At 38.2% G+C, this 288,358-nt stretch overlaps 8 protein-coding genes across 8 annotated transcripts; 5 read left to right on the top strand and 3 right to left on the bottom strand.

Moving 5' to 3' along the window:
* Positions 1-1,914: 1,914 nt before the first annotated feature.
* On the top strand, positions 1,915-11,978 carry LOC139743761 (mannose-1-phosphate guanylyltransferase catalytic subunit beta-like). Its single transcript, XM_071654213.1, has 10 exons — positions 1,915-2,003; positions 4,033-4,183; positions 4,901-4,981; positions 5,383-5,431; positions 6,243-6,385; positions 7,144-7,299; positions 7,736-7,814; positions 8,409-8,536; positions 9,223-9,405; positions 11,121-11,978. Exons 2-10 carry the CDS (start codon positions 4,055-4,057, stop codon positions 11,250-11,252), a joined length of 1,080 nt encoding a protein of 359 aa, XP_071510314.1. The 5' UTR covers positions 1,915-2,003; positions 4,033-4,054; the 3' UTR covers positions 11,253-11,978.
* Positions 11,979-22,266: 10,288 nt separating this feature from the next.
* LOC139743762 (protein FAM50A-like) lies at positions 22,267-34,595 on the bottom strand. The gene is made up of 13 exons (XM_071654214.1): positions 34,485-34,595; positions 32,636-32,723; positions 32,049-32,136; positions 30,768-30,898; positions 29,840-29,916; positions 29,022-29,088; positions 28,225-28,286; positions 27,885-27,961; positions 26,856-26,910; positions 25,949-25,997; positions 25,645-25,715; positions 24,085-24,195; positions 22,267-22,739 (listed from the first exon to the last, which is right to left on the bottom strand). Exons 1-13 carry the CDS (start codon positions 34,593-34,595, stop codon positions 22,731-22,733), a joined length of 996 nt encoding a protein of 331 aa, XP_071510315.1. The 3' UTR covers positions 22,267-22,730.
* A 380-nt stretch (positions 34,596-34,975) lies between these two features.
* Positions 34,976-51,141, top strand: LOC139743763 (complex I assembly factor ACAD9, mitochondrial-like). Its single transcript, XM_071654215.1, has 15 exons — positions 34,976-35,320; positions 38,162-38,255; positions 38,743-38,844; positions 39,560-39,666; positions 40,163-40,263; positions 41,215-41,293; positions 42,040-42,111; positions 43,167-43,269; positions 43,879-44,028; positions 44,780-44,970; positions 45,833-46,041; positions 46,904-47,039; positions 47,853-47,930; positions 49,056-49,257; positions 49,709-51,141. The coding sequence occupies exons 1-15, from the start codon at positions 35,027-35,029 to the stop codon at positions 49,807-49,809; spliced, it is 2,019 nt and encodes a 672-aa protein (XP_071510316.1). The 5' UTR covers positions 34,976-35,026; the 3' UTR covers positions 49,810-51,141.
* Positions 51,142-55,036: 3,895 nt separating this feature from the next.
* LOC139743764 (large ribosomal subunit protein eL20-like) lies at positions 55,037-68,936 on the bottom strand. The gene is made up of 5 exons (XM_071654217.1): positions 68,891-68,936; positions 59,467-59,646; positions 58,417-58,546; positions 57,518-57,627; positions 55,037-55,310 (listed from the first exon to the last, which is right to left on the bottom strand). Exons 1-5 carry the CDS (start codon positions 68,906-68,908, stop codon positions 55,218-55,220), a joined length of 531 nt encoding a protein of 176 aa, XP_071510318.1. The 5' UTR covers positions 68,909-68,936; the 3' UTR covers positions 55,037-55,217.
* A 7,954-nt stretch (positions 68,937-76,890) lies between these two features.
* LOC139743774 (exportin-T-like) lies at positions 76,891-178,823 on the top strand. Its single transcript, XM_071654227.1, has 22 exons — positions 76,891-77,024; positions 91,337-91,441; positions 92,988-93,127; positions 94,489-94,558; positions 96,195-96,413; positions 97,750-97,833; positions 107,154-107,423; positions 109,008-109,087; positions 109,699-109,855; positions 111,207-111,433; positions 112,278-112,422; positions 114,038-114,088; positions 120,149-120,382; positions 123,205-123,300; positions 127,473-127,615; positions 133,234-133,519; positions 139,211-139,400; positions 147,655-147,722; positions 148,296-148,460; positions 149,465-149,590; positions 168,518-168,574; positions 174,996-178,823. The coding sequence occupies exons 2-22, from the start codon at positions 91,382-91,384 to the stop codon at positions 175,035-175,037; spliced, it is 2,910 nt and encodes a 969-aa protein (XP_071510328.1). The 5' UTR covers positions 76,891-77,024; positions 91,337-91,381; the 3' UTR covers positions 175,038-178,823.
* Positions 178,824-191,807: 12,984 nt separating this feature from the next.
* LOC139743775 (inhibitor of nuclear factor kappa-B kinase subunit epsilon-like) lies at positions 191,808-231,506 on the top strand. The gene is made up of 16 exons (XM_071654229.1): positions 191,808-192,219; positions 223,003-223,131; positions 223,584-223,724; positions 224,148-224,277; positions 224,781-224,962; positions 225,340-225,497; positions 225,859-225,972; positions 226,466-226,645; positions 227,210-227,409; positions 227,883-227,941; positions 228,134-228,225; positions 228,546-228,744; positions 229,131-229,255; positions 229,921-230,037; positions 230,630-230,728; positions 231,331-231,506. Exons 1-16 carry the CDS (start codon positions 192,202-192,204, stop codon positions 231,488-231,490), a joined length of 2,103 nt encoding a protein of 700 aa, XP_071510330.1. The 5' UTR covers positions 191,808-192,201; the 3' UTR covers positions 231,491-231,506.
* Positions 231,507-231,808: 302 nt separating this feature from the next.
* Positions 231,809-233,744, top strand: LOC139743776 (uncharacterized). Its single transcript, XM_071654230.1, has 3 exons — positions 231,809-232,204; positions 232,741-232,890; positions 233,415-233,744. Exons 1-3 carry the CDS (start codon positions 231,819-231,821, stop codon positions 233,647-233,649), a joined length of 771 nt encoding a protein of 256 aa, XP_071510331.1. The 5' UTR covers positions 231,809-231,818; the 3' UTR covers positions 233,650-233,744.
* Positions 233,745-273,303: 39,559 nt separating this feature from the next.
* LOC139743748 (galanin receptor 2a-like) lies at positions 273,304-274,449 on the bottom strand. Its single transcript, XM_071654203.1, has one exon. It carries the CDS (start codon positions 274,447-274,449, stop codon positions 273,304-273,306), a length of 1,146 nt encoding a protein of 381 aa, XP_071510304.1.
* Between the last annotated feature and the right edge of the window lie 13,909 nt (positions 274,450-288,358).

The following is a 288,358-nucleotide window of genomic DNA, read 5'->3' on the forward strand; positions in this document are numbered from 1 at the left end:
ATACTCTTCTTTTTCATGTAATGGCTATAGATCAGAACATATCAGTTGTTGATTTTTTTTCTTCGATATTCATCTTTAGAAGAGATTATTGTACATAAAATAATACATGTGACTTAAAATGGAGTGAAAGGATTATACTATACGCGTAACTATCCATTTTGCTTTCCTTCAGGATCGGGGGGGGGGGGACTGGGCTTTGGGATGGTGCAAGGGGGCTACTTGAAATATTTATGTGACAGGTACACTTATAGGCCTTTAGTGTATAATCAGGGCTTAACATAAGCGGTGGTGTGGCCAGGGGGCACCAGTGTTCCACGTTTTACAAGCGTGGCTTTTTTAGTGGAACACTGTTTTCCATCATTGTGATTATTTACTATTTTTGTTGCCATGACAAAGTGCATTGTTTCTTTTTTACGACATCATTCGTGTATAATTTATATTGTATTGAAAAAAAAACTCCTTTATCGGACGAGTGTAAGAGAAATGAAAAAAAAATTGTATCACTTTGGATTATGTCAACTTTTTCTTTTCTTTTCTTTGTGATGATGGAAATAAATAAACTATTGAACTATTGAAATAGCTGTCGGGCCACTACAGTTTTGTTTTTTATACAAATCTTGTGAGCGTGTAAGCTTACATTGTTTTTACGTGCCTTTATCATCCAGAAAAGGGGAGAATAACTTGTGGGCCACCGTAATTTTGTATGTGTGTGTATAATTGGTATTGTACGTGTTTTTCTCATCTGTGAAAGGGGAGAATGCCAACTGGCAGCTTAGCGCTTTATAACTGCATGGGCGTACATTCCAGCAAGCTGCCACGAACAGTGTTGCAAAAAACAAACAAACAAACAAACAAACAAACAAACAAATAAATAGTCTTGACGGTCAAACTACGTTTAATTCAAAAACTTTTTTTTTCTATCTTACCTCTGAAACTTACTATTAGTATCTAGGCCCTATTCAACAATAGAAGTTGGTATATACGCCGGGGTGGTCCACAAGCCAGTCTTCGAGCACGTTAAAGGGATGATATAGCATTGGTTGAGGTGAGGAGTCAGCTTTTAACTTTTTGCGAGATTGTTGAAATTTTAAACTTTTTGAAATGTTCTAGAGCATACAATTCTAAGAGGAATTCAAACTTTATTTGATGAAAATCAGTTTTTAAATAGCTGAGATATCCAAAAACAAAGTACATGTAATCATTCGAAAGCAAAGCGATCGTAATAAAAGATAAGAAAAGATGGGTCCCGCCTTTTACTGTGAGTATTACGATCATTCTGTTTGGGATATCTCCGTCAGCCATTTCAAAACCAATTTTCATCAATTAAACTTTGAATTCACTTTAGAATTATGTTTTTTTCATACTATTTTCATATGAGGATTCTTATCATCACAAAAAAAAAAAAAAAATTATCATCAAAAATGTTGGAAACCTGAAGCCCACATCTCAACCAAAACTCTAGTATCCCTTTAAAGGTGGGAGGGGCATCATACTGAGTGTTTTGCATACAAAACGATTAATACTACGTACACGTACAGTACATTGTCCTATTATTTTGAGAAGCGGCTGCCTTGAAAAAAGGACAAACACTTGGATGGTTTCCCCCACACTGAAGTCACATGTTTATCGATACGTATCTTCCATTCTAAATAGATAGGGAGACAAATACGGATATCATGAAATGACAGCTATACGCTTAGAATAAATAAGATATAACTAAAATGAATATGAGAGCTTCTGTTAACATTATGATTAAGTAGATATGTTCTCTTCATTTTCATGTTGAAACAAAATAATTGGCTTAGTTTTTTTGGCTGTTTTTGACAAACACAGAAATGTGGAATACCTTTATTTCATAATGGACTCATCCGATAGGAGCAGTAGCAGCGTGCAAAGTTTTGAAGCTGGTGGAAGAATCTGAGAAGAAGAAGCGGCGCCACGTCGTCAAGTCTCGGGAAAGCTTGCGTCACCTTGTCCTTGGCCGCTGGTCTTGCTCAGCTGAGGTGAGCGAATTTCATACTAGTAGACCTATTATATTGCTAGATATTAGCTCTTTTTACATACATAGGATCACTGAATGAACGAATGCCAGTTATTTCTGCGCGTCAGAAATCGTGCCTTGGGTAGCGTTGGAAAGGTGAATATTTTTCATCGTCGATCAATGTGTGGATAAGCTCAGTCCCACGTATTATTAATTGAGTTTGTGTAATGAAGATGCCGCGGAAGTTGCGGGTCTGTCATGTTTATAACGATAAATGCTGCTCTAAGTTTATATATGCTGACGCACTGTGCCTAGCATTAACAGAGCTACCAAGTCTCACTCATTCTGCGTGAGACTCAAGCATTTAGGGGCCATCTCACGATCTCACGCATGACACCCATTTTTCTCACGCATCGGGCGAAGTCTGCAACTTACTTACTTAGCGTGGGCCTATAATAATGAGCATAGCTGAAAAGATTAAAGTGATAGTTGCAATTGAAGGTATATTTCCCTTTTGTCTGTCAAAATAAGTAAAAAATAGTCGCTTATAAATGCACCTGATCGCACCATCAAGAGCTAATAATTTAAAAAGCTCCCTGTGACCGTGGGAGGCCACAAGCACAGGGGGGCAAACCCCTCCCACACCCTCGCTCGCGTGCACATTCGCATGCCGAGATGCCGAGTCATGAAAATCTCACTCATAATTTTTTTTTTTTTTGAACTTGGCATCCCTGCATTAACATTAAGGCAGAATCGTGAAACAGTGCGCGTGCACCCGTGCATTAGGGTTACTTAGGGTTTAGGGTTAGGTAGGGTCGTATTTATGGTTAAATTGGCCGTTAAATTAGTCGAGGGACATTAGGGAGTCCTTCCGAGAAGAAAGGGAGGACGAAAGATGCTATGCTGTGGAAATCGGCCCCACCGCTGTATCAATTTCGCGTAAACGCCGTTTGGTGGGGCCGCATTCACGAGTATACTGTGGAAGGAAGCCCCACCGCCGTGCTTACCTACCGATGAACGCCATACGGTGGGGCTGAATTCATGAGTATAAATAGGCGAGCCGCCGTAGTATTAGTACGGACACGCAGTTGTGGGGCCTATTTCATGAGTATGCCAACATTAACAACTAAATGAGTTGTTCTTATGACGCCTCATGATGACAATCACAGTCACCACTCCAACTCGCACTCGCATGCTCTAACCGGTAAATTTTAGTCACGACTGAGTCGATCAAGACAAGCTAGGTCGTGACTCGTGTATGTCGCCGCCGTGACACTAGAATTGAAGCATGTGAAGTAGAAATCTCGTGACAGTGTGGTTAGTGACAGCTAGCTGCAGGCAGAAGTGATCAAAGAACAATACAAAATCAGTTCTGCCATCATGATCTATAGGATATTCATAGATCATAATTCAGGTTATTAAGCCAATTACAGGTAGGCCCTACGGCTACATGGTCACAAGTTCCACATCCGATCTGGATCCTATTTGCATGACATGGACAAGAACTTGACTGTTCCCTCTGCTCTTCAATTTGACCTGACTTGATATATTTAACAAAACTTCATCCGTTGGATTATTACTGTTACTTCTCACATTACTTTTTGGGCATCATTGAAGAAGATAAATGGGCTTATTTCATACATCTCCTTCAATCTATCCCTCTCTTCAAAATTACTCTGTCATTTACAGCATTAGTAGTGAGCAAGGTACAATTCAAATGCTAGTGTTTACAGTCTGAGCTGAGTGCACTATGCTTGTGTGTGTGATTGTGGGAATGCCATAAAGACTCATTCATATTCAGTGATACAGTTAGATTTATAAGCATCATCAAAGGCATTTGGCTTTAAACCCGACTTTTCATGGTCATACTGCTAGACTCATTTCACTTGAACATTTTGGAGTGACTTAGCCAATGCAGTGAACTTCAACTACTACTATTAGGACTTGTAAATCAGCTCATGATTGCTAATGACACATACTTGGAGTAAACTTTTTTTACGCACTTGCTCAGTTTGAATAACTCTGTTTCCTATACTTTGCTTGCATTGCAGTCGTAATTGAAAATCTGTCATCATGAAGGCTCTCATCCTAGTAGGTGGATATGGAACACGGTTGCGACCTCTGACCTTGAGTAGACCCAAGCCACTTGTTGAATTTTGCAACAAACCCATGTTGTTGCATCAAGTAGAGGCATTGGCTGAGGTAAGTTATGCAAATTAGTAGTTAAAAGGGGAATGAATTTGAATGCAGTCACTAGTCTGGACTTCACAAATTTCCTTGAAAATTCAAATAGAATATTGGCTGGCCTGCTTTGGAGTCACTCGCTCTGTCTGGTTTCACTCAACAGTAAGCAAATATGCCAGTCAGATACACCTGAATACAGGCAGCAATCTTACATTACCACTCTTCCATGGGGCATTGGAAAGAATTGACCCCAAATCATCAACTTTTTAAAAAAATGTTTTTCATTTTTTTTTTTTTGCCTATGACATAGACATGTTGGGGTACATTGCAGTTTGAAGTAATTACAGTTCCCATAACACAAATGGAATATGTAAAAAGAAATTACAGTACTTGCTTCCCAAATGCTACCTTGGAAACATGTATTTGACTGCTTCCAAAGTCCGTGGTGAAAAGATATCCAGTTATGATAAAGTTATAAAAACTGGGCAAGATTTTCCTTCTTATTTGTAAGGCACATTCTATTTCCTAATTATAAGCAATTATTAGCAATGCATTTACCATTATGTAATCTTATCTAGATAATATGTGTTTGGATGAAAATGCCTATCAAAAGCACCCATAATCCTTAGATTGAAATTGTATTAGACAGTATTGTGATTTTCAGAATAGATTCATATAATACTTTGTGGTTTGTCATCTACTGTAGCACCTAATGTAAAATGTTACAATTTGCAGGTTGGTGTGAAGGAAGTGGTACTTGCAGTCAGTTACAGGGCGGAGATGCTGGAAAATGAACTCAAAGCACAAGAGCAAAGGGTGAGATTTGCTTTAAAGTGTTCATAGTGTTGATGTGCATGCATATTTGTTGTTGCGTGGGGTGCAATATACATGTACCTGCCTTCCTATCACATGGATCTACTTCACTTTTTGAGAGTTTCAGCTCTCCGATAAAGAATATATCCTCATTGTACTTATAGTGTCACATTACAATGCAATACATGAGATATGAGTATGTCTGCAAGCAGGAAAGCAATTTCAGGTGAAAGTTTTCAATCATTTTTAATTTTAAACATGTTGTTTTCAAAATTGGCAGAATGATGTTTAGCCTCTATGTATCATATTGCTTTGCCATTTGTACATGCAATGTTATCATTTTCTGACACCCAATCAGTGAAGACAATTGAAGTCCATTTGATCTCTTGTGTTTTGATTTGCAGCTTGGAATCAAAATCACAATGTCACATGAGAAGGAGCCACTGGGGACAGGTAAGATTGCTTGTGATTGTCATCTCTCTCCAGCAGTTTACTTACTGATGAATGCATTGACTAGAATTATACATTGCTTCATTTATTAAACACTTTTCTGTCCATTTTGACTGCTCTTTTTATCTAGTTGCCTAAAGTGATGCTCAGATAAGCATGAAGATTAGCTGTTCACATAAGACCTGGTGTGCACTAATAATTTTTGTATTTATTTATTTTTTAATTTTTTTTTTAATTTTTTTTTTCTTGCTAGAGAGTAGTGATGTGGTTGATTTTTTTCTTCTTGGAGAACAAAAGGAATGAGCGTATGTTGGAATCTAGTCAACAGCACATGAGAATGCTGTGGTGTAGTGGATAAGGCTCACGACCCTTACAAAGTGGTCATCTGTGGTTTCAATTCTGCGTATTGTGTACATCTTTGGACCGGGTGTTTGACCCCAGATGTCCCTCATGACTCAGGTGTAGAATTATGGTTATGTGGCTATGCAAAGATAAAAGAAGAACAACAAAATGAATGGCAGGGCTCAGACATAGTGGATAATTTAAATAGCATATATCACAGTGACTGTGACACAAGCATTTAGATTTTATTCTCATCTTTTTGTTTACTAATCTATTTATGTCCTTTATAAAAAAAAAGAAAACAGCAACACAAAAAAACACAATGTACAATAGTTAGGCTGTGTGGGTAGTACAGTGATTAGTAATCCCTACAACATGAGCTCTGTGGTGAGCACTGTGATGTGTCAAATTCGTGTCAGTGCTTGTATGCTCAATAGGTGTATTGGTGTAACTGCTATTGTTTTCCTCACAGCTGGACCCCTTGCTCTGGCGCGTGACATCCTACGAGAGGACAATGAACCATTCTTTGTTCTAAACAGCGACATTAGTTGTGAGTTTCCCTTCTCTCAGATGCTGGCTTACCATAGAGCACATGGCAAAGAGGGGACCATAGTGGTGAGTGTTTGCTAAGTAGGATATTTGTTGTATTATTAAAACTTCTCTTGCTTGTTTTACTGTCTACATGAATACAGGTGATAAACTTGTTGCTAAAATGTTAATATCCAAGGATATGTGCTATATTCTAATATGCATATACAGTCAACTCAATGTTAGTCAATGGCACATAGCTAGGCTGATAAAAATAAAAAGTCCTGATCTACATTCAAAGCCTTGCGTATTATTCTGTACACGCAGAAGTTGGACATCACCTAAGACAATACGTTTCCCTCAGTCCCATTAAGGTTGACTTCCGCAGAGTTAACTTTAACTGCTGGGGAAATGAACTTACTAAAAATTATTCCAGATACCCATAACTATGATTACACAGAAACCAGTGAAGGAATAAAAGAAGATAAAAGGAGCTCGGTGAGATGACAGCATTATTTCCAACAAATCAATGGTGAGATTTTAATTCAAAGTCTGACTTTTTCTCTGTAAAAGTGCATTTTCACTGTAAAGGTGCATACAGCTGAACAAAATGTCACTTTGGTAGCAATTTTGATAGATTTGTGGCATCAGTTTCAAGTAGAGAGCAAAGTCCTGCTTTAAACTTCTTTCTCCCACAAGCCTATTTGTCAATGTCATTCATCTTGGTCTACATGTGATGCATACAAGAGTTAATTATTTCAATCTTCTGACTCCTTTTGATATTACATGTTTCTGGAGTGGCAGCTTCTTAACTTGTCCTTTGCATTCTGCATTGTTTGCTGCAGGTCACGAAAGTCGAAGAACCGTCCAAGTATGGTGTTGTTGTGTACAACTCAACGGGGCAGATTGAGCGTTTTGTGGAGAAACCACCTGTCTTTGTGTCAAACAAAATCAATGCAGGCCTCTATATTTTCAATGCTGGTGTGTTGGATAGAATACAGGTAAGACAGGGTAACTTTCATACCAGGCAAGACTTATTTCCATTCATAGTATTTGCAAACCGTGTAAATGAAAGCACTATAACGTAACATATGCGCAGATTCAATAGTATTGATATTACCTATTAGTTTGCTATGTACATGTAATGGCAAAAGTATCATTAAAAAAAAATCGATATTTGTGAAAATCATTTGTATTTAGGATATTACTCCCTCATTTAAGTAGTATTTTTTAGTAGAAGTAGTGTTAGTATGAAGGGAGTATTAGCAGACTAGCATCAGTTACAGGCCAATGTTTTGATGTAAGAATGTAATGCAACAAGACAACCTTACTGACACAGGTCCACATAGAATTGAATATCTTAGTAAACCAGGTCATTTGATAGACCTACAAGAAAAAGTGAAATATTGCTTGTACTATATTTTTTCTATCTAATAGTTAAAACCAACCTCCATTGAGAAAGAAGTCTTCCCTCACATGGCAGAAGATGGGCAGTTGTATGCAATGGAACTACAAGGTGAGAAATACATGAAAAAAAAACACTTTGGTTGCAAAAATGTGGGGTGTTTTTTGTTTGTTTGGTTGGGTTTTTTTTTTTGGGGGGGGGGGTGGGGAGTTAAAGCACTTGTCAGTATTGCATTTATATTGATAAAAAGAAAGGGTGAATTTGAGATATTTCAAGGTCAACTGTCAAAGACTGCTTTTGTTCAGTTAATCACTTGAACTAGCTTTTAAAGACAACAGAAATAGATTATACTTACATTCTAATTACACAATAAATGTGATAGTTAATGTGTAGTACTAGTATTGCACATTGTTGCCTACACATAGATGACAATGATTTCTTTACATGATTTTAGCTTCATTTTTCTGGACATTACAATGCACACTTTTTTTTAAATTTATTATAATGCATGTAATGGGCACTTTTTTTTGTAGTTTAATGTGACCACCACAAGAATCTTTCATATGATTCTACTTGTTCTATGTAATTTCAAATATCTGCATATTTAATTTTATTTATTGTTCATGATTGCTCAAAATTGCAAACATTTCGCCATTTGCATTTCTTGTGGGTCTAATAAATCAGAATTATTTGTTTGATATCAAGGATTTTGGATGGACGTTGGTCAGCCTAAGGACTTCCTGATTGGCATGTGCCTCTACCTTACGTCCATCAAACAGAAACACCCAGAGAGGTTGTACACAGGACCAGGTGTTGTTGGAAATGTGCTTGTGGTGAGTTATGTGACAGTGCTTCCTGCCTCCATGAAATGTATTTATTTTGTTGCGGTAGCATGAACGTGTAATGCTTGATTTTTTTTTTAATGTCATGAAATAGTAGGTAATTTCTATCGGTCTTTAAAACACTTTAGAATGGATAAGTAAATTGTTTTTATTGTATGAAAAGATTTTTAAAAAATTATGCATTCTTTTGCAATTTTTACAAAAATAAAGTGATGGAATCCAGTTGGAAATCAGGTAATTCAAGTACCAGGTATAAAAATTCTAATCAGATGTTGATTGTACTTTATAGTGTCCCACATTCATGTAGAATGTGTGTTGATAGTGTCCATGACTCGTGTCTTAGTTGTCTCACTTTTTTTTTCGTATCTTTGGTTTCATTCCATCATTGTTATTTCAGGGTTTCTTTATGTTTCCTTGAAAAAAAAAAATTCTTTACATGCTGCCATACTTTTCTTTTGTTTTTCCCTCCTCTTGTCTCTGTTCCTGTATCTAGATCAGCCCTGTAACATTCCCTCATTTTCTATTCTCTGATATTTTTTTTTTCTAGGTCTCATATTTCCTGTATTTCTATGTCAATCTTCTTAGGCTCTCATCACGTTAAGGGATGGCATAAATGTCTTGATAACTCTGTATAACTCCACTGAGATTCGCTTCTCTCCTATTCTCTCTCTGTACAGGACCCCAGCGCTAAAATTGGTGCCAACTGCAGGATAGGTCCCAACGTTGTGGTTGGGCCAGGTGTGACGATTCAGGATGGGGTGTGCATCAAGCGGAGCACCGTCCTGAGGGACACCGTCATCAAGTCACATGCTTGGATCCAGTCCTCCATCCTGGGATGGAAGTGCTGTATAGGACAGTGGGTGAGTCATGGAACACTTTTTGCCGAGACACCAGCATGAGAATAGCGAGTTTCAGGCTTTCCTGGACTGGAAAAGATTCAGGAACCAACAGCAGTTAGTTGGGGTCATTTATATTTGGTGAAAAGCATTGGGCTGTTTTTATTGCCATTCACTTTCATTTCAGTTTATTTGTGGTATATGAAGAGCAGTCTTCTTTAGTCCCATGCACCTGTATTCATAGTAATAATTTTAGATGTACAGTGTACATAGTCTTCATTTTTTTTTAGTTATGTTTCATTTCAATTGTATGTCCACATGATTTCACCATAGAGAGCAATGAGCAGAGAGCAAAGTTGTGTGTAGAAGTTAATTTTCATTCTAAAACTACGCCTGTGTTGTCATAAACCAGCATTTCAGAGAAGACTCACTGAATGACGGATATGAAGGGGGGTGTCCGTCATTAGTAACACTTGCAAGAAAGGCAGGTTGTCTCATGTTTGATTTTGTAATTATGTAAATATGCAAGATGAAACAGTATGCCTGTCATTCAGCAGCTGTGCCTGATCAAGGTGTGTTCACTGTGCACCTGTTGTAATATACACCATGAAGCATTGCAAGTGGTCACCTCCTTAACTGATCTATTCGTGGTTCCCTCTGCTTTATTGCAAATAATCTGGAGCTATGATTACACTACCCACACCTTTTTTCACCATAACACTAATTATGTTGTATTTACATGGTGGTGTAAAGTGAACAAAATATGCCGTGTGTATGGGTATGTCTGTCTGTCTGGGGCCGTGCTAGTAGCATGACAAAACCTCCTACACTGTATAATGAACCTGCCAAAAGGTGCTTTTTTATACTGCAGTCACTTTGTGTGTGGAACTATTTGAGGAATGCTAGAGCTCCAGTTATTTTGGTCTTGTAATAACTTAGCAAAGATGAATTTTATGAGGAAAGAGGTTACAGTTGCCAATCCAGATACATGGTCTTCAATTATTCTTTTGTCTCCAAAATAATGGAAGAGTTGTGTGGTGATTACTGTATACGCTATATATTTTTAGCGAGTGTAATTTTTCGCGAATTAGGACTTCCCGACAATTTCGCAAGTGGTTAAATTTGCAATTGATGGGCGCAGTACTGAATGGAGAATTGTATGTGTGCACATTAATGAATGACGGGATCGCAGTCAATATTTTCTCGTCTCTAATTTCGTGAATAGCACCCAACTCGCAAAATTCACGAAAAATAAAAACTTTGCAAAATATTCGGTGTATACAGTATATTATTCCCTTTTTTGCATCTTTTTGGGGAAAAAAAGTAAAATTTTAACGTTCCGTGACTGTCATGATTTTTTTTTAACCAGTTTTGATAACACGTTAATCATTCTGTTCATCGTACTCTACTCGTTTCATTTAAGTCCATTTTAACATGACCTGAAATGGCACTCTAGTTGACTCAGAGAAGTGTGGAGAAGAATGTGTTTTAAATGGGGTGATGTCATTGTGTCAAAATCTGTCTGAGATACAACATGTATTTGACACTCTTTACACTCTCTCTCCCCTTTCTCTCTCTTTTCTGAACCCCTGTCTCCCTTTCCCCCTTCCCACCCTTTTCAAACTTGTGTTTGTTTCTTTTTCTTTCTTTTTCATCTCTTCCATCTGTCTATCTTCTCTTTCTGTTCTTCCACATCTCTTCCTGTCACTGTTCTCTCACATTCTTTGCTTTCTGCGTAGGTGCGTATGGAAAACGTGTCCGTGCTTGGAGAGGATGTGACAGTAAAGGACGAACTGTACATCAACGGAGGCCGCATTCTACCGCACAAGTCCATTAGCCAGTCGGTGTCCGATCCTCAGATCATCATGTGATGCGACATCTTCAAGCCCCGCCCTCCTTCCAGTATTCTCATATTAATCGTGCAAAAATATTCAGCGGTATCAAACATTACATCTATGAAACAAAAAACAACATTCTCACTGAAAATTTATACATGGCATGTCACCATCAATTTTGTACGTTCATTTCGTAGCATCATTTATATGTGATGTAATTAGCATCTATCAATCTTTTTCCATATTTCTTTTTTATAATGTGTGTAGTGCCTAAAGCATATTCTCTGGAGCAAAACATTGAATTGGCATTACAGTCGGATCGTGGTTATCCAGCCATCTCTTATCCGGATGTGTTCATGCAGTGAAGACGAAAGAAAGAAAGAAAGTGATTTAATAAAACTCAATTAAAACTCATACAAAACTCATACAATTTACCTCCTGGCAGAAACATATTCCAAATTTTACATTAATTGTTTCAATTTCCATTAAAAAAAAATGAATGTAATTTTAAGTAGGCTAGCAAAGATTACACCTTTGTTGCAGTGTATGCTACCTACCTTGCTACCACTGGGTTAGCAGCTACATGTAAACGTACATAATCATTGTTAATCTCATATCCGGCCGATTCGCGTTATCTGTATGGACGCTGGTCCTGATATGGCCGGATAACAGAGGGCAGACTGTACTTATATGAATGGAAGAGATGCATTTCATGTCAGTCGTTAGTGGTTGCCTTGATAACCAAAAACACAAAAACAAAAACAAAACAGATAGTTTAAAAAAAAGAATTACAAAGGGCCAATGCCCCAACTTGTTGTTAAAGTTACCACATGCAGCATTCCACAAAATCCAAGGCAACAGTCGAAATTACCAAAAATCTATGCATCTCATTTGATGAGTTGTGCCAGAATGGAATTATTTGGAATGCAAGGTTGACAACCTCCAGACCAGTGCCTTACAATGCATCAAAGAATAGTCTTCATGACTCCCTTGGTCTTGTGGGACCTGTTTATGCAGTCATTTTTACTGCCAAGAAAAAAAAAGCTTGAAACCTAGAGAGAAGACCAGATTGAAGCCAGATCAGTGCGAGGCATTTTATAAATGTCAATGTGCAACACATTCAAGCAACAAGAGTTATTTCCAAAGACTTGTCTCTACTGTGAGATAACCTCAGATCGATATTTTAAAAGTATCATTTTTAATTTTGTGCTACACCCACTGGGAATGATATGTAAAGTGTATGTGACAAGTATGCTGTCCTGACTCAATATATATGATGTCATTTACATATTTGTATATGTTTGTAGGTAATGAGTTGAATTCCATGTGAAAAACATGTGTGCCTGTACTATTATGCTGCCCTCACATGTCTGTGTATATGTTGAGAAAGAATCGGAAGAATTAAGAAAAGTTTGCACCGTAGCCAGTAGAGTCACAAGTCAATGTGAGCATATGCAGGAAGTTAGGAAGAGCAGAGTGGGCACAGGTCCTCAGTCATATGATTATCGAGCGTTAATTAGATCTGCAACTTTAACGCTAAGACGACGCTAATTAGGCAAAAAAAAAGTTTTCTGCACATGCGAAAGACAGTTGTTACTGTCTTACCAACCTCGGACACTGTGTCATCTTAGCATTCGCATTGCAGGTCTAAATCTCACTATTGATGGCTCAACGAAGAAGTTTGACTGGTTTTTATATAGAATTTACATCATCATTCTTAACTGTGTGACTTGCAGTAATGTTCACTTTTAAATATACACGTAGTTACTTTCAGACTCGCTGAAGGAAGGCTAAGCATGCAGTTACTTGATCATCAGAATGGGAAGACCAGGAGAAAAACAGAAAGATATCTTGTAATGATCTTTGAGCTTAGCTCCATTTTGTGAATGCTTGTTACCATAATTCACAAGGCCTGACGCATACACGTGTACGTGCAAAAGATGGTGAGGCCAGTGAATCAGAATCATGGTCTTCCAATAGAATCTCATGGTACAGTCATAATGCAATGTTCTTTGTGACCAAAACATGTGGGAAACATGCTACTGATCAAAGTGTTGGCCATTTGATTGGATATGTGGTCGACAGTTATTGTATACAACAGTGCACTGCATCATTCAGCTAGTTGCTGATTCATGCCAACATGGTAGTGAGTTGAGACTCCGCTGATCAACAAACCATCAACTCTGAAGCAACACAAAGACTTTATATTGAGGTGTTCTTGTTAGTGGATATTTAGTGTGTGTGAAGGCGAGAACAATAGAGGTACAGGAGTTGTGATTGTTTGAAAACATTTAGACTCCAGATAATGATACATTTAGACTTCAGATGATGATCCATTAGGTTAACATGTTTCAACATTCCATTAACAGTCAGAGCTGCATTGGAATATGAAAGGTATTGGTTGTATCATGAGGTCACTAAGAGATACCCTAACCTTACTATAGTGTAAGCTAAAAGAAATTGATTCAGTTTTGACCACTGAACCAAACCCAGCTGGAAGTTAAAGCTAAATTTGACATGTCTTTCTCTTTTGATTATCTGAAAATAGCAAACTTGACTTAGTCGTTGTTATTTTGTTTGTAAACACATCCATCCTACAAGTTATGCAACATGGACAAATGTTGGTCATGAGAGCATAGTCATAACAGAAATTCACTCTTCAATCAGTGCCTAATTCTGTCTTCTTCTTTTTTTGTGTGATTCTCTGGTAAGCACCTTCCATTGTCCTTAGTGTCATGTGACAGATAATGGCCAATCAGGAAGGAAGAGGCCATATGACACATGTTTGCATGTATCAGAAACAGGGTAGTTTGTCATCCTTGATCAGATGCTGTTCACATCCATACTGCTTGTCTTGGATTTAACATTTCACATCGTTTTGGTATGCACAGTTTACCATCATTGTTTGTTCAGGAAATTGATTATGGCAATGTTATTTCATTTCTTGGCAAGAAACAGACAAGAAAGCAACCACCACCCACCCCCCCCCCCCCCCAAAAAAAAAAAAAGTGTACTGTAATTGGTAAAGCTTAATTTACAATGATTAAAGCTTGGAGAAAATATCTATTTAAAAAAGACAAAAAGAAGCAAAACTGATCGAGTGGAAAAGGGACATTTACCTGTTCCATACCGATCTTTGTTAAAATGAAGTGTTCTTGTGTGTTATCTGAAGTATGTATTGTAGACAACAGTGATGATTGTATATTTCCAGTTGATATAATATGATTAAAGAGATTAAAATAATTGTGATGAATGTGTACATAGAAATATGCTTTACAAATTATGAAAACACTGTGAGAGTAATTCTTCATAATTGAAAATTTGGTGTCTTTCATTGCTGTGACTATGTAATGAAATAAGCACAATTGCTTTATTCTTACAGAAAAAAATAACAAATTTCTGCTTGACCAAAAGTTACAAATTGTCTCTCATTGATGCAATATGACAATGATGTCATTTTATGTCTGATAAATTATGTGGGGAAAAAAGATAACATCATTCCAACATCTGATAATGTGCAGTTTCTGATATGTTGGGCTCATCAAAGATTTTTCATTTTGATAAATTAGTTCTTTTATTCAGAAGCTTCTGGTCAGTCCCGATTGTCCAATTGTTTTTGGCACAAGTTTTGGTCAAAGAAAAAAAAAAATGTTTCACTGAAATAAACCCAAGCATTAACTAAAATGTAAAATCTGTTGAATAGAACAGCTTTCATATTGTCGAGTCATGTAAACTTCTTATAGTGAAATTATCCTTGAATTGCAGGCTGAATATTACTAATGCTATCTGAATTTGCTCAGCTTTATTACCATCAATATTGTTTCCATCTACCGAAATCAAGTCCTGTGAATTTGAATTTTGGCTTTTGCATACTATTCAGTGTTTGGTTCATATGGAAACGGCAAATTTTTGGGGGGGAGTATAAAACAGCGTGTGTTAAATGGGAATTGACAATGATGCGCCATATTTTTTTCCTCAGAATTGGATATTCAACATGACAATTTATGTGTCTTTGTTGATAATGGTAGCTTATATTTATGATAAAGACTTCTATATAATTTGATATTTATGAGAGTTGCATACAGTTTTTACCGATATGGAGAGAATTTAATCTAAATTAAATATTTCTTTGTAGCTATGCCTATCTTCTACATGTAGTAACATATTGTAGTAGAGTTATTACTGCAGAGTAAATGAAAATCTCAGCAAAATTCTTCCTTCTTGACCGATTCTCTTCCTTTTACGAGTCCAGACGTGTGGAACAAATGCCAAAAGTGCATTTATTTAACAATTGTAAATGTCATGTGTGTGCTTCAAATGTAGAATCTCGGCTTAATCAGACAAGAACTACATCATTTTCTATACATTGCAGAAGACTGTTAGTTTCAGTTTGAAAGTTAAGCGATGATTCATCCTAGACTGTGCACTATACATGCTTGATGTAATTAAATGACATGACAGATTTAGTTCATATCAAGAAATATTACACTATTTTTTCTTTTTACTTTTCATACATTAGTTTCTTTTGAAGAAATTTGTCAGCTATTGTAACAATAAAACAAGTGTCAGTGACTAATCAATGACAGATAAGAAATAGGTGTGTGTGTCTGTGTAGTTATTTCATCACATTGGTTATGAATAAGCCAGTTTGAGTTAGCTCATGTGTACAAATGACCTTTCTCTTTTCTCATTTGGTTAGGCACGTCACTCGTTTACAAAGCGACATCACGCATAGGCTTGCCCACTGAAACATATAATGGAATTCATCAATCAAGCTCAAACAAAGGATATACTTGCATAGACCAGGTGACCAGAATGGATAATGCTGGGGAAAGCATCCATTTCATTATTTTGCAGTGAATGTACATTGTATTAACAATCTTCTTTTTTTTATTATTATTGATATGGTTGAATACCACATATGCTGTCAGGTGGATGTGCTGGCAAGCATCATTCATAAGGATTATTTATTTGAATAATCAGTACATCACAGATGCTTATCTAAGTAAATTCAAAAACCAACATGCCCTGTTGGTACAAATGACCTCTTCTGTTCATGCACAAACTGGAACCCCTAACTGGCTTATTGTAAAATAACATCATAAAATATGTAACATTTATTTTAACAAGCTTCCCAACATGAGGGTACACTTATGTTCCCCTGGTTGTGGCATGTACATGTACATGTATATGTACTCCACTCATGCAGACTTGCACCTTTTTCTATCTTCGTTCTTTTATGATGAAAAGTACTTTTACAATAAATTCCCTTGAAATGTTGTTGACATATACAGTGTATTACGGTAAGAGGCAAGTCAAGTGCAAGTAAACTTTAAAAATGTTAAATTCTCTTTACATTTTCATATATTGCAGCACTGAAACTTCAAATTTAGAAGAAATATTGTTTTGTCAGATATTTCTTCCAACAAACTGTTATAACCTACTGAAATCCTAATATCTGATTGGCTGAAAGCAAATTTGTGCAACAAATTTGTCGGACAAAACGCTTCATGAAATACCCTGCCCCCCTCCAGAATGGCACTACATGTATTTTCCTCAAACTTTGCATGTGTTCTACTAATATTGCTGAATTTACTCAATCCACGAGCATTTGGGTATCATTCCCCTGTTCCGTTGCAAAACGAAATTTCAGCCCAGGTGAAGTAATTTTGAAACATGGTGTACGTCATCAGCATTCCTAGCCAACCGTGTATTCTCAATTCAGTGTGCACTAATGATATCAAATTTATTTGGGAAGGCCATATTTGGAAGAATCTTGTCTTGCTTGTAGAGACTAAATAGACAACTTTCGCATAGGAGGAAGAGTAACTTGGTGATGATACACAGTGCATTAATTATACATGTAGATCGACTTCTGGCTACGACAGATTTCTTTTCTGAGGCATTCAATATGAAATCTCTGTGGCAATACATGTACATGTTATGTGAAGCAATCTTCACACAGCATGTATTGCCACATGCGTTTGAGATATGAGATATTCCACTGTATCATTATCAAGTAACACTGACAATAAACCATATCCCATACAAGACCCCTACAGTATGAAAAGGATGCCCACTGCAAAATCAACTTTGAAGCCATTTTAATACATCCAACAAACACCCTGTACTATATTCATTGACAGAAAAATAGGAAAACATGACTTAGCATCACATCTTTCTGAAAAGTCATTTATTTATTATGTATGCGCAAACATATTTGGAAATGTCTACTGACAGATTTATACATTTGTACATGTGTATTTACATAGATTTGATACAATGTCACAGACAAAAAGAACAACACCATTCATACAATGCATTCATTTTGCATTATCATGAATGAGTGAAATCTCATGCTGATCAAATTATTAATCTTACTTGGAATTCCAAAAATGTCCCACCTGTGGATGGAATCCATTATTCAACTTCCATGACAGTTGTATATAGGCCTACTGCACATCTAGAACCTCAAGAAATTGGTTTTGATTTTGTTTTCCTTTTATGTGATGTGATCCAAATGTATGGGACAATGTTACGATGTCAGGTCAATTATGGTAGAGTACAAAGAACAAATTTGGAAATTGCCAACATAAAGTAAATGTACATCTACACATATGTGCATGTTATCTTTCCGACATAACATAGCTCCAGATTAGTGCAGTACATGACGTACTCCTCCAAGCGATGTAAGCTTATTGCCATATGTCACATTATATCACAGTAAATCTTACTCTTTGTGAGCTTTTAAACTCACTTTCAAACTGAATCAACAGTTGTGTACTACATGTATATTGCAATGATGGCAAAACCCAATTACTGGCATCCTTGCTAACAATCAGTAGCAGGAAAGGAAAACATGTTCCACAACAGCATTTTACACAATTAAACTGGCGACTGGTATGCCTCCGCCATGATGCATGATTCTCCTAATAGGTCTAAATAAGGAGTGGACAATGTGTGATTACATTTTCACAAAATTGGCAAAATGTTAAAATGACAAGTTTGTCACAAATGTGTTGAATGTTGACCTTCCTTGACCTAGGTTTAATTGGATGAATAGGAGAGCATGTATTTGGGATTTACGGACTTTCACTTGACTTTCACCCATTCATACGTTTATGCATTGAGTAATTTTCAAGGTATGGAGAAAAAGTGCAATTTCTGTATTGAATAGTAAATTGTTACCATTTTCATCTGGCCCTTGACCCTAAAATCAATAAGATAATCACTGTCAGGCAGAACATGCATAAATATGTAGTACATTTCAAGATAACTTGAGCCACTTCCAAGATATGGAGGAAAAACTTAGTTCAGCACTTTCACTTGATCTTTGACCTTTTGACCTTTGGGGCAAAAACAAAAGAAAAAAAAACTTTCCAGAGAATCTCTATTAGGTTATACATGCATACACCTAGTGTAAAAAAAAAATAATCCTACTGGCATTGCATAAACATGAGGGAAATAGTAAAATTTTGAAGTGTTGCCCTTGACCTTTGACCCCTGACCTTTGACCCCATGAACCCTAAATTCTCTAGATAATCACTGCCAGTCAGTATATGTATATATACTATGTTCCATGAAGATACAGTACCTTGAACAATTTCCAAGGTACAGGTGCTGTCCAAAGAAAAAAGGTGAAGTTTTAATATTTTTACTTGACCTTTTGACCTTTGACCTCATGACCCAAAATTTCACCAGAGAATCTTAATTGGGTAATTTATGTATACACTAAGTTTCAAGAAAATATCTTCAGGCATTGCATAGATATGATGGAAATAGTGAAATTTTATGTATTTGACCTTGACCTTTTGACCTTAGACCTTGAACATGTGCACCCCAAAGTTGATAGGCACAACTTCACCCCCTAATACACATACATGCCAAGTTTAATTAGGATACCTCAGAAGGTTTTGATAGTTACCCTGTCCACAAAATTCATTACGGACGGACGGACGGACAACCCGAAAACATCATGCCTCCGGCACCACTTCGTGGCGGAGGCATAAAAACTGAAGTCATGCACATATACACAACCACGTACATGTAGTTATCTACTTCTTGCTGCAACAGGTTTGGCATGAAACAGTCTAGACATTACACAACAACTGGTAAGCATATTCCATGGCACTGTATTGGAATGGGGGAGAAAAAAAAAGAGAAACTAGAGAAGCACTCTGAGAGCGCAGACCTCCGCCAAGCATGCAGCTCATTTTCACCACTGATCTTGTTCTTCCATAGAGATATCAGTGATTTCCACCCATACGTATAGCATTGTGTGCTGAAAGTCGCCCGATTTTCCAATATAGAATCCTTTGTTACGTCACAAACCCTCAGCTGCACGGCGCGCCTCGCCCTAGCAGAAACTAGAGCACGCACTTTAGTGCGCGCATGCAAACCTCAAATACGCGCTGCCTGAACTCCCAAGTTCATTGACCCTACCTGCCAAAATATCAAAAATCTTTCATAAATTCCTACAAACTTCTCGGATCACTACCAAAAGTTAATAGTTTTTTTACTTGTGCCATTCTCAACCATTCCTGCAAGTTTCATCCCAATCCGTTAACTACTTTTTGAGTTATTTTGCACAGGGACAAAGAAACAAAGAAACAAACAAATGAACAAACAAACAAACCAACGGTAACAAAAACATAACCTCCTCCCTTGGTAGAGGTAATGATAGATATGTACAGTGTACTATCCTATGTAATCTACAGATAGCAACAGAAATACTGTGAGCATCACAACGGTTCATCTTCCAGCAATGACCAATACAATGCAATCGTTCGACACAATACATGTAACTGTTTTCTAAATCACTTTGTAGCTTCTTGATGATTCCTCCTTAAATGAAACATAGCTACCCCTTAACTGCATGCAGAAGTACATTATGTATTACTTGAATGTCATATTTCCGACAGGAAAATCAATACACCATGCATCCTGTGTGAGTATAACTTCTGTGATCACCTGCAATTTCAGTTTCCCCACCCAATACACCAGACTCATGTTAAAACAACTCTTTGTGACGAGGATATGTGTTTCTTATATTGACATTTGTTATACCACAGGAGCAAAAGCAATGAAATACAAAGACATAGCACTATTCAGGACACATTGGACACTTCATATATCAATATCTGCGGGATGAAGAAATGCGTTTGTTGAACTGAAATTTGTTTATACAGTGAAACCCCGTTATAACGAGTTCGGTTATGACGAGGAACCGCTCATAACGAGGTGATCGCGTCAGTCCCGTTTTCCTTTGCATGTAAACCTATGGCAGAACGAATCGGTTATAACGAGTTCGGTTATAATGAGATTCCGGTTATAACGAGGACATTTTCGGTGCATCATGATAAAGAAAAACATAAGCAATTTGATCGGATACAACGAGGTTCCATTTCTTGACCTGCCGCTTTCAAACACGCCATGAACGAAAAATTGAAAAGCAAATTGACGTTATCCTCGTTTTACAGAGTCTGTGCTGAACGCAGAAACACACTGCACAAGTGCCCGTCCCGTCTCAATCTCTACATGTACATGTACTATCTGAAGCGGGAAGACTCGGAAACAAACATGTTTCAGTTCCGCCTTTATCCTTCTTTACCACCCATTATCAGTGACGAATAACCGAGTACCATTCCTTCCATGTTTCTTCTAGACCACATAACATAATCATAATCATTCCATTTTCTTTTTCGTAAGGTTCCATTTCTTGACTTGCCGCTTTCAAACAGGCGACAAACGAAACATTGAAAACCGAATTCACGCTATCCATGTCTCTTTCCCAGCCGTTTTGCAGAGTAGTTCATGTTTTCTTCTAAACCACGCGATAAGACACAGAAATACCTTCCGATGTTCCGAAGTTATTGAATAAAATCATTCGATTTTCTTTTTCGCGAGATACGCGCACGTGACATTAGGTCAGACCACACCACAATAAGAGAAAAAAAACATAACGCATTAAAAAACTTTTCATGTAGCGACAATCGTGGCCAAAATGGACAATAATATTGGAATGCGAGTGCAACTCATCTATATCCTTTCCATTTTTTGTTCCGACTTCCAGTTGTTTTGCTGGCTAGTAAATATGAGTGTATATATGATTAAAGCCGAAATAATTAATGAAATCATAGCGATCCCACCGGGTGACAGTAGCGTAAAAATAGTTGAATAACGCATGTTAACCTACTTAATTGAGCCAGTGTTTAGAAAAAGAAACAAACGCATTTCGAACAGTTTGAATAGAGCTGGGACTGTTCATTATCGTGTAACAAATGATGATATAAATTTATGAGTGTGTATGATTAAAGCCGAAAATGATTACTGAAATCATCGCGATCCCGCCGGGTGACAGTAGCGTAAAAATAGTTGAATAGCGCATGTTAATCTACTTAATTGAGTTGGTGTTCAGAAAAAGAAACAAACGCGATTTTAAGATTTTTCTTTCTTTCAGAATGGTCTATGAGGCACAGATCTGCGTAAATAGCATCACAACCGTCCAAATTCAACCCTGTCGCATATTTTTCAAGAATAGGTGTACAAAACGCGATGGGATTTTGGGAAGAAAATAAAGAATGCATTTTTTAATCCCTTCGGGCGCAACAATCATACATTGTATAGGATTACAGCTGAAATGATTCATGAAATCATCGCATTCCCGCTGGGCACCAACAGCGTAACACACCTCGCAAGTTACGATAAACAACGCATGTATGTTACTCTATTTGCGCTGATGTTTAGAAAAAAAACTTAACAAATGCATTTTATACAATCTGATTTCATTCATTGTCATTTTACACTGTACACTTCATTTCACAAATGAAAAAGACATTCTTTCAGAATGGTTCAATACAAGAGGAAGAGATAGGTGTAGAAAGAATCATGAATATGATCCTGCCGAGTAGGCCTAATTCTCAAGAACATAATGTGCAACTATTATGCGGAGAGATTTTTGGAAGGAAAATAAAGAATTAAATGTATTTAAACCCCTACTTCTTTTCCTTTTTTTAAAAATGTATCAATTCAGAAATAAATTTCCCTTTATTGTCTCAATAATAACGATCCATAATTGTGTAACAACAATGCAAAGGATGTTCTTAAGTTTGATTGACGGGTATATGACGTCGTGCTTATGTTTTTCTTTGTTTTTTACGCGTACGGTTATAACGAGGTACCGGTTATAACGAGGTAATATCGCTGGTTCTGGTCCCACAGACCTCGTTATAATGGGTTTCACTGTATCAGGGCGACTGGAACAATGACAATATAGAGAAAGAGTGACCACTGGGACCAACAACCTACAATGTACAAATTTGTTATTGCAATATTTTGTCGTATCAGAGTTCTGTCCCATGAAACTCAACTGAAGTATCAAATGTGAAACAAGAATTGTCTGATGTGTCTCCTCCCATCCACACTTGAGGTTTAAAAAGTGATGCTGACCGAAGGGATGCAATATGGAGAATTGAGTGCACGCTGGATTCGTCAAGTTTCTTCTTCTCAGGCACATTATTTGATCTGCAATAAAAAGTATAAAAAACAAAAAAATATAAAAGAAATGTGACAACAAAAAACATTCAAGTTCTGCACTTTTGGCTGCTTTTGCTTCTGGTTTGTGCAATGAAAATTTTAATAGATCTCTTGTAAGTCGCTACATTGCTATTAACGCCACTACACAATGCGAGCATTTACAGTCACATTGCAATAACATATCATGGGATATAGTGCGTTCCTGTTATAACAAACATGTTTATGATGAAATTCTTGTTACAACAAAGTAAGAATTCAAGTCCCATATTACCATCTGTATATCTTTATGTATTTTGCTGTCCGGCTATAATGAAATTTGAAAGAGGAAAAGAAAACTGCTGGTCCTGAGGACTTCGTTACAACAGTTCTGCACTTTTATCATGGGATATAGTGCGTTCCTGTTATAACAAACATGTTTATGATGAAATTCTTGTTACAACAAAGTAAGAATTCAAGTCCCATATTACCATCTGTATATCTTTATGTATTTTGCTGTCCGGCTATAATGAAATTTGAAAGAGGAAAAGAAAACTGCTGGTCCTGAGGACTTCGTTACAACAGTTCTGCACTTTAATTATGGGATATAGTGCGTTCCTGTTATAACAACCATGTTTATGATGAAATTCTTGTTACAACAAAGTAAGAATTCAAGTCCCATATTACCATCTGTATATCTTTATGTATTTTGCTGTCCGGCTATAATGAAATTTGAAAGAGGAAAAGAAAACTGCTGGTCCTGAGGACTTCGTTACAACAGGAGTCGCCTGTACCATGACATGAAGGAAATGGATTATATGCAAGGCACTGATTTTTTTTGATCAATTTCTAATCCCATCATTTCAACATCTCTGTTCACATCTCTCACTTTTATCACCAAATACACTAAACTACACATTACATAAGTACAGTCCAATTTCCTGAAATTGGCCTCATCTACACCGTGTATGGACATACCATGTACACATGGAACCCCAATATAACAACATCACCCTGACTATTGATTTTACAGTGTAAACGTGCTCCAGCTAAATAAAGTAATGGAGGATCAAGACCACCGAAAGGATCAAGACCGCCGAATTCAATTTGTTAAAAGTGGTACCTCATTGTAATAGGGTTTCCTCTTATCACTTAAATGCAGTGACGCTGCTGTCAAGAAAGTCTACATGAATACCTGTGATGTCACAGCTTTCTGTAAATAATATCTAAAAGTGATTTTTTTAAAAAAGACCTGCACAGAACTGGTCAATCATTTTTCATAAAAATTTACCGTACAGCTACATAAAAACAGCTACATCAAAAAAAAAAAACATAACCGTAAAAAATAAAAACTTACCGTATACTTGTCCCACTTCTTCTCTGGATCATAAGGCTCCCATCTACTAGCAGGAAAGATGTGCTTGTTGCGCTCGTACCAGCTCCGCAACACAACTTTACCTGCATGGGACTGAAATAGAAAGCAGATTATGAACACACTGTATACAGTATTCCATAAGATCAAATGCCTGTGGGTACTTCCCTATTGTAGATAGTTACATTTCATAAATTTGTAAGGATCCATATAGGATTATGTTGTTTAAAATGAGAGGTAACTAGATATATCGCTACGGCGACTGATATGCCTCCGCTATAATGCATGGTTCTCCTAATAGGTCTATAGTACAATGTCTTGACAATGTGTGATGACAGTTTCACACAATTGGCAAAATATGGAAATGACAGGTTTGCCACAAATGTGCTGAATGTTCACCTTCCTAGAACTAGGTTCAATTGGATGAATGATTAAAATGTCAGAGTGTATGTATTTGGGGAACTGATGATTTTTACTTGACTTTTGACCCTTTTATAAGTTTATGCATTGAGTAATTTTCAAGGTATTGAGAAAAAGTATAATTTCAGTATCAAATGGGAAAATAGCATTATCTAAACCTGGCCTTTGACCTTTGACCTCACAGTTCCAAAGAGAATCACTGTTAGGTTGAACATGCATAAATATGTAAGTTTCATGATGTTACCTTGAGTTACTTTTGAGATATGGAGGAAAAAGTGCAATTCAGCACTTTCACTTGACCTTTGACCTTTTGGCAAGAAACTTCCCACAGAATATATATTGGGTAATACATGTATACATCAAGTAAAAAAAAAAAAAAAAACCCTTCAGGCATTGCATAAATGTAAGGAAAGTAGTGATATTTTGAGGAGTTGACTTTGACCTTTGACCCCCTGACCTTTGAACCATGACCCCCAACTTCCCTAGATAATCACTGCCCATTGGAACAAGCATATATACTAAGTTCCATGAAGATACCTTGAACCATTTGCGAGATATGAAGAAAAACATGAATTTTCAACCTTTTTTTTCATAAAATAACCTGTGACCTTTGACCTTTGACCCCGTGACCCTAAAATCCAAACAAAGTATTATCCCCCTAGGATATACCCTCATACCCAGTTTGATGTAAAACCACCACACGGTTCTTGAGATATCGACAAAAACAAAACGGGACGGACGGACGGACGACCCGAAAACATAATGCCTCCAGCCACTTCGTTGGCGGAGGCATGAAAAGCCTTCTCAGACCAATATTCTTGTTCACAGTAATTTACTAGGGATCTCAAACAGTTAAATTTGTAAAATATATTCTGATATCTGTGACTGACTATAGAGAATACAGGAAGTGGTATTTATCATCAATATTTATTTAAGAATTTGGTAAGGTTCATGAATGCATGAAATATCCTCAATCATACATGTTAAATTTCAAGATGGACTCATAATTATTTCACTCAACATCAACCTTTACATCTCTCCCTTTATTTCTCTCTCTCAACCTCTGCTAATAACGTAACATTCAGACTATATGTAACCTAATCTCATCACATGGGTTTAGATTACCTCATCTTTCTCCACAGTAGCATCATTGATCATCCGAATGTCGTCATGCACATCAAAGCTGAATAATGGACCTGAATTAAAGAAAGAGGAAGAAAAAAAAAAGACACAGTAGAGTCGACTCATCCATCTTTCCTATCAACACCAAAATAAAAGATCAGACAAAGCCACCAGAACTAAGTGAATGTTCTGTAAACTAGATCTATCAAAAAAAAAAAGTTTTGTAAACTCATATCAATCATCTTGAACTACTGTATGATACAGCCAAAATTCTTTAATTGGTGTATATTACACATTTTTTACTTACCACTTTTTCCTCTTGCCTTTGTGACAATGAAGTCATAGAAACTATAGTGCTGCATCAAAAGATACAAAAGATAAAATGAAATTGGCATGCATATGAAAAATGTTAACCAGATGTAGTAGAATCATTACAGCATCACATCATCATCATTTGAAAGATGATTGGTGCACATTCAAAGAAATTACAACCACAGTTATTGTCACACTTCATGTTTACTTAGTATTTACTCACACATTTTTCAATCTGCAGCCCATACTCATGCATACTGAACTACAAAAACTTGTACCCAACACCAACATAACTTCTGTCTTGCTTGATATTTAGATGACACAGGCAGTGCCACACCATCTGAATATCTTGTCGGTATCACTGGCATGTTTAATGCAGAGTAATCTTTGACTGGCATTTTGCACAAATCTGAAACACTAACATGAAATCGATGACACAGTTATCTACTGTAAAAGTGGAAATGTTTGCGGTGTTGAAATTTTTGCGCATTTTGCGCAACTAGACACTAGCGCCAAATTAAAAGCATGCAAATATTTTTGCTTGCCACATGTTCCAGCAGTTGTCATCTTGAATTCACGGAATTATGAACATCCGAAACTCTTCTTACTGGGCATACATTGTAGCTTGAAAAATATCCACTTTTACAGTAAGCAAAATTGATTGTTACATGTCAAAACCCAGCTTAAATCAATCCTCCAGAAAAGTCAACAGCTTCCTTTACCAAGGAATGCAAAGAAAAATAAAGAATATGCATATCTTCAACAGAAGTCTCTCCAAAGTGCTCTCCATTCATCTCTCCCTGAGTGTTTTCCAAGGTTATAGATTTGATCAGAGATGACTAATTATTTATAAAATTGACCGACCAATTATGTGAAATTGTTGTTTATAATCAGTCTCTTACATGAGGTATGATGAGATCTTCTTTGATGTACATCATCTGTTCAACACTCACAGCTCTGCATACAAGACATTGACATGGATGAATAATCAGAACGAAAAAAATGTATAGAGTAATAGAGGGACATCTGCATAGTGTAAAAATATGCCATTTCAAAGTAGTAAGCAATTAGTTTAATATCTGCTTTGATTTAAAATGATATTATATCATCCACAGAATGGGGGAATACTAAATTCACAACAATGGTAGTACTTTATGAGTCATTGTTTCTCTCTGGTGCACAAAGACAAGAGTTCTAATAAGAACATTCTGAATGGGAAGTACACCAATGGTGACCATGATCATGATGGCTTTAATTATTCATCGCTTTCTTCTTTCCTGCAATCACACGATGAACACAATGAATTATCAGCAATCGTTGGAGTCTCTCACCCGACATAAAAACACCTTTTCATGTCATCTAAGAGCAAAATTACTCAGTTTAATAATACAAAGTATAACCAGGGCTAGAAATTGGTGGTAGCCGGAGACCCAGGGCCACTAAAAATTGATGTCTGGCCACCAAATTTCCAATAAGCTTATCTTTTGGTGGCCTGATCTGGCAACTAACTTTCATAATGGATTCTTTTGTTCCTTTTTATTTCAGGCCACCAGAATTTCAGATTTACAGATTTTAATAGTACAAATGGGCCACCAGGGAAAAGAGTTAGTGTCAAGCCCTGGTAAAGCTGACCCAGAACAAGCAGACAGCTTTACAGTGCATAAAAGACTCAGATGGAACATGCATTGAATAACACATATGGTACCCTGTACATCATCTGAAGTATTTTGAGCGTAAAATGGGGTGACTTTTAGCCAACTTCTTCAAAAATAACGGTTAAAGGACATACAAAAGTGATTCGCTTTAAAGAAACAAATTGAATGTTTGTTCTCTGTGAGGCACTAAGCTCCATCATACAAATCCCTACTTTACATTTATGAAAAAAGAAATCGGTGGTATTAAAGACGAAGTAGAACCCTATGTTGACTCACTTGAGTTCATGAAAATCTTTCTTGAGACCCTCAAGGCACCTTTGAAGGAAGCGCTGGATTGTATCGCCCTTCTTCATCTACAACAACAAACAAAAAAAAAACAAAAAAATATATATATATAAAATCACATCATTCTCATCTGATTCTCCTTACAAATGTGGTACATGGGAGGCTGGCAATTCACACATCATGAATACTTTGTTGTTAATTTGTAGGTTCTAACCACTGAAAGTGTTTCCAGCTGATATGTCCTACAATAAACTTCTTTGAAGAAATGTGTACTGCACTTATTCTGTTTTGAAGGGTAGGAGATGCCTTTGTTGTTGTTTTTTAAACTCACCTTCACATTTTTCCTGTGCCCAGATCCATCCCAGTAGCTGTATGTGATGTCGATCTCTTCGTCTATGGAAGGGAAAACAGCAGTTTAGACTCGGTGCAAATGACACTAGGTCACTATGATACAGTTGATCATCTGTCACATCTACCTTCAAAAAGCTTGATGTCTTCAAGCTTTTAAGATGCCATTTTAAAATTCATAAGTTACAGAACCTCGAACTGCACCAACAATGGAACAAACTGCAAAACTTCAACTGAATTTTATGCAAGGTTATAGATGATTGCATCTAAGAATGGTCAAATAAAACACACACACACTGATTATTAGAATAGAAAAGCACTTTGAGAGTGCAAACCTCTGACAAGCATACAAATATATTATATACTGAAAATAGCTCCACACGTATTTCCCAATGATATAGAATCCTTAGAAAAAAAAAAATTCCTGAATCCAGACGGTGATCTGGCTCACTATCAAAATTCAATCGTCTGTTCCTTGTGCCATATCAACTTTTCCTGTAAATTTCATCCAATCCTGTTTGCAATTTGTCGAGTTATTTTGCAAACAGAAAAACAAGCCAAAGCCAGGAAAGATATAACCTCCTCGATGAAGGTGACAAAACTCCTGGTTCTACACTACTTTTATCATGCAGTAGGTTTATTCAGCTAAAGTAAGCAGCCTAGAATAGAAAATGCTCCTGTGTGAAGATGCCTTACAATTATCACAAAATTGTAATCATCATTAATATCATCAACTTACAATTTTCAAAAACAATTAATAAACTTGAAGAATGGGCTTACTCTTGATTTTCTCTTGCTTTTCTCTCCATTCTTGCCTCAGAGCTTCTCTCATCTTACTCTCTTCTTCCTGTGAAGAACAGAGCTAGAGTGATCAAAATCTTGTAGAAGCTTGAATGTAATCTGAATATCAACCAGTCAATCATTCATTATTGACCAGTCCAAAAGGACAAAATACAAAACTGCACACCATGAGATTACAACACAAATCAATTCTCGCACTCATTCTGAAAACAGTAAGATTCAAGTAGACAATGTATTTTAATAGACAATCAGCATTTATCTGTTCCCACTCTTCACTGGTCTTGAAGAAAGACGGCTTGTCAACATGAAACTGAAAAGTCATGTAAAAACTAAGACTATTTTGTAACATGTCTTTGGGAAAATTAGATCATGCAAAGATAAGTGTGCGTGCCAATACATCTGGTTCATATTCATGTTCTTTTGAGTTTTACAGAGAGTAGTTCTCATTGCAAAACATCATGATCCCTGTCACACACAAACAGACCTTTGTCACTTTGAGTAACTTGTGCATTTAGCACAAATGATTCTCAGTAATATAGTACATGGTTACATTTGTATAAATTACCACTTTTTCCATTTGAAAAAAAAAAAAATATCTGAAGATTTAAAGTGGATATCATACTAAAATTCTCATTACAATGAAGTAATAATTCAGGTCCCAATATGATCATCCATATATTGTGTTATATTTTACTGTTTGGGTTATAACATATTTTCGATACAACAAAAACTGCCAGTTCCACGGAGTTCGTTATAATTGGAATGCAATGCATGTGAAAAAAAAAATCTTTTTTTACCTCTCTATCTCTGTCAGGCAGGAAACTTGTGTCTACATCTGGATTCTTGCCGATCCTCTTCTTCTTCTTTGGCACATCTGAAAAAAAAAAAAAAAATGAAAGAACAATAGTGTGGTTTATCATTGGCAGCTTGTTTTAAGGAAGAGGGATAAGAGCTATGGCATCTACATCTTTTACAGTTAAGTTTTTACTTAGAATATGGGCATGAATCTCAGAAGGTCATGTAATCTATTAATCGACAGGGGGAGACTCACAAAAATGAGCTGCACTGTGTTAAAATAAACAAGGAACATAGAAGAGTGGAAATACATTTAGCAAATGTATTTAACGACCAAAGAACAACTTTGACAAAGACATGAAGTCAGTTCTGCATTCTCTTGTCTACTCACATACACTGTAGCTCAAACCTGAGTAGATCTTTGCCAAGTGACCAGAGCACATGATTTAGAGGTGAACACTTCTCTTTCATATACAGGGATTTGTTTTTCTTTTCTTTCAGATCCTTCCAAGGAAACAGGAGTACCTGATTATAAACTCCTACTCCATTGTAAAATGCAAAGATTGTTATACCACAAAGTGAAGACAACACATGGCATTGTCTGCTATTACTCATGCTTTAGTCTTGGAATATGACGGGCTCATTAAGAATAAAATAAAGCCATAGTGAAGTATGATTAGGTGGCAATTCATCAGTTCAACAGGTGGTATTTTGTAAGACAATTTGAATCAAAATGTCTTATATCACAATACATTTTTGTCAAGGATTCCTACCTGCAAAAATAAGACTTGTTGTTTTATATTTGTATAAAGAAAACAATAACCAGCTGTGGTAGGGATGAATCAACAACTTTCAATCTGTGTCTTGATCAGTGATCATTGACAGACCTGGAGAAGGAACAACATAAAATCTAATACTTCAACTGCTAACCTTCATCATCATCAAGTCCATTCTCCTCCTTCTCTTCATTTTCGTCTTCCTCCTCCTCATCTTCGTCCATATTGAATGACAGCGTGCCAGCATGCTTGTGCTTCTTCCTTCTCTTACCAGACTTGTCTGACCTATAAAGAACATAGACCAGGGGCCCATTTCATAAAACTTGTCATCAGTGACAAGTTGTCATAGATGTGACAAGCTACTGAAATCCTTGCATCTGATTGGCTGAGAGCAAATTTGTCATAGAAATGTGGCAGTTGCCACTTATGACAAGTTTTATGAAATGGGCCCCTGGAAGTGGTGAATCTGGCTGGCATTCTTCTACACAGTTAATAACAGCGAGCTTTAAATCTGCAACACATATGACAAGACAATGCAGCCTTCCGGGTTGGACAATGGGAACACCTGTCTCCACATTTGCAGAACACCATTTCTTGCCTACTTAGCATCATCTTAGTGTTTGCATCGCTATCTTAAGCTCGCTACTATTACAAGGAAGAGGCACAGGTGGAATGGTGTGTAGAACCAAGTCTTTCATAGCTAAAACAAACAACAAACAAACAAACTACAGCAACTATCTTAGTTGTTTACCTGTCAACAACTAATGACAAAAATTTAGTAATTAAGTTGTATCACAACTCACTTGCTGTACATACATGCATATAAATTACTTCTAAATGTAATTTATTCTCTTTATGTACATTAAAACACATTAGTGTCTCTAGGATCAATATATACATAATGTACATATATATCCACAAAATAATGAAGAACTTTTGGATTGGCAAAATGAATAGGCAAGTAGAATACCCAGGTAATAGGAAAGGGAAATTAAAGAAAGCAAAGTGAGAGACAAATAAGCATCATTTCAAAGACGAAAATCAACCATCACTGGGATGCAATATAATTTTTTATTTCATCAGAACTAAACTTTGTTTGTTCCATTCTCATTAAGAGGTTCTACATTGGTCAAGAGTTTTTCAACAAAAACTTGTAGTCACTTTAGCCACAGACTATGTTGATTCAACTTAAGATTTTGTTTTAAGTGGAAGGCTGTTTGCATTAAAATGTGAGAAATATATACATTGTATGTAACATAAAGTTATTTTACTTTATCAGTAAGCATATACAGAATACGCATACATTTAAACATAACCATAAATCTGGTGATTATCTGTTTCATTTGAATACCCTTCAGAGTTACAGTCATTATTAGCAGTACGACAATGAGAATTATGGATATACAGTTCTGCCCTAGTGCAGCGCATGACTTACGATGACTTGATCGACTGGGCAAGCTCTTTCTCACGCTCTTTCAGCAAGTTATCTCGCTTTGACCTCATCTGGTCAAGGGTAACAAGACCTAGTGAAGCACAAAACAAATGTAATGTATAAAACATATAACCCCTAATTTCTATGGAGACTATAGGACACAGATTACACTGTATGCATCGGTCTTGCTAAAACAGGCAGCTCTACCTCTAATATAGCGGTATGTAAACCTGTGTCCACTTACTGCATGTCATTATACATAATGATACTGGTACTTTTAATATGACTATTTTTTTTTAATGAATTTCAATGCATGAATTAGGATGAATAATTACCTTCCTTTTATGAAGAGCAGGATGGTCAGGTGATATCCTAATTGAATAATAGAATCTTCATGTACCAGGTACCAGGATTTGTACTGTTCCATTATGTCTTTGACATCATTTTTCTCAGTAGCTACTGCCTACTGGGCACTGGGTCTTGAGTCTATTCAGATCCTGGAAGGATTTACAGTCAACAGGTTCATATCTACTTTCAACTTTGCTACAACACAAGATAGTTTCTTAGCATTTCTAAGATGAGCTCTTTACCAATGGTGCTGCTCTTGAGTTGCTGCTCCACTGCATCATAATGAGCTGAAAATTTCGCACTGATTGTAGCGACCCTGCTGACATTGTCCTGTGTGAGAAGAGAAAGGGACAAGAAACCAAATGCTTCTTTACTCTATTGGAATAACAGATGTACCGGGTGTGAGCATTGCCAGATTGCATACGGTAACACTAACAGTGAAATTAGTTTTTCAAACAGGCAAAAAACAACAAAACTTTTGTGAGAAAACCGGCGATTTGGTAAAGTATGTACCCAGTAGCTTTATAAAAGGAGGAAAAAAAGAAAAGTTATTTGAGTTTGTTTACAATGTTTCAAGACACCATATGTCATGCAAAAAATGTGCGCAATAGAGCAGATTTTACACTTACTTGCAAGATTCGATATCTGTCTCAGATATTAACTTTGTCAGTCATACAAGAGTTTCACTGTCGATTGACTCGATAGTCTAGTCTTACTCTCTAATGAATATCAATTATCGTATAGTCGCCACTTGCGTGTATTTCTTATGCACTCCCGGGTTGGCAAATTAACGCTAGACACAGAATTAGTTCGCCGCCCATAGTGTGCCACGTATTGATATCAGCGCGTGTTATACACACACTTCAATGTAGGACTAAGATTTACTGCGACCAGCCCCATACGCATAGCGTTATGGGGCTGCGGACTGTAGCATTCAGGATCGTGACTAGGTAGTATCGCGCCCAAATATCAACTTTAAATCAAAAAATTTATTCAATTTGAAGACTTACCAGTGAAGCTGAAGTATTGACAACAGGGTTCGTGCAACGATTGGTTCTGTCAATAGTCCCTTTCTGTTCGAATTGATGACTTAATGTGACTCGGTCGAGAGAAACCTGGGAAAGCTACACTGAATTGACGGCCAGCGCATGCGCATACAGACATCTTATCCAGTCAATGGATTAGAAATTTGTGCGCATGCGCTGGCCGTCAATTCAGTGTGGCTCTCCCAGGTTTCTCTCGACTGAGTCACATTAAGTCATCAATTCGAACAGAAAGGGACTATTGACAGAACCAAACGTTGCACGAAGCCTATTGTCAATACTTCAACTTTACTGGTAAGTCTTCAAATTGAATAAATTTTTCGATTTAAAGTTGATATTTGGGCGCGATACTACGTAGTCACGATCCTGAATGCTACAGTCCGTAGCCCAATTACGCTATGCGTATGGGGCTGCTGGTCGCAGTTAGACTAAGATGTATTGTATGGTACACATCATCGCGTTTGAAAAACTTTCATGTTAATCTGCCACCTGAAATCCATTCGAAATCAAAATCATTCTCGCATTGAAAATGGTTTTATGACCTGTTACACAAGGTAAAATACATTTGGATTAGAAGTCTACAATTATTTGTGTTTTTATGGAGGAAAAAGGTGAAACGTCATATCAAATTTACCACATCATGGCGACATTTTTTGGGGTCCTGCAATCACACTGTCACAGAAATCGAATAAGATTAAAAACTTGCTAACCAGCAAATTATCTCCATTTAGATACTCTACTTGGGACTCGAATGGCGCCCCTTATTTGTCAGCTATTCAAAACACAAAACATTAGCAACACACAACACGCAACACTCAGCATGAAAACTGTGTCTGTGTAAAACATAAACACTGTCTGAATTATACTCTGATGTCACCGAACAAAAACAGTTCAGACACATGCACAGCTCACAGCATCACAGCTTACACAGTCAGTTGTATGTAAATGCAATGGCCATGATGGCCATCCATCGAGCCTCTTTTATTATTGGCTGCAACTGAATGAACAATAAAACTTTACATTTGATATTCTAGATTTCCGTTCGTACCTGTTCAATCTTCTGCTTCAGCCGTTCTAATTCCTCTCTCTGTTTTTCTCGTTTCATCAAAAGCTGGCGAACTCTGCCAGCTTCGCTTGCAGCTCCCTTGTATTCAGCCATCTTGCAAGTGTGTACGGTAAGCAAAAGACGTCCTTTACGTCAGTAGAGGTCCCAATGATTGCGTTGTTTTGTGTTTTATCACTCTGTCAAATGTAACACGAAAAGTTCCTTTACGTCTTTTTGTACCGAATTACATAGAAATTATATGTTTAATACAAACACAGGAGTGAGAAAAATCTTCATAACTATCGATTTACGCTCCATACTCCAGACTCTAACTTTATAAAAACATACTGGTACTGCCTAGATATTAAAGCATTCCATACATATTACGTATGTTGGCTACAGTTATTACGTACCGCGTACCGCACTCGTACATGTATACTGCGCGTGTACGTACGTGCATGTTGGAGCTACACTGTAGGATTACGGAGCGGAGAAGGAACCAAGCCCAACATTCGACATAGGAATTAAATCATCCGGTTTCCACCATGTTTAGTCCCAGCATTCGAAATATTCAAAACATTCGTGCATTAATTCGAGTAAGAACAGTTTCTGGACTGCAAACTGATGTTGTCAGGTCTGTTGGTTGCTGGCAAAATGGCAAAAAGGGCAAAGACATCGGCTCACAGACCTGGTCATCGAGACCTCTCCGTGGTCGGGAAACTTCCCCGGCGGGAGCTGGAGTGCGATGGCTAACTACTACCGCAGCTTCTGCGCAGCAGGAACAAGCGGCACCGTCAGTTGGTTTCGCGAAGAACTTGTGCCTTGGGAAGTTCAACAAGGTTAATATTAATGGAGATTGTTTTTCTTTTGTTGTCATTTGTTTATACAGCAGCAATCCCACAACTCAGCTACGCGCTACCAACATGCAACAAACTTGATAATGATGTTGCAGTGCGGTATCGTTGGCATTGCATAATGTGGGGGTCTTGTGAAGGTCATCTTGAGGTACGGGATATCTTGTCATCAAACTTAATATTTACAACGTTGTTTTCCTTTGTAGGTCCTACATTGTACAAGCATTTGTAATTTCTTGCTTTAGGCCTACTATTACTTTCTTGGCGTGTAGCAATTGCTTCGTTTTGTAGGGTTTTTTTTTCTTGTAGTACGAGTTTAGCACCATTTTTGTCAGAATTGATAATATTGATGATTGTCATTGATAATAAGAATTTGCAATTGTTTTTCTTTTTTTTTGGGGGGGGGTGTTTGTTTGATTGTTGTTGTTTTTTTGAGGTTTTTTTTTTTTTGCTTTTGCTTTTATTTTGTTTTGTTTATTTGTTTGTTTGTTTGTCCCTTTTTTTTTTGCCAGTGGTGGATGCTATTATTGGTATTAATGTTTCCCCAGATCCCTTTTTGTGTCAGGAAAGTTATAGGGAAGCCTGGCAAGCTGCAATAAACTTCATTTTACCGTTTCATGTGAATTAATTCAGGAAAAAATAGGTGATCAAAGTACGTAGCGTACATTGCTTTTTAACTATTCACAGCCTTCTTGTTGTACAGACTCCTTGTTGCGCACGGTGCCTGGTCCAGGGGCTAATTGCTTTTGTACAGTAGTTTGTCAAAATGAAAAGAAAATTTATGCTGGTATAAGTAAACTGTGCACTGAAAATTTTTTACACAGTACAAATTAGACACTTGCATGAGAATTCAAGTTTCAACTTGAAAAAAGCAACCTGTTGATTATGATTGATGTGCTGTGATACCCCATATTTTGTCAAAGAGATACGAGGGAAAAATAAATGTGTATTTTAATCATATTATTTTCTGTTAGGCTTCACAATGAAATTGATATGTTGGCAATCAACCAAGTTTGTATCTTTCCAGAGTACAATTATGACTGTAGCGATTCTGTCACTTGGCATTTGTGGTAACATGTAATTACATTATATGAATATGAATTGCCATACATGTATTGACCATTCAGCTCAAAACTCACAAAAAGTTTTTAAGGATTCTGTAATGGGCCGAAATATGTTATTTGGCTGTTATTATGTTATTGTGTGTCTTAAATCCAAAATTTGGTGGCTTACAACAAAACCTAAGTTGAGCTATTGGCAGTTTTGTTTTTGACAGGTGCTGCTTTCACTGAGTGTGAAATAGAACACATTTTCATTGATACTTCTGCACAGATTGCCCGAGTGACCCAAAACCTATGAATCCTCTCTTCTCCCTTCTCTACGAAACTACAACCCTAGCTCTCTCTTATTTCAATTCTTTTTTGAATGGGTGAGGATGGTCCAATTTTTACAAGTCACACACTGTATCATAGCACAACTCTGTAAAACTCTTTTTAACTGAACTCCCCTAAACTACAGACAACAGTATATGTACAAAAGTGTAAATAAATTTTGGCCTGCTTTTTTGTTGGTTTTGAGTTGATCAGTCACCTTCATGTATATCATGCAATGAACACTTCTGAGAAGTATTTTGAAGTTTGAAGTATTTTATTAACAAACAACAGTTCAGAATAGATGAATGATGTCTTGAACTGGTCTTCCTTTTTCACTCATAATGCAGGGAGGGAATATACAATTGTACTCTGTATATTACTTTGTTGAAAACACTTATGAATGATATTTAGAAATTCCTAATATGCCTCTTCAGTACATCTCAATTCCATCACCAGCCACATACACACCTACTCATTGGAGTCTGTAGAACATATTTGTAAGTTCGTGATAATCAGCTTGAACTATATTGCCAGATTTGGATATCATCAAAAAGGCAGATGATATTTATCAATACACTTTGCCCTCTCTAATTAGATATCAGATAAAGTCCAACCGATTTGTTTTTCTAAGAGATTACTATCATGTATTTCTAGGTTGTTAATTTTATTAAGTGACTATGTTTATTAAAGTTTATAACTATACAACATGTCCAATGTTGTGTAGAAAACTAAATTTCTTATCTGCTTTACATTTGTAATTTTATTTGGGTTTGACAGGATGTCTTTGTAGTCTTAATTTTGAATCATCTGATTTAATGTCCCATGGTGATTAATTTCAGATCCAGTAGTATGAGAAAACATGGCTGGTCAGATTTAATCAATCTTCATTAGCTGCACAACAGGGTACATTACAAATTAGAAAACCATGTGTGAATAGCACCCGTCAGTATGAATAATGTGCAAATATTCATTAAAGCATAATATGCTCATAACAGTACAGTCGACTCCAATTGAGGTTTTTGGGCTGTGTATCTGTATGCGTAGAGATCAGTGGCAAAGCTGTACACAATTTGTTCAGGGGATTATTGCAATAAAAAGAAATCCAAGCCAGGCCAGCCTTCCAACTTCATGCATGTAACATCTCCGTGCTACAGGGTCTTTAAAGCAGTTGATTCTGTATTGTTCATAATGAACAGTATGTTCAGAGAAAAATCAATGTATCCTTGATTTTTAGTGAAGAACAGATCTTTGTCAACATGTTCAATTGACCTTAAACTCATGATTGTCAAATATGTTGCACAATCATGTCTTCTTGATATTCTTAAATTCTGTAATAACTAGGGGGATAAAAAACATTACAATCATACCACTTTCATCTAGTGTACCTGGAAATGTCTTCATCATCATTACTATTATACATTGCAATTTATTCATTTTTCTTCTTATATCAAAGGATGATGCCTTCCCTTTCCCAGAAATTTCAGTGGAGCAGTTTGAGAATCTCAACCAAATGTGTGATCCCATTGAAAAGTTCTTCACAGAAGAAGGTTTGTTTCACTCTTTTATCCTGTCAGTATATTTGTTTTATGACAGTGAAAAATATTTATATATGCATGGTTGCAATGAAGTTAAGACGGTTTTACTTCAAGCCCGATTCCCTACTTCTGAAAATTATTATCTGGCAGGATATCTAGTTTCCATGCAATTTTTGTGTAGTTTGTTTGATGTGAGACAGTCATTATAGCTTTATTGTTAAGATCCTCCTATTAAAAGTAAATAAATCAAAAGCATATTTTTGCCTAACAAGGGAAGGTACCGGGTAGTTTTGTTGTTGTTTTTAGCGGAAAATGAGCATTTTTATATGATCATTGAAATATGATTGTACTTGAATTATTGTCTTTGATAAAGCTAATCTAGAGGAAATGATTTATTAAATCCCAGATGCAATTTAACCTATGAGAAGTTGTGAATATAATAATGATGACTGGATCATTTTTGCTGAATTTCCTGAAACTTTGTATAATTGTCTTCCAGTGGATTCCAAGACTATTGACGTCAATGCCAAGATTGATGAGAAGACTTTGCAGGGACTGAAAGAGTTGGGTCTCTTTGGCCAGCAGGTGCCGGAACAGTATGGTAAGAAGTTAATTGTTCTGTCTCACTTTTTGTGTCTCTTTTCCCAAAGTACACTGGAAGCAATTATATTATGTGTGAGTGTTTTAGCGTCTTTCAGTCTTACTTGCCTTTGATAACTTGTGTCCTTCGTTAACCTTATATGTGCTAGGGGCTTTGGACAGGGTGTACAGTACTGTGGGGTTTTGTGTGCCAATTGGCACTCAAAGCACACAAAAGGTTAACAACAACAAAAAAAACCAGAAATCCCTTGGATGACTTTATCATAAATTGCAACATTTTGGATGACTGTACGTATGTGAGTGGATGTTCTTGACAAATTTGCACATGGTCAAAAGTTGAAGATCTTGCACTGAGTCTGTCACAATCTGTAACTGCAGCTAATAACTAGTAGGACTTGTAATGCTCATTTCAGTTGGTAGGAAATTAGTATATAATGCTAATTTCAATTCAGTTGGTAGGGAATTTAACAGGCAATGAATAATGGGAGGGGAAAAAAAATCACTGAGCAACAAAAGGTGAAACTTCAGGATCAGTCACGCATGAACTCTGAGCACAATTTGAGCTTCTATCTTTGAATTAAAGCATAAATTATATGATTTATTAGATTTTTTTCTTCTTAAGAGCTCTTCCTCTGTGTGTGTGTTTTCTTTTGAATGTGAAATATAATTTGGTAATTTTGCTTTCTATTTTTTATCTTCATTTCCTAATCTTGTAGGTGGCTTGGGCTTGTCCAACACTGAGTTTGCTAGATTAGCAGAAATAACGGCTCTTGATGGTGCAGTAGCCGTGACACTAGCTGCTCATCAATCTATTGGATTTAAGGTAAATTTATTCTGATGCTATATGATCAAGTCTGCATGCACCTGTAAAAAGGACTAGGATCCTGAATGGAAATTAATTAAAAGAACTGAACTTGAACTGTGATTTCAAAAGAAAAGTAACAGAGAGGAGTTCCGTGTTTGTATGTCATCTCTCTGACACACTTGATTTGAGAATTAAATGCACTTTTTAGAAGAGAGATATAGGGTTATGTACCCAAAGAAATAATGTGCATATGGTTAATAAACAGTGGGTGGTATAGGATCTGTCATACCAGAATACAATGTATAATAATGTGATTGTGATATCATATTTATGTCAGATGTTGGATAGCAAGAAGAACATTCCTGTTGTGGGTGGAAAGCTTATGAAACTGACACTGCACACAGCTGTAAAAATGGTGCCTGGAAAATGGTATGATTATCATAAGGTGTCATTGAAGTATGGAGTATTGCATACTTGGGTTGACACTTAATGAAATTATTGTGTTTTTTATTAGGGCCTTCTGATTGCTGGCACTGAAGAGCAGAAAGCAAAGTATTTGCCAAGGCTGGCTACAGGGGAGCTGGTAGCAGCATTCTGCCTCACAGAGCCTTCCAGGTAAGAGTTTGCGTGTCTGTATGTCTGCCTGTCTGTATATCTCTGTTTCCGTGTGTGTGAGTGTTGGGTGTGTGTGTGTGTGTGTGTGTGTGCGTGTATATGTGTATGTGTTTGTGTTTGCTTGTGTGTACATGGTAACTGTTCCTCTTGTCCCTATTCTACCTATTTTACCAAAGGAAAAAAAAATGCCATCAATTGAAAACTTATAGTAAACCAACCTCTTTTGTCAAGATGGTTTTGAAGTGGGGATTTGCCTTACTGCTCTCTTTGTCAGTCATTGCTTTTGTGTGAGAATGTGGGAAGTTTTTACAGGTGGCTTAAGGGAACCATGCCTTTCAAATCAGACTCGGTGGTTTCGTTCCAATTGATGATTAATACCGTCGTTCCTTATAAGTCTAAACCCACAAAAACTTGCAGATTACATTGTAGGATTCTCTGTAATAGACCAAAATATGTTATTTGGGTTGACGAACTCTTAATTTTCTCTGTTTGTCTTACCTGGGACTGGGAGAGTAATCTTTTCTCTACCTGGTGTCAATATTTTAGTGGTTCAAAATAAAATTGAAATCGAGATATTTTCAGTTATTATTAGTTTCTAGGACAGGTGCTGCTTTCACTGAGAAGTAAAACATGTTTTGTTGGTACTTCTGCACTGCATGCTTGGGTGACCCTTAATCCTGAAATCCTCTTTTCTCCCTTTCTATGAAGCTGCACTTCTTAACTCTGTGTTATTTCAATCACTTGTTGAATGGGTTAGGATGGTCCAATTTTAACAAGTTATAAAGCATTTTAAATCTTATAGCTTATTCTTTCAAACTATGTATAAACTTAAGGTCGAAATCTATATTTTGCCTACTTTTTTTTTTTTGGGGGGGGGGGGTTTGAGCTGGGCGGTAAATGTCATTTGTCAAACAAGTTGATGAAGATTTTTCAATAATTTCTCTATGACAGTGGAAGTGATGCTGCATCGATTCGCACCAAGGCGACGCTCAGCCCTGATGGAAAGCATTACCTCCTCAATGGCAGCAAGGTGATATTCTTCACTCCTTTTTCCTGTTTGTGATGTATTAGCTATCTATATTGTACACAGTTAATTTTCACCATGGTTCTTCCAATACAGGGAGACCAGCAAGTGTCATCCTGGTTACCCGTTTCAGTGACCTTACAGCATTTGGTTGATATACAGTATATCTTTTGAGTGTAAAGCTTTTTAGACCATTAAATTGAATTTGCATTTTCCTGTCTGTAAGTGATTATTTGTGTGTCTTTGAAATGAGAAGTTTCATATTCGTGAAATGGGTTTGAGCAAAACAGGCAATTGATGAAATGTCAAGCAATGCAATATCTTGGTCGCTTTGTTATTTTTGTGTACATAATGTGTTGATAGCAAACAAACCATCAGTTCATATCAAGTGCATCATGGGGAATCAGAAATTAACTTGTTACTGCCATGTGATTTACTGTCATAACTGAATTGATTACTTGGGGATACCAACATCACCCAAAAGGAAAACACTTCTTAATATGAAATTGTGAGTAACAGTACATTTAAGGTATAATGATTCAGAGTTGTGAATGCATAAATGTACATCATACCATGCAGTAATATCTGACATTAACAACATTGTCGACACTTAATTTTTGTACTTGGACATTGATTCAGCAGTGATGAAATCTCAGGGTAGAGTTTTGGACTAATTCTTGTCTCAGCTTCCTTCAGAGAAATGTTCATTTATTCACATTTCTTCTATATTATGTTTGTTTGAATGATTCTAGATCTGGATATCTAATGGTGGTATTGCGGATGTCTTCACTGTCTTTGCCAGAACAGATGTGGTTGATGAACAGGTATAAAGCAACCCTTTGCCTGATTAAATCATTCATGTATAATTTCTATGTATATGGTGTGTACAAAGTGTAGTAAAACCTTTGCATGAATAGACCATACAAATTATAGCTAGGCAACGCTTTACAACAATAAAGTATACATTTTCAGCTTTCATGTATTTCTAACTTAATGTGTTGGTATTACACATCTTTTCACCCATCCAGCCTGCAAACTGCATTTCCATTGTTTGCGCTTTCTTTGTTCTGTGCTTTCATTATAACATGTAAGTATTTTTGTTACTATTTCATGAAGTAAAGTAGAAAATTATCTCTCATTTGAGCTCTATGTTGTTCACATACAATTGTTTTTTGCAGTTACACAAATTTCAAACATTTAATTGCAGAATTTATAACTGATTTTTAGATTGGTAATACATTTTAGAATGGAAAAGTGTGTGAGTAAATTACTAATTTTGTGCAGAGTCAATGAATTTGACCAGTTCTATCCAATCTTTATCCAGTGTGGGACATGCAGTGAATTTCAGCAGTGCAAATGTAATGACCATAATTTATGATAACATCTACAGCAATATTTCCCAGGACTAGATTGGTTAATATCTGCTACATCAAGTTTAAAATATGATGTAATTTGAGATGAAATGCATAGCTCACACTTTGAATACATTTGTAGAGACTGTTACAGTTGATGTGAAAATTGATATTGACCAAAAGTAAAATTACTTGACTGATACTGAATAGACTTGTGACATATTGCAAATTTTCAGTGTGACAGAGCCCAAGGGTATTGTTGTCTCAAACTGTATCCCTTATCTGTAAGAAGTTATTTGTCATCCCCAAAATGATGATTTTTAACTGTGACAGATGGACAAAGCATCTAGATTTTTTTACCCTTTGTCTCCTGGAGTATTGGCATCATCTTGACTTTAGCATTGGAATGTTGCATTGACATGTTAGTTTGAATATGTGTATCAAAATTTGCCATGTTAGCTTGAAGTCTGAATTCATCTTCTGCCAAATTGAGAAAGGATCCCCAATGTTCCCGTCTTTTGCTATAGGGTAACGTGCAAGATAAGATCACAGCATTTTTCGTTGAGAGGAACTACGGAGGAGTCAGCAGCGGCAAACCCGAAGACAAACTTGGAATCAGGGGGTCCAACAGTGAGTACTGCTTGGTGGTGGTCTAAGTGGTGGTTTCTGTAGTTTTAGCAGTTGTCATTGCAGTAATAGACTAGTAATACAGCTATGTGTAGTAGTAGTAGTTTTAATTGTGAAAAGCTGGGGCAGCAGTGTTAGTAGTCTTTAATAGGTACAAGTAGTGGTAGAAGTTGTAGTAGTAGTAGTAGTGGTAACTGTAGTGGTCAACAATTGTAGTAGTAGCAGCAGTAGTAGTTGAAGTAATAGTAGTGGTATTAATAAGTATTGATAGTGGTAACAGTAATGGTAATCGTAGAGGTATCATTATCAGTAGTAGAAGATGTAATAGTAGTAGTTGTTGTAGGAGTAGGATAAGTATTTGTCGAAGTAGTAACGTTTGGTATAGTGATAATAGTGCAACGGTGGAAGTAAATAGAAGTTATAATTTTTAACAGCATTAGCAGTGAGTTGTAACTGGGGAGGTAACAGTAACTTTGCTGTATGATTTCAGCAAATGACATTATTAGCATATTGACACAGCAGTCCGTTGGCAAAATCTCGACCAGCATGATTTGTATTTTAGATTCATGCTCTTCCTGCTCTGATAATTTACTTTCCTGGTTGTGTTTTCAGCATGTGAGGTGCACTTTGAGGACACCCCAGTCCCTGTTGAAAACATCATCGGTGAGGTGGGCGGTGGCTTCAAGGTAGCCATGAACATTCTCAACAGTGGACGATTCAGCATGGGCAGCTCTGGGGCAGGCATGCTGAAGAAACTGATAGGTAAAAATGAATAATCAAACCAACAAATCCAATGTTCTTAATTCTGACCATTCCTCCTTTTGTTGCTGTTGTTGCTGTTGTTGCTGTTGTTGTTGTTGTTAACATTGTCGTTGTCGTCGTCGTCGTCGTCGTCATTGTGATAGGTAAGAATGAATAATCAGACCAACAAATCCCGAGTTCCTAATTCTGACCATTCCTTTTGTTGTTGTTGTCATTGTCATCGTCGTGGTAATAACTGCTGTTGTTGTTGTTAGCAAGACTGCCATGACTGTTGATAAACTTTTTGCATACAATGTTGAATGCCTTTTGCTATGGTTGTGCTGAGAGTGGTACAAATTGTAAGTTACATATTTACACATGCAACCTGCAACTTTTCATCGTATCGAATTTACTACCTCTGATTTCCAAATGCATAGGATTATCAGAAATAAGTGTGATATAGTGGAAACATTTCCCAGCTAGAGAAAATACAGTTTAGGAATTGTTGAAGAGTCATAGTGCAATCAGTGTAAAGTTTTGAACAGAAATTACTTCAGAGCAAAGATATGTGTGACATTTGCCCAAGACAGGGTTGTCTGTAATACCTCACAGTTATTGCTAGATTGAAAAATGTATGAACTGTTCTACTAATTTTACAGACATTTGTCATTTGTTGAAATACAAATGGATTGTGAGCAATAAGACCCAGCCATTTCTGCACCTTACTTTCTGGGAAAATCACACAAAGAGGAAAATGTTATTTTTCTACTAGGCATGGCGGCAGACCACGCCGGCCAACGCAAGCAGTTTGAGACAAAGCTGAAGGACTTTGGCATGGTGCAGGAAAAGATTGGTCGCATGACGATGACGGCCTACGCCATGGAAAGCATGGCTTACCTCACAGCGGGCATCCTCGACAAACCTGGCGTGCCGGACTGCTCGGTGGAGGCAGCCATGGTCAAGGTATGCCAGAAGCTCAATTTAAATATGCACAAATATATTGCTACGTCACTGCGCCAAATTTCCCAAAGATTATACATCTTAAGGTATACATCATTGGTCAATTGCAAACTTCTATCAAAAGCGAAGAGCAACCAGTCGTTTTTTTTTTGTCGGACATTTACATCTTGGTTTTACTAAATACTCTGTCAAAAATTTGTCATGTTAAGTATTTACAACAAAATTTTTTCCATGCATGAAAATAGCATAATTACGAAGGCATTACCATGGGTCTTTGGGAAGGGAAGTTTCATCTTCGCATATTGTGGAAACTCATTTAAGAGTGCTCAAAAGAGCCACAATCTAGAGAACCTTTGATATGCTGGTACTTGCCAAGGAAATGTATATGGAGGTTATATGAGTTTTTTTATTTTCTCCTTTCATTTCTTGGCCACAAAACTTCTTTTTTTTTGCCAAGGATATTGTGATTCTAAACAGGATACAAAGGACATGAAGTTTGTACAATGACTTCTCCTTTGTTTGATCTTATTCTTGTTTGTTTGTTTTTTCACAAGAACCACACCTGTAGCAGCTAGTTCCATATGCATGCTTACTTCTCTTGATTGACTATCTACGTTGATTTACAAATGTTACACTCTCCCCACTGTTTAACTTATAAATTGTGCACTGCCATGGATACTGCAGTTCTCCAGATGCGATGTGTTGAGCTAAGGAATTTTAAAAAAAGAATTTTTTTTTTTGTGAGTGCATCATTGAGACAATTTTACTGTGTAAAGTGCATTGATGAGTATTACATTGGATATGTGGTATTTAAAATGCTGTTTGTCATTATTCTAATATGATTTCATTGAATGATGTGTTATAGATCTTCAGCTCAGAAGGAGGATGGGTGTGTGTGAGTGAAGCGCTCCAAATCCTGGGCGGTCTGGGCTACATGAAGGACTACCCCTACGAGCGATACCTGCGGGACTGCCGCATCCTCCTCATCTTCGAGGGAACCAATGAAATCCTGCGGCTCTATGTGGCTCTGACGTGTCTCCAGCATGCAGGCAAAGAACTGGGTGCCATGGTGAAGTGAGTTCCTCTCAGAGATTACATCATATGTCCGTACTGATGAAATACACTTGTAATGCATGTCATCAATACACCTTTATGTACAAGTGTATATTGACGGTAAACATATTCTGTTCTCTGTGTTTTTACATTTTCTTAAAAATAGAAATTCTCCCTATCACATAACTGTAAAAACTCATAAACAATGGTGGCACTATGTAATTTCCGCAACGATGTGTTGATAACGCATTGCAAGCTCTATTTGATGGTACACAAAGATAAGGGAGAGCATGGAGCACAATCTCTATCTCCAAAGTTTTATACATGGTGGAATTTATGTTGATTTTCTCAGTGATTATTACATGTTTGGAAAAGAAATATCAACTTAAGAGTTCTATGCTTTAGTCATGATAAAAAGGGAAAAATTAGATGCTGCACAGTTTACTCTATATTACCAGAAGTGCGCAGATGAACGCTGAAAGTGCAACCCTGCTTGACCTCTGTGTGTTGCGCATGGGTGCATATGATCACCTCATTCATTTGCACATAGTGTATGGCCAGCATAGAGACCCGACCACTTGCAACAAAACGTCTACATTTGTATGCGATAGGCAGAATTGCATCATGCTCATCAAACTGCATCTGAACTGCCATGCAAAATGAGAATAAAAAATGGTATCAACTCCACATGTTGTCTGTAAAAACTAAACGCTTTTCTTCGCAGTTAGTATTCTACAACTGTCACATACATTCAGAAAGGAAATGAGTTAGAATGACGAGATTGGCAAACCCTCAAGTTGCCAATATTGCATATATCACCATTATATTTCAAAAATTTTGAGGGCAACTGCCATACTTTCCGCTTACTTCCAATGTCATGCAGGAAACTGCAGAACCCAGTGTCCAACCCAGGGTTCGCCATGAAGACCCTGACGGGTAGGATGCTGTCTAGGATTGGGCTGAAGGGGAGTTCAGTGAAGCTCCAGCACGAGGATGGAGGGGTGCATCCATCCATGCAGGTTAGTCAAAGGGAATAAATGATTGTAGAACATGGATTAAGTTTGCTTTCAAGTTGTGGACAGGAGAGATGAATGTAATCAAAGCTGATATCCGCAGGCTAACAGACCTGTGGTAAGCAATGTATATAATTTGTATACAAAGTTTGTATTTATACAAATTGTATATTCTTCATTGTGTGTGCTCCTTTCCTTCTTAGCCAGCATTGAGGCCCCATTTCATAAAAAGTTGATTTGATTGCAACTCTTGTTGGAATGGCAATTGTCAGGGTAATGACAAGAATCCAGCTTCCTGATTGGCTGTTGCTATGGGAAATTGTCATTCCAGCAAGAGTTGCTATCCTAATGTTTTTTTATGAAATGGGGCCCAGATTTCATTCTTGCCATTGAAAGTACTAATTATGTTCATCTCGATGTACCATGGGTTTAACAAATTGAATATCCCTTTTCTTCAATTCTTGTAATATCATCCCCCATGTGTGAAGAATTCAGTAGTGATAGAACTATACCAATAACAATCATGATACATTTATATATATTAGACATTATTCACCTGGTCATGTTGCTAGACTTTGTGTTTGTGCTCTGGTTCATTTATAAGTACCTGTACATCTTCATATAGCAGTGTGCTGCTTGTCACTCATCAGTAGGAAAGTTTCGTTGCCTGTTGCAAATCTCTGTATATAGTTCGAAGTCGGCACATTCACTGAGCAAATCCGTGTCTGAGACTCGTGAAAAGCCTGAAGGGATGTATGAATGGTTTTAATCTCTAATACCAAAAAGCTTGTATTACCCATTCACTTATCTCTCCTGCAGGCCAGTGGCAAGAAGCTTGCCGAGTGCATCTCAGCATTCCAGACTGTCATTGAGGGTATCCTCAGCAAGTATAAGAAGGTCAGTCAAGGGTGTGGTGTTAGTTGTAATAGACCAATTCGTCCTTTAACACTGCGGTATTCCATGCGCATACGCCTGTGAGAAAATGTATCATACATATCGCGACAGGCTCGCACCTGCCACGATATACATCATGCATTCAGGGCACGTGCACACTAATGGGACTCCGCTGTAATGGCAGAGTTTTTGCCTGGTTGGATTGGTCTTTACATGTATATCCCAAGCATTGTGTGTGTGTGGTTTGTGTTTGTGTAGTGTGTGAATACATGTATATCTGTGTGTGTGTGTTGTGTGTTGCGAGTGGTGTGTTTGTGTAGTGTTAATGTGTTTGTCTCACATACATTTGTGTGTCATATACATGTATGTCTGTTGTGTCTGTTGCTACAGAGTGTTTACACTCAGGTATTTATTGCCACAAATACACAGACCATTCTAAGAATAGACACAAACAAGATACAACCATACTCTGGTCCTGATTGTCCTTGGTTGCACAGTAATTGTTACAGACCATCAAAACACACTTCAAGTGGCATTTAAACTGGGATCCACATATTAGAGGATTGGAGTGGCCTTTGGTGTGAGCATATAACCTGTCTTCAAATACAGTACATGAGGTCCACATTTAGTTGAGAGTCTTCCGTTTCCACAAGTAGCTCTTTGTTTGAAAAATTCTGTAAATATTAAGTGAAGGTGGCATGTGGTGTCAAAATAGTGTGAAAAAAAAAATCGGACTGTCTAGATGCTTCTAGCAATAATGAGTACAAAAATATTCTATTGGTGTAATTTCATTTCATATCACTTTTATCAATAATATGCAGCAAGACAATGTATCAGATATATCAGTACATTTCCACAGTGGCATCAAGGCCTCTGTACATGCTTGCCAAATGACCTGTCATTCTAGCTTACTATGAAAGTACAAATGGCACCACCTGCAAACATTTACAAAGAGGACCACTGCTGTTGGTATCAAACATGTATATATTCCCGTGGCTCTTCAGATGTAAAATCATTTGTTTTTTCTGCCGTTTAACATTCACCAAATATGACTAGCAAAGGGAACTGTTCCATGCTTTTCTCACCATTTCAAATCTGGTCATTTCTTTCCGTTTCCCTGACAACCAGGACGTCATCAAGGAACAGCTGGTCCTGAAGCGAGTGGCCAACATCCTGATTGACATCTATGCCATGACCGCTGTCCTCTCACGGGCGTCTCGCTCCAAGGCCATCGGACTCCGGAACTGTGACCACGAAGTCCTCATTGCGACCACTTTCGTCAATGAGGCCAACGATCGAGTCAGGCAGGCCATGACTGAGATCCGACTCGGTAGGTATCCATGTTTTGGACAAGTAGGGCCATCTGTCACTAGCCAGCCAAATGATCATTCTCTGCATTTTTGCTGTGTTTGTATGTATGCCTTATTGAGAGCAGTGCAGTTGCATTTGCATACTTGCAACAGGTTAACAAAATGCAGTGTTAGAGTCCTGTAATTTGATTCAAACAATTTTGGGGTTGTTCATATGCTAATGGCAGTCCGTGGAATTCTTTTTTTCTGTCCTGTCAACCTCATTACAGGATGTTCGTGCATGTTGCGTTTTGTTCTAAATTTGTATTTTCAAATGATGTACCTACCTTTTCTTTTCCATTGCCGACATCGCATAAACATGAGCAAATTGTCAGTCTGAAAAGTGCAAAGGTCAACAAAAAAGTCTGTCATTAAAGCCGTAAAGTGGACATATGATCAGATCTTTTTGCTTTCTTCTTTCTTTTTCAACAGCACCAGACTACAACAACGACGCATCGGTGTTGAGGATTGCCGATGAGGTCTTTGAGAATCATGGCTACAAAGCAGTACATCCGCTTACCAGGGAATTCTGAGCTTGAGTCAACAATGGGAGACGTGACACATGAACATGTAAAGAAAAAAATGCCACCAGACTGAATCCTTAACCTGTTCGACTTGTCTCCGAATCTCTAGCTGTATCCTCTATGGAAACAAGCGTGAACTTTCTTCACACAGTCTGATCTAAAGATCCACGCAACACGGGCCATTATTTGGGCAAGAGAGTAGATGAGTTCCTTGTTGCCTCTGTTTATGGCAAATCTGTCAACATTGGTCGTGCTTATTTTGATGAACATTATCATCTCCGAAAGGAACGCGAATATCTGTTGTTACGGACAAGGTAGGCCTATAGAAATTTGACACACAAAGTGGGCTGTGTCATCTTCCTTTCATTTCGTTTTTCCACATGAGCTACCACTTTCAAGATTGCATATAAAAGAATTAATTTGCTCGTCTGGGTTAGTTTGTCTCAAAATCCCGGGCTTGGACACTATTCAATGCAATCTTCAGCAGGGTCACATGTTTTACTTCAGGTTTTTACAAACAAAACCATGGTGGGCCATTTGTTATTTATGAAGTCATTTATTATTTATAAAACAATGAACCTATGAAAGAGGACCTTGTTTGAAGTACAGAAACTAAATCTTTTTCACAAGAGAAACTGTTTTATTGTCTCGTGTGTTCATCTGTAAGGAGTTCTTCTGACCAGAATTGTAACACGATATGAATGTCCATTGTATTCTTTAATGTGCAATTCTACTCCATGTTCTACTTTACTTTGATGAATGAAGTAAAATAATACAAAATAACAAGACACATGAAAGTTTCATCTAATTTGACACAAAATAAGAAAATTTGGTTGTTGTCTTCCCCACTGATGGCAGACAGATCGTTTACATTGACGCAATATGTTCTTATGTGTTTGTCATGTTGTAATGTACAATACATGTTTGACAAACCCACTTATTGTTGTTATTGATGGAGAAGTATTTATAGTGGCATATCGGTATTTGAGCAGAAATGATGTATCAATGTTTTCTTTACAAATCTTGGCACGACTATTGGTTCATCGTGAACAGTGTACATACAAAATACGCCATATACAATTTGTTATTTTCATGAATTTTGCAAGTCCCCTGATATTTGTGAAACTAGCAACTTCTGAAAATATTGCCGTGCATGACAGAAATGCATTATATATGGGATATCCCAATTTTTTTTTCATAGAAAGCCATAATGCATCTTTCTATTCCCTCTGTGTGGTTTTCGATCATGAAATTGTCCCTCAAGTCCCAATTTGCAAAATTTACAGCGTATTCAGTATAAATCAGTTAACCTGTTCATGGAAGATGATCCATAAAGGTGTGTACGTGTACTTATTAGTTATTCAAGAAAGCATCAATCCTGTGTTCACCAACACGGAAATTAGATTTAGTCATTATACAATTGTACTTCCAGTGTGCATGGTTGATTCAGACATCTGCCTGGGAATTGTAATTCCCCATGAGTAATGACAGACTTGTTTCTATTTGTCCGTTTGAGTTCTGGTTCACTATTTGTGCACAAGGCTGCTTCATTTCTTACTCCTTTTTTTAAATTTTTTTAATGCCTTCGCCACCAAGTGGAACCGGAAGTGTTATGTTCTTGGGTTGCCCGTCCATCCCTCCGTTCATCCGGAATTAATTTTGTTGACAGTGTAACTTAAGAACCATTTCAGTAATCCAAGTAAAACTTGGTCATAAGGTCAAAGGCCAAAGGTCAAATGAAAATGCTAAAATGTAACTTTTTCCCTTCTTATCTTGGAAATGACTCCACCTGGTATCTTCATGAAACTTGGTGCATATACATGTATTGCCTGACATTGATCTCTTTGTAGTTAAAGGTCATGAGGTGAGAGGTCAAGGGTCAGAGGTCAGGTTAAAATGATACTTCTGTTACGCTATTCTATGCTGAAATTACACTTTCTCCATACCCTGGAAATGCTTTGGCAAGATGAACTGCAGATAATTAACGAAAATAATGCAATATGGCGGAGGCATACCAGTCGCCACAGCAACATTTCTAGGTTTTTTTTTTAGTTATAAAATATGTTTACATATATATATATATATATATTTGCTTTTTTGTTTTCCATTAATCAATTCAGTGTGCATGTGTTTTCTTCGGCAGATCAGCTGTGTTGCTATGACCACATCTATTTGCATCTTGTAAAGAATATTATGTCACATATCAATTATATGGTGTAATGCTACACGAGGACATGAAATGAATAAAACATGAAATGCAAGGTAAATTTGTTTTTGTCAATTTTGCTTAACATGTGTATGAGCTGATTTAGATATGCTGTTTAAAACAGAAAAGCCAAAGCCTTTTAAGACTTCATTTGATATTGTGTGGAGTTGTCCCACATATCTGTACCTTTACAAGTATTAGCTAGCTGCATATTTTGATTCCATACCTCTTTATCAGACATAGATTTTTTAAAGGGATGGTAAGCCTACAGTTTTGGAATTCAAAGTTTTATTTGATGAAAATTGGTTTTGAAATGGCCGAGATATCCAAAACAAAGGGATCTTAATAAAAGGTGAGACCCATCTTTTATTAGGATCGCTTTGTTTCCCTTTTTTCATTTCGGCAATTTCAAAACGGATTTTCATCAAGTAAACTTTGAATCCAGATTAGAATTGTACGCTTTTTAACATTTCATAAAGTGGTTTCCAAGTATCTTGCAAAAAGTTTAAAGCTGAATCCTCACCTCATCCAATACTATACCATCCCTTGGAGGAATTGGAATTAGAGTGATATTAAACAAAAGCAAGTGATCTGTGAAGAGTGATTGATATCAAACAAGAATAAGATCAGATTTGCCATCATTGTCATTGTGAACAAGTCATGGAATTTGGCTACCCTTCCACATTACACAATACCCTTGAGGAAATGGGTTTTCATGACTGTACGGGGGGAAACTCCACATAACGAGATATCGGTCATTACGAGTAAACTTTCCCAGTCCTGAATCTCCTACACAATTCTATGTGAAACGCCACTCTTATAGCGAGATCGGCTAGAAATAACTGCCATAACGAGATAAATTTTGCGCATTTCCAAACAAAGAAAAACACAGTTATTCAAACCTGTTATAGCGAGGTATTGCGAAATCTCTTTGGGGTAAAGCTTTACTTCGCCTGTGTGATCATGTTTGAAGATTGTAAAGCTCGACGCGACAAAAACCATGTCTTGTACAAATGTATTTTCTCCAGTGAACTCCACTTGCACCGCATGTTGTTTGTGTGTGTGTGTGCACACAATTATTGTATGTACATGTATACATGCAGAAAATGTGCTAGGAGTATTGTAAGGCCCTATGCATACATGACATCATGACGTATAGCAAGTGTGAGGCAATCTGATGCTGTGATTGGCTTCCTACTGGGGAATCTCTCATCTTCACACACGCAGGCATAATGTACATACAGCACATTTTATTCAAAATACAAAATGTGTCACATACACACACACCATTATGCAGAACATGTTTAAGCTTTTCACACACAACACCCTTGCCATAACCAGTGCCATAACCACATACCAATGCACAGACGATCGTGACACGACTGCAAGCTATACATTTACAAATTCAAACAGCCCCTAAGAAACACAGTCTTGATATTGGATTTCATTGGCGAAAAAAACATCTTTTTACCCATAAAGGCGAGTATTTTCCTCATAAACATTACCAGGATATCAGTATTGATTGAAACGTGATATGTAGTCCCACATGTGCAAATTGATGTCTTAATGTTATGTTGTTGTTGTTTTTTCATACCTGTTGATATAACAAGATATCTTCTATAACGAGGAAAACGACTCGGTCCCAGCCTTCTCATTGTACAGTGGAAACTCGATATAACGAGATGGTCGGGACCGAGTCGTTTTCCTCGTTATAGCCGATATCTCGTTATATCAGTAGGCATAAAAGAAAGCATAACATAAAGACATTAATTTGCACATGTGGGACTGCCCATCATATTTCAATCAATACTGATAATTTGATATTGTGTGTGAGGGAATTACTCACCTTTATGGGTAAGAAGATGTTTTTCGCCAATGAAATCCAATATCAAGAATGTGTTTCTTATTAATTGTAGATGTTTGAATTTGTAAATTTATATAGCTTGCGATTGTGTCAAGATCGTCTGTGGATTGGTATGTGGTTATGGTATGGGTGTGTGTTGTATGGAAAGCTTGAATATGGTCTGCACAATGCTGTGTGCGTATGCGACACATTCTGTACACATGTACATTTATGACTGCGTGTGTGTGAAGATGGGGAATTCCCTCCGTAGAAAGCCAATCACAGCATCAGATTGCCTCACACCTGCTAAACGTCATGATGATGTCATGTATACATATGGCCGTCCCACCACATTGTCTGCATGTATCAGTGTGCGCGCACACACACACTTACACGTACAACATGCAGTGCTAGCTGGAGTGCACTGAAGAAAATAATTATGTGTGTACAAGACAGTTTTTGGCGCATCAAGCTTTACAATCTCGAAAGATTATAGCACAGGCGAAGTAAAGCTTTATCGAAGACATTTTGCTTTACCTCGCTATAACAGGTTTGATTGGCTATGTTTTTCTTTGTTTGGAAGTCACAAAATTTATCTCGTTATAGCAGTTATTTCGTTATAGCCGATCTCGCTATAAGAGTTGCATTTTACATAGACTTGTGTGGAAGGAAATTTAGGACCGGGAAAATTTCCTCGTAATAATCGATATCTTGTTATAGCAGTGTTCGTTATACCGAGTTTTCCCTGTATCGAGTTTCCCCTGTACTTGAAAACTATTTTCCTGAATACAGTATTCACCAGTATGTCATTTCATGTTAGGTCTTCATATGGGGAATAAGAATTATGTAAGACATGCCATAACCAAAGCCTAAAGTGTATAGGCAGTTAGCAGCCACATTCACACAAACAGAATATGTAGCGGGTTAGCGAGCACGCTCAAAATCAACAAAATCTGTGCAGGGAAAATCTTCTTTCAAATATGGATGATGATCCAAGGTTACCAGCATCATTTATGTGTCATGTAAGATAGATACACCATTTGTCTTGTGAGTGCTAATATGACAGTGCTCACAGTCTTTTTCAATTGGCATGTCTTACTTAGAACAAGAAAAACTTGTAAATTCTTCTTCTTCACAAACTAACACACTTCTCTCTGACACAACAAAAGACATATAACACACAACACTTTGGTTTCACCCTGATTTTATTTGGGTGTCTAATTCATACACCAGCAAATTAGTGAAGACGAAATGTCTCTGAAATACATGGGCAGGTTGTTTCCCCCACGCTGGGAGCGACTGTTATGATGCTGTAACAGAGTGTAGTGTGGAATGAGGTGAGCCAATGAAGATCAGCCTGAGTCCAGTTTATTTGAAGCATGTGCTTGGTCTGCGGGTGGTGAACATGGGGCGGGCTGGCCTCTGGGTGCGATGGGGAAGCGGGAACTTGATCTTGGAGTTCTGGATAAAAAAAAAAAAACAAGCAAGGATTTGAGACAAATATGACTAACTTCACATTTAAGACCATAAGCACAAGACTACATAGTACTATAGGAGTTCAGAGTCTCTGCAGTTGTCACAAGAATGTCAAAATACTGTAATTTGACACTCATTTCTGAGAAATATGCTGGACTGTATTATTGAGAGAAAAGAGTTCAGCAATTTATACTGAGCTTTTATCATAAAATAATGATGCAAACACTGGGCAAATGCCTGAACAGTGACAAGGTTGTCCATGCAATTTTAGAGAAGATCCCAAATGATGTTGGACAATTCCAGTCACACGTGCACATGCTATTATGAAATAAATACAGTGGAAACTCGATATAACGAGATGGTCGGGACCGAGTCATTTTCCTCGCTATAGCCGATATCTCGTTATATCAGTAGGCATAAAAGAAGGCATAAAATAAAGACATTAATTTGCACATGTGGGACTACCCATCATATTTCAATCAATACTGATAACTTGCCGATATTGTGTGAGGGAATTACTCACCTTTATGGATAAGAAGATGTTTTTCGCCAAGGATATCCAATATCAAGAATGTGTTTCTTATTAATTGTAGATGTTTGAATTTGTAAATTTATATAGCTTGCGATTGTATCAAGATCGTCTGTGGATTGGTATGTGGTTATCGTATGAGTGTGTGTAGTGTGGAAAGCTTGAATATGGTCTGCACAATGCTGTGTGTGTATGTGACACATTCTGTATGTACATTATGACTGCGTGTGTGTGAAGATGGGGAATTCCCTAAGTAGAAGGCCAATCACAGCATCAGATTGCCTCACACCTGCTAAACGTCATGATGATGTCATGTATACATATGGCCGTCCCACCACATTCTCTGCATGTATCAGTGTGCGTGCCGACGCACACACTTCACACGTACAACATGCAGTGCTAGCTGGAGTGCACTGAAGAAAATGATTATGTGTATACAATCTCGGAAGATGATCGCACAGGCGAAGTAAAGCTTTACCGAAGGCATTTTGCTTTACCTCGCTATAGCAGGTTTGATTTACTATGTTTTTCTTTGTTTGGAAGTCACAAAATTTATCTCGTTATAGCAGTTATTTCGTTATAGCCGATCTCGCTATAAGAGTAGCATTTTACATAGACTTGTGTGGAAGGAAATTTGGGACCGAGAACATTTCCTCGTTATAACCGATATCTCGTTATAGCAGTGTTCATTATACCGAGTTTCCCCTGTAATTTTAAAAATGTACTGCAGTCTTTCAATTGTCTGGATTTTGTTTTTTTTTTGTTTTTTGTTTTTTTGTTTTTTTCAGAAATCTGTAGTCATCATCAAGAATGATGGCTGGCTCAAGATGAAGGAAATGTGTGCAACAAACAGGGTTTACTTATGCATGACAACTTAGGATCTTATGATGCTGGCAGGCAAGCACTTATGTTAGACTGTGAGTTGGATTTCTTTATGACGATAAAACACTGGTGGCACAATCTGGTCTCTGGTAGTCTTCAGGTGCACCCTGATTACCAGCACAGTATCCACGGCAATAATTGTGGATTGCTCACAGCCTGTTAAATTCACCGGCTTTTCATCCCTCAAATAACCCCTCTGACTGCTGAATTGTTTTGGCATGAGATATTTTAGACACCTACATGTTTGAATGAGAGATATACATATACAGGAAACCAGACTTGGGTGCTGTAGCCTCGTGCCTTGCACCAAAATTTTGTGAGCATAATTTTGTCTACAATGGTGCAATAATTGTGGTGTCTGCTCATGGACAATGGGAACACTAAAGTATCTTTGGTTAACAAGAAACAGTATGGATATTAGAGGCAGAAGAAAGAACGCAAGGTTTTTGCATTTTCACGTTCTGATGAAACTGCGATAGAACGAAATAAAACCGCTTAGTCCTAACAGGAGTCACTTGAACATGCAATGGCGACTGTTTCAATATCATCAGGTGAGAATGATAAGGGCGTTACGTTGCCACTAAAGCCATACTATCCGAGGCACCATAATGCCCTTCTCATTCTCACTCAACAATATGCACATGAACTAGACTGCAATAGCTCTCTTCAGTTAGTTGTGAGATTTCAAAGAGTCATTCCCTGCTCCGTTTGATTTTCCTGTACTCGGTGACGTTAGCTTGCACATGAAACGAAGTTTGCGGTTCAGCGACCAGCAACTCACCAAGAACTGCTTGATGTGGGGCCTCCTGCACTTGGATGGAGCGATCTCTTCCACTCGGATGATCTGAATGGAGTGGGCCCTGGCTCGATGCCTCGCTCCCATGTCACGATCTGTTCACAAGAACATTTTGTAAGCCAAAACTTAGTATTGAAATCTACTCAGAGTAGCTACCACTACTGAATTACAAACATGTCTCTTCACTTTTTTCCTTTTTCTTTACACACGCTTTTGTTTGAAGCAACCTCATGATTTCTGTTGAATCATTTTCCCCAAAGGTCAAAGGTCCCCCCCCCCCCCCAATATTCCTGTATCAATGTTTGGGGGGGGGGGTGAAGATAAACTGCTACCAGTATCAACTGATGCCATACAAATTGTTTAACATGAAATATTTCAGTGTGGAAATTTTAACAAATTTTCTATTCTAATCAACTGAAAATGTGGGTAAATAACATGCAAACTTTTTATATATATATATATCAAATAGATATTCTAATACATGAATATATAAATACATGACATGTTTCGAAATTGCAGGAAAATAACTTGCACTTAACTTCCCCCTTTTTCAGTAACTTTTGTCAACATTTTTTTTTCTTTGCCTTCAATGTGCATGCTGCAGAGTGGAAATTATTTTTTTTTTCGTCCAGTCTGCAAACAAAACTCAAATGCAAGATATTGAACAGGAGAATACATAGAGAAAATTGACAACTTTCCTCCACAAAGATTGACATCACAGAAAGAATCCTTATAAAAGCACAACATTTCTGCATACATAATACTCACATACTTCACTCTTCAAAACCAGTTTACACAAAACTTGCACAAGACAATCTTTTCTGAGAGAATATCTTGAGAATGAACCGAGAGCTAATTTCAGCTTTCAAAAGTTTTCAACTCACAACACTGTGTGACTGCTGCAGCAGTGGTGAGGTCACGGTACTCCCTGTACATGTTGTGGGTGCCACTCCTGGAGTCGTAGCGCAGCCAGATGCCAAAGTTCTTGATCCTCAGGGGCTTCTTGTCGTAGATCTGAAAGGACGGATCACATTCAAGTGTGAACACACAGGTCTGTTCAAATGGCAGCTTTACTGAAAATTGTTGTTTTGTAATATTTCCTGATACAAAATCCCCAAGATCATTCGCATAATGACTTATCTAGGTTTTAGGCGGGTGTTTGTTGAAATACGTAAAAGGCTTATGAATTACACAATCATACTCATATCTTTTCTTGCATCAAATTATTGCTTCCTCAAAATGTGTATGTGTAAATACAAGACTATTCATGAAATAACTTTTCCCACATTTTAGGTGGTGTTTATAAAGACAGAGAAAAAGCTTGAAAACAACACTAGCATACTCGGTACCCCTTCTGGCATTGTAATACACTGTATTTGTTTCTTCAAAACGTGTGTGTGTGTGTGTGTGTGTGTGTGTGTGTGTGTGTGTGTGTGTGTGTAAATAATGCACTAAATAAATTTTTGAGAATATGATACACAGCACAGAAAAAAAAGCCAACCTGGACCACTTTCTTTTACTCTGCCACATACAAGCTTCCTTGCTAACTTATTCATTTTCATTTATTTATTCATATATTTATTTATTCCATTCTATTTTCACAGGGTAGCCTTTTCAGTGAAAAAAAAAGGTGATTTACAAAGGGGTCCAGCATTAGATCAACACAAAATGCATACAAAGTTATATACAAAAGTACAGTATAATAAAAAGACATAATTACAAAATTAATACAAAATCCAGATAACAATACAAAGGGAATTTATTCTTGATGGCAAGAAGAAAATAACTTATTGTCAGCCAACGAATGGGCACTTACCTGATATCAGTATGACAACCTTATCTAAATAAATTCACATTTCGACTTATGGGTAAAATACACAAAAATATAATGTATATTTGTTTGTTTGTAATGCTCTACTAATCCGTAAGCATACCTTCTGGCAGCCAACGATCTCTCCGCGAGACTTCTTCATCTTCCGCAGGCGGTTGCCAAAGTACCAGAAGCGGGACTTTGCGGTGACCTCGTCTGGCGCAAAGATCCTCATCTTGAAGAGAGGTGGAAGCGGCTGCTTCTCAGTGGGCATCTCCCGCCCCACCACCAAGAACTCTGTCAGCTGTGGACGTAAAAGTAGAAATATGGGATCATAAACCACAATAAGCCTTTTACTTTGTTATTTGCTACTTGAAATATGTTACAGATATTTCATACTTTTCCTGTAAAAAGAAATTTGCTCAAAATAATTTTAAATAAAAAAAAAAAAATTATGACAAATTCCCTTTCATACAACACCCAAATCACTGCATCAAATCATTAATTAATTGTAATTTGGTCCCACCACACTTGCAGTGGTTTGTCCGCAAGAGATATATGTGCTTGAACTTACCATAGCTGGCAGTAGATTCATTAGCAGAGGAACAGAAAGTGGTAAAATTTGGTCAGTTTTCATTTTTCCAAAGTTGACTTAGGCCAAGTAAAAAAAGAAAGCAGTTTCTCGTCCGGGTTTTTTGAGCAAGGCGATGAGGGAGGTCCTTACTATTTGATATCTTACTATTTTTCGAGGATTGTCAAAATGAAAGTAATATGTGTTTCTCGTCCGGTAATTCTGAGAAAGGTAACGAGAGAGGGGTTTACTATTTTCTATATCCAATTTATGAAATGAAATATCACTCTGGTAGCTGTGTTATGAGAGACCAGGTCCCAAGTGTATGTCTTGCCTGCACTCTGTGCATTTTCAAACAAATAGATATATTATGTACCATACTTGAAACGAAACTTCATGCATGCAGAAATTGCTTTTTCTTTCCACTACAGATGTCAAGGGAAAATGACCATCTTAATACTGGTATTTCTGATACCAGTGTACTTGCAATTCTGATGTATTGTGCTGTTAATTGAAACAGGTATAAAACATGTCTTTCAACAAATGTACGACTGAAATTAATTCCATGATATTCAAAACACTGCTTTATTTATCATTTGTGTTTATGACTTTTTGAGTCCACACAGCTGGTATGTATAGTTCTTCACAGTACAATTGTAGCACATTCAACTGGAAACTAGCTTGTACAATTGCAGATGGATGTCAAAATGATACTGATGTGGCATTATAGCATTTAACATTTAAAGATGTTTCTTCATGTTCTAAAAAGACATTTGATAATCACTCATCATTTGGATGATGAATTATTGTATAGGGCAAGTCCAAGATATCGCGCACCTTACGTATGGGACATTCAGAGATTTCAAACCTCTGAAAAGTAATGAAGGAGCACTTGGATTTTACTGTTAATCATCAGGAGGACTGGTAGCCCTGAGAAGAATATTGTGTTGAACTTTGATGTCATTCGACCTTGGGTTAATTATTTCATTAAGAAAAACATGCCAACTTACGTATGGGACCAGAGAAAAACTGGATTTTTCAAAATAAAGTTTGAATTGAAAATTCTCTGAAAGTACCTTACTGATCAAGTTCTATTTAGAAGTGAAGAAAGGTACAATACTGAAGTGTCTTTCAGCAAAGTTTCACTGCAAAAGAATAGCGCATATTTTCATGAAGTTTGTTTAATTAACGAAAGTACACCTTACGTATGGGACATGGCTCAACTTACGTATGGGACATTTGTCTTTAGTGCACAAGTGTATTCATGGGAATGACTTTAAATTTTCCCATAGTGTCATATTCTGTTCCACAAATCATACTACAACATGTAACAAATGAAATAGACTTCTAAGTGGGTACTTTCCCGGTTCAGATACCTAACAAAAGCTAAAATAAGACAAATAAAAGTAATTACCAATTTACAATTAAATGTCTTAGTTTGGAATCCGTCATGCTTTAACACTGTCCTCATGATGTCTACACATACAGATACAGTATACTGACACTCTATTTCTAGCCCATTTGTAATACTCTGGTCAATATTTTTTATCAAATGAAAAAAAAAATGTGCGAATTCTAGCTTGCGACCTTGATGTAGCATACATGCACATGTACCATGACTAATTTGTAGTCTTGATAATTTCAACTGTAAAATCAAATGTCATGTACAGTGTAATTTGCAAATACAGTTTGAAGTGGGTACTTTTAGTAGTTCTAGGCTTACCTTGCAAGTTGTCTAAGTTTTTATAGAGCTTTGTAATTGTTTGAGATGCAGCACAAAAAAAACAACAACAAGAAGAGTGATTAATTTTGCTCTGTAATCATCATGTTTTGCCATGTGAATTTTAGCTTCTGCAAAATCAATCAAATTTTAATGAAACTTTTAGATTTTAAAAGCCTTGGTAGAACAAAGAGATAGAAGAATGTATGTGCCAATGCTGGCTTTTTTTTTTTCAAATTGCTTGGCTTCAGGTCTATGAAACCAAAGACGACAAAATTTGTGTTTATACTTTGTACATACATACTGTATGCTTGTGTAGTGATACAGGAAAGATTATCATTTGTACATAATCTTAAGAGAAAATGTAATTCTAGATTTGAAACACTTAAGTAACTCACTGATCTGAAACTTACAATTTTGATAAATTCTAATAACCTAATTTGATCATACACTACAAGATTGCAATGCTTGTTGATAATTGTGTAGATGTGGGGTACAAAGTACAATGTAAGTATGAGTTGATGAAGGTGTCTCAGAGCACATCTGTCTCTTCAAACACAATATAGAAAAGAAAATTGAATTCCCTATTTGTTTGTGTAATTTGTGATATTAGCACTCCAACCACAGAACCAGTATTGATATTGTGGTTCATGGCAAATGTAAACTATAGTCTTCATTTTACAGGATTTTCAGAAATCATGTTCATGACCTTGATAAGTCATGACATATTCTGAGGGTGTGCAGTTGAAATATTAAACATCATATCAAAGTAAAAAGTATTCTCGTAGGGTTTTTCCTTTGCTATCAACTCAAGTAATGACAAAGTTACCTGCTGTCACCTCAAGTGATTTTTCTTTTCAGTAAGACCTGTAATGTTGTCATTGATGAGCGCCACAAGCACAATTGTTTTGATTTCCCTTTTTAGGCTGTACAGCCTGTAGTACATGCTGAACAGTGTACTGCACCTAAAATGACACTCAGAGAATCCCATTCTCTAGGACAAAGTCATTTTGTAGAGAGGTAAAGTTGAAAATGATAACTGAATTAAGAAAATGTCCAATATCAAAATGTTAAAAGGAGGAATGTTAATTGATGACCAGCTGCACAGCCTGTAATGAAAATAAGAAAATACAGGTATAAATGAATATTCTTTATTTTCCTTTCTTAATCATAGAATGACTCAATAATGCTGTTCTTACACTCTCCCTGAGGTCAACTATAAGTAGGAGAGGTAGATATACAGACATATCCTTCAGAGTAGGTGCAAAGATAACCATTAACCAAACAAATGTAAGGACATATAGCATCCATGTCAAAAGGCGGTTTTCCCATTTACTTTGCATGTAATGTCCCATACGTAAGGCATTTGTCCCATACGTAAGCAAACTTTAATTAGTTATAAGATGAAGGACTAATTAAATTTCCACATTTAGTTTTGCTAATCTGGAGTTAAACTGAATAAATTAGAACTTCCTAAAGTATGATTGGTCAATGTTACAAATCTTCAGAAAAAAATTAAAAAAACATACTCAAATCCTTACGTATGGGACACTTCGTTCTGGGAAAGAGCATAATTTGCATAATTAATGTGCTGACCTTGTCTTACCTATTGGAAATCATACTAGCTCATACAAGGGTCATGTCCATAAAGGAACTAGGTCAAGGACAAATTCAACTGATTTTAGATGAATATTTTTAATTTGTCCCATACGTAAGGTTTGTTTTTGATTTATGCAAATTAAGGCCATATTTCTTGCATAAATTTGCATAATTAAATATTTTCTTTGCTGGAAATATGTAATTTAACTCTTTGGCTACAACATGATATCAATAACTTTTTGATTAAATCAAGATGAATTTTGAGCATCTGAGGGGACATTATCTTGGACTTGCCCTATACCAAAACTACATAAATGTAGTAAAACATGTACCTGTGCAGGTAAGTCACATTCTCCCTTCATTTCTTCCATGGCCATCATTACAGTGATACCAAGAAGCAGCAGTGATATAAACAGCAAAATACAACGTGTAATGACAATTTCAGTTCACGCTCATCAAAACTGCTTATTACTTTTCAAAGTTTTGGCTATTAACATTCATTTGTGGGTGTATTTTATTTGTTTGTTTTGTGTGTTTTTCCCTCATGAAAGACGTAATGATTTCTTCGTATCGAACGTAAACTGCATGTTTACCGTAAATAAGCCATTCAGCTCAGCTCAGCTACGGCGCATTCGATTCATCGAACTTGCAGTAACCTCTTATAGGCAGGAGCACATGGCGCATTCCTTTAAACTTGAAAGTGAAGCCACGTGTTTGTACATCGGCGCTTCCACACACAGCGCGGCATTTTGCGATCATCGTTATAGCAGACTTTCCGATTCCAGTCAGGGGAAAAGGAATTGGAATACTTCGGAAAAGACTGATGTTTAAAATTTAATGAAATGAAAAAAGCCTGAAAACAACGCGTGATTATGTTTTCATAGTAAACGATAATTGGAAACACGGAACAGAGTACCGGTATCGCATCCGCTCACAAAGAAGCTCTCTTGAGAAGATGAAAGCATTCCATGTCCCCTGCTAGATAGTGGAAGCTTCCATAATCATCCCAGCAAGTTTTTGGAGGTACATACTTGCACTTGTACACATTCACTGCGAGAAAGCAATCAATCAACGCTGAACATTGCATAGTTTGGCATCTTTATCGTGCTGGTGACCAGCTCGATGCTTCGGCATGTGTCATAACGTTATGTTTAGAGCCTGTAGGCCTCATAAGTCGACGAGTTTAATTCAAAATAGCAAAAAGAGGGAGATTGAAAAAATACGAATTCTGGTGGAAAAATATGAATTTTGGAGCTGCTGAGTACTAATTTGTGCTTCCAAAGGTTGGCAGCTCTGGGCCCCGTTTTATGAAGAGTTAGAATTGATTATGAAGTCGATTTCAACTGTAAGTCTATGGCAGACTGTGTAGTAAGGAAAATTAAAATTGATTTATATCTTTTGATAAAACGGGGCCCTGGTATTAAAGCCGTTCGCTGTGCACACGTGCGCTTGAGATCGGTTCTCTCCATCACTGCACTCCACGATTTTTTTTCCAGCTCCAGAACGCGCGCATGCTATGCTGGCTGGCTGGTCTCCTCTATGACTAGTGTGTGGTTACATCGCGCAATCAATCTAGCAGCACATGAAGCGGGCAACAGCACGAGAAAAATGTACAGAAGGTGCTCAACGTCCTGTCTACACCAGGACGTACCGAGTGCGCTGTACATCACAGCCCAGGCCGCGCCCGCCCGCGCCCATCCAATTACAGTTCAACTGCTTTGTGGGTCATTCCTTCTTGCCGAGCTCGCAGTGTGAAATGCATGCGTTATTACATACGCACTACAGAAGCTACAGCTGTACTACAGCTATAAAGTAGAGGAAGCAAGGCGTAATTAGAAATGAGACATCACGATTGGTAGGTGAATTGTCGATTTTTTTTTCGGCGGCCGAAAAAATAGTAAAATATCAAAAAAGTCGATGCGGCAACTGAAAATCGATGCGAGCGGGGAGCGGGCTGGGACGAGAATTATGAATTTCTTGGTATTTTCAGCGCCATTTTGAAAATAGTAAATAGTAAAAAAATCGACGCGGCGGCCAAAATCGATGCGCGCGAGGACGAGAAACTGGTTTCTTTTTTTACTTGGCCTTACAAATTTGTATGCCACTTTTTTTCCACATCAATTTGGTGAAATTACATTTACCTTATAATCGGCAGCAGAGAGCAGTCTGGAAATCTGAATTTTATGAAATTTGAATTCTTTTCCAAGCATTTCAAACCAACAGGTTTTATTTTATTATTATTATTCTTTTTTAAACCACAGTCATACTAACAGTCAGGCACAAAATTCAAAATCTAACTTATATTCACTTGTATTCAGATTAGCAGGTAGGGCCAGGGTGCATTGACATTTTGGCATTGGCCATTGCCATGACACTGCCATTATTGGTGACAACATTCATTTGATATTGAGCTTGTGTCAGCACAGCACCCCACATGCATCGTGTGCATCCGATCATGCATTTTTCACGTCATGATAATCATGTGCAAAGTGGAGATGTGTTGGTTTTTATGCATCATGCTTCATAACAAAGTGAACAAGTGTTACTGTTGTGGATCTCGGTCATATTAATATTATGCTAGCCTAAACCATAAGAAAATCAGATGTACACCAAGCCATGAAATGACATCAATTATCCGTAGATTGATGTGATAAAGACATGAACAGTGTTTAAATCAGTCAAATTTTTCGTTTTCTTGAAAAATCTCGCATTTTAGTAACTTTTTGTGTACCCGATTTTCCCATTGTAGTGGTGGCTTTCATTCGCCCATCATCATAAGTAGAGAGCTCGCTAGCACTGAGCCAGCACGCGGCCTGCGCGGCGTCCGCGGGCAGTCGTAATGCACTTGTCAATGTAATGACTCACCCCACTACCCCCGGACATGGGTGCGTCATTTCCTCGTTTGGTCCGTCAAATTTGTGACCCAGGTGTGCGTCATTTTACCAGCTATGTCCGTCAAATTTTTGACCGAGAGGTGCGTCAAAATCCCATCATTGTCGTCAAATTTTTGACCGAGGGGTGCGTCATGGTACGTCACTTGGCTATGGAAAATAACACGCATTATTCTGAACCAAGGGGTGCGTCATGGTATGCACTTGGCTATGGAAAACTGCACGCATTTTTGCACGCTACCAGTACCGGATACACGTACGTACCGCGAGTGAATTTACAGTGAGCGCTTTCCCGCGGCGGCAAGTGAAAATCAAAGTCGGGAAGCGTTTTGGAGTAGGCCTAACGCTAAGAGGGAAAAATGCTTGCCCGAATCTGGCAAGCAAAATGATTTAAAAGCCACCCTTTCTCCTCACATTTTCTTTCCAACAAACTCATGAAATCACGCATACCATACTCAATCTCAAGCCAGACGGACTGTTTAGCGATATAACGATTTCAACCTCACAGTACTAGATAGTAAAATCAAAGATCGTATACGGAATTCCGTATACGATCTTTGGTATACCATTGCGTGGTGCGCACGTACTGCGCGTACCTAGTACCTGCAGTAGCAGGCAAGTCGAGTGTTAGTGGTGCGCGACTCGCTCGCTAACGCAAGTGAGCAGCGTGCTCGTTATTCCTCATCGAACGTACATCGTCCATGTGTTGCATTCAACCGGACTAGAAATGGCCGCGCACATACAGCGCATCTGCAGACAAGTCATGGCCAGGTACTAGGTGACTATGGATTGCATGCACACATACATTCGGAATATCGTAGCAGCAGAGTGATGTACAATTGTACGGTGAATGACGGTACGGTGCTTACAGGGCCAGGGTAAGGGAAACTTGCCGAAACTTTGACAAATTGTGTATACGAACCGAAAGAAAATTAAATTGCGTGAATAAAGCGTATGCAAAAATCCTTTCAGTATTTACGGGGTGCGTCAAATGTACCGAGTATGTCCGTCAAGAAAGTGACCTAGGTGTTCGTCAAAAACCCCGTGTTGTCCGTCAAAAAAGTGACTGTGGTGTTCGTCAAAAACCCCGTGTGGTCCGTCAAATAGTGACTGTGGGGGTGCGTCAAAAACCCCGTGTGGTCAGTCAAAAAATGACCATGACGCACCCATGTCCGGGGGTAGTGGGGTACGTCATTACATTGACAAGTGCATAAATCACACAACACCCATAGCAACTCCCGCGTCAGCAACTGCGAGGATCTTCACGGGCTCCGATCGGGCAGCCAATTTCACAGAAATAGGCATTACAAGGTCCATTTCGTGTACTGTTCTTACCACGTGCGTTAACATGAGGGCGATAAATTTTCCTTTCAAAAAATCAGAAAACATTTCAATTTTGAAAAAAAAGTGAAGTTTCGATACTGCCATATTTTGCCCAATGTGGATTAAGTACACAATACACCAAAGGTCACGACAAATAAGTGCGAAATTTCGACTTAGCGTGCTGAACAGAGATCATCCTCCTCGGGCTACTAGCGGTAGGTACCACGGTAGCACACGCAGACCCACGTACAGGAAGGCAAAAGTAGTTCAGGTTTGTGATTCGAGCATGTTGTTTGACATACGGCCGTATTACTTTTGAAAAGAATGATATCAATGCACCCCTGTCATACCTGCTACAGCTAGCGATCGTCATGAATGGGCTCAGACTATTTAGAGTCAGAAGTTGAGAACTGCGTGTGTAGAAAACGATGTATGATTGAGGGTACCACCTATCGTCACCCTAAGGACCTGCAGCTTGTTTATTCCAAAAGTATAAAACAAAGTCGCCAAATTTTTACCTCAAATACGCCATAAATACTGCAGTTTTGAATATCGTGACCGTTCTGTTGATTCTGAATCTCCGTTGGAAAATAACGCAATTTTAGTGCATGCTATCCATTTTCTTCGCGCGGCTGAAAAGGGTACCTTACGATCGGCACCCCCTCCCTCCATACGTAATACACGTGAATTTCACAATCATGCATTGTTACTGAGCGGATGTGTAATTGAGACTGTTTAAGTTAGTTTGGTTTGTTAGTTTCTTAATGGGTTTGATTTCCATTTGTTCGCTTTTATTGTTTTCATAGCCAATGGCACTTAATCCCGCGCGTACCTTTTCGTTCTATGAGCAAACAGCCATGATACACAGCCTCACAGGGTGCAGATGTTGAGGTACCCTGCCGATAGGTGGTACCCTTACCGTACATGCGCGACAGCGCCATCTAACGTTACTGCTGAATGACGAATGCTAATTATGCGTATAGATCCCCAACATGACATATGCTGTGGCGTGATGATAGTGAAAGGTGGGTGGGTGATACGTGGGTACTCAATATTCCATTGCCTTACTTCATATTGAATCTCCACAGCATCATGCATGCTGTAAAGTTTACACTCAACGGTTGCAACACAGCATGCAGCAACCGCTGCATGCTGTAACCGGCTACCGGCTGCGGACTTCAGTGTGTGTGTACAGCTACGGCCCTACGTGTACGTCTGTGCTGTTACATAGATTCTACGTGCAATGTACGAACTACAGTAAGTTTAATCGACTTGCGACTCGATAGTCGGACATGGCACACCACAAATTATGTTGTTTAACATACATCGGAGAATGTGACTTCACTTATAAGCTTCCTAATTAATTCTTAATATATTTAGCCATTCATTATAAAAACGATGGTCTACATTTCAAGGGGGAAAGGTGGAAATGGCGGTTTCTAACCTGTCCTCTGAACTTCATTTCGTATACAGCCCACGAGGAAAAGGACGAAAAGGACCGTACAGTGGGTGAATTGTACAAATGTAAGTTAAAGCAATATGTACAAATTTTACACAAATCAATAATTAAGACACATGTTTAGCCATTATCAAAACAGTTATGATATATTTTATTTACTTATTGAATTTTGAAATATTAAAGAGGGGAATAAAAAATAAAGATTTTGTATAACAAAGACTTCTTTTGAACATCACCAAATTGACAATAATGATTGTATTAAGCTGAAGCTATCGTGTCGAGGGTATGTCGCTTTTGCGTTGCCAATTTCAAGATTGTTTGAGATAGCTAGCTCGCTGACAGAGTGAGACATGTACGTGCTGGTGGATGATAAATCGTGTGAAGTAAATCATCTAAAATACACACAAAGATACATCTTTGCGGATACCTTCAGTTACTGCAGGCCGGGGGGGGGGGGGGGGGCATAAAGGTGTTCAAACGAAAATCCCCTGTTGACAAGATGCAGACACTAAAGCATTTTCACTGTTTTTGAGCGAAGACCCCTGTTTGTGGTGTAAAAAAGTTCTTCGGGGTAAGAGCCAAGTAAATAAAAATAGAGACAGAAAAGATTGGAGTGAATTTTCAATGACTTTCTATGAGTGATACAGGGGAGCTTTTGAATTTTAGAATTGTAATTCAACAATTTATTTAAGGTGCACACTTTGGATGAGTATTTGGAAAACTTTCAATTAAAAAAACAAGTTCGACAATACGTAATTGGTTATTTCTTTAAATTAGAAAAGAACAGAAAAAAAATAGAGACAGATTTAGGTCTTATGTAGAGCTGAATATGCCTACTGTATGTTACAACTTATGTCGGCGCGGCGCCACGTTTTAAATGTGGCAGCAGTCTGATTCTGGTGCCATTTCCGGGTTTCTTCAGCTAACAAACATAACAAACAAACAAACAATATTATAAACAAACAAATAAGCCAACAAAAACAAAACAAAAAGCAAACAAATATAATTTTCCGGGGGTAATCGAATGACAAGCAAACAAACAAATAAACACACACACACACACACAAAGAAGAAGAAGTTTAACCACAAGTGGTTAGACCATGCGAGTAACACGTTTGTATTATGCAAAAAAGGTGTGGACCGAGACCCCCCCGTTGCCCCGCCCTGGTATTGTACTCGGCTGCAAGAACGCCGTCTTGTGATTTCTACTTCAATCGCTCATATCACATAAGCAATCACAAACTTTCAAAATTCATGAAATTCTTCCGTCGTACGTCGATGTAGGGCAACACTTTGTCAATCAGTTGCAAATCACAAACTTGTATAGCGAATCACAATTTCAAGTTGTTTATTTCATCTCCAACATAATGTGTTTGTTTGTTTGTTTGTTTGTTTGTTTATTTATTTATTCACCGTAAAATCACAAAAATAACAATGATACAATACAACTGGAATATATAACTGAAGAAAAACGGATGGATTGCCCTGCTCAGCTCGACCTTCATGGCCGTGCTGGTCTTCCGAGGGGTCCAACTTCACATGAAAAATTACAACAGTCGAAACTCCATACAATAAAACTAATTATACACACACTGTCTTATATACGAACAACAAATTGATACATCAGTACAAAATCAACTAAAACAACAGTAAAAAAAAAAAAGCTTGTGAAAATGATACCCCCCCCCCCATACCGGCTACCAATATACAATGTACCCTCCCCCACCCACAGCCCTCCCCATATAATAACATGATCATTAACATAATACAAAGATACGTGAACATTATCATAACATCCAGTGTAAAACATAATTATTTATTGCTTTCTTAAAGGAATTACATGATGATGAATATATCATATCCAAGGGAACAGTATTGTACATTGATGCCCCACGGTACGCGAACATGCGTCTACAATATTCTGTTTTAGGCTTTGACAGCGTTAATCTTCCATACGATGGTAAAGAATATTGATAAGATACAAAATTAAACCGGTCCAACAAATAAGGAGCCCTGAAATTATTAAGGGTTTTGAATACCTTTAACAAAATATGCTTTAAACGGCGTGTTTTTAAAGATTCCCAATTTAGTGTCTGATGAATAACGTGATTCGAAATATGCATATACGGACTGACTCTCAGGATCATTCTCCGCGCTCTGTTCTGTAATTTCTGTAATCGATTAGTATACTTCCTATTGGCAGAATCATAAAGTATGCATCTGCATAATCAAACAAAGGTTTATAGAGTTGTAAATTATCCTCATAATTTGTTCATTTAAATTGAAACGAAGACGACCCAAAAACCTTTTCAAATTATTTATCTTCAAACACAACGTTTCTTTAATATATGAATATTCCATTTTAATTCTTGATCAATAATAATCAGAATAATATTTCACTATTTGTTTGGACTGAATACGCTTACCATTTACCTGTACATTAAATATTGCATCTTTTTAACATTGCGGGTGATCATATCAACAAACATTCAGTTTTATATCAACATTCAAACTCAACTTATTTAAACACATCCATCTATACCATTCAAATCAATGTTGATAGCCTGTTTAATTTGATTAACATCAGAATGAGAAAAGTATAAAATAGTGTCATCTGCATAAAGATGAATACTGCACACTTCAATCTGTTTGACAATGTCATCGATATAGATTGTAAAGAGGAGAGGCCCCAAAATGGAACTTTGTGGTACTCCGTAACACACTTCCAGGGGATCTGACATTGCATTACAAAAGTATGTACGTATTTGTTGACCAGACAAGTAATTCTCAAACCAGCGAAGGCCTTCATTGGAAACTCCAATGAGTGCAGCTTCTTTATCATTGTGCAATGCTCCATGGTGTTAAACGCCTTTTTCATGTCAATGAAGTGAAGGGAGATACTATATGAAACAAAGTTTGAAATGGATGAAAATGAAGGGGGCTGATTAAAATCAGATTTGTAGTATAGTGCAGTCCCCTCAAACTAATTGCAAAACCAACAAAACTGGCCACATTGCCTGAGAAAAAGAGAGAGAGAGAGAGAGAGACGTAACACTCACTCACACACACACACACACACACACACACATACGCACGCACAAACACTGCAGACAATTAACTCTTTTGTAAAGAACAAGAAAAAATAGATAGATAGATAGATAGATAGATAGATACGATTGGAAGGAATGACAGGAAGAGACTAAAGTGGACAGGAAAAGGAAGATGGAAGAGAAGGTGGTGGGTCAAACCAGGCCACGTCAGGTAAGAGAAGCATTGCCTCGCCAAGGTACAGGGGGAGTTGTAGGGATGAGATTGTATGAAAAGACGAACAATGTTGATTTTAAAAGAACAACTTGAAAATCACAGCTTTCAAAAAATAACTTCTTGTGGTGAATTAGAATTTCGTAAGAAATTCTTTAGTTTCAAATTAAAAGTGATAAAACTTATAAAACTTAATCAATACCTGGTACTACTCTCAAAAGAATTCCAAAATTTAGATCCAGAAAAAAGAGTTATGAAAGAACAATGATTGTCTCACTGAATGGATGAGATCTGTCAATGAATGTGGCCAAATAAATAGGTCAGCCTGTACGAATGCACGTTAGCTGGGTTTATGTTTTGGATTTCTTCAAACATTAATTTTCATGGTCCATAGCCTTTATCATGGTCACCTGCTCGATAACTTTCTCACTCTCACAACGACCAAACCCATACAATCTATTTTCTCTTTTTATATTCAACACATAGCTTGCAGCGACAAACCATGAATATGAAGAGAGAGAGAGCGAGAGAGAGAGAAATGGATAGTGGGTTTCTAAGAATTTGTTTAAGCGGAGTGACCAAGTTATCGATAACGTAGCCATGTTGATGGTTATGGACCATTAAAAAACAAGGCAAGTGCCATAATGTGTCTCGCCCATTCACGTACAAGAAATTGTACGCGAATGGGATATAACAGATAAAAAAAGAGATAACAGATAAAAAGAGATATGAAAGGGTAAAATTTATGGCAAAAAAAGAAACGTGCCATAAAGACTTAACATTGGGCCCTTAAAGTTCGTTGACCCCTGCCTGTGACCTTTGACCTTGTGGTGACCATCCGCTCCCCAAGGGACATCTATCATGCAAGTTTGGTCACAAACGGACCTATGGATCAAAAGTTATGACCCATAATAGAAATGCGCCATAAAAACTTAACATTGGGCTCTAAAAGTTCGTTGGCCCATGCTTGTGACCTTTGACCTCGTGGTGATCATCCACTCCCCAAGGGACATCTACCATCCAAGTTTAGTCACAAATGGAGTTATGGATCAAAAGTTATGACCCATAATAGAAACGCGCCATAAAAACTTAACATTGGGCTTTAAAAGTTTGTTGACCTATATTATGCTTGTGACCATCACAAAAAACTAATGGAGTTATGGATCACAAGTTATGACCCATAATAGAAACGTGCCATAAAAACTCAACATTGGGCTCTAAAAAGTTCGTTGACTCCTGCTTGTGACCTTTGACCTTGTGGTGATCATCCACTCCCCAACCGGGGACATCTACCATCCAAGTTTGGTCACAAATGGAGTTATGGATCAAAAGTTATGACTCATAATAGAAACGCGCTATAAAAACTTTACATTGGGCTCTAATTTAATGTTCATTGACCCCTGCATGTGAGCCTTGACCTTGAGGTGACCTTCATATATGGTAAAATGTGAAACTTTGTATGACCCCTCTTCCCTCGAAGTTTGATTGCAATTGAATCCCAGAGTAAAGAGTTATTGAAGTTTTTGTAGCGTTACGGACAGACGACAGACGGACGGACGGACGGCGCAGGCGATCCCTTAGTCTCCCCTCTCCTCCGGTGGGCTAGACAAAAATAAAGGAAACCCTAAACACAGATCTGCAGTCATGCATGTAGGCTGACCTGTTAATTTGACCACTTTCATTGACAGATTTCATCCATTCAGTGAAACATTCATTGTTCCTTCACGATAACACTCAAACTTGGAAAAAAGTGCAATTTGTCATTGTTGTCTTTAAAATTCCTGTGCTCATTCATTCGTGACATTTATCAACATAATTAAGTATCAATGGAAGGATGAAGAGTTCCCCTTAACTCACAACCAACATAGCACTCTCCATAGCTGACAATTATGAAAAATTAGCCTTCCGAAGTTGGATTACCTTTTTTTTTGTGTGTGTGTGTGTGTGTGTGTGAAAAGCACTGTAGTAATATGTTTCTCAATCAGGAACAAGAGGTAGCGCTATTCATTATATCCAGAGAATAGAAGGCTGTGTTATAATCTGCACATTTTTATTTTGGGGTGATTTTTCTCGGCGACACATTGTTCCTTTATATGCGACAATTGCTCCGGTATTATTTTCTCCGAAGACTAAGGGCTAAGCTAGATTAGGATTGTGATTGGGTTTTAGGTTTAGTCTGATGTGAGGATTAAGGATAGGGTTATGTTTGTGGGTATAATTTATGTTTGACTGAGCGTGCAGATATTTCATGCGGGGAGCAAACGCATTGTTGCAGGAGCAAAATATAATGTCATGGAACAGATTTTGACCGTGGAGGAGGAGGCGGAGGAGCCACCAAGGTGGGATGGGACGGGGGATACCACCCCTCCCCCCTCCCCCTCCCCCAACTCCCCTAGAAGGGAGATTTTTTAAAATACATTTTATTCAACAGTATAATATATGGGTATATATATATATACATATATATATATATATATATATATATATATATATATATATATGGGTATAATATATGGGTATATGGGTATGATATTTGGAAAACTTCCAACAACAACAACAACAACAACAAAATGTGACAATGCTTTGGTTTTAGAATGATTTTTTTTTCTGAAGTTTGTCTACCGCTGTACAAACGAAATTTGTAAAATCGCAACTGCCGATCTACAATTTTAACAAACATGTCAGAAAAAAAGGAACTAGTGGGATTCGAACCTGTCATGCAATATTATTCCACCAGGCTATCCCTGCTGGTTGCCGGCAATAACGGGACGATCTTCGAACTTATACCCAGGCTTTGAGATTCATACATTCAGTCGGAAGGCATATTAGGCATATTAGGCATATTAACAAGAGACTATACAGTACTGGTTGAGGTGAGGATTCAGGTTTACATATATATATATATATAATATATATATATATATATATATATATATATATATATATATATATATATATATATTATATATGTGAGATAATGAGAAACATCTTATGAAATATGAAAGAGCATGTAATTTCAAGAAGGATTCAACGTTGTAATTATGAAAATTGGCCTTGAAATAGCTGAGATATCCAAAAAAAGCGATCGTAATAAAATTGACAGGCCACGACTTTTATAAGGATCTCTTTGTTTTTCCTTGTTTTTAGGTATCTCAGTCATTTCAAAACCGATTTTCATCATGTAAGCTTTTGATTCCCCTTAGAATTGTATACTATGCTCTTTAACATTTTCATAGTTTCTAAATATCTCGCAAAACGTTACAAGCTGAATCCTCACCTCAACCAGTACTGTACAATCCCTTTAAATGAACGAAAGAGAGGAGTGAAGATGTGGTATGATTCTTCTTTCACTGGTCCCTTAAAAATTGAGCAAGGGGAGCCATGTGGGAGGTGGATTATACCCGCTAGCTCTCACAATAGTAGCTTTTACATTTTTAGAATAACACTTCAAACTGAGACGGTAATCTGACGCACACTTTGGGTGGAATATTATAATCTTCAATAAAAAGTAAGAGAATGCATTCATTATTTGTCAATGCACACTTTGGACGGAATAAAATTTTCAATTAAAAAAGAGTCAAAATTTCAAAAAGAAAAAAAAAAGATGCCAACGAAAAACTAAATTCTTTAATCATTGTATGACTTTCTTATTAGCTTTTCAAACTATTGTAGTATCTAATATTTAAACTGGGGGCGGTGGCAGGAGGGTATCCCCCTCCCACAAGAGGATAAAAAAACCCTGAAATTCATATAATGATCTCGTAAGTGTACACTTTCAGTGGAATATTTGAAAAAAATGTTCAATTGAAAAAAAAAAAAGTCGGTTACGGCGGATCTAGCTTTTGATAAGAGGGGGTTGACCCAGTGACGATGGGTAATGACAAGCAAAAAAGAAAACAAAACAAAAAAGCAAAAGATCTTCACAATTTTTGCAGCCACTTCCTCGTCCAAATCGGCTGACAAGCAGAAGAAGAAGAAGAAGAAGAAGAAGAAGAAGCAGAAAGATCTTATGATTTTTTTTTTCGTTGTACTGAGCCTGAGTGCTACGAACATACTGTGTGAGTCTGCACACAATAGTGATATCGTTTTTCTATGTACATCACATTTTCACTTGGCATCCCAAGGGGGACTCGGAAGAAACCTCTTTCACCCCCGGCCGCCCCGCCCCCCCCCCCCCCCTCCCATCTGCCACTGTCAGTAATTTGATTGCTTATTAAGATTGCAAAAAGAAACCAAAAGCAATCTACAACTTTAATTGTACCGTGACTGGAAAAAGAAAATCTATTTAGTACAAGCAGAACCTGCTCGTCAGACCCTGCGGGGGACCACTATGGACAGGTTTATCAGCAGTAATGTTCATGGCCCGCATTTGACCGACCAGTATGTCTAATTCCTCGAAAAACTTCTCATTTATAATAATGGCATTTGCTGGGTCAGAAAAATTGACCCAGCAAATATCATTATTATAAATGAGAAGTTTTTCGCGGAATTAGACATACTTGTCGGTCAAGGCCCGCCGATGTCGTTGTGATCATTAACATTCTATCACATGTGTTTAAATTGGCAATGCTGTATTTGTCCCTGTTCCGATGCTAGTTTGCGTTTACGATCGGCACGTTCTTTTCAACACACACCTGCCTGACATACACACACGCATCGCACATGTGTACTCGAGACTCTGACATATGCGGCGGAGACGATAGCGGATTGAGTACACGTTGCATCAGACCAGAAAACTACCGAGAACATCACTTGTTCAGGCTTAGATCTAACTGTATTCATTACCAATATTTGGAGCGACTAGAGACAGACGAAGTAGTGATCTCAGAAAAGCTGATCATAAAGCCTCTTAGTATTTGTAAGTACAATAAATCCGATTTTTAAGCTTTATTTGATGGTAATGTCTAGTAACTGGCATTAGCATCATACATGCCCTTTGGCCTTGATTGCAGTGCACTGGCCACTGCAATGTCAATGAATGCGCTGCTAGCTAGTTGAGAATCTAGACTATGCTCTAACGTTAGAGAGGTCATGTTGCTGATGATGTATGATCTTGATAGTGACGTTGTTTTGTAGCCGGGTCAAGTCCAAGTTGAAGTTGAGTCTGGAATCTAGTTTCTTATTATATTTCTTGTGGTAAGCAGTAAGTTTTAACTATGTTTTGTTGATAAGAAGTGGAAGCGACATCATGCGTCATCATCACTCAGCTCAGTAGGCTACAGTAGTGGCAATGTGTGGGCAGGATCCAACATGAAATGTCCAACTCTCCCACTTTTGCCATCGCATTATTGGGGGATCTCCCACCGAAAGGGGATCTACAAAAGTCTCCCGTTGTCCCGCTTGAGTTTAAATTTCTCCTGTATTTATGCTTTGAATAGAACGAAACAAAGAAATTAAAAAATGAATAGCTCTTTAGCAGGCATTACTATAGTAATACTGATAGTGATGGGATGGAACATTTGCATGCATCCCATTGACCACTGATGGTGACCGTACACTACACAGTGTGTTACTGCATCATATTTGATACTTTTTACAGTACAGACCACAGTTGCATTCACTGCACACGCATAAATATTGACACAAGATTTTACCAGAGATGCCAAAATCAGATAGCAGCTCAAAAGCTCAGCGTGAGATTTTGCATGTGATCCATGACATTGAAGGCTTGAGTAAAAGCTTGTAAGGCATGTGAACGCGAGAAATCCCCAGTGGTGCGAGTTTCACACTAGATGGCATGAGACTTGGTACAGTGTACATGTAGGTCAGCATTACTGCAGCAGCAAATGCAGATACTTGTTGAACCATCAGTCACATGTGAACAGATCTACTATGCATGCATACATTTTCAATTGAATTGTATTTAACAACCCCATATCTATAAAAATGTAACACATGGCCGGCGCCCCCCCCCCCCCCACTTTTTTTGCACCATACAAATTGTACAAAGAAATACATAAGGTGTTAGCACTTTGCCCCCCCCCCCCACTTTTTTAAACCCAGAAGTGGGTAAGTGGTACTAGAAAGAGATAGAGATCTTGAAGTGTGAGGGCAATAAGGCTATGTTTTTGCGCTGAAGACCTTTTTTTTTTTTTTTTTTTTTTTTCTTGTCAGCTAAAGAAACCCGAAAGTGGAAGATGAAGATGAGCTGAGGACCTTTTTTTTTTTTTTTTTGGGGGGGGGGGATTGTTAGCTGAAGAAACCCAGAAGTGGAATTTTTTTTTTTTTGGCTTGTTAGCTCATGAAACCTGGAAGTGTGCCCCCCCCCCCACCCCACTTTTGAAAATGCTCCGCTGGCCCTGTAAATTTATTTGATGACTAAAGCATGCATAAACAATATTCCATATCAGACCAAATCGTACTGTCATAATCTTCATCCAGTTTATCAGTTTTTCATTGAATGCATGTTGAGCAAGTTGTTCACTTTTATTTGAGACTCATCTTTTGGTATCCAATGCACTGTGAGAATTATTTGTAATTATGCCTGAATATCCTTCACTTCCTAGACATAGGTAATCGTAATATTACTAAAGGGCATGCCTACCCGTTGGAAAATTATTTCTGCCCCTACTCTTTTTTCCCCTTCTCCATGCATTATGATAGCAGTGAAACAAAAGAACATATCGTCGCTGGCGTGACAAGACCTCGTATCTACAAAATGTCGAATGTTCAGGAGAGCCAAAAAATATCGGCCAAAGCACTACAGCAAATGGGATAGCCTTTCCTTTGACATGCCGTAGTAGCGTCATTTTTGGAGTAAGACAGTTCGGATTTGGACAGGACATCACTTTGACCATTAATCCAAAAAAGTCATTTTCACCAAAATTTCAGATAAAGGTCTTGTCACCCCAGCGATGATATGATACTAAATTGAATGAAAAGTAGTATTATTATGCTTAATAAATGTACACACAGTTAGTAAAAATGAAGTCCTCCCAGATGCAGCACCTACTTTGAATTTTGGGATTTGGGCAGAGGTTTTCATCTCTCAGCAAATCAAGCATGTGAACAAATCTGCACACAGGCACTACACACCAGTGACCAGGGTCTTTGCACTTTGTTCCTCTTCTTCTCTGTGGGCAATGTAAAAGTGTAGACTGTGCAAGTGTATTCATGTCTCACTATAACTGGATTTAAAGTTTATGAAGGTCACTTGTACAGTAAGCATTGTGGGATAAATATGTAAACTAGTAATTTTGATAAGCCACATAAAATTTACCTACTGTGACTTTTGTTCAGAGAGTTATTTCTTTGCAAGAGAGAAAAAAAAGTTTTAATGGCTGAAAAGATTAAATTGGCCAGGGGAATGGAACCACCCATGCAGGGGATCCAGCAAGAAGTAGAATACACTGTATGCTTAAAAACAAGCAAACAAACACCTGGCTGCCACAGGCTGTGTATGATTCAGACCTCTGATGTAAATACACCTCTGCTCAAACACAGGGCCCAAGTGTCATTGAGCTATCAGTGATTATAGCCTTTTGAAGTACTACTGTCAGTATTCAGTTGTACTCCATTTAATAGTCTTTTTCAAAAAAGTCCACTTAATTTGGGAAGTATCATTTCTTCTTTGATTACACTCGTTGAATACATTTCATTGATGGCAGCCAGCTACACACGTACATTGTTAGTAATAACTTCAGTATCACTTCTTGGACTTGATAGTTGCGCATCATTGATTGTGCTGTGGTACATCGATATGTACACTAGGCACACTTAGCTTTGAAGAGACTAACAAACAACTTAAAAAAAGTAGTCCAAAGATTTATTTGTTCTCCATTTCTAAATATATAGGTGATGAAAGCTGCGATTGGTGCATCACCAGAGTGATGCGTATCCCATAAAAATCATTCATCCTTTGACCTGATTGTCATTGAACTCACAGCCATGCTATGACTTGAATTTTCCTTCATTATCCCATTGAATTCTTTTAGTGAAAGTATGTTAAACTCTTTATGTAACAACGTTTCTACGAGAACAGCTCAACTTTCCAGATGTAAACGAGATGGACTGAACTGCACTGGAGTTCTTCTATGCTCTGTGAAAATTAAGAGTGTTGTTTTTCCCCTTGTCAAAGCTGCTGTGAAAGTTGAGATGGCAAGGTTTATTTAGTGGTTGTTGCTAAGGGTATGCTGCCCTCTCAGTTGTAGGAGCATCCATGTCTCTCAGTGATGCCACCACTGGAAAACGTCATGTTAGACCTGCCCTGGCTAAGAGCGCTTGTCGATGAGAGGAATATTACTGAAGTAGCAGCTCGGCATTAGTCATCCATATGTAATCTGAGCACACTTTTATCACTTTATTTCCCGCTCAAGCAGCTGTTTTTCTGTTAACCTGCGATACTTATTAGTAACGATTATGTGTCAGCTAGCCTAATTAAAATCATCCTCTTTTGCCACTGGGTTTTTTTTTTCCTTCATATTCTGTCCACCCTCTCTCCCACCCTTCCAGTGCTTAAAAATATAAATGTGGATTGAGTGATGCAACAAATTAGTGGAACACATCCGTGAAAGTTTGAGGAAAATTGGACAATTAATACAAAAGTTATGAATTTGTAGAGTTTTGATGCCGTCATCGCTGGATATACATGACATCATTCTGGACAATGTGATAAAAGAAAATATAACAAGAATTCCACAGAATTTTAATTTTTCATGAAATGTACAAATACCAACATCTTGTTGCAGACACATTGTAGTGTGCTACAGGTGTATGTACAATGTATGTCCCTCTTCTTTCTGAAAGAGGTAATTCAAGTGCTCTTTCATTATGAAAATATGTTGAATCTTCTTTATATTGTAGTCCACAATGACATCATGAACCTTAGTAGTCTCCCTAACCAGTGATGACAGCACCGGAATTAAAAAACTTTATGACTTTTGAATCGCTTGTGTGATTTTCCTCAAACTTTCACCGATGTGTTCTGCTAATATTGCAACTTTCCCTCAATCACCAGTTTCTGCCACACCGAATGATGCAGTTCTAATTATCAAGTAGAGATTTCAAGTCTGATCTTCTCCTTCAAAAAGCTTATCATTCTGTGCATTGTGGACTAAGTGACATTATCACTTGTGTTTGAATTGCTTTTCATAGAAACGTCAATTTTTTGTGGACATGATATTCAAATATGGAAGTATATTCCAGATATGGAGCATTGGATATTCAAGATGGAACAATGTGCAAACTGTAAAATAGGTATGAAATTGTAAAGTACTTTAAATGTACTAATGGATCGGAGTGATGATTTAAATGATCATGCTTAATTGACCAATTGCAATTTGAGTGTCATCATAAACACAGACAGACAGACAGACACAAACACTAACAAAAAATCTTTGGCACAGCCAGAGTGAGACCAGCTAGACCAGCTGGACACACAGTCAGAAAGCCCTAACTCAGCTGCAGGTACAGCATCATATACTTATCTCTGAATGGCATTTTACTAAACAATGACCACAGCATCACCATGGGGTTTGTGCACTGAGTCGGTCCGTGGGATTTCAAAAAAAAAAAGTGATTATGATAATGTGCCATTCACACACTCTGCTTAACTAAGGGTGCGTTTATCAACTCTTTTTCTCGGCAGAAACAGGTTTTCCAAACGCCTTTCTGACAATTTTTACGAGATGATAAATGCAAAGCTGTTTTGAAAGCCCTTTTGGAAAGCCTTTTCGAAAGTCGCAAATTTGTGCTTTCCGAAACAGGTTTCCTCAAAAGGTTTCCAAAAACCTGTTTCTAGAAGCCTTTTGAAGCGAGATAAACGCAAAGCTGTTTTGAAACAGCTTTGTACTGCAGTTACAAACCATGCACGCCTTATATGACCTCTTCTCCTCGGGTCGAATTGCGCAATGCAGTTGTGCAGTGACAGGCCAGTTATCGTGTTTGCGAAGAGTTGATAAACGCAACTATTTTGGAAGCCGTTTCTAAAGGGCTTTGGAAATGGCTTTGGAAACGGCTTTTGAAAGCCGTTTGAACGGGGGAAAGATGATAAATGCAGCCCAAGAGAGTGTCCAAAATGATAAAGATGGATTGATATTTGCATTTCATTGGTTGGTTGGTGATTCTTTTTTGTGTGTCCACACATACAACAATAGTAAGAATTATTTGTTTTCGCATCACATTACCAGTTGATTTTTGAAACAGTCAATTTGGGATGTGTGTGTTTGAGTGGGCCTTTTGATGGTCACATGATGGGCAAATTTTTGGATTATTGACCACTTGAAGCTACACAATACAGCTTGGGTTAGGTATACATAAACTTTGTATCATCAACAAGGAAGTGGTATACGTATGTACGTGTATTTCTCATTTGTGCTAACTTCAAAGCTAACAAAAACATTGGGGAAGCTACAAAGTACAAAATGATAAGTGATTTTGTGTGTGGTGTACTGTTCACAGGCACTGTGTGAGGCTAATTATCGCAAGGTTTGCCGAAAATAGATCTCAATAAATTTTTTTCCATACTTAACATTTTTGCATTGCATTGCAAAAATTTGTTTTGGATTTACGCATTTTTTGGGGGTCCACATGTATGAAAGGGCCTGATGTATCAGTATTTGCTAAGATATACACTGTAGAAGCAGTATCGGTATGAGATGTGAATCATTTTGTTCAAGATTTGGTCTTTTGAATATAATTCTGTGTCAGATCAATTCTAAGTTCATCAAAATTTTTATTGACATATTTGTACAATATGTATGCAAAGCACTCCTACAGCTGTAAATGGATTACTGTAAAGTCAGAAATGTTCACGGCATTAGACTTGAAATGCAAATTGTTACTGGCATTCAATGCATTGTGTAGAAAAAAAAAAATCACCTGCACTCTACTGTCACAATGCTATGCTCGCAAAAGGTTTGTGCATGCAAGAATTTCTTGGTTTATGGCTTCAAATAGGAAACTTTAAATAACGGTGATACTACAGGATAATTTCAAGATACCAACCACATGCCATTTGTTTGACTCATGATTGACAAGTTGTTAGGTGAATTCTTTAGCTGTGTATGAATGCAGTCATTTCAAAGTGACCAGCAACTATCCGCGGTGAGGAGAACGAAGGGATGCTTGCCAAAGCTCGCTCCGTCACCTGTTGCTGGACATTCCTGCTGCTGGACATTCCTGCGGACACCCAGGAATCCAATCTGGGATCATGAGCCCTCCGAAATCCCAGCAGCAGCAGCAGCTCATCTGCTGCAGTGACCGCCTGGCCTGGTCGTTGACCAGGGTTCAGCTGACCATTACCCAACTGACCATGTACTGTCAGGGAGTCAATTATCGTGTTATTATGTTCTTCATGGCTCATTACTTCATCAAGTCAAGAAGGTCATTGAAAGTGACATGGAATAATTGAACATGTGTGTTGGATCTTGTTTTTTTTTCCCCTCACTTTGCAGTTTTGTTTTGTTTCTAACAAAAACCATGCTACAAAATGTTTTAGAAAGAATATGCATAGTGTATTTGACACTGGAAGCATTATAGGGAGAGGATGTTAAAAAAAGAGAGGAAAAAAGGAAATTCTTCTTTCCCCGAATGCCCATAATGTGGGTATAAAGTGTCATACACATTCATCAGGCAAAAATTATCTATGCACTCATTGTTCATGCTCATTGATGAGTTGTAGTAGTGCCAGGCAAGTGGGCAGGTGGACAAGCAAGTGTACAAGTTTTGTAGCACCCTGACAGTAGTTCAGGTGCTCTACTTCGAGTCAAGAGTAAAGATCCAGAGGGCACATGCAGCTCTGACAGTGTGTTTCTAATGATAGTTGACCCTTGCTTGAATTCGCACGAAAATTTGTGACCAAGAACATATAATACATACATACATGTAGTAGGTCATTTGCATATAGGCCTTTACAATATGAAAGTGCTACCTTTAAGATTTTTGAGCTGTAAGTTATCCCTATTTATTTCAAGGAAAATATGCATTATGTATTTAATAAGGCATTTAATCTGTTTTTGAGGCAGAAATTATTTTAACCCTTATTCTATCAATGGATGATGTTCAGGTTTTTAGGAAGAGACTGGTGAGCCAAGTCCAAAGTTATTGCTCTGCCCCACTCCTAATCCCACCCTACCACCCTTCTTAACAACTGTAGACAACTGCCTGTCACTAGCTTTGCCCCACCATACCATGCCGTCTTTAAATAAACAGCCAGCTCGCAATGTAAAGCCTGGAATTTTGTGCTCATCTGCTGCGATACCCAGCACAAGGTAGGCTGATGTCACGCATTGTCTGAAACCGAACGTTAATCACGAATTTCCTGTGTCCTCCGCGAGTCCGCCGTCGTAGGCCTCCCATATGCGGCTTGTCACCCCGCCACCAGGGCCGGTGAGTTTTTTTGGCTCACTTCAACAAGTCGTGATGGGAAAGTTACAGTTTTGAACATTCACCCCACAATGTGTGTTCACCACAGGAGGTGGGGAGTGGGTTGTGTGCACCTAGCCTTCCCTCAAGACCTCTGTGCATTAGCAAAATACTCACACACACTCTCACCCGGATGCCTGTAGGCCAAAATGCTACTGTAATGAAAATCACAAGGCTAATTGCATTAATTTCTTTGAGAAAGATAGATGCAAATGCCTGTGTCTGCTATGCCTATAAACTGATATGGAAAAATCAGTATTTTCTCTGGTGAAATGCTTCTGTAGCTGAGGAGAATTGTGGCAAATGGTTTGACGGGAAGATAGTTTCGTAATATATTACATGACATGAATTTTCATCATTCATCAAATCCCTAATCAGAATATAATGTATAAAATACATGACCTGAATTTTTACCAGTCATGGAATCCCTAGTCAGAACATACATTTAAGTTTTTGAAAATGATGTTTCCTGTGTTTCTTTGTTTTTGTTTCAATGCTGTTGAGCTCAGCCATTGTAGTTACATGTACAATTCCATCAGGGGAGGGAGGCAGGCTTTTTTTTAATACATTTGTGGCTAGAAATGAATTTTGATGGTTGTTTTTCATCTTAATGGAAGTATGTTTATCAAAGTTTCCCATTTGAAGCTGCGAGAGCCAAATTTGTTAGTATTTTAGCGGCAGGGTGCAAAGCCATGTAAGGTCAATATATAATGAGAATTTTTTTTTCACAAATCTAAGCTGTGTTTGCTTCTGCCAAGAGGGCAAAAGCAGTCTCGGAAAGGCTGCTGTGGAACTAGAAAACAAACTTTATAACCCGACAGTTTGTAGGTGTGGGCATATAGCCAAATATTCACAGAGTGCATCAGTAAGAGATTAAATGCAGAGACTTGAGTCATCAAAATGGCATGAGAGAAAAAGGAATATTTGGCATTTTATTTTCCTCCTTGACCTTCAACTAGCTAGTTACAACTACATGTATTACTTACACTCTTTTTTTTCCTCCTTTGCAAGAATATATCAGTATTTATTTAAGGAATTTCAAGTAAAGATACAGCCTGGCCTTTTTACAGAGGTCTGTGTAAAGCCAGACCACCTGACCAGTTAAAAGGTGCAAAAAAGGGTGATTACACAATATTTGTAAGTAGGTGGGGTCACTGCCACTGAGTAGATATACAATGTATCCTCCCTTCAATATTCTCTTGATGACAGTATTCTTTTCCCCCCAAAGCCTTATACTGTACTTCTTGCAAGTTCATGGCTGGTCTGATATACAATACATTGTATTTCCATCAATTAATTGCAATTTGTTTGAATCTTTGTGAGCAGTATTAGAGTGTTGTATGTGATGAGGATAGATGAGCACTCCTATCTGTCAGAGTATCTTGGCCACATCATTATGAGTGCATGCACCCCATAGAGCAACAGATAACTTCTTTTGCAGTAAAAACATTCAGTTTTGTGTGCCATTCCCAGCCCTTGCAAACAGGTTCCCACGGCAATGCCTGGAGGAAACGTCCATTACCGCGATAGATTTTGTTACAACATTCCGACTCTTAGAATCCAAATCTGGATCTGGCTCGGCAGCGATCGGGTTTGACGCAAGCTCCCCACTCGCGAGCTGCTGAGAAATCCCTGCTGCCTCGAACGGAGCACCGTGGTGGTCTGATGCTAGACCTGGATGTCAGATCAGTAACAGTGGGGATGGGAGAGGAATAGAGGAAAGAAAGGGCTCATGTGGCACAGAATGACACATATCTTCATGCAAATGCAGCCTTAATAGTCGGCCACCCTCAAGCTCTGTAATACATGTACTCCAATGAGAAGCAGATGGCTGAATGTTTCATTGAAATAACATTTTGATTGAGAGAGGGATAGTGAAGAGAGAATGAAAGTCCATGGTGAGTGATTTCTATGGTGTGTCAGGGTTTGGTCACACCGATGCACTTTCAAGGTCGGCACTTGACAATTTGCAGCCTGTCGTCATCGAACATTATGAAGAATTCAGCCAGAGATGTCCATGTGCGATTGCATTACATTTACAAAAAGTTAAGAGTCTGAGTTGATGGCGTTCTGTATGCACCATATATTTCGCGAGGCTTATATTTTCATGAATTTAGCGAGTCACATGCTATTTGCGAATTTAACAGCACCAAATTACATGCACAAGTTCTGTATCCACTGACTTGGTGACAAGAATGTGACATGCATGAGTACATGTCTCCATTGCTGTACTCTATGATTACAAATTTACGCAGTCACGAAAATTAACGGTAAGCCGTAATTTGTGAAAAAATTAGACTTGATGTATGGCTTATAGTGCAATATTTGATAGTGTTTGCTGCAGACCACTGTGGGGCACTTCGGGAATTGGGACTGAATACACCCTCTGATACCTGTTTAATGTTAAAACTTCTCCCATTAGTTTCCTTGTACCATACTCTTTGATATAACTCATTACAATCACTTTTGATGTCCCACTCTTACGATGTCTGCCCTTGTGTCTTGCCTGTTTTTATTGTTTTCAAACAGTTTCATTTTCTGATGATGTGCACTGTCCTTGCCCGACCCCAATTGTTGTTGCATATTCATTCATACATGTAGCAATCCAACTTGGTGTAATAGCAAGATGTTCTTGAGGATGTCATCATGTTTGATGTCCTTGTAATTAGTCAGTGTTTTGTGTTGCCAGTTGATTTTCCTGCGTACTCTCCTTTGGTTCTACAAGCGTACTTGTATACTAGTAGTGTTTGTATTAATACTGGCAGCATGAGATGTCTTCACTAAGGTTTTTCCCATTTGGTGATAGTGTACACATCGCTGAGTGATACAGAACTTTTTGTTCTTGAAAAACATTCAACATGCCAAAACCTTGCGATCAGGTCGTGCGACATTGTCCTACAACCTGACACTTTGATGTGTTTGGTCATGTCAAACTGACAGTCGTAAGGTCGTAGAACCTCGGGTCATGTAGCATGTGGCAGGCTTTAGATGTAACTGTGTGCTATATCAGGGCTCCACACTAACAGTGGCCCAGTGGCCCGGGGCCACCAAAAATGAAAGTCGGGCCACCAAATTTCAAAAAAGTTCAAATTTGGTGGCCCGCCTCGGGCCCTCAAAATTTTTTGAAAAGTAGGGGCCTATGTCAATAAATTCGTAACTTTTTGTGCCGGAAATGCATAAATGCATGCAGTGAGTGTGTGACTCATTTTAAAAAAAAAAAGGACTTTTAATTTTTTTTATTGTTTTTTTCGGGCCACCAAATTTTTCTCTCTGGACACCAAAAATTTGAAATTGATGATTTTGGTGGCCCCATCGGGCCACCAAAAAAAAAAAGTTAGTGTGGAGCCCTGGCTATATGATGTCTTTCGATTGATGCTGACTTTGGATGCGTCAATGCATGATGTCATTTGGTGGTTTCCTTTTTGATATTGAGTGATGCATGATACCCAGTCTTCTGTCCTCGTTTGTTGACCTTGTTTCACAGCTCATTTAGTGCATCCCCATTTTGATGTCTTTTCTAAATACTGTAAAAGTGGATATTTTCGCGCGAGTAATTTTTCGTGCTTGGCCGGGTAAGAAGAGTTTCGCGTGTTTTTAATTCCGCGGAATCCAGACGTCACGCACAGGAACATATGGCAAGCAAAAATATTCGCGTGCAGTAATTTTCGCGCTGGTTTCTGGTTGCGCGAAATGCGCGAAAATTTCAACACCGCGAAAATTTCCACTTTTACAGTATATCCTTGTTTCACACTTCTTGTTTGTTTTCAGTTGATGTCTATACTGTACATTGTATGTGACCGCCCAGCTCAAAACCCTGAAAACAGTAGGCTGAAATGAATTTCCACTTTCCTACTGTATAGTTTAAAGGGGTAGTATAGTTTTGGTTGAGATGAGGGTTTCAGATTTTAACTTTTTGGGAGATGATTAGAAACCACTTTATTATGAAATATTAGAGAGCATACAATTCTGTAAAGAAGAAATCAAAGTTTTTTTGATGATATTCAGTTTTGAAATCGCTGAGATTTCAAAAAAGTAAAACAAAGACAGCCTTGGCGGATCCAGGGGGAGCGCACCAGGTGCCCCCTCTTTATCTTTTGCCAAAACAAAAGAAATAAAAAGAAAAATGGGGGGGGGGGCGTGCGCGCCCCTTTAATTTTGTAAAGGTGCCCCCTCTTTACGGAATTCCTGGATCCGCCTGTGAAAGAGGTCCTAATATTAACCAATTTTCATCAAATAAACTTTGAATTTATCTGAGAATTGTATGCTCTTTCATATTTCCTATATTCAAGAGGTTTCTCCTCATCTCACAAAAAAAAGTTGGAAACTTGAAGACCCATCTCAACCGAAACTATACCCTCACTTTAAAAGAGTATAGTCTAAACTTGAAAATGATACACCAAGAAAAAAAGCATCTTCATATACACAATCTCCTATATGTGTCTTTTTATGGCTCACAGAAAAACAAAAGATTACTGTATAATATCCATCAGAGGTTACAATGAGGCTGTTAAGTAGCGAGGGAATGTGTGGAAAGTGCATGATCAAGACGAGACAGGTGATGGGTAGAGTCAACTTGCGGGCAACTTGTCACTTGTTGTGCGTCAATTTTGTGAGTCTTGTTTGCGCCTGACTGTAGTCATCGTTCTTCGTGTTCATCACCAGTGAAATTCACAGCGCAAGTCAGGATCCCATATGTTTACCCATATCTATTATGTGCTGAAGTGCACCATATACAAGCGCGCCATATGAACATTGTACGAGGATCAAGAGCGGAGGGCCCCCACCCCGGTGGGGTGAGACGCGTCCCCGCCCTCAGACAACAGTCCTTCCCACAGACAGCCAAGAGCACAACTGTCCAGGCAACCCTTGCAACATTCTTGGAACTCATGGCTGGAAAGTCGTGAAAGAATGTGCAGAATGAGGCGACTGCGTGGCACCAGCCGCACCAGCAAGCATGCCGGCTAATCTGTCATCGCGACATGTAACAGTTGTGTAATGACAGATTTTTCAGTTGTAAATTAACCAGTAGCCATCCCGTACTGATCATGTCTTGCGCTTCCTTATCCCACACTCAAGTGCCAGAAGCAGTGACGAATAATAGTGTCTGTTGTCCTTACAAAGTTACATCAACCTTGCAATAGAGAGAGAGAAAAGAAAAAGATATGGCAGTGAGTAGAGAATAAAATGATAATTTAGTGTCATGGCCGGTTACTTCCAGAATTCTATGTAGACAAAGTGTCCTGGGGCTCCTCTGGAAAGAGACTAAAGCCAAAAGAACGGGGGTAGAGATATTGGCACTTGTTTCTCTTCCACTGACTACAGTTCGGTGCTCGTCACCAGTAAAGCATTTTAGAGGAATTTTATGAATCACTGAAGAAGATACCATTCCGTAAAAGTTGCTCATCCTCCAAAATGTATGACCCTTTGGGAAAAAGCCAACATGGATTATGCCGGATATGGAGGGCCCCCTTTTTAGGCATTCATATTATCTTCTTTGATATTAACTTGAGTTGGATACAATACTGGAAAATAATGGAAGATTTCAAAAGTTTTAGGTTTTTGTTTTGAATTGTTTTATGGTGGAGGGGATTCAATGTCTCTATTTTGTTTTGTTTGATGGATGTGTTGATTAAGTCAGATAATGGGCAGTCCTAGAGTACTCAGTTTGTGAACATAATATCTAGGTACCACACAACGAAATTTGCCATGGTATAATGTGGCTGATCACTTCCAGTGATTTCCTGGAGTCAACGGGGTTGAACGGACTTCCGTTGGTTAGGAAGATGTGCATCACCATGGAAGATTGGTTCTCACAGTCGTTAAACTTGTAGCTGAGTTTCCTGGCATTGGAGAGAATGGAGAGAGAGGGGGGGGGGGGGAGGATCTTGGCTCTTGTCCTACATACTGTATGGTGTGGAAAAGAAGTGGTCAGCTCTGACAGGTAAACAGTGTCCATACAGTGTGTTCTCCAAAATGTGTCAGTTCATACAGGAGAAAGAGGGTGCCAGTATACCAAGGATCCATCCCATGTGTGGTACAGTGTATACTATGTCTGCTTTGTAGGTTGTTGCTGCTGGGGTCTTGTGTGGTGTGAATGTGGCCTCTGCGGTTGTGAGTTTGGTGTGTGTACATGACAATCATATTCTGTATGCATTCTCCCCTAGTTGAAATGCAAGCATCTGTGAATTTTGCTGTGTCTGCCATTGCAGGTTGACGGGCAGATTCTTTTTTTCTCTACATCAGCATATGAGATGTTAAAGGAAATCACTTCTGTCCTTTCCTTTCTGTATTTAAAATACCAGTGTACAAGTTTGTTCGGAGCATAAAGCGTGCTGATTGGAAAACACTGGTACGTGAAGATGAAATCACTCTGCGAGTTAGGTGTCAGTAATCAGTGAGTAGTGCCTGGTACAGGAACCCATGAATGTTTATTACTTATTCCCCAAAGAAGAAAAGCTGACACTGAATTCTTCAAGCATCATGATTTTGCTGGAATCTTAATTGAAATGTACTAAACATTTCTAAAGAAGCACAGTTATCTTAAAAAAGAGTACCCACTGTAAAACATGTCTGATTAGAAGAGTAAACTGCCTTTAAAGGGTACATAAAAAATCTCACAGAACAGCAGAAGGTCGGTAATGTAGTATGACTGTTTTGTTGTTGTTTTTTGAGCACAAATACAAAACTGTGTATATCTTTGCCTGTATGGTCTTTTCAATCTATGGGTAGGAACCATTGTCTCTTTATACGACACAGTTTCTCTCTCATCTCTCTATTTTTCTCCCATATTCTCCCCACCACCTGCAGCTGGTTTTGAGATGAGCTGACCTACAGGGACCCAGTGCAGGCGAGATGGACCAGCAAGCACTAGAAGGACTGGGATCCTTCGCGAGTGCAGCAGACAGGGACCGGGTAAGGAGATGATGTGATCTGGACGGGACTGGGGCGGCCTTTGGCCCCTTTAAAGCCTTACAAACCAATTCATCTACAGACCTGGAGGAAGTGAAAATGAGGACCGAGCAAGAAATTGTCCTTTCCATATTCCTTGTGGACAAGAGCAATGTTGTATTTTATTGACTGTTGATGTTAGGGAAGTTCAAGTAAATGTCAAACAAGCTAACAAAATGACAAAGTGGGTGGGAGATGTCTGAAGGAATTGCCAGTATCAAAAGTGAGTGGAAGGAAATTTGAAATGGGAAAAAGGTGAAACCGGGATTATCTTTTCTTGACGTTGTTGAACGAGGGAAGTGATGGTTGTGATCGTAGGCTGTGATGTGGAGGGTGGATGGCAGTAACTCGACATTGCCTGGCCAAAACACAATTGTTGGCATAGAGAGTAATCCTAGAGGTTGGCTGTGCAGGCAGGACTGACTCACAGCTTGGGCAGACAACACCAGGGGAAAGGGGTGGTGATGAGGAGGGGGGAGGGGGTAAGGAAAGTGGCACTGGAACGCTGTTAGATGAACTCATCAAGCAAAGATGTTTAGTCAGGGGCCCCCTCTCTCTTCCTCGCTCTCTCCCTTCCTTCTTTTTCTATCTCTATCTCTTTTGCTCACTCATTCTTATGGTCTCTCACTCACTCGCTCTGTTTTGCCAAGTCACACTGTTGCAGTCACTGGTAGTACAACATGACACCTGTCCCTTCATTGACAAGACCCCTTCCCCCCACCCCCTTCCCCCTTCTCCCAACATCCAAACCTTGCAACTAGTCTCAACAAAAATGGCACAAGCTTTCCCCCCTCCCCGTCCTCACATTTATTTGTTGGGCCCTGTCAGTATCAACTATTATGATGTAATGCTTCGTAGTACCAGAACACGTTCATGTTGCTGCTCAGCGTGGTAGTGTCCTAACAGATGGTGATTTCTTTTCCATTTCTCAAGCACCATGCTTTCAGAGGATCCCTCTTATGATATCTTTCAGAACTATAAACCTCAGATGCTTCTGAATAAAATGAAAGCAAGGTCTGTTGCAGGGAGACTAATGCTAGATCGTGCACTCTCTCAGTGTCTTTCTGTTACTCATGAAACAGTGGTTGGTTGGACAGTGGCTACGTTGAGTCATCTTTTTCATTCACTACCTTTTTCATGCTCAGCCGCCGCTATCCCAACACATCTCCGAGAGAGATAGTGAGACTGAGAGGCAGGGGGGAGAGTTCCCAGATCTAATTTTTCCTGAGCAGCGAGAGGAAGAGTTCAGTTTTCGGGGTGGAGCAGATTTTGTCGGGCCAATTCCAAGGAAACTAAACTGATCCAGGTGACTCCAAAGTGGAGTCAATGAGAGAGAGAGAGAGAGAGAGAGAGTCACACTCTGGACTGTAATTAACGCTGGATCCATTTTCTGCAGTCGGCTCCGATGGTGGAGCGCTACTGCTGCCGCTACTCTGTCACGCATCGCCGATTATCAAGTTCGTAGTTTGGAGAGGGCCGATACTCACTCTCACTCATGTTTCCCCACCAGGCGCTAGCCTACTTTGAGCAGCTGAAGCAGTCGGACAATGGCTGGAAGCTCTGCGCCGAGGCCATCACACAAGGCGTCTACGAGAATGACCACATCAAATTCTTCTGCTTCCAAGTCCTGGAACATTTCATCAATGAAAGGTCAGTGTTTTTTTTGTGTGTGTGTTTGGGGTGTTTTTTTTTTTCATTCTGTCCGCATACTTTGTAGCTCACTTCACACTCAGTTTGGAAATCCCCCAGAATTTCCTGCAAGTGGTTATGTGGTGTTCACTATAATAGCAGATACAGGTTTGTGATAGACAGAGAGATTAAAGTGTTAGTAGGCATTTACGGAGAAGGGAGGTGGGAGGGGAACGCTTCTGTGTTGCCACGCTGACGTGTTCTACAAATACCTTTCATTGGCAACAGATGAAATCACGTATCTTCCTTTATGGCAGATTTGATACATTTCACATTGACAAGCCTTTCTTGATTTAATGATACCGTGTGAGCTTCAGAATAATGATAGTCAAAAGCTGCTAATGAAACTTCCCTTCCATTGGTACAACTGTACGATTAAGTATGAAATATGACAATTTTCCCTCTTTTTCATCTGACTGAATTGACATGAATGGAGTCTATTCACTCTTTATTCCCTCTTCTCCTACCCTCCCCCAAGAAATGGTACAAAAACATGAACTACTGTCTATAGAATGGACATTGTAAATAGTAAAGGCCTAGTTTGCCCTTTTGCTGACTTTGCATTGCTACTTGTCTACAAGTCTGTGCACATTGTTCAGACATCCAGGGTCAAAGGGCATTATCCATTTGAGTAAATTTAGGGACTGGAAAGCAAGTTCCTTGTATGTATGTAAGCGGAGTACTTATTGTGTAAAACAGTAGTAATTACAGTATTGTACAGGTTTTACGGCTTAATGGTGTCAAAACAGATCTGGTTGTTCTGATTGATTTATATTGTGTGTTTATGAGAATAGTAGTCATAGTTTTCTTGTTTTTTAAGAAATTCAGCACTGGCCTCTCTATCACAGGAAATGCATTGTATTTGATATAATGTAACTACATTGTATGTGTATATGAATTTAATCTATACTGTTTTAAAAGGAATTTTGGCCATGATGAATTAAAAACTAAGAGTGCCAGATTACTGTGCTACATTTATTTTTTCCCCATAGTAGTGTTTGAATAAAGATGCACTTGTATTTTAGACATGGTATACCAGCATTGTGCTATGTGTTCATAACTCTCTTGATAGGGATGACATAATTGCTAAAAATTTGTATACCTACAAATGTATGTACAACATATTTCTTCATTCATTTGAACATCATTGAACAGCTCAGTGACTAAAGTTCAACAATATTTACAATCGGGCCACCACAGTGCATTATTAAAGTGTATTAAAACGGAAAATAAAGATTGCTCATTACGTCCAAGCCCCGACTGTTAGATATTTTCTGTCATTATTATTAAAATTTCTTTTTAAATGTGTTGTTCCTCTCTAGGTATGCAACAGCTGACCCATCTGACCAACAACTCTTGAAGCAAACGTTGATGACATGGCTGCATGTACAGGTAAGATATATGATCCAGGTGTACATGTACTTTGGTTAATTGGCTCCGTGGGCAACTTGTCCACTTCAGAATAAAGGGGCTGAAGTACAATGCCCAGTGAGATCAGTTCTGAACAGTATAGTGTGTTGTCATGCCACCCCCTCTGTTTAGATTTAGAACACCCTGTCCTTTGGACAGGGCATGACTTTGGGGTTCTAGCTGTTGACAGAGTCACAACTCACACACATGGAAAGCTCCCACCTCACTCTCCCTTACAAAAGATAGAGTACAAACCTCCATGAAGTGGTCTGTCGCTCATACACAGAAATACAGGTGAATGATACTGACTACTTGAGGTTTTCAGTGGGGAGCTGCAATAGTCAGCAAACAGCAGCAGCCTGACACATTATGCTATACAAGTAGGTATGAATGAAGGTGAAGGTGACCCAAGATTTTCCTGAACAGAGAAACTATTAGTATGCAGTGAAGATGGAAGTCTTATATGAATGAACCACTTTCAATCTTTTTGACTAGTGCAATTATCTGGGATACCATACTCGAGTTTAGCTAACAAGAAATAAGTAAACTCCTGGCCATAGATGAGATGGGTTTGTTCAGGAACTCTCAACACATTGTCATGGATACTGTATCACTCTAGCTAGCGAAATGGATAAGCTCATTGTAGGAGGTTTGTTCAAGAGCTCTCCTAACATGGTATCAGCAACCTGTTATTGCCTGTTATGAACTACGCAGATTTCCAAACTTCCCCAGCTTATTTGGGCATTGTAGCTTTCACCATGATTCATCTGGAGTGAGCACATTACACAGGAAACTTTAAATTTCAATCAATTTGGATTTTGAGGGCTGATATCTTCATCATTTGCTCCAGTTACGCTATATGTGTAAAGTGTATGCGAAGTTGAAGGTATAGTCAAGGCTTAATTATATTCTGGAGGTCATCTTTGTGGCATGTGTAATGATTTTACTGTCTTGGAATGTGTTATTTCTCGATTGTACTGTGTTGGAGTAAGGTAGATCCAAATTTTGCATCAAAAAGGAGTGCAAACTTAGGAAATCTTACATTACAGGAAACATTTTATGGAGTCATCCACTTACTCCTACAATTAATTGTCATAGTGCTAATTCTGAAATTGACTTCTTCATTAAATGAACCCATGGCACCAAATAATATGGCATCTCAATCTTCCCGCACATGTAGGTTAAATTGCAGGTACCTGGTACTGTAAAAGTGGAAATTTTCACGGTGTTGAAATTCGTGCGCATTTCGCACAATTAGAAACTAACACAAAAATAAAAGCACACAAATATTTTTGCTTGCAATATGTTCCAGTAGTTGATATCTTGATTCCAGGGAATTAAAAACATGCAGAACTTTTCTTACCCAGCTGAGCGCGAAAAATTAGTCCTGAGAAAGTATCCACTTTTACAGTAGCTTGTTACTACGCTATACAAGTAGCTTATATCACGCTGCATTGTACAATATTACTACATGCACTACAAACCATATGTGACATTACCAGAGGGCTGTAAAAACAGAAATATGTGTGTTTATGAAAGACTGGTTGTGAATTTTTTTGAACAACATTTGATTTCTGAGTTCAACAATAAGAGGATCCTGTATGATTGTTTTCTGCAGACTGTTTCCTCTCAGGAGGAGAAGAGCTTTGTAAGAAACAAGGCTGCCCAGCTCTTCTCTCTCATGTTCATCCACGACTTCCCCCACAAGTGGCCGACATTCTTCTCCGACCTCCTCCAGATGCTCCAGGTCGGCCAGGCGGCCGTCGACATGTACCTCCGCGTCCTCCTCGCCATCGACTCGGAAGTCGTCGACCGTGAGATCATTCACACGGCAGAGGTATTTTCTCCCCGCACTCTCTCCTTCACACTTGTGTAAAGGTTTGGGCAGTTTGCAAGGTGTTTTGGAATACATTTGATCTACGCCACGTGTATATTTGAATTCAAAGTAGTATGGTGCCCTTTTGAATCAAGAATAAGAGTGAAATTGTATGTACTTGCAAAATGGTAGGAATCAGTTTGAATACACAGGCATTTAAGACCCAGTAGTGTGGGCAGTCATGAGTGGCCCGATTCATTCACAGTCCATCAAGGTACATTAAAAAACCACAGATAGCACTGGTCAGCGAATATGTGCATCAAAGTGTACACTCATTTCTAACGATCTAGTCCAGTTGAGATTCTTCGGCTGTGTGCATACTTACATAGAGATCACTAATAAAGCTGTGCGGAATTAGTTACGAGGGTTCTCAAATATTTCTGAGTCAGGTCAGCCTTCACACTCAATGGTAGCCCTCACGCCACTGAGTCTTTAAAAAGCTTTAATACCTGAAGAACAGGGAGCTGTAAAGAAGGATAGGGTTTTTGGAGAAGTTGAAAATAACTAACATCAAACTTTCTCTCTGAATGATTGCACATTTTCTTCTCTTACACTTCGTACTGTGGTTGATGGTGCAAAAATCAAGTTAAGGCGGGGGGGGGGGGGGGAGCTCACAGACCATTTTCAAGGATTTCTGTATGAGAGACCTGACAGTTTTGTTATGTTGCAATTATGAGAAATATTTTGATGGAGGACCATTGAACTACAATTTTCCCCGTCCAGATATTTTCTCCTCTGTCTTCTGAAGCTATTGTTGACAAGGCGTTTTCTTTAATGCTCAAGTTGTTTCATGGTATTTATCCTAAATTTCTTCTGCTTAAAGATTGTGTTTACCTGTATTTATTTATATTGAAATCACATTGCAATGTACAGTATATCAAAGGCATACATTGTATACTCGCTCACCCTGAACAATGTTTTTGGCCTGTGCAAATACACCCATATATTTATTTTGTACACAGATATTTGTATGTGGCCACAAATCTGGGCCTCATTTCATAAAAAGGTGTTAACAACTCTTACTGGAATGGCAATTGTCATGGTAATGACAAGAATGCAGCTTCCTGATTGGCTGTTGCTATGGGAAGTTGTCATTCCAGCAAGAGTTGACATCCTAACATCTTTCATGAAATGGGGCCCTGAAGAAAAGAAATTACCTCCTTTGACCCAAGAAACTACACAAATATATGTTTGAAAATATATATTATTGTAAAACTCTAAATCAGCAATGTGAGCTCCATCTGATTAGACAGTTTTTGATGAAGTCATCCTTTTGACTCGTAAACCTCCCCTCCAGGAAACGATGCGGAATAGCCTCCTGAAGGATGAGATGCGGGAGAGATGCATCAAGGAGCTGGTGGATTCCTGGTTTCATATACTTGTAAGTCATCCAAACGCTATTGTGGCTCACATTCAAAAATAAGAAAGGAAGATGGCACATGAAGGGTCATTTACCTCGTCACTGCATTGGTTGTAAAGTTATACAGCATAATCCATTTCCATCTCCTGGGGTCCATTTCATGAAAGTCTCATGAAAGATTTTTTGCTTATGAGACACATTTATGAGAGACCTCATGAAATGGATTTTACTTTTCTACATAGCGACATATGAGCGACTTTGTCTATTCCAAGATTTATGTATTGACTAAAGACTCGCATGTAATGACTTCATGAAATGGACCTGCGTTCATACTTGTGCTGAATGTTCTTAACCCTAACTAGGCCGGGCTATTTAGGTAGTTGATAGAGCCGGGGGGCCTCCCAGGCCCCCCCTCCAGATCTCGGCCGTCGACCGCGCGATCGCGACAAAAATTGGCACACACATTGCCTATGATGTAATCTAATATACCATGAAGTTAATTTTTCAAAAAAAATCATCATTTATGCTAAATTATGCTAATTTATGCATGATAATGCATAAAATCAGACTATTTGGTATAAATCACAAAATAAAGCTCAAAACAGGCACATTTTTTGTGTAAATATTCTTTCTAGTGTCCTTAGCAAATGTAATAAAAAAAATTGTGATATCAGAAAAAATTCTTAAGTATTTTATTGTTTTTTTGAATTTCTTATGTATTTCTTGTTTTTTTGACTTTATGTTTTTCATTGTTTTTCCGATGAAATTTGTCCGTGATATCGCTCCGAACAAGAAAATATGTTATTCATTGATTTTAATCAATAAAACACCAAAATAATCATGCTTTTATGAAATTTGCCAGTAAGCACAGTTTGCATTGAAATTGTACACGAATTAACGTTTTTGAGCAATTTTTGGTCTGACATGCATGTACATATTTATGCGTAACTTCGGAACCGCGCACCCGGGCGTCGCAAATTTGGTGTCAAAAGATGCGGGAGACTCGAAAGAAAAAAGTCATGAAACGTCGCGGCGATAGCTTTTTGCGATTGCGATACATCGCGCGGAACGTCGAGTTAGGGTTAAAGGACAAGTTCACCTTCTTGATTAAGAGAATGCATCAATATTAGTAGAACACATCAGTGAAAGTTTGAGGAAAATCGGTCAATCCCTTCAAAAGTTATGAATATTTTAAGTATCTGCGCAGTCACTGCTGGAAGAGAAGACTACTACAGTGTATTATGTCACATGCGTACAACTATATAAGGAAAATAAAAAGAGAATTTCACAAAACTTTACTTTTTGAATAAAGTGCACATTTCTTCGACTTGCTACTGACGTATGTCAAGGGTAATATTATTCCCCCTTGCCTTCTGAAAGAGAGAAGTCGAGTGTTCTTTTGTTATGCGAGAAAAATTGAAATATCTTGAATTTTCTTTATTCTTTATATCGTTGTACTCATGTGACATCACAAGCTATAGTACTCCAGCCGTGTGAGCAGAAACTTCAAAAACATAACACGGATTGTCCGATTTGCTCAAACTCTCACTGATGTGTTCTAGTAGCATTCACTCAACCCACATGTCTATGAAGGTGAAGTTGTCCTTTAAAGGACAAGTTCACCTTCATAAACATAAGGATTGAGAAAATGCAACAATATTAGTAGAACACATCAGTGAAAGTTTGAGGAAAATTGGACAATCGATGCAAAAGTTATGAATTTTTTAAATTTTTGTGTTGGAACCGCTGGATGAGGAGACTACTACAGCTTGTGAGTTATATGCGTACAACAGCATAAAGAAAATGTAAAAGAAAATTCAACATATTTTCACTTTTTTCGCATAATAAAAGAGCACTTGACTTGCCTCTTTCTAAAGGCAGGGGGAATAATATTACCCATAGCATTTGTCGGTAACGAGTCAGGGGAATGTGTACTTTCTTCAAAAGATGGAATTTTGTGAAATTCTCTTTATATTTTCCTTATATTGTTATACGCATGTGACATCTAAGTTATTCATACACTGCAGTAGTCTTCTCATCCAGCGGGTACTGCACAAAAACTTCAAAAATTCATAACTTTTGAATGGATTGTCTGATTTTCCTCAAACTTTCAATGATGTGTTCTACTAATATTGCTACATTCTCTCAATCCTTATGTTTATGAAGGTGAACTTGTCCTTTAACCATTCAGGGTTTGTTCTTAACTTGATGTGCAATGCGATGCAATGCTCAATGCTATGTAAGGTTGAACCTGATTTCTTCTGCTGAAAAATTATGGTGACAGAATTGGGTTAACTAAGAGTGACTGTTTTATGTAGATGAAATTTTCTCATGACACAGACACTCTGACACATCCAGTTCCTCTCTTTTTGTTTGTTTTTATTTCTATAGAGCCTCGCTAGCCCCCTCCCCTCCCCCCCCCCCCCCCCCCCGTACTAGGGGGGATACTTGTCGAGTCCATGTTACATCACATGTGCAAAGAAGGACAGATGTCTGTGATAAATGAAATGGAAAGTTGCCAAGTCAGAAGTAACGCCAGTCTAATGAAACCTATTTATTTTTGTGTTCTGGAAGTGCTGTATTAATTCTAAAGCCTTCACTTCCTCCAGCAAATAAAGATGGGTGTCTTCTTTTTCCAATATGCAGTCAGCCTGAAATTCATATTTATTCTTTAAATTCTTAACATGTTCTTAAAGTGTACTTAATTTATGAAAATGTATCAGAAATATCTTTTTAGTATCATGGTTTGGTGTCATGTTTTATTTCCAGTAGTGACTTGCAGCCAAAGGCTGAATTGCTCACAGTCTTACAATAGAATGAGTTTACAGGCATTTATGTGTGTATGAAAATATCTTTGCTCAACAAAATGTGAAATTATATCAAATGTGAACGTTGGCCCTATCATATGAATTCAGCAAAAAATAAATAAATAAATAAAAAATAACAGTAATAATAATAAATAATAATGACTAAATAGATAAACAAAAGCCCCCACCCCAAAAAAAATCCAACCCCAGATATTCCATGTTCCATGAGCATCTTGCAAGGTATAGTTGGTGCATTATAATTCTTAATGTAGGTATCATTTTTGTTATCACTAGAATAATCTTTGTTGTGTTATGATTGTGGTCATAATGATGATGATGATGGTGATTAGTAGTAGTATTAGTTGTAGCATCATCATCATCATTATCATTATGATAACCAACCTGATGAAAAGATGCATTAGTCAATTGAGATGATACTACAGAGGACTTTTCATAGCAATCACAAGTAAACATGTATGATTTCCATATTGCATCTTGAAGAAGCTAATAATAGAGATAATGGAAGCAGTAGAGTCAAGCTAACCCTGTCATACCAAATGTATTTTCAGTTTCCAAGCTTATTTCAGTTACATTGTACGTACCGGCACTTATGGTTATTGTGAATATTTTACACAATTATGCCTGATTTATTATCAATAGTCAGCGTTGCTGTGCAGTAAGTCAAGGTACATCTGTCAATCTGCATTAGATCTGACCATTGTTCTCTCAGCTTAGTTGTCAGTACTGCCTTTGTGTACTCATATATTCTTGTGAGCATATTTTACAATTGCTGCCATCTTCCTTTTTTTTTCCCCTCTACGCTCGCAGAATCCTTTCTCCCCTCTTATACGCCCCAGCCTGTCAGTTATCCGCCTCGGCTTGGCCCATTTGTTTCCCCCAGACGTTTCTTGACTTCTCCAGAAAACATTTGATCAGTGATTTAGCAGTCTCCCAGCTAGCCTGTTGTCAGTTGAGAGGATTGATAGTAAGACATGTGGTATGAGGAGTGGTTGGGGTGGGGTGGGGTGGGAAGGGGTAGGGAGAGGTATGAGGGCCAAGCGGGTTGTGACTGCCAGATTGTGACTAATTCTGGGCAAAGCATCTCCAGAATTTTTATGAGAAATCCTCTGTCTTCTAATCACCCTGTGTCTGCACCTGTTGCTGTTTATTTCTTCAGCTCTATCTCTCTCGCTCCCTTTATCTTTCTCTGTCTCTGTTTCTATCCTTCTTTCTCTTACATCCAAGATCCATCCATGTGTATATGTCTATCTATTCACTTGTCTTTCCATCTACCTTTCTTTCTCTCAATATCTCTTTGAGTGATCCTATTTGTCATTCAATCCTCTTTCTTTTTTCTTTGTCTACTGTCTGTTTATATGTGAATTTACCTGTGTATGTTTACCCTCTCTTATATACCCCCATCAATCTATTCTTCTCTTTCTCTCTTTCTGTCCATTTATGTTGGACTGTTTTCCTTCTCTCTTTCTTTGTTTTTACCTATCAGTATACCTGTCTATCTATTTCCTCTCTCTCATCGTCTATGTGTGTTGGACTATGTTCCTTCTCTCTCTCAATCTCTCCATCTCTCTCTCTCTCTCTCTCTCTCTGTTGCTCTATCCATCTACCTGTCTATCTATTTACCTCCTCTCTCTCACCAAACATTGTGTCTTTAGCCAAGAGTGGAAGCTCCCTAGAGTTGGAGATCCCAAAGCATCTTTGGGGAACATGCTGCTGTTGTAGTTTGGTCTGTTGTAGAGTTTGCTGTCACAAGTTTTGGGTGTTGATTGATAAGTGGGATAGTTAAGCTTGGAACAAAACAAGTGTGGGCAAGATTGGAGGAGGGGAAAAGGATTGTTTTTCCTTTCCCAATCTTTCGTACTCTTTGCAGGTCAATTCATCAAATATTGCAGGTGATGCACATTGATGTAACAGAGCAGAAAACTGTGTTATTATTATTATACCCCCGCCAAACGAAGTTTGAAGGGGGTATATAGGAATCAGCGGACGGTCGGTCGGGCGGTCGGTCGGGCGGTCGGTCGGGCGGTCGGGCGGTCGGGCGGTCGGTCGGGCGGTCGGTCCGTTGCAAATCTTGCGTCGCGAACTACTTCCTCAGTTTTCAACCGATTCCCATAAAACTTGGCACAGATGTGTGCCTTGGGTTGTAGATGTGCAAGACGTATTTTTTGACAGTACCCAAAAGTACGTTGCCATGGTAACGGCATATTATGGGCAAAAATGGGTACAAATCTTGCGTCGCGAACTCCTCCCACAGTTTTTGATCAATTTTTATGAAATTAGGTACAGATGTTCATCTGAATATGTTAATGTGCAAGACACATATTTCCGCAGTGGCAAAAATTGCGTTGCCATGGTAACGGCATGTTATTGGTAAAATATAGGGCAAAATGCTTCATGGCAAAACTGCTTCATCAGTGTTCTTCCAATTCTCATGGAATTCATATTGAATGTTTGTCTTAGGATATAGGTCAGCATGACACATTTCTTGACAGTGACAAAAAGTATGTTGCCATGGTAACAGCTCACATATTATGAGCCAAAATGATGGAAAAATTTGTGTTGCAAACTACTTCCTCAGTTTTTGCCCAATTTCCATGAAACTTGGTACAGATGTGTGCCTTTGGTTGTAGATGTGCAAGACGTATTTTTCGACAGTACCCGAAAGTACGTTGCCATGGTAACGGCATATTAATGGCAGAAGATCAAGGAAAGATCTTGCGGATTTAACTACTTCCTCAGTTTTTTGACCAAAGCTTATGAAATGTTGTTTTGACCAAAGCTTATGAAACGTTGTTTGGTGGGGGTATAACCAGGCGCTGTAGCGACATTTCTAGTTCTTACCTTTGTAAGTTCAAGGAGTTTGCAGTTATTCCTATGAACTGTCTTAAACGTTTTTGATAAAAGAATTTACAACTGCAAGAAGAAAGGAATCAGCACAAATATCCATGTGAGCAATTCTGTCTTTTTATTGCAAATTTTAAATTTGAGAAATCATGGCAAATGCGGAATGGGGGTGGGGGGAATCTACTGAGTACCAAAAAATTTAAATATTTTTATGTCCATACATGTATCGATGTGTCAATTAAATTAAATAGGAAATCTTTTATCAATATTCCTGTCAACAAATTTTCATGTTCATTTCACAGTCTTACTGAACCAGATACATATACAGGAAGGTGCATGGAGTTCAGCATGTTGCACACAATTCATGACTTGATGAGCTGTTACGGTTCCTAATACTCTAGCTATGTGGATCAGCGGAAGTTGCACTTTCTACTTTGTGTCGTCAGCATTTTAATTTTCCATCCTTTCTTGTACTTATTCTATGTGTGGGAGAGTCATTGCACTGAGTTTTAAAAATTGTTTGTTTGCTGAAATTTTCATGCATTCTTTGTGGTTCTTTCTGGTCTTACACATGTTGGAGGTAGAATTACAGAGTAGTTATTCAGTCGTAAGAGTTCGTTTTGGAGATCTGGAGAACTTGAAATTTTCCTAAAGGTAATGTTTGAACACTGTAAACATGGTACCGAGTCTAATAAACCTAGATTTGTCAGAGGGAATATCACAGGTTCTGACATGGGCAAGGTTACCCGGTCCTGTAAAACTCTGGCCTGCAGAAGGTGGGCCATCTTTCACCTACCTTTTCAGGTTCAGGAAACTAAATTAGGAAACTATTCATTAGATGTAATCTGTAATTTGTTCCCGAGTTCTCTCTCGCTTCATCCCTCCCTCCTTTCTCTTCCCCTCTCTCTGTCTCCTCGTTCTCTCGCTCTCCAACTCTCTGAAGAAGGGAAGGACTGAAGTAGTCACGGGTGACAATTGTCAACAGAGATTCCCCAGAAATGCTGGCCGATTAGTCGCCGTACCCTGTGGTCACCGTACCCCTGCCAAGTCCAATTGGGGGTAACAGCACTTTTATTCAAAGATTCACAGGATTTTTTTTTTTTCGGGGGGGGGGGGGCATAATTAAATTTCCTTCCATTCTCAACAACTTCCTTTCAACCAGTGAGGTGTTCTCTTCCTCAAGTTGCTGTAGGGAGAATCAGGAGAAGAAAATCTAAAATTCCCCCCCCCAAAAAAAAAAAAAAAAAAAAAAGAGAGGGAAATACGAAGGAAACATCGTGTAGTTGTGTTCAAGACACAGTAATTGCTTCAAGAGAGAAATTGATAGGCTTGTATTCTGCTGACAATATGTAAACATGTAATTTTACACCACCTCTTGTTACTGTTCATTATGGAAATAAGAATTATGTGATACATATGGCTTATGTGTGCACAATACAGTGTATATCTCTCTGATGTGAATTTAGTATCGCTACACTGTATTCATAGGTTTCCATATGACTTGAAAAAGCAATAGAAAGGGAGGCATGGTTTTAATTCGAATCTACATTGTATGCCACTTTTACCAAACATCTCCAGTCATTGAGCCAATTCTGAGATGTCTGTCATGACTGAGACAGGAAATCATACGGAAATGCGTGATTTGCCTGGCGTAGCGCCTCGCAACAAAATGACATTAGCAGGAGGCCTCCTTCGGAAGATTAATAGTGAGCCGTGCGCTCTAACAGAAATTCCTCTCCGATCAAATTTGTCTCTCGTAGGACTTCATAAATAGTCATTTAGCGCAGACATCTCGGGTATTTCGATTCTGAGGAATTACTGAAGTGTCTATCGATCATCTAGTATTTCCTGTTACTGGACTTCACTTCAAGGTTTTCCCTGTTCTCCGGAAGTTGGGACGTATGTCCAATGTCAAGAGATTGTGTGGGAATGCACATCATTGCAGTGTGCACAATTTTCTCCCTTTGTAGATGCTGTGGAGTTGTTTGGCTTTCATTGTTGATTGTCCAAAACTGCTGTAAGTTGTCAGTGAATGTCTTGCTTAATTCACAACTGTTACCTACCTTGATAATGGGCAAAGAACATTCATCTGCAAGATTATTGCTGACTTGGGACTTGGTTTATCTTTGGTGCAGCAGTTGTAATGTAAATACAGAATGCCTTTAACACCTCAAGACAAGGAATATATTCTGCGAGAAGAATCAACATGTTTATATGCTTTGTTCATTTAGATATATGGGGAGGAACATATTATGAGTCATTTTGTGCTTAATGCATGCTTGCATTATAGAACTGTGACCCTAGGTCTCTGTGCTGGTATAACCGGTAGGTAGCTTTCTACGCCTATCTATTCCAGGAGCTTTGGACAGTGTGTACAATGCTGTCAGTTTTTTTTGTGTGTGTATGCCAATAAGGCACTCTAACCACACAAAGGGACAATGTCCTTTAATATCCAACAAATGTGAAAACATATGACACTCTGTGTATACTCAGCCAGGGAGAGGGGGGAAAAATCCCAAAGATTGTTCTAGCATTGCCACTTCACAGTACCTTGCAAATCTGGACTCCCAGAAGAAGTGCCAACATGTGTGACAAAGTTTCTGTTGTTCTGCATGTTCACCCAACCGTGAAATTAGCATCACAAATGCAAAGGTGGCAGCTGGAATGGAGATGGGTCTTCATCTCTTGTGGAAGGGATTATAGATTCTTAGTGCCATCCATCCATACAACCCACATTAAACATTCAGTGTTTCATTTACTCTCCCATGTCTTCTACTTTGACACATTGTCCTGTGACTTCCTGTCCACTGGTTTCATATTTAAGTTGTGTTTTGTTTTGGGTTATTATTTTTTTTTTTTGGTGGAGTTCTACTTTTTAATTGACCAGTTTTACTGTTTCAAAGCATCATCTAATAGTGTTCCTCATTCAACTTGAGTCAATGCATTGTTGTTGTTTTTTTGGGGGGTTTGGGTTGGTTTTTTTTTTGGGGGGGGGAGGGGAGGAATATTGTTCACAGTGTCATATAAAATATAATTCTGGAAAGAACAGGCAAAAATAACTTTTGTGTGCCTCATTATCCTGCATAAGTAAGTTGATCAGTGTTGTAGACATTTTGTTTGATTTGCCTACGTTTTCTAATTATGACATTATCGTAACAGGAGAAGAGACAATGAAAAAAGGGTTGCAGAGTTTTTCTTTGATGTACACTGTATAAATCAACAAAGCCTTACACATTGGATAGAGCTATTCATTTATCATAATGATGTTTGAAATGATATAGATTCAGAAGCAGTGCGATTCACTCATATTTGATAAATTTATGAATGCAATTTCCGCAACCATCAAACTCCATAATTTGTAAATATTTGACATGTATGGTATATGAGCAATCTGTAATGTTCTGGGTTTTGTGTAAATTTTTATGTATTCATATATTCATACATATTTCATTGGTGATTTTTATTATCATTTGTGTGTGTATGTGTGTAGTGTCCAGTGAGGCCTGAGGACAATTCTTCTTCATTTGTACAGTTTTTTGATGGGCTGGGGGATTGATACTCTACTGCAAATTATCAGTATTAGAACACTGGGGATTCTATTCTAAGTCTATGGCAGTGCTCACCAAATGCAGGTAGTTTTGATGAAAGTTATTCTTTAATCTCAATATGCAGAAGAACTACGAGTCGTCCAACCCTGAACTCGCCTGCCTCTGCCTGGAGGTCGTCGGTGTCTACGTCTCCTGGGTCGACATCAACCTCATCGCCAACGAGCGCTTTGTGGGCCTCCTCCTCCACCACCTGTCCATCGATGTGCTGAGGGAGAGCGCCTGCGACTGCTTCCACGAGATCATTGAGAAGGGCATGGATCCTGTGGCCAAGACGGAGCTGGTGGAGTCTGTCACCAAGGTCCTGCAGGACTCTGGGGTCATCCCGCCAACTGGGGTAGGTCACTTCTGTCATCCCCCCCCCTCCCAACTTTCACTGCCTACAGAGGGCAAACTGTATAATGATATCTACAGGTTATCACACAGAGCCTTATATGTGCCATAATTAGTGATGGCTGACTTTACTCCATGTGGCATGTGCCCTGCGTGCTCAAGTAACATTTTTTGCAGGGTGTACTTGAACTCTTTAACTTTAAGCAAGTCCGCATCCCTTGATTTGGCTGCTCCTTGGCTGCTCATATGCTAGCACGATAGCCACGAGGGGTAAGCCTAGGACCTCGCATCTCACCAAGCAATTATAGTGCAGTTATACAGGGCATATGGCAAGTAAGCACTCTTAGCTAGTACCTATTCTTATAAAAGCTCTTTGGACATGGCACGCCTGGTTGACATTGTTCCCGTAATCATTATTAGTCATTTGCAATGAACCAAAGGGGTCACTTTGATCATCCACTCTCTAGTGTGTTTAAATAGGATCAGCCACTTCACCTGTATTACACCCTGCCTGTCTTGTAAAATCAAATGCATGTTTTACATATATCTGACTTTTTATCCACTCTCATGTAGCAAACCCTATATTGTGTTATTTGTATCTTTTTTGTGTGTGTTTCCTTTAAAGAGGAGGATAGCAGGGGTTTCCACATCAGACATCTAGCTTTTATCACTTCTTACATAACTCCAACCTTCTGTGTGTTAGTCGAAATGTGCCTAAAAATATGTCTTGTTTTAAACTTGCGTAGGTACCTTGTTTAGGACGACATGGAAAAGAAACTCCTAAAAGCTCACCCGGTTGCTCTGCTCAGCACTCGGCATGAAACTCACTTGAACACCTTATTCATCACAAAAAGAGAGCAAGGATTGCAACTGATTGACAAATTGCCCTACTTCGACATAAAAGTGCAATTTGTCAGTCAGTTGCAATGAAAACATCTTGATGGAAAAATTTCGTGAAATTAAAAAAGCAAGGAGTTGACTTGTTCAAACTGGCTGAGGCACTTTTCTTATGTCCTTACAGCAGGCAAGAAGATGATTTGGTAAAAGTACATTTTTACCTTCTACAGAGTGCTGTAAAAGTGTATATTTGCGCGCGACTAATTTTTCGCGCTAGGCTGAGTAAGAAGAGTTTTGCAATGTTTTTAATTCTGCGGAATCAAGACATCAACTACTGGAACATACAGGAAACAAAAATATTTGCATGCTTTTATTTTTGCGCTATTTTTTGGTTGCACGAAAATTTCAACCCCTCCAAAATTTCTACCTTTACAGTAGAAAGAAGGTAAAAAGTCGGCTCATTGTTATCACCTAGGTACCTTCTTTAGGGAAGAAGGGCAACCTGTTTTTACAAACAAAGTTACATATGTACATTCCTTGGCAAATTTCAACAAGTTGTATTCTTGAATAAATTTTCTCCCCTCACAGAAGACACACAAAGTCAAAGCTATAGAAAAAAGACCTTGTGAAGAGAGCACTGGTGACCAGAAAGTTTCTCTTGCTTTCCAATTCCTGCACCAGTTTAATCTTGTACTCATTTTTCCAGAATATTATTCCCTTCCATTGCATTGTATTGTCTTGTGTTAATCAGGAAGAGGACATTGACTTTGTCGCTAAGCTTTCCAAACTCACAAATGGCATTGGATGCAACCTCATAGCTGCCTGGCAAAAGTGAGTACAAGTTTTGAGACTGCTTTTTGTTTTGTTTTGTTTTGTTGTTGTTGTTGTTGTTTTGGGTCAGGTTTTTTTTTGTTGGGGGGGGGGGGTTGATGTGCAGTCATGTCATAAATATGAATCTGCTAATTGATCATCATCTTCTGCATAAGATTTTACATTGTGGCCAGCATGAAGGGTTTGGCATGTTCCAAGTGAACTGAAAGCAATATTGCCTTATAGATACCTGGAAGTTTGTGATTCATAGATGAATGTCACTTGGGTCTCTGTAACTTGGGAAACCAGCTTTCAAATGCACAAGTGTAATAGATTTTGTGGGTTATTATCTGATGAAGCTATGGGGAGGGACATTCAGGAAATGGTGTTGTGTTTGTGAGAATTGCCTTGCAGTTGATGTAACTCATTTCTTCCCTGTGGAAGGTTATTTGGAAGCCACATATTGTTACATTTGTGTCAGAACTTTGCTTTTGGTGGAAAAATACATAGCAAAGCAGCATTACTTGCTGGAAAGGATCCAGTAGCATTTCTTTTGTTTTAACCTACATAGCTCTTAAGGGTAAATGGATTATAATATCTTAGTATGACTCGTCCCTCATTCTTTGTCCAAGGTTGGTCAAGAGCAAGAACACCGTTGGCGCTGTCAACACCCTCCAAGCTGTCGAGAGCAAGCTGCCACTCATGTTCATGTTCCTCGGCCACGAGGACGACGACATCTCGCTCGCCGTCTGCGAGTTTGCCAAGGACTACGTGGGCATCCTGAAACAGGTGAGGATGAGAGCGGGTCTGGTCCAGAGTCATGGTCCAGGTCTTGGACCTGCATATTATGTAATATTGATTGGGTTATATGCAAGGTCCTAAGAACAATAAAAGGCCAGAATTGATGAGAAAAGAATAATTATGGAAGAAATGGTGCATTTATGATATCCATTCGGTGGAGATATGTTCAAGGACATGCAATGTAATGGGAAACAAATGAATGAAAAGATATCATGAACCTCTCAGAGTTTCACTCGTATTGATTTTTTTTTTTTTTTTTTTTAAAGGAGGGGGAGGGGAGGAGTAGAAAGAGGTTTCAATTTGGGATATTGTAGTGTTTCATTCCAGGGATACATTTCACGCCGGGCATATGTCCGTTTGTTCAGAGTATTTAAAACTAAACGGGAAAAAAAAGTTCCCTGTTAAGGCCCTCGTGTATCATAGTGATATATAATGCACCTGCCCATTCTGCATATTTAGTGCCTGCATATAGGCAAGAAGTACTTCACACTTTCCACGTTCTAAAATTTTTAAACATATCCGTGATTGTTGTGTATGCACCTATATACTTCATGAAGCTTAATTTGTTTTATTATAGTTGCTAAACCAAATTCAGATATTGTATTTTATGGCTTTCAAATCTAAGTAGTCATCTTATCCAATTAAAGAAAAAAAAAATCAGAAACAAATAATGGAATATACCTGGCTACCTTGAGCAAACTAGCATTTCCCCTGTTGAAGCCGCTTACGAGAATGTGTGTGTGTTTGTGTCATCTGTCCTTGAATTTTGTTAGTGAGTGATGCTGATACTATTGTCTTGCCACCTGACTCTAATGATGAACTGACGCCACAAGATTGCAGGACTGATGACAGTCTTTGCATCGGAAGTAAAAGTGGTGACCTTACGGGGACATTACTGGAGAATTTTGAAAAGAAGTGCAGCTGTCCCTTAGACTTGTATGGGAACTCCCGAGTGTCAGGCAACTTGCAGTACATACAGCCTTTGCAGTCACCTAAACAGCAGCTTGTCAAAAATAAAATCATGTGTGAGATTTGAATGTGTTGCCGTTGTAACTATTGATATTGTAACTGTAAAGCTATATAAAACAGGTCCTGGGTGTCTGGTGAAACCATGGAGTGGGGCCTCACTGCGTGTGAATGATTACCAGCCAGTTTTGACTGATAAGTGAACAAACTGTTTAAAGGGCTCCCTCTGTAGTTTCACCACATGCCCATTATTTTATACCCAGATTGAGTGTACATTGATGAGTATTTGATTACTAGTATTTAATGTCAGTGAAAATTGCACCCTGTCTGTAGAGCACCCATCAAGCTCATCTTATATTTGTGTCCGACTCAGATTGGAACTCTCAATGAAGGCCAGATGGCGTACTTCCAACGCCTCCTCCTCATCCTCCTCGACAAGTTCCGTTACGACGAGACGTACAACTTTGACTCGCAGGGCGAGGACGAGATCATGTTCCTCGACTACCGTCGTCAGCTGAAGGTCCTCTTCGACAACCTCGCACAACTCAACCAGAGCCTCGTGCTCTCCAGTGTACACTCTATCGTCATGGAAACATTAGGGTAAACGTCATTCTTGGTCATTTATGCATATCCTTCTCATGGAAGACTGTTCTGGGGATGTCAGAGAACATTTTTCTCATTTTTTTTTCTTTGTCACAGAAGATCTGATTTTGCAGGGTATGTTTGTAATAAGATTCACAAAATTGAAAGTTTTATTTAATACTGGAAGTTACCAAATGACAACAACATTTGTAAATGTTCAAATTTCCCCCAAAGCCTTTTAACTTCAAAGATCAAAAGTTTGGAATTAGAATCTCATAAAAACTCATACAGTCTCACACACACTCACAAACACATACATAGACATACACACACACACACACACACACACACACACACACACAGACACTCGTTCTCAAAGACACAAGGCGAAATTAGGGGACATCTTACTATGTGGATTGTTGATATACTGAAAATTGTCTTTTTCAGCTCATATGAATGGCTAAATTACATTAGATATTTTTGTATAGTCTCCTCATGTACAGCCATGCAAATGTTGAAATGCAGAGTCATCACAACACAAATTTCTCATGAGGTACACTCTGTAGAAGTAAATAATACCAATACCCTACAAAAGAGCAGAAGCAGGAGTATGTTTATACAGCATCCCAAATTAATATCTCTGGCAATTTATAGAATGCATTTGGTGGCATGATACATTCTGGTCTTTTTCTCTGAATATGGAGTGTGTAGTACAACAATATATGCAAAGATCATTGATATGAGAAAATCAAGGAAGTCTGAATCACTAATGTTATTTGAGTCTGATATTGATTACTTCTTAAAAAGAAAAGAAAAAAAAAAACAATTCCCAAGTTTCCTTTTGTGTGCTTTTCGCTTCTAGGCAGTGGAGAAATAAGAAGTTCATTGATGCGGAGCTAGCAGTCAGGTTGCTCTACATGCTGGGAGAAGCGATACCTGCCAAAGAAGGCAACCACTTTGAAGGAGAATCATCAAAGACAGAGCTCCTCAAGGACATGATGAGAACTGTAAGTTTGAGAGAAGATACGCATTAACTCATTCCTTACTGGAACCTGTATACCAGGATACCGTTTCATGGAAGTTGCCAAGTCTTTCAGTAAAATCCTTGGTTTTTGATTAGCTGAGAAGCTCTAGTCACTGACTGTGACTGTGGCAATCGTCAGAAACTGACAACTTGTCAGGGCTGACAAGTTTCATGTTATGGTGCCCTGGTTCCCACAATGTAGACAAGAGTGTCTGCATTCATGGCCTAAATTCATGTTTGTTTGTGTTATGCTGACCAGAAAATGAGTTTGCTCAGAAAATGAGTTTGCTTGAAAAATTAGGTTTCTTCTATCAATATGTTGTTGACCATGGAAAGCAGGATATGTATAGTGTTTGACTGCTCTAATAACCTGAATAACCTGTCTGTTCTTCATCGATGGGCAAAAAGAATGTCGTTTTGGGGTATTGGAGTTTCTTTGGTAATTACGGGAGGAAGCGGTTGATTTATGGAATCTTTTGATTTCATTAATCAGAAGCAGAATTCTGCACATGTACATTATCAATACAGTGCTAGTCAACACCAATACTTACATTAAACTTTAGGGAGTAATTATATCCTTATGATGCCCTAGAGTTGGGTCAGTGTTCTCTCACTGGCTTGCTATGCATTTCTGTCTACTTTCACTCGGCTGTATCTTTTGCGTGTGAATTGGAGTACCATGCTGGACTAGCAAAGCATGTAGATAGGACATGAATTGTCAATATATACATATAAAAGTTCTGTGGAGGGATTGTTCACATCAGACAGAAGCAATGATAATCAAGTTTCACGTCTTGCAAGGAATATGATTTCATCTCTTGCATGTTAGGTATAGCAAAGAGAGTTGTAGAAAAAAAGAAATATATGATGTCAGGCAACCAAGAGAGGGCGCTATAAATATTAAGAGTCTGCTTTGATGTGCAAAAAGCAAGTGCCGTCATAACCATGGGTATAACAGATAGAAAATGTGCAGTCTTTTTGTCGAAAAACTGCAATTTATGATGCTTAATTTGAGGAGTCACTGTACTATATTCTACATCATTTTTCAATTAAACAGCTATGATTGTAACAAAAGAATGAAAAAATGAAAACTATGGCAATTTGTAGGAATATAGTTTCAGAGTCGTTGCTGTTCCTTGTCATAGTCATAGTTTGTTGATACAAGTGTGGATTTAAGATTCCTTTGTATTTCTCCCTACCATACCAGCTGAGATACCTCAGCTGACATTCAGACATTCAGACTAGATATTGTTGTGTTAAGTTTGTCATGGATGACATTGCCTCTCCTGCTTTTTTTTTTTTTAATGGCTGTTCGCTTCTGTTTAGCCATGTACACCTCTTTTTTGATGCCCAGGCTGAAGTGTTTATCACAGTAGCCCTGTGCATGTACAAAAAGGGGGGGGGGGGGGGGGAGGGGTAAGAAAAAGAAAAGCTCATGTGTAAGCCTTCCACAGCGAGAAGTATGACTAGCACATTATAATACCAATGGAATCTGAGGAAGGTAAAACACCAATGAGAGGGATAGTACCACACTGTGCCCTCTACATACATTGTAATTTATTCACTTTCTGAACAATCATTTTATCTTTTCTCACCAGCTGGTGTCATCCGGTGTCGTTGGCCACTCTCACTGGGCCGTCACATTACAGGTGGGTTCCTCCCTCTTCACTCTCAACCTTTTGACCATCAAATCCAAGGAAAATTTTGCTCTGCAATATGATGAAACTCATGATATTGGCACCTCTGAATCTCACTCCCACATCATATGTTAGAGAAGTATTTGATAGACCTGTTTTGAATTTATTACATCTGCCCAAACACAGGTAGAAATATGCTCAAAATTGTCAATTCATGAGAGAAACAGGAACTTTTTTTTATAATAAATGTGTTGCCAATTTCAGAATCAGCTCTAGATTTAGCAGATAAGAGGCTTTTGAAAATTTTGCAACCAAAATAAACAATTATGTGTGAGTAACAGAGGACTGGTATGCATGATAATTTTTACTCTATCTTGTGCAAAAATCAACAATGAATACTGTACTGTCTCATATCTGTATTTTGTGTTTAAATGGCTGCACGTAAAAGTCTCCAAAATTAGGAATTAGAATACTATTGAAGACTTGCACAGCATTCAATGACTTTGTAGGGATGGTATAGTTTTGGTTGAGATGGGGATTCAGATTTTAACTTTTTGTGAAGTAAGTAGAAACTTCTTACTGTAGAAGTGGAAATTTTTGCGCATTTCGCGCAACCAGAAACTCCCGTGAAAATAAAAGCGTGCAAATATTTTCGCTTCCCATATGTTCCTGTAGTTGATGTCTTGATTCTGCGTAATTATAATACAGTCAACCTCGGGTACCTCGAATTCGTCGGGACTGAAGAAAATGGTTCGAGGTACGCGTACGTCGAATTTTCTTCGACTTATACGAAGTTTATCGTTGTTCAACATGGTATCTGTTGTAGTGCCTACTGATTGTTTGCATGCTTGTCAATTGGAACTGAATCGACTTTTATATGAATTAATTGAATGAAAATCGGAATTGAAATTAGAATTTCAGAAATAAAGATTTTGGTGGCCCGATCGCGCCACCAAAAAAAAATCGGATGTTTGTCTTTACTTTTGAAAATGAATAGTGGTAACAATCGGCTACGTAAGATGCTGAAATAAATGTCATAAGTTTGCTTTTAATTTTGGAAATGAATAACGGTAATATTCGACTCAGTATGACACAAAAATAAATGTCGGATGTTTGCTAATACTTTTGGAAATGAAAAATGATAAGACTCAGCTCCGTATGGTGCTAAAACTAATATCAGATATTTTATTTTGCAATGAATGAACAAGGATAGCATTCGGCTCCGGAAGACGCTGGAATAAATGTCGAATATTTGCTTTGACGTGTGGAAATGAAAAACTAATATTCAACTCCGTACGATGGTTTGATAAATGTCGGGTGTTTCCTCATACTTTCGAAAGGAAATAGCAGTAACATTCGGCTCCGGAAGATGCTAAAATAGATGTCAGATGATCGCTTTTATGTTCGGAAGTGAATAGCAGTAATATTCTGCTCCATACGATGCTGAAATAACTTTCTGATGTTTGCTTTTAAATTTCGAAATGAATAACAGTAACATTCAACTGCGTTCAATGGTAAAATTAATGTTTGATGTTTGCTTTGACGTTTGGAAATGAGTAACAATAATCAACTCCTAACGATGATGAAATAAATGCTGGATGTTTGTTTTTACATTTGAAAGTAAATTGCAATAACATTTAGCTCCGGAAGATGCTAAAATAAATGTCGAATGTTTGCTTTGATGTTCTGAAATGAATAACAATAATATCAAGCTCCGTACCATGATAAAATAAATGCCGTATGTTTGCTTTTACGTTAGAAAGTAAATGACAATAACATTCAGCTCCGGAAGTTAATATTAAAATACATGTCAAATGATTGCTTTTACGTTTGGCATGTTTGGAAGTGAATGGTGGTAACATTCTGCCCCATACGATGTAAAAAAAAATATTTGAAATTTGCTATTACATTTCAAAACGAATAACAGTAATTCAGCTACGTTTGATGGTAAAATAAATGTCTGATGTCTGCCTTGACGTTCAAAAATGAAAACCAGTAACAGTCGGCTCCGTACAATGGTAAAATAATTGTCAGATGATTCATTTCACTTTCGGAAGTGGACAGCAGTACCTTTCGGCTCCGGATACGATAATACAATAAATGTCGGATGTTTGAAATGAATAACCATAATATTCTGCTCCGTACGATGCAAAAATAAATAACAGATTTTTGCTTTTACATTTGGAAATGATTAACAGTATTAATCCACTCAGATGCTAAAACAAATAGCGGATGTTTGCTTTCACGTTTGGAAATGGATAAGGATAGCATTCAGCTCCGCCAAGATGCTAAAATGAATGTCGGCTGTTTGCTCTTACATTTAGAAATAATTAACGGTTATATTCGGCTCCGTAAGGTGCTAACATACTAATATATGTTGGATGATTGCTTCTACAATAAGAAATGAATAACGGTAACTTTCAGATGCTAACAAATGTCAGCAAATGCTCCCTCTTTCTCATTTCAAACGTAAGTTTTAACCTCCTAGTATAAGCATCAACTTTTATAATAATCTCTACGCCTAATTGATAAATCTTAAAACACAGAATAAGATGATTGAATTTTCTATTCATTTATTCAAGACATGGGCACCTGTATCACTTCAATAATGCTTAATATTATTTTTTTTATGTTTAGTAGAACCGATTTAGTTTTTCTAATGTTTTTCCCGTTTTTGGGGTTTTTTTTTTTTGCGTCAGCAGATTTTACTTTCAACCACCAAAAAATAAAAATCAATGACATTGGTGACCCGATAAAGTCAGTGTGGAGCCCTGTCTATTCCATTCTTTATTATGCTCGGCCTATACTTCCAGATCATATACCACACTATTTTCATAATCGCATTGCTGAAAAAAAAAATCCAGTGCTTGCATTCTCGGGGAAGAATAAATGAAACAAACTTCTTGAAAGGCCAAAAAAAAGTTAAAATATAGGCACTACGCATGAGATTGATGTTAGAACAGTGGACCGTGATTAATGCCAAAGATATAACTGTCAACACCTATTAAAGCAGGTGCGCCACGACGGTTAAGAAATCTACGCGCACGGTATGACTACTCGGTATTACGATCAAAAATCAGAACACAGTGGTTAAAGAAAAGAGCGTAGTGTTAACGTAAGCACTCCATTGGCACGGGTGCTATGTGCATATCGTGTACGTGGTAGTAGGTGGGTGTTGGGGGTTTTTCTTGTCAGCTATGTAGGCCTACTGGGTATTTCTTTGGGAGCGCGATTGTTAAGAATATTTACAGTTGAATGTGAAAAGATTTGTGACATGTCTCCGCTGTCCACGCGCGCTTAATCAGAGATGCTGAGTGATGTTGCAATTTCGATTTGAGCAACACGCTGGGAAAAACAATAAGTTAATTAAGATTGGGACATTAGATTTCACTTCGAGGTAACCGAACTTCGACTTATTTTCTTCGAGCTACGCGAATTTTAATACACGGAAACTTCATAGGAACAATCGGGACTTTCATTTTGCACCCGAGGTAAGTGATATTCGGCTTATCCGACGTCGTGGTATCCGAGGTTGACTGTAGGTGCAAAACTCTTCTTACCCGGCTGAGCGCGACTAATTAGTTGCAGGAAAATATTAACTTTTACAGTATGAAATACCAAAGAGTATACAGTCCTAAGAGGAATTGAAATTTTATTTGATGAAAATCGGTTTAGAAATGGCTGAGATCTCCAAAAACGAAGTAAAACAAAGTGGTCCTAATAAAGGTGGGACCCACAATCAATATTTAGCATATACCATCCCTTTAAGTAGATCTTGAATTGTTTGTGAAACATCCCTTGGAACAACAAAGCTCTTATGCCCCGTAGTGTTTGCATTTATTCTCTGTGTACTTCCTCTTCCTGTGAAAAAGCAGTTTATGGGCTGCAAATGACGTAAACACAAAGTGTAATGGTGTGTGGAAAAACAAACTCTTCCCAGAGAAAAAAAAACCAACCAACCAACCAACCAATCAACCAACCAACCAAAAACGACAGCAATGGTATTTACACAGACACTTGTTTTCCTGTGCTACTGTCTATTGGCACTATTCCAATACTTACCCAGGAAGTAATCAAAACTTACAACTTGGTGAGGCATTGTTTACCTTTTGTAACAGAAGTGTATTGCGCTGCATGCAAGTATTTCAGAGGGGACAAGTTAAAAGAACAAAACAGAACATTTCAGGGTCAGTTTTGTAGGTGCAAGTGTAAGGCAGAAAGAAAAAAAGAGCAAAAACTTGCCACTGTGTCGTGTGAAATGATTGATTGTTGTGATGTTTTTCCCCCTTTAGGAATTGAGTGGGCGAGATTCACCATTGTGAAGAGTGCTTGCACAGAGAGTGTGAATGGAGAATACCACAGGCGTCAATCATGTGTGACATTCACATAGAGAGAAATCACTTTTTATGCCTCCGCCACGAAGTGGTGCCGGAGGCATTATGTTTTCGGGTTGTCCGTCCGTCCGTCCTTCCGTCCGTCCGTAATGAATTTTGTGGACAAGGTAACTATCAAAACCTGTTGAGGTATCCTAATGAAACTTGGCATGTATGTGTATTAGGGGGTGAAGTTGTGCCTATCAACTTTTGGGTGCACATGCTCAAGGTCAAAGGTCAAAAGGTCAAGGTCAAATACATAAAATTTCACTATTTCCACCATATCTATTGAATGCCTGAAGATATTTTCTTGAAACTTAGTGTATACATGTATTACCCAATTAAGATTCTCTGGTGAAAGTTTGGGTCATGAGGTCAAAGGTCAAAAGGTCAGGGTCAAATACATAAAATTTCACTATTTCTACCATATCTATTGAATGCCTGAAGATATTTTCTTGAAACTTAGTGTATACATGTATTACCCAATTAAGATTCTCTGGTGAAAGTTTGGGTCATGAGGTCAAAGGTCAAAGGTCAAAAGGTCAAGTAAAAATATTAAAACTTCTTTTTTTCCTCCGTACCTTGGAAAATTGTTCAAGGTATCTTCATGGAACATAGTATATACGTACTGACTGGAAGTGATTATCTAGAGAATGTAAGGTTCATGGGGTCAAAAGTCAGGGGTCAAAGGTCAAGTGCAACACTTCAAAATTTTACTATTTCCCTCATATTTATGCAATGCCAGCAGGGTTATTTTTTTTTTACACTTAGTGTATGCATGTGTAACCTAATAGAAATTCTCTTGAAAGTTTTTTTTTTCTTCTTTTTTTGCCTCAAAGGTCAAAAGGTCAAAGATCGAGTGAAAGTGCTGAACTAACTTTTTCCTCCATATCTCGGAAGTGGCTCAAGTTATCTTGAAACTTAGTACATATTATGCATGTTCTACCTGAAAGTGATTATCTTATGAATTTTAGGGTCAAGGGCCAGATGAAAATGGTAACAATTTACTATTCAATTCAGAAATTGCACTTTTTCTCCACACCTGTACCTTGAAAATTACTCAATGCCTAAATGTATGAATGGGTCAAAGTCAAGTTAAAGTCCTTAAATCCCTAGATACATGCTCTCCTATTCATCCAATTAAACCTAGGTCAAGGAAGGTGAACATTCAACACATTTGTGACAAACTTGTCATTTCAATATTTTGCCAATTTTGTGAAAATGTAATCACACATTGTCCACATGTACTACAATTTGTATCTAGACCTATTGGGAAAATCATGCATTATGGCGGAGGCATACCAGTCGCCAAAGCGACATTTCTAGTTTTGTGTATGCATGAATTAAAGAAAGGCAAACAAATGAAAGCACAAAAGAACTAATTTTGACACAAATTGTTGGCATCGGGCACAAAAGATGAGCCCTATATCCGCTTTCAGTTTCACACCTCTGTCATCTTCCCAGCTGATCCAACTCAGTGTGCTCCGAAACATCTACCTCATGAGCAGCTACTCAGGTGCTGGTATTTTGGTCAAGCTTGCTCAGTTCTTGTTACAGCTACGTAGAGTTAAGTCAAACAGTACATATCAGGACTCACACATGTTGACACTGAAAATTTTTTCCACACACACACGCCTCGCCATGCAAACCCACGCATTCAACCAGCACACAATCCAACTTCCCCCCCTTCCCTGCTCAGGTGTACGAGACGGTGGTGCGCTACGAGCGGTTCTTCAACCAGGAACCCCAGCACATCCCGGGCATCCTGGTGGCCTTCCTGGACAACCGGGGTCTGAGGCACCCCCACCCGACGGTGCGCAGCCGCTCAGCGTACCTCTTCACCCGCTTCATCAAATCCCTGAAGCATCACATGCGCCCCTTCACTGAGGAGATTCTCACCAGGATTCAGGATCTTCTGATCATCGTCATGCCGGTAAGCATTCCTTTCAGGCCTTTCGTAAGTCGTCATGGAAACAGAACATGTGAAACCTATTTTAAACAGGAAATACTGAAATGAAGTCGAAAGAGCAAAGGAATCCCAGTATATTTGAAAGATGTCTAATAGGTCATATTCAAATGCAAGTCATCTTCACTTGCCTTTTTACACGGATTATTATGAGGTCCTCATGGTAATTTACTGCTACGTTGTTTGCAGAAGACTCTTTGTATGTAAGTTGTGCTCACAGAATGACACTGATTTCACTTTAATCCAAAATAAAAACAGATATTTTCTTTATAATTCAGCTCAAAACATTGTAAGAACAGTTTTCAGGGTATTGCGTTTTTTTTTTTTCACATCCACTTTACGAATACAGTAAGATTTTATTAGTGAGTTTCCAAATCAGTTTAGATTATGTTCGTACTGTTCTCTGAGAATGATGTGGGAATAATGTCTCATCAAGTGGGTTCATACCATCTAAAAGATATGGTAGTCTTGAATCTTCTTGCTTCCTGGTGAGACACCTGTAGTCTGCTACATGTTTGTGAGATGACTGACCAATGTTTGATTGGTTGCGGCTCTCTTATCGTTTTCACGTGAGGTTTACTTGATCAATTCTTCTGTGGATTGAATTTTGCAAAAGAGTGTTCTGGCCCCCTATCCAAACTTCCACACAAAGATGATAATTTATGTCGTATGGCAGGTTCTGTTTCTCTTGCAAAATCAGAAACACATTGTTTGCAGGTGATATTGTTTGAAAGAAAATTTCTCATTGTCTCCTTCAAATGATGTTTGTTCTTGTGACTGCATCAGTATGAGTTTGATGATGTGATATATTTCCCATCATTTATAGCTTCAGTTTATTTCTCTTTACTTGAGATTCCCTAACACTGTCCTGCATGCACACATATTTCACAAATAAGAGGTACTCTTCCTTGAATTATAACTCTTAAAAAGAGAAACAAAAAAATGCATATTTATGTGTTTATTCTTAATCTTATCATTAGCCATGAGGTTCAGTGTGGATACTGTTTACAGGCTTTTGTACTTGGCATGTGAAAAAATCTCAGACTTCTTTGCAAACATGAAATTGACTGTCGCAATGAATTGTGTGTACCGCCCTCTAGTGAGGCTTATGATAACAAGTTTTCTGCAGTCAAATTGATAAGAGCTAAATGGACTGGTGGCGTACAGTGCCCCGAGGGTTCACTTTGTATGTTACCCACGGACATGTCGAGAGGTGTCTTCAAAGTTTTCAGAAATTGAATCATACATGTAAGAGCTTCTCTTGTCATGCTTCAAATTCTTTTGATTGTCATGGAAATTGTCAGCGGATCTTGGTAGGGGATTTAGATTATGCTCGGGTTACATCGTATAGAATTTGATGGATTTGATTGCAATAAGTCAGCTAGGTTAGTTCTCTATTATTGCTGCCTTGCCCACTGGCAGCTCTTTGTAGTGTGCTATTGGTATTTTAAAGAAATGGTCCTGAGTGAGTTAATATAGATGAGGCTTCTAATTTGCTGCTAGTTATTGATGGGCTAGCAATAGAAGGATAGGTACTTTTAGACAAAAAAAAAAAGAAGAAAAAAAGTATGCCATATCTGACTCATCTGAGGCTAATTTTATTTTAGACCAGCTGGCATTTCTGTAACTTATAGTCTCATTTAAACTGTAAGATGAGACAACCATTGTTTTTTTCAAACATTGTGTGTGTTCCTGCACTATACATGTATGTATGAGTATCCCTGTATTAATCCATAAATTAATCCATAATTCCCCTACGAATATCACCTTTGATGAGAATAAATTGGTGGTATCTCAGATAAACATTGCAGCATCAGCATACTAGAATGCATTGGTCTAATTTCAACTGAAAAATTAAAATTAAAGAGATGTACCCTTTTCACCATGTAAGCATCCTCCTCCCAGGTTGTTGAATTGAGTTTGGATTCATTTTATGGCAACAGCCATGTTGTTAATTTAAAGAAAGAAAGAAGAACAGCCATGGGACCCATTGCTTTAGATCTCCATAAGACAAGGCACTAAGGACAAAGTGCGTTGCCAAAGGGCATTTACCCTCTTTCCAGTGGACTTAAACTCAGGATATCTGTAATGGAAGTCCTTGTTCATAACCACTGACCCCTCACCATGTCAAACTGGATTGTCCTGGAATGATTACTGGTTGCACTGTGTAGTTCAGACTTTGTGAAAGTTCGGAGGATGTGTGCAACAGCATTTCACCTTTGCGCAACCAGCTCCACGTACTGCTTCTGACTGAAAACTATTTTGTAAGAGCATCCAATTGTGCAATTTCCTGGGTTTAGGGTAGTGAATATTCACTTCCATGGACCGCTGTACTCTAGAATGATACGATCTCTCACTGATTGTGAACTTACTTCTGGAGTATTGAATTGAGCGTTTAATAAACCAATGTTTAAAATGCAGGTGTAATGATATGATACTGTAAAAGTGGAAATTTTCACTCTGTTGAAATTTTTGCGTATTTTGCGCAATCAGAAACTAGCACAAAAATAGAAGCATGCGAATATTTTTGCTTGACACATGTTCCAGTAGTTGATGTCTCGATTCTGTGGCATTAAAAGCACACGAATGTCATCTTACACGGCCGAGTGCAAAAAAGTAGTCACACGAAAATATCCACTTTTACAGTAACTATTTAGTGCTTCATTTCAGAAAAAAAAATTGTAGTTTTCTGAAAAGATGCTTTATAGAAATTCAAATTGGTGACTTCATTCCATGTTTCGAATACAGACGTAATGATTGTCACTTTCATTTCACTTATCATTGATCAGGAAAATGGTCACCCGCCCTCACTGACGACAGACGACCAGCTTTTCTTGTATGAAGTTGCCGGTGTCATCATCACATCCAGTGCCTTTGATTCGGACGTAAGTTACTTTTACCCCCTCCTCCTCTATGAGAAGCCCCTCACTCTTGCCCTCACTGCAAACAGTTTTCATACAGTAATGTTTTGCTCAGCACTCACAAGGGTGGAGTAAAAGGTGCCACAACTTCTTTGCAAAAGTGACAAAAGTGTATAGTGCTTAAAGTTTCCTTTTAATAAATATGAGCTATACAGATATGAAAGTCAAGTGAAAGACAGACCATTCATAGGATCATCACATGACAACTAAAGTGACATCAAGTAATACAAATTTTACGTGGACAGCCCTATTTCACTATTTTTTTTGTTGTCATTTTGTAGTAAAGAAAACAGAAAAGGGCAAAAAGAAAGAAAAAAGTGGCAGCAATTATTTTCAGGGTGTTCTTTGATAATATCATCTTATGTACAGACTACTTTTTATGGCCTAAGGACATCATTGCAACACGTACCATCTGTTTCCAAAGAAAGCATAGTTTGTAAAAGCATGGTTTTTACAGGAAAAAAAAGAGAGAATAGAGCTCATATCAAATTTCAACTGTCTGTAGTTACTTGAACTTTTGACAAGATCAGTGTGTTTAGAGGACATGATAGAACTGCTCTAATGGAATGTAGATTGTCAGGGTAATAACTTTTTTTTTCCCCCTCACAGAAGTAGTTAGTTGTGGAATAGAAAAAATGACAAAAAGCACCGGGGCATTACATTCTTTGGGATATCTTTTCAGTCAGGCTTTTGTGATGTCAATGGAACACCGGAATTGAAGTTAAACATTCAGAGTTCATGCTGGCTACTCGGCTCAGATTTGGCTCCTTTGCATGCAAGCAAAAAGGTCCTCAAAGGAGCATACATGAATTCGATTCTGTGACTATTCAAAAGAAGATTCTAGCATTTTCTTTTTATGCCTCCGCCAACGAAGTGGCCGGAGGCATTATTATTTTTTTTTCTAACGACAAAAGATAAGCTTTTGAAATTTGATTGAAATGCTCACACACCCTCTCGTTTCTCATTAGATATTTAGCATCTTTCTGCCAGAATTGAATCCTTGACTCTTTCAGCAGCTTGCCAAATCATTTTTCCATGCTTGTTTTTTTTTTTTCTTCTTCTTCTTCATCTTCTTCTTCTTCCTTTGGTACCATTCTTTTTCGTGAATTGAAATGCACCGTGAACACAGCAAAGTTTGACAGTTTCTAAAATTAAGCCATCGATCATGGCAAATCCCCTCAGCCTTGATAGTCTTGGCAAGTTTGTCTTGGCAGTTTTCCTTCTTATACTTCACACAACGATATTAGTTTATATTACAATAAGGATATTGCCATAGGGTACGGCTCTGTATTCCTTCCTGACACTTTTTATTGAATAGCAGTTCTTAAAAACAGGTTTGGGGTTACCCAAGCATCGAGGGATTATCGTATCAAACACCCTTGTCGGGAGATATCCGCTAAATTGCACAATTCTTTCTGCAGCTGGGTTAATCTTGCATTAGATTGGTTTCTGAGTCACAACAGGGCCAAGAGGAACATATTGCAGGATGTACTATTTGTAACAAAGTACTTCCACAGGCAATTGCTCAATAAAACCAGTGTGAAAGTTCAGTGGTAAAATATTCCCCGCAATGATCTGGAAGAATCTGAAGCATATTGTGCCATAGGCAAATTTCAATGTTCGTTTTTACTGTGGTGTTAGTGGTTTGTTCTTGATTTTTATGCCTCCGCCACGAAGTGGTGCCGGAGGCATTATGTTTTCGGGTTGTCCGTCCGTCCGTCCGTCCGTCCGTCCGTCCGTCCGTCCTTCCGTCCGTCCGTAATAAATTTTGTGGACAGGGTAACTATCAAAACCTTTTGAGGTATCCTAATGAAACTTGGCATGTATGTGTATTAGGGGGTGAAGTTGTGCCTATCAACTTTTGGGTGCACATGGTCAAGGTCAAAGGTCAAAAGGTCAAGGTCAAATACGTAAAATTTCACTATTTCCTCCATATCTATGCAATGCCTGAAGATATTTTCTTGAAACTTAGTGTATACATGTATTACCCAATTAAGATTCTCTGGTGAAAGTTTTGGGTCATGAAGTCAAAGGTCAAAGGTCAAAAGGTCAAGTTAAACTATTAAAACTTCGCTTTTTTCTCCGTACCTTGGAAATAGTTCAAGGTATCTTCATGGAACATAGATATATACATGTACTGACTGGCAGTTATTATCTAGAGAATCTAGGGTTCATAGGGTCAAAGGTCAGGGGTCAAAGGTCAAGTGCAACACTTCAAATTTTTACTAATCCCTCGTACATGTATTTATGTAATGCCAGCAATTTTTTTTTTACACTTGGTGTATGCATGTATAACCTAGATTATCTGGAAATTTTCATTTTCTCTTTTTTTTTTTTTTGGGGGGGGGGGGGTTGCCTCAAAGGTCAAAAGGTCAAAGATCAAGGGAAAGTGCTGAACTAACTTTTTCCTCCATATCTCAGAAGTGGCTCAAGTTATCTTGAAACTTACTACATATTTATGCATGTTCTGCCTGATAGTGATTATCCTATGAATTTTAGGGTCAAAGGCCAAAAGAAAATGGTAACAGTGTACTTTTCAATACAGAAATTACACTTTTTCTCCATACCTTGAAAATTACAGTATTCATACACTTATGAATGGGTCAAAGTCAAGTTAAAGTCCTTGAATCCCCAAATACATGCTCTCCTATTCATCTAATTTAACCTAGGTAAAGGAAGGTGAACACATTCAACACATTTGTGACAAACATGTAATTTCAATATTTTGCCAATATTGTGAAAATGTAATTATACATTGTCCACATGTACTATAGACCTATTAGGAGAATTATGCATTATGGCGGAGGCATAGCAGTCGCCTTAGCGACATTTCTAGTGTTTTTTTGTTTTATGATTTTTTTATTTTTTTTTTTTTGGGGGGGGACATTTTTTAACTCTCTTAAAGGCATTGTTTAACAGTGTTGCCAGTTTGAAATCTGTGCTTGACTTGGTTCTACATGCTGCCAGAGTCGTTGGTATGGTGTTAATCTGAAGTGATGGCAAAAAATGTTGTTTGAAATAAGACACAAACACCATACTAGGGTAGTTTTGTATGGGGTGCCAAGTGTCGCATGGCCCATTTTGTAACGAAATCAGTTATTTCGTTGATGAAATGATCATTATGTTAACATTTCGTTAACGAAATGGTCATTTTGTCAATGAAGTGACTGATTTCATAACGAAATAGGCCATGCAACACTTGGCGCCACGTACAAAACTTTGTCCATGTCTTTGTCCATGGTTTAAACCATGGTTTCAAATTGTACCACCTTCGTGAATTCGGGCCTAAATGCTTACAAAAAGAATATCAAACAAAATATTTATATATTTGAGTGATCAGGTCAATAATACCTGTAGATGGTGTTCAAAAAACTTTCAGGAAACAGTTTGAGCATGGTGATACTTATTCATAGATCTCTCGACAGTGACAGCATTTTTTTTCTTTAAAGGGATCATACAGTTTTGGTTGAGACCTAATTTCAGGTTTGAAATGGCTGATATATCAAAAAACAAGCGATTTTAAAAAGTGTGGGACCCACACTTTATTACGATCACTTTGTTTTACTTTGTTTTTGGATGTTTCAGTCATTCCAAACCCGATTTTCATCAAATAAACTTTGAATTCCTCTTAAAATGGTATGTTCTGTACTATCTCATAAGTGTTTTCTTGGTATCTCGCGAAAAGTTAAAAGCCCAATTCTCATCTCCACCAATACTGTACTATCCCTTTAAACAAAACAAAAAAAATGTACATATATTGAAGTGGGTTTTTTTTTTAATACTTGAACCTCATTATACTGTGCAGTCAGCAAAGTTTGACAGTTGTCAAGCGCTCTTTTCATTATGCGAGAAAAGTGAAATATGTTGATTTTCCTCTATATTTTCTTTATATTGTTTTACACTTGTGACATTATAAGCTGTAGTAGTCTTCTCATCCAGCGATGGTAGCACAGAAACTTTAAAAAATTGTGACTTTTGAATGGATTGTCTAATTTTCCTCAGACTTTCAGTGATGTGTTCAATGAATATTGCTGCATGCTCTCGATTCACATGTATGTGAAGGTGGACTTATCCCTTAATATCTCTAGTTTGCCTGACCAGTGAAAGATGTAGTATGTGTGACATTTCATTCACAGAAGAAGCAGCTGCTGATGAGAAACGTATTGGCGCCAATCATCGACAAGTTCAACACACTCTACCCGAAGCTGTGCACAGAGACGGACGAGCAGCGACAGGTCGTATTGAGTGAGATCATTGCACACGCCATCGCGTGCACAAGGTAACCCTCATATGGCATGTTGCGGGGTGATTGGAATTTTTATGGGGTCATGTCATCTCGTGTAAAATGTAATGGAACTGATATACAACGATAGATGTCAATACCCACAAGTACCAGTAACCTTCTATTTGAGTATCACATTCCATCTCACAGGAACCATGACATCTTGTATATATACTACTACTTGACATGCGTAGTTCGCCCTTGACATATATCAGATAGCCAATATCACATTTTATGAATGAGTGTTTATTGTGCATTGTATATCTATTTGCATTTCTGTACTCCCTCTATAACTTCCAGCGTTATTTTTTTTCTTTTTCAATGACCAAGTCACGTAGTGATCAATAAATTCTATGAATTTCTTGAGGAGCAGTACATACAGTGTAGCCCCACACAGTCTTGAAGATTGATAACTTAAAGTAATTGCCTTCAAACATTCATCTGTAGTTATCATTCTGCAAACAGAAAGAAGATAACAGAGAATTTGTGCAAGAATTTGTGGTGTGATTCTAAGAATGAGGGTCTAAGCTCCTTGAAGCAGGCAAAGTTCCAGTGGGGTTAATTGGACATCGTATATAATTGTCATTAAACCTCAACTGGATAAACATTTCGTAGTTATATGGAGCACATCTCAAGAAGCTGGGGAATTCTGCATAGACTTTAATAAGTTGACAAAGAAACTGTAGTGTCTGTAGTTTCAGTTCCTGGAATCACAAGCACTTGGACATTGACAGGTGAGAAGTGATATTTAAAATTTGCATGAGGGTCATGCATAACTCAGAGACTATCTGGAATCCCAAATTGTAGGCTGTGCTATTTGTATGCCTCCACTCTTAAAGACACTAGTGGTATTACGTTTCAAGTTGTCCGTCTGTCAGTCTGTCAGTCCAATATCCCGTCGGGTTCACAAACTTTAGCTAAAATGTACACGATGTAATGTTTCTGGCCATGAATTTCACAAGAAACATCTGTCCCGTCATATGGTCATTTGGTGTGATGGATAGATATGGAATGGACAATACAGCCATCAACTTTTGGGGGTTTCTTGGTTATCAGGACATGGGCTGGCACATGATTTAATCGTCTTTTCATTCTCATGAGTTTTCCGTGCTAAACTTTACGAAAAGCTATTAGAAATTGGCAATTCTCAGACAAATTCTTTGCAATAAGAAATTCAAAATAGGAATGTCAGTCATTTTGATAGGATGTGTTGTATGTAAAGACCCAAATGCTGGTGCAAGAAAGAAAAGTGTGTAGTTGAGCTGATGATGTGATGAAGGAGAGAGATAAGGGAGATGAGAGAGCAGGAATACCTCCAAGGCTTGATTATCCTTGCTTGTCAGCAAACTCAAAAGAAAAAGGAGAGAAACATGAGAAGGATATTCCCACTTACATTCAATTTTATTTCCACATCATTAATTTTGTATTACGAAGTGTGCAAATATCATTTTCATCATGGCAGTTGCAGTAAATTCACAATGCCTTCTGTACAGTTTGTCCCCCCCCCCCCCCCAAAAAAAAAAAAAGTCGATCAAATTCCGCACTGATAACTTTAGAAATGATTGAACAATCGTAATGCTATTTCAGGGTATGAAACTGTAACTTCTTTCCTACATTTTGCAGAAAACCCCATTCAATTTGAGTAAGTGGTCACAGAGAAATGTGGATCATTGTAAAGCATGTCATGGGTCCGTTTTTTCCAAGTTTAGCATTTGGATGCTCTTGGCATCCATAACAGAATGAACTAAACTTGGAGGGAAGGGATTCTTGACATGCTAAACAAGGATCTCCATTTCTGTGTAACCACTATAACAAATTGGATGGGTTTTTCCTGTAAGATGTGCTTTAAGTTATAGTTTCATACTTTGAAATTTCATTTTGATTGATTCACTGTTCTTAAAGTTATCGTTGCAGATAGTCTCATTGTATTTTTTCTTTTTTTGGTGGGGGTGGGGGGGACATGTGGTATACCCCACCACTACTTGGTAGAAAGTGACATACTTGAGCATATCTCACTGTCAATACTATAGTATGTATCCAGCCATACCACTTACATGTATTTTGATGGCCATTGGCCTTGACATGTCTTGATGGCTAAGGTTGGACTGTTTCTTTGTGTGAAGAGGGTTAAATTTCAACCCTCAATCAGCGGCCAAAATTTATGAACTTTATCAAAATGTAGATGAAGGCCTTGAGCAGTTATGCAGATATAGTGAAAAGCTGGTTACCCCACTCAACTGTGCACAGCAGGCAAATTGCTTTTTTTTTGTCTTTGTTTTGTATTGAGAAGCTGATTTATCAGATATTACTTCACTTGATTCATTGAAGATGATTTGTCCTTGAAGTTGTGTGGCACTGTTAATTCGTAGCCAGCATAAAAGTCTATCTTGCGGTGCTAGACACAATCATGCCTTTACAATGTATGGACATTGTCTGGATCATGTGAAGGTAACAGTAGCCTCTAAAACAGCACATGGTCAAATGTGGGTCATACCAGGGAGGTGGGAGACCCCTCGCGCGTATCTTCATGACCAGCTACAGTATGTGAGGTATGGCAAGCACTCTTGTCAGGACCTTTAAAGTTAATTGCCTCGTAGGCGGTGCCTGCATATGGCATCATGATCATGACCAGTTTAGTAGACACACCAAGTACTCAACTGCATCAGCGCATTCCATCATGTGATACTTCGTCAGTGCCTAGTTTCTGGCTTTTGATGCTGTAGGTGTCGTGATTGAGAGCCCTACTCTGTGGGGGAAAAAAAAAAAACCTGAAACAAAACACAAACCTGAAGCACACAAAATCATGCACACATTTCTGAAGTCTTGCAATACACTTGCAACCTCATATAGAAGTTGTGTACCTATTTCAGGCACAGTGAAATAATACACCACCCAGGGACCACAGTGAAAGTGTGTCTTTAATGACATGTTCGAAGTGTTATCGTGTCATTTTGAAATGTATTATTTCACTCTTGCAATGTGCCAAATAAAGTAACATAACTTATTGAGCTAGAATATTCTTTCTATGAATGGTGGATACTATTTCTTATGACTGTAAGGTACTTTTATTCACTTGTGGCTTGAACATCGTGTATATGAAAATCATTATAATAATATTGGTAAATATGATTTCCTTCCTCCCACAGATATGACATTGATGATTTACTGCATGAATGTAACACATTGAATTTAAGTCAGCTGATCGATCTTTCCTATTGGCGTATTGTTCATTTCATTTGATGATATCACAATGCAAAAAATAAAGGGGTTGGGGTAGGCTGTCTCTAGGGTTTGCACAACACTCTTGCCAGTTACATCAACGGTTATTGCAACAGGACCCTGTATTTATTGATGTATGTATTCTAAGTGAACGATATACAATATCATATGGTTATAAATAGACATGACAGAGAGCCAAAGAAATATACCTCTGTATATATTTCAAGGCTGTAGTATCATAAACCAGCTATTGACCTTCAGCATGTGATATGGGGCACACTTGGATTCTGTACAAAAAGAAAAATGAAAATAAAAGTGTTGGTATAGTCAGGTGAGACTGTTATGTATCCACTGCTGATAATGGTCGATTGTTTCACATCTGGTCTCTGAACTTTGAATGGGCGTGAGAACTTTGCCTGTTGGGAATTTGTAGGTGTTGGGTAATTACGCAACAGACACAGTTGTTTCACTTGGACCCATTATGATATCTATGGTTTTGTAACTCTAGGTCTGCCTTGTGTGTGCCCTTGTGGTATTGTTTTGTTGTTGTTGTTGTTGTTGTTGTTGTTACTGGACTTTTGTTTTCCTCGGGGTCACCATTGTTCATTGTTCAATGCCACAATATCATACCTGGCGTACATCGTGCATTGTTTGATAAATTTGTGGCCAGTCACAACGGTCAATTGTTAGCAACGAACAAAGAGCATTTATTGTAAATTCTTGTGGGTGTGTGTGTGTGTTAGTGAAATGCTATCTATTAAATTTTGAAAGAAATATACTTTTATAATTTCTTTTCCCAATACTGAAGTACATGTACACATATGTGCAGCATTCATTTTTCTTGACCTTCTGTACTCTTATTAAGCGCTATATAAATGTTATTCATTATCATTATCATTATCATTATATGCAGGAAAGCAGTTAAAAAACAAAACAAAACGAAAAAAAATGTCACCTCAGTATACCAGAATGAAGTGACAGAGCAGGAAAAAAAAAATTGCTTATCATACAAAATGCAGTATCTCATGATCCAGGAGTGCACTTTTGGAAGATACCCCTGTAAAACAGGTCTAGGGCAATTACCCCGACCCGTCCCCTGGCCCTTAATCCTAAAATCCTAATCCTGAACCTAATCCTAACCCTAACCCAAACACTCAACCCAAACACTCAACCCTAAACCTATACCTAACCCTAATCTTTGCTCTAATCTTACCACTAACCATATTTAGCTGGGGGGGGGGGGGGGGGATCGCCCGGATACGCTGTAAAACCACCGTGCGCCCTCTGTGGTGCTGATTGCTCAAAACAGAAACCAAACTCCCCTGAGGCAGAAATCCAAATCAGGTATGACATTCCAATGTCGTCTGATATAAACACACTCGTGCACGTTACAACATGTGAGAGTTACAATGGGGTGCCCATGGCTGCATTAATTTCACCATGAGTGAATCCATCACTTGCCTTGCGCAATCGTGTATGCTTGTGTACCATATGGTTTGACACTCATCATCCATTTCACTGAGAAGTGTTTGGGAAACTTTTGCCATGTAAGAGGCTTGCGAAGACTTAAGTTTGAAATAGCGTTGTCATGCTTGATGAATGAATAGGCACAGGAAGTGACAGAGAAAAATGAATTACATCTCACACGCCATATGTTTTATCACTTGATGGAGTGAGCGTCACTTTGCGATGCCATCCTACCACATGATGCATCATTTTCGTGTAACACTAGTGTATGTCACTAATATTCAGAAAAAGTAAGGTCTATTCAGTGAATAAGGTTTACTGGCTGTTGGGTGCTTCTTGTGCCAGTGTTTGCATGACTCTCAAGTTATGTTGTAGAATGTTCTTTACATCATATACACTCGATGCAACCATGTCAATCAGCGTCATCCACAGTTTGGATTTTTTTTTCAGTCCCGATTTATAGGCAGTGTAATATCCCACACACTGATCTTCTATGTTGTGTGTACAGATTTGTGACAATTGCTTGAGAACTTTGCTACAAGGTGTATTGATCTTTGCACCCAGTTTAAAAAGAAAAAAAAAAGGAGAAAAAGAAAATTGCTTGAATATAATGCAGGCAACTCCTGTTGTGACTAAGTCCATGGCACTGGCAGTTTTCTTTCATTATATTAAACTCTCAAAGCTGAACATATAAAGTATAACATGTAAAGATATAGAGATAGTAAAATGCAGCCTGAATTTTGATTTGTTGAAAAAAAAGAAGAGATATATTGTAACTATGTTAATGGGAGTGCACTGTAGAACACTTTGTAGAAAAGAAATGACAGAATAGAATATGTTTCCTCAGAATCTGCACGTAATGCATTTGAGATGTACTAATTTATATGCCAGCTTTCTCTCTCTCTGTCTTCTTCTTTTATCTCATCTAGTCGTACAAGCAAGGCCTTCCACTCACAGCTGACGATCAAGCAATGCGGCTGCGAAAGTTGCTACACCGAGGCCCTGGATGTATTCCTGCGGGCGCTCGACGTTCCCCACCAACATGGCACGGTTCACGCCGCCGTGCGGCAGTACCTGCACCGCATGGTCGTCTGCCTGGAGGAGGCTGTTCTCCCCTACGTGCCGGTTGCCGTGGAGCACCTGCTCAAGAAGTCGGAGGCGCGTGATCTTCACAAGTTCATGCCGCTCATCAACCAAATCATCTCAAAGTTTAAGGTGAGGGAAATACCCGCATGCCTTGATGTGATGAAATTAGTTTTATTTTTTACTTCCGCTTGGGGTTATATATGTTTCATATTCTGGCTAAAGCGGGGTTCCCACTATCGTGCGATCCATTGCGAACGCCACGATTGGACATTCGTAACTGATCGTGGAAAATTTGTTGAACTCGTCTGAAATTTCACGTTTGGATACGAGGTTATGCGAGTCAATAAGTGTTGGTACGCTTGGATGCGATATGGTCACGATTGGTCTATTTCAAGCGATACGATCTGTCACGATCTGGTCTGCCGTTCAAATACGATCCGACAGGATTGTCCTGATTGAGTTCACGATTGGTACCGATCTAACATGACCATTACGATCAGGATCCCCGATCTGGTACGTGCAGCAACGTACTGATACGTTCCAATACGAATACCGAGAACCAATACGGGCTGCTGAGATAAGATACGATATCCTTTACGATCGGGATCAGAAGCGACCCCCATTTAAGGCGCGATTGGACCCGAATGGGAATATTATAGTCCGGCTGACGATGGATTTCATTGTTTCCGTTAAATTATGCAGAGTGATTAGGCCTATTAATTTTATCCACAACCATTGATGATGGCAAGGCTTGACAGGTTGACGATGATGACACCGTAACCTTTGCAGTATTGCTACACTGTAAAAACATCGGTGTTAGATTTAACACCATGGGTGTTAAATCTAACACCGATCAAACTTCAATAGAGGACCACACCCACAGGTGTAGAAAATGCACTGTGATGGTGTTGAAAAGTGTTCACCTGACACTTCGTAGTGTTAATTTGACACTGTACCTGGTGTTATTTTGACACTGTACTGGTGTTAATTCAAAAATGACACCACATGGTGTTGATTTGATATTTGTTGGTGTTAATATCAATGGTTTAACACCCGTCCAGCTTCAATAAGAGACCACACCAGCTGGTGTTACTGTGGTGTAAATTTATTTTCACATTTTTTCAAAATCTATTATTTTAATGTAAAATTCTTGATCGTCTTGTTTAAATTAAAAATCAACAAGAAGTGCAGTTACTGAGAAACTCTTCAAAAAACAGTTTTATATTTGGAAATGACACCCGGAGGTGTTAATTTAACACCATAAATGAGCACCGAAAATTTAACACCAGCTCGGTGTTCACTATTTAACACCGGACTTTTTGCAGTGTAAGGACGATTATGTTATCAGAGAGAAAGTAGCACCCAGGCCAGCCATAACCTCAGATATTCCCTCGTCTAATATCAAACGTAAAGAAATTAATAGATTATTAAATCGACATGCTCACCCTCCCCCTCACAAAAAAAAAAAAATGAAATAACGAACCCAAATACATAAGATCAGATGATTGCCCCTCTTCCCCAGAAAAAAAAAAAACCCAGCAAGACAAAAATGACCTTTCTCTCCAATACATGAAGAAAATAACTATATGATGAAATGGAAGCTAAGAGAGAGGATGGGATCATTTTGAATGTTATGTTATTGTTATTGGGTTATTTGGATATAAGAAAGTTGGCCGAATGGATAGTATTGCTTATGTGTTCAATTTGATGTTCGCAAAGTGTATGTATCATATGCCTTTTTATTTCAAAATGTCGATATCTCATGGGTTATTGAAAGTTTGCTTTATTCGGCTTGATTCAATGTTTTACTTAACAATGTTTAACATAACTGATACACACACATAACAGAAAAGTGACTCCCTAATCAGAATGATGTCACTAACTTTTTAACAAAAAAGGAGGTTTTACGCAAAATTATTTCGCAGGGGTATTATATTGCTACACTTATTGAATAACTAACTGAAAAATAATAAGAGTGATCTTCATTGTCATAATCATACGAGTGATCTCACATCCACGACAATGGTCACTTTTACATTTGCAGTAATAATGAGAGTTGAAAATAACAATTTTCCTCTAAAATTATACTCTACCAAACATACAAAAAAAGACATTGAAAAGTGTCAAAATAGATGTAAAGGGATCAAACGATGGCTGATGAAACAATAACTCTTAATTACTATGTGCAATACACAAACAGCAGGATACTGCACCCCCCCAAAAAAAATACTTTGTAATATACTTTTAGAAATTAACCATTTGCCTTTTGATATGTACCCATTCAAGCACGATTCATTAAATCATTCTCATCTTGGTACTGACGTTAGTCAATACGTGCAGACATACAATTGCCATTTTATTTTTGCTCATTTTTTTTGTTTTCGTTACAAAAGTTATCCCATATCCTGTTTTGTGTGTCTGTATAATGTTAATAGCAACTCATTAATGAAAACATCATTAACATAATGTATGAAAACATCTAAAAATCTGTCATACAACTTTCATTTTATAAAATCATAAAAAATGATTTTGATAATGTACCTTACAAGTTACGACAATTAAACCCCACACCGTCATACAATTTACCGTTTGGAAATAATAATCTAAAGATGCAGGCTACCACCTATCAGAATACAAAATAAATCAATTTATGAGTAAAATAAGGGCAAATGGGCAAAAAATAATAATAATAAGCGGAAGTGAGGTGAAAAAAGTCGATCCCGATCAACACGATCAAGAAGCACGATTAGAAGAGATTTGCTGCGTTTGGATATGATCCTAGACGATCTGATGCGATGATCACGATCAAAAACTAATCGTGTTAATCGTAGAAAATTTTTGAACCGTCCAAAATTTTCCCACGATTAACGCGATTGCCACGATTGACCTTAAGATCTGATACAATCTGATAAGACCATCACGCTTGCTGCACGATTAAGACCACGATTTTAATCGTGGCGCCAATCGTGATAGTGGGAACCCCGCTTTATACAGATTAGCCATTGAAACTCATAATGACATATGAAAGAATGTCATGAAGGAAAGTGAAAGAGGAAGCCTAAAATCCATACATCAGTTTGATACAAGAACTAAACTTCCCATAGTTTTATTATCGCTCTCTGCAGTTTCCGTCCTGTCATTCCTTTCTTTTTCTTCTTTTTAAATTGAAGGGGGCTTCGTATAGGTTAAATAATTGCTTTGTAAATGTGCAATGAATACTGAAAATTAGTACTCAGTGCCTATTCCCGACGCATTTTCACATTACCCAAAAAAAGGGTATTCAACATATTATCACCATTTTATCCCTTTTTTAATATGTTATCAGGCAGATTAAATCCTTCCTCTTTTTGTTTTATATTTTCTCGTTTCGTACAAGGATTTGCTAGTATCGCTCATAGTTTCAGTTTCTGATTTCCATAAAAGGGATTTATTCTTTCCCTAACTTGATAAATAGAACCATGCAAAACAAGATCAAAATAGATATCTGCAACTGTATGAAAGACTGGACTGTAGCGAAGTGGAAGAGATATTGTCAAACACGCAGAACAGTGAATGAATAAAACATGAACAATTGATTAAATTTTTCAAAAAGTTGTGGAATTCCACAATTTCATATCACATGAATTTTCTCTCACAAGCATGAGTCATGGTTGCAGGAAAGTCATAGTCACATTTATGAAAATTTGATGGGATGATATCATATTCTCACACATCTCCCATTCACAATAATCTGTATGTACAAAGTCAGTGGAAAAATTGTGAGGTGATGATGTCATCGTCTTGTTAAATTTTTTTATATGACTAAAACTGATATCACTGTTTTTATCAAATATATACTTTTGTCAAAATGTTGAAGTTTTCCCCTTTTTTCTGTCCAAGTTGGATGATACTCTGATTGTTTGATGTATTTTGTCTTTACTCCAATTATTTGAGTCAAAGTATTGAACACATTGGAGTTTTCCTTTAATGGTTGGCATGCAGTGCTACAGCTGTTTGTCTGTCAAGGAAATTCAGAAAATGAATTGCAGCGTCTTTTGTTGCGTTTTCTCATGAGAAGTGTCATATTGTATGTTCTCTTGAGGAAACAGGTTTTTTATGTGATTGTGCTGTTTTTATGATAGCATTGTTTATTTGAAAGCAGGAAGCAAAGAATGAAAGATAGGTCAAATGTGCCGTGAAAACAGCAGATGTCCTGCTCCCTTTGCTCTTTGTCTGATTTTTATGATTTTTGTTCTGTGGTGGATGTTGCAGTATAGGCTGGGGAATTAGCCATGATTTCATTGCATTTTTCTTTTTAAGATGTCTGATCATATTGAGCAGAGCTGAAATGATTTTATTGCTGCATTTTACAACTTATTGTCTGGCTCCACTGAAGCTATCAACTGAAACTAATTGGATTGAAAAAAGAAATTGAATTCATTGTCAGAAAATTGCAGCTGCATCGGTGGTTTTTTGTTTGTTTCTATTTCCTCTTCATTTTGGCAAATTTGTGTAGATTTCTAGTTGATTGTAATAGGGTTTGGATGCATTGAAGCGGTTTCAGCTAATTGTTCTTCACTTTGGGGGATACAGTGAAATTTTGAGGTGCAGACTTCATGATTACAACACAATCATTTCTGCCACAAAATTCCCTAGGGCTTTATATTGATGGGTTATTAACATCAAGATATTATCAAACTTAAGTGGGGAAATATGCATTTATGCTCTGGTTATTGGAGATTATATCTAGAATTTGGTGCAAGTTTCAGTCGATGCAAGTTCCCATGTCTCCTGCTTTGGGGGGGGGGGGGGGGGGGGGGGGAGAAGGTGGTGATCAATTTATACGTTATTTGCAGACAAGTAGTCTAATGGGTGGACAATTAAGTTTTGGGCAGTACACTGTATACATCAAAGAGATAGGACAAAAATTATGTCGTAAGTATCTGTCAGGATGGGTGGAGAGAGGCACTGGTGCCAAATAAATAAATAGTGCTGACATGATCATATTCCTGTTACCACTCCCAGTATTTGTTTCTATGTGATCTCATACATGTAGATATGAACAAAACAATACAAGATAAATAAGATAACCACCTAACAGTGTATTGATACAAGTGAGTGGAATGGCCCCTCAGTGTTATGACCTGTGTAAGCACCAAGTGTTTCATTATTGTAAAGTTCAAAACCTTTGTTTATTGATACTAAAGTTCGGAGAACTTTGATGAGTGCATATATTTAGTATATAATGAAACGAGCAAGAAAAAGGTCACTGGGGAGCAAAATTACAGTGAAAGTGATGGAAAGCTAGCCACTGTTTTACATGTATCTGAAGATATCAGTTGAGGGCATTGATTATAGATGTGCAACACAAAACAACATATTTTGCATTTAAAGGACATATCAGAAAGGTTTTTTTTTGTGTGTGTGTTTTGTATTCAAAAACTGTTGGCCTCTCTGAGCATAGTGTAAATATTGTTTGATGGAGGCCAAAATTGGGAAGATACTTTAATTTCCATGTACATTGTACACGTATGTACAGTATGTTTAAATTCAGTCATCATGACCCACCAAATTCATTGCCGAACAGCACAATCGTTATCTGCAACAAGTTTGTGATATGTTGTCTGTACTTTGTAAATCAGAGATGCTGTCATCATCACATAGTATCACTCACATGAATGAAAGTGATGATAATGATGAGTATGGTTCATGGTACATTTAATCATAATGGGAAATATGAGTGCACCTTACAGAGAGAATAAACCAGTCGACAGAGTGACCACTCATCTGTAATAGTAGCCAACTTTTAACGTCGTCTCAAACTCCGCCACTTTTGCGCAGAAAACGATCATCCGGTTCCTGCAAGCGGTCTTCATGCCCATCGTCAGGACGATAGACAGCGTCCTCAAGCAGCCGACGGAAGAGACGGACACCCAGGCGGCCATCGACAAGCAGACGCTGCGACGATGCTACTTCCAATTCTTGCAGTGCATCGCCATGAATGACTGCCTGGAGGTCATCAGCCACCAAGGTAAGGCCAATAACCACTTCCACCCCCTCCCCCGACCACACCCCATCGCATGTGCCAACCATTTCCTACACATATTAGAGAGCAAAACTGACTCACTTGGTGGTCATGCATACCTTCCTCTTCTGATATACCAAACTCATGACATTGGCCACATTTTAGCTAGGGTCAAAAGACCTTTAAAAAAGATATTACTTCATAAATATTTTTGTATTGATGGGTTTGTCTATTTGTCCTTTAGTGTGTGTGGGTTGTTGTTTTTTTGTGTGTGTGCATTTTGAAAGTTGTGTGAATCTGAGTTGCCATAATGTTAAATAGAACTTGTAGGTGTGATGGTACAGTTTTTGATACTTCTTCCTTAACGAAAAATTTTTGACATCAGACGTTCCTCATCCAAGTTAAGTACTGTTTAAGTCCAACTCCTCTGAAACCATGTAAGTGGAAACTCCACAGTCGGTCGCAGTAAGGACTTAATATGGCTTCATGCCCAATTTTAGACATTTACACAAACTGATACAGTTGTTTTTGTGTATTTTGGAATGAGGAACAAGGAAATTAGTTTGTTTCCTTCTTCCTTCTTTTTTCATGGAGGGAAAATAGTGATTGGACTTAAATTGGGCAGGAGTATGTGGAATTGGAGTCATCAACTCAAACATTTAGTCACTCATTGACATGATTTGACAATATTTGCATGAAAATGATAATGGTGGTAGATCTACTTGGTAAGTAGGTGGTAACTTAAGTTTAAATGTAATTCTCCAATTGTAGTATTACTGTGAAAGAATGAAAGAAATGAATCAAGCATTTATTTCCAGAAATGACAGATGAGAAAGGGTAAATTTTATTGATAATAGTCAATTTTAGCTGGAAACTGTGTTCCTATGCCAGGTTTATTTCATATACCCACAGTCTGAGCATGTTCATTACGTGTGTCTATTGATTGTGTTGATTGTTTGTCAGGGTTTTTGTTGTTTTGTGACCCATGCTTGATTGATCATCAGCCAGATGGTTTTCTTTGTCTTACATTTTATATTTTATAATGCATATTTTTAGTCTCTTGGTAAAGTCAACTACTGTTAAAGCTGTCATCTTTGCGTACAGATGTTGTGGCGCATGAGGAGGTCAAAGACATTTTCGCTAGATGCTGTTTTCAAGATCTGACATTGAAGATATCATGAGCACACGAATTCCTGCCCTATCGCATTTTTTTCGCATGTTGTTAAATTTGCAGCCCAACATTGATTTGCAAAATTCAAAAAAAAAAAAAAAAAACCTGCAGAAATTACAGTTTTTGTGCTAGTCTTATTTATATTGTACCATTTCTATGTCTGCAAACAATCCTGGTGCCAGGGAACAAAGCAATTACAGCAGGCATACAATTCTGTATGATAGATTTAAAGGGGTTAGTGTATGAAGTCATAATGCAAGACCTATCACAACCATATGTTGGTAGACTTTATGTGATTTTTCATGGGAGTCGAGATATTAGATATTGTGTTTTTTGCATTTATAAAGCTGGTTAATGCTGATATTCCTGCTACAGACAGAGGAAATATGAATTACTGTATGCATGGAAATGACACTTGTTTTTTTCTATGCGTAACTGTACAATCACCAATGCTGTATACATATTAATATTGCAGAATCAGCAGCGGCTGTTTTCAAATACGTAGTAGTTTGATATTTTATATTGACTAAATGTTAATATTTGAAGAGCGATATGTATCTTGAAGCCTATAGTGGATTTTATTGTTTAATGTCTCTTTGTCAAATGGGTAAAGATCAATGAGATTTACAGTCTTATTTGCATGCCATGTGTGTAGGTTTTTTTTAACCAAAGTTATGGAGATGATATATCTATATAATGAATGATGTCGTTCATGTTGACGCCTACATTTGTGGGTGTGTGCCTGTGTGTGTGTGTGTGTGTGTGTGTGTGTTATATGTGTGTGCTGGTGGAGCTGACTGTCTTATACTTTGTCTACTCCAAATATTATTTAAATAACTTGCGGGGTCTCATTTCCTGTTGTGTATGTACATTTGTGTATAATAAGAGAGCAGTCAAGTGTGCACGTCATGAACATGACTCCATATTAGGAAATATCAACATGAAACGCATTAATTCCCACGTGATGACGCAGCTGCATCTCAGTTTACTTCACAACCAATCAAAAAAGAGTAGGTTGAAGAATCGAAACGTGCTGACAGAATCATAAATAGCTTCTAGCAATACACAAAAAAGGACAGTTTCAGAGTGTTTACAGTGATGATGATCTGGGGCAGTCTGAAAAATATCTGAAAAATCTTCAGAAAAAAAAAGAATACCGGTACTTGAAAATGCCAAGAACGGAAGACTGAAAATAAACACTTTCATCTGGGATTGATGAAAGGAAAAGTGACAGAGTGAGTTTTGATGTAAATATAGATTTGTGACAAACCATCTTTCCTTTTGAAATGAAATCTTTCTGAAAGCAGCTATTTATGTTTGTGTGGACCATGTCTTCATATCATAAAGGAGAACAAAACTAAACAATGAAATTATCATAACAGAAACTACTGCTTTCAGAATAGTTGCTTACTTGTGGTTACAAGAGCTTTTGCTGTTAATTATGGTGGGTTTTTTATGCCTCCGCCACGAAGTGGTGCCGGAGGCATTATGTTTTCGGGTTGTCCGTCCGTCCGTACGTACGTCCGTCCGCTTTCGTTTACGCGATAACTTGAGTAATATTTACTGGAATTTTACCAAACTTGGTCCAAGTATGAAGTATGATGGGGCAATGATTTGATTAGATTTTGGGTGAATCGGCTAAAGGTCAAAGGTCAAGGTCAAATCGTGAAATTGTATCCGTTTACGCGATAACTCAAGACTGGATGGAGCAAATTTCACCAAACTTTCTTTGAGGATGATGTATGATGGGATAATTACTTGATTAGTTTTTCAGTGAAATCGGACAGAGGTCAAAGGTCAAAGATCAAGGTCAAATCCTAAAATTTATCTGTTTACGTGATAACTCAAAACTGGATGAAGCAGCTTTCACCAAACTTGGTCCAAGGATGATGTATGATGGGACAATTAGTTGAGTAGATTTTAGTGACATTGGCAAGAGGTCAAAGGTCAAAAGGTCAAGGTCAAATGCTAAGAATGTTGCATTTCCCCCATATCTATGCAATGCCCACAGTTATTTTCTTGAAACTTAGTGTAGACATGTACTACTGCATAAAGATTATTCAGAGAGAGTTTCATGTCATAAGGTCAAAGGTCAAAAGGTCAAAGGTTAGGTGAAAATGTTGCAATATCACTTTTCTCGCAAATAGTTCGATGTATTTTCATGGAACTTGGTACATATGCATGTACTGACTGGCAGGGATTATCTAGGGAATTTAGGGGTCATGGGTCAATAGTCAGGGGTCAAAGGTCAAGGTCAACTCCTCAAAATGTTACTGTTTCCCTCATATACTAGTATATGCAATGATTGCATTATTAGTTTTAAAATTTAATATGTATTACTTAATGGAGATTCTCTTGGTAATTTTCAGCCAGAAGGTCAAAGGTCAAAGGTTAAGGGTCAAAGGTAAGGTCTAAATGAAAAAAAAAAAAGATATATTTTGTACTGTAATTACACTCTTTCTTCATACCTTGAAAATTATACTCAATGCATAAACTTATAATAAGGTCGGTCAGAAGTCAAGTAAAAATTTTCAATTCCAAAATATGTGTACCTGCACTCTTTAATAGACAATTGTAGCAAACCCAGTTCGTGGAGAGTGAACATTCAAGATATTTCTGACAAACCTGTTATTTCGATATTTTGCCAGTTATGTGAAACTGTCATCACACATTGTGAAGACATGGTACAATACACCTATTGGTAGAATCATGCATTATGGCGGAGGCATCAGTCGCCATAGCGACATTTCTAGTTTCTCATTTGTTTGGGTTAATACAAGTCTGTTATTAGTCTACATGTGGTAGTCATTTAGATCAGTCCAACATGCTCCTTGATTGGCATGAAAACTTGAAATATTGAACATTGTTTTGGGTATTTGCCCAGTTCTGGTCTTGGTTTTGATCAAGTGAGAAACTGACTGACTTCATAAAGGTCTCAGGAAATTACATGAAGTTTAGTCCTGTTTACAGGAAGATAGAAATTCAATTCCTAGCCCAGAAATTATACTTTCAAGATACTTTCAACCACTGTCAGGGATTTGCAAATTGTGTTACTTTACTTTAGAGGTAATATCATAATTGTTTGGAAAGAAAAACCCACTGTCAGGCCAAATTAAATAATGTAATTACTATTTTTGTCATTGAGATGTGTTTGTCCTTCATTTCATATTTACCTCAAACCTTGAATATCATTAAATTTGTTGAAAAGATGTGGAGAAACGTGGTGGGTGTACAAATATTGCCAATAATATCTTTACCATATATTACAAAGTTTGTGGTCACCGACAATAACTTCCATTTTGAACCAGTAGGAATGTAGAAAATAACCCTTCGAGTTCCTGCATTGAGTAATGCCACACAAGGTTCATTGGGCCTCTATTTTCCTCTTGGCACATATGGCACGTCTGGCATGTACGATGTATTAAATTTTCGCATCTGTGCCCAAAATAAAGGCAGACACAGCCTTCAAAAAAGAAAAGAAGAAAAAAGATTGATTGGCACTGCAGATTTTGATTACAATGTAATTTGTATGATGGCACATTGCGCAATATCTGTTGGTGGGATTTCCCTTCCTGTGAGTGTCACATAAAAAGTCTTTACGTTCAGCAGGCCAGACTAGCTCATGCATGCTATGCAGAGTAACCCTTTCTGTGCCAGGGACTTTGGATGTCATCATGATGTGTGCCAGTCGGCACTCAATGCACACAGAAGAGTTAAGCCTCTTTTAAAGGGCTTCAAGCTGTTGTTTGCATTGAAAACTATGCAAACTAGTCAAAGTTCAGGACTTCATGTTAGTGCAAGGGGCCCTTTTTTGAGATCTGTAAAGTGATAATTTGTGCTTATTATTCATGAGCCAGGAGGAAAGGTTAACCCCTGCACCACTCATGGTAAATAAATCAGTCTGTAATTTTGACAAATATCAAATTGCTCAGCCACCAGCATCAGATAATCAATGTACATTGTATAATGGATTTTCACTGCATATCCTGTCCAGAGCTCTGCTGATTGTTTTGTCAATTTTTGTGATCAAACATTCAAAGTACTTCATGATACCACAAGGCATGAAATATTTGCTGGATTTCCAAAGGCTCCTTCATTGATTCTTGTCTCGTGCTGGTGATTTGACTCTTTAGGCCATCCCTCTGTTGCCTTCTCTTGCAATAGACTACGAGGGCCTTGGACAAAGGCTAGCCAAGATCTCTGTCTCCTGCACTGCAGGCACTATAGTCCATGGGCCAAGACCCGAAAAATGGGTTGTTGGTACCATTTGAGGTGGCACAACCTTTTTGGTGTCATTTTGTTTGTCGGGCATAGATATACTTATCAAGCTATGATAGCATTTCCAAATGAGTAGCTTAGTCATAATAAATGAATTTTTAACCAATTTGGTCTCGTATTTATATCCCTATACTTCTGAATCGAAACTAAACCGCTATACAAAGAAGAGCACTGCCTTCTGTATGTCCACAGGTGTTCTGTTGTAAACGCGGTGCGCTTAGTCTTTATTCAAGGCAGCGAAGGGAATATCCAAAGGGTTATGATGTCCACAGCTGTCACGCGGTGCGCTTGGTTCTTTATCTAGACCAATGTACCGTTATCATATCTAAAGTTCCTCATAAAAGGGATTATCTATACTGTTTTTATACCACCCTATCAACAAATACATCAGTTTTAAACAAAAATCACTCTGTTCATTTACAATGTTATTTATTATAATGTATTGTAGTGTACCGGTACATTGTTTTTGCATTATCTTTCATTGTTGGAGGGAAATAAAGCGACATTGGCGTGGTATCAGCGTTTTCACCGTAGCGTTTTCACCGAAAAATGATAAATAATTGAAAGATACGGTAAAAATCACGAGGAATCGCTTTTGTTGTTGTTGTTGTTCTTAGATAAAAGCATATACACTGTATCATACGCTTTGGACATTCCCTTCGCCGTCTAGAATAAAGACTAAGCGCTGTGGACATCATAACCTTTGGATATTCCCTTCGCTGCCTTGTATAAAGACTAAGCGCACCGCGTTTACAACAGAACACCTGTGAACATACCACAGAGCTGCATTTTACAGCTCTATGGAACATACAGAAGACAGTGCTCTTCTTTGTATGGCGGTTAGTTTCGATTCAGAAGTATAGGGATATAACAACGAGACCAAATTGGTTAAAAATTAATTTACTATGACTAAGCTACTCATTTGGAAATGCTATCATAGCTTGATAAGCATATCTATGCCCGACAAACAAAATGACACCAAAAAGGTTTTGCCACCTCAGATGGTACCAATATCTGGCCTGGCCCATGGACTACTATCCTTCACACAGCATGTAAACAAAAAATTGACAGGTGCCTGGGGTTTTGAGTGTTGATTGTGCTTCTGGTTGTTGGTGTGTCTTTTTTTAAGAAGGCTGCACTGGCTAGCATGATAATGAGGAAAGAGAGGTACTGCCTGGTATAACGAGACTGTAAAAATGAAAGTACAGGTAACTTTTTTTGAGGGGGATTTTGAAATAAAAGCTGCATGGTGTACTCTTAGCAGAAATTGCAATAAATCTTCTCCAGTTCAGACATTAAGGCAAGAGAATTTGCAATCTGTGTTGGTGTAAATATTATGCAACCTGATCATGTTACAGTGTAAAGTTTCTCACGGCTGCCATAAAGAGAAAGTTTTTAGTCTGCTTGCCTTCCTGCATTCTGCGGGGGAAGTTTTGCACAACAGAGGAAGAAGAAGAAGAATTTAGTTGGAATGAGCAGCCAATGTTGTCATAGTAGCGAACGTAATGAAAGGGGATGACATCTGTTATGTCAGTCTGTCAGCTGCATATGGTGTCTTCAAGTCCTACTTTTTACAGGAATAATGTTGACTTTGACACCAGTCTGCTTTAACTGAAAGTAACAATCTAACTGTGTAGCTCACTAACATTTAAGAATTTATGAATGTATGGTTGTTGAAGATGTATTGTCAGTGAGTTGTCATGATAGGTTGTGGATGAGAATTTTAATTTTGATGATAAGTATTTATGATAATTGTAACAATAATACTGTAGACATTCATATTTTTGCTAATTTTTTTGCACTGATTGATTCAAAAATGTATCATTCTGCATAATTGTCAGCCCATTTTAAATGTGCAGAAAATAGTGAAGATATTTTCAAAGGTTTTAAAATTCATGCTAACCAGTAGTATCGTGAAATGCGTGAAAATTGATGCAACATGAAAATTGTGAGTTTACAGTAGTCATCATCATCACAATCACTAATACTTGGAACCACACATTATAGTCACCCTAATGAAATATGGTACACTGTATGATGTGCACCAAAAAAAAAAGTAAAAAAAAAAGAAGTTTCACATGAATGAATGAATGACCGCTCTTGATGTAGGCCTATGTTGTTTTTTTGTTGGTGAAATGATGGGAGTAGTTTGTAAAAGTTCTCTGTGACGGTAAACTAATGCACAAATTACTGAGTGAGCATCAACTTGATTCCATGGACTATTATACATCATACAAAATGTCTTGCCTACACAGTGCAGGTGTGTGTTACAGACCGCAGCAGGTTGTTTCTATGTTTACAATGGATTACTTGTAGACAAGTATACTGTTATTAAATGGGGTAGTCAAGTTGTGTGAGCAGCAGCCTGCCAATTTACTGAAGTAGACTTGATATTTGTACAGTGTATGTAGGTTCAATGCAACTCCATTAGATTGTAACTTTATTTTCTGAATTTTATTTTTTGATATCCCTACACTTAAAAATAGCATGAAAAGCCTTTGTCATGACAAATTATCAGACTCTTCCTATGTAGATATCCTTTTCAGGAGCATTGTAATGACTCTTACCTCAACATGTGAACATTTCTAAAGATTTTTTTTTTTTTTTATATCAGCATTGTACAAGTTGGCAGAAGTATCCCAACTGTTTAGAGGCGGAATCTGCAATGCCAATCAGTAAACCTTGTGATTTGAAGCCAGTCAATTTCTCTAGCCTTCTTGGCAAATGCGAGCAAAATTCAATACAATTTTCCATGCAATAAACCCAACTTATTCATTGTTTTCATCTATTGATTTTCATCTATCTCCTCAGAGCAACCTAGCTTCGAGGAGGTTCTGCTTAGCGTTGTCAGGGCAACCATTGAGGAGCCTGATCCAGTGGTAAGCACCCATTGTAAAGTTGCCCGCCCACAAGGCTTTAACATGTTTCCATCCACCTTTGTCGCATTTGATATTAACCCATTCCATACAAGAACATGGTGGCCTGTGTATTAAGTCTATGGGGAATCCGGAATTCAGTATGGAAAAGGTTAAAGTGATGCCTAAGCAGACGATCAGTGCTGTGATTTTTCTAACAATGATAAACTATGATAATGATGCTCACATCAATGATAATGTTCTTGATGACAATAATGATGGTGATTATGATAATAATAGTGATGACAGCCTAAGATATTGACTGTAGCGATTCTACATTAAGTGATGATGAGTCGTGAGACTGGAGAGGAAGGAAAGGTCAAAGGTCATAATTAGGTTTGCTGGAGATAAGATACAAAGAACTTAGGAAGATATCCGTTGGAAAGTACAACATTGTTAGATTTTTTTCATTGCAACTTCAGAGACATTTTTCTCAGCCTGATATATCTTAGTTTATAACAAACTAACTAAACAGCCATGGAGCTAACATGGAATTTGCTTTCTTTCTTGATTTCTCTCCAATTCTCTGACCCCCAGATGATCAAGACTTGCTTCAACATCCTGAAAAGGTTGATTGAGTCGTGGGGAGGCAATGGCGGGATGCCTCTCTTTCGGGAATTTATCTACAAGTACGTCATACCGGCGTGCTTTCTCGCTCCCCTCCAGAAGTCGTTTGACCTCACCGACGCACAAACTGTCATGGTAACCATTCCGTCTCATTATTTGGGCAGCTCTATGTGTTTCTTTCTGCTGTTTCTGAACTTGTACCCTGAAGAATTTAGAGGGACAGATTTTGTATATGTGTGTTTGTATGTGTGTGTGTGTGTGTGTGTGTGTGTGTGTGTGTGAGTGTCAGAGATAGAGAGATTACCAGTGAAATTTCAGTGCTAAAAAGACTCACTCTGAATGGGGAGAGAAGAAAAAAAGAGAACTATGAGTACTATTTATTTCCTAAAATATTTCCACTTACATATTTTTGAATTAATAATTTTTTGGACAACATGCATTGGACATTGAATTATATTCATGATGTACAGGTATATGGCAAGGAAAAGTTGTCTGTAGAAATAATCATTGATCTCTTTTATTGTGCTAAGTTTGAATCTGTAATGGTTCTATTACCAGTCTCATGTCTTACAACCAGTTGTGAAATCACTATTTGTCACTGGTTGTAAATCAAAAGTTAGCTAAATTTCTATAATGTGAAATGATAAATGAAAAGTTGAATAGGATTTTTATGCACCCCACCCCATGATGTAACCTTGCAGCAGTCTGGAATCAGTTAAAAACCTGCGAGGGATTTTCATTGATTGTGTTTTTTTAAAAAAAGGACCATCAGTATTAAAATTACCTTGAATGTCTGTCGATTGCCACCATATTCTGATTGCGTGATGTTTTACTTGTGGATGAGACAGTATGTTCTAAACCACACTATACTATTTTTGATCGAATTAAATCAATGATATTATAAAACCTGTGAAGGAGGGGAAACTACCATACATGCTTGCCCAGGTATCTAAGTATATTTAATTCTCACTACCATAGGTAATTTTTTGTTGTGCAAGTGAAATGGGAACTTTTGAAAATCTAGTATTATGGCTATCAGTGAATAAACTCTTCCATGATATCTGTACCTGATTGCTGTCAAACCTATCCTATGGGTTTTACGTTGTTTGTTTTGTTTTTGTCTTTATCTTCTTCCGCAGGCCCTGGCAGAAGCATCAACAGTACTTAAAAGTATTTACACAAAGGATGGGCTGAATCTGGTCCAGTTTCTGCAGACGGAGTGTTTCATGTCCCTCCCAGTTCGTGTGGACACCGACTCTGCCCAGGTAAGGGTGATGCAGTAACCATGACAACAGTGATGATGTTGATGATGGTGATGATGATGATGATGACGATTATAACGATGATTAAGATGACGATTATGATGATGAGGAAGAGGAGGAAGAGGAGGGGGAGTAGAAGGAGGAGGAAGAGGAGGAGGAGAATGCTTATTATACTGTTAATGGTGGTCACTGTGGTGGCATCGAAATGATTCCTGCATTAATGTATAATTTGTAAGTACTCATGATTAGGCCAAAAAAAAAAAATGGTTTGATTGCCCTTCGTGACCGACCGAAAATCACGGAAATTTCGGTTCGGTTTTTTTTTTTTTTTTTTTTTTTTTTTTCTCTTTCAAGTTTATTTTTTCCACAAATTTCATCTTCTGCAAATTTGTGAACGGTTTTAAACCCAAGATTATCCATTTTAACCTAAAGAAAGAATGAAAAAAAAAGTCTAAAAATATTTTTTCATCTCATCGACCTGTTGTAATCGTGTTCGGGCCGCGCGGGGCCGCAGGCTACGTCTTATAGCATGCATTGCATGCTAGCTACCTTTTTGGCTCACGTGCATAGGTAGTGCGCTAGCTAGCTAGCTACCCTACCGGCCGCGGCGCAGCGCAGCGTGACTGCATGCCAAGATGGCTACTTTTGCAGCATCCATTACCAGCTGTCATGGCACCAAAACTGTTTGGAGTTCAGTTGCCAGCATCTCACTGGAAGGTACCAGTTTGGAGCTGTTTGCAAAATTTAACAAAAAAGATGAACGTTATAAGTGTTTGTCAGTGAGTGTTTCTGCCTTGCCTACCGGGTCCTGGCAAGATCTACATTTGAATGAATCCCTTGGAGTTTTGAGTGCATTAAACTTGCGCCACATCCTGTACAAAGTTGAACTAGAACTCGAAGTATTGCCAGAAGGATGAGTGTACGAGATGCCCTGCTAAAGTTACAAAATTACATGGGTAAAAAGGGTATTGGAAAAAAAAAACAAAACAAAAAACGACCTACCGACCCTCTTGGGTTTTGACAATTAAGGCCAAACAAAAAAATTTTTTTTTTTTTTTGGCCTTTATTGCGCTATAGTTTGGGCATGACGATGATAATGGTTTCAGATTTTAAATCATTATAATGGCAGCGATAAAAGTAAATAGCAATGATTGTGAGTAGTGCAGTGACACTGAAACAGTTCAGTGGTAGTCATAATAACAATGAATAATGATTGCTACACTGTTTGTGATGCTAATTTTGGTATGTCAATGGTGATTTTGATGACAATGATGATGCTAATAATATGATTGTGGTGTCAGTATGAGACTATGACTGTAGTAGTTCTTGCTTAAATGCTGATGACGTTGAATGGAAATGAAGAAGAGCAAAAAAATGAAAGCTCTGACGACGCTTTCAGGATAAAGACACCAAAAAATTTGGATATATTTTGTTAAAAAGTACAGCATTTTGTGTTTTTCTTTCTATGCAACTTCAGAAACATTCTGCTGAACTTGCTATGTTACTAAAGTAGTTGAGAACAAACCAGCTCTATATCTGTACATATATTCAGGCTGTGGAATCTGCAGTTACTCTATAAACTGAACATTAGTACTCTCACATGATCACATATTAATAGAGCTATTCATGATTTGCAATAACATTGTTGCATTTTCTGACATATTGCTCAAGGAGCTTATATAGATATTGATCCAGGCATTCACCTTGCTGTGGAGTTAAAGTTGAGAATGATGTTGACTATTTGATGTGAATGTTGACCAAGTCAGGACCAAGTGTTTCATGGCTTGGTCGTTATGCCAAAAGTGAAAAATAAAATTGCCCTTTCCCAAAAGGTTAAGATGGCATTGCGCAAGATTCTGAGAGAGCATCCATTTGTTTATCAGGAATGTACTTTTTATCTCTTGCCAGGAAGTGAACAGCATTGTACCTCAATCAATCATTGTGTGTGTGGTTGCACGCAGTACATTCCAAAAATTCATATGATTACACGTGACTGGTCTTATGATTCCAAACAATCCTATGGAATCTGAGATAAACAAAATTTTAATTCAATTATGTGATGGTATGTTGCAAATTCCCCGAGATAAGCAGAGCATTGGATTACAAACATTCCGAACTCTTTTTAATACCCTGCATTGGCTAATCTACCATATCAGTTGATTCATTACCCAGCAAACACTGCCATGCTTGAGTTTATTGAAGTGGAATGTCAGTCTGCATGCTTGTACTTGAGATTTATTTTTGATAGATATTACAATAGAGTACAGTTGTATATGCCAAATATATTGCAATAAGGTTTGTATTTCCACGAATTTCACGAGTCGAGTGCTGCTTCTTCGTGAATTCAAAAATCACGCAAAAATATCAACTCTCATACTGACATGAATGTAACGTTCACACAAGTTTCTCCGTTCATTACTGTACTCTACAATTGCAAATTTAACCACTCGAAAATTGTTGGGTAGTCCCGGTTCGCAAAAAAATTAGACTTGCTAATTATATTGTGTATAATACAGTAGTTCATATCCTTTCAGATATTCCAGGGCATTTCTTCCATTTTAGTATGAGGGAAACAGCATGTTTATATTCTAATATCCAAATGAAACAGGCAAAATTGGTGTGGATGTGGTTCTTGTTTTTTTTCATGAATTTTCTGGCCATTTTGAAAATAGTTGCCATTTTAAGGTAGATTTCTGCCAGTGGTATTGTGAAATAAACTGGGTTAATTGTCAAAATTTTTCTCCCCCTAGGTAAATGAACTTCCAGGCATATAAACATAAGCTCTGTGTTACAGGTACTGGTATTAATATTATCGTAATATCATAATTATGATCATTATCATGAGTTTCATTATTGTTATTATAATTATGATTACTGTCATTGTACAATACAAGTTGTCAAAACTGCTATCTTAGATTTCACATTTGAAATTGAAACTGTTTCATAAATATCCACCAGCTTCAAGGACTGTAACACTAGATGGATCTCTTGATTTTTCAACTGCAAGTCTGCATGTTTCTTTATGTTTTGGCAAACACACTGGGGGAAAATGACATTCCATTACACTCCAATACCCGTGGCTTAGAGGACTAGGTATTCTGCATGGTATCCTAAGCCCTCTTGGTTGGAAGGTTATTGAAAGTTCATAGGCTTTTTAGGAATTTTGTATTTCATGGCATGAAAATCCATTAATCTTCCTTAAATCCACTGTTCCTGTTGTGCAAGCTGAACAATTGCAGTGACAAAAAAAGTCTGCAATTCGAAATAGAGGTTGTTTTCAAGATTACGAAAAAGGAAAAGGCTGTTCCTTTTTCTGGCTGGTGCCCATTCCTCAGAAAGCAAAATGTACATATGTAGCAAATTTTAGAAGTCCATAGTCTGCATTCTGAGCTGTACAGGATTGAGATGGTCACGAAAAGTTGTGCTGAGTTTCCCATTTGGTGATGTTAGCAGTCTCTTAGTCTTTATTACATTTATAGCAAAATTATTGGTAGTTGGTATCATTGATTGGTATAAGAGCCTTCTAAAACATTAGCAAAAAAATAAAAAAATAAAAAAATGAATAAAACAAAAACAGTGAGTGCAGGTCTGTTTGTTGGAAACATAAAACATGCATATTTATGATTTGCCATCCAGGCCAATATTTTTGATGTGTAAGCCGGCTTTGATCTCTGAAGACTCAATGTTCAACAGAACTGAATTTAGTGAAAAGGAAACAATCCTAGTTTCAAAAGAATTGGGCACACAAAGAAAAGGAAAAAGTGGTTAAGTTTCAAATTCCACATATATTCAGAAAAATAATGTTGGTTACAGTCACATGCTAGTCATAAGACAAAGTCATCCTGTGACTAGTTTCCCATTAGCTTGCATATAAATCTTGGCTAAATTTCCCATTTTTTTTTTTGATGCATTAAAAAGAAAGAAATTGTATCTTTCAAATCATATTTTATTGTTCAAATGATTAAGCAGTTCTCACTTTATAAAGCTGCGATTATTACACTTGCATTAATATTTACCAAATAACAGGAAATGACTTTGATATTGATCATGTACAAACAAGTCAAAAAAAAATTGGGGGCAAGTACATTGATCTCTTTATGTGATGAGCACATATGTTTGAGATTGTAGCACAGCTTTCATGAAAACACTAGAAACTTTGAAATTCCATGTTAGCCCCTTTTTTATTCTGACGGTGATTTCACTATTCTGTTTGCTTATGACCAACTTGAACATAAAGTGGAGTCTAACGTGCTATCCCAGCCAACCTGAAGATTAATAGGAATCTCACTTTAAAGAGTGACTGTTTGTTTGTTTGTTGTTGTTGGGTTTTTTTTTGGCCCTATTTTCACCCCCACAGTAGACCACCACACCCCTTATGCAGACATAATAGACAGTTTAGGGATTTGTGGGAGTGACTCCTGTTTGTCACGTCCTATAGGTGTACAAACTAGCATAATGTCTACAGAAGTGTAAACATATTACTGAAACTGTAAGTCTTGAGATGACAGAGTCAGAGACGTCACATGCTAGAGTTAATGCTCCTGGCAAAGATACTTAAGGACATGATCTTCATGCCAATGCACACATCAGAATCTGACTCCTAAGGAAAACAAGGGAGTGGTCTTACTTCCCTTGCTGTTATAGTTGTCATATTGTCTGACGGATTACATTTATTCCCCTTGAAACCCTTCCCACGCAAGGATGCTTTAAGAAATGATGACATGTCTGCATCTTGATGGTTTTTTTTTGGTACACTCCCTGTTTTGTCTAGCCATGGTCATTTGGTTGTTCAGCATATATGCACCAGACTTCCGTTTTGTTTTGTTTTTTTCTTGCAGTTTCTGCACCCATTCTCTGTCCTTACGCCCATTGTCTGCAGTGTGCAAGGAAGGCCTCAAATGCCCACAATTTTATTTGAGGTTTGTGCAGAAAGTTCAGACCATGGACCTACTTTAATATGGACTATGAACGGAGGTCTTTCTGTGATTCCGTGATCACTGCCCCCACCTGATTATGTGTATTTTAATGAGTACATTCAGATGTTTGAACAATGATGATTGTGTAATCGTGCGTCATCACTGACAAAAGACATGTTCCCTATATTTGGTGTAATGTGGCTGAGGTGCCTTTCCAGACCAACTGCCTTTGAATAAACACCAATAGGCGTTTTCACATCAGCCCGATAAAAATACAAGCTCGAGATATTTTCCTATTTCCCAAGTCAGAAAATAACGCGCTATTTCGAAACATCGGGCTGACGTGAAAACGCCTATTGACTCATAGGGGGGGTTGCATTTGGCCAAATATGAATAGTATCAAGAGAATGTGGACTCTAGATATTCTGAGGAGGAGGAGGAGGGGGGGGGGGGGGAGACATGCCCTGGAATACGAATATGAATATCGATGACTTCATTTTATATGTACGTCTGTCTCTACAGTTGGGAGAGTCACTGCTTAAAATGAAATAAAGTGTTTGGAGTTTGAAGTTTTTAGACTGAAGACACAGGTTCTGTGCAGCTGTGTGTCAGCGAATAAAAATCTGATTGGCAAATATTGTGTTCAGTTTTGTTTGTGAGAACCCAAGCTAATGATAGAGCACCTTAAGATGGAATTCACTTTGCGGTGTGACTTTACATTATCTGCTAGGATGTTTTGACAGACACCCTAAGATACACGTACACGTACGTGCAGTACATCTCATACAGATGTATAACGGACATCCTGAAGGAGCTATTGGTAACATTAATCACACTTTAGACATCCTGTCCTGGTAGACATTGCAAACCAACAAACAAAAAATCAAACCAAATGCACCACTATCTCTGTATGACTCTTAGGAATGTTACAGCAATCAGCAAATTTTGCCTGCAGTGTGGGGACTGGGATCGTTTAGTGGTAACCCAGGAAATGAGACCGTGTGTGTTATTGTCACATTTCTATTCCTGCATTCATTTTAAGGGAATATCCAGATTTTCATACAGAGGAAATGAACAATCCTGCCAGATTAGTCTTGTAAATCTGGTAAATCCATATGCTCAAAATTTTGTAGCTTGTTGATGTACCTACTTTATCCAAATTGTTATGATTCTAACATTGCATATATTGCCATGTTTTTGCATATCATCCACGTGTACAGCTCATGTTGTTATTGCTGTTGTTTCTTTGATTTTTTTTTTGTGGTAACATTGTGCCTTTTATGTCTTTCATACTTTGCTGTAAGAGCAAAGAAAATATCTCCATGAGAACAGATGGATGAACCTGATAAAATTTTAAAGTTAGTGCATATCAGAAAGCAGATATTTCTTCTAGGTATAGATGGAGTAATGAGATTATTCACAGACAAGGAAGATTTATTGACTATACATGTATCTCTGTGACCGCAGAACAATCTTATACAGCTCCAGGTAACCAGTGCAGACTTATATCACTCTGCAAAATGCACAACCAAAATGCCATAACTTTTTATTTTATGTTTAATTCTAATAAAAATTCAACTACACTATCATTTTTTTCCTTTTATCTAATCCAATATGAACTTTGTATGGAATTGTTATTAATTCTGTAATTCTGTAATTTGTAGGGGGGGGGGGGGAAGCTATTAAAAAAAGAAAGATACTTTTGCAAATAGTAAAAATGTTTATCAATATTTCAGCTGTTTACAGCAATTACCATTCTTCCTTGTGTGTGTGTGTGTGTGTGTGTGTGTGTGTGTGTGTGTGTGTGTGTGTAACTACCAAGATGTGTATGTTCAAAGTAATGGGAGCTAATTCAACAGTTCCATGACATTTGCTCCTGCAACAACTGCTCCTATGAAATATCTACACACTAAACCAGACATAGATTCTACCCACAAAAACTACCCTAACCCTAATCCTGAGTCCTTGGAGAAAATAAGACTGGAGCAAATTGTCCCAAGAGCAAATGTCATGTCACCAATTCAGCAGTAGGGAGGTTTTTCTGCGGCTGTTTCGATAGTTTCAGGGCATTCCTCAAACAAACAGAAACCTTTTCATGGGAAAGTGGTGAGTCATGGGAAATCCAGGAGCATGAGTTCATGTTGTGTTAAGAAAGAAAGAAAAAACACACATAAGAACAAGACTGGCAGTATGAATCAGCGGAAGCGAGATGTTCAGAGAATGAAAGAAATGATGCGGCAAGGTGGAAAGTGGGGGGTGCCTGGCATCACTCATCTAATGTTGGTTCGTATGAATCATGGGTAATTCTTGTTTGGTCAAATCAGAATGGTCCAAGTCACCGCGATGTGCTCAAATGGACACGTATGTCAAGTGCAATTCATCTCCATATCCATTGTTCAAGCTGGCTGAACGGATTATATATATGAGATGAGTAGAGCGATAGGAATTTCATCGGAGATGTGAAAAGGAGAAAGTGCCGAAATGTTGAAATGTTGGCTGACTTCACCAGATACAGACAAATTGGAAGATGTGATGTCATCGCCTCACAATTCTCACATTGGTTTGTGTACACACTTTTTTTTTAATGATTTTTTTTTTTGAATTTCATTATAAATCTCAATTGTTTTGACAATGACATGGAGAGTGATTTTGAGGAGATCCATACAAACAGACAAGAGACTATACTGACTTAGCACTACAAATTTCTATCAAACAGTGTTATATATATATATAAATTTTACAGTACAAAATTCATCTTGATCAACTTTGATAGAGCTCAAAAGCTTCTGCATAACTGATCAAAATAGATAAGAAAGCCTGCAGAAAACTATATATCTTCTGAATTATATACTTCATTTGATGGAACAAAATCTGCATTTTTAACATAAAAAATCATAATGCTTCACCCTTCATATCTTTTTTATTATGTATGCAAACACACGGACAGAAGGCTTTATATTCAAGATTTTGGTCGAGGATATCCAACTGCAATGCCCTTTCCCCCACATTTGTCAGATTACTGTTTGATTATTCAATGACTAAGTGCACAGTGATTGTATGCAAAGGATAGACAATTTGTATTCTTTTTCCTCGTTTTATGCCCTAAAAGCAAATTTACCAAGGATTTGTGTAGAGTTAAATGAGAGATGTGGTTATGACATCACTTCTACCAATTTTGGTACTGGTTTTAGTGGTTTTGGTTGATCAGTGATTTCAGCATCCCAAATCTTTGGGGCTTTTTTATGCCTCCGCCACGAAGTGCTGCTGGAGGCATTATGTTTTCGGGATGTCCGTCCGTCCGTCCTTCCATCCATCCATCCGTCCGTAATCAATTTTGTGGACAGCATAACTAAAAAACCGTGTGAGGTATCCTAATTAAACTTGGCAGGTATATGTATGAGGGAGTGAAGTTGTGCCTCTTAACTTTTAGGTTCACACACTCAAGGTCAAATGCTCAAAATTTCACTATTTCCCCCATATCCATGCAATGCCTGAAGGTATTTTCTTGAAACATAGGCTGCGTTTATCATCTTTCCCCTGTTTAAACGGCATTCAAAAGCCGTTTCCAGAGCCGTTTCCAAAGCCCTTTAGAAACACCTTCCAAAATGGTTGCGTTTATCAACTCTTCGTGAACATGATAAGTGGCCTGTCACTGCACAACTCATTGCAAAATTCGACCCGTGGAGAAGAGGTCGTATAAGGCGTGCATGGTTCGTAACTGCAGTACAAAACCGTTTCAAAACAGCTTTGTGTTTATCATTTCGTAAAAATTCCCTGAAAGCCGTTTAGAAAACCTGTTTTTGCCGAGAAAAAGAGTTGATAAACGCACCTGTAGTGTATATATGTACTACCAGATTCCTCAGAGAGAGTTTTGGGTCATGAGATTAAAGGTCAAGGGTCAAACTTTACGTCAAAAAGTTGAAATTGTTTGCTCTTCTCCATATCTCTCAAATGGTTCAAGGTATTTCGTGAAACTTTAGAGTATATGTGCATGTACTGACTGGCAGTGATTATCTAGAGAATTGGGGGTCGTAGGTCAAAGGTCAAGGGGTCAAAGGTCAAGGTCAACTCCTCAAAATATCACTACTTCATATTTATGCAATGCCTGCAGAATTTTTTCTTGAAACTTGATATATACATGCATGTATTACCCAATAGATATTCTGTGGACAGTTTCTTGCCAAAAGGTCAAGGGTCAAAAGGTCAAAGGTCAAGGAAAAGTGCTAAATTTCCTTTCTTCCTCCATATCTGCAAAATAACTCAATATATCATCTTGAAACTTATGACATATTTATGCATGTTCTGCCCAACAGTATTCTCTTTGGAACTTTAAGGTCAGAGGTCGAAAGTCAAAGGCCGGTTTGAGTACAAATATATTACCATACTGAAATTACACTTTTTCTCCATACCTTGTAAATTACTTGGTGCATAAACTTTATATAAAAGGGTCAGAAGTCAAGTAAAAATCCTCAAATCCCCAAATACCAGCACTCTGACAATTTAGTCATTCATCTAATTAAACCTAGTTCAATGAAAGTGAACTTTCAACACATTTGTGTATAACTTGTCATTTTGATATTTTGCCAATTATGTGAAACTGTCATCACATATTGTCAAGACATTGTACTATAGACCTATTAGGAGAACCATGCATTATGGCAGAGGCATACCAGTCGCCATAGTGACATTTCTATTTTTTTCCCTCTAAATGTTGATGATACATCTATCATCCTGTTTATCTGTGTTAATTGTATTCAAGAAAGCCAACCTGGAAATTAGATATAATTGCTCTTTAAAGGTACTGAAAGAGCAAGTCATATTCATTGGTCATGGATAGTCAAATTGTAATTCAGATTAAATACACCAACACTCTTATTTCAAAAGTAAATTATATGTAGAAAAACTTATGTGACCATGCATCGTAAAACCAACTAGAGGGGCAAACTCTGATTTTGCATGAATTCTGGAAGTAGGTGAAATGGATTGAGTTAGTCAATATTCAGTTTTTTAATATTCTCTGAAAGAGCAATTTTTCTACATAACCATGAAGTTTGGGATAAAAAACAACAACTCATGGGAACTTCAGATTTTTGCAGTTTTGTGAAGCTTTTTGTTCATAAAAATAGTGTGATTACAGTGTAGGTGTGTCTCAGATCTCTTCATTTTTTGAAAAACCCTGTACACACTCCTCACTTTCAAGGCTGATGACTTTTGAAAAGATTGTGCTGCTGTATTTAAAGATGTTAGCAGTAGTGAAGGTACACACAATTTCAGCCTAATTTGATAATCTCTTGGTTGTTGTTACAGAGATTTACATCCTTTTGTTTGTCCCATCCCATGCACAGAGCGCAGCCTGGTGAGATTAAGTATTTTTATAATTACTAAACTTCAAAGCCTCTTTTCTCAGTTAATACTTTTCCAGAATGTGTACTTTATTTTTGCATTCTTAAGATACATAGCTCAGGAAAGTTTGTTTGTATGGGCTTATGCATCATTTTACTCTGTTGAATCTCCCCTTAAAGGACAAGTTCACCTTCATTAACATAAGGATCGAGAGAATGTAGCAATATTAGTAGAACACATCATTGAAAGTTTGAGGAAAATAGGACAATCCGTTCAAAAGTTATGAATTTTTGAAGTTTTTGTGCAGTCACTGCTGGATGAGAAGACTACTGCAGTGTATGATGTCACATGCGTACAACAATATAAGGAAAATATAAAGAGAATTTCACAAAATTTCATCTTTTGAAAAAAGTACACGTTCCCTTGACTCGTTACGGACATGTGTTATGGGTAATATTATTCCCATTGCCTTTAGAAAGAGGCAAGTCAAGTGCTCTTTTATTATGCGAAACAAGTGAAAATATGTTGAATTTTCTTTACATTTTCTTTATACTGTTGTACTCATATGACATCACGAGCCTTAGTAGTCTCCTATTCCAGCGGTTCCAACACAAAAATTTGAAAAATTCATAACTTTTGCATCGATTGCCCAATTTTCCTCAAACTTTCACTGATGTGTTCTACTACTATTGCTGCATTCTCTCAATCCATATGTTTATGAAGGTGAACTTGTCCTTTAACCTAAAATCCATGTCTGGCAATTTTGTGTTGGTTTTGAGATGTAGGATCACATATTTATTGTAAAGAAAAGAAAGATGAAGAAGAAGAAGAAGAAGAAGAAGAAGAAGAAGAAGAAAAGAAGAAGTAAAAGAAGAAGAAAAAAAGAAGAAGAGAGAGAATCTAGAGATTATGAGAGATCTCCCCCCCCCCCCCCTGTTGATCTGCGGTCTACTATTTGAGCAGTCAAACAAGCATACAATAATGGATATTGTTTGGTGTCATTAATCTTTGTTATGACTTCTTTTTTTTTTCAAATGATTGCCTACTACAACAAAATTCTGCTCCTAATGAGGGATTTTGTTTGTTTTTGTTTCTTGCTCAAATACTGGCGGGTTCAAGCAAATTCCAATGAAGAATGTAATGTATGAAAAAAAAATCTTAAATTTGTTTATGCCAATGTGAATGCACTATTTGTGTTCATTTGGGGGGGGGGGGGGAGGTCTCTTTCATCAGGATTTGTTTGCAATGAAGGCAACCTCAGAAACAAGCTACAGTTACAGAAGACGTGATATTGGAGGAGGAGGAGCAAGGACTTCCTCCTCACTTGATGGATAGTTCTGAGAAGAATTTGCGTAATCCTGCTGGTATTTCATTTACAAATAAGAAAGAAAGAAGGGGGAGGGGAATTTCTGTGGCCTGAGGCACTATGCCATGTTCAGTGGCCTCAATCTCCTATAGTGACCTGATATCTCATGGTGTGACATCCGCAATCAATGACCTGACCTGGGAGTCATTGACCTGACCATAGATAGGTATTTATAACGGATGTGAAAATACAATTTGATTTCAGGTGATCCTGACACTACTTTTTCTCAGTACAAACAAACAGTCTAAAGTATCAAGTAATACATTTTTTATTGATAAAAAAAATTAGTCTAAGGAAAATGGTTTCCTTCCTCCATTGTTGGAGTTGTGCATTCAATACATGTATGGAAACTAGGGAGGGGTTAGGATTATTTTGTTCTCTTTTAGAACCCCCCCCCCAAAAAAAATAATAATAATAATGAAAATGAGTACTGTAAAACATGATATATTCACGGCATGAAATTTTCGCGAATTGGAGCCGACAGCCTTTTTCGCGGCATGAAATTTTCGCGAATTGCCACTGGCGTTCAATGCATGTAGTGAAGACAAAAACTTTCGCGTGCATTTTAATTTCGCGAATGTCGGCGCTCGCGAAATTCGCGAAATTAAAATGCACACGAAAATTCCTCGTTTTACAGTAATTCGTTAGGCTTTTTTTTGGGGGGGGGGGGCAAGGTCACATTTGTGACATATTTCTTGGATATCTGTGTTCATACAATCATGTTGATTTTATTTTCTTTTTTTAGTTTGTACTAAACAGTAACATGTCAATATAATTCATAGCCTAAAGTGCCTCTCTGATGTGTCGTGGGAGTTATGCCCAATACCTTGTCCTTTCGTGTAGAGAAATTAAGAAGACAGACTTTTTCTCGTGCCAGAAATGGAGCGGTTTTCATTCTCAGAATACAGTTATATGTGATCACAATTCTTAGTAACATTAGTCATCTTTAAGTGACAACATCCCCAGTCATTGTTTACAAAATTTATTCATCTTATCTATTTTACTCACTCACAATGCCTAATTGTGTAAATCATGGCCTTATAACCAATTTAAAATTGGAAATTTTAAGCAATTATTTACACTCACAATTCAAGTCAAGTTTTCATATTATACCTATTTTTTATGCAAATCACTGAATAGTTGCATATAATGCCCACAACAACAACAACAAAAATCTTTGTCACTAAACTTCAGTGTACAAGGATTTTGTCTGTCTCTTGCAGACTCTTCACCTATTCGACATTACCAATCATGCTTAATTTGTGGAAAATCCTGTCTGGTGTACAGATAACAAGGTCCCAATTAACACTAATTATCGTAGTCATTGTCTTTGCTATCTTAATGATCACTGTAGGTATCGAATGCATATATATTGCAACACTTTTTAGAATAAGTATAGTTTTGTGTCATCCACACATAATCATTAGTAACTACAAACCTTTAGTGACACTAGCCTCAAAGTGATTGGATTGTGTAGTAATGTACGTATTCAGTCATCATCAGTTGTATAATGTAAAATTACACATTTCTGTCAAGTCTGTTTTGAGTGATTTGCCAACAATACCATGAAAGAACAACAACAAGTGATTGATTTGAGGTTTAACTTCATTTATTTGAGGACAGGGAGGTTGTTTTGAGTTTTGATGTTAGGAGGATAATACAAGTGTATTAGAAACACAGAAACACACAGAAAATGCTGTGTGTGAATGACTTTGCCACTCTGCATCATGGGATGTAGTGGCTCATGGCCAGTATCCTCTTGGATGATGCTGTGATTTTTGGCTCCAGAATTTGGCAGGGAAATGATGGCCAGAAATTGTTGACGTGATCACTCAGTATGACCAAACGATGCCAGTGATTTTTGTACCCTGCCAAGCAGACCTTTAAGTAGTAAGGGACCCCTGTTACACATGAAAGGTGGCCCGAGGTCTGCTTTTCGTGGCCATCCTGATGGACAATCCCCAACAATGCATATTTCAGGATACTCAAACCATTAAAAAGTTGATAATTACTACTGTATACGCCATAATTTTCACGTACATAAATTTTCGCGAATTGCCGCTGTCACACATTTTCGCGAGTGGTTAAATTCGCGATTGGGGGACCAGAAAAAATATGAAGTGGCAAAGAAAGTGTGAATTTTCAACTTACTAGCAAATAAGAATGATACTAGTTATACTCTGCATGAAAAAAACTTACCAAACTCTGCGAACTAGTAAGTTAGAATTCAACATTTTTGAAGTGGTTAAGTCCATCGCGCTAGATTTCTGACGAGTGGTCCCCTTGCGATAATGGATTGGCTCTCTACAGTATTCGTAAGTAGACGTGGACGTGCGTAAACAAGCTTAGCCAGTATGGTCTGTTCGGTAAGCCGTGACATGGTATTCTAGTACTGAAATGTTCGTATCATCATGGCAAGGGATTCATTTTGGAAGGTAATATTTTCGCGTGTTGTTAATTTCGCGAATAGCTCCCGACTCGCGAAATTCGCGAAAATAAACCCCCCGCGAAATATATAGCGTATACAGTACTTATTTCTTGTGCAGCACATGTCACCATAACAGTCTATTATTGCTTAGTCACAAAAAAAAAGGAAAGTTCACTAAAAACTTTGTACATGAGCATGGCAGAGTAAATAAAAGAGTAAAAAGGCACATTTGAATTGTTCAGTTGTATCCAAACATGGTGGTATGAGGCAAAAAATGCCACGTGGAAGATGATGTCTTCTGGAAAGAGCAACAACTGTTAACGAAAGAAGTATTTAAAACAATGAGACTATTCAGCAAGGACAATGAACTCGATGCGGGGTTTATTGCTGACATACGAGTCCTTCGGGCTGTGATGAAGCAATACCTTACATTTTTACAAACAAAGCATTGATGATGAGAAATAGGGAATTCCCTCTGACGCACTCTCCATACAAACTCTGTGAGCGTCATCAATTCTTGCTTCATCTATGCTCTGCGTGGAAGCAGGTGATGTCAAGTGACTAGCCTTCGTCAAAGGGCTCGCTGTCTTGATTACAAGAGTAACGAGCAGAGGGTCATTACGCAAGACTACTGTAAAACAAGGATTGTTAATTTCGAAAGAGCCAAGACTCCCAAAATTAAAATGCTTGTGAAGTAGTTCTTGTCTGCACAATATGCATTAAATGCCAGAGATGATTTGCAAAAAATTTCATGCCATGAAAAAGGCCATTGGCTCCAGTTCACGAAAATGTCATGTCTCGAAAATATCTTGCTTTACAATAGTCAAGGCACCAAGGAGAGGGTTTTTTGAGATTTGTCTGAATTTCTTAACTTACACCACTCAATTACCAAATGCTACTACTACTATTCGGAAGCACAAAAAAAGTAAAAAAAAAAAAAGAAACACAATTAATAAGTAGATCACCATCCAATTAAGTTGATGCATGCACATTTCGCATCGACATCCAAAGGGCAAATTGAACAAATCATGCACTGTAGGTCGACGTAACTATCAAATCAAATTATTCAGTAGGAGTGGTATAATACAATGTTGTTAAATTTTCTCCAAGTCATGTGTAATGAACACAATCATAGATCTCAAATTGTTTGGAATTTTTCAAGTTATAGAAATTTCATTTTCCTCTTCTGTAATTTATATTTCTGATATCATATAAGTATACCTGTGGAATAAAAACAATTAAATGGAATTTCACAATTTTTTTTTTTTCTGACACATGCAGAGAGCGAATTAATGCAAAGAAATATTTTACAGCTGTATCTCAGTATTAAACACGTCACATGGGTGTGGCCTGTGATTTATACAACAACGACAGAATGAAAATGTCTCCCAGCAGTGATTTATTGCCAGATGTTTTACGAGAAAGTTGATTTGATTCATGGACACATAAGCAGAATAACTTGATGAGGATTTAAAGGAGTTCCTTCTTACTCTGAAATCCCTCCCTGTTACCAGGTGGTATTTGGTTGCAGAGATAAAACAGGCAAACCAGAGAGGTGGGAAACCCATCCCACCTCCCTGGACAAACTGTAGTCCTCAACAGTCAGTCCGCAGCGTGTGCGATAATGAGGCACGAACGACAATTTTATTCAGAATCACGTTTACGCAGTTTGTGCCCTTGAGACTGACGAGATTTCGCGATACTTTGCGAGAGTTTTTGCAGAGGTCGCAACAACAGCTTTCATAGCTTTCGCAGTGCATTGTTTGACCCAGGATGGTTAGTTAAGTTATAGAGCTGATTATGCTCATTAATTTGACACCTAATTTCCCTATTTTTGATGTCAATATAGTAGTCCATTTTAGCATCAAAGTAAACGATTATTTTGCCAATGTTCAAGAAGCTTTTAGATCATAGTTTGATGTTTTGCTAGTTCCTGACTGGTATTGAAAATAGATCTCCGTAATTTCTTCGATTTCACAATCGTGAAACTTGAGCGAGTATGATCAATTAAAAAACGAAGAGGGGCACCATTTTTAAGGTTGTGAATTTTCCTGTTGAAAACAAGGCAAATTATGTTTTCTTACTGGAAGTGGGGTAGTGAATGAACACGCGTGGAATGTGTTGTTGATACCCAGACAATGGTCGTGGACAATGGCCAGGATTGGAATGTTTCATGAGGAATTCCACTATCGCAGCTAGTCTTTGTTCATTCTGAAATGTGGTGTGTGCAAGCACATGGAAACATGTGCTTACTTCTTTCATGTGCATGCATTTCACCCTGTGTCAAGAATTCAGACTAGCAGTGCTCGGGGCAATCCACATGAATAATTGATTAAGCATTCATGTGCCTTGCAGCAGAGCTCGGGACAGGTGGCAGCCAGGTCCATTGTTCAGGGTCATTGTAAGTGCACACTCACATACACATCATTGGTTCCTGTGTAAAGTTCAAGTTTTGTATAGAGAGTGAAAATTCGATCACAATCTGGAACCTAACATTTAAAACTAACAGCATTGAGTCAGCAGCCAATGGATACTACGCAATGCGACACGCCGCGTCTTGCGACAGATTTCGACCAATCACAGACCCGGAATTCCGATGCGAATGCGAGGATAATCTTTTTAAACTCGACGCTAGACATGTCTCTGAATTTTGCTAGTTCCTGACCCGTATTGAAATGAAGATGGGAAAACGTGCCCTTATTGTGATACTATATACTTTAGCGGACATAGTCTTCACCATATTTTAGAGGGGCATGAAAGATTTCAGGTTAGTTTTTTGGCGTCAAACGTGAAGGAATATTTTTGAATACAATACCGAACTTCGAGAGGGATTTTGATATTCTATATTCTTCTTTTCCGTTTATTTTGATCATGAGCATATTTGCTTATGTTTTCTCTTTCAGTCGATACTAAAAGTGTCGAAAACTGACGAGAAATACTCGTTCTACACGGATTTATTCATGACCATGTATCTGCTCATTACGTATGCAAGCACCGCTCAGCCGTGCATACGACTTGAATAAATACGTGCGTTTTCACTCGCGCTGCGGACTGACTGTCAAAAGCAGCAGTATTTTTGAAATAACTTTCACTTTCATGAAAAAAATTCCTGCAGAGCTATGTCATTACAGAAGCATTCACAGTGGAATTACTGTGGTAAGCCACAGTGCCCCCCCCCCCCCTGTTAATAGTTTTAAAAGTTTTCAAAGGAAGGGGAGAGGGGGAATCCCCATTGAAAGTTTAATGGCAAGTGACCCATTGCTGTTTTTGCCTGAATCAAGCGGATATGTCCTGCCCCGCCACAGGAAGTTGGTCTTTATCAGTATTATGTCTGCTTCTTGATCAACAGCTGCAGCTATCGTATTTTTTTTCACTGCAACATCCCATGTGCCACCCATAAGTTTTTATCCCCAGGTGGCAACTTTTTATATCTAAGAAGAGAGTCTTTCAACATGGGAAGCAGGAAACCCCAATGAAAGGCAGGAAATTCCAGCATTCATACACAATGATCGGTGGCAAATTACACATGTATCCCTTTTTCCTTTTTCTTTTCTTTTTTTTAAATCAAGCGGGACTGATTTGTACATCAAGGTGCTGATTGCTATAACAGTGAAACGTTGCAAAAATCTATTTTCAAAAATGAATATGGGGGGGGGGGTGTGAATGTGGCTATACTTGCTTGTGTCTAATTGGAATTTGTGGATGTTGATGTTGATGCCAGATAATGCATTTGGTTAAGCAATCTGTTGCTCACTACTAACTACTATGATGTCACAGTCAACAGCCTTGGCAGCTACCTGATATATACATGTAGTTGCACAGTTTATATGTGGTGGCGGGAAGGAATCCAATCGTTGATTTGAAATCATGGATGCCAAATGTTACCATTTTCTGCACTCTTGTTGCAAAATGTCAAAGCATGTTTCATGTAAAGTTACGAGTATTACACTCCTATCTGCATTTTTTAGATATATTTTGTGTGGCTTTTGCTCTCCCAAATGCTGCAATTAGTCTAATGTTAACTTTTGTGAACAACCAATTAAAACTGTATCAATCTGATTTAGATTAGTCCAGAGTGTACATGAGTTGTGATGATGTGAAAGAAATGTTTGTCATTCTATCTGTTGCTTTTCAGAGTGTAGTATCACAAGAAATAACATATTATTGGTGTCCATGTGTTAATTTTTCCCCAAAACATAAGTTCTAATCATAGTCTGTTTCAGTGAGATAATGACAATGTGTTCCCTGTGCATTCAATTCGTAGCATACTGTGAGAATGTGATGCACAAGTGTGTAAAAGAAATCACTTTTCTTTTTTTAGTCGAATTGGGAAGAGTCTTCAGTTTGCAGAAAGCTGAATATTTTGCTATTCCAAGAACCACAATAGTCCCCCCTCAAAAAAAAAAAATAGTTAAGAAACTACCATTTTGATATAACTATGTCATCACTGACTGTTGCTTCCTGTCCTTTAGCATTTGTCTACTGTACCTAAACAATATGATGTGATTTACACACATATTCTTGGAAATAAATGTAAGGTATTTTTCTTTTCAGTTTCATGAGGATTTAGCTCCGTCTTGGAAATGTAAGGTGTTTTTCTTTACAGCTTCAGAAGGATTGAGTTTCGTGATTTCTCTCAAAATATGGGATGGAAACTTTTTAGATTTCCCATACTATATTAACTTGCTTTCAGAGAAATTCCAAGCAATTTACCAGTTTCTGTAATAGCAGTTTCAGTTGATATAACTTTCCATTTTTTTTTAATGTATTTTAGGGATTTTCTGCTTTATTTTTGGGGGGTTGCTTCATTTTTTAGATTTTATCAGTTAACCAATGATATCATGTTGTATGTTTGTTTGTTTTTTTATTCTCTGCAGGCTTTCTGTCAGGCATTACAGGAGATGGATGTGAAAAATTTCAAGAGTTTCTGCAAGGTATGTATTCAATATCAGACATTGATGTCATTTTTCCATTTATTTTGATTTATCAGCCACAACCCACTTATCAAGAAATTCAGGGAGATTTTCTTTTTCTCTTTACATTACAGACAGAAAAAAAAAAATACAGAAGAAATTATGTATGTCTGTTGAGGTCTGTGAATTATGTATGTCTGTTGAGGTCTTTGTTTGTTCTATAACTTTTGATAACTTCGCTTTTCTATTCTCTTCTAGTTTGCTCCCCTCCCCCCCATTCTCAGAAAATTTCGTGATGTTGTCTGACAGTCTGTTTTAATGCTTGATATGTTCAAATAATTTGAGTACAAGTACAAGAAGTATTTGAGGCCATTCCAAATATATGAAGTATTGGTCTCTTTCGTTGGAAGGAGTTCCTAGCCACTTGAATAATAGGGCAGCAACTGTTTATTGTACAACAAATTTCTGTGAAAATGTATGAAAGGGTCCGGGGGTAATTGCCCAGGGGGTAATTGCCCTAGACCCGTGCATGAAGTGTAGCAGATTTTGTAGTCAATTTCTTGGAAATTCATTGGAAACCAAAAGTGAAACCACGTGTCAAAAGTCTACCCTCTTGAAATATTCCAGAAATGTTCGTGGCTAAATATTCTACCCTGACTTCAGCTTTCAAATCACATGTAATGTTCATGCCTAGGCTTACATACGTCTACATGTATCTCCTCTGATTTGTGACTCATTTTCTGTGGTGCAAAAGAGAACTTTAGGGTACTGCACAAATTGTAAAGATCATTGTGGCAAGGGTGTTTTTGTGATAGGAGTGGCCTGCTTGCATAGTTGCAAAGAGTATACATGTAGTAGAAATAGTTTTCTTTTTCTAATCCCTCTAAGACTAGATTCTCGGTGTGAGTTTTTGTTGGCTTATGTACATAAGCCTGAGGCATGTATGACTGTGTAATCCACAACATTCCTAGACAGTATGTCAAAGCCCCAAGGGAGATGGTTGCTTGGTTAACTACCCCCTCCTCATTGCAAGTTCCATTAATTTTCCAGGCTCACTCAATTTTTACTGGTTGCTTTTAAACCCAGTGTGAATGTGATGTTGAGAATTGTCAGTTGGCAGTCAATGCAAATATCATTCAGTGTGACTTCATGTATGTACAGTTTTATGTGAGTAGTGGGCCAATTTCCTCGAACTTCATTAGGCCCATTATAATGGCACATTGGCAAAGCGAGGATACTTATGTATAAAAGTCCTCAACAAAGTTTTCACACTCCTCCCCCCCCCCCCAAAAAAAAAAAAAAAAAAATTATTGTTGGGAAAGTCTAGTTTTGTTTTCAGAGTTCAAAATGCTTTGTGTTCACAGTGAGTAAAAAAAAAAAATAGATTACTAATTATAATGATGATAGTGTATGTGTCCTCGACAGTAAGTATGCAGTTTTCTTGGTTTTTTGTTGAGCACACCAGAGGTGAGGTAAGACTACATGTATAAGGGATCGCCTGCTGCGTCTGTCAGTCCGTCGTCCGTCCGTAACGCTACAAAAACTTAAAGGGATTGTACAGTTATTGTTGAGACCTAATTTCAGGTTTCTAACATTTTTTGGTGAGATAATGAGAAACCTCTTATAAAATGTGAAAGAGCATGTAATTCTATGAGGAATTCAACGTTTATTTGATGAAAATTGGTTTTGAAATGGCTGAGATATCAAAAAAGAGCGATTCTAATAAAGTGTGGGACCCACACTTTATTACGATCGCTTTGTTTTACTTTGTTTTTTGATGTTTCAGTCATTCCAAACCCGATCTTCGTCAAATAAACTTTGAATTCCTCTTAAAATGGTATGTTCTGTACTATATCATAAGTGTTTTCTTGGTATCTCGCAAAAAGTTAAAAACCCAATTCTCATCTCCACCAAAACTGTACTATATTACTTTGTATTGAGTGCTTTGATGTCGATCAAACTTAGAGTGAAGAGTGTTTATGCAAAGTTACGCATGTTACCAAACAGGAAGGTCACCTTGAGGTCAAAGGTCATAGGCAGGGGTTCAACGAACTTTAAGCGACCAATGTTAAGTTTTTACGGCGTGTTTCGATTATGGCTCATAACTTTTGATTGGTATGTCCATTTGTGACCAAATGTGAATATTAGGTGTCCCTTGAGGAGTTGAAGGTCATTACAAGGTCAGAGGTCACAGTATTGGGTCAACAAACTTTTAGGGGCCAATGTTAAAGGGGTGGTACAGTATTGGTGGAGATGAGGATTGGGCTTTTAACTTTTTGTGAGATACCAAGAAAACACTTATGATATAGTACAGAGCATACCATTTTAAGAGGAATTCAAAGTTTATTTGATGAAAATCAGGTTTGGAATGACTGAAACATCCAAAAACAAAGTAAAACAAAGCTATATTGTACAGTGCACTCCCGTTATAACAAAATGCTCGGCAGTTTTCTTTCGTTATAACGAAATTTCGTTATAACCGAACAAATACAATATATAATGAAAACAAGGAAACCACGTATATATATCATATCCTGTTTGCTGAATAGTCATCATACACTAGAAAGCTATGTGAAATGTGATGGGATAACTGTATTTCAATAATAAACGCAACTTCCCCTCAGAAACTGTGCGTGACACAAGGAGTGAACTCACAGTGGTGTGAAGCGTTCACCCATGTAGAGACGCTATATATGCTTGTTCCGCTACGTATTTTCGAAAGCAATTCGCATTTCGTTATAACGGAGCACATTTCTTTTGTTTTTCTTTGTGGCGCTCGGAAAAGACTTCGTTATAACGGAAATTTCGCTATAACCGTGTTCGTTATAAGCAAATTTTGTACCATAGACTTTAATGGTGATAATTTTGGGACCAGAAGATTTACTTCATTATAACGAAATTTCGTTATAACCGTGTTCGTTGTAACGGGAGTGCACTGTATTAGAATCGCTCTTTTTTGGATATCTCAGCCATTTCAAAAACAATTTTTATCAAATAAACATTGAGTTCCTCATAGTATTACATGCTCTTTCATGTTATTTTTTTCATAAGAGGTTTTTCATTATCTCACCAAAAAATATTAGAAACTTGAAATTAGGTCTCAACCAAAACCGTAGGATCCCTTTAAGTTTTTATGGTCATTTTGATTATGGCTCATATATTTTGATTGGTATGTCCGTCCGTTTGCCACCAAACTTAAATGGTAGGTGCCCCTTGGGGAATTGACGGTCACCACAAGGTCAAAGGTCACAACAGGGGTCAACAAACTTCTAGGGGCCAGTGTTAAGTTTGCAGCGCGTTTCAATTATGGCTTATAACTATTGCTTGGTAGGACTGTTTGCGACCAAACTTTGGCGGTAGATGTCTCTTGGGGAGTTGAAGATCACTACAAGGTCAAAGGTCACAAACAGGGGTCATGAACTTTTAGGGGCCAATGTTAAGTTGCAAAGCTCTTGTTGTACTATTAAACACTTTGCCTTGATTCCCTTTTATAGCAATCAAAGTTAGATTTTTACAAATGTCTAGGGGTACATTTGTTGGTGAGACACATTTAGCACTTGCCGTATGTTTGTTTGTTTTTTGAGGTAATCCCCTGCATTCCAACATTTAAAAAAGTTTGCAATGTCTGTCTTAAAACCAGACAAATGAGTGGTGCACAAAAGAGAGGCTGCCACTGCTTCTCAGGGGCTCACTCTCACACCCTGGGAACACAGTATCAGTGATCAAAGGGTATCACCTGTGGTCTATGAAGGGAGAAAAATGAAATTTGTGAAACTAGGGGAATTCCACAGCAGCATGCAGTCAACTGGGATGTGTGATTTTCACACAATCACTGCATTTTGTGACAAGAGTGATGCTCATTTATTTGGACCACTGGCCCTGAGGAGTGTTTCTCTTTGCACAGAGGAAACTTTTGTCCTGGAGTGCCAGTCCCATTGTCATCACCACTGGACTTCCCCAGCTTATATTTTGGCTAAAAAGTGATTTTCAGCCATATTGCAATTACCTTTGACCTTTCACTTCTATTCTTACATTTTACATCAACTAAGTGTCTTTTTATTATTTTTCTATTCTTCCAACCTTGTTTTGTGACTGCCAAGACAAGAGTACATCTTAGCTGTGATAGGCTTTAACTTATCAAAGGTAGTTTGCTCACAAAAGAACACAAAATAGGAGTTAAGTTACCAAAGGTACTTTGCAGAAATGTGCCATCAAGAAAAGATACAGAATTATGCATGATAAAAGATTGTGTTTGAAAATAACAAAGATTTAATCATCTCTTGAAGTATGATATAAGATAAGAATATTGATATGAGAGAAAACCTTAAAGCAGCAACTACGAAACACTCATAAGAAATAAATTACATGCTGAAAGGGTCATTATGGCAACTATCTTTGTTCATGGACATTTTTTTTTGTGTGTGTGTGTTACATCATTTCATTATATCACAAACTGTTTTTCAATGTAAAACTTTGAGTGAAACTCAGTTTTTTGAAAATAGCTAATGAAAGAAATTCAAAGTTACATTTCTGCTCTCGTAATGCACCATCAAGATGAGCTTAAATTTATGCCTTCTTTAAAGACTTGATATTTTTGATGAGCACACATTTGCTTAAAGGGGATGGCTAGTAACCGATCAGTGGGAATCAGTGGGAATGCTGAGGGATGATTGTTCCAATCCTTGTGGGATTCATTTAAGAGTACATTATATATCTACTGTTGTGTGAAAATTATTTGCTTCAGAACGGTCTCGTATTCAAGTAATGTGCAGATTAATGCCCCGTCACTGACCAGGGACGCTTACCTGGAAGCATTAAACTGCACATTACTTGAATATGAGACCATTCTGAAGCAAATAATTTTCACACAAGAATAGATATATAATGTACTCTTAAATGAATCCCACAAGGATTGGAACAATCATCCCTCAGCATTCCCACTGATTCCCACTGATCAGTTACTAGCCATCCCCTTTAATATGTTAATTTTCTATCTTTCTGTCACATGTGATCTTTGAGGGCCCCGTTTTATGAAGAGTTAAAATTGATTATAAAGTTGATTTCTATCATAAGTCTATAGCAGCCTGTGTAAAGTAATTTACAAAAGTGTGTTCTAGCATGCTTTTGTACTTTTTGATGCTCCATTCGCTGCTCCATTGCAAGCACACACATTCATTATCGCCAGCACATTGAAAGAGAAAGTAAAGTGCAGCAGGATGAGGTCTTTTCTGTTGTGAGAGCAAGAGACCTGATTACTGATGTGTTCTTTTGTCAAAGATTCTTGGAACCACTTGTAGTTAAGTGCATAACTTCTCTCAGTGCTGTCAAGCCTGATATGAAAGGAATTATTCATTCTAAGAACCATACTTAAATATTATCCCATTCATATACTATTCATATAGATTCTGTTTGTCAAAATAAATCAGAAAAATTTTATGATTTGCATTTGAGGAGGGTACAGCTTTGTAAATTTTCACAAAACACAGCCCTTATTTACACTTTTGTACATATTTCTGGACAGGATTTGCTTTTGTTTAATATGTTTTATCAGGTGAAATTTCACTTCAATCAATTAATAAATAAGCAACAAAATGCACTTATGATTTCTGTTGTGCATCCCTAGAAAACTGACTGCTGTTTCAACTTTCATTGTGTTATCTGGGACATGCCGTGGTCACAGTGTGTGGTCTGAAAGCAATACTAGGCTGGCGCCAATTAATACCAATCAATGCCACTTGCATATAGAATGAGGGCAAATAAATGTTTCACAATGTCCATATTAGATGACCTGGAAAATTATCACTGGAATTCCCCCAAGGGTGTTGATTTATGCTGTCAGGAGCAAATATTGATTTACCCCTACAGCGCCACACAGTTTGTGTTCTAATAGAACTTTTAACCCATTAAGGACTAGTCCCCCCCCCCCCCCCCCCCCCCCCCCGTATACTTGGGCATGTGTCTATGGGAAATGTGTGTTGTAGCAAAATCAGTCCATCCTCAACGAGTTAACCCTAAACAGACCAAGCTTTTTTGGCTATGCTTAAATTGGGGGGGGGGGGGGGGGGGGGGGAGGAGGACTGTTGAATGAAAAAGTTAGGATGGGGAATTCAGTTTTTCACAGGTCATCCTTCTTTTTTGGTTTGCTGAACAAATCTTTACAAAAGCTGTTTGAATTCCAGATGCTATCATAAGTGTGTATGTACAAAAAGTTATTGAGTTGATAAGGAGAACTGTGTTCACACCTTTGATGAAACTCTTGTTTCCACCATCTCCAGGGTGACTTTGTTCACAAGAGGGATATTTTCGCAGATTGTGACTTGAAGGACAATTTTGCAAGTTGTTGAATTTGTGATAGTGAACCCAATAGAATGAGAAAAAACTTTGATAACTATGTTTGAAGTGACTCAGAAGAGGTTTTATTTCACTCTTTTTCTCCTTGCAGGTGTTTTTCGAATCAGCCAAAAAGTCAGCCGTTACATCATGACAGTGGACCGCGTGGAGCGGTTGACATCCCACATCTTCGCTAATCACATCAGCTGCCATGTTGAGAGACAATTCATAGATTGCTTACTGCAATCTTGCGCATGAAAAGCGGAGGAGCGGGGAAAAAATGCAGCAGTGCAAGTCTGTAAATAGAAAAAGTTATTTTTCAGTAATTATTCGTCTTTTCCTTACAACTGGATGCCAAGAACAGCTGCCGATATTTACAAGCCATTGTCAAGGTCCGGTCATTGAAGAGAACATGGTGGCCCAAGTACACTTTGTGAGGAAATCAACTGGAACATTTGCATGATAACATTGCAGGACAAGTCAGAGAATAGTGCAATTGCAAGTCATCTGCCGTGGTTCATCAAAATTTGCCTCAAGAAAACAACGTCCATCAGAACTAGAAAATTTAAGCATCAAGTTCTGGTATCATTACGCTTTTTTTTTCTTGGCCCTCTCATCATGATGTAATATTATGTTACTTCTTTGTTACCTCTTAGTTTTTTTAACTTTGGTGAGTGCAAACAGAGATTTGAAAATGAAGATGAATTTTGTGTTTTCATGCTTACCTTAGTTGAAAATATTTGAATGCATAGTCCATCATTACTTACAGAAAAGTTTGTTATCCTTTGAACAACAAGGGACAAATGGTTGAGACAGTGTTGTTTGTGCATCTGCTCAGAGCTTTGTTCAACTGAAAATATGCAATGAATTGTGAATCAAGTGCACATCACATTTGCGAATCAGTCTTTATGTGTTTTGTTTTGCTTATCCTGCATTTTAAAGTTCATCCTGCTCTTATCCTTCCCAAGCTGTAGACAGTATGTAGTTGTTTTATGCAGGGTCAGGGGCATCTTTACAACATGCCGAGACAGCGTGTAAATTTTCTGCAAAAATTGTTTGGATGATGTGCCCAATGAAAACATGAGCATATCATCTCTGTCCATGGTATCACTGCAGGGTATTGACAAGTCATGGCGTAGCATTACGTCTAAAAATACACACGAGAGGAGCTCATGTAAAAGTATTGTTTTTATTTATATCGTTTTTTTCCCCTCTCCTTCATAAATAGAGAAGGAAAATTCCTCAGAGCAAGCATGTATTATGAAATATATTGCTCTTTGAAAAGAAGAGATTTTTTTTTTTAATCTTGTGTGCTTTTTCAATTCTTAGTCAAGCACCTGAGTGGTTTTTATTTGCCTATCAATTTAACATGGAAGTCAAGTGACCATCTTGAGAAATGGGGCTTATTCTGCTGAAATGATTTTCTTTTTTTTTAACATTCCTTCTTTAGTATTTCTCACATTTGGTGTTTTTCATGCATGCATCTTTGGTTTGGATAATTGCTTTATATACTGATTTCAAGGTGTATGTGTAATTGCAGCTGCTTTTGCAATTTAATGACAGAAATGTTTTGTCCGATAGGTTGGACTCTACATGCCTTTCGTAATCTATGTCATCCTCTTAAAGCTTATCAGGGATTTTGGTTACAAAAATATATTTTGGTGGAAACGGACAAGAAAGAAAAGAAAATTGTGGTGGGGATCAGTAGCGCACTGGATGTAGATTCCTGTATGTGAAATAAGGTGGGCTTTATGGTATATCAACCAAACTACATTATGTTGTATGAAAACTGCACTATGTCATTTACACAAATCAAATACATAGGACAAGCATGGAAGTAATTAAAATTACTGTAAAGAATGTAGAAAACTTTGTGCTGGAGAGAAGCCAAATAAATGTACTTCAGACATCTGATAATTTGATAATTGGACATTAAATAATTGATGGTTTCAAGGTAAACTTCCCCCCTTCCAACTATAAAATCTGATTATGTGTAAGAGTTTTGCTTAATCTCCATGAAGATTTATTTGTAAATCTGGGCAACATCAAGTGCTAAGTCTGACCAGGAGAAAAGTAGAGGAGAGAAAAAAAGGAGGTCAAAAACTTGCCCCTCCCCCCCCCCCCTAAAACCAGATTATGTGTAAGTTTTGGAAGATTTATGTGTAAATCTGGGCAGCCTCATGTAATGAGTCTGACCGTGGAACAAGTAGAATATGTTCGAAGTGCCAATATTCTGGTTTGCCCAAGATTACTTTCAAGACTACTAAACCCAAGTGATTTTAGACAAAATGTTGCAGGTGTAAAGGAGGTCAAAAACTTGCTGCATTTGTCAGTGCTATTTCAACATCAGAGTTCTGGTGTGTGTGTGTGTTTTGTTTTCTCTTTCTTTTTTCTTTTGTATGTAGTGGGGTCGAGTTGCCCCCCTCCCCCAAGTAAAATATGTACTTTCAAAATATTCATTTATGTCCTTTGAATAGTTGCAAACATTTCATCCAAGATGATGGGAAATTGCATGTATTGTTGTGCCAGAGTAGAAATGCATCATGTCGAGCTGAGATGTAAATCATGCCATGCAATGATGTAAGTCAAGGCAATAAAGCAGGTATTTGAAAGGTCTACGCACATGTAGCATCAATATTACCCTTGTCATCTTCATAGTATTCTATATTTCCTGTAATACATGAGCTCTGTTGATTGTGTGCTGTGAATTTTTCATGGAAAACATGCACAAGATGTGCCAAATAGGATTACACTTTTCCCAGAAGGTGTGTTCCACTCTTTCAAATATCCCACTTTTTTCTGATCAGTTTTCTCTCTGACAAATTACTATCTTAGAATGTCCTATTATAAAATGGGATTACCAGTAACTGTGCTCATCTGTCAAAAGAATTAGTCATATGTTTAGAGTATTGTTTTATGAATTGAATTAATTCATTCCAACATAATGCCCTAACTATGGTTTGCAAAGCCTAGAGCGCAGAGATATTGCAATCTCATCGATGTTACCAGTGTCTCATCCAGAGTTTTAGTATTCATAGGCAGTCACTAGGGAAGCATAGTAAAGTGCAAATATGCACTTATGAGAAGGCAAATTACTTACCATTGAGAGCAAGGACATAAGGAGCATTAAGTACTGAAAATAGCCAAAGGATCTACAGGTAATTTGCCTGTAATATCTACCTACCCTATTTGTTTCATGATTCCAGTGCACATTTTATGTTTTCGAAGTCCAAATTGAATCGCTGCAAATTCTTGACAGTGATAGGGAAAAAGGTATTCACGGTTCTTTTTCGGGTTGGCCATATTTTTTTGATGTAGGAAACAGTGGAATAGATATGGGCATCAACAAATACTTGCTCTCACTGTTGTTATGTTACAGAAGCCATTAATGGAAAGAAATAGTATAAATCTATTGTCGGGAATCACTTTGTTTTGTCTTGCTGTCTTTATGTTTGTCACATGCTGCTCTTATGCCATTTCTTTCTTTATTTCTTTCTTTATTTTTTCATCTCTTGACTGTCTTGCAGGCAGATTGATTGCAAATGTTCCATGAAATATCAATGCTTTAGAAGAATCCATATTCACAGTAAGAGTCTATTATGAATTTGATTTCGTATTGCACCAATTTTCAAACTGAAATTTAGTCAATGCACATGATATCCTTAATAACTGTGGCCGAATTCAGTTCTCTGTGGGAATGATTGAGCTGACTGATAATAAGATGTATCAGTATTTTTTTTTAAAATCCTGCATTTAATTTTCTTAAATTCAAATTTGCTGATTTAAATGTCAATTTCCTGCATGTATATATTATTTTTCATTTATTGTTGTACATGTGTATGAAAATATAAAATCAAATAAAAATCCTGTTTAAAAAAAAACAGGATTTCAAAGCCATTATTGCAGTGCTTGTGACATTTCTTTGTAAATTTTCATGAAATATGCCAAATTGACAACAGTGGTTATTCGTGTTGTTGTTGTTGCTGTTCTTTGTCAGATGTTTTTGATAACTTGACAACGTGGCAGGCAAAATTATCAGTGTGTTTGAATGTTCCGGTGTTTTGAGTCCTTGTGTCTGTATGCTCCTGGCTGGCTTTGTTTGATACTCTGTATATGTTTTGTGCTTAAGGAATTTTAAAGAAATTTAGGATACATCCTTGCTTTTATGAACAATGACATTTGCAAAAAAGATTGGACATTAGGGTTAGGGATTTACAATGTATTTTCTTCTTCCTGTTTGTTTTTGTTTTTGTTTTGTTTTGTTTTACTACTTGGCATCACTGCCTAGTCTCTGCAACTGGCACCAATGAGTGAGACCATCAGCACAAAATATTTCAAGCAATTTATGAAAAAGACTAGAAATGTCGCTATGGCGACTGATGCCTCCGCCATAATGCATGATTCTCCCAATAGTTGTATAATACAATGTCTTCACAATGTGTGATGACAGTTTCACATAACTGGCAAAATATTGATATGACAGGTTTGTCAGAAATGTCTTGAATGTTCACTTTCCTCAAACTGGGTTTGCTATAATTGTCTAAGAGTGCAACCTATAAATATTTGGGGAATTGAGGAATTTTACTGGACTTCTGACCGACTCTATTATAAGTTAATACATTAAGTAATTTTCAAGGTATGAAGAAAGAGTGTAATTGCAGTACAAAATAGATTTTTTAAATTCAAACCTGACCTTTGACCCTTAACCTTTGACCTTCTGGCTGGAAATTTCCCAGAGAATCTCCATTAGGTAATACATGTATCTATAAAGTTTTAAAACTAATAATGCAAGCATTGCATAATAGTATATGAGGGAAACAGTAACATTTTGAGGAGTTGACCTTGACCTTTGACCCCTGACTATTGACCCATGACCCCTAAATTCCCTGGAGAATCCCTGCCAGTCAGTACATGCATATGTACCAAGTTCCATGAAGTTGTACATTGAACCATTTGCGAGAAAAGTGAAATTGCTACATTTTCACCTAACCTTTGACCTTTTGACCTTTGACCTTATGACATGAAACTCTGGAGAATCTTTACGCAGTAATACATGTCTACACTAAGTTTCAATAAAATACCTTTGGGCATTGCATAGATATGGGGGAAATAGCAACATTTCAGCATTTGACCTTGACCTTTTGACCTTTGACCTCTTGCCAATGACATTAAAATCTCCTCAACTAATTGCCCCATCATACATCATCCTTGGACCAAGTTTGGTGAAAGCTGCTTCATCCAGTTTTGAGTTATCACGTAAACAGATACATTTTTTATTTGACCTTGATCTTTGACCTTTGACCTCTGTCCGATTCCACTAAAAAACTAATATAATTGTCCCATTATACATCATCCTCGGACAAAGTTGGGTGAAATTTGCTCGATCCAATCTTGAGTTATCGCGTAAATGGATACAATTTCATGATTTTACCTTGACCTTTGACCTTTGGCCGATTTCACCCAAAATCTGATCAAGTAATTGCCCCATCATACTTTATACTTGGACCAAGTTTGGTAAAATTCCAGTCAATATTTCTCACGTTATCGCGTAAACGAATGCGGACGGACGGACGTACGGACGGACGGACGGACAACCCGAGAACATAATGCCTCCGGCACCACTTCGTGGCGGAGGCATAATAATAAACATAAATCTGAGCATCCTCTTTTTTTTTTCTTTTTTTTTTTGGAAAACACAAAATGGCAACCAAGGACTTTAAAGCTAGATTTTACATGTGCAACTTTGAATGTCGTCATCACTTAAGAAAATCAGTTTGGCGCACATAGATTAATCAGAGACCCACATTTAATGAAATTTAATTTGCATATTTATGCATATACATAGTGCACTCCTGTTATAACAAGCATGCATATAAGGAAATTCTGGTTACAATGAATTAAACATTCAGGCCCAAACTATATATTAGGCCTATATTGTTATTTGTTCAGTCATAATTACATTTCAAGATGACAAATGAAAACTGCCAGTCCCAAGGATTTTATTATAATGAGATTTAACTGTACACTTTATGAAAATTTGTAATATATATATGAAAATGAAAAGCCATCAGGAATTTGCCCAATTATCATTTTGAATCTGGAGATTGAAGTAATCATAATAAAAATGCTTTTGAGTATACGAGAGTTACTGGATTTATTTTATCTGACAAAGTTTGCAGAGGATACATTGTGCTTGTAATCCGGAGTGGGGCAGCTAGCTACAATTTCAGCACACGCTCACTGAGAGCAATGGACTCGCATACACATCAGGCACGACCGGCAAGCTGCAGAGGGCCATCTGATCGCTGTGTGTCCGCGAGTCCACCACCCGCCATATGCGAGTCCATTGCGAGCCACCTTTGTAAAAGACTAGGGTGGGGGTGGGGGTCTTTTTGGTAATGAACTATCACTTAATATTTAAATGCCAAGCACTCCTTATTTGGTTTCAATCATTATCATCATGTCATTTTATGCCAATGCTTTTCATGTATTTCATATGAAAGCAAGAGCTTCAGGATGAACAGTGCATTGACAAGTACATAACAAGGCTACCCTGGGAAGGATTATCGAGAGCATAATATCAACTGGGATACCTCAATCATTTTATCTGCTAGAGTGGACTCCCGTTTTAATGAAGTCCTCGGGGCCGGCAGTTTTCTTTCGTTATATCGAAATTTCATTACAACCGAACAAATGAAATATAACAATACATAGCCTGGGTAATGCTGCAGCTTTATTTCGTTGTAACCAAAATTTCGTTGTAACCGTGTTCGTTATAACAGGAATGCACTGTATTCGAGAACTTGGCTCTTTATCGTAGTATTTTTGTGAAGCTCATTGATCTTGACAACCAACTAAAAATTGGCTTTATACCTTCCCTACACGAAGGAAACGTTTTATAATCTATTTCAACATTACATTACATTGTTACTGGAGTCACATCGAGAGGAATTTGTGGCCAGAAAATAATAACTAGGGACCTTGGATCAGGAATTCGCTCCTACTATTTCAGGCAATTATTAATATGTCTTACCAAGGAATATAACCCGAGAGCATTAGCTGAAAGTATGCCTCAAGAATGACCTTCCTACCCAAGTACATCAACACTGACCTTGACCATCAACCTTTCATTTTTAGAATGTATGCCCAAATAGTTATGTTTATAACATAATACAATTATGTATCTGCCTTGTTCACCATCTTCAGTGGACATTCCTAGCTGAATGAGTGTGCATACAGTAACCTTTGACCTTTCACTACTATAGGGCTTTTTACACTTGTAAAATTTTGCTTAGCCCCGGACCAACGGTGGGGCTAAGGGGGGGCCTTAGCCCCACCGTTGGTACGGGACTATCCTTAGCCCACTTTCTGTTTACACTCGTTTTTGCCAAAGTGGGCTAGCCCCACCGATAGTACGGTACTATCTGGCCCTGCAAAATAGCAGGGGTTAGCACCGCAATTGCGGTGCCAACGAAGTGAGTGTAAACAGAACGAAAAAATAATCCTGGGCTAAGCGACGGAGACGAAGTCCGACCCTCACTGACCAATCAGAAACGAGGTCATCAAGTGCTGCCGGTGCGTGGGTGTACGTGTACAGTACACAGCGTAATTATGAATATTCATGTGGTTTGGAAAGTCCGGGGCTAAGAAATACGAGTGTAAAAAGGTCAGTTTTCTCCTTAGCCCCGGACAAGAGATAGTACGGGACTAATTGGCGAGTGTAAAAAGCTGAAAAAATTGGTACGGGACTAACGATAGTCCTGGGTCAGAGAAAGTCCGGGGTTAAGAAACACAAGTGTAAAAAGCCCTTATCACTTCGAAAAACTAATTGTTTTATATACCTTTCTTATTCCAACTCATATTACAGTACCACTGGGCAGTCCTCAATGGGGGTAAATTTGAACAAGTCATTTTACAGCTGGAAATCACACTTCTAGAAATTTCATTTCATTTCATTTATTTCCACTTTCATCATTGCGATAGTAATTTTTCATTAAAAACAAACAAAAATATATATGATAGTGTCAAAATCGTTTTTGGTATGCAAAAACCGATAAGTCCATATTTGCCAAATGGAGATATTTGCGATTAAAAGTCAAGAAAAATAAAGAGAATAATTTAAAAAAATGCTTCTTTTGACCATAACTTCAAAAATGTACCTTTATATGTAATGGCCAAAGTATCATTTAAGAGGTATTATTTTGTACTTTATGACAAAGACCGTGCTTCAAAATCTTCAAAAATGGACATCGGTTTTTGCGAACAAACTCTTCAAACATACAAATGACTACTAGTATATATACAATAGAATTCACAGCAACTTTGACTTCAAGTCAGAAAACAAATATAACGTCAAAAAAGGGATAAAACTCCACATTTAAGTATTCGTCAAAATATATCTTTATTGCATCAAAATGCATTGTTTATGTAATTTTTTTAATTGTCTCATGGCCATACTGATCTTAGAAAAGAGATCCTCATGATTCCGTAAAAGTGTACCTTTGTAAAATAATATATTGTTGACAACTGCGTTCAAGATGTGTGATTTAATGGAAGATGATTTTTGTGAACATTTTTGGTATCATAATCATAAGTTGAACTATGTAAAGTAAAGATAATCAGACAAGAAGAGGGTTATAATTATGTTTGTACATCATAAATATTGCAGACTCTAATGAGATCAAATCTTGAATATGTAATACACTGTATCAATCTTCCCAAAAACAGAAGAATTGGTCATGACACATATTCATTTTTTTTTTAATTTGTGCCTTCAACATTTTTACCATAAGCGCACATGTATGCATATTACAATTAATATGTGGTTTGATCAACCACAAATCAGTGCATCCTCACCTCATGTGGCGATACAGGGTATTACCAATGTACCAGTGATATCCATCGAGCATTTCTGTTTTTTTTTTTTTGGGGGGGGGGGGGTGGGGGAGGTAATACTCGTGGGTGTCAGTCTTGTGATGTGCACCCTTAAATCCAACCTTTTTTTCAATTCGTATTGCTTTGTAAAGGAGACTAACCCTTGTCAAACTTTCAAAGAATTCTTAATATTAAGATTTTTACAATACAATATACTACATTGTAAACAGTCATTTAAGCCTGTCTAACAAATATAGCGGCCAGCCAAGGGAGATGAAAAGAGTTACCGCGCATAGACAGGTGGTCGCTATAGACAGGTTATACGACGTACTGTCATTGTTTTGCTTCCATGCACATGCATTATCGTTGTATAAGCCTACGTGACAACACTATGTATATACACTGCAAAAAGTCCGGTGTTAAATAGTGAACACCGACCTGGTGTTAAATTTTCGGTGCTCATTTATGGTGTTAAATTGACACCTCCGGGTGTCATTTCCAAATATAAAACTGTTTTTTGAAGAGTTTCTTAGTAGCTGCACTTCTTGTTGATTTTTTATTTAAACAAGACGATCAAGAATTTTACGTTAAAATACTCGATTTTTGAAAAAATTTGAAAATAAATTTACACCACAGTAACACCAGCTGGTGCGGTCTCTTATTGAAGCTGGACGAGTGTTAAACCATTGATATTAACACCAGCAATATCAAATCAACACCATGTGGTGTCATTTTTTAATCAACACCAGTACAGTGTCAAAATATCACCAGGTACAGTGTCAAATTAACACCACGAAGTGTCAGGTGAACACTTTTCAACACCATCACAGTGCATTTTCTACACCTGTGGGTGTGGTCCTCTATTAACACTTGATCTGTGTTAAATTTAACACCCATGGTGTTAAATCTAACACCGATGTTTTTACAGTGTATGCACGTGTCTCACGCATTGAATGAATCCGGTGTTTGTTTCGTGTTTGTTTTCGTGTTTTGCTGACGTCCGCAATAGACAGATGGCCGCTATACACATATGGCATACGGCAGGTGAGAGACACCTCCCTGCAAATAATAGACTGGTGGCCGCTAATAGCAGGGAGGTGACATGTTTGACTATAGCTAGTACAAAATATATTTCAAGATAATACACACAACGACTAGGAAGAAGACTAACCTTTGGGGACTTCCCCCCAAAAGTATTTCGCAATCGGGGATTTTCAGTAAACTTGTAACGCAATGTATTTTGCATCGCAAACACATCAAGCTTATCAGGTTGAATATGAAAGGGCAATATTGTGTTCCGATTAAATACACACCCCCTGGTGATCTCAGAATACAGAAAATTCTGGTAATAATCAATCACTGAAGGACATTTTCATGTTTTCAAGTGGAAAATGAGACACAATAGGTGGATGATTATGATTAAGCCTATTATGTTAACGCGGTGCTACCCTTCTTATAATGAAGTTCAGTGACCCGAGTGTTCTTACCTTTACTTGTGACTGCTTTAATAGTAATACTTAACTTCATGCAAGGAGTTACGGCGCTCCTAATTACAAGAATTCTCGTGGTTAGGTCGTTGAAAGCGAAGCTGAGCGGTACCTCGGGCTCCTCGAGGGGCCTCGCAGCAGGTGAACAGTACCACCACTGCTTATAGGCCTAACGGTGTATGCTTTGACTTGGCACAGTATGTGGTAATGATGCAAAATTACCTTACAAGATATAGAAGATCGTATGCGTGAATGTCAAGGTAATCTGACTAATCCATTGATCAGTACGGTAACAGATGTGGATAATTATATTTGTTTTTTAGCATATACAAGTACTAGTAATCTGCTATCACGAGGTCCTCGGTAAAAGTAAATACGCATAACTGATTTGTACTATCCTGAAGATTGATACGTGACTGTTCATCAACATCAAGCCGCGCACGTGTTGTTCAATTGTTTCAGTCTACATGGCCTTGAGGTCAATAGGTAGGCAACAGAACTCTCCAATTTCTCAGTAATATTTCTTTGCTTCTCGCAGGTTTAATGTGCAGTTCTATCAATTCTATGCTTCTTCGTCACACAGTTACAATTATATTTATGTGGGCGTTACACAACGGTATACTGAATAGGTGGCAAAGCTTTTAAATCGATGTAGTCAAGTACGCTATTGTGTGTTTGTGTGTGTGGGGGGGGGGGGGTAGGCATGACAAACTGTTGTAGGACAACCAACAAAAGAAATTCCTGAGCATAATGGTCCTGCAAGTGTAAACAATGGTCCAGCAATTGCAAACAATAGTTTTTTGCTTTATTTAGTATACGTTTGTGGGACAACTTTTAATGTGGGTGTCCTGCAAGAGCTGTGATAGCAGGGCTGCCAACATTGGAAACTAGTTGAGAGTGAGACTCCCATAGGCCAATGCTATAACTTAAGAGTCAAAATGAGTGAGATCAATAGAAACGCATGCAAATGAAATAAAGTTTTAGAGTGAGAAAGGACCAAAATGAGTGAGTCTCACTCTCAGTGAGTGAGATTTGGCAGCCCTGTGATAGGAATGTGTGTGTGTGCGTGTGTGTGTATGAAATTGGTAACAAAATAGATATGAAAAGCATGATGTTTGTAAAATAAGTTGAATATTAGGTTGCAAAACCTATAGAATTGAGGGAAATTGTCCATTTCAAAACTCAAAGATTTGCGGCTTACTTGAGCGGCTTTTTCCTGGATTGAAATCACAATGATGAAATTTATTAGGTATATTTCTGCTAGTATTCGATTCAGTTTTGCTTTCGTCATCAGCAGTGGTTTTTGTCCTTCAGTTTCTTTTTATAAGTATATTTCGTATATAGTGAGACAGGATTTCGACTGTATAAACATGATGTCTAGACATCATGTATATAATACAGTCGGAATCATAGGCGCCGGAAGTGGGGGGGGGGGGGGGGCGCCCCCCCCCCCCCCATCCAAAAAGTGTGGGGGGGGGGGGGGCAACACTTACAATGTTCCTCAATGACTGCGTTGTTGAATATCACATTCCGTAATGTATTGTAGTCCCATTATAGCTCACGCACACACGTACAAGCATACAGACCGTCAAAATTACTTTATGGTTCCCCCCATGTTTCGACCCACCGTACGCCACTTTACATTATATATATATATATAAATAGATGTGTGTGCGTGTGTGTGTGTGTGTGTGGATATATATATTGTGTAACATATGCATGGTCTAATCTTGAGCCCCCTCTAATGTTTGCCCCCCCCCCCGAATCCTGTCCCACTTGGCCATATCCTCGAAACCAATCTTGCGTTCGTACTTCTTGTCCCGTACCCACGATTTGCAGTGCTAATAGACTCATAAATACAGTCACACCATATTTTCACCAAAGTGGCTCGGAATGAAATGTGAATGTATGTTTGTATGATTCTGTATGTATAAATATGTACTTGTATATATATATATGTATATATATACTCCTAGATGGGTCATTTGGAAGACATTTCCATTTGTTTTATATGCAAATTTGTTATATACATGTTCAATGGCAGTTTACGCAATGGAGACACGAAAATTGTCTCCTTAATGACCAGTTGTCTCCCTAATGAAGACACTTCCCCCCAATATGTCTCCCTAAGGTGCCATCTAGATATATATATATATATATATATATATACTTGTATACATATATATATATATGCATATATATATATATATATATATATATATATATATATACATATATAAACTGGTGCATCAATTAAGTCCTCGAAACAGCAAACAAAAGAAACTATATCAAGCAAAACGACTATTGTTTCGCTATAATCCAGCATTTAAATACGCTGGTACTGCGCATAGTATACGCAACCGTATATACCACAAAGACTATATCACACATCAAAAGGAAATACGTAGAACTATACATTAAAAATACTTAATGATGAACTACATCAAAACATAACACTTGCAGATTTGATGAAAATGGGAAGACGTTCCTCTGTCTGTCTGTTGTTGTAACAGCTATAGAAGTACGAACTGTCTCTTCCAAGTTACTGTAACAGGCTACTTGAGAATTGAACGCACTAACTGATATCGTCGGTTGAGAATGATAAGGGCGTTAAGTGACCACAAAATCCATGGTGTTCGAGAAGACTTAAAGGCAGCCGATCGCCATCCCTAATGGTACGTAAACTCCGAACGACCGAAGTTTGTGTAATGCTACCACTGAGAAAAGTTTTAGTGTATGTGTGTGCGTGTGTGTGTACGCATCATACACAAACATTGTCACCGCGAGCTGCGGTGATTGGAGGAGAGAGGCCAGAAGACGCTGTGGCGTGTGTGTGTGTGTGTGTGTGTGTGTGTGTGTGTGCGTGTGTGTGTACGCATCATACACAAATATTGTCACCGCGAGCTGCGGTGATTGGAGGAGAGAGGCCAGAAGACGTGTGGCTCTTTTGGCCTCTCTTCATGCGCATGCGCACTGAGAGTGTGCGTCCATTCGGAAGCTCTCGGGACAGCCATTTTGGGTTAGGAGATAAGCACAGGGAGCTCTCTTGTAGCCTACCGTATCTTCGCTGACCCATTGAGCCAGCGCTATTCTCATTCGGGGGTCACTACATTTGATACAGAATGGGGGAGGCAGCGTGTTGCGTTCGTCTCCGTGCCGCACAAACCACTCGCCACGACCGAGTGTCTTTAAAGCCATAATGCGCTATCGCACTCATAGCTGTGTATAAGCATGAACACGTAACCATTTGGGGATTCCCCTAACTTCAACTTCTCTGATCGAATTTCACGTCGCTCCGCCTTCACTGTGATCCGTTTTTCTGCAATTTAGTTGACGCGTCGGCACTGCTCGATGAACAACTCTGGATGGGATATTCCCAGGCTGTCCAGGTGTCTTCGTATATGCCATCACTGATCAGACGAAACGGTGAGTTAAAAGATGTATTATAGCAACAAGGTTTTTGTCTCACCGAGGGATATTATCAAAATTATGGTTTTCACAACGATGATAGGTTAACTCTGACCAATCAACTTATTCTGCTCAAAAGATTCCCAAATTTGCTTTTATTTGGTAGGAACAAAACCCCACAAGGCCAAAAATCATTCACTAGTCAATCTTGAGCATGGTGTGAACATGCCTGTGTCTCCCAAGACTTTTGTATATCAGTCTTCATAAAAGGTGACGAAGGTTCCTAAAATGCCCGAGAGAGGTGAAAGTAACAGCTAGAGCCTGAAGGCGTTGACTGCACTGAGACAGAACAGGGAGCTAAGTGATCTCCCGGGATAGAACGACTTTGTACTCCACGTCCATACTGTTGCCACAAGGGTCGTAATATGTATACCACTATACTCTAATAGTACATAGACATGGTAGATATGAGTGTTGAGTGCTTGGCCGATGGCTTCACGTTCATGCTATGGACACATACCATAAGCAGCACTTACAGCAGAGTATCTTCTTAGCGTGGAGTAGACATGATAGCCCAACAAACATATTTCTTCCGCACTTCCTCAAATGAGCTGTTGAATTGACAATGCAGTATATTCGACGTGATTTATGTCTCGAAATCGACGCTTATACGTAAGTGTAAACCATGTATTGAGCTAGGCCTTGGGCAAAGTTTATCATGAATTCAAATTCATACTAGTTGTAGAAGGATACATAGGGTTTAGATTTTAACAATGGGCAATCATTTTGAAAAACCCTATTGAATAAAGGGCAAAGACTCAGACTGATGTCAAATCGAAGTTACACTCCGTTTGTCTTTTCATTTCATAAAGACGTATCTCTCGTAAAAGACAAAACGTGCTGACTGCAACAATTATTTCCGGACAATTTTGCAGCCGTTCCTGCACTGAATTATCCATCTTCAGATAGAAAGGTTTAAAGGATGGTATAGTAATGGTAGAGATGAGGATTGGGATTTGAACTTTTTGTGAGATGCCAATTAAAAAAAAAACACTTCTATAGAATATCGTAGAGCATGCCATTCTAAGACGACTTCAAAGTTTATTTTCTGTAAATCGGTTTTGGAATGGCCGAGATATTAAAAAACAGAGAAAAGCAAAGTGGTCCTTATGAAGGTTGCTGTTCGTTATTCCGGAAGTTCGTTAATCCGAAGGGTCGTTAGTCCGAAACACACAAATTCCCTATACCTATACAGGCTCGTTAATCCGAAAATGAAAAAGGGTTCGTTAATTCGAACATTTGTGGCGTTATTCCGAAGGTTCGTTAGTTCGAAGATTTGTTAATCCGAAAATGAAACTCGGAATAATGAACCTTCGGAACAACAAATCTTCTGACTAAAGAGCCTTCGGAATAACGAGCTGTAACCCTCATGAAAGGTGGGTCCCACCCTTTAGTCAGATTGCTCTGTTTTGGATAACTCAGTCATTTCACAACATATTTTCATCATATAAACGCTGAATTCCTTTTGAAATTACATGCTCTTTCATATTTTAGAGGATGTTACTTATTATCTCACCGAAAATGACAGAAACCTGAAGTAATATAGGTCTCAACAAAACTATGCGATCCCTTTAAGCTCACTGATGTTAAACAATACATGTATCTGAAATTCCAGATGTAGATCCTAAAAATGAATCGCGGGTGAGTGAAATGTATAAGTGACGCGTGATTGATATTGTATATTTTGCAAACCAGCAGAAAAATCTCCATTTGTGATCCTCGTTGCATCATTTCACAGGGTGCTCAAAATGTCCGATTTCTACAGGAAAACGAGCTTATTTCATAATTGAGGTGAAGAGATGCCGCATAGTATAGTACTCGACAAAGTGCATCGTTAAACCCTCCCTGATGCCATATAACTTTGCACTTGTAGGAAAGCAAAGAAAGCGTGTGAACTGCACTGTACTATTTTAATAATCATTACAAGACTGGAAAAAAGTGTCTGTTTTGAGTAAAATCGAGGAGACGAGATCTCACGACTCGTCTTCTCGCCTTCTTAATTGGTCCCCAGAAGTAGAAAACTCCCCCCCCCCCAGATTTCTGATACCGCCTTAAGCCTTAACTCTCTGAACCCCAAAAGTTGAGATGACGAGTTTTAGTATCTCGCTTTCTCTCGGATATTTTAGACAGGGCTGGATTTAACTTTTTGGTATAAGGGGGGGGGGGGTGTCCAATTACCATTTTCTCACCAAAACGGCTACCAAGTAAAAAAAAAAAAGTTTTCGCATTTTTGCTGCCACTTCTCTTCAAAAATCGGCCGCGTTTTTCTATGTAAATCTGTCATTTTCACTTGGTAGCCCAAGGGGTTGTTTACATTCTTAACCCCCCCCCCCCTCCTCCACCACTCTTTTTTTTTATCATGCGTCGTCTTCTCGGTGGAACTTTAAAGCTTCTATATACAAATAATATCGCTATACATTGGACGTGCGCAGTATAAATTACCTTTTCATTCTTGAGTTATCATTTGAATCATAATGGGAATTAGCATCGCGACAAAAAAATCGCGAGAACTGACATATATATATTTGGAATTATATACAAAGGATTTTTTTCTGTATCTCATCACCAAAATTAATGTTTTTATAGTAAAAAACGTTTAATTCTTATGTAAAATTGTGCTGATCTTTTAATGGTTGAAAAAGAACCGGAATATCAAACTGTATTTTATCTTTAAAAAATCAGGCAATTATTTCTGCGCTGGTCCAAACTTCCATTAACTCTCGTTTTGTTACAGTCCTCTACTTCTAGATAATTTGACACCACGTACATGGCGCATAATCAGTTTCTCTCACTCTCTTTTTTATTCTTCCTTCTCTCTTACTGCGTGACAGCGACTTATAGGGTTTTGTCCAAGGTATTTGTTTCGGGCTAGATCGGTTTCATGTCTTAGTTTGTTTCGTAATTCCGGTTTTTTTTTATGTAACCGTCATTCGTGTGATTTAATTGTTGTATTACGTTTATGGTTAATGCACCCTTTAACTAACGCAGTTACTTTTTAGTGTGTTTCCTTTCAATATTTCGCGAACTTGTACTGGTTTTTTTTTATACATTGTGATGAAATTTCTGCGTTCAAATTCTGTATAATATTTATGTTTCTGCTGGTAATGGACAAAGTGAATGAATATATGGATGGATTAATATTTTTTTTTTCAAACGACAGACCTTCACACCTGCATGGAGGAATATATTTTCACTTAAAAAATGTAATCACAGTCGAATTTTCATTTCTTCTTTTGTTGACTTTCTTGTCGTTACAGGGAACCTGTGGAACGATCCTCGTCAGATTCTTCTGCGCTCCTCCTTTAACCAACAACATAGTATTTGAATAATTGACGACGATTATCATAGATAAATCATATTTGTGCTTATGGAATTCAGTTTCAAAAGCATTAAAATAAGCGAATATCATATACGGCCACCGGATTTGGATAGCTTAAACACGAGTTCAATCACGCTCATAGCACTTTCGTTTTCCTCGCCTTGGAGTGGATGCAAATTCAAGGAAAGGTAAGTGCAAACGAAAATGCCCCACCCTCCCCTTTTTGTCAAAATTCGGAGATGTTTCAAAAAAGATGTTTCAAAGATTTCGTCACATCAGTATAATATCCCGTTCATCTACATACTGATACGCTCCTTTTTTTCAAGAAGTAAAGTGAGTAGCTAGAAGGGATGTTTACATAGATGGCAAGATATGATTTTACACTGGTTTGTCTAATTTCATCAGTGTTGCTGAGAAGTCCTTATACTTAATTACGTGGATGTATACCCAAACATTATTGTATGGAATACTATGCGTGTATACCTGTATATTTAATTGTGCTCTTGTGATAAATCATCGAGCACCATTTATTATAACAATATCTTTGATATTTGGCACACAATTTTCGTGATTAAATGTATGAAAGAGGAAGCAAATTTCAGTTACACTTGATCAATACCGCCTATAAAACCAGTGCACGCATTAATAATGGGCTCAGAATCAGATCAGAAAACAAAAACAAAAACGTTGTCCTAGGAAGAAGCTGTCATGGCTCATTAGATAAAATGAAAACATACTATTGTATAAGCTGTTAATTTTCGCGAATTTCTGTTTTACCGTGAATTTAACAACAAGCGAAAGTGTCGCCACGCGCCAGAGTTAAAGTGCACTTTAGGGTTGTGTCGGTGTCAATTCGCGAAAACGACGACTTGCGGAAATGTCCGTGACTTCTTTCTTCGCGAAAAAAAAAAAAATTGTACGCGAAAATAACAGCTTATACAGTATCAATCAGCTCATTATTCTTATACAAGATGTCTGGAAAAGAACAAGGATGGTTGTCAGCTTTAACAGGGGTGTGAAAGACCACTACATGTGCATCCAGTCAGGCTGTGCACACTCTTTGACTGGATTTCAGCAATTCAACATGTGAGGGCGTCTATCTACCAAAAAGAATGTGATGCCACACCTGCCAAAGAGATTCCTCATACTGCCCATAACCTCTTTGGACACCGCAAAGAGCGCTTTCAACTTGCTATTTTAAAATAAACGTTCAGCGTTCAAAGACTTTAAAGTATCAAACTCGAACATGGTGTTGTTTCAGAATTATGCCTCACTATATATATATGTATTCATTCATCCGGAACAATCTCTTTCTTGTTATAGTTAGTTACTTAGTTAGTTGTTGATTAGTTAGTTAGTGAGTTAGGTAGTTAGTTAGGTAGTTAGTTAGTTAGTTAGTTTTACTAACTTTCTTTGTTTGTTCGTTCGTTCGTTTGTGTCATTTTCCATCTGACAAGATGGCTGGATAGTCCATATTCAGTTGCACCAGCTGGTCTTCAATGGGGTCCAGTTAGACGTGAGGCGGGACCACTTCACTGGATTATGCACCGTGCTTTCTTGCGATGAATGAATGAAGCGGGATCTTTTCACGTGCATGGGTTGTGACTCTCTCACATACGGGACCTCAATTTCATGACCTATCCGAGTGTTTTGCCTCTTACTATAGGGGACTGGATGATTACACACAACACTGATCCTGCAGTTAGACCATGGAGCTACTAACTAGCTCCATGGTTAGACTCAGGAATCGAACCCGGGTCGATCCTTTGGATCTGGGGGTGTTTCATCAATTTAGTCAGCGCTGACAAGTTGTCAGTCTCTGACAATCACCATGGTAGTATAACAATCAGTGACCAGAGCATCTCAGCCAATCAAAACCAAGGAGTTTGCGGAAATTGTCAGAGACTGACAACTTGTCAGCGCTGACTAAATTGATGAAACACCTCCCAGGTGGCAGACGCCCTGTATACCGACTGAACCCAATCAACTCCCTTATGCATATTTTTAGTCATATCATTTTTACAGCAATTCTTCAGAGATACAGAATGTACAGTACAATTTTTATAAACAACTACTTGTATTTATAGCATGAATTAAAAAAAACTATGCAAAACACAAAAATGTGCCGTCAAACTATAGAAATATCACAAATGCAAAAAACAGCAAACAAACAAATAAACAAACAAACAAGAGCCAATAAATATTTTTCATCATCTTTATTTCTCACTTCTTTCATAAAACCGAAGCACAATTTCTGTTGGGAACATAATACAGATTAAAATTGCACACTTTTGTAGGGAAAAAGAAATCTTGAACAACATACATAAAACTGTATGAAAAGCACCAATTCGAGGTGTTGTGTACTTTATGAAAATATATACTTAGAGACGGTAATAGTGAATCGATTATCTTTTTAAATGATAGCATTGATTAATTCGTATGACTTTTTTCATTGATTCGAAATGCTAAATTTTGACAATATAAGTCATACTACTATTATCGTCGTGCATAATCATCTATTTTTTTATTTTTTTTTTACAAATACATGTATAGCTTTTGGTGAAGCTTATGTTTTTGAACGTTAAAAAACATACCCCCATCACTGGGGGTCAGCCTGCATGTACCTATAACGCAATCCCTCCATTTCTGCAGCTTGTAGCCTTCAACATTTCAGACCCCGTGCCCGGACGTATAGGTTTGTTACTGTGGAGAACAGCGAAGGAATTCATGGGATGAACCTCAGCTATACAAGGCTACTTCAGTTAGACAGGACGTAGATATCTTATGTCAAATGTAGACACTTACATACTAATGACATTCTGCATCCAATATTACCCAATATAACGAATCAATAGATCAATAAATGAATCAATCAATCAATAAATGAATCAGTAAATCAATAAATGAATCAATAAATCAATGTGGTAATAATGAACCAATAAAACCCTTTATAGTGACCGAGCATTCTCCTCCAGTGCCCCCACCCTTTGGAATTAACTCCCTAAGGCCTCTTCATATTCAGAATGCCTCATCTATTAAGTCATTTAAAATCCTTCTTAAAACTCAATACTCATCTGTCTAATCAGTTGTGATTTTTTTTTCTTTTTCTGGAGACGCACACACACAGTCAGTTATTAATCATTGTATCGTAATGTCTCACATGTACTTTTTTCTTCTTTTGTGATTGTAATTTTGGTTTTGCATTGTCCTAATGTAATTTTTAGTCTTTTTGTGCGCTTAGAAACACCCGTATTAAGTGCCATAAATGTAATTATTATCATTATTGTTATTATATAAAGCAGTATAGGCGAAATGAAGGTTCTCGGTGGTGTCTGCCTCCAAGACGCATTTATACGTGATGTGCCAGGACTTGCACACTAAACTTGTCCTCCTCTTTGAAAGCGCAGAGCAAAGAGAAATTCATTTGACCACGTTGCAGCGTCTACTTTTTAAAGACATTTCGTTCGATGAGGATTCTTACAACAAAAAACATCAACAAGTGTGCTACCTCAGTTTCCGAAATGATTATATTTCGGGACAAAAAGAGAAATGGCGTATACATTATGTAAGGGTTATGATTATATGTTATTCCGAAGGTTCGTTCACCCCAAAATGAAATAAGTTTCGCTATTCCGAAACACGCAAATTCCATATTATACCTAGATGTTCGCTAATCTGAAAATGTAAAAGGGTTCGTCAATCCGAACATTTTATGGCGTTATATTCCGTAGCTTCGTTAATCCGAAAATGAAATTATGTTTGTTATTCCAGAGGATCGTTAATCCAAAAATGAAAGAACGGTAGGTACTAACGAACCATCGGAAGATAAATTATCATTCTCAGGGTAACGAACCTTTGGGATAGGACTGATAAAATTTATTTCATTTTCATGTCAACGAACATCCTGAATAACGAACCTTCGAAATAACGACCTTATTTCACTTTCGGATTAACGTTAACGTCGGATTAACGAACTGTAACCCATCTTTACAAGCAATCTTCTTATCGGATGAAAGTTTCGTATCCATAGTACTCACCATTATTTATGATTTTAAACGATGTAGTGTATTGCAAATCAATATTGTCTTCTCTTTCATTTGTAGACATCTTCTCTTTAAAGGAGACCTCCGGGTGATTTTCAGATTTTGACATTTGAACAACTATATTTGCTTATACCGAGGACAGAGTTTCAGAATTGATAATAATTGGGATGAAGAATAAGAATATTTTCGAAAGCTTTAACAAATTGCAATGAACAAGGATGATGTCATGACAGGGTCACCATTGAAATGCATTAGCATGCAAATAATAAATGTTTAGAGTGCAATGGACAGAATATTTCATGAGGTGAAAGATATAATGATCCATTCAACGAGGCACAGCCGAGTTGAATGGATCAAACTTCTCATCTTTCCCCGAATTAAATATTCTGTCCATTGCACGAATGAAAAACATATTATAACGCCTAAAATAGATCCTTGTCGTTTTGATATTTTAGTAATTTAGAAACAAGAGAGAATCTGAAATCGCGAGTCAGAGTTTGATAGATTTGATAGATACTTTATTTTCTGCAAATCAATATAGGCTACATAAGTTACATGATCGTGAAGATGCAGGCAATATAAATTCAACGCAGAGTCGTTTGACTTGCATAAACCACGATATATATAAGTACATAATCATGAACATGTAGGAAATAATTATACAAAATGAATTCAACACAGTCTTTTGACTTGCATAAACAACGATATGAAAGAAAATTAATGATATAATATACAGTATGCATGTCTATGCAGCAGTGATAAGAATAACATTTATAGTTAAGAAACGATTATGCAGAGGGCCGCCATTATAAGCATTGATTGAAAAGATGGCCGGCCCGAGGAAAAGATAGGGACGTACTAAATTCGTAACAATACAAATTCTGCTGCGAAGATAGCAGGGGAAAATAAACTCTGGTGTGTGATGGTGATGGTGGTGAATGTGCGTGCAGGTGCTTGAAGGTGCACAAGGGCAGATAGGCTGGAATTTAGAACAATAGAATTGGTTTGCTGGAAGAGGGGACGATATGCGCTGTTGCTATCGGGAGACCAACAGTAGTCATATAAATTATTTGTTTTTAGTTCGTATTTGAAGTATATACTGTAATAAAATGTGCTTCTTTAAGTTTGCTTTGAATGAAAACAAGGAGGCACACTGTTTCAACTCTTCAGGAAGAGTGTTCCATGTATCCGGACCTTGATGTCTAATCGATTTTTGAGCAAGTAAAAGCTTCGGATTACTTAAATGAAAATCATGGGAACGACGGGTAGGGTATGAGTGAATATGGTCATTGGTTACTAAGGTATTATGAAAAAATGGTAATGAATTTCGAGTGTGTTTGTACATAAATATTGCAGTTAGATATATATCATGGGCCTTCAAAGTTTTTAGGCGATAAAATATGGGATCAGTGTGAGCCAAAAAATTTGAATGTGTGCATATACGAAGAGCCTTTTTCTGGAGAAGAAGTGAATCGTGTTCAATTTAGTTTTACTACAGTTGCCCCATACGATATTGCAGTACATTACATATGGTAGAAATAAAGTGTTATATAACAAAATTAAAGTTTGATCATTAATTAAGTATTTTATTCTTCTTAAAACACTAGTTGCTTTAGATATTGCTGTTGTAATATTCTGAACATGCATGAGTATTCCAAGTTAGATTGCTCACTTAGTGCTTTACGCTAGCACGCTGTCGCATCAGGGAGGTGGTCGCATAATGTTATATCACACACTGCAAACGCAAGCGTTTTACATGCGTAGTATGACATGTCGGGCTCTCACCGAGTGTGCAATGGAGTAAATTGCATGGATCCAAAATTGCACAGAATTGATGATGACGTCATAGTGAAATGGGCCGAATGATCAATGTCAAACGACCAATCAAATGACAAGGATCTTTTCAGGCGTTATATAATTGGGGCTCAAGGAAGCAGAACAAAAGAAGAAGACATGCATGGATTATACACAGGTGAACTCGCAAGCAAGAGGTATTGTAATGGAATTACACTGCTACATTTCTGAAATATATGAGCCTCCTATGTCATCATCCTTGTTCAGTGTAATTTGTTTAATGGTTTTTTTTTCAAAGTATTGTTTTTTTCTGCTCAAGAACCACAATAAATTCCACAAATCTGAATCTCTTGAGTTGGTCTCGAATGCCCCTTTAATGAAGATCACCTCCGTAAATCAAAGAGAAACGCTCTTCATTGTTAGCATCTTCAAACGTTTGTAGCTATAGTTTATTTTTGTGTCGATGTTTTTAGATACTTTGCTTCACTGAAAGTTTCAAGGCACGAGTTGTAATATCGCATCAAGTCTTTTCTTCGTCAATTCGAAACGTGAACAATACGGGGAACAGATTTTGTAGGCCGTCAGTCGGACAGTCTAAAGGAAGACATTTATAATACAGCACGAGATGACCATATTATCCACCTCATAAGAGAGAGAAAGAAAATGACTCAAATTCAAATTCAGATTCAAATTCACATTCACATTCAAATTATTTTATTTCCATAAAAAGTAATCCAAAGTAATATACATAACGCTTACACCACGAGTAAAGAATATTTTAGGGAATTTTAATTCACATAAGTGACAACAAAACATGGATACAATAGTAATATCAACTTTGTATTTCGATAAATAAACAAGTAAGCAAATACAATTGTATTTTTAACTCCATATGGAAAAGAGGAATTTACAAGAGAATCATAAAGCTTGTAATGTTTGTGGATTACTCTGGGGGATGAGGGTATCTCAAGATCTGTCAAGGACCCATGTATGAAAAGTTTGTACAGTGTATCATGACGTCAGGCAGACAAAACGGACAGAAAGAAAGAATTATGACAAGGACAAGAACAAAATAAAGAACGGAACAGACAGGAGAACGAACTAAAGATAGGCGTAACAAAGAAAGACAGGGAAACAGAAACGAGTGGTCTACAGTTAGTCGCCATGGCATGAATAGAAAAACTCATCAAGTTTTTCATCAATTTCATATGAGCTCCCTCGTGGAGACGTAATGAGCTCCTTTGTGGAGACAATATGAGCTCCCTTGTGGAGACGTTATGAGCTCCCTCGTGGAGACTTGGTATATTTAATATCCTTGTTTATATATCTCTATAAAATTTATAATGTTTGTTTCATGTTAAGTGCTGTCTTGGGCAAATTATTTGTATAGGGCCCCATTTTTTTCTCTCTTTTTTCTTTCTTTAAATGAACAACATGGATAGAAACTTGAAAAAAAAACAAATAATGAAACACAAACTTTTAGTAATAAAGAATACGTATTATTTATACATTTATTTATTCATTTATTTATTCATTCATTCATTTTTGTTAATTCATCTTTCTATATATCAGTTTATTTGTTTGTGAGGATGACAAAAAAAAATACTTTTAGTTTTGATTGAAAAGACGGAAAAGCCAGAGCATTTTTAAGAATGTTGTCGAGGCTGTTCCAGAACCTTGGGCCAGTGAAAACGAATGTGTTTTGAGCAAGATAGACGAATGACAGAAAAAAAAAACATCCCCGTATGGTTCTCATTTCGTCCCCCTCATAAAGACTCACATAAAATTAATTGTATCTTCTCAAATAGATAAGGTTGACAGTCTGCTTCGATCAAAATAAGTTTTTACGACTACAAGAGCGTTTGAGACGTTTTGAGTGCTTACTTCAAACAGGTGACAGTCCGCCGTCATGAATAATTATGTTGAACACATGCTAAATACATCCATCATTTAGGATGCATTCGGGCACAAAAAGAAACAAATGTGTATGCATAAATATGCAGTCTGATTCATTTCTTCTCAAAGACGATGTTAATGTTTCAGTTGCTCTGTTTTTCCTTTGAATGAGACGCACTTATAATATCTCTCCATATTATGGGAAGATGGCGTGGTTCCGTACCTACCTGAATTCGATCACAGAGATCTACAGGGAAAGAGTTCAGAAGGGGTGATATACCCACTTCTTAAATCAACGCTGTTCATTTTTATGACGAAATTTGTAGTGCTACATACCAGTCTTCCCTTCTAATGTTCAACGATCACAAGCACCGTATCCTGCTCACTTATCAAAACAATGGCGGATCCAGAGGGGGACGCAACCGGCGCACGTCTCCATTTATTTTTCGTTAAAAACACAGGAAATAAAAAGGGAAAAAAATGAAATGAACCCGGAAGTGGCACCAGAAATATAGTCACGCCCCTACCCCCACAATTCCTGGATCCGCCCCTGCAAAAGCATCAAGTTTGAAGTAGACGAGCGCAACCAAAAGCTTGAATCGTAAGAAGTATTAGCGTCGGAAATATTGAGCACCTATTGAGAAGTATACATTTTACTATGGGGATGCATGCTTATCTTCGTAGTCGAAGACTACTAATAGAATAGTTTATGTATTGAGAAGATTCTGTTATTGCCCCGGGTATTTTTGCCTTTCATTTTTGTTTTTGTCGAGCCCACCGGAGGTGTGGGGAGACTAAGGGATCGCCTGCGGCGTCTGTCCGTCCGTCGTCATCCGTCCGTCCGTCGTCATCCGTCCGTCCGTCGTCCGTCCGTCCGTTATCTGTCCGTAACGCTACAAAAACTTCAATAACTCTTTACTCTGGGCTTCAATTGCAATTAAACGTCGAGGAAAGAGGGCTCATACAAAGTTTCACATTTTACCATATATGAAGGTCACCTCAAGGTCAAAGCTCACAGGCAGGGGTCAACGAACTTTTAGAGCCCAATGTTAAGTGTTTATGGCGCGTTTCTATTATGGGTCATAACTTTTGATCCATAACTCCATTTGTGACTAAACTTGGATGGTATAGATGTCCCTTGAGGAGTGGATGATCACCACAAGGTCAAAGGTCACAAGCAGATGTCAACGAACTTTTAGAGCCCAATGTTAAGTTTTATGGCGTGTTTCTATTATGGGTCATAACTTTTGATCCATAACTCCATTTGCGACTTAACTTGGATGGTAGATGTCCCTTGGGGAGTGGATGATCACCACAAGGTCAAAGGTCACAAGCAGGGGTCAACGAACTTTTAGAGCCCAATGTTAAGTTTTTATGGCGTGTTTCTATTATGGGTCATAACTTCTTTGATCCATAAGTCCATTTGCGACTTAACTTGGATGGTAGATGTCCCTTGGGGAGTGGATGGTCACCACAAGGTCAAAGGTCACAGGCAGGGGTCAACGAAATTTAAGGGCCCAATGTTAAGTTTTTATGGCACGTTTCATTTTTGCCATAAATTTTTACCCTTTTATATCTCTTTTTATCTGTTCTATCTCTTTTTTTTCCTGTTATATCCCATTCGCGTAAAATTTCTTGTACGCGAATGGGCGAGACACATTATTGCACTTGCCTTGTTCTTTATTGTGGTCCTACGTTGCATCCGTGCTCCTCATCTGTTTCTTACACTCTGTTCAGAATTTGGGACCTAACACGCTTAACAAGCTCGCTTATTAGGTTCCATCATATTTCTTTAGCGTTATACATAGAGTCAAACTTACGAAGATTGACCGCTATGTTTTATATGTTTACATTGATTTACTGTGCATCCAAGCCGGATATTATGATTCACTTCATTTTATTATATTTGATGTACATTCCTTCATTGAGAAATCTGAAAATCAATTGAATTGAATTGAAGACCGTTGGGGCGCCACAGAAGACTTCGCATCCAGTTTCCTCCATCCCTCCCTCTCTGCCTCTTGCCTCTCTGCCTCTCTCAAACTTAGGCCCGTCCAGTCTCGTATGTTGCCTTCTCATCTCTTCTTAGGTCTTCCTCTTGCTCTCTTTCCTCTCTATGTGCCTTGTAAGATTGTGTGCCCATGCCATTTGAGTTTGCGTTTTCCCACGGTTGACAACAGGTCTTCATCGGCCCCCGTGTTGCAAGTGTAAGCATAAAAATACAAAAGGGTTTATACAAACTAAATGTATAGAGACCTTGAAATTCTTTTAAAAATAAAAAAGAACTAGAAAAATCCATCCCTGGCTAAACTCAACAACTTTTATTTGGATGTGATTGAAAAACGATGTGTGATGGAAAGTTACGCCAACTGTCACCTATATATACGGAATCATTGAAATCCGCACTGAAAACGTATTTTGTTCTTGTGACATTTAGGATTGCGTAAATGCAATCCAAAATATTTAAATATATATATATCAGGTGTGTGTGTATTGCTTGTTATTTCATCTGTGTTGCCATGTTTCGTATGTTGTTGTTTTTAAGAAAGAACGATTCGTACACGACATTTATATATTTTCTTTTTCGAAGCGCCATGAGTACTGAAAGGTGAAACAGTTTACTGTACGCGATACAAATGACCACTATTGTTATTCATAATATGACAAAATGTTGAATTTGTTTAAAAAAGAACAACTTGATCTTATAGCATTTCTCACTCACTAAACGGCAGAGACAATTTTCATTAACAATTTACGAATTCCAAAATTTTGTAATTTAATCGAAAAAAACCCCTATAAAATGACTACAATTAAGAAATTACAGTTATATAATTTGAACACAGCAAGCTTCTCCGGAGAAATCAAATATGACATTGAAATTGGTGGGAAAACCCTTAGTGAACTGAAGCACAACTAAATTCAAATACAATGCATATAAAATACTCATATACAATAGCTTAATTATATTCCGATGATGCCGCCCCCTCATAAGTCACAAAACGTATATAATTCACAGTTTTTCCTGATATATAAATAACGCCTAAACTTGCGATACGTTAAAAAAAAATTCTGAAATGAATTTTTCCCGTTCAGATTCTAATGTCATCTCACCTCATTTAGCCCTTTCTTCCTTGTACAGTCCTACATTCACCGTGTTCAGAGTACTCACTGCGATCATCGACCTTCTCGTTGTCCTCATCCATCTCCGCATCGCCCTCCGCCGTTTTTCCACTCTTATCTGAATGTGGTTTGATAGGTCTATATTATATAATCTGTAGTGGCTTTGCAGACACGCGACTACCTAAAAATATGATTAATAATAATAATGATAATAACAATAACAAATGAATAAATACAAACATAAATAAAGATAATAAATAAATATCAATTAAATTACGACACCGCCGCGACTCTTTTTTTTTTTTGAGCTGAAGTTTTGATTGTAGTGATGTTGATTAAAACTACAATATACCGGTACACGTACTATATCACTCTAGATAATTAGCAACACTGAGGATACTTTTTTGTGCGTGGTGGATTGATTTCTGTTCTTGGCACTTTGTGATACGACATTATTTTGAGTCACAATGAAGTAGCTGTCCATACAAAGTTATATCAAGCTTGGTATGACTTTTGTAAAGTATTTGTGGAGTTTTCTACCCTTCACACTAACTATTGAGCAGAATTTGACACAAATCTTGTAAAAGATTTATGCTGATCACTTCGCATGTGAATGATAACTTTAATAGGACATGCAGGACACTGGAAATTTTACTCGCAGATGACATGCGATGTGACATGGGTTGCCTTTAATTCTATGTTGGATCTTGGATATGCGGAGGTCCTATACTGCAGGGAAATATGCAAGGTCCGAGAAATCATTTTTCAAACATACAGTACGATATATTTGGTTCTTTTTACCAAATCATACCCTGTTTTTATAAGAGAAATGACATGAAATTCTGCATATTTCTCAGAAAAAACTATTTTGATCAGTCTAATCAAGCCAATCCGAATGTGCCTTATCACTCACACACCGAATAAGAAATTTGTGCTACTAAATCACTTTTTAACTTAACTTCCTTCTTCTTTTTTTTTTTTGGCAGAGCACACGCTATATACATAAATATATCAGATAAAGTATAACTCTTAAAACACACACATACACACACACACACATACACACACACACACATACACACACACACACACACACAAATCCACTTTTGATACCTGATAGTTCCACTGTCGTTTATATGAGTAATAGCTGAGTAATGTACAATTTAGTTGAAGGTGATTTCGATATGAAAGCATGAATCAGGTTTTAAACCCATGGTTAATTTTAAAGTTAGTTTCCAGATTTTGGTCAAATTTGAACCATCTGTACAATTAGCCCCTTCCCCTTTTATTTGCGTTCATCTGCTCCGTTTTAAACTTTCAAAAAGAACCTTTTCCCACTTGCAACGTGAACGTGAATCTCTTGATTGTTTGTTTATTTGTTCATTTTCATCTGAAAAGATGGCTGGATAGCCCATTATATTCAGCTACGTTATGCTGGTCTTCCATGGGGTTCAGTTGGATGTGAGGTGGGACCACTTCACCGGGTTAAACACCCTGCTCTTTGCGATGAATGAATGAAGCGGGATTTTTTACGTGCATGCGTTGACACATTACTCTCTCATACGTGGGACCTCCATTTTATGTTCTATCCGAGGGACAGAGTGTTTTGCCTCTTGCTAGAGGGGACGGTATGCTTACACAAAACATTGCTCTGTCCAGACTCGGGCTCGAACCCGGGCCCTTAGGATCGTGAGGCAGACGCGCTACCGACTGAGCGACTGAGCCAACTCACCGCGCGATGTTCAATGCTTCCTTGGAAACGGGCATGCTCAGTATAGGATACCTGGATGCAATTCATCGAGAGCATTGTCCTGCTAGAGAATTAACGTTACCGTTGACGATGTTGGCGACAACGTAGGGGTGCAAGATCATCGGTCACATAGCGTTTATCGTGCCCAAAATCCGTCTTGGCGTTGGGCATATACACTTCCTCCACCACCTCTTCGGAGATAGAGACATAGACCATTGCATCCTGTCTCTATCGTGTCTGAGGTCAGTTATGTAATTCTGTCCTTGATAGTACTATAATTGTAGTTGGTTCTGCTGGATAAACATCTCACTGGGTTGCAATCCTACGTGCCTCTCGTAGAAGGGTATACAGGCTGGTCAGAGATCCAACGTAGTTCCGGTATAAGGGCCTATTTAGGATACAGTAGGAAGAGGTACGTAACAGTGGTCGTCTTTTGACGTACATCATGGTACATAACTATATACGTTGCTCATCCGGATGTAGACAGGAGTGGGTGACACACGGTCTGCAGGATCTGCGAAGGTCACGACCGTGTTGATCCATGTTCCTGTTAGTGACTGGTAATCTTTACAACAGTTTTTTTGGACGAATTGAAAACGTTGCAATCTCCGATCTGTGGGGTATGCTTGCTTCCATTCCTCCGATGGTGTTCTTCCTCTGTGCTTTGTATTGTGATAGCTGATCTGGTGAAGTTTTGAGTCCTGCACTTTGTTATTATATTATATATATATATATATATATATATATATATATTTGCCTCTTCCGCGTACGTGCGCATCATGCATAGCTCAAATTGCTGAGTAACAATTAACGAATTCCGAACAATATTGCAGATAAAAAATGTATTTGCTAATTAAGCTCCATACATAATCAGTGGACGGAACACGCTTCTAAACGTTTAGTGTATGTTATACTTATCTTTATGGGAAATTTTAATTCTGCGTCACTGTTTTGAAGATAATATTATCTCTTTCTCTTTCTCTCTCTCTCTCTATATATATATCATATATATACATACATGCATACACACATATAATGATAAAAATGGCTTAAATGTCAAAACAGATACGTCCATTTCAATCAGCTTGAGATGTTTGATATTTAAGCTGCCGAGAAAATAGAATTCATAGAATGTATGTTTCAACTTTTTAAAATAAATCTTGGTACGTAACGAGTGCAGTGCCATTGACAATATTTCATCACTCTCTATATATATGATGAAGACCCAACTTAAGAAAGAAATGAAAATGGCGTTTATCTGTTTTTGCATTTAAAGCTGCTATTTTAATAGCAGCACTGACGAAGCAGGCCTTACTTTGCATCTTACATAGTTTTTGCTAAATCGCTTTCTCTGAGGATCTCAGATTCAATTTGTTTCCTTACACAGCACACAGAAAACAAACGCACAATTTACAAGTTACTTTAATGGCTAAAGAAGTATTGGATCGGAAACTACATAGATTATTCACTGCGACTTACGTCTATGTCCTAGTTTTATCGTGAAATTAGGGGTGTTTATGCGTCTTTGTTTTATTTTTTTAAAATCTGAAATGTACGTTCTTTTCTAGATGTAATGTTATCGGCCTTGTAGTCCCTCTCTCGTAGAAAAACAGCATGTTCAGCCTTCCGACGGAGTGGATTTGTACATGCACTTAACATTATCAACCACATACAACTGAAAACTAGAAACAATCTTTAGTAATCCCGTACAATATCTTAGTTTGACTATTTCCCCCGTTTTATTAGTATCAGTATACGGCAAGGAAGATGTCCTACAATATGAACATTTTCATTGCATTGACAGGTTCGACAAAATGTCACAAATTAAGCTACAATCAACCTCTCTGTGTCATTTTGATTCAATACGTATACTGTATGTATACATTACTCGAGTGGGTTGCCCTCTTTTTATCCGATTGTATTGTATCTATTGTACCATTGTATTTCCGTGGGATTGCTTCCCATTCATTGTCTGAAGTGGCCCCACCAATCTGACGCACTTTTTGTATTGTTCCTAACAATGCATAAAATTCCAATTCGAAGGTGGAGTTAAATAGTTGCCTCTCCCATCCCTAAAAGGCATAATCTAGTTGATTTCTGTTGCACCCTTGCCAGGAAATTATTCTCGAACGTAATCATTGTTATTTTCAACATTTCAGTTCATGAGTTCGATGACTTTCGGAAAATTCCAGCGTAAACGAGTATGAGCTTGACTCAGCGCGACCTTTGCTCCTCCTTCTACACGCGCGATTTAAAAAGGTTTCACTACGTCATAATTATTAGACAGATTCTATTACGGTAATACTCATTTTCATTTTCAAAAAGGCAGTTATTCAAATTGTACATCACACGGCTTTGAAGCTCTTTGCAATGAAATAGAAGAAGACGAAAGGTAAGAGATTCTTTTTTTCTTGTTTTTGTTTGTTTGTTTGTTTTTTTTTAACAATATACCTACTATTTAACTCGTGAACAGAGGTCCGCAGTGTTACGTCCAATCCGAACATGAGTTGTCAGTGTTGTGTCATTGCGCGGGCCCATCTCAGTAATGACAAGTTAAAGTGCATTGTTTTCAACTCCATATTCAAGCTCGTTGATTTTAAATGGAGTAAATGACAAAATGAATAATATTGTAGAAAGTTCATGAAATTAAACATAACACAAACAAAATGTCAAGGAATTTTCAAAAAGTCATGGTATATTCATATGTTAATAGCGCAGTGAAATTCGAAAGTTCGAAATCCCAACGAGAAGTCTCCCGGTGAACTGCAATGTAATCCTACTTTTTCAGCTCTGTTCACTCTATCTTATTCTACTGAGTCAAAGTCAACTTGAAAGTGGGGTGGCGTAAAGTCATGCGGTACCGTCGTATGCTATATGCGTCAAATCTACCAGTAGCCTACTTTGTCCAATTGCACCCGATTGACTAGCACTAGTCTCACGCGTTTCTGAAACAGCATCACTTCTGAATTCCAGATAGGAGTTCATTCCGTTATCAAAGGCCTGCTTGAATTACGCTGCTCATGTTTGGCAAAGTTCGAAAAAAACTCGCATTGAAATAGAGGAAAACCAAGTCCTGGTGAACGGATTTCTAGAGGAAAACATGCTCGACCACAGTCAATCAGTTTTGTTTTGTTTTGTTTTGTTTTGTTTTTCTTCTTTCTTTTATTTTTATTTTTTTGCCGAACTGGCTGCCCCTTTTGCGTGTTTGCTTCTGAAGTTCTCCTAATTTAGTGTAGTACGTGAACATAACATGTGGCCGAACCCCCCCCCCCCCCCAAAAAAAAAAAACAACAACAACAACAACAACAACAACAACAACATCAACCAACCAACCAACCAAACCAACCAACAAACCATTATGTTACAGATGTATGTCCCGGCCACGGCAGCCCCGTTTGCCCGAAACGACGTGCGTCGTGGCTTCGGGTACCTCCCTGGTCAAGAGGATATTCTCCTCCTCTAGTCTTGTTCTTTCCAGTCCACGTAACTATCAAATGCCATTCTCACGGCGTCTGGTCAGACTAGATTACACATAATGTTAGTCAATGTCTTAATTAATTAATTAATTAAGTCGTGTAACGGCATATTTACATGCTGTCACGTTTTGTTACTTTCATTTTTCAATTTCGTTTTAATCCGGCGGAATAGTTTTGCTCATCTGCAACATGACTGCCGTGTGAGGCATTTCTTTTTTGATGGTATATAAAATCCGACACAGCATCCACTGCAACCAAGGCCTGTCACGTTTGCCCATCCCGTTTCCTTCACCGCGTTGTCTCACGTTATCTCACGTTGTCTCACATCCATCCAGATTTGTCCACGATGGCCTGAAACAAGATCGCAGTGGCCGTCGGGAACTTGTAAATGTAGCATAACTTGCTCGAGCAGGTCTATTACTAGTCTGGTTTCCAGACCCTTCGCCAACTGGACTACTCGGAGACGAAGTCGCCGCTAAGGCAAAGGCGACAAAATCTCCTAAACGGACCTAGTTTTCGACGTTGAGGGTATCAATATCCTGTACAGCGAAATAGTACGAGCAGAGGGTCTGGAAGCCCGATTAGTCTATTACATACTCATTAACTCTGTAGTAGGGGTTATTAAAAAAGAATACTGTAGTCCATTGTTAGAACAGGGAGGTGGGAAGAGAGCAAAGTCCATCACGCGCCAATGACAATATAAAGGAAACCATTATGAAGTGTTGACCTTCCCATGCGTTGCGTCACAATACATCACTGTTGCGTCATAGAACGTCAGAATACAATTATTATCATGTTGCATGACAACGCTATACTAAGCATTTACGTTATGCTGTTAGACTTAGTACAATGTTGTAGTTGTTTTTTGATGATTCATGTCTTTCAAAACCTTCAAAACATACTGTAGTGTTTTCTCCTTCTGGTGTGAATATTCATTCATGTTGCTACCTCGTTGCGTCATGTCCATAATTGCTGCAGGAATTTTCGATATAAAGGATGTTTCTATCGTAATAGTGGTTTTATACTCGAAGTATTTTCCGCTCTTTTCATTACATACGCGTGTGAAACGTTTCGCGACGATATTGGGGACATAAGGAAAGGTTGAGCTAGAGCCAGAGGTAAGAATTTAGTTTGTCATTTTATGACAATTATGTTTGGACCACAGTTTAAATCGTCTTGCGTGCGTTGGACTCAACGTTAAAAAAAGGTATCGTGACATGAATTTCAATATCCTGCCATAAGGTGCAATGCCATTCCATGTCCCAGTTGACTTTAGACACAACAACATAATGTCAAGCAAAGAAAATGATAAGAGAAACCAGACATGGAATAAGTTAGAGGAGTATGGATTTCTAAGGTTTCACATTCGGATTTTTTTTTTCGTAACAGTGATTTTATGTATTCTGCGGAAGTCTGTTAGTTTTTCATGTGTTTTGCATACGCGCAAAGGATACATCTTAATGATCTCGATTAATACAAAGTATGTTTCCAGGCTTTCAAGGAAATGTAACAAAATAAGTGACAACATTTCTACAATTTGAAAATACATATATTAGTCCTTTGTCCAAGACAGTTCCGTTGAAGAGGGTAACAAACTAATTTATGGTGTTCATTTGTGTGTGTGTGTGTGTTTAAGCGTCACTACTTTGTTAACATGCCATATTAAGTCTGATTACAGAAGATGAAAATAATGTTAATTGTGATTATGACTTGTGATAGAGAAGAAAAATCAGCAATACATTTTTTTCTTCTTTTCTTCTGGTTATATCTGCCTTCTTTTGAAGCTGAAGATTAGTGAATATTGTTCAGTGTAATATACAGATTAGAAGGTGCAAATATACAAATAACTCGAGCAAGAAAAGGGAATACTAATAAACCTATCGCTTTGCAGCTTATTTAAATAATTATATATCCTCACTCACTAAATAATGTGCGATGTCGGGGGCAGATGAAATCAGCACCGAGGATGACACCAGACTCAAGCAAACCAATATATAAACAACAGACAGATGATCAGAATATACAAGGGCCCTATGTCAGTATGTGTATATAGAAACGCCAAATGCTTCGCTCTATGAACCCAGATGTATGAAGAAGTGTCGGATGAACACCCTTCAGGAATGAAAAGATATCAAATTCGCTCTTGATGGTATGTACGATATAGGGAAGCCTGTCCACGTGGATATCAATATTGTGTTTTCGTTCCTCCCAGAAAAATGGTAGTTTTACTCTGTTCAATTTACACTAATGGCCCGTCTTAACAAGCCACAAAAATGTGGTAAGATTTGTACCAGGGTAGATTGTGTCTGTTAAGACGCAACACGGTGAGCTTCCTCGTAGCTTCTGAGTAATTCTCACCCTGCGATCAGCCAGGGTATATACGAGGGGAACACCCGGTCAAAGAGATCGTTTATTATTGGTTGAGACCTAACTTAAGGCTTCTTTTTTTTGGGGGGGGGGGAATAACGATTATTAGAAATCTCTAATGAAATATATGGAGCATTTAATTCTAAAAAGAATACAGAGTTGATTTAAAATGGCTGAGATATCCAAAACTGATCATCCTATAATAAAAGATGGGACCCACATTTTTATTACAATCTCTTTGTTTTACTTTTTTATGTATCAGTTATTCCCTAATCGATTTTCATAAAAAACAACACTGAATTACTCTTAGAATGGGATGCTTTGAATTTTGATTTTTGACGCACGATTATCTTCCTGTATCGTGTTTTGCGCATTTAGATATCAATATTTATATACTAAACTCTTTTGGGGATTTTTCCTGTAAACAAAAGTATTAGTTTATACTTTGTTAGTCACTGAACGTGCAGAAGAAGTTTTGCCCGTATGTACCGTCAATACCGAAGCTTATGACTTGTTGCATGCATAGTTGAATTGTTGATACAGACCTCCGAACCATTCTGAATGTGGAGGAAAGAATCTGAATTTTGACCAATCACAGCTGTTGTTTCAACAGGAGTTTCCTATTTTTCTCGATAATCTTACTACACACTTATTTGGAAATTACTCTTTCTTTCCTACTGTTTATACAAATAATCCCTATTTTTCAGTCAGAAAGGTTGGGAGGTCTGGTTGATAGGTATGACTTTGATAGTTTGTTTCTTTGAATGCATGTGTGTGTGTGTGTCTGTGTGTGTGTCTGTGTGTATGACATGTCTGTGTTGGTAAGATCTCTGTTTTGTATTTTTTTTAATACTTCTAATTCATTTTATGTGTAATGCAGTTTATCAACAACATATTTATGAAATGTCTGTTCTCAGTTCTCAAGAGGGGTGTTAAATCGCTTTCGTCAAACAAAAGCAAAAAGAAAAACATATGGACATTATGGAAAATCAAATCCTGACTCTACGTATGTTGTATCCGTTTTATGTGTCTGCTTTCTATACACCATATTATTATAGTCTACGGTTATTTAGAGCAAAACTCTCTTAAACTCATCGCGCGGTCTTAAAAATTGTTCTCTCTTATTAGATTATGATACTTCTTTAGGGGAGCACGAAATTCTAATGTAACAAAGCATAGAATAAATCTGATGTTCAAAATCACTGCCAGTATAGGCGAAACTATTTTGTAGACGGATCTCATTTCGATGGACGGATCTCATTTCAATGGACTGATCTCGCATCCTCCAAATCCTATAGGCCTACTCGACGTGATTATCTATATAATAAATAGTAACAATAAAGTACGCTCGTATAGGGATAGATTTAGAGTTGTTACTCCTCAGTTGTCAGTTGTCTTAGCAGTAAAAAGTAAGATCATGATTCCAATTCTCTAAATTAAGACAAAATTATTTATTCTATTTATTTTGATCACGATATTAATTTCCTAAACTTTCTGGGCACTTTCTCAAACGGTTAAAATGGTCGAAAATGTCGATCTTGACTCTGTAAAATGTTCAAAGTTAGTAACACCATGAAATACTTCAGCTTTTGATTGCTCTTCATCTTATACTTACATATCATAATATACTCAGCGCTCATTTTTCCCCTCTCTATCGAGACTGTAGCCATAAATCTTGTCACCGCAGTGACGACAGAGCAAGTGAACGTCAAAATGTCACATATAGCAGACTGAAGAAAAAAATCCTTGTGGTATCAAGATGCCCGCTGAATTTGAATTTTAGTGTGATGGGCGCACTCGAGTCACGAACAGTCACCATATTAATAACCCTATCTCGACTACTACTGTTACTAATATTCTTACCAATAGTAATGACAGGATTCCTTGTTAGGCCTACTTTTAAGAGCGATTCCGGTAAAGGGATATACTGTACCGCATACTGCAACTCTTGTACGATTACGTCAACAGCTAGGTACTTATACGCTTCCCCGTAGTCGATTGCAATACGTAAAGGAACTGATTAGTACATGTCAATAAATTCCTGCTATTTCCTGACCACACACTGTATAAATAGAGGATTGACAAAGGTACAAAGACTCAACTGGATTTTTAACACCATGTACCAATGCCATAATTCACATGTACCCTCTTTCCCACCCCACCCCCCCCCCCCCGAAAAAAAAGGGGGGGGGACGTGGACTGCAGTTGAACGAGACAGTCATCTCCAAACTTTGGATGTACAATCATGCAGTGGTGAAAGGTCATTTTTAAGGAGAGTAGAAAAAAATACTTATCTAGAGAACATTCACATTTTTGTCCCTTTTTTTTCATTTTTTAATAATATTCTTTCACAAGACATCTGGGGAATAGTGGATGAATAGTATCTTTAGTTCTTTTCTGCAAACACAGTAAAGACGAAGCGAATTGAAACAATAATGAGACATAAAAATAGGCCTAATCATTCTCGACATGGACGTTGTCATTGATTTCGGCGTGAACGTGAACTTACTTAACTATAATTAACAAGCGTATCAGGGCAATTACCCCCGAGGGCAATAACCCCCCGGCTAAATAGATGTTAGTGAAGGTATAATACTAAATATCATGGTTAGGGTTGGGTTTAGAGTATTGAGTTTGGATTAGGGTTTAGATTAGGATTAGGATTAGGGTTAGAGTCAGGGGAAGGGTCCGGGGTAATTGCCCAGGGGGTATTACCCTAGATCCATAACAAGAGCGACATGGGACATAACAGACTTGCAGAATGGCGGTTGGGACAGAGAATGGAAAGCAGCGATCATTTCAAATCAATTCAAATCAAATTTTATTTCAAATATCACTTATTTGTTTTCGATATCATTTCAAGGAAAACAAACGAACAATGTACATATATTGCAACAATGATAATCCCTACAAACATACATGTATGACACGATTTGTTCAAAATACTTGTATTAGACCTATAAACAATGACAGTGAGAAGAAAATAAAGCAAACTCATTCAGAACGCAACTACACAAGTTGTCATAGAAAAGTACCTTACCATAATAGAACGATCATGAAAAAGGGTGATTAGTGAGCTGCCACTTTGCTTAGATTGCGAGGAGTGAATATGAGATTACGTTGGTGGGCGAGAATGCATGCACAAAATATGAATTTGTAGTGTGCAGAATGCCATTGAAAGCGAATATATCATAATAATTCGATAAAGATAATAACAAAAATTATTTTTAATTATGAAATAATTACCTTTAAAAATTGTTTATTCTAGAATTGGTTAAGAAAATTATGTTCAGTATAGACTTACCATGTTGTAGCTCGCGTTGCATAGACGAAGTTTAAAGCAGTGCTTCAGATTAGCATGATTAATGGATGTTATTAATTCCCCAGATGATACGTTTATACAATCGTGACATTGGTCAAGGGATATAATCTAAAAGCCTATAGGCCTATTGAACTAAATTACGGAACAGCTAAGTACTATCAACCACATGATGCGGCCACAGACAACTTTTTTTTTAATCAGCTACTAGTACGCTTTGATTTGGTTGAACTTCTGGGTATCATCCGTTTTATGTGTTGTCCTGACAGCAGACTAGAGGGCCTACTAGTAAGTGATTGTCCATTGGCCACTCTCCTCGCCCGTTTAGCAAGCACATCGTGCCCGCAGCTGAAAGTATCACGGAAGAAGATAAGCTCAACAATGCACATCGGATTCCACACACTGTGCCAGTGTGTGATTTGTGCGCACACGCGTTCATGAATGCATGTATACTGCACGGGAATCGAATCACTGTTCTGTGCGAAATACTGCAGTACGACGGCCGTGCATCTGCAGTCTGCCTCGGTGGGGAATCCCCACTTTCTTTCTTTCTTTCTTTTTTCTCTCTCCCTTTCCCCACAAATGGCGTTCAGTAACAAACGCCGTAGCAACATTTATGTATTACATCACAAAGTGTTTTCTTGTAATTTCTATCAGCTAATTCCTCACACAAAAATACACTCATATTCATTGAAGAAAATTCAATTTCTTAGATTTTTGTTCTATTTTAGGACGGTCCCATGCCATGATGATTTTATGCCATGATGATTTTAAATTATTCAGTTAGCAAACTGCTCACCATCAGCCAATGGGAATATAGCAACATTCAAACTCGTTGTTATTGTCAAGGTACCAGTAGAGCCTATGAAAGAGTCAGTTTTCACTCTCAGCACTATATGGTGAGCGGTGTGCGTTGCTCATTGCTAACGGGGTAGCTATTCAAGGACGAAGAGCTTTACGTGATGAGGTAAAGTGGTTTTATCATATTATATTAACTTTCTCAATACCATTCGAAATGATGGGTAAATTTGGATAGGACTAGGCCTACAATGTCAAACGCATTTTGGGAAGCCAGTCTTGAGAGGGTGGAGGGTTTGCATGTATTTATCTGTGAGAGAATATAGGCCTAACGATTAGACCTGATTATGGGGAATGATATGCCAGTGACTGAAAATTGTACGAATGATGTCATGAATATAAGGTGAAGGGAAAGGCGTTTATGAAGGGGGAAAATATACGCATAAATTTATCATTGAACACATGTACAGAAATATGTACACGGTATTTTTATGTAATTTGTATAAATTATTGTCTCCCTTTCTGAATTTGTGCTTCTCTGCTGTCTGCTTGTCGCCAATGAAGATTCCCTTCCTCGAAACTAAGGAATGTTTCATTAAGCCCTGCATCTTACGTACAAATCTAACAAAGACGCCTGGATTGAAGCAATAATCGGCCTTAAAAAAGTTCACCAAGGCCAAACTGCGACGAGCCCGAACGCGAAGCGTTCATGTACACCGGAGTGAGTCCCATAAGGCGGAGATATTTTCTGCCTAAAAACGAGTTCTCAATTCGCCCAAGTTCAGTGTACTAGGATCAACGTTCACTAATCGTCGGAATATCAGAAAGCAACGCTGTGGATAATGTAAGTCCGAGTTTATCCGATAATGTCTCGTTCAAACAATATTCACCACACTCTCACTCGCTGCGTTTTGATTACTAGTACTCAAAATGAGCGTCAGTTTTATGAACTGCTTCTCCCCTATTGCACCCACCTGTACAACGGAGTCCGCAGCGCGTGTATGCCCTACTATGAAGAAGAACAATGATACATGTACTGAGGAGCCAATTGAATAAATGCTCACACAGGGATCTCGCCGATTTCGCAACATACGTTGGGTTTATGTTGGGGAATCCCAATTGTTCACACATCGCATCTGTATACCTCATCTTGTTACCACCTCTTCGTGTCGGGGAAGCCTAAACGCATACCCAAATTTAGGCATTCTCCTTTTCATGTCACACATATGCTATTCTGAGCAATTTATCTCAACTTTAAGGAAAGTCCTTTTGAAAGGCATTATTATTCATCAATAAAAATGTCTCTCGTATAGTTTCATTTACCTATCTTGCACATTGAAGCGGAAAGTGAAACTTGCATGTCGAAACGGCTATAGGTTCAAAACGAATCAAAAGCCATTAACTTGACAGATGAAACGACAATACGATATCGGCTCAGTGGTGTCACAAGCTGTAGAGGACCCATTAACATCATTGAGCGTTGTGATGGCGATCTCTCCAAATGATGTGTCCATATTGATTGGGTCTTATGCTATACTAAAATTGAAAGTTTCCATTCTCCAATTCGGCATCTATTTTTGTGGGACGCCCCCATGCATGCATCTTGTGCCTCGCTGCATGCCACTTCTGTCTCCGCCTGTCACTCCTTTAACGCTTATCTTTGTTTTTCTTTTTTTATACGAGAGAGCTACCTCGTCGTTATTTTGTGTGTGTGTGTTTGTGTCTGTGTGTTTTGTCTTTCTTTCTTTCTTTTCCTCTGGCAGACTGCATGATTTTGATGCTAAGCAGTCAGTTATTTTGACGAGGAGACTTCAAACTACAAGTCATATACCTTTTTTTCGCAGTCTCCTCCATTTCTAATAACTTTGATTCTGCATGTTTCATAAAAGTTACAAAATTTATTGTACTTCAGCTCACAATATCTTCCCATTTTTGTACAGATTTTGTGTCATTATGTGCATGTTTCAATATTTAAATGTTTATTGTAATTTATACATCTTTGTTTATAATGAAGTAAACGAAATGAAATGAATATATATTATTTCTATAACGGGAGAGAAATATACCGTGCGCATGCACGATACGCATTTGTTCCCAAAACGAAGGCACAACACACTCTCTCCACCAATGTCTGGGCTTGTACTTAAAGTATAGATCGGTTACTCTGACAAGAGTTAATACAAATCCCAAGCTATAACTTAGGTCTGTATATAGAACTTCCCATGACGCACATAATTATATCCGTATCTCCTAAATGCGCATTTTGTTTGAATGTAATACACTGTATTTACATGAAACATATGCATTTTCTGTCCCAGTTGGACTTTGACGGGATACATGCCACCATGCGTATAATACCACTTTGTCAACTTGGATATCGGTATGAACTCGTTGACATGTATTCTTCCGTTCTTTTTTAATCCTATAGTTATTGCGTTGAAACGGATTGGAGTTATACGAACTCATCTGTCAGATTAGTAGTTAATAATTATTGCTATCTGCAATCATAACGATGCGAATGTAAATACATTTACTTTTTTTACACCTTATGCAATATAGACCGGCCTCTTTACTACTATTGCTAAATTCTTCTTAAGCGGGCCATTCCCGATTTTGATGCTAACTATATTGGTATTCTAAACGGGTCGGTGCAAGCAAAAGAGGAAGAAAAAAACATAAACTCCTCTGGCACAAGCTGTTTCCGGTTCCTGAATGGTGGGTGTGGGATTTCCCCGAGTCTAAAATACCACAAGACGAGATATTCGAACTTACGGTATATATAAAAACTATGTCACTTTGGTCGGAGATCCTTGATTACGGCTTCAGAGGTTGACGTACAGTGATTGTCCATCAGAAAAGATGAACCATGGATAACCCTCTGGAATTGATCATCGTATACGTCAGTTGTCATTCTCATGTGTTTCATAACCCAGGTCAGTTGTTTTTTCTTAATTTCTTCGATAATTCGGCAAGTGATGTTCAACTGGTCCTGTACTTGTGAATTATTAAATCAAACTCAAGAAAAGTGTAAAGTTGCGTCATTGAATTGTCTTTTGAGCTTTGAAAAGTTCACAGGGGATAAATTGTGTTTATGCTCTGAAGAATTTTTTTTCTACACTATCATAGGACATGTTCCCGAAAGGATCAATGCGTAACTTCTCCGAGATCTCCAGGGTCACGGTCCAATATTGCAGAGACGATATTTTACCGCTCATTTTAATCTCGTTGGTGCTCATGATAATATTATGTAGGCGACAAAATACGTAAGGAAATTGAAAACCTGACTGTAGATTGTGGACATATGGCTCATTAAAAAAGAAAAAAAGGTTTTGCATAAACACACGTGTAGTGCGAAGTGTTGCGCAAGATTTGCAATCAGGCTTCTCTCGTGCTGAGCATGTTCATCGTACTTACATAATCAACGGAATCGCGGACAGCGTGGCGTCATTTTAATCATATGATAAAGTGAGAAATATATGCGTGTGTTTGTTTGATTATTGTACAGTAATTAAGGCTTTATGATTTAACGAAATTATATATTCAAATTATCACACTATGTTTTGATTATTTCCTTCACTTTTCAGCAACTTTAGTCTCAAATATCTCAAATTCTATAAGAATGGATATTATTCCGTTTGTGCACATTATGTCCGTATAACAAGACCCTGTATTATTGAGTAAGCAAACTATAATATAACAAAGTATATGACATCACTAATATTTCCCCATACAAGACGAGACAGGGAATGTAAAATACACATATGGATCTAAGCTGTATACACACATGGACTAAAAAAATCGAAGATCTTTCTTTCATCCTATCATTACTGCCGCCAGGGGTTATGTGCATCGAGTACACTAGATTTTGGGGCAATTAATGACGATTGGATAATTGTGCATCGTCACTGAAAAAAAACAAACAAACACGTTTCTCTCATTTCGGTCGGTCTTGGCTGAGGTAGGCCTAATACCTTTTCAGACTCGGCAAACCTGAAAACATGACAAACTTTGTGTCACAAAATTGATAATTAATACTGAAGTGGACACTTCTGGACACGAATGTAACGTTACTCAATGTTACTGTCGATAACTGTTTACTCTGAAACAATGTAATCACCCAGACAAAATATTTATATTTTCTTGTAAAGTATACGTGTATTTCGCAAACATAATTGATTGAGTATAAATGATTTTCCACCATACGCTACAACTGCGCATGCACTATCTTCTGCGAATGTACATATAGTTTTTGGATTTCTCGATGCACCGTCTTCCTTTTCTCCAGGCTGTACACTGGCTGACAGCAGTGATGATGACATCAAAGCAGGAAAGCATGAACGTTTATGTGACACTGTTGACGAAAACAGGTGCATAATTGATAAACGAGCGATATACGCCTATAATAATTATGTAGTATATAGGTCCATTGTTGGGTATGTCTCAGAAACACACAATAAGATACCAAGTCGAACGCCCCATTAAATGGCATCAGTACTGTCGCCGCCAACGCAGTCAGATTCTCCTAATGTCCTCAGAGCTTACCATCATACAGTGTCCCGTCATGCTTATCATTCTTATTGATCTGTAGCATGATAAAAAAAAAGAAATATGTTACTTAGTATATACTCGTGGTATTTATAAGTAGTGCACACACAGACATCCACCAAAAGGATTTACTTTTTTTTAAGTATTATAGCCACCAATTTGGAGCAATTCAAAATACAATGTAATCACACAAGGACAAAATCACGATCAGTGCGCAGGCGCGGGTGCAGGCGCGGAGCCACGTTTTTTGTTTTTGTTTTTTTTTTCAAAGTGATGCGTTAAGGTGGTCAAGAAATCGGACCTTTGATCAGTGCAGCCTAATTTGGGGGGGGTCAATGGTCAATGGGTATTCCCTGTTTTTATGGAATGTCTACACAATTCTTAAAGCTAAACAAATACGAAAAATGAATATTCAGGGGTGTAATGTGAATGGCTAAATCGAGTTATCTGCCACCCCTTGATCAACGTGTACGTCTTCACCATATCAAATTAGGTGGGTGGGGGGGGGGGGTGGGGTGTCCCACTCCCATACAAGGGGGTCTTTATTTTGTCTTGTTTGTTTTTTGCTTCTTCTTCTTTTTTTTTCTTTTTTTAAAAGAAATTTAATGATTTGGTGCCCACTTTTGCAGAATATTTGTAAACTTTCCATTCAAATATAATTATAAAAAATATTCAGACACCATGTGAATTGCTAAACCATCGTATTTGTCACCACCTTATTGATCCGTGTATCAGTCATCCATTCTTATCATAGAGGTGGAACAAAGCGGGGTGGGGGAGGGGAGGAGTGTCCCCCTCCCACACAAGGGAGTTTTTGCTCTCTTTCTTTGTTAGATTTAAGTTGAACGATCTGGTGCACACTCTGGGAAAATACTTGCAATTTTTCAATCAAAAAGTATAATACGGAAAATGAATGTTAAGAGACAAAGTGAATGGTCAAATCACGGTATATTCGTCACCTCTTGATCCTCGTATGCATCTCAAAACAATGGAGGTGAACCGGGGGAGTGGGGGAGGAGGATGTGAGAGAGAGGAAGTCCCCGTCCCACACAAAGGAACTTTTGGTATAGAATTAGAATTGAGCAATCTGGTGCGCGCAGTTTGCGATGGAATATAATTATGTATAACATTGGCAAAATTTTCAACCCAGAAGTGTAATACCAGAAAAAAGTAACATTCAGGGAACTGAATGGCTAAATCTTGTTTAGCGTCTGTCAACTCTTGATTTTCTATGTTATGCATCTTTACACCATGTAGGACTACTATGAGTTAAATCATGGAGGTTTAGACAAATGTTATGGGGAGGGGACACCCCTCCCACTCGACGCAGGAGCTTTTGCACTATCTTTAGAATTGAAATTTAGCGATCTGGTACACATTTTTCATTTGCGGAATGTTTGTCATTTTTAAAGAAAAAGTGTAAAAAAATTAGATGTTGGGATGCAACGGGTAGATAATGAAATCATAATGTGTCTCTTGATCCGCATGAGCGTCGTCAACGGGAGACTCCAAGTTGATGTGTGCGAAGCGCGAAGTTCCTTGCGCTCTAGATGTTCTCTGGTGCTATCTAAGGCTTATTTTTTCAACATACGATAGCAATAAGTAAGAAATCCTTTCCACCGGGAGACACAGAGCCAGGGCGGGAGAAATCAAATCTCAAACGGGAGAACGGGAGATTTTGCAAAAATGGGCTTTCGGCGGGAGATCTCCCGTCGAAAACGGGAGAGTTGGATTCTCTGACATGTACTTGAGTACAAAATACTACAGTAGTATTCAGGGAGGTGACTCACCTCCCGGATCACACCGCATGTGTAGGTACAAGTAGGCGCAGGCTATGCTAGGCCGGTTGCAAGCAGCAGCTAGAGCTAGCTAGCTAGACATGTACAATAGTCAGCTTGCGCAAGGGACAGCTTGCGCAGGAGTTGTGATCAGTTGGTTTTAAGAACAAAATGTCTTTTAAAATCATTGTGAAAAGTTCAAAAGCGTTTATATCAGACAGTAAAGTCTTCGCGTGGAGTTGTAGCGTCCTAAACACTCAGCATTGACTACAGCATACGATATTAGAATCATAAACTAAGGCAGAATTAAGGTGAGCTGAACATGTTCAACGTTAAAATATTTACAATCATGTAAATTTACTGTATGCTGTGTATGTACGGACGGACGCCGTGCACTACGTTTTATACCGCTCTGCACGGCGTCTGGTCGGGCAAGTACAGTACATGCATGTAGTAACATTTAGTAGTAACAAAGTTAGATCTGACGTTATTTCTTTTACTTTACACAAGTGTCGCTACAGATTTCGAACGTACGGCGTGTGGGGATGTTTCACAAAGAATTTAAGTCTAACTTAAAATTTAAGATTGGCTGAAAACTTAGGGGGTATGCTATGCTATATGTATCTTGGTCAAATCGTAATATCGGTCCCCTCTCGTTACGCGTGTGCGTCTCCACTATGTGCAAAGTCTATGGAGGTTGACGATACCCGGCTATGACGAAATGAATGGTTGTGAATGGAGTGGGAACCTATTTCGCGAATGCCTGTGTCTTCAATGTTGCTCAACTTTCTAACGAAAATGAAGATTTCGGAGACTTTTTCATGTAGCCATTGATAATACAAGATAAGATAAATATCAAAAAATATGTAAATATCGATGATACAATTTATTTGAAGTGGATGGTGATTACTAATAATCACCATCCACTTCAAATTATCACTGATTAGGCTATTAAATAGATTGAGCAGGGAAACACGAAACAAAAAAAGGTCGTATTACAAGAGCCAGTAAACTAGTAAAAGTGAGCCTTGGGTTGAAGAAGACTGAGAAACATGGATCTAGAGCCCTAGGATTCAAGTAGAACATTCAATTTCAATGTACAATGTAAACTACAATATGTACCATGGGCTAATTTGTATATTTGTGTGTCTGTGAATCACTATGTTAACATTACAAATTGGAAAATTATTATTGACTGGAAAATCGATCATTTTTCCTCGTATCGGTATGGATTGGACTTTTTCATTTTTTATTTTTAAGCAAATTCAGGGTTAAGTTTTACTTTAAGAGAATATTTAGTGATTTTTTTGGCAAATCAAGATAGTGATTTGGCCAAAATAGAAAATACCTTGTCATGTAAACTTAATTTTATCATCAATTGTGATTTTTCATTTTTGGTAATGTTTGAAGGTACATGGTACAAAGTCAGTACCGGTACCGGTACCGGTACATAAGTCAAACATTTGTACTGGTCGTGAAGAATATTGTGTTTTCAGTTTCACATCAAGTTACATGGACCTTTCTACCAGTACGTTATTTGTATATCCACCAACTGTCTTTATGGTATTAAAACCTAGACAGAAAAATCTATCCAGAGATGTTTACCGGTATAACATTTTTAGACTTTAATGGTTTGACAGGACTAGGAGAAGGATTCCATGAAACCAGACGTAGTCTTTGCAGAAAATATTCTGGTGATGACAGACTGATCTTTCGGTTTACAGTCTAGTTAAAACCTTTGCTCCAAGAAGGTTTGAGTTCATGTGCATTTTCATTTGAAGTTGAGCTATCTACTCTACTTTTCTCAACTTGCTTCATTATTGCCTTAACTACATTCATTGCAGTCTGCTATAGTATTTGCTATTTTCATACTGTACCGGTAATAATAGCATTACGATCATTACTGGGTATGTTATTTGGTGATTAACAAAGAAGAAATACTGAAAAGCAAGCAGTCTCATTATTTTCCTCTCATTCACACTTCACTGTAGCACATCAATTGTTGAAAACCCGAGCAGTTGTTTAAGGAGAGTCTATTGAGTGACACACAATGTTTCCATTCTTTTGATTGTCTTCCCGATGTAGGACATGGATCAAAATGCAAGACCACGTCAAACAGCTCCTGGCATCAGAAGCACAATATCATACATCATTTTTCTGGACCATGTCTTGGGCCAAGGCGCAACAAGCAAGGTATACCTTGGCAGACACAAGGTGAGATGACAGAAACGACAAGATATCTTCCCCCCCCCCCCCCCCCCCCCCCCCCCACTCATTTTCCTGAAAATTGTCAAACAATTAATTCTTGGCATTATGGGCAGACCGGTGTTGACAAATGTGTTCTAATTGATATTTAATGCATCTATAGAGGGCGACATCATAATTCTACAGATATCAAAGTTTATTCAAGGGCTCTTATACAAAGACATATTAAGAGTATGAAGTCCCCACTTTTATGTAAGACCAGTGCATGTTCCACCATGCAGCTACATGTTTTGATGGGTTTCCATAATGACAGAAATATACCAATGGTAAAATTTCATTTTGTAGTGTCTTGGTTGAGGTTTTTTTGTTTTGTTTAGATTTGTTTGTTTTTGTTTTGTTCTTGTTTTTCTTGTATGCCCACTGCATTTTTTTGCTTCCTTTTCTTTTGAAAAATAATACAGAAATCTGGAAAACGGGTAGCATGCAAGGTGCCACATCCGGACTACCCTTACCGGGGAAGTGCCGACATGGAGCGAGAGTCGAAGGTGTTGCTGCATCTGAAACATCCCAACATCCTCTGCCTGGAGGCCATAGAAACAGATGTGAGTATCTGTTGTGATCCTTGTAAAGGGGCTTTTATCTGAACCAGGGACTGAAACTATATTACATAGTTGAATGTTGAGACGGTGCCACCCACTGAATAATAAAACAAGAAGAGGATCTACAACTGTACACACTATATGCATTGTCTCAGGAGTGGGTCTTTTTATATCTCTCACTTATTTTGCTCTTTATTGATTGCAATTCATTCAGTCTATGCCTTATTTTGTAGGGGTTCATGTGAATTTGTATTTCTGTGATTGCATGAGAAGTAAGGTAAATTTGAAAATTTGTACATATTTTTGGCTCCCATGCTGATGCAGGGATGACATCTTAAGCGATCTGTTTCCAGTGAGAAAAGACACTATATAAATATCAGCTGTGTTACTGTTTGCTTTATGGCGTTGCCCCTTGTTATCCCTCAGCAAATATCGAAGGAAAGAATCTTGTTCATGGAGCTATGCGCCGCAGGAAGCCTGTACGATATGCTGGAGAAGCCTCAACATGCCAACGGTCTCCAAGAGGAAATCTTCCTCCAAGTTTTCAATGACATCAGTGAGTGAACCTTTCATTTCTTGGAGCATCACATCCCATGGAATATCTGTTCTAGGGTTGGTTATGGTGTTGTTTGTTTGTTTTTTCTGTTTTTCTGTTTGTTTGGGGGGTATTTAGGGAGTATCTTTTTTTTTTCATTAGTGTGAACGTTTGAAATCAATTTTTTCACTCCTTTATTTGTCAGCATACTTGTGTGTTTTTCGTCATCAATAATTTCATATAAGATTGACTGATATTTTAAAAAAAATACACTCACACATGACATCAAGTAGCAAGTGTGTGTATATTTCACACCTGTCAGTGCCTACAGGAACTCTGGGACCTTAATTGTTACTGTACAAAGTCTGTGGAGTAGTTATTATCTCATAGGTAGGGGTTGATGTACATTATCTTTCCTTCGTCTACTTAATATCAGTGTTAGTATTCCTCAAATGTTACCCATTTGGGGTACATGTCATGTCCTAGAATTAATGGGCCTTTTATTTTCAAACCTCCCTCTGTAGCATGTGGAATGAAGTACTTGCGGGACAAGGGGCTCGTTCACAGGGATGTGAAGCCAGGGAACATCATGTGCTTCACTGATGAGAAGGGCCGCACCATTTACAAGCTGGCGGACTTTGGAGCGGCACGAAAGCTGGCCGATGAGGAAAACTTCACATCACTCTACGGCACAGAAGAATATCTAGTAGGTTTTCCCTTGAGTTGTCTGTTTGACTTTAAGAGAATGAAAAGAAGAAGAAAACAGACAGATGATATGGCATGCCTTGAGATGGATACAGATTTTGGCTACAATGTTCCCATCTGGCTGTCCGATGCATTGAGAAAATGGGATGCAATACAGTCCATGGACATTGATGTAGACTTTTCGCTTCTATGTTTTCTTCTTAATCTTATGCTGATTATAAAAATAATGTTGACAAAAGATATGGTGCACAGTGTTTATCTCCTCACCCACAATTGTACCTGTCACAATTTCAATCACTGTATGCGTAGTATTTCTTCCAGTGTTTAGTTTCCCAACTCTTCGATGCTTTCATGCACTGCCTACTTTTTCTACCACAGCATCCACACATGTTTCAGAAGGCAGTCCTGAAGGAGAAGTCAGACCAGCACTTTGATGCCAGAGTTGACCTCTGGAGCATCGGTATCACACTGTATCACCTTGCAACTGGGTTGCTTCCTTTCAGACCGCAGGGCGGGCGCAAAAACTCACCAATGATGTAAGTTTTGTTTGTTTAAAAAAAGGATATCTGAATTTTTCCCCTCTCGGTCCCCTCTGCAGTTAAGAGTAATAATGTAGTTTTTGTTCCATCAGCATGACATACCTGCCCTTACAATCATAATTTCATGGACAAAGTATTTTAAGTTTACAAAGAGGTTGGTGATTCACTCCATCATAGTCCTGTCATTTTTTTGTTATGTAATGCAATAAAAAATATATTATAGTGCAAATACACCCGAGTGCAATCAACAGCAAGAATTGTGACTTTACTTTAGCAGTGGGCTGAAGTCTTAGTTTTGTCTGTGTTTTGCGGACACTGGTCAAGTAAATCATCATCTATTGTTACTGGTCACACGCAGGCATTACTTGACCACCGAGAAGGCGCCGGGCGTCATCAGTGGCGTCCAGACTGGACCTGGGAGGGATGATGTCATTTGGAGCTCGGAGCTTCCCGAATCCTGCCAGCTCTCAGTGTGAGTTCTTTTGTCTGGTAGTCACGTCAGGAATTGTCCTTCCACTTTGTTGATGTCGGCTTTCTTCCGTAACTTTCAATTCTATTTGGTGAAAAGAAGTAGAAGAAGTAAGACAATGGTGATTTTTCATCAAGAGGAGTATTCCAAAAGATTTAGATTGATCAGTTCGAATCATGTAAACATTGTCAAATGCGTGACAAAAAGTCTGTGGGTGCACCCTTATATTACCATGCTTTCCCATTCTCTATTCATTACCATTTATTGGCCTTGCTGATTGAAACTAATAGGTTGAATGATATCTATTTTCTTTTTGAGTACATTAAACATTTTGTTTGTAAACTTTACAAGTGAATGTAGTTGAATCACAATGTTTGATCAGACTTATTTCCACTTATGTCACAGTCCTGTATAAGATACAAATATTTCCATGCATAGTTTCATTTACTTGAACAAAAAATGTAAACACTTTTTTTTTTCTGGTGTAAATACATAGCGGCCTAAAGAACCTGTTGACTCCACTGCTGGCGAGTTTGCTGGAGCTGGACTCGACGAAAGTCTGGTCCTTCACCCAGTTCTTTGAGGCCTCTCAGTCTATCCTATCCAGGAAGGTACTCCATGTCCTGTGGGTCGACCGTGCTTCTAACCTGAGAGTCTATTCTAAGGCAACAGACACGTAAGTCCCTCTTGATAAATAAAGACAAGTGTGTGTGTATCAAAGGTAGCTGTATGCAAATGTACCCATAGTTTGTTGAAAACCAGAATGCATGAACTACGCACCGTTCGGCTACTTTTCTGTGTCTTGCTGGTTCATTTGTACTAAAGCAGCAAAAGACTAGCTTGTTGCATTCACTGATTTGCAGCTGTTGCTAATTTTGTCTCTGTGTTTGACAGGGCCACATAGACATTATCTCTACACGTAGGTTTCGTTCACACCAGTGTCTTTACTTATCTCACTGCCAGCCTGCCTCCTTGATTTGCAGGCAGAGCAGTTTCATGTTTGTGAGCAGGGCCGTCCATGAGCCCTCTTACAGCAGAACTTAGCAGTTAGGATCAGATCAAGCATTCATAATCCATCACCAAAAACTGATTGTCTTTCAGTCTTATCGCACCATTCTTGAAGTAAAGGGGTGGGGAGGGGTAGAATGTTTAGATTAGGATGTCCAGCTTCTTTGAGTGATGCTTTTTTTCCAGGCCGCAGAAGTCATTGCAGTCTACTCTATGATGTGATATTTGACAGATTTGCTGTGGTTCAGGAAGCCATAACGGCGCAAACAAGGCTTTCAGCAGGAAAGCAGATTTTCTTCATCGACGGAGATGTCTATCAGGCAGACAGAAAGTGCACAGCCGCTGACCTCCCACGAACTTCTAGGGGCAAGCCCATCATGCTCTACAGCAGGGGAGCGGCTGAAGCAAGTCAGATTTCCCCGCCGTTTGTTGGTAAGTCCGAAGTGTAGCGTCGGGTTTCTTTCATACAAGTTAGGTACTGCAGTGTGACAAAGATGGTTCTGACTCTTTGTGACAAAGTTTTCCTTCCTTCCATCAATATCTTTGGGCATGAATCTAAAACCTAAGGAGAGGAGATTGTAGATGCTTTACTAACATTCCTAACACTGGCCACATAGAGTGATAGAGCTTTGATAACCTGAATTATGAGCATGCATTGCCTTTTGTTTAGATCAATCTGGTTCTCCGTCAATTGATGCAAGTAGCTTCACATTGTTGTCAAAGAAGTGAAGTATGTATGCAGCTTGCACCATAGATGGTCCTTCTTTCTTTTTCTATCACATCGTCTCACAAATTGCTCAAAAGATGCATGCTTTGGTGTCTTGTCCATGAATATTGTTTTCAGGGTGCCAATTTTTTTCTTTTTTTTTTCTTTTTGCTTTTCTTCTATTCATTCTTTGTTCTAGCTACAATGCCAGTTCTTCATCCGAGATATTCAACACAGAATGACTACCCAATTGCCAAGGTAATTGTCTGCGTTTATGTACATGTATATGCATGTCATAAATTGCTTTAGAACTTATATTAATGTATTAACGTATTAATGTGCAATGTATCATGTATATATACATACATGTATGTGTACACAAACACACAATTACATCTTTTTTTCCAGCATAGAGGTAACGGAAATATTCTCATTCTCCTGTTCCACCAGGGTGCAGTAGCAGCAGGCTATGTCCTCCAGAGACGCCAGGAGCAGCTGCATGAAATGAGCGACCACTTTGACCGCTTCGTGGAGGTAGTCAGGTTGGTAGCCTTGTCCCCAGATACAAATAAGCAGCAATTTATTTGAACTGGCAATGAAAGCGGATGCCTGCAAAGACCAGATCTGCATTGATGCAGGAGTTGTGACTTTGATTTCATTTCATGAAGTTTTCTCATTCTTGTCAAAGCAAGAAACTGTGGCATGCAATTTTTCTGTATGTAACGGCTGTAAAGTGTGTTCAGAGAGAACAATTTTGCAATAATTAATTTTAGTGTGTACATGGGGGTGTGTGGATGAGTATGTTTGACCATAGCTGTGCACAAGATGAGTAATAGATTTGATTTGATTTGATTCTTTGTAGGTCCAACCTCTTGACCGATGGCCTGAGACTTCAAGCAGACAGTGCCAGTCTGAGGGGCGAGCTGGAGGCGTCAGCTCTGGAAATTCAGCTGTCAGCCAGGGCCCTCAATGCCCTCACCCAATCCAGTGAAAAGGACATCGCCGCTAAAGCCCAGATGCTGTGTCGTGAACTCTACCAGTGGAAGGCGATATTTGGCGAGGTATTTCATGGGGCTTGTGGGAGGAGGGAGATTACTTGTAGGATATTGGCCACTTACTCTTCACAAATTTTTAATTGAAGGTATACTTGAAGGATACATCGTGACCTGTGTTTGAGAATAGAGAACTGGGTAGTCATTCTTGAATACAGTGCTTTGATAGTGTATGATGATAAAGATTCAAGATTGATCATTAACACCAGCAAATCCAAAAGTCCTTTTTTTTCTTTTTTTCTTTTTTAATTTCCTTGAATTTTGTTTCTCACCACAGCAATGATTAAAATGTCTTGTCACTCCTGCAAATAAGATGATTTCATATTCCCCCAATGGGCTCTTTCACGAGATTATGGGTATTATAAACAGGGCTTTTTTTTTTTCTTTCTTTACAGCATGAGCGGCAGTGTAGGGATGTGGCTGTGAACCTCCACAGTCTCCTCAGCGAGTTGCAGCGACCCGATGGACTGCGAGCACTGTGGAAGCCTTCACAAGGCTGCGGCGACGACGGGGATGCTTGGTGAGTCTCCGTTCGAAAACCCTTTCAGCAGCAGATCGGTGAAGACAGTTCTGCTTGAGACGATATGATTTACCCAGCGTATCCTCTCTCATGTAACCAATGCTTTTCCAAAGCACTAGCTCCGTCCTGCCAGGCACTCTCATTCATAAGCCATGGCTGAAAGGAATGCCCAGTATGTGACAGGAGAAGAGATTTTGGCTCCATGTGGGGGAGATATAGAACCTTGACATTTGATAAAGGATATGAGAGCAAGTACTGGAGTAATTATGAATGAGAAGGCTTTATAGAAAGAAATATTCTATAAGTTATTTTTGTAAATGTTATTTCATACCATTTTTTTTAAAGCATTAAAAGACTGTACGATTGTGGTATCCAGATGGTTCTGTAGACTGTGGAATAGAGGAGATAAAATGTTGCTTTTCTCAGAAATTCATTGGCTGAATCCGAATCTGCTACTCGGACTATTTGATGTGATAGTGTACAGAGGCAGGTAAAATGTAAACACGTTGCAGTTCACCTTCATTCAACTTTCATTTGTCCAGAAGTGAGAGTGTATTCAGTGTACCTCTACCTTCTAATGTTGTACCTGAACTGCCTTCATTGGGCAAAAGCAAAGCCTTATTCAAACCCAGTTTCTCCATTTTGTGCACTGCTGCCCTCTACAGTACGGCAGAGCTGGTCCACCTTATTTCTGAGATGGAGGAGATCTTCCGACGCTTTGCAAAGGACAAGAAGCTGGGCAAGCTTTCTTACAATGAGGAGCAGATTCACAAGATGGAAAAGTAAGTTTTCTCATGATGCAAATACCACCACTGCCACCACCATTTGTACCACTGATGATGACGATCATGATGATGATGATGATGATGATGATGATGATGATGATGATGATGATGATGATGATGATGATGACAGGAAGGAGGATTAAGATGATAATGAATATAACAATGATAGTGATAATGATATCATGATCAGAAAAATAAGATGGTAGAGGATGGGAGGAATATGATGACGATGATGATGATAAAGATGATGATGATGATGATGATAATGAGTAATGAGTAGGATGATGATAATGAGTAGGAGGAGAAGGAGGAGGATGACAAAGCACATCATCAGTAGCTAAAACCACAAGGCTGTTACTCATGTTCTAGATGCCATTGTATGGGGAAGCATTTTCATCATAGCCATTCAAAACTAATCAAAAAAAAAGACTGGTAATCTTGATTGATATAAGAAATGAGACATGTGTTCGTGAAGTCTGTTTCTAGTTGTGGTATATATCTGGTTCATGTGAGATGTGTTAACATGTCACCTTTTACTTACCCTTCGTCTTTGCTCTCTCTCTCTCTCTCTCTCTCTCTTTCTTCCAAGGTTGAACCTGGGTGAGAAGATGAAGCAGATGAAGGCATGCACGGTGAAGTGTGAGCAAAGATGGCGCAATCAGCATACTTTGCTCATGGAGTGGAACGAGTAAGTGGTCCCTTTTCACACCCCTTGCCTGAATTACCTGTAAGATTGCAAAATGCAAGTTGAGAAGTTTTATCTGTGATGAAAATAGGTGTCAGTTATGTGCTGTCGTGATTTTTCTAAGTTGGCAAGTGGACTCTAATCATAGCAGTTCTGAGTTATAAAATAGCTTGCATGGTGAATCACTAATTTAAGCATTCAATCTAGGCTGTTGTTGCTTTTATTTATCTTCCTGTATTTCCTAATAGATACACATGACTTCATTGTAACCAAGTTAGCTTGCTGTTCAGTGTGCAAGTTAAAACTATGGAATTGTACTTCAATCAATCATTCATACCCCAGTCAATTTGTTTCTGTTGAGAGCAGCTATTACAGTTACATACTTGCATTTAATTGTCATTATAACATTTTTCAGATCTGTTTTGAACACTTCTGTTCATGTTACATTCTGTTTAATTTACTTTCTACTGCTAATTACATAAATCACATTTAGCATTTGGAATTCTAACATGTTCTTGGGTCTTTTGAATCAGGTCAACCACTATCTCTGAAAGTGGCTATGAATTTTTAACATGTTAATTTTGATTTTATCACTGTGTACACAGCAAAGCATCCAACCAGAGACGGCGGATCCAGTTAGTTCATACCACTCTTGCAACCGTCACGAGTAGCTGTCAGGGTCTCAAGAAAACCATTGCAGATGTAAGTATCAAAGCAACTGCATGCTCGGGCAGTTGCGAGCCTCATATTTTACATTGTAGGTGACGGCGGCATGAAAAAGCAAGAGCCCCCCGCCCGAAATTCCACTCGGGGCAATTATACCTGAAATCCACTTTAGCATTAGCACTGACAAGGCAAACAATGTGTTCAATTAGACAAAAAATAGCAGATGTCAAAAGGGATTTTCATATTTGTGTTGCAACAGCAGATTGCCAGTTAGAATGGTTAGTGCAAATGGTCTTTTTTTTTCAACTTCTGGCATTTCCATTTCAAGTATTTCTTTTCCAGTGAGTTCAGTATTGCATTGGAGACTTGCTTCCAACCTATAAGTTTTTTACATGCTTTGACAGTGTCCCTTTTCTCCTTTCTCTGCATGCAGCTCACTACCCAGAGCTTGCGCTTGATCGACTCAGCAAGTGGGTCTCCTCGGGATGCCAGCAGGGACCCGGCACATCTTGACCAACTAGAAAATGGCCCGCAGACATCCCCCAACCTCGACCGCTTGCACCAACAACCGTCCTGGGGTGGAATCGGCCATCTCACTGACAGCAGGCAGCCCCTGACGATGGGCCCAGGAAAGGCGGACCCCTCGGGCGTCATCATGTCGCCCTGGCAGAGCCAAGAACCACTGCCTCGATCCGTTGTGTCAGCACCGCCTACCGGTGCACATTACGCAGCCGGTTTGGAGCAGTCGTCCGCTGTCTTGAGGAAGTCATCACCACCGGTCCTGGATGCCCATGGTTATAGGAGTCCAACAATGTAAGTTGCTCTTAGAGGCTGAGTGGATTTCTGTGAAGAAGTTCATATCTTACTGCTTTTTGTAACCAGCTTAAAAACCTCCATAAAACCTGCCTGAAATAGCATAGCATAGTATAGCATAGTATTGACTTGAAACATCAATACTGAGTTACTTTAACTGATCTAATAACTGACATTCATTGTTAGAAAACTGTTGTAATCAAAACATGAACTGCTTTCCCTCTGTTCATGCACAAAGTCATTGATGGAGTATTCTGACTCCAGTAGAAGAATCAAACATCATGTAGGCAGGAAGTCTTACCTCTACCTGAGGATATCTTATATAATTCTATACGTGCAGACTTTGTAGGTCTTTGTAGAGAATGTACTGTAGGAACATTCCCCTAAACCTTTTCAGGGTGTCATGTTCTACCTTGACTGCGATATTACCTTTCACGAGATTTGTCAACGAATTGTCGCTCATCTGGCAGGAGAGATAAAATTTATAATTCCCAGGGACACATCATTTGACTCTTGTTTAATCTCGTCTCCCGCAGGATCCCAGACCTTCCCCTGGAGCTGAGTGGTGGGCCTCAAAGGCCATCCTCTGAAGGAGACAACAGAGGAGCTAGTCCTCCAAGAGGAGGAGGTGCAGGGGCACGAGGAGGACCTCGAATGATCAAACTCCCAAAGAGCCTGAAACATAGGTGAGTTGTCACGGGATAATCGTCTATCTGAACCATTCAGCGTTTGTAACCAGCACTGGGTGTTTTATGCGGTGACACAACATTTGCTCCTGCGACAATTGCTCTGGTCGTCTTTTCTCCAAGGACTTATGGTTAGGGTTAAAGTTGTGATAGAGTTTTAGGTTTAGTTTGATGGTGAGGGTTAGAATTACACTGAATAGGGTTAGGGTTATGTTTGTTCATGGAACCCTTTAGGCACTATATTAGGCTTTCCCCACCCTTCATCACAATGTTGTGTGTGTGTGTGTGTGTGTGTGTGTGTGTGTGTGTGTGTGTGTGTGTGTTTTTATGTACTGCTTTCTTGATATTAAGCTGCCTTTTCTTGTTTACGTGATAACCATACAAATGTGTCTTGGAATTGATTTAAAAGTGGAAGGAAGAATCAATTTTTCATTTCTTGTCGCTAAACCAGTTTCTACATGTTGATAGCAAGGTATGAAAATTAATCATGCTCTACCTTTTTTGTTCTCTCTCTTTCTCTGCAGCTTGGAGAGGTACCAGAAAGAGTCTGGCAGCACCCCGTACCTCATCCAGGAATCCAACAAGATCATGAGTGCCATGGATGACCTCTCCCTCACGGTGGAGATGCCGGACCTCGACTCCATCCCCGTCACCCTCACGCAGGATGTGGAGGGCGAGACTCCGGTCTACAGCGACGAGGAGTTTGAGAGCCTGGACATCAAGCGGCCGCCCGCCTCCTACCAGTCCGTCGTCGAGTGAGGCCTGCACCAAAAGGAGCTGGCATCGTAACTTGACGACCACCACCCTCCCCTATCACTCATTGCATGTCTTATGGATATAGAAGACTCCTCAGTTGCTAAATTATGCATCTTACAGTAGTGTAACGAAAGCCACACAAAGCAACACAGAAACTTTCATCTACATTTAATTTCCAGATGCAATTTTTTTTTTTTTTTTTTCTGTGGGGCTTTACCGGTTACACTGATCTTCAAGTCACTACTTCTCAGATGCTGCACTGCTGCTTGAGCAAAGATGGCAGGCACATTTTACAATGGTTTTAATAGTAATCTGACTCATTAGTTTAGGGTCTTTGCAGAGTGGCTCTAGGATAGGTATGGCATATCTGTGATTGCCGTTACCAAAAAACAACAGCAACATCAACAGCAACAACAAGCCGCAGTCTTCTAGCTGTTTCCGTAAAATCAAATATAAGAACACATCGGTGAGGAGATCCGTTCAGGCAAGTAGGCGAGGTGTAGAGCCTGGTGTTGTGCTGAGTGTGACCAATGTTCACATGCAGGTGCACATGACGAAGAGACCCAGCGCCAAGCCTGGTGTTGGAGTAAAGTGGTGGGAATACTCACTTGCAAGGACTCTGCAGTAAAATGTGATCACTGCAGTCCTGAAAAATTTAAAGAACAAAAAAAAAACCAAAACCCCCCCCAAAAAAAACATTAAAATACTCTGCAAACTTTGGGGGGGGGGGGGAGATAAAAGCAGATAAGCAAAATTAAGTATTGATTTTGCTCCTGCATGGTTGCATGATTTGCTAGGATAGAAAAATTTGATGTAGAAATAATGACACTCTAGCAGTAGCATATATCAGAAAGAGTAGTATTAGCATACAAATGATGCACAGGACACAGTGGCTCAGTGAGAATTGGATTTAGACTGTCACCACAGTTAAACGAGAGCCTTCAATTCTCACTGATCCATGAAATAGGCCTGTGCATCATTTGTTTTATAAAATGTGCCAGGAAATTCATGGAATTCAACTCTTTTTCACCCATCTTGTGTCCAGTACACCTACAACACTATACAAGAAGTGAGTCATGCATTTGGATTTTACTGGATGCATGGCTCAGTGTGGGTCAGTAGAAATCAGTGCATAGTGATTGACCAATCAGATTGCAGAGATTCTAAAGCCCGTCTTCTACAACAAAATATACGACATCACAGGGAAGGAGAGTAATGTTATGTAGACACTATGAGGCAACACATACAAGTGCCATCTTGTAGCATTAGTGATAGATTAGTAAAAGATAAAAATGTAGAACAAATTGCAGTAGGCAAAGAATACATGTAGGTAGGTTTTAACAAATGTAATAGTAAATATACCCTAACCACAGAAAACCCAAGAGCTAGTAAAGCTATAGGTCATGTATATGTCCTTTGGGGTGTATACATTGCACGTAATCACAGCTTTTGTAACATTCTTTTTGGAATTTTTTGTTTAAGTAGGGTTTGTGGTATATTATCACTGGAATGCAAGAAATGCAAGAAAAGCTACTAAAATACTTCTGCAAAGGAAATGGAATTCATACATGGTGACTGTCAACAGCTGTGATGCCTAAGTTTTCTTATAGGAATGATTGGTATATTCTTTACTTGAATACTGTAGTTTCCAATGTTTGGATTGGCCTATCATGGTTTATCTCTAAGTTTTTGAAGGCGCAGGTGAAATATTTTAAACAGGAACAGACCTGTTCTTATATTCAAAACACCTACTGACGGGAAACAGACCTAATGTATTTATGTGTGTATGTGTATATATATATATATATATATATATATATATATATATATATATATATATATATATATATTTTATGATTAACCTGGAGTATAATAAATAAATAAAGATAAAGGTATTGTCTGCACATGGCAAGTTACATGTTCCGCAGTTCAACAATGTTCACTTGTGCTTATGTTCACTTGAACCAATGTTCACTTGTGCGAACATGGCACTGCACTCTAATTGACATTTCCAGTGTGATGCCTTTTCTCATAACATTAGCATGAGATTACAATGAAAATAATGCCTGCAAAGTACCATAAATATACTGTGTCACTGTAGCAGATGTATGTACATGATCAGAGTATCATATTTCAATATAAGCTGCCTCAATCAAGTTATGAACACATCATGTACATTTACATCATCCAGTGTGATAGTTTTGTGTTATTTTTGCATCCATTGTAAATACATTGTAATTCTTCAGTTTTTCTTTTGTAACTTTGTCATCACTTCTGTATGTGCAATTTGACATGTTCGAAATTATTTACTTACATTTCATGCATGTAACTTGCTTGTGTTTATATTTCTACAATGTTGCTGTTATCAATGATGCTAGTCATCATATCATGTCATATTTTGTTTGTGATGTATATACATTACCGTAGGTAAGATTGTACTCACATGTCATTGGTCATTGAAATGTTTTATGGTGCAGATATGTTGTCTTTCAGGTTGTGGTGTATAGATAATTGGAGTTTCAGATGATTCTCAGAGAGCACATAATGTAGCCTTACATAATCTTGCCATTGCCCGTTACCCAGAATTATGCGGTGAAAGGCGTTAGTCAGCACGTTGTCAGCAGCAGATGTTACTTGTTATGTAGCTGTCATGAACCGACTTTATTAGGCGCCAACACTATAAATGCATTGATGATGAAAATCTTTTTTCGTAACCATCACATTGGGAGTGTATGCATACATGGTCCCCATTTGGAAGCATCTATATATTCTGATAATGTACTGCAGTGTCAACCATGGAATTTTCCCTAGTCCGGAAATTTTCGCGAATGTTGTGTGAAACTGAACTATTGCCGAAGTGATGTGTCACACTAAAGGGCTTTTTACACTTGTAAATTGTTGCTTAGCCGTGGGCCAACGGTGGGGCTAAGGGGGGGGGGGGGGGGGGGGGGGGTCCTTAGCCCCACCGTTGGTACGGGACTATCCTTAGCCCACTTTCTGTTTACACTCGTTTTTGCCAAAGTGGGCTAGCCCCACCGATAGTACGGTACTATCTGGCCCTGCAAAATAGCAGGGGTTAGCACCGCAATTGCGGTGCCAAGCAAGTGAGTGTAAACAGAACGAAAAAATAATCCTGGGCTAAGCGACGGAGACGAAGTCCGACCCTCACTGACCAATCAGAAACGAGGTAATCAAGTGCTGCCGGTGCGTGCGTGTACGTGTACAGTACACAGCGTAATTATGAATATTCATGTGGTTTGGAAAGTCCGGGGCTAAGAAATACAAGTGTAAAAAGGTCAGTTTTCTCCTTAGCCCCGGACAAGAGATAGTACAGGACTAATTGGCTAGTGTAAAAAGCTGAAAAAATTGGTATGGGACTAACGATAGTCCTGGGTCAGAGAAAGTCCGGGGTTAAGAAACACAAGTGTAAAAAGCCCTTAACATATTTTGAGTTGTTGTATTGTGTACAAAAAGTTATCTCACTCGAGATATGTTCAAAAGCCAAGTTTTCGTAATTGACATTGTGAGAACACTTCATTGCACAAAAATCTTGGACTATTGCAGCCCCAATCTACTACCCTAGTGCCTGTGTATTTATGAACACTATTGGTTGTATCAGTACTCCTAAATGCTCTCATTTATTTAGCATGTGTTCATGTCACTTTTATTTAGAACTTTGTTGGTTCTGTATAATAATGTAGTATGTGACAGTATTACCTTATCAGCACATTCCAGTTATTACTAGATACGACTCAAAAGCAATTCAGCATGCAACCGTACACTTGTATTGTATTGGATGCCAACTGTAGTACAAGTGCGGTAATGAAGATATCAATTAATGTTATAGGCATAGTAATAATCATAATTATTATTGTTATTGTTATGTAATATTTAAACATAATTATTATAATAATCACTTTCATGTATTCCTTTTGTTTTGCAACCATCACTGTCTTGAATAAACAGATTCAAATCAAGTGTAAGCTCTCCAGCAGTTGCCATGTTCTCAGTGTACCATTTTTGTTTCCAACCCACTCTTTCTCAACTTTATGTCATACCATTAGCCTGAATGGAGATTGATGCATTTTTCAAATGTTCATTTTGATTTATTTGTATGTTGGTTTGCTTGTTTGTTTGTTTGTTGTTGTTTTGTGGTGGTTGTTTTTTTGCAAGCTAATGTTTAATCAAACCTACAGTCTCCAGTGTTTAACTCTGTGTTTCCCATATTAGATCATTGCGTATGTATCCAGCGCAAGACATGCCTGGTCTTTGTAATCAATGGGTTGATTATGCAAGCATCTATTGTGGCTGTCTTGTCAGAAAATTGCAGTCTTATGGGGTGTTGCAAGAAAGTTGCAATCAATTGCAACTTGCAACTGATTGTCACTGGCCAATCAAAATCATTGTTGCATGCATGTCTTCTCAATAGGGCAGACCCTGAGCCAATCAGAATGATTGTTTCAAAATTAGCAATTATTTGCAATTGATCGCAACTTTCTTGCAACACCCCATAAGTCCCTTGACAACGGCTGTGTATGAACACACCTTATAAGCCATGACAAATGTAACATTATGACTTGTGAAATATGTAAAGGCCTCTATATGTCAGCAGTTGTATCTATATGTACAAAACACAATTCTGGAGCTAAAAATCTCATGACATGCATCTAACCCGTTGCAGTGGCTTCATTTGTTGATGTGAATACCAAACATGGAAACTTACTTGTAGATGAATAGAGAGTTGACAGTGGTTTTGTGTGAAGATACACACAAAACTGGATACTTGTTTTTCACAGAATTAGTGTTATCAAATTCTTATTGCTTTCTGGACCCTGTCTTATATATACGAACAACTGTGCATAGAAGCGATCTGAAATACAGATATGTTACTGCACCACACACCAAGTATTCATCAAGAATGTGATATAAAAATTTGTTCTTTACCTCAATGCATGAATTTGCAGTTTCTTTCAATCGAGAAGCTAGTGTACATTGTATTTGGTGCTGGTACCTTGCCCTTAAAAACAATAAACAAGCAAACAGTGTTAAAAAGACATGAATAAGCTTTGTCTATCAGATATTACTTCTTCTTCATCTCAAGCAACAAGGTTGTATGTGTGTGTGTGTGTGTGTGTGTGTGTGTGTGTGTGTGTGTGTGTGTGTGTGTGTGTGTGTGTGTGTGTGTGTGTGTGTGTGTGTGTGTGTCCCTGTCTGTCTGTCTGTCTGTCTGCTGTTTTCTCTACTTTTATAGGTGTGGGGGGGGGGGGATCTGAATCTTCACGTAAACCAAAGAGGAGATATTACACACTGTCATATCATTACCCCCTCCCCCTTCCCAACACGCACACATCGTATGAAGGCAGAGTTCATTGTCTTCTAAATTCTACACCATGATTGACTGTGATGATGGTCGAACTTTGTAACCATGCAAACGAGGGGGGATGGAACAGCACGGCTTTTGCCACTTTTCTCCGCTTCCTTTCCTTTGAAATACAATGTTATTCAGTATTGCTCCAATTTTTTTTTTAACTTATTTTCTCCGTCAAGGAGGGTCTCTGCAGTGCTAGTAGGTTCCATGACATTTGCTTCGGCGACACAGCGGTCGTCGCTTTACCCCCGTTTTAAAAATCAACTTTCCCAGGAATTTTCTGAGGTTTATACCCTTTTGGATGCACGAGCAGGTGTGTTTGTTTTTACTCTTTTTTTCATTCCAAACCAGCGAAACTCTTTAACTCCTGCTGTCGTCTCCAGCCCAACGCATTTTTCTGTAGTCGTCTGCTTAGAAGAAATCAATGTGTAATACATGAAAAACACTTTCTTTCACGGATTTTCAAAATGAAATCCATGTGTCTGCGCGCATCACTATATACGGGATACAAATTATTTAAATAATCTTGATCTGTTAATAGAACTAAGAAGTTCCTCTCTAACCCAAGTTCTCTCTGTAGTGCCTTGCCCCCTCTCTTGTCGATGACATTTGCTCCTGCGACAATTATTGCTCCCGTGAAATATCTACACGCTATTAAAGACAAACATAAATTTAGATTCTACCCACTAACATAACCCTAACAGTAATCCTAATCCTCGAATCAAACAAATCCTAAAATCCTACCACAACCCTAACCCTAGCCCTAAGTCCTTGGAGAAAATAAGACCTGAGCAATAATTTTTTTTTTTTGTCGCAGGAGCAAATGTCGTGTCATTCTTCTCGTAACTTTTAACATTCATGAAAATAACAGATTTATTGATATGATCATTTTACCCCGTAATACCCAAGGAAAAAAACAAGCAAACAACAAAAGTACACCCCCCCCCAGATAACTTTTCCAGAAGATAAAAAAAAAAGAAAGAGTTCGTTTCAGTAATCTCTTTCAGTTGCGTTTGAGTGTTATGAATTATAATGCAAATATAAAGTAGGTCTGCTTCAAAAAGAGGGACGAAATTAAAAAAGATACATTTTAGATTGACAAATCATTTCATACCTGTAAAAAAATGAACATCTCCCAATGTCGACCAGGGTCGTAGTAATGGGTGTTTAATTGCGTATATTTTTCCGTGTTGTGATTGGATAAAAGCAAAATAAAAAACAAAGGGATGGGGTGGGGTGATTTGCTATGCCCACTTCGAACTGTCTACATGACTCCACTGTTCTAAAGTTCAGAATATAACACATTGTGTTCAAATGCTTTACAAAACAAGCACAAAAAAGAATAAGCGCGACGGCAACAGAAGAGGACACTACAAAACAGTTCCCCGCTCACCTTGGATAACAAAAGCCTTACTTAGATCCATAAACAGGAAAAATACCTTGTTTTACAGCTATAAATCACGTAATACAGCTTTGAATAAATCAAAGTACATTAAACATCGGAACGCTCTTACATCCCTGTTGCGTAAAGTAAAACAAGATTATTTTTGTTCTTTGTTTGAACAGCACAAGTCAGACGCAAAATCTACTTGGCATGTAATAAATAGTGTTATTCATAAACGCGTAAATAAGAGTATCATTGATAGTGAAGGGAAGAATTTAACAGATGATGTGGAAATTGCGGAAGCATTTAACTCTTTTTTTTGGGGGGGGGGGGGGTGATATTGGTCCGAATCTAACGATGGCCCGCAATATTTCACCTGTACACAGACCCTTTCATTCATATCTATTGAATTCCAATCCTCAGTCTTCATTTTTTTCTCCCGGTATTTGAAGCAGAGGTCCATAGATATTGTGAATTCTTTTAGCCCCAAGAAGAGTACATGTCATGATGGGATTTCTAATCACCTCATGAATTGTATTGTAAATGGAATACTTTCACCATTAGTTCACCTTTTGAATTTATCTTTATTAACAGGTATTGTCCCCACTAAAATAAAAATTGCTAAAGTTATCCCAATTTATAAGAAAGGCAGAGAGGATAGGTTAGGAAATTATCGACCAATATCACTTTTGTCTTCCTTTTCTAAATTACTTGAGAAGGTGCATGGTTTATAATCGTTTAATCAAATTTGTAAATGAATGTGATATTTTAGCTGATAATCAATCCGGGTTCCGGAAAAAGCATGCAACCACTCATGCTATATTACTACTGGTTGAGAAAGTCGTAAGAGCTATAGACACAAAGTTGCATACTACAGTCGGTCTGTTCCTGGACTACTCCAAGGCCTTTGACACAATAGATCACGAAATTCTTTTGTACAAACTAAATCATTACGGTATTCGTGGAAAGGCCTTGGAGTGGTTCAGAAGTTATCTTACCGGTCGAACTAAATTTGTTTCAGTAAAATAATCATGACTCTGAAATAAATTCGATTTGTTGTGGTGTTCCACAGGGCCCCCTCTTAGGTCTTTTTATTCATTTTATGTGTCAATGACTTCCGGAACTCATCCTCTCTGCTGTCTTTTCTTCTGTTCGCAGATGACACAAGTCTCTTTTATTCTCACTCAGATCCTTATGTTTTACTCGATTCTTTGAATAATGAACTTTAGTTGGTATGTGAGTGGATTCAGGCAAATAAATTGTCGCTTGATATAAATAAGACTAATTATATGGTTTTCAGTAACACAATAAAATCTCTTCCAGGTTCAGTATTAGTGAATGGATTACAGTTAAACCAAATAGATTCAACAACATTTTTAGGTATTTATATTGACAGTAATCTTTCATGGAAGGTACATGTTGATTATTTATGTAAATTGTTGTGTAAAAATGTTGGAATTATTCACAAACTGAAATATCTCGTCCCTAAGCCAATATTGCATTCTCTTTATACAACTCTATTATTACCTTATTTGAATTACGGAATATTGGCCTGGGGGAATTGCTCAAAGACTAAAATCGATTCCTTATTCTTGATTCAGAAAAATGCCTTGCGGATTATCAATCGTGCACATCTTTTTTTTTTTTTTTTTTGATCACACTAATGAATAATAATTGTTTCAAGTAAGTTGTTAACAACTTCTGATTTGTATTTGTATCATGTTGGAATTGTTATGTATAAGTTGAATACTAGCGATCTTCCTAGTATATTTTCCTCAATGTTTGTTAAAAACAGCGATATCCATACTTACCCTGCAAGACACAGTGAATCCTATCATTTTCCCCCGTTCGTACAGTTTTAGCCCTTAAGACAATTACTTCGACCGGCCCTTCTTTCTGGAATGAGTTAGATTCTGTTCGGATGCAATCAAGTTCGTTAAGTTCCTTTAAGCAAAATCTTAAAGCCAATTTTCAAAAATCCTACGTTTAATTATTTTGCCGTGATCACTTGAAAAATTTCTGCATACTGAATGATGCCTCGCTCGGGTGACTTCATTTGTTTGATCACCTTGCTACTTTTCTTAGCATTGATCTTTGTACATTCCGTAAATTTTATAACATTCTCGACATCTTGTATTTTAACATGTTACGTCACTTTTGACATAGATATACTGTACTAAAGCCTGTATCATATTTTTGGAACCCACATCGTACAAGCTTTGCTTTTGAGTGGGTTCCTCATATTACACGTCAATTATACTTCCTTATACATTTGTGCAATTTTGTTTCAAACTGACCATTGTGTTAAAAACATTTTTTTTTTCAATATCAAATGAAATATGAAACTTGTATGAAATGTGGAATATGGAACATTAATGAAAAAAAAAACATATGCCAATGATTTTTTTAATGCACTTAGAATAATGATGTTAAATGATAATTAAAGACGAGCTACAATACCCAGATAGTAACTTCCGTATCAAGGCAACTCAGCCCTTCAGAACACACAATGAGTGCTGGATACAACTTCATTTCATAAGTTCAAGCCCCACTGCAGAGATGTTTCTCTCTTTCTCTCTCTCTCTTTTTTAAGTCAATGACAGATTAGATTTATTCTAAGAGCTTAGCGCTCATTCTACACTAGTCTGTAACAAAATGTTTATCAAAAATAATTATATATATATATATATATATATATATATATATATATATATGTTATATAATGTACATCCGTATGTTGAGATTTCACATATTGGCTCCACGAAGAAATGAAGAAATAAACTGGTAATGCATTTTTGGCCGATAAAGCATGAGTTTAATTGTATTCGATTAAAAATTTCGGCGTCCTACGCTCAAAATTTGCCAATGACGGCATCAAAACAAAGGATGTTTTGCTTTGTTTTGATACCGTCATTACCAGTTTGTTTCTTCATTATGTACATTTATATCTATATATCTATCTATCTGTATCTATATATATATATATATATATATATATATATATATATACATACATATATATTCCAAGTCATATTCCATTCGAATCAGGATCAGTGAATTACTGTTGACAATGTTTTACCAACACAAGCTGCATGACGAGATCAGCCAATCTATTATTTCATGCTGCTCTTAACCTTTCCAGTGGTCAGTGATCAGGGTCACTCAGTGAACGGCAAAATCAGATATGCGGTCATCGACCAGACACTACTGTCTTGAAGTGCCAACAAGGAGGTACTAGGCGATTTCGCCTATAGGAATTAAGTTCTATACCCCCTCGGTCACCGAATGTTTCTTGCCTCTTACATCTTTATGTTGACTCCACTGCTCCGCTGCTGAAGATTAGAACTTTAAACTTACTCTTGGACCCCATGGAAGAACAGATCTAATACTATCATGTTTATATAGATGTGAAATGGGCTATCCACCGTTACATGTTATCATCATTGTCACATGTCAACTTGTTTTCATTGTGTTTTGATACCTCAATCTTGATACATTTTACTTGCGTTGGCTTCCCGAACATTGACACTGGGCACTTTCATCTATACATCTCGCATAGATTATAGCCAAACACGCATGATGGATGGGATGTAAGTTTCGAGACCATAACGGCGTCCCTGTCCTCTTCATTGTTTTCTTTGTACCAATAATTATTTATTATTATTGAACATAGATGTCACATTTTCGTAGGCCGTTAACATTTATCATACGACGTTGCTATTGTGTTGCCGTTTAACAATGCATGAAAGTTGGTGGTGCTAAAAGCGATGAAGCACGTACACCAAGACATCATCGCACCATCAACACGGGCAGACGCTCGATTCTTTCTCTTTTTAATGGATCACCACATGTCGTAAAATTCACCATTAAAAATAATCCTATGGCCATTACAAGACACAGGAAGGCTGTACTTTTATTTTCCTTTCTTTCCTTCTTTTAAGAAGAAGTAGATTACCATGCTAGACAATCCTCGTCTGTCGACAAAATACTCAATTATTTATGCTATTATCTGGCAGGATCATCAGAATACCTTGCAAACTTAGTTATTGTTCGACACATTCTGGCGCATTGCAAGAGACATCTCAGTTCAATAACCTTCTACCTTCCTATCACTTGGCAATCGATGACAATTATTTTAGGTCATCTTGATTTTGTTCCGTAAGTTAAGATAATCACAAGAAATCAAATCAATATGAGGAAAATCTTCCTCGTCATCATTATCTACTTTCTTTAATAAATCATATAATATATGTCGCTCCATGATAGACGAGTATGAAATATATCTACATGAAATATGACCATCTCCTTCTTACATGTATATGCATTTACATGTACATTGTAGTCTGTATATTCGACACATGGATCGGGAGTGAATTCATATCTAAACGTTTTGGTTTTGTGTGAGTGTGTGTGTCTGTGTCTGTATATATATATATATATATATATATATATATATATATATATATATATATATATATATACATACATATATATATATATATATATCCAATTGTTTGTTTTATTTTTTTTTTTTGAGGGAGGGGGGAGTTGATTTCTCAGCATTTGCTATTCTTCCATGCCTCTCTTTTAAAAAATAATACATGTCAAATGTTAAAGTGTTTGGCCACTTGTAACGAGAACAAATACAAAGCGCCCTTAAAGAATTTGCTCATGGCGTGATATGCAACAAGTATTTATAAATCAATACATTGGAAACTTCCTTGCTGTGCGTTCACACATTGGCAATCGGAAACGGTTTTATAGGTCATCTTGATTTTGTAGTTGTTGTCGTTTTGAAGTTAAGATAATTACTAGAAAACAAAACGAAATAAATCAAATTAAGAGAATCGCCTATATACAAACTGACTAAGCATAATTTTCCAAGACGCTTAATCTTCAATTCTATCATATTATTTTTATGACTGAGTGACAGAATAATCGGTTGAATGTCGTTTTCTACAGCCAAGCTGATCAGGGACTAAATTCACATTAAAAAAGAGAAAACAATAAAGTCTTTTATGTACAATTTTTTCCAGGACTTTAGACATGGCGTGAAGTGAAGAAATTGGACGATCGATAATTTTCCATTTGCCATCGGTTGACGTTTTTTGTAGATTAGTACAACCTTGACCAATGATCATAATAATAATGATGATGGTAATAATAATAATCATTATCATCATCATCATCATTATCATCATCATAAGGTCTCCTTTATCCAGGATATAGCTTCTTCAGTGTTGCCACTGTCCTTCCTGCCATTCTACCCGAGCCATGCAAGCGTTGCGAGGTAGCCATTTATACACCTGAGTCGAGAGGGATATTGTGGGTAAAAACATCTTGTCCAAGGACGTAAGCACTCGGCGGGAATCGAACTAGGGACCTCGATCCGATTTGGAGTCGGGAGTCTTATCCACTATGTCACAGTGGGTTTGGATTTTACCGGACGCATGGTTAAGTGTGGATCAATAAAAATCATAAAATGGGTTTTAGAATCTCTGCAATCTGATTGGTCAATTGTCATGCATTGATTTTTACTGATCCACACTGAGCCATGCGTCCGCTAAAATCCGAACGCATGGCTCAAGTCTTGTATAGTGTTGTAGGTAAATCGGATGCATGATGAGGAAAATGGTTGTATTTCATGAATTTACGTGCCCTTTTTATAACACAAACGATACACAGGCCTATTTCGTGGATCAGTGAGAATTGGACGCTCTCGTTTAACTTTGGAACAGTCTAAAACCCACGAGCGCATCGAGTGGGTTTAAACAGTTCCAAAGATAAACTTGCGCATCCAGTTCTCACCGATCCACTCTGTCCTGTGCATCATTTGTATATCTGATTGCAGACATTCTAAAGCCCATTTTGTAATAGATATACCTGAGAGTGCTATATAGTACAATGATAACGTAAAATAACGGTCATCTAAAAGAGCACTATGATAATTCTCAGGTTACTTTAATTACTCTTCTTCCTACTTTTCCTCTTCCACTTCTTTTTCTTTTCCTTGTTCTTTTTCTTCCGTTCTCTCCATCCCCTAGTAGTCATCTTCTGCCCCTCTTTCTTTTTTTTCTCATTCTTCATATTCTTATCCTTATGGCCATTTTAATATCTGCTGCTGCTATTTTGTTGATATCATCAACAGAATCATCATCATCATCATCATTTTTCGTATTCTTCAATTTTTAACATCACTCAGGCTATTTCATTTTCGGATTAAGGATCATCTATATAGGTAGGCCCTATTGATACGGAATTTGTGTGTTTCGGAATAACGAACATCATCCGATACCAAATTATTATGCAGATTGAGCGAATGCAGTAATATTGACATAATAAGATTTAGAGTAAGAGAACACATCAATAAAATTTGTGGAAAATCGGACAATCCGTTCAAAAATAATGATTTTCTTTCTTCTCAATGAGAAGACTACAGCAGTTAGTGATGCCACTGCATGACATCGATATAAAGACAATCTAAAGAGAATTCGACATATTCTCATTTCTTTGAAGACAACGCCTTATCGAAGTTTAACATGCGGTTTTGATCGATGTGATCACGGCCGCAAGAAAACATGTTAAATATTAAAAGTCATTAACTTTACTGTTTTGTCCGGCTTAAATGGAAACTTGCGCTGTTATGTTTGCCTGCATTCTCTTTGGAAATATCCAAGTGAACAGAAAGTAACTCATCCTAAAGAGCTACAATCTTTTATAAAATTTTATATTTTATTAAAAAAGACGGTTTTTCTTTAATCTGAATGTTTTAGGAGTAAGGATCGTAAATGTCAAAGTGAACATAAAGTGAATCATCCTAAAGAACTACAATGTTTTATAAAAGTCATTATTTTTTTTCTGTAATCCTTTCTTTGAAAGACGGTCTTTCTTCATTCTGATTAATTTATTATGATCACGGATCTTTAAAAAAAATACAAACGTTTTTGAAAACGCCAGGGAGGTAATCAAGATTGTTAATGGTACAATTATGTACGATGGGTTCAATGTAATTATGTTAAAAGAGAGAGAGAGAGAGAGAGAGAGAGAGAGAGGGGAGGGAGAGGGAGGTTGATGAAAGAGCAGAGAAAAATAGAAGATGGTAGAGTGATAAATGATATAATCCTATATGGGCTGATCCAAAGCTGCCTTATTACCAACTTACATAGAAGAACATAAACGTCGAAATGACTTTGACTTTTTTCATTATTATGAAACGCATCACGTTTTATTTGTACACCAGAAACTTTTTCATCATAGGAAATAGCATTCTCAGAAAGTGATAGTTTAAGCACATCACCTGACATCGTAGGATGTATAGGCCTGTAGTCCCTATAGATTTTCCTGCCCATTTTCGTCACCTCTTCATTCAATATTATATAAATTTTATATATTGTAGTTGTTCCGCGTATTGGCAGTACTAGAAATAGCAATAATAAAGTCACAACAGAGGAATGCAGGGAATACATTAATAGCCAATCTTGATTTTAATGAATAATCCGAATTTTCGGGGATCCTTCCTCTTCATCAGGGATGACAGTGCGAATTTTCACAATGATTACTAAGAGTGAGGTGTTACTATCCTGCTAGCGCGCAGGGTATAAGTAACACGTGAAATCTCAACATGTTTATAATTATACATACACTAAAACGATTTTCCCGCACAATTCAGTCGTCGTTTGTTTATCATTTTTCGAATGCTACTAAAGACGATAGCTATTGAATACTTCTTTCGAGCAAAGTCTTACACTTTCTTCTGATGATCACCAGGGTAGTGCTGTAGGCCCTACTGGTTGGCTGTTGCCATCTGACAACGGCGTAGCCAGGATTTCATCTTAGGGGAGGGGGGCGGTTAGTCTGCGAGGGAGCGAAGCGACCGAGCCCGAGCGAGCGTAGCGAGCGAGGGGGGGGGGGGGGGGGGGGGGGGGAGGGTGTGGGAGAGGGGTGTCCCCCTCCCACGGTAAGAACTTTTTGCATTTTGATGTTGTAAATGGTGCAATTTGATGCATGTTTTTGCGCGTTTTATTGACGTGAAACAGTCCCACTTGTTTAAGGTAGCAGTATATTTTAGTGTAGATTATTATTGAACAATTTGCCTATAAAATGGTAAAAATATCATTTAAGTACACTTCTTGTGTTAATTCTTTTCACTGAATATCATGAACGCGACTGAACCCGAGCGAGCGGAGCAAGCGAGGGGGAAGGGGAGGGTGTGGGAGGGGGGTGTCCCCCCCTCCCACGGTAAGAACTTTTTGCATTTTGATGTTGCAATGGTGCAATTTGATGCATGTTTTTTGCGCGTTTTTAACGAGATGAAACAGTCCCACTTGTTTAAGGTTGCAGTATATTTTTGATGTAGATTATCATTGAACAATTTGCTTATAATATGGTATGATTTAAATACACTTCTTGTATCAATTCTTTTCACTGAATATCATGAAGGCGACTGAACCCGAGCGAGCGTAGCGAGCGAGGGGGGGAGGAGGGGGAGGGGGAGGGTGTGGGAGGGGGGTGTCCCCCTCCCACGGTAAGAACTTTTTGCATTTTGATGTTGTAAATGGTGCAATTTGATACATGTTTTTTGCGCGTTTTTATCGACGTGAAACAGTCCCACTTGTTTAAGGTAGCAGTATATTTTGATGTAGATTATTATTGAACAATTTGCCTATAAAATGGTATCATTTAAATAATCTTCTTGTATTAATTCCTTTCACTGAATATCATGAACGCGACTGAACCCGAGCGAGCGAAGCGAGCGAAGGGGGAGGGGAGGGTGTGGGAGGGGGGGTGTCCCCCCTCCCACGGTAAGAACTTTTTTTCATTTTGATGTTGAAAATGGTGCAATTTGATGCATGTTTTTTGCGCGTTTTAACGAGTTGAAAACAGTCCCACTTGTTTAAGGTTGTTTAAGGTAAGTTTTTGAGTCTCGAAATCCAGCCTCACAGCGCTGATCCGTCATTCTCGTGTGCGCAGCAGCAGCTACCAATGCTTTGCGAGCTTTATTGCAAGTGGCTGGTATATTACTTCTGATTGTCAGTAGGATTCTACATAATATATGTTTTTATTCCGATAAGTATGAATACTTTCATTGTAACTTCTGAGAGCCCTAACTCTATAATGCCTCAAACTCATTGCTACACTATAAAACCTGTCATTCGACAACAGCATGTGATTTATCATTCTTCTCTTATGATAGTATTATATAGGGAAGTATAGTCACAATACCCCCGCAGCGAGTAATCATTATCAGTTCTTATCTTCAGTTTAGTCCAGATTTGTGCCCGTGCTTCATATCTATATCTATAAAAATGTATGATCTCTTCCGAGACCGATGCTCGACAAGCTAGCTGTGAAGTTGGTCCCATCATAGGTCTAATGCATTTTCATTTGGATTTCAATTCTGATAAAGTGACGACTACGTCGTAAGTTTAGCTGTACATGTGTTTTATTTGTGCATCCAAGTTGAATATCGTACTCTGCTTAGCTTTACTTTTTAACATTTTATGTCTTTTAAGTTAATATATGAAAATAGATTGAAATTGAAATGAAATTGAAATACCAGATGAAAAGAATAATAAAAGTTTTACATACAAATTTAGAAGATAAGAAAATATGGCACACTACATTTCATTTGATTTCATAATAGGACAAGATCGGTTAAAACCACTTTAACTGATGTGATGTTTACTGCACTTTAAAGGGATGATGCAGTTTGCATTAAGATGGGACGTAAGGTTTCCAACATTTTTTGTTATTTTTTGAGATAATAAGAAAAACTCTCGTGAAAAAAGAGAGAACTGATAATTCTCAGATGAATTCAATGTTTATTTCATGAAAATTGGTTTTGAAATGGCTGACATATCCAAAACAAAGCGATGCTATGGGACCCACCTTTCATTAGGATCGCTTTGTTTTTACTTTATTTTTTGGATATCTCAGCCATTTCAAAAAAACGATTTTTGATCAAGTAAACTTTAAATTCCTCTTAGAATCGTATGTTTTGTAACATTTCGAAGTATCTCACAAAATAGTTAAAAGCTGAATCCTCACCTCAACCAATACTATACCATCCCTTCAGATTCCACTATAAATTGTATATGTTGTTTTCACACCTGTCTCTATTCCCTCACACGAACGTTATTTTTATTGCAGATTCACTCTCGGTCACTTTGATTGTCAAAGTGAAATGTTGAATATGACGTTAAATCAAATCAAACCAAACCAAATCAAATCAAATCAAATCAAATCAAATCAAATCAAATCAAATCAAATCAAGGCAAATCACAAATGACACCGAAATTACACAGTCATTCTTAAACAAACAGCTATCCTGATGGCCTATTGTCATTACGCTTCTGCTGTCATGTTTCCGTACGATGCTAATCAGATCTGGTGAACTTGAAATATCGTTGCTCATTTTATTTCTCTTCATATACATAAGTTTCATTAGGAAGATTTAGATTTTCGCATCGCGGACGTGCAGAGGGAAAATAAAGCTATTCTGCATGTGCAAAATTGCTAATCAAAATCAATCTATTTACAGCTCGCGTAGTCTGAGTTCTCACTGGGCGTTCTGCAGGAGGCTTATTTTTTACGACCGCTCAATTTATGAAGCAGAGAGCTACTTGATGCACTGATCATAATTATAGTCGAGTAGAAGTTGTTTAGACCTGGAAAAGTTGTTAATCACATTTTTTTTTTTTTTTTTTTTTGGTTGAGTCGTGTTCTAGAAGGGTATCGAAGTAAATTTAGTTTGGTTGTCACCTTGGCAACCTTGGGCAACTTTTTTTTTATTAGCCTCATTAGCATTATTAATAAGCATATGTAGGATTCCTAATTGTAAAACAGGAAGCCTGAAAGCATGAGAAATACAACTTTTTAAGGGTTTTCTAGTGACGAATTCACTCAAAACGCCAATTTCTAATTTCAAATGATGCAAGTGTCTTAGATATCGTCATTAGGGGATCATCCCAATAGACCGACACCCACGAGTCATACAGCCCCCCGAGTTCGACATTGAAAACAGGTCCATGAGTCATACAGCTCACGAGTCATACAGCCCATGAGCTTGACACTAGGCAAATAAAGCCCACGAGTTCGACACTAGGTAAAAACAGCCCACGAGTTCGACAGATACCACACGGTGCGTAATGTGTCAGTCTCGTGGGCCTTGTTGGCTTAGTGTCGAACTCATGGGCTGTATGACTTGTGAGCTGTATGACTCGTGGGCTGTATGACTCGTGGGCTGTATGACTTGTGGGCTGTATGACTCGTGGGTGTCGGTCTCGTGACGTGCACCCGTAATTAGCATGGTACAATGGTAAAGTAGATGGTAATATATACCATGTATAATTCTTATGACCTGCACCAACATGTTTTAAGCACAACGTTTTGTTGTTGTCGTTGTTTTTCAGTAGATTAGTATTCTAGAGGGGTATTGAAATAGACTGAGCTTGGTTGGTACCTTTGGCAACCTTAAGCAATCATATTTATTCATCTCGTTAGTATATTCAGCTGAATTGCAGTATTGATATCTTGTTAATTTCACCATTAAAAACCCGAAATCACAAATAACGTAAAATATATCTTTTCAAAGGTTTTCTATAACAAGGAATCCACTTATATAGAAATGTCTTAAAATCATGATTAGCATAATGAGATAATAAGCATATTACGCATGTACAGTGTAAAATAGTCAAGTAGATCGTAACATTATATAGATGATGACTGGCGGGGGAGGGAACATACCGAATGTTCCATACCACCCGAAGGGTTTGAAGCGCTATTGAGGGAGGTTATAAGTCCCGAGACTCAGTCGAGGGACTTATAGCCTCCCGAAATAGCATTTCAAACCCTGAGGATGGAACGTTTGGTACATGTTCCCGACAATAAAAGTCATCATCTGTTATATTATATGGGTTAGTCAAATACTAGTACGTCAAATACCTCAAAGTCAACCACCAGCAGCACAACACACTCATATCAATCGCTCGCTCGCGCAGAGCCAAATTTCCCATGGGATAACATTACAAGAATGTTCGCCCATGGACGAAACACAACGAATGTACCTCCATCACGTGACTGTGTTTAGCCAATCAATAACCGGTATTTGACTAACCCATTTAATATATTGTATTGTATATGACCTGAAAAAGATTTTCACAATTACAGACTTTGACTGGAATCATAATTATTCCTCCATGCGCTGAGGCCACTGATCTCTGTATACAGATTTCCTTAAAGATTTCCTTTACAATCACATCTAAATGAAACCTCAACCATCGTGTATACACTTTATTCTTTCCATTAAGTCAACTTGTAGATATTTGATATTTCATCATAAGAAACAGTCTTCATGGAACTATTAGCCAAACGATTAAGTCCGAGCATCAATTTCTGCAGAAATCACCATTTCGTACTCATTTGATTGACAACGCTAAAGAGGGCTGTTTACTTCGTGTCCTATATTGGGGAAGGGATCTTGTTAAATCTTTTAATCCGTAGTAGATAAAAAAGCACACAAAACTTTGCCAATCAAACATAGACATAAATTATGTTATATCATACAACGTTTAACTTACATGGTGCTGTATTTAATAAGACACTCAAAATACGCACTTGGCGTATGATAGTTTGGCATGTGATAATTACTACCAGGAGCAGTGCGAGAGCACCATGTGAGAATTTTTACATAGCCCCCAAAAAAAGAAGACTTTGACAACTGATTAGGATTTGGGAAAGATTAAATAGATCTGGCTTAATCTTTTAATTCGCACAGAAACGAAAAACAAACAAATCTTTGCCAATCAAAACACAGACTTTAATCTCATTATTCTTTATTGTTTTACCAACATTATATTGTATCTAATAAGACACTGACTGAAATCAGATGAAAAATAAGGAAGTAATGACATTTTGAAGTTTTGCTATTTTCTGTAAAACAGTTCTTGTACCAATGAATATGAACATGCAAATGAGTGAGGAAACACACATACCCTCACAATTTTACATTGATCGTGTACAAAAAAAAAAATGACGAAAATTCCATGTTTTTGTCATTGAAGTCTGAAACATGATGTCATTCCTGATCGAATAACTTCAGAATAGTGATCAGTTATAGATATACGAGGATTTGAACCTTGGGCATAATTGCATATGAATTAAATACTGGAAATTTCAAAGTTTTTATTGTGTACAAAGTATATGGCAAGTTGTGAGGGTATTACATGCTCACTTTGCCATTTGCATATTCATATTGACTGTTCAAGAACTGTTTTCACCTAAAATAGCGAATCTTCAAAATGTCATAACTTCCTTATTTTTCATCCGATTTCGATCAAACTTATACCATTGAACTCGTCTTTTACTTTTCTTATCAGACTAACTTATATTTGGACTGGATTTCCTCTTTAACAGTACCATAGAAGTGGCAGTGTGAGAGCGCCATCTATAGGATTCTTTGAATAGGGTAACCGTAACCAACAAAAGACTTCGAAAACCGATTAGGATTTGGAAACAATTAAATACATCTGGTTAAATCTTTTAATAATAATAAAATAATAATCATAATAATCATAATAATAATGATATTAATTATAATAATAATGATAATAATAATAATAATAATAATAATAATGTACATTTATATAGCGCTTATTACAGTAGTTTCTAAGCGCTTAACATTTAAATCTTAAATTAATACATGTATAAGGATTATGAAAAACATAATAAATTATATAACATTACGTTACATAATATTACATTAAATTACATTATATTACATTACATTGCATGACATTATGATAAGTAATTAAACGAAATAGATTGGATGACACGGAATCAGTGAATCGAACTACAGTCCATTGAATAGATATGTTTTGAGTCTGATTTTGAAGGTGTCAACAGAAGGAGAATCACGGATTTTCACTGGGAGATCGTTCCAAAGCTTGGGGGCACACACACAGAAAGCACGGTCACCGTAGCGAGTCTTAGTACGTGGACCCGGTGCTAGCTGTAAGTGAATTGATGATGATGAACGGAGCCGGATGGAAGTGGTCTGCGTCTTGGGCTTGATGAGTTCTTTGATGTATGATGGTGCGAGTCCATTGAAAGCCTTGTAGGTTAAGAATCTTGAACTGAATACGTTGTGGAATAGGAAGCCAGTGAAGTGAACGAAGAATAATCCCCACTAAATAAGAACAATATCATTAATTCATTCTTAAATGTTTTACCAATATTATATTGTATTTCAGAAGACACTCACAATACGCACTTGGCGTATGATAGTTTGGCATATGATAATTTCGTAGAACTGTGAGAGCACCGTATGCGGATTGTAACATAGGGTAACCGTATACCAACAAAAGACCTCGACAACTGATTAGGATATGAGAAAGATTAAATAAATCTGGTTAAATCTTTAAATCCATACTATTCGGAAAAACGCAAAAAAAAAAAATCCAATCAAACACAGACTTTGATATCATTATTCTAAAATGTTTTAAGAACATTTACCAAGACATTCACAATAAGCTCTGATGTTAACAGTACTATAAGTAGCACTGTGAAAGCACCATCTATATAGGATTATTACATAGGGTAACCGTGACCAAAACAACTTATTAGGATTTGGGAAAGATTAAGTAGAACTGGTTCCATCTTTTAATCCGCATTAAATAAGAAAAACATACATATTTGCCAATCAAACACAGACTTTGAGATCATTATTCTAAACTGTTTCATCAACATTATATTGTATTTTAGAAGACACTCAAAATACGCTCTTGATGTTAACAGTTTGCCGTATTATGATAATTACTAAAAGTAGCAGTGTGAGGGCACCGTCTGAGGATTGTTATACATATTATGATAACCGTAACCAACAAAAGACTTCGACAACTGATTAGGATTTCGGTTAGATTAAATAGATCTGGTTAAATCTTTTAATTCGCACAAGATAAGAAAAACTCACAAATCTTTGCAAAAAAAAAACCCCACAGACTTTCATCTTAATTTGCCTATTCTAAAAATGTTTTACCAATGTTATATTATATTAGATAAGACATACACAATACGAACTCGATGTTAACGGTACTATAAATAACAGTGTGAGAGCACCGTCTAAGATTACAACATAGAGTAACCGTAATCAACAAAAGACTTCGACAACTGATTAGGTAGGTTTTGGGAAAGATTAAATAGAACTGGTCAAATTCTTTAATCCGTACGAAATAAGAAAAAGACACAAATCTTTGCCAATTAAACGCAGACTTTAATCTTATCATTTTAAAATGTTTTACCGATTTATGATTTCAGTGAGTTTGGGCAACGGAGTGAATTTAAAGAAGTGTTGCATAATATATGATGTACTCGTGGGGATGCGATAAGATGAATAATCTGTTTAACCCTATTAAGCCCAAGCTATTTCGACCCTTCCCGAGTCCAAGGGGATGCCCCCTGCGTAACGTTTTCATTATTTGATATATCATCGTTATATTTGGTACATGGGTAGAGCAACTCATAGGGTCCTACTCTACATAACTGTGAATTTGAATTTTCTCAAGGTCACCCATTGAGGGCACTATTTACCAAAATATAAAGAAATACATAGGAAATGTGCTAAAAACATGATTTTCTGTATGATTTCTTTATCTCCAGTATATATGTCTTATTATAGACCAGTCATTTTTATTATTATTTGCCATAGATGATAAGCAAGTGGAATCTTATTACTTGTTATATGGTTAAGATTTCTCAAGGTCACCACATAGGGGCGCTATTCATAACAACATAAAGAAATACATTTTGAGACCTGTGATGAAATGTTTGGGATAGGTACATGTATAGTTATCACATTTCATATTTGCATAATATTGGAATTTTGAGTAGCAGATTGATAATATGATAAAAAATGATATTACGGACATAACTTAATTGGGTGAAGGAATAAAAATGACACAAAATAGGAGGGCAATCTTTGGAAAACACTGATGTTTTCAATTATCTCTATTTTGTCTATTGTTTTATGCCTTTGTCACATAAAAACAAAGAAAATAATACGAAAAACATTTTAGGACCGTAATTAATTCACATTTTGCATCTTCAGCGAATTTCAGCCAAGAAATGCCTATTTCATACACTGTAATATTGCTCATTGATATTGGAAAATAATGCAAAATCTGACTGACATGATTGTCAGTTTGTGGTTGCCATATCAAATATAGCTAAGTTATATAGCAAAATGTTTACAAAAAGATTTTATGAAAAGTCACCAAATTTGGTTGAATTTAGATTAAACGCGAAGGAGTGGCAAATGAAAATCTAGTAGGGGCATAATGGGCCCTCGGGCTTCATTGGGTTAGGGAGGTATACACTTAAACCGTCATAACCCGAAGACTTACTGGATTTGAGATCTTTTACGATAGCATCAATTTCATAGTATGAAGTTGGCGAGAAAAAAAGAGAAATACTTAGTGATTCAGAAAGATACTGCATAAATTTACCTTTGGTTACATTATAGAAGATGCTGAATTTAGTCCCATATCAATGAAATACTCATTAAAAGATTTTGCAATAACATTTTGATGCAAACTTCATATCCATTTTCGATGATTTTAGAACAGATGTTGTTTTTATTTTTTTTCCAAAAGATCCTTAAATACCTTCCAAATGGAGGTTGTGCTGGACCCATTAGTAACCACATCATGAAGCATTACAACTTTTTGCCAGTATATGAAAACGTGATACAACAGACTTAGCAACTAGGAATAGGTGACAGACGTAGGTATACGGTTTAGACATGAGTATATTAAAGGACAAGTTCACCGTCATAGACATGTGGGTTGAGTGAATGCAGCAAAATTAGTAGAACACATCAGTGAGAGTTTGAGCAAAATCGGAAAATCCGTTAAAAAGTTATGCATTTTTGAAGTTTCTGCTCAGTCACGGCTGGATGAAAAGAATACTTTAGCTTGTGATGTCACATGAGTACAACTAAAGAAAGAATAAAGAAAATTCAACATATTTCCATTTTTCTCGCATAACAAAAGAACACTCGACTTCTCTCTTTCAGAAGGCAGGGGGAATAATATTACCCTTAACATACGTCAGTAGCAAGTCGAAGAAATGTGCACTTTATTCAAAAAGTAAAGTTTTGTGAAATTCTCCTTTTATTTTCCTTATATAGTTGTTGTTGTTCATTTTCCATCTGTGAAGATGGCTGGATAGCCCATATTCAGCTACACTAAGCTGGTCTTCCATGGGGCCCAGTTGGATATGGGGTGGGACCACTTCACCGGGTTAGACACCCTGCTCTTTGCGATGAATGAATGAAGCGGGATCTTTTATGTGCATGAGCTGTGACTCTCTCATACACGGGACCTCCATTTTATGTCCTATGACATCATACACTGTAGTAGTCTTCTCATCCAGCAGTGACTGCGCAGAAAATTGAAATATTCGTAACTTTTGAATGGATTGTCCAATTTTCCTCAAACTTTCACTGATGTGTGCTACTAATATTGCTGCATTCTCTCAATCCTTATGTATATGAAGGTGGACTTGTCCTTTAAGGTAGGTTAACCATGATTTGTATCAAGGTTGTACCTGTAGATGCCTACAGCTACATTAGATCTTGTAAGTAAATACTAATCAACCTAGCTATCACGACTTAAAAATGACGTCAAAATGACGTCCATTTTCTTTGTTTAATTGAGTGAAAAAGACGCCAGTAAGACGTTTTTCTTTTCTTTTTTTCTGTACCAGTAAATGTTCAAAAGTCATAAGTTGTAAACGACAGATGCTTATTAGGTTATTCTGACGTGACATCTTGTCGTTGAAATAGTTTGTTTGTTTGTTTGTTTGTTTGTTTGTTTTCTGAGAAGATGGCTGGATAGCCCACATTCAGCTTCAATAGCTGGTTTCTTCATGGGGTCCAGTGGATGTTAGGCAAGACCACTTCACCGGGTTTAACACCCTGCTCTTTGCGATGAATGAATGAAGCGGGATCTTTTTCGTGCATGAGTTGTGACTCTCTCACACACGGGACCTCCATTTTATGTCCTATCCGAGGGACAGAGTGTTTTGCCTCCTACTAGCATGACTAGAGGGGACGGTATGACTACACACAGCATTGCTCAGTGGAACGCGGGAATTGGCGAACCCAGGTCCTTTGGATCGTAAGGCAAACGCGATACCGACTGAGCAAACTCACCGCCCTAATGATAGTGAGATACACATCAGTAAGATGTCTTTATCAGGGCCGGCGGAGCGTTTTCAAAAGTGTGGGGGCCCACTTCCGGGTTTCATGATCTAACAAGCAAAAAAAACAAAACAAAACAAAACAAAACAAAAAACACACACACACAAAAAAAAAACAACAAACAAACAAAGGTCCCCAGCTCAGAAGAAAACAAAAATAAAGGTTAAAGTGAAAACTAAGTTTCGGTAAGTGATTGAGAACCCGTCTAGCACCATTTCATTTTTGCTTGCAATATATCGAAAGAGTCCACTAAGAAACTTACCTGGCTGACGCGGTTTGCCGGAATGATGAGTCGGTTTGGAATATTTTGAGAAAAATAATAATAGTAGGAAAACCGACTTTTATTCCAGAAGGCTCCAGACTAACTCGGTCTCGGGAAAAATTCGACCCTACTTCAGACAATTCACACGCAGTAAGTGATCGCCACATTCTACTGGCCACTGCATAATACGAAATGAGGCCTAACTGAATTGAATGGACAGGAAAGTGCGTGCTAACGTAATCCTGTACAAAACAAAACAAAAATGACAGCGCGCGGTCCTCAATTGCTGAGACGCGCGGTCTTTGGAGTTTTTGTTGTTGTTTATCAAGCGCCTTTGATTGTTTTAGAGGTGCTTGATAGGCGCACACTAATTTTGCATGCGCGCAAAAGAGGTTTTTGATGCGCGCGTTGTAACAACTCGGACCATTACTGCGAGTAGCCAGAAAACGAAGCGCTAGTTTATACAGGCCGCTCCCATAGGACAACATTGTACAATCAGAGGGACAACCATTACAACTCATCCCGCCGTCAAAGCGAAGCTGAGTTACCCCCGAGTCCGAGTTTAGCCTGACCCCGTTCGGGTAAGTACTGACACTGAACCTTTTTTGGTTAATATTTCGCATTTTCGTCGTTACCCATCGAATATCTTGTAATAACATCGCTATCCTGCACATTTCCTAAGCAAACGTTCACATTTGGGAGCGAAATTTGACAACTTTTGCAGGCGTACCAGAACTTTGTTTGGGCTTTAAAGGTAAGTCTTCTGTGGAAAAACACTTCAAGACCTCTGTCTATTTCTATTTAGTGCCACTTACGTACTTCCGGGTTAAAAAAGTGTGGGGGCCCAAAATGATGACACCTTGTGTATATTTCTTTGTAAGGTGCACAAAAGTGTGGGGGCCGAGCCCCCACGGCCCCCACGGTTCCGCCGGCCATGTTTATAATAATCATTTAGACGTTTAGACAGACGTCACAATGACGTCTCTTGGACGTCTTCCATTTGAGCAAAAATACGACATTTTGACGGCAGTTTGAGACGTCTAATAAATGTCGTCCATTTTTCTTTACTTATCGTCTTGCATTCGAGCAAACATACAAGTTGCCGACAGTTTACGACGACTTTCTGACGACAGCGCTGACGTGAATTGACGTCTTTCTGACGTGTCTCTGCTGTCAGAAAATACGTTGCTAACATACACTGGGGTGATAAACACGTCAAAAAGCAACGTAGATTTGACGACATTAATATACTGTTAATATGACGTCATAAATGCATCGCAGATCAAAACGTCATAAATGCATCGCAGAACAAGACGTCATAAATATGACGTGAATAATATGTCGCAAAACTGACTTGAATTTTAAGTCTTGAATACCTCGCTGATATGACATCATAAATACGTCGCAAAACAGACGTTTAATTTCACGTCATCAATACGTCGCCAATATGATGTCATAAATACAATGTGCGTCGCAAAACAACGTAAATTTTACGTTATTGATACGCAGGCCCATAAATAGGATTTTTTTTTGGGGGGGGGGGGTACAGAATTATTAAAAAAAGCGGACCTTTTTAGTTCAAGTTTATGTTCAGCTCCCTCAATTCACACATAGGCTACCGAGCAATACCAATTAAGGAGACTCAAAATCTGAATTTAAAATTTTTGACATCTAACATTGGTATGGCAGAGCGTTTTGGTCAATAAGTAATTTAATAATTACACTGAAACTCATTTTCATTATAAGAACAGTGAATATTAAAGGCAAAAAGTTATGTTAGATTTACTTCGTTTGCTGGGAGAGGGTGTGTGTGCGTGGGGGGGGGGGGGGGGGGGGGATTGGCCCCCTCCCACACGTGGGAGGTTTTGCATCTTTTGACCTGAAATTCAGAGATGGTGCACATTTTTTGGTACGTTACAACAGAGTAGGCGATATCGTAGATCTATAATTAGACAACAATAAGCAAGCTAGGGTTCTTCGACGTACCGTAGGCCTTTGGGGAGTTCATGCTTCGCCGTTTGAAAGTTGGTCTCGCAGTTCACTATTTAAACTCGAGCGACCCACCCAAAGATGTTGACAAACGAAACTGCAGTAGATACTAGTAGTAGGCCTGCTCTAACGTTAGCGCTAATTAAGCCTAACGTTAGTTCTACCTGTCTAACAGTAGGCCCTATTTCCCGTAATCTCATTCCTAATAATTATTTTTTAGAGTGTCTAACGAGTAAGTTAGAGTCTAACTTGTTCACTGTTTACGTTAGAACACCGTACGAATCACACGAATTTACAGTGGCACTCGATGCTTTATTTGCTAGAATTTTTCCAGTGCCTAATCTAACCTTATACGCTGTTACTGAATGCTACCCAAACTTACAATGTATACTTGCATTTTAACAGGAAATGATAGTCCATATTCATGTACAGACATGACAGCTAGGTAGAAAGACGACAGAAAACACCATCAACTGCAGCTCACAGTCACATCGTTGATCAGCTCTCGAGAGCACGCACATCACCGCACTGGCAATGGCGCAACCGAACGTACTTCACTTGTTGACAGATCCGATAGGCGTATTGCATGTATGAAGCGCGTAGTGAGTTTGCAGTTTGCGCATGTTTACCAGTACGTTGTACAGCAATGCACCGAGTACACTTCAGCGGCTGAGCGCGCAGTTGTCTCTTCATAGTACGCGTACGCGCTGCCCTCCTGCTGAGCTGCTTTCCCGAGCGTGAATGACTAGTCAATCTTCTTGAAAAGTAAAGCAAGATGCCTTTAAAAAAGAGGTAAATTACAGAATACCAGCAGTCGAATACTCTTAAAGGGACACAGTCCTCACGAAATTTAAAAAAATATGTTGTTGTTGGTACCTCCAATGAACTACTTTCGCCAAAAACAAACTTTAAAATCACCAAATAAGCTCGTACATTTTGGTTGAAAAAGTGTGACTCTGCATGGTGAATATGCTAATGAGCAAGTCTTGGCGGAGAGTCATACGTCGTCGATGCACAACTCTTTCCAGCCGTGTTCTGCTCGTTATCCGTACGCTCCCTAGTTTACCCGGATGCATGAAGACGTCGGTGGCTACTCCGACTCGTATTTTGACATTGTTTCTACGTTGTGTGTGTGTGTGTGTGTGTGTTTGTGTGTGTGTGTATGTATTGTGTATTATATTCGCACGTGTGGACGGTACAACTAGATGATAGATCTACGGTAGATACGCGTACGCATCCCGTACGCGGTTTGCCCTTCGCACTTTTCCAGTCTCAAGCGCAGCTGCAGCCCTACCTGTCGCCGCTCATGCATGTTCTATAGTACGTACAGAGTGTACATATTTGTAGGTAGAAACGATTTTACACAGGCCTGCTAGTACACTACAGGGGCGACCGCATTCAGCGTCGTCTGGTCAGGCTATCTTACATCAGTAGTTTTGCTCGAATCGTGCAGAAAATTTCCCAGGAAAATCCTTTTTTCCGTCCCAGACCAACAAAAGTATCGTGAAAGGTGAGCTGTATGGCTGGGAAATATCGGTACAACGATGCCGAACATCCTATAGGGCCTACAAAATCTCGAAATCGTGTTGTGACCTACCTGTGCGTGGACAATTTGTGAAGCGATGTTTTTACGTGGACCGGCAGGCTGTGGCCCTCGGTTATAAACCGAGAAAACTCCTGAAACCAGATGCAATCCTGACCATTTGCTCACATGAGTTATAAAACAGAAACACCTCGAGCATCGACTTCGAAGAGAACCGAGGGAAAAAAAGCGTAGAGAGGTAAGGAAAGTGGCTAGCTATGTTTAATTTACCCTGGGCCTGCAGCCGGGGTTGGACTGCAGTACAGTGCCACTGAGCTAGCTGCTGCCAGTGCCGACTGGACATGCACGGCAAAGTGGAGCGAAATCATATCCCTACGACCCCCTGTGTTTACCCTTCCCGGCTCACGTCATATTTTTTTTTTTTTTCGAGGAAAGGCGATTATCTGACTACTTACAGAAATATTGAGATACAAACAATATTTTCTTTGAAGAATTCGACTCTCTCATGCACAGGTTATCTTCGGTTTGAATGCCAAAATCGACTGGACGGAGTCGAGTGTACTGTGTATGTATACATTGGTATGGTAAGGATTTGCGCGCGAGAGTGGTTTCTACGCTAAGAAGTATGCAACACGGACGGAAGCTAGAAAACGACCGTGCCTATTTGATGTCAAGTTCATGGTATATTTGGTTTAAAAATACATATAAATTTATGTTTACAATATTAATTTTTCGTAAATTATATATATCTAAGCTTGAAATATTTTGTTTGAAATTATAAAACCACAAACTTTCACATTATATGATAAAATTGCAACTAATCATTTGAACACTTAAATTGGTTTTTAGAGGCACGGCTGTCAACTTGGTGAGTAGGGCATGCACTACGTAGCATCTTTTTGCCGGCTCTTTCACGATCGCCTGCAGGAATTATTTTTCAAAAATCGCGTACGGAGACAATTTTTGATGTCCAAGCGTATAAATTGGTGAAAGTTTATATTTTTTACTCTTCTTAATTATCAGTACAGTGAAAATCTCAGGACTGCTTCCCTTTAAATTCATTGGGAGGGATATAAAACAAATATACCAGGCCAATTTTTCGAGGCACCGGTTGAAAGTATGTGCCTTCGGTGACTTCACTTAGCACTATTTTCTTCGGGGCTGCGCCCCTCAGAAAATAGTGCTACTGAAGTCACCTCATGCGCATAGTTTCAACCAGAGCCTCTCAGGCCTGGTATATTTGTATATTATATTTTGGATCAAAAATTTGTCTTCCATTGATTGGTTAAAAGAGCTTCACGTGATTATAGGTATTTTGAACTATTTTAGAGTGTTAGTGTGTTCGACACTCCATGAAGTACTATTTGCAAAATGACGTCACTTTTATGACGACATTTTGCAAATAGTATATACTATTTGCAAAATGACGTCACAATCACCCTTCTTTACAATCAAGTGTACGTGGTCCGTCCACGTCCGGTCCCGAATTCTAGTGTTCAGGTTTGCAGCGGCCATACGAGCGCTTCGATACATGCGACGGGCAACTATGGCGGTGCCACGGCTGCTACGTTTTTCAATTTCCGGTCTCTCGCACTGCTGCGTATTGCAGGCGCTGCGCTGCCGCCGCAGTGCGGCTAAGCCTAACTGCGACCAGCCCCAACATGCAGTGTTGCAGTGTAACTGTGTACACGGAGCGTCCCGGGGTTTATAGGCTAAGCCTATAATGATTTTCACTTTTTATTCAAATTTTTGATCCAAAATATAAAACAAACATACTTTGCCTAGTTTCGAGTTTCTTGTTAAAACTATGGGCCTCGGTGACTCCAAACTAGTACTATTCACTTCGGGGCTGCGCCCCTCAGTGAATAGTACTGGTTTGGAGTCACCTCTGCCCATAGTTTTAACAAGAAACTCTCAAGGCCAAGTATATTTGTATATTATATCCCTCACAAAATGCATCTCGTCCTCTGATTGGTCGAGAGCACTGTAAACAACAAAACATAATTCTACCATACAAGTGCGCGAAAAAGACTACTCCCTAGGGAAATGGTAAAAACTAAACCACGCTGGTGATTTTCGCGCCTTTTTTGCTTCGCGTCGCGACGCGAAATATTTCACATGTAAATGAATGGGTATCGCAGCACCTTCGCTTCGCGAGAGATTTCATGTACAAATGAATGGGTATCGCGGCGCCTTAGATCACTGCACTTCGCGAGAACCACAAGGCACGCATACACTCAATGCGACACGGGTTACGTTAGAGAGACTCAGACTCAGACTCTTATAAAGCCCTCATTCTACGTTACAACAGAGTAGGCGATATCGTAGATCTATAATTAGACAACAATAAGCAAGCTAGGGTTCTTCGACGTACCGTAGGCCTTTGGGGAGTTCATGCTTCGCCGTTTGAAAGTTGGTCTCGCAGTTCACTAACTCGAGCGACCCACCCAAAAGATGTTGACAAACGAAACTGCAGTAGATAGTAGGCCTGCTCTAACGTTAGCGCTAGTTAAGCCTAACGTTAGTTCTACCTGTCTAACAGACAGACTCAGACTCCGGCCCTATTTCCCGTAATCTCATTCCTAATAATTATTTTTTTAGAGTGTCTAACGAGTAAGTTAGAGTCTAACTTGTTCACTGTTTACGTTAGAACACCGTACGAATCACACGAATTTACAGTGGCACTCGATGCTTTAATTGCTAGATTTTTTCCAGTGCCTAATCTAACCTTATACGCTGTTACTGAATGCTACCCAAATTTACAATGTATACTTGCATTTTAACAGGAAATGATAGTCCATATTCATGTACAGACATGACAGCTAGGTAGAAAGACGACAGGAAACACAATCAACTGCAGCTCACAGTCACATCGTTGATCAGCTCGAGCACGCACATCGCCGCACTGGCAACCGAACGTACTTGTTGACAGATCGGATAGGCGTATTGCATGTATGAAGCGCGTAGTGAGTTTGCAGTTTGCGCATGTTTACCAGTACGTTGTACAGCAATGCACCGAGTACACTTCAGCGGCTGAGCGCGCAGTTGTCTCTTCATAGTACGCGTACGCGCTGCCCTCCTGCTGAGCTGCTTTCCCGAGCGTGAATGACTAGTCAATCTTCTTGAAAAGTAAAGCAAGATGCCCTTAAAAAAAAGGTAAATTACAGAATACCAGCAGTCGAATACTTTTAAATTCATTGGGAGGGATATAAAACAAATATACCAGGCCAATTTTTCGAGGCACCGGTTGAAACTACATGTGCCTTCGGTGACTTCAGTAGCACTATTTTCTTCGGGGCTGCGCCCCTCAGAAAATAGTGCTACTGAAGTCACCTCATGCGCATAGTTTCAACCAGAGCCTCTCAGGCCTGGTATATTTGTATATTATATACCTCATTTCTAGAATCCTCTCATGTGATTGGTTAAAAGGGGAGTCATGAAAATAACTGTGCCCTATTTTTTAGTTACTGTGACCGGGGCCCGGGCACAGTTAGTAAATAGGTTTTAGAGGCAGTCGCGACCCCGTACACGTAGATTGCTCATATGTACGCACCAATGATACGACCGCCGCGCATTCAATCAGTGTGCTGTAAAAGAGACTAGCAGACTGGTTTGGAGACAATCGCAACCCCGTAGTACACGTAACGTACGTAGTGATACACATCACTGTACGCACCAATGATACGACCGCCGCGCTGTCGATCAGCATTGATTACGAGTGCTGTAAAAGAGACTAGAATCTATGTTTTCGGTATCTATATTTCGGAATCTATATTTTCGGTATATAAAACAAATAATGACTGCTTGATATTCGGGGTACAGTTAAAATTATGTAGGCCCTCGGTGATGTGAAAACCGTAACCATGCCCTCAGCTTCGCTTCGGGCATAGCGACTTACGGTTTTCACATCACCTTGGGCCCATAATTTTAACTGTGCCCCTCATAGCAGTCATTATTTGTATACCATTTCCCTAGGGAGTATAGTCTTTTTCGCGCACTTGTATGGTAGAATTATGTTTTGTTATACAACACCTCAGAATGATGTCGAATTGTGATTGGCCAAGAACATGTCACATGACATTCAATAGAAAATACCTATCAAACTCATTGAGAGTGACAGCCATACAATAGGCCCCTGGCATGGGCCTATAGCACGGCTCGAAGGTACTATAGCACGGCTTCGCGGGGGGCTACTAATGCATGGCCGCTCACAGAGTTCTGTGGCTCACACCCGTAGCAAAGCGCCAGCAAACTACATTGTACAGTGTACGTGCTGGCCGGCTGCGCTGCGCTGCCGGTAAGTCTCACAGACCAGGCGCGGCGGAGTACTGCAACGTTAACGTGTACGCGCAGTTACTTTACCTAGCTAGTTGCATGTATCGCGGCCTGTATACACCTAGCGGTACTGCTGTGTTTTTACTTTTGACTCTGATCTGCTACGTGGACTACAGTGATCCCAACATCAAGACTTCATTTCAAGTTGAGAAACCGTAATTTGATTATTTTTCTGTGTTTTTATACAAAATCATTTTCGGAAATAGACAAAGTCTAGACCTACTACTAGATCTACCGACATCTCAGATCGACCTAACAGTCAGGCCTAACTCGATCTAACGTTAGCGTAGAATGGGTATAGACCCTGCGGAGTTCGTGATTCCTGTGACTGTGTGGTCGAATCATGACGAGTGTTTGAAAGCAGTACACAGGGTGGTTTACAATTCTCTGCCTAATTGTTACATTTATTTTTGGGCCTTCCTGAGTTGGCGGTCACTAATTTTGTATTGTGATTGTGGACAAGGTGTTGTATAAAACGAATAATTTATGATTTTGTTCGTGCATTGGGGCACGTAATACCGCACTCGGCGCGAGATTCGCCACTGGTCTATTCAACGCGGCGCTACGCGCCTTGTTGAATAGACCAGTGGCTCATCTCGCGCCTCGTGCGATATTCGTGCCCTATGCACTCACAAGTCATAAATTATTCGTATATTGTTTACAGTGCTCTCGACCAATCAGAGGACGAGATGCATTTTGTGAGGGATATAACAGAAACTAGAGCACGCACTATAGTGCGCGCATGCAAACCTCAAATACGCGCAGCCTGAACTCCCAAGTTCAATGACCTTACCTACCAAAATATCAAAAATCCTTCATGAATTCCCCAAAAATTCTCGGATCACTACCAAAAGTTAATCGTTTGTTACTTGTGTCATTCTCAACCTTTCCTGCAAGTTTCATCCCAATCCGTTAACTACTTTTTGAGTTATTTTGCACACGGACAAACTAACGAACTAAGTAAAAAACCAACGGTAACGAAAACAAACCTCCTCCCTTGGCGGAGGTGCATGGTCCCGGTGTTACAGGGTGCGTTCGAGCGCTCTCCTAAAGCGAACTGTACCGTACCGTACCCGCGCCAGAGGAGCGTTCGAACACTCCTAAAAGTGTACCGTACCGTACTGTACCGAGCCAAAAGTGGACCACTTCCCGATGTGCTCCAAAAGCGTACCAAAGCGTACCAAAAGTTCGTTGTAAAGCATGCGCGTATCAAGCGCATACGTCACAATGCAAAAACATCATTCTCTTTGTTCGGGACAGCTGTAAGTAGTTCAAGCGAGAGGTGAATGACATTCTTGCTGTAAACAAGCGTGACCTTTTCTAAAAATAACTCGTGAGGTACTAGTACACTTTCTCCACAGAGCGCTCGAACGAACCAAAATTGGCATGGTACGGTACGGTACGCTTTGGTTCAGTTCGCTTTGGTTCGCTTTAGAGCGCTCGAACGCACCCTTAGTCAAATGCGTACGTGGGCGCACGGTGCAAGTTTCCTATAGAGACCTATGCTATCGACTTCTCTTGGGCGCTTACGCTTTGGCCCACTTTCCCGAGTCCGAAGAAGTCCGATCCACTGTGTCAGTGGTCCGATCACAGTTCGGCTCATGATTCGGCTCAGGGGGATGACAGCTTTAGCAAATTTCTTTTGTGATGTCATAATAAGAAGCACATGTGCACGCACCCTGGCATTACTACAGACTGCGTAATGCGCAGAGAAGACAACGAAGGCAACGTTACTTAGCAACACCTACGCGCTTTACTCTTGATGACAGCTCAATTTCGGCAATCTTCGTATCAATGCTAATGGTGATCGGCTGTATCATCAACAGCGCCCTCTACACTACCGGGACTAAGTCTATCGAGATGAACCGAACGGGGGAGCTTTTGCAGTTTCATAATTGCATTTCAACGATCCGGTGCATACTTCTTGTGGTGTAGTTCGACAATTTCAATTTCAATTTAAAAAGATCCATGGAGCGGGGCCAAAATGCCCCAATAGGGCGACTCCCCTGATCATCCCTATTCTATATACCCATATAGATCAGTCTGACCGAGTCATCATTGTTTGCTTTATTTAGGAAATGGGGGGGGGGAGTTCAGTTTGGTTGGTTGTTTGTAATTTGTAGATGCTCCCAAGTGGCGCGTGCCATATGTAGGCCTGTACTGCTTTACTTTTCAACATCTGGACCATACTTTGTAGCAATAATAATAATAATAATAATCCATATACGTGTATATATATTTTTTTTCGACGGCCGTAGTTCGCTCACAATGACCTTTTTGAGAAGCTAAAACATGTGATTATAGATGTCTGCAGCATAAACATAAATAAGTTTCATTTTAAGGTCATAATCAACTTATTCAAATTTCGCGGTCGCAGGCATATTTACCCACGTCACGAGTGCGTCCTCTTAGATGGCGTCGTAATCGGTCGTTTGGCAAGTTGTGACGTCAATGCAAAAGGTTTATCATAATACATAAGATCAGACTCGACTCTTACCATAATCGCTGATATTACAGAGGGGCGGGGGTGTTACTCAAGATTTTTTTTTAACACTGCATGGTCTTATCTATAGATTCAAAAACTTTTTTTCATTATTTTGTTTATTTGTTTGTTTTTGTCTTTTTTTATGCTGGCAGGCGGGGAGGGGGGGGGGGAGCTCTGAACCTCTCCTAGTTACGGGCCTGATACATCGTTAAAATCGTCGCACAGAATTCAACGTCATTCATTGTATACGTCGTCAATATGACGTGAAAAAGAAGTCGCAAAATTAACGTATACTTTACGTCATTAATACGTCATGAATATAATTAGGTAATAATTCATGTTGGAAAATGTTCGTAAAGTTTACGTCATTAGAAGGTCGCAATTGACATGACGTGATTTATACGTTACAAAAAGACGTTAAAATCACGCCATTTTCTGGTCATTAGCCGTGCGACCAGTTGCGACCATTAATTAAGACGTCTTGTTGACGTCAGTCTGCTATCAGGGTTCGCAGATGCAGATGATAATGTTGCTATAACCAGCAGTATGAGTGCACCATGTGCAGGTAACAGTACAAAATAACAAAAGACTTCCATATTTGAAGTATATAGTGTAGAGGAAGTGTAGTGAAAACAAGTAGTGTGTTTTTTCTTGGAGTATACAGTGCAAGAGAGAAAAATATTTACAGGTAAACTGATTGACTATAATCGCGGTATCTCAGCTTAAGTTCCGCGTATGCTATATACCACTGTGATATCACTAAGTGATACATGCCCCCCACATAATAAATTATTATATGCATATTATCTTCTTCAGTTTTGGTAGAACCGAATGACACCATTCAAAAAAAGAATAGGGTTTATGGTTGTGAGATGTACTGTGCCAAGAATTTACAAGGGTGTGAGTTAACTAAGAGATTTTTTTTTTTTTTTAACACTGGTCTAACTCTGAAATGGAAGTCTCTGTATCTTATCTCTCTAGATTCAAAAACTTGTTTCATTATTTTGTTTATTTATTTGTTTGTTTGTTTGTTGTTGTTTTTTTTTTTTTGCTGCTCGCAGGCGAGGGGTGAGGGGACCCCTGAACCCCTCCTAGTTACGGGCCTGATACATCGTTAAATAGACGTGATGAATACGTCGCAAATCAACGTGAATACAACGTCATTAATACGTCGTCAATATGACGTGAAAAAGAAGTCGCAAAATTAACGTAAATTTTACGTCATTAACACGTCATGAATATAATTAGGTAATAATTCACGTTGGAAAATGTTCGTAAAGTTTACGTCATTAGAAGGTCGCAATTGACATGACGTGATTTATACGTTACAAAAAGACGTAAAATCACGCCATTTTCTGGTCATTAGCCGTGCGACCAGTTGCGACCATTAATTAAGACGTCTTGTTGACGTCAGTCTGCTATCAGGGCTAGCAGATGATAATGTTGCTATAGCCAGCAGTATGAGTGCACCATGTGCAGATATCGTTACATAGTAACAGTAACAAAAGACTTTCATATTTGAGGTAGTGTAGAAGTAGTGTAGTGAAAATAGGTAGTGTGCTTTTTCTTGGAGTATATAATCAGCTCAAGTTCCACGTATGCGATACCACCGTGATATCACTAGTGATACATGCCCCCCCCCCCCACCCCCAGGATCGACGGAATTCAACATAATAAATTATTATATGCATATTATCTTCTTCAGTTTTGGTAGAACCAAATAACACCATTCAAAAAAAGAATAGGGTTTATGGTTGTGAGATGTACTGTGCCAAGAATTTACAAGGGTGTGAGTTAACTGAGCGATTTTTTTTAAACACTGGTCTAACTCTGAAATGGAAGTCTCTGTATCTTATCTCTCTAGATTCAAAAACTTGTTTCATTATTTTGTTTATTTGTTTGTTTGTTTGTTTGTTTGTTTTTTTTGCTGCTGGCAGGCGGGGGGTGAGGGGACCCCTGAACCCCTCCTAGTTACGGGCCTGATACATCGTTAAATAGACGTGATGAATACGTCGCAAATCAACGTGAATACAACGTCATTAATACGTCGTCAATATGACGTGAAAAAGAAGTCGCAAAATTAACGTAAATTTTACGTCATTAATACGTCATGAATATAATTAGGTAATAATTCACGTTGGAAAATGTTCGTAAAGTTTACGTCATTAGAAGATCGCAATTGACATGACGTGATTTATACGTTACAAAAAGACGTAAAATCACGCCATTTTCTGGTCATTAGCCGTGCGACCAGTTGCGACCATTAATTAAGACGTCTTGTTGACGTCAGTCTGCTATTAGGGCTAGCAGATGATAATGTTGCTATAACCAGCAATATGAGTGCACCATGTGCAGATATTGTTACATAGTAACAGTAACAAAAGACTTTCATATTTGAGGTAGGTGCCTAGTGTAGAAGTAGTGTAGTGAAAATAGGTAGTGTGCTTTTTCTTGGAGTATATAATCAGCTCAAGTTCCACGTATGCGATACCACCGTGATATCACTAGTGATACATGCCCCCCCCCTCACCCCCAGGATCGACGGAATTCAGCATAATAAATTATTATATGCATATTATCTTCTTCAGTTTTGGTAGAACCAAATAACACCACTAAAAAAAAAAGGATTTATGGTTGTGAGATGTACTGTGCCAAGAATTTACAATGGTGTGAGTTAACTGAGAGATTTGAATCGCAACAACACATAGCAATAGAACTTGAATACCGAATTTCAAATTCTCACTATATAATATGGTGATAACCACATAATTATTTCCTATCATGTCACACAGCACATGGATGCACGTAAATTATTTTCGCGATAAACATAATTGTGGGATAGTTTGCTAATTCTTTGAACAATTAGTCCCCCTCAGATATGTACATTCATGAGCCAATTCAATATCACCCATGGTTCTTACAAGGAAATTAGGAAACCAGAGCGTGACGCCAGGGAAATATTCTAGTAAATAGAATCTCTCATAATAATGATCCAAGTAAAGAATGCAATCTACGTACATATCGCACTTTGCAAATTGCCATTGGAAAAACAAAAATCAGACATTGTTTTTTTTTTTAAATCAAGTGTATGTTGCTGTTCACTCTATATCCTCGTTTCTATGAGTTTACCAAAAAGCACAAACACTCACACACACACACACACACACACACACACACACACACAAACGTGACTGGGCTGATCCAACAGACATGATTGCCTCTTCGGCAAACCTATACATTTTCAACGATGCTGTTATCCTATTAGGAGTGTTAACAGTGGTTAACGTGTATGCTTTTCCACGTAAACACTTTCCGTGGCCGGGACTTCAGGCGGTGTGTTGCACAGCCCGATAAATGGAGTTTTACTATCAATTAGGCACTCAAAGCACATACGATTATCAAGTTGAGTATTATATACAGTACACAGTGCGATTAAACATAGAGAAAGGGTTTCATCGGAAACCGGTGTTGGAAATGAAAGTCATTGAACATCAGAGTGTCACATGTTTCTACGAAGCAGTGACATTGGTATAGCGTCAAAAATTTAGATGCCATCACATCACACGTTTCCTACTCACTTACTTAAGATTCACCAAATCATCAGCTCTGCTTTTGACATGATATGAAAGAGAATTGAATTCACCTTTTGTTGATTAACAATCAACTATATAGGCCTACAAATGATAAGATCTGTTAGTGGGAAATTAATATATCTGTTACGTGAAATTGTTGTGTTGCATTTACCTGTATATAGCGATGATATCTTGAAGGGGAACTAGTCGAAGTTATTGAATTTTAAAGCTAAAACATGCTTTGTGTGCTATTCTTTTTTTGCCTTCAGCTAATTTGCATTATTTGTTCCCAACCAAAACTTCATTCGGTAAAAGTATGTGAAACGTTAGAGTCAAAACTTTAATATCGTTTTTTCAAATGTTATGTCCGATTTTGATGAAACTTCTATGACACATATTCTGTTTGATTTTAATCGATTTATTCAAGTCAACTTTAGCATGGAGAGGAATGGAACTTAAAGCTTCAATGCTGTCGCTTCCAAGCCTCATGACTGATGACAGAGACGCCTGTACAACCAGTTAAACGCGGCTCCAGACTTCGGCAAAGGAAGAGCTTCTTCATCCCTTTCTTGAATCGTCGATACTTGAAGGCATAGATGAAAGGATTGATGCACATATTGCAGAAGGCTAGGATGACCGAGAAATAGTAGAAGCGGCTTTCGAAATCGAGATATCCCCCGAGGTTGTAATTCAAATACATGATTTGATTCGGAGTCCAGCAGATCGCAAAGGTTACAGACACGATCAGAAGGGTCTTCACGATGTTCTTCCGAGCTCTGTCTCTGTAGTTTGGAATTCGGGCGGCATCACGACCAGCAGCAGCAGCATTCTTTGGTAAGGCGTTTTGTCCAAGAGGAGCTCTGGTGTAACCGTTAGCGCTTCGGGCGTGACGGCCACGACCAGACATTCTCAAGGCAATTCCGGGGGCATTGAAGTGAGCGACTCTATTCCGTAGAGACATTATTAGCCTGGCGTAAACAAAGATCATCACCAAGAGAGGAAAAAGGTATTGGACAAAGAAGGACATCACCCCTAGGGCGATCAGCGTCCTGCCCGCTATCTTCGTTATGCAAGCTGTCCCCTCAGCGCGAATAGGGATCGTTGAGTATGTCTGGAATCCAAACCCTAGAAGCCAGGGGGCGAGAGCGATGATGATTATTGTCCGCCTTTTCGTTGTGGCTCTCTTGTACTTAATGGGGTGCATGACGGCGAGGTAGCGTTCCAACGTTAGAAGAACAAGGTTGAACGTCGACGACACAATGGCACTCCAGAAAAGGTACTTGCTGTTGATGACAGTGCATGCCATAAAGGCACGGACTTTGTTTTCCTCATTGACCGGAACTTCGGAAAACCAGTGAAGGAACACCAGCAGAGAGGTGACGAGATCAATCAGGGATTGGTTGGCGATTAAGATGTTCATGAATGTGCGGAGCTCCTTCAGCAAGCTGATTACTGCAAGGACGAGCACGTTTCCGAGTATTCCGACTATGCCGAGGATGGTGAATACGATATTAACGACTAAATCCTTGTTTGACGCGTCGAAGTCCCACGTCCAAGTCGATGTCGAGTCGAGAAAGTTTGAAGTCGTCAGAGTGGTTTCCATTTCCATTGTCATTTAATGAAGCAAAGCTTAAACACTCGTTACCGAAAACGACGAGAGGATGTTAAAAGTTTTTGGTTGAGTGCAGGTTTGAGCAATGTATGCCCTGTAATATATATCTGGAGTGATCGAATGCGCACTTCGTTGCGCACAGATATGATAATGAATTAACCAGTAAAGATACATTATACTCATTGCATGGACCTACGACCATGCTCATTGTAACTCCCACACGATTCGCGAGTCTATCGTGTACATGTACTAGGTGTTCCAAAAAAAAAACCATTTCCCACTTTTGATCCTGTATAATTACAAGCTTTGCTTTTTAGTTGACCTCTCTATTCTTTCTTCCTTTTTTTTTCAACTGAAGCATGACTTTGTATTATTATTATTTTTTTTTGCCAGTATGCGCTCTTATGTTTATCGATATCATATATTCATTGCAAAGGCAAATGTTTTGTTTATTATGTAATACCTGATTCATCTTGTGTTATGTTTTTGTTGAAAGAAAGAAAAAAGAAGAATGAAAATAAATGAATTGAATTGAATTGAATTCAGAAACTGTATATCAGATAATACTGACATTGATGAGCAATAGCTAAATAGTGTAAAATATTGTTGGAGGTAATTTGAAAATGAAAGCGTAAGTCAGTTTCATTAAATTCAGCATTAATTTTTCAGTTAGGTTTCAGATTTTGCTCTATTTTCAACCCTCTGTACAAAATTTTAACTTTGCACAGGAGTTACTGGTGTGTATGGAAGTGTGTAGTTGACACCCAGACAATGGTCCTGGACAATGACCAGGATTTGAATGCTTCATTATTTATTCCTGAGGAATTCCACTATCACAGCTAGTCTTTATTCATTATGAAATGTGGTGTATGCAAGCACATGGAAACACGTGCTTACGTTTTTTCATGTGCGTGCGTTTCACCCTTTGCCATGAATTCAGACTAGCAGTGCCCAGAGCAATCCATCATGAATAATTGATAAAGCATTAGTCACGTGCCTTGGAGTAGAGCTCTGAACAGGTGGTATCCATGTCCATTGTTCAGGGTCATTGTAAGCACACACTCACATACACATTATTAGTTCCTGTGTAAAGTTCAAGTTTTGTACAGAGGGTTAAAATTTGACCAAAATCTGGAACCTACCTTTGAAATTAATCATAGACTTCATGAAACTAATATAGGTTTTCATATTCAAATCACCTCCAACAAAATTGTACACTATACAGCTATTACTCACATCAATTACAATTTTGACTGATATATACTTTTCGAACTATTAAGGATCAAAAGTGGGAAATATTTTTTTGTAACACCTAGTAGAATTAATATACTCAGTGTAACATCGCTTCTTGTCAATATCTCACATCTTCCTCGTATAAACTCTTTGATATGTCCTTTCTACCTGGAAGAACTAGAAGGCGATTGACATTGATTTAGCTACATGATGAAATTCTTCCAATGATGCAAGGCACACTTTGCTATATAGGCATATCTGTACGGGTGATTATTTACAGCTAGTAGAACAACTTAAAGGTGCAACTGTGAAACTTTCAGTAAAGGTGTAAAATTTGACTCTACTAAAAGTGCAGAGTTGAAACATGTATCTGTGATATTAATGTGACTAACAAAATACATGGCGAGGGAACATGCAAGTTATGCTGAGTCGAGGGGAAGGTGCATTCCAATGTCTGGTGTTAAACATTTCAGTACTTTAAATAGCAATGATTGACAGATGAGGTCATCTGAGGAATATTGATTTGGAGGGATTTCTTTTTTTTGTTTTTGTTGGGGTTCCGGAGTAATCTGAAGAAAAATAGAAGAAAAAAATCGTTAAAGATATATGGAATGTTTCTAGATATTCGTTTCACCGCAAAAGTGATGTTGAGGGTGTCATAAATCAACACAAATCAACATGCATTTGGATTTCAGGGCCCCCTTTAATGGGTAAGCGATGTGAACCTGGTTCAGTCACTCTTCTTTTCTTGTCTTCCATTATGCATTCAAACTAGTATTCACAAGAATTGGTATTAGTTGGGTCCATTATATTTCACACTTTTATTTGTAAGGGACCTTAGCTTCGGTTCCGTCATTCACTCGTCATAGTCTTGTGTTGTCGATTCGCTTTGATTATCATTGCGTTTAGTTTTGTACCAATAGGTTTTTCTTTTGTATTTATGCCTCCGCCACGAAGTGTGTAGCCGGAGGTATTATAGTTTTCGGGTTGTCCGTCCGTCCTTCCGTCCGTAATCAATAAATTATTTTGTGGACAGCGTAACTAAAAAACCGTTAAAAACATCCTAATGAAACTTGGCATGTATATTATGTATGAGTAGGTGGATTTGTGCCTATCAACTTTGGGCACGCATGCTCTAGGTCAAAGGTCAAAAGGTCAAGGTCAAATGCACAAAATTTCACTATTTCCCCCCATATCTAAGCAATGCCTGAAGATATTTTCTTGAAACTTAGTGTATACATGAACTACCAAATAAAGATTCTCCAGAGAGAGTTTTGTGTCGCGAGGTCAAAGGTCAAAGGTCAATTGAAATGTTAAAATTTCAGTTTTTTTTTCTCTATAAAACCCAAATGGTTCAAGGCATCTTCATGGAACTTAGTACATATGCATGCACTGACTGGCAGTGATTATTTAGGGAATGTAGGGGTCATGGGTAACAGGTCGGGGGGGGGGGAGGTGTCAAAGGTCAAGGTCAACTCCTCGAAATCTCACTATTTTCCTCTTATCTACATGCAATGCCTGCAGGATTTTTCTTGAAACTTAGTGTATGAAAGTATCAATAGAGATTCTCTTGGAAGTACTTTGCCATAAGGTCAAAGGTCAAGTGAAAGTGTAACATTTCACTTTTCCTTAAACTTATGAAAGAGTCAAAAATCCTCAAATCCCCAAAATACCCGCACTCTTAGACAATATAGCCATTCATCCAATAAACCTAGTTCAAGGAAAGTGAACATTCAACACATTTGTAACAAACCAGTCATTTTAATATTTTGCCGACAGGTATAATTATGTGAAACTGTCATCACACATGACATTGTACTATAGACCTATTAGGAGAACCATGCATTATGGCGGAGGCATACCAGTGGCCATAGCGACATTTCTAGTTTGAATTGTAATCTGATGATTTTGATGTATTTCTCCAGTAATATGTATTGTATTTCGTTTTGTTGTACAATATGAGAATAAATTCAATTTATTCAATTTTGATGGCTTCCCTACCAAAAGCCCGTGATAGGGGTTAAAATTCTAACCCATTACCCCCGCCCATTTTCATCCTTGAAGGGAATATCTCTAAGAATATGGAACAATTCAAGCACGGTGTATTGTTAACCGCCTGGGGAGGGAGGGATCGGGGTTTAAGGAACCCCAAACCCAGAGAGAAATGTGGATTAAGTGAAAGCAGCAACATTAGTACAAAAATTTAAAATTATACATTCCATCAACTTGATAGCAATTATTCCCCCTGTTTTCTGAAAGCGGTTTGTCAGGTTCTCTTTCATATCGCTAGAAAAGTGAATTTTTGTTGGAATTTTCTTAAATTATCTTCTTTATATTGTTGTCCACACATACGTCATAACCTCTAGTAGTCTCCTCATCCAGCGGTTCCATCCCTAACAAAAAAGTCCTGTGGTACTCCCTGTGGTACTTGTCGGTACCACACAATGTACCACACACTTGTAATGTTACCACAGGAACTGTGTGGTACTGTACCACAGGCTTGTAGGGTACTCCCTGTAGTACTTGTCAGTACCACACAATGTACCACATAAATAAATGTCACCACAGGAACTGTGTGGTACTGTTTTACAGGCTCATGTGGTACTCCCTGTGGTACTGGTTGGTACCACACAATGTACCACACAAATATATGTTAACACAGGAACTGTGTGGTACTCTGGGATGTACCACAGGGCAGTACCACAGGACATTACCACAGGAAAGTACCACAGGACAGTACCACAAGACAGTATACACACAAATTGTCCTGTGGTATTTTGGGACGTATACCACACGACAGTACCACAGGACAGTACCGCATGAATTGTCCTTTGGTATTTTGGGACTACCACAGGAAAGTACCACAGGAGAGGACAACAGGAAAGTACCACAGGTTAGTACCACAGGACAGTACCACACAACTTGTTCTGTGGTATTTTAGGATGAACCACAGGACAGTACCACAGGGCAGTTCCACAGGACAGTACCACAGGAAAGTACCACAGGATAGTACCACAGGACAGTACCTCATGACTTGTCCTGTGGTATTTTGGGACGTACCACAGGACAGTACCACAGGGCAGTACCACAGGACAGTACCACAGAGCAGTACCACAGGACAGTACCACATGAAAGTACCACAGGATAGTACCACAGGACAGTACCACACGACTTGTCCTGTGGTATTTTGGGACGTACCACAGGGCAGTACCACAGGACAGTACCACAGGAAAGTACCACAGGATAGTTCCACAGGACAGTACCACACGACTTGTCCTGTGGTATTTTGGGACGTACCACATGACAGTACCACAGGGCAGTACCACAGGAAAGTACCACAGGATAGTACTACAGGACAGTACCACAAGACTTGTCCTGTGGTATTTTGGGACATACCACAGGACAGTACCACAGGAATTGTCCTGTGGTATTTTGGGACATACCACAGGGCAGTACCACAGGAAAGTACCACAGGATAGTACCACACGACTTGTCCTGTGGTATTTTGGGACGTACCACTGGACAGTACCACAGGACAGTACCACAGGATAGTACCACAGGACAGTACCACAGGACAGTACCACAGGATAGTACCACAGGACAGTACCACACGACTTGTCCTGTGGTATTTTGGGACATACCACAGGACAGTACCACAGGAATTGTCCTGTGGTATTTTGGGACATACCACAGGGCAGTACCACAGGAAAGTACCACAGGATAGTACCATACGACTTGTCCTGTGGTATTTTGGGACGTACCACTGGACAGTACCACAGGACAGTACCACAGGATAGTACCACAGGACAGTACCACAGGACAGTACCACAGGATAGTACCACAGGACAGTACCACACGACTTGTCCTGTGGTATTTTGGGACATACCACAGGACAGTACCACAGGGCAGTACCACAGGAAAGTATCACAGGATAGTACCACAGGACAGTACGACACGACTTGTCCTGTGGTATTTTGGGACATACCACAGGACAGTACCACAGGAATTGTCCTGTGGTATTTTGGGACGTACCACAGGACAGTACCACAGGACAGTACCACAGGATATTACCACAGGACAGTACCTCACGACTTGTCCTGTGGTATTTTGGGACGTACCACAGGACAGTACCACACGACAGTACCACACGACTTGTCCTGTGGTATTTTGGGACGTACCACAGGGCAGTACCGCAGGATAGTACCACAGGATAGTACCACAGGACAGTACCACACGACTTGTCCTGTGGTATTTTGGGACATACCACAGGACAGTACCACAGGAATTGTCCTGTGGTATTTTGGGACGTACCACAGGACAGTACCGCAGGGCAGTACCACAGGAAAGTACCACAGGATAGTACCACAGGACAGTACCACACGACTTGTCCTGTGGTATTTTGGGAAGTACCACAGGACAGTACCACAGGGCAGTACCACAGGACAGTACCACAGGAAAGTACCACAGGATAGTACCACAGGACAGTACCACATGACTTGTCCTGTGGTATTTTGGGACGTACCACAGGACAGTACCACACGAATTGTCCTGTGGAATTTTGGGACGTGCCACAGGACAGTACGACAGGAATTCCTGTGGTAATTTTCGATGTATACCACAGGAGAGTACCACAGGAACTGTCCAAAATCCCACAGGAAAATCATAATATGGTGCTATTCCACACAGAAGTGACCACACAGCAAATTAAATTCGTAAGTACCACAGAAAAATGCTACAGGATATTCTTTTTTTTTTCTTAACATTTTATAACAGAGGACTATCACATCAGAATATCAAACAGCAGTACCACACAGGAGTACCACACAGGAAAATTGTAAGGCAGAATCTACTGAAATTTATTATAAAAATACAAACAGAAAAGCACATATTAATATTCCTCAATTAATTGATAGATGAGTTATGCTGTGAATTATAGCAATTGATTTGCCATTACTTATCCTGTCCTATACTCCTACAGTATTACCTATTTAGTGAAAGTGCTGATGTAAAGCACGAGAAATTTCATAAGGACTTCTGTGGTACGGTACTCCTGTGGTACTCCTGTGGTACTCCTGTGGTACTCCTGTGGTACAAATTTTTACATAGCTCATGAATATTCATAAAAAGCACTCTAGATTTTAGAAAATACATATATGACTTAAAAAGTCAAAGTATTAATGATGGAACTTACTTTGAACTTTATGAAAGATTGTCTAATTATGTTATGTTATTTCCAATATCACATATATTGTTATGAAAGTGTAATTTCATATCTTGATAATAAAGTATAATCGAGTTAGTAACCATGCCTTAATGCTTTACGGATAGACGGCCATATATATATGTACTGATACGGTCGATGGCTACCTAGGAATAGAATATGACTATATAGATCTATTATAGGACTAGATTGGCACTTGGCCATTAGACTCTCGTTTGAGGTTATATGTTAGGAGTAGGACAGGTTATTAAGTAGGGCCATGTTTGTCCTGAAATCCATCACTCACCCATCAGGAATATTCCATGATATGAGACTAAAATTCTCCCAGTTTTTTTTTTTTCGATCTATCCTGGGTGGTACTCTCCTGTGGTGCCATGGAAATGCTGTGTGGTACTGCCCTGTGGTAATGCTGTGTGGTAATGATCGACCTGTGGTACTGTCCTGTGGTACTGTCCCAAAATACCACAGGACAGTTCCTGTGGTACTGTTCTGTGGTACTAGTCCTGTGGTACTGCCCTGTGGTACGTCCCAAAATACCACAGGATTTCCTGTGGTACTGCCCTGTGGTACGTCCCAAAATACCACAGGAATTCCTGTGGTACTGTCCTGTGGTACTGTTCTGTGGTACCGGTCCTGTGGTACTTTCCTGTGGTACTGCCCTGTGGTACGTCCCAAAATACCACAGGAATTCCTGTGGTACTGTCCTGTGGTATGTCCCAAAATACCACAGGACAATTCCTGTGGTACTGTCTGTGGTACTGTCCTGTGGTACTTTCCTGTGGTACTGTCCTGTGGTACCGTCCTGTGGTAATTACCACAGGGGTACCACAGGACTTTTTCGTAAGGGGCAACCCCAAAACTTTAAGAATTCATAACTTTTGCATCGATTGTCCGATTTTCCTCAAACTTTCACTGATATATTCTACTGATGTTGCTGCTTTCACTCAATCCACATTGGTCTTTGGGTTTGGGTTCCCTTTAAAGGGTGTGTACAGTTCTGGTCGAGGTGAGGATTTAGCTTTTAACGTTTTGCGAGATATTCAGAAACCACTCTATGAGATGTCAAAGAGCATGCAATTCTAAGGGGTATCAAAAGTTTATTTGATGAAAATCGGTTTTGAAGTGGCCGAGATATCCAAAAACAAGGTGAAACAAAGAGATCCTAATAAAGTTATGGCCTGTAGTCTTTTATTATTATCACTTTTTGGGATATCTCAGCCATTTGAAAACCAATTTTCATCAAATAAATGTTGAATCCTTCTTAACATTACATGCTCTTTCATATTTCATAAGAGGTTTCTCATTATCTCACTTCGGAATGTAAAAAACACGAATCCCCACCTCAACCAGTACTGTACAGCCCCCTTAAGCCCCGCCTCTGAAAAAAAAAAAATCCTCGAGATCATTTTTTTCAAAAATCCCAGCTGTGACATCATCCTCCTGTAACAATAATTACATTGTATAGACACAGTTTAATAGGATGTGTCGTTGTTGCTGTTACTTGCTGTTACTATAATGCCCCTGTCACCCTTTGACGGATAAGGCAAACGTATAAGAAACGAATGTCGATTTTTAGCATCCGTTAATATCCGTTACGATGCGTTTCAAGTCCTTTTTATCCTTTGGATGGACGTTTATCTTCCGATGATTTCCGTCAGAGCGGCCAAAAAACTTTGTGCATGCACAAAGTTATTTCTCGCCAAAAACGGATAACGCGATCCGACCCTTGTGCGATAGTTGCACGTTTTCTCCTGTTTGTACTGTGCTTTGTCGTTTTCCACGCGTTTCCATCCGCTAGGCCTCCTATAAAGTCCGTTGCTGCAAAAGATGGAACCGATGGAACGGCTATGTACAGCACATCTAACGCATACCCACGGAATAGCCACAGGATGACTACCGGGCAAAACGTCATGTAGTTACGGATGACAAACGGACAGGACGGCCATAAGCGATGATTACAGCATAATTTATCTACAGGATATCTACAGCACATCCACAGTATTTGAACAGGACATGAAGCTGATGTTTAACGAATATGTACCGGCTTTGCTGCAAATGACTCCTGCCATGCAGGACATAATACAAACGCCGTAGGACCTCGCCCTTATCATTGCATTTTAATGCCGTTCTGTCGTGCTGAAGCTATATACATCGATACTGGGCAGCCTTACTGCAGGCAAACATCTGAATTTTAAGAATGCCAACATGGCTCTAAAGAAGTATATTGCCTCCCGGAGGAGGCAGCGCAAGCAACAGAGAAGGCAGATGTGGTCCAGGAAGTTGCTTGGTCCTGAGAGACGCAGGCAATTTGGTTTGTACAGTATATGATCAATTGTCATTAGACAATTTTTAGATTTTTTTTTCTATGGAAGCATCATTATCACCTATAATACACTAGTTGTACTTGTACCATCAAAAAGGGCAACCCTTTAAGATGAAAGGGGCGATGAAGCACATACGATGTGAGTGGGCATCGGCTCAGATAGTGTTGGTTAGTCATAAGTTAAAAGTCGTGATTTTCATTGCTCTGACGCAGAAGTGGTGAACTTCGAGTTGAGAGTGAGACAATGAGTGGAAGATTCATGTCATCAAAATCAAAAACCATGCATGGCTACAAGGTTTGAATCATCAATAGGAAATCTTAATGAGTCATAATTATTACTGTGCTGCATTTGATTTGATGCTTCACAGAAACTGTTTGAGAGAAAATAGAGACTGCTTCAAGCATTGAGTCAATGTCCAAACTTGAAAAATGTATTGCACACACTGATATTCTGAATGCAGTCAAATATATTTGACTTCAAGAGCCAATACAATGAGTTCAATAAAGAATGTGTGCCTTTACTTGAGGAAATCAAAGTTGATCCGCCATTGATATTTATAAAAAGCATCTGAAAAAAAATACTCTCTTCAAAAAAACCAAAAAAAAAAAGAGTGAAAATGTTCAATCTTGAAAGAGTGAATAACAGAAAAGACTGAGTTTCAAGTGAAATTGGAGTGAATTTTGAGTGAAAATGTTCATTTTCAATTTCACTCGAAACTCATTCTTTTCTGTTATTCACTCCTTCAAGAGTGAACATTTTCACTCTTCCTTTTTTAGAGAGTACAGAAAGCTAAATTTTGGAAGTATATAATTATAACAACGGGCATGTATAAAGTGATTTTGTGTAAATGTGAGAAATTTTAAGATAAGTCTGTACGTGATATTGGGACAAAAATGAAGAAAGTGGTGTTAAAGGTCTAGCAAAAGTAGCCATCATATTCACGAGGAAACTTGGTTTTGATCTTCGATGCCTTTGGCATATTGATGGAAGCTGCTGAGATGTGTAGAGGCAGAATTGGCCGATTGGTTGACGCTCAAAGATAATGCACGTATTCAGCCCGATAGCCGTCACGTAAATGGATCTTTGACGTTCGATGTACGTCTCATGCATCATCCATTTGTTCCTTGTGTGTTTTGTCCTGTGGACATGCGGTTCATATTCGTTTCTCATGCGTTTGCACACGTTTCACTGTCCTGTACACAATCGCCCCAGATGCGTTGTTTGATCGTCTTGTTCGGCCCCTCCACCATGCATGTGCGCTCCTCTGAAACGGAAGCTTTACACTTGACCACTTTATCCATTGACGATTTGAACAACAGATAAGCAAAATATCGCTCGTCTTTCGTATACGGCGGTCCTATCCGGCAAAGTGTGACAGGGGCTTTAATAGGGCCGTTACCTTTTTATACAAATGCTTCTGACAAACATTGGACGTAGCAATGAATGGGATTTAATTAAATCAAATAATGCCCGCATTCAGATTTGTATTTGGTGCTGCGTTACGTGTAACTCGCATTCGCTGTGACGGGGGGCTGTGACGTAACTAACAAAAAACGCTACACGTAGGGTCTAATGTACTGTGGTCACTCGTTACACGTTTTGTATGTAATACGCTATCGGTATAGACTATTCAGGCCTAGCGTACCATCAGGTACAAGGCGTCAGAGGCAGGGTCAGATGAACGCCTTGTGAGCGTTTAAGTAGGTTTGAATAATATGCTCGGTAGCCATTCGTTAGTCATTTTGTTACATTATACGCTGTGGGACGTTGATATGCATTCGTTTCGGCAAAGTTCCAGAAGGGTTGGACGCATTTGGGCGAACGGCAGACGAATGAGAAACGTACATCCATCGTGCCGAAAGTTCAATCAGCGAACGTTTATAATGATGATGATGATAATAATAATAATAATAACAGTAATGATAACAATGATGATAATAATGATAATAATAATAATAATAATAATAATAATAATAATAATAATAATGATAATAATAATAATAGTGGCAACTTGTATAGCGCACAGGTCCACTTTTCAGTGCTCATGGCGCTTCAAAAATGAGAATGATATACATACATGCATATACATGTTCAAACATGTCAACAGAAAAGAAAATGGCAAACAAAACACAAATATTTATCCAATAAAGAAACCAATTAAAAATACAATATTGTTCCGAACATTAATGACATACAGCAATTACAGTCCTCAGTGTGAGAGGAACAGATAAGTTTTAAGTTTGGATTTGAATGTCTCTGTAGATGACAGTTCCCTTAATAAAGGACAAGTCCACCTTCATAGACGTGGGTTGAGTGAATGCAGCAAAATTAGTAGAACACATCAGTGAAAGTTTAGGGAAAATCGGACAATCCGTTCAAAAGTTATGAAGTATCTGCACAGTCACTGCTGGATGAGACGACTACTACTGTGCATGATATCACATGCGTACAACGACATAAGGAAAATAAGAAGAGAATTTCACAAAACTTGTTACTTACGTATGTTAAGGGTAATATTATTCTCCTGCCTTCTGAAAGAGAGAAGTCGGGTATTCTTTTGTTAAGCGAGAAAAGTGAAAATATGTTGAATTTTCTTTATTCTTTCGTTATATCGTTGGACACATGTGACATCACAAGCTATAGTAGTCTTCTCATCCAGCCGTGACTGAGCAGAAACTTCAAAAATTCATAACTTTTGAACGGATTGTCCGATTTTCCTCAAACTTTCACCGATGTGTTCTACTAATTTTGCTGCATTCACTCAACCCACATGTCTATGAAGGTGAACTTGTCCTGAATAGATAACTGATTCCAAAATTTTGGTCCCATAACGGAGAAAGCACGATCACCCCATCCATGTTTTACTCTGGGTGTTTGGAGTAACAACGAATCTTATGATGAACGTATAGACTTCGTGTCGGATTGTATTTTTGCACTGAATTACTTAGGTATACGGGGGGAAAAGAATGAACTGAATGATGTACTAACAACAGAATCTTGAAAATAATCCTTTTCTCTACAGTTAACCAATGTAAGGAACGGAGAACTGGTGATATGGAATCAAATTTATTAGTAAAAGTTAACAATCGGGCAGCAGAATTTTGCAACCGTTGAAGTTTTGTGACATCTTTTTTTGGAAGATTATATAATACACAACAATTGAGGAATTCGAAAAATCTAACAGAGAAGAAATCAAAGCATGAATAAGTATCTCAGCTCCAGATTTAGACTATGGGGGGGGGGATCAAGAGGGGCACAACCGGCGCACGCCCCCCCTCTTTATTTTTCATGAAAAACAAAAGAAATAAAAAGAAAAAATGAAATGAAACCGGAAGTGGCACCAGAAATATCCGCCCCTGTATTAGACAAATATTTCCTTATGAAACTTAAATTGCTTAGCTGATATCGAACATTCCGCTGAATTTGAGTTACATGACTTCGAAATGACATTTCCTGATCAAATGACACCTAAATTACGGACTGTTTTTGACGGAGTAATGCAAGTGCTACCGATGTTGGCATGACATGATTGTTAATCAACTTTACTTAACATATGCTTTGAACCCAATAACAAAAACTCAGATTTATCATCATTTAGTTTAAGGCCATTGGATATAAGCCAGATTTTCAGGTCTTGCAAACATGCTTCAAGTTTTGCAATGGCGGATGACAATGAAGACACAGTGGGCTAAAAAGACAAATAAAGTTGTATATCATCCGCATGACAATGATAACCAATACAGTGCTTGCGAAATACAATTGATTGCATGTGCAGAGAAAATAGCAGCGGGCCTCCAACAGAACCATGAGGTACACCAAACTTTGTCATAGTTTTACAAGAGGTATAGAATTCCCAATTCTGATATAATGAGATCGTTCACATAAGTAGGATATAAACCAATCAAGGACAGTTCCTTTGATGGCCAAATATCTCAACCTTTGAATCAGAATAGCATGACTGACTGTGTCAAAAGCTGAGCTCATATCAAGCATGATAAGAGCAATGATGTTACCACTATCTAATTCTCTGAACACAATATCTGTTAAGTTGACTAACAGTGTTTCTACACTATGGCCAGGTTTGTAAGCAGATTGAAAAGAATCAAACAATAATTCATTATCTTGCAGATATGTTGTCAATTGTGAGAAAACAACCTTCTCAAGCAATTTACTCAAATAGGGTAAATTTGAAATTGGGCGGTAATTTTTGAGACACTCCTGACCTAAGCCTGCTTTTTTCAAAGTTGGATGAATAACTGCTTTTTTACATACCTGTGGAACTACACATAATCTAAGGCTAACATTTATGATTCTTGTGATAACGGGTGCTAAAACTCTGCTACACTTCTTAACCAAATCTGTTGGGATTAGATCATGTTCACATTATTTGTTTGGTGAGTTCTTAATAAGCTGTTATATCTCATTAACAGTGACAGACTGAAACTCACTCAATTCTGACTTGACTTAACAGACAATGTCTTTTGGCTGTTCACAACAAGTTGGGAAACTCTGTTGGATTGCCACAATTTTATCAACGAAATATTGATTAAAACAATTTGCTAGCTCAACTTGATCACCATGAGTGAGGTGTTCTGGTAAAGGAGATGGCTGTTTTCGGTAAAGTAAAGCATTAGCAACTTTGTACAACTTCTTTGTATCTTTCCCACAATCCGTAACCTTTTTTTGAGTGATATTGTAAGTTAGCATCCTTAATCAAGGCATTTACACATCGCCTTTGTACATGATTCATCTGTTTGTGAATCTCCATTTTTGTGGACCTTGACTTTCTTTCTAACTGTCTGCGAAGCAGTAGTAATTGAGCTATTTCTGGGGTATACCATTCAGTATTAGGGTGGATTGTGACCTTGATTCGTTTCTTAGGTGCCAACTTATCAAGGGTAGCAGTGAGTAAGGTGTTATACAAATTTACTTTATCATCAACATTATTAACATGAGATCCAGCTGATATAAGAGACTTAACATAAGTATCAGCAACAAACTCTTGTGGGTTTACAGATTTCAAATTCTGTGTAATAACAAATGTTTTTTTTTTAATACAACGTTTAGCAAGGTTCAATTCACACATTATTGCTGAATGATATAAGATATACCTTCCACAACACCAGTA

This window comes from Diadema antillarum, unplaced genomic scaffold (assembly GCF_040938485.1).
Source record: "Diadema antillarum isolate AM-2024a unplaced genomic scaffold, OU_Dant_1.0 seq00001105_RagTag, whole genome shotgun sequence".
NCBI classification, from domain to species: domain Eukaryota; kingdom Metazoa; phylum Echinodermata; class Echinoidea; order Diadematoida; family Diadematidae; genus Diadema; species Diadema antillarum.

Excerpts from the sequence above, each read along its gene's own strand:
- LOC139743761 (XM_071654213.1), top strand. The coding sequence starts at position 4,055 with ATGAAGGCTCTCATCCTAGTAGGTGGATATGGAACACGGTTGCGACCT. Across the intron at positions 5,432-6,242 it reads GAAGGAGCCACTGGGGACAG|CTGGACCCCTTGCTCTGGCG; the intron begins GTAAGATTGCTT and ends TTTTCCTCACAG. Across the intron at positions 8,537-9,222 it reads TTGTTGGAAATGTGCTTGTG|GACCCCAGCGCTAAAATTGG; the intron begins GTGAGTTATGTG and ends CTCTCTGTACAG.
- LOC139743762 (XM_071654214.1), bottom strand. The coding sequence starts at position 34,595 with ATGGCTGAATACAAGGGAGCTGCAAGCGAAGCTGGCAGAGTTCGCCAG. Across the intron at positions 26,911-27,884 it reads AAAGATTTTCATGAACTCAA|AGCTGTGAGTGTTGAACAGA; the intron begins GTGAGTCAACAT and ends TCTTGTATGCAG. Across the intron at positions 25,998-26,855 it reads AAGATCTCATCATACCTCAT|CACTATAGTTTCTATGACTT; the intron begins GTAAGAGACTGA and ends CTTTTGATGCAG.
- LOC139743763 (XM_071654215.1), top strand. The coding sequence starts at position 35,027 with ATGTTTAGTCCCAGCATTCGAAATATTCAAAACATTCGTGCATTAATT. Across the intron at positions 39,667-40,162 it reads ATCAATCTATTGGATTTAAG|GGCCTTCTGATTGCTGGCAC; the intron begins GTAAATTTATTC and ends GTTTTTTATTAG. Across the intron at positions 49,258-49,708 it reads CATGACTGAGATCCGACTCG|CACCAGACTACAACAACGAC; the intron begins GTAGGTATCCAT and ends CTTTTTCAACAG.
- LOC139743764 (XM_071654217.1), bottom strand. Across the intron at positions 57,628-58,416 it reads TGCAGCAGTCACACAGTGTT|ATCGTGACATGGGAGCGAGG; the intron begins GTGAGTTGAAAA and ends TCTTGTGAACAG. Across the intron at positions 55,311-57,517 it reads CCCACATCAAGCAGTTCTTG|AACTCCAAGATCAAGTTCCC; the intron begins GTGAGTTGCTGG and ends TTTTTTATCCAG.
- LOC139743774 (XM_071654227.1), top strand. The coding sequence starts at position 91,382 with ATGGACCAGCAAGCACTAGAAGGACTGGGATCCTTCGCGAGTGCAGCA. Across the intron at positions 91,442-92,987 it reads GTGCAGCAGACAGGGACCGG|GCGCTAGCCTACTTTGAGCA; the intron begins GTAAGGAGATGA and ends TTTCCCCACCAG. Across the intron at positions 127,616-133,233 it reads CACGCCATCGCGTGCACAAG|TCGTACAAGCAAGGCCTTCC; the intron begins GTAACCCTCATA and ends TATCTCATCTAG.
- LOC139743775 (XM_071654229.1), top strand. Across the intron at positions 226,646-227,209 it reads TATTCTAAGGCAACAGACAC|ATTTGCTGTGGTTCAGGAAG; the intron begins GTAAGTCCCTCT and ends GATATTTGACAG. Across the intron at positions 230,729-231,330 it reads TTGCTCATGGAGTGGAACGA|CAAAGCATCCAACCAGAGAC; the intron begins GTAAGTGGTCCC and ends CTGTGTACACAG.
- LOC139743776 (XM_071654230.1), top strand. The coding sequence starts at position 231,819 with ATGCAGCTCACTACCCAGAGCTTGCGCTTGATCGACTCAGCAAGTGGG. Across the intron at positions 232,205-232,740 it reads GGTTATAGGAGTCCAACAAT|GATCCCAGACCTTCCCCTGG; the intron begins GTAAGTTGCTCT and ends CGTCTCCCGCAG. Across the intron at positions 232,891-233,414 it reads CCAAAGAGCCTGAAACATAG|CTTGGAGAGGTACCAGAAAG; the intron begins GTGAGTTGTCAC and ends CTTTCTCTGCAG.
- LOC139743748 (XM_071654203.1), bottom strand. The coding sequence starts at position 274,449 with ATGGAAATGGAAACCACTCTGACGACTTCAAACTTTCTCGACTCGACA.